This window comes from Amphibalanus amphitrite, unplaced genomic scaffold, assembly GCF_019059575.1.
Source record: "Amphibalanus amphitrite isolate SeventyFive unplaced genomic scaffold, NRLGWU_Aamphi_draft 000001F_arrow, whole genome shotgun sequence".
Taxonomy (NCBI): Eukaryota; Metazoa; Arthropoda; class Thecostraca; order Balanomorpha; family Balanidae; genus Amphibalanus; species Amphibalanus amphitrite.
Window position 1 is genome coordinate 2,644,088 of NW_024881499.1, and position 267,380 is coordinate 2,911,467.

The 267,380-nt window shown below is 48.0% G+C and overlaps 5 protein-coding genes and 1 long non-coding RNA gene across 16 annotated transcripts; 4 read left to right on the forward strand and 2 right to left on the reverse strand.

Moving 5' to 3' along the window:
* Positions 1-1,170: 1,170 nt before the first annotated feature.
* Positions 1,171-11,962, forward strand: LOC122390129. Its single transcript, XM_043382837.1, has 6 exons — positions 1,171-1,381; positions 2,442-2,525; positions 6,037-6,192; positions 7,344-7,486; positions 8,971-9,237; positions 11,483-11,962. The coding sequence occupies exons 1-6, from the start codon at positions 1,238-1,240 to the stop codon at positions 11,940-11,942; spliced, it is 1,254 nt and encodes a 417-aa protein (XP_043238772.1). The 5' UTR covers positions 1,171-1,237; the 3' UTR covers positions 11,943-11,962.
* A 4,056-nt stretch (positions 11,963-16,018) lies between these two features.
* On the forward strand, positions 16,019-43,964 carry LOC122390197 (ceramide-1-phosphate transfer protein-like). 4 transcript variants are annotated; one of them, XM_043383215.1, is made up of 5 exons: positions 16,019-16,043; positions 37,607-37,787; positions 38,136-38,350; positions 40,968-41,143; positions 42,082-43,964. In XM_043383215.1, the coding sequence occupies exons 2-5, from the start codon at positions 37,654-37,656 to the stop codon at positions 42,205-42,207; spliced, it is 651 nt and encodes a 216-aa protein (XP_043239150.1). In that variant the 5' UTR covers positions 16,019-16,043; positions 37,607-37,653; the 3' UTR covers positions 42,208-43,964. The 4 variants fall into 4 exon arrangements, with proteins under 4 accessions (XP_043239150.1, XP_043239052.1, XP_043238894.1 ...); XM_043383117.1 differs by lacking the exon at positions 16,019-16,043 and adding an exon at positions 33,151-33,496; XM_043382959.1 differs by lacking the exon at positions 16,019-16,043 and adding an exon at positions 34,778-34,819.
* Positions 43,965-46,823: 2,859 nt separating this feature from the next.
* On the forward strand, positions 46,824-56,467 carry LOC122390393. Its single transcript, XM_043383333.1, has 2 exons — positions 46,824-47,502; positions 54,832-56,467. Exons 1-2 carry the CDS (start codon positions 47,459-47,461, stop codon positions 56,165-56,167), a joined length of 1,380 nt encoding a protein of 459 aa, XP_043239268.1. The 5' UTR covers positions 46,824-47,458; the 3' UTR covers positions 56,168-56,467.
* Positions 56,468-56,895: 428 nt separating this feature from the next.
* On the forward strand, positions 56,896-243,040 carry LOC122390465 (kinesin-like protein unc-104). Of its 8 annotated transcripts, none has more exons than XM_043383463.1 (38): positions 56,896-57,042; positions 96,872-96,990; positions 116,858-116,931; positions 117,840-117,918; positions 127,045-127,211; positions 167,953-168,131; positions 172,965-173,076; positions 173,850-173,993; positions 174,273-174,284; positions 175,377-175,534; positions 175,914-176,053; positions 178,998-179,123; positions 180,838-180,971; positions 181,525-181,691; positions 182,583-182,728; positions 183,004-183,102; positions 183,766-183,869; positions 184,153-184,276; positions 184,901-185,073; positions 186,408-186,598; positions 190,467-190,604; positions 190,950-191,068; positions 191,924-192,061; positions 192,856-193,021; positions 194,752-194,839; positions 195,270-195,391; positions 195,649-195,797; positions 197,080-197,244; positions 197,702-197,800; positions 210,622-210,746; positions 231,654-231,837; positions 238,292-238,530; positions 239,117-239,293; positions 239,609-239,697; positions 240,109-240,313; positions 240,599-240,729; positions 240,930-241,040; positions 241,279-243,040. In XM_043383463.1, exons 2-38 carry the CDS (start codon positions 96,891-96,893, stop codon positions 241,337-241,339), a joined length of 4,935 nt encoding a protein of 1,644 aa, XP_043239398.1. In that variant the 5' UTR covers positions 56,896-57,042; positions 96,872-96,890; the 3' UTR covers positions 241,340-243,040. The 8 variants fall into 8 exon arrangements, with proteins under 8 accessions (XP_043239398.1, XP_043239485.1, XP_043239569.1 ...); XM_043383634.1 differs by having other exon boundaries at positions 56,916-57,042; positions 239,132-239,293; XM_043383550.1 differs by lacking the exon at positions 174,273-174,284.
* On the reverse strand, positions 66,737-72,837 carry LOC122391808. The gene is made up of 6 exons (XM_043386114.1): positions 71,345-72,837; positions 70,706-70,953; positions 69,953-70,397; positions 69,237-69,501; positions 68,057-69,189; positions 66,737-67,667 (listed from the first exon to the last, which is right to left on the reverse strand). The coding sequence occupies exons 1-6, from the start codon at positions 72,835-72,837 to the stop codon at positions 66,737-66,739; spliced, it is 4,515 nt and encodes a 1,504-aa protein (XP_043242049.1).
* A 2,266-nt stretch (positions 243,041-245,306) lies between the features above and the next one.
* LOC122390805 lies at positions 245,307-257,094 on the reverse strand. The gene is made up of 2 exons (XR_006258239.1): positions 256,503-257,094; positions 245,307-245,732 (listed from the first exon to the last, which is right to left on the reverse strand). It is a non-coding gene; the product is annotated as an uncharacterized LOC122390805 (long non-coding RNA).
* Between the last annotated feature and the right edge of the window lie 10,286 nt (positions 257,095-267,380).

Consider the following 267,380-nt stretch of genomic DNA (forward strand, 5'->3'; position numbering starts at 1 on the left):
TATATCCAATTTTGTGCATTATTTGAACATTAATACCAGTAAAACGCCTTTTGGGCGAAATACGAGCGAGCGAGATAGTGAGCCCTGCACGTGCGGAAGGGCGAGAGGGTACTTCCAACGGGGCTTGTGCAAAGCACCCTTCTAACCGGTCGCTAGCGGTGTGCCAAATTTGAACGCAATCGGCCCAGCCGTTCCTGAGATCTGGAAGCGGCATTCTGCACGTGCGCACGTGCAAACGGGGTCCAAACTGACTTTTGCACGGCACCCTACTAACCGGTCCCCAACCGTGTACCAAATTTGAGCGCAATCGGCCCAGCCGTTCTCGAGATCTGGAAGCGCCCCCTGCACGTGCGCACGTGCAGTAGCACCCTAACCGCAACACATGGGAATGCATTGCCTGGTGGGTGCCTACCTGTATGCCAAGTTTCAGCGAAATCGCCCCAGTAATTACCGAGTTATTGAAATGGGGACAAATTTGACACCTCTTCTTTTTGTATTTTGCACGTGCAGTGGGGGTCACTCACATAGATCAAGAGTATCCGACCTTTGGTAGAAGGTATGCAGCTACCCTACACAAATTACCGCAAGACAATCGCCCAAGCGGCTGCTGAGATATGAGCCTTTCAAAATCACTACTTTTGCAAAACAACTTGAACACCCTTGACTTTTCACGTGGCACGTGCCACGACGGTCACTGAGATGTGTCAAAAGTAGTCAATTACGGGATAGAAGGGATGGGGCTACCCAGCAAAAAAGACCGCAGGCCAATCGGTTCAGCGGTTGCTGAGATATAAGCCTCTCAAAAGCGTTACAGGCCGGGCCGGGCCGGGCCGGGCCGCTCATACTGAGATTTTTCCGTTATATTGAAAAGACTTCGCTTCGCTCGCTGCGCTCGCTCGCTCGTAATGAGCAAAGGCTACTACTTCTGTCTTCTCGTATTACATAGTAGGTATATATAACCACTATATAACGATGCTCATCACAGCCATCCATGAATTATTTCAGTCAAATAATGTCACCGGTATTTGGCGCATGAGTTACAAAAACAGCGCATGATCTCTGTTTTCTTTTAATTGCTGCTGCTCACAGTATGGTGGTGAAAGACAAACTTAGCTGTTCATTGGCTCTCTGCGTCTAGCAGACAGCCGATGAATGAATTTTAATCAGATTTTACGATAGGATTTTACCGGTCATTTCTAATATTTATATTTATAAGAGCTGTTATGCGAAGTTCTTTATGCTTGCTTTTTGCACCGGCGAGGCGACGTTAATCCAGGACTGTGAATTACCTACATTAGCCTTGGACAGGATTTTCAAGAGCACTTTTACGTCACTGATGTTGGGCTGGATTGGTGGTTTATGTTGCAAGATGCTTGAAAAGGTAAGATGATAAGATGAGGTGTTATGATTAGCAGCGTGCTCGTGACTGAATCCTGACAAATTTTGAGTCTTCTCCGAGCCATGCTGCAGTGCAAGCTGCAAAGTAGCCTCACAGGCCGACAAGGCGCGTTTACCGCGTTGGCTCAAGTTCAAAATTTGGAAGTCGTAAAGCAGGTGTCACACTCGTTTTTTTACCAAGGAGAGGCACTATACCCAGAGATGCTTTCTAAGCAAACCAAAGCAAACCTAACCAAACCTGAACTAACCTTATACCTTCAGCCTAAAACCTACCACCTAAAACCTAAAACCCACAACTTAACTTACAGTGCCTCTCCTAGGCTGCAAAAATAAATAAAGTGTGATCTGTGATGCCTGCTTGGTAAATAGGTACCTACTGTACCCAAAATTCTCACTGAGGAACCTCTCCAACAGAGCTGGGAAATTCACATCAAAGTCCAAAAATCTGCACTGACTATAAAATGACCAGCCTGAATTCAGTGCTGACTTCAGTCAAATGGCACTGGCATACAAGCATGGGCAACAACAGTCTGACACATGCAAACTTTTGGCTTTGGGCCCAAAAGTTGCTGCTGAGCTGAATAATGCTGCTAGAGGCTCAGAAGGTATTTGTTGTGGATGCATCAATATTTGTACCATGTTACACTAAATCTGCAACACACCAAGCCAAATCTGCATCACAACTCACCAAATCTGCACCTGATGAACAAGCCCACACCAACAGGAGCTCATCGAAATTGCCATACTTTGCAGATTTTGAGGCTTCTGAGGTCTTGTCTAAGCTGAAAGACATATTGGTATATCATGTGTATGAAGCTTGATCTGTGTTTTTGCTGTGGTTACCTTACCTGGTAATCTTACCTGGTTGGGTTCCTCTGCCTCAACACCTTGCATTGTATGTACAAAGGATGATAGGATGTTGTCAGTGGAGAACTGTAATGCTCCTATTGCTCCTACTTCCAAAGCTCTACCTTAAGTTTAAAGGCAAGTTAGCTATGCTCATTTTCAGTGGTTCTTTTTTATGTGATCTTTTGTTCCCCCAGGAAGAATATCGCAAGGTGGCGACAAGCGATGGAAAAACTTACATCTTGTGTGAGCGCCTGGACATGATCCCAGATATTGAAGAGGTATGTAAGCAAAGATTGTCTTGAAACTGAATGTTGCATCCGAGTTTGCATGAATGCTGGTTAGGATGATAATTATTTTTACTTTTCAGATTCTTGTCACTTTTATTAAATCATAAACTGACGCATGACTGGGGGGGGCTCTACAGAGCTCCCTCCCTTTTTTCCCGCAATATCTTCTAAATCGCTATACGTATCAACACGAAACTTGCAGTAGCTTCAGCAACATCAATTTGAAACATTGTGTCCAAATTACAATGTTCTAGCTACCATAGGTCGGCCGGAAATGACGTCAGAGTGATGTCATGTTGGCCGATTTTGATACAAAACTTTGAACTACGGCAATTGCTATTAACCCGCGCCCAGATGGGGTCTGCCGAGCAACGCGGTCTGATGGGGGGGGGCCATTTTGGCCCCCCCCCCCTCAGATCTCGAGAACCACGCAACATAGCGACAAGCGGTAAACGGTGTTGGATAGCCCCAACGGGGAACTACCTTGTGACCCAATTTCATTGACCTCGGTCAAACCGATGACGTCACAGGTCAGGTCAAAGGTCGAATTTTCACCGTTTACAGGCATTTCAAGAAATGCGTTGTAAAATCGAGTAAAATGCATTTCATTGAAAATCATCGATGGGGAAATGTTCTTCAAACACATATTTTGCTATTTGAGGTCACTGATACCAGGTCAGGTCACAGAGGTCAGGTCACTGGGGGGGTCACAATATGAAAGTGTCGTGTGACACATGTTTTATGGTCCATTTTACATGACAAATGCGATTATGTGGGTCAGACAGACTTTAGGGCCAGCTTAGGTCACGTTTTGTTCAAGGTCAGGTCAAGGTCAGGTCAAGGTCAGGTCAAATTAGGTCAAATTTCAAAGTTGATATTTTTGCATAAAATGGGTATCAATTCGATGCAGCTCGTCACGGGGAGTTCAATGGTGGTCTCCGTTTTGCGCTACGAGGTCTAGAATTGCTAAAAATTGGGTTCAAAAATTTGAAGTCATCAATTTTTAACAGTTTTTTTCGCTATAACTTGGCCAAAAAAAGAGGTATCGATCTAAAATTTGGTATGTATATCGAACAGCGCAGGGACTATCACATATATTCCGGTTTTTTTCGAAATTCGAAAAGTTTTTGGAAATTTTTTGAGTTTTTCTTAAAAAAATCATTTTTTTTTATTTTTGGGGGTCAAAATCCCAAAATTTTGAAAATCCGAGATAGCAGTTTTGTAGCGCCGTCTTTTCTCTACACAACCACATAAAGAACTTTAAAATTGCTTGTTAACTGTAGAATTGGTGAGCGTTTCAAGATGTCATGTTTTTTGCTCATTTTTACTCGAACATGACCTCAGTTTGACCTCAATAACTCCTGACCTGAGGTGACCTGTGACTTGAAATTTTGTGTGAAGGTGTCAAATTGATGCCCGGTAAGGTACCCAAAATTTGGCGGCGCTGCGCGCCGCCGTTTTCCTCGCTATTTAAGAAAAACCACAGGGGGGGGGGCCAAAATGGCCCCCCCCATCAGGGCGCGGGTTAAGAGTTCAGTTTTTAAGCTAGCTGCAATTTCTTTGCATGAGTGAACTGAGAATACACGTGGCTAACAAACTGTAATCTCGGATTTTCAAAATTTTGAGAATTTGGAAAAACAGACTATTTCAAAAATATTGTTATTTAGGTTTTTGAATATTCAAAAAACTGGAATAAGCATGTGTAAAATTACTACCAGCGATCACCTACTCTTGAAAGTTTTAGCCCAATATCTTAAAAAATGGCTAAGTTATACCTAGGCAGGCATCGGAAAAATCCTTTTTGAAAGGATTGCATTCCCAATCCACATTCCTAGTGCCGAAGTGGATTGCATTCCTACCCGCAATCCCCTTTTTTCACTTGGATTGTGATCAAATCCGCAATCCTTTTTTGCAATCCTGTTGTATTATATGTGCACTATTGGATCTGGGGGAGGGAGGGGGCATAGGGCCGTGCCTCATCCCCAAATCACCCATTACTAGTACCTAGTCTTGCGAGTAATTCTTATCTAAGGCACAGGTATTTTATGGGAAATATTTTTTGCCTCAAACACCCCCACATTTAAACGTCTACCCAACCAGTGTTTTATATTTTAAAACTCGCCCTCAAACACGTAATTTTGCCCTTTCTACGTAGTTCATCAGCGTATATTATTTTGAGCGTTTAAATTAAAAGCGTTTAAATTATTTCAAGCTTCGATGTAAAACCCTTGATATAGCAAAGTACATTAAGCCGATGAAGCCGATCTCATAATTTTCAATCGCAACAAACCATTTCAAAGCACTAATCAAACACAATCCGGATTGGATTGCAAAAATTGGAAGCATGATGCAATCCAATCCGCTATCAAATCCTGTTTTTGGGAATGGATTTCAAATCCAGGTGCAATCCACCAAAAAGGAATGCAATCAGGATTTTGCAATCCTGCAATCACAATCCTACCGATGCCTGTACCTAGGCACGCATTATAGTCAAAATTTTACAATTATTGATTTTTCAAATCCATTTTTCAGTACCTACGTTTTTGACATTGCACAGCAATACAAATAGCACCAACGTTTTCCTGAGCTCAAACTCCTATCGATATACTTTTTTTTTTGTTGAAAAAAAATCGTTTTCAGAATTTGACCTTTTTGACCTGAAGGCTGAAAGTGACCTGACCTCAGCTAAATTCAGCTGAAAATGACCCCAAATGACACAGACGATACTGTTTTCGAAATCTATGAGTGAAATGGACCATGAATGACCTGGCCTTGACCTGAAAAATTTGAAGTAGAAGTTAGGTAGTAGAAGTAGTAGAAGAAATTTGAAGATACCCTCAGGGTATCTTCAGCATGTATCAACGAGTGCGCAAACCAAAAATGAGTGTACTCGGACGTGTTAGCCGGCAACCAGATTCTAAATTGTGAACAAACCAAAATGTTGATAATTTGTACTTTGACCTGACCTGTGACGTCATCAGTGACCTCGAGGTGAATGAAATAAGGTTTCGCTGGACAGTTTGTCCAGAGCTATCAGACGCTGTTTGAATTTGGACAATCGGCCCAGTAGTTTTGGAGATAGGGGGAGGGGGCTTTCTCCCAGTCAGCGGTCAGCCACGATATGGAAAATAATACCCCAGTCCTGCGCTGGTTAACCATTGACGATTTAACTTTAATGCTGCCTCTACTCCTCACACACCTCCTGTAAAAATATAATGTCTTGGCGAGGGAATGCAAGTACCTTTTTGGCGACTGATCTCTGCGTCTGCTATGGGTTTGTAACTAAGTGTGGCACGTCTTAAATATATCGGTGGTGCAATATAGGTATTCACACTTGCATCAATTATCCCAAATGCATTATGGAAGATTATTGTGATATGCTTAGGCATCATAACTTAACCCTCGCCCAGCCAGGGGGTTGATGCAACCCCCTAGGTTTTTCACAAATAGCGTAAAAACGGCTCGGGTTGTGTAATGTTGTTTTGTTACTCTTCTGATGCAGGAACTGCTATCGGGGGCCACAGTGTCTGTCCGGTGCTCACCAACCGAAGAAAGCGCCCTGCAGTGGCTCAGACTGTTCGAGAGTGCCACGAAGACGTCTTTTTCGACGCTGGCCACCGCAAAAGGGAAGCAGAAGAACGCCTGGGTGCTGCTTCACGTACGTCACTGTCAAACTGTCGCCAAAGTCAAACGCACCTGCAACTGTTTATCTTGGCCAGTGTCTTCTTGTTACAGTTGGTAAAGCATCTATTCTTAACCCTCGCCGGCACAGGCCATTTTGTGTCCTTCGACGGCACAAAGGGGCTGGTACGCCCCCCCCCTCGCGTTTGGCCCCTAATTGAGCTAGAGTCTCGCAGAAAAAGCATCGTGTAGGTCGTCACGAAAGGAAGCCAACGGTACCCGGCTTTAAGGTCAGAGGTCAAATGTTGACTTCTGAGGTCAGGTCAATGACCCAAAAGTCGGGAAAATCGGGACCTGTTAGAACGTCGTAAAGTGTGGCTGCTATGATTTTTTTCGGGGTGCTGATCACGAATATCATGTTAGTTTTGATCACAGATGTTGCCTTCATGCATTTAGGCCAGGTCGGGTCAACCAGTAGGGGTCCTGCCGGGTATTCGTACTAGGTGTCACCCGCCTCTGACAGCTTCGTAAAATGTTACGAAGGCACGAAAACTACTTCGTAAATGTTCAAATGTTTGCTTATTTCGAACTCAGCTCCAAAAACTAGCCCAGAGACATGTAAAACTCGAAGAAGTGAAGTGTGACTGAGGTCATCAAAGGCCAGTGACCTGACCTGACCTTCAGGTGACCTTGACACCCACCGTAATGCACTTGACCAACATCATATCACATATTTGAATGCTTGAAACCACGAAAAGATTGCAAACGCGCGGCTAATGCGAGCCGACATACGCCGAATCGCGATTCCGCCCGAACATGGTCTCGAGAAATAGGTTACAGCCTACAGGTCAAAGGTCATTTGGTTCAGGGTCATGAAATTTGTAGGGTAGGTGTCAAATTAATTAACGCGAGGGTACTGAAAGTTTCGTCGCGATCGGCCGCTTTTTACGCGAGTTATTTGCGAAAATCCTTAGGGGTTGCATGAACACCCCCCCCCCCCCCTGTGCCGGCGAGGGTTAATAGTACATGATGAGAACTTGTTTCGAATAGCCAATGACAAACCACCTTTTCAAACGTTAAAATGCTGGACAAAGTGTTAACTTAAGTGTTTAGATGCAAGGTGTCTTCTAAACGAGCAGTGTTGACAGGAGGGCAATTTTACGATTTTGACTGCAATAACATCAACAGAAACGAGTGCAATGCCATCGCTACGGCCGAGCACCGGCCGCGGGAAAGGCAAAGAAGAGTGCGCGAGACGCCGGCTGTCAAGTCATCTTGCACTTGAGGGTCCGCAAGGTGTCTTTTGAGAACTCCCGCCACTCGGGAAGCAGGTAGGCCTGGCCCAACCCAAATGACCTTTGACCTGTTACCAAGGTATCTCTCGAGACCATGTCAGGCGGAAATCGCGATTTGGCGTATCCCAACGCACATTAGCTGTGCGTTTCCAGTCTGTTTGTGGTTGGTAAACTTTCAACATGTGAAATGCTGTTTTTCCTATGCATTATGACGGGTGTCAAGGTCATCTGAAGTTCAGGTCAAGGTCATTGACCTTAACCCTATTAGTGGCAGGCTCCTGGCTACCCCTATTAGTGGCAGGGGGGGGGGGGCTGTTTACGACCCCCCCTTGATATCTCGAGATCTAACGGGCCGATTTTCAAAATTCAAACGGCATTCGATTTCGCTCAACGTGATCTACATTTCTAAAAAATAAAAATTAAAAAATGTCAATAGGGGGGTAGAGGGGGGTAAAAACGGGCAAATTGCAGATACATTTTAGACTGTTTATCACGGCCAGGTTTCTGAACCAATCTTAACGCAACTTTTGCCGATCGATAGAGAATGAACCAGGAATTCACATGGATCCTAAAAATATGCATTTTCAAAAATCATAGGCGGATACAGATCATTCAGATTGGGGGTACACAAAAAGTATAGTAAATAAGGTTTTTGTTGGTACTGTTTCTAAAAAGGGTGGTAACGGTCTTGTTATGTTACAATTTTCTTATGAGAGAACGACTACAATTGTATTGGTCATGCATAGGCGGTGTCAGGGCACCTATGTTGGGAGGTAAAACATAACCCCCCTTTTTGGACGCCTGGATCCGCCTATTATAGCAAAAACGTGTCAAAAGAGGATGCACAATAACTGTATATGTTATCACATGATACCTTTCATTCACTGTTCGTAAAACTGGTGCAGCATCGTGATCTTCGCCCAAATGACTCGCTTCACGAATAGGACCCCCCAATTCCCAGTGCTCTGGAGTCGCCCCTGGTAAAGTTATTAACTTGAAATTTTCAGGAAATGTGCCCAATTTAGTTTTAGGAAAAGTCAGAAAATTTCAGCATCGTAGCTTCAGCGGTTTCGGAGATATTCCCGAAAAACCTGAGGGTTGGATAAAAACAACCCCCCCCCCCTGCCACTAATAGGGTTAAATGTTCTCTTTGTTCATTATTTCGAAATTTCCCCGTTTTTATTTCGAGTGGAGGAAGGGGTCAGAATCGACAAATTAATGGTGAACGTTTGCTGTTGGTTTCGCCAGAAAGCTCAACGTCAAATGCGTGTTATTCGACAGAAATGCGTATGCTGCTCAAAGCTGTTCATTGATTGAAGAAATGTGCAAATGAATGAAGCAAGAAATTCACGGCGCAAATGATTTTATTTTAGACTATGCTCTCAGTATTCGGTTGTAATATGTATTGTTGACCTGCCCGTCGTGCCTTATGTAACTATACGTCGAGTGGACGCGACAGATCAAAGGAATGACGTGTTCATTTATTCACTGTTCAAATACACTTGGCCCATTTGCCCCAGGTCCACGAAGCCGGACGCCGGGTATGCTCTGAGGGTCCAGAGCAATGGTAAAACTCACAATCACGCTGTGGATTCGGCGGCGGCACTCAAGTTCCGGCGCGTCAGCGAGGCCACCCGGGAGCGGCTGGTGGATCTTTTCCGCCATCACCACTCACCCTCCACCGCCCTTAAAACGCTCAGGGCGCAGCTCCAGGCTGAGCACGGAGAGCAGTACTGCACGGTTTCCGCGGATCGTGCCGTTCTCCCGGATCTGGGCTACGCCAACAGGTAGGTGCCTGCTTTTGCTTTGTGTCTGTTGCGTTGTGTGTGAATGTGTTTTTCCTGAATATTGTCTTATGAAAATTTTCTTAAAATTCCTTAATTTCCTTTCTTTGGCACATGTCCCTAAAAAGACATTTACTCGGTAATAATCCTTGTATGCATTCCGTTTTACCTTTTGATTCTTCTTCCTGCTCTTTCAACCTTCGAAAATTAGTTTTTTTTTCGCCTCTGGTTATTTCCATTCATTGTGAGCAATATGTCAGGGAAGTCAGCGCTAAGACAATTTATGTCTGCAAATGTTTTCAACTGCCACTGCCGATATGAAAAAAAATCCGAGAGTTTCCTTGATGCGTGTGCTTCGGAACCGTCCGGTAATCGGTATTCGATAGTGTATCCTCCTCAACTCAGCTGAGAACTGAATTGCTATCTGATCTTTCAATATTATCCGCCGTTTGTAACGATGTGATCGTGTGGCTTTATGATGAATTATAGTCCGTTTTTCAAGTTTGATTCTCACTGTACACATCTTGTTGAACACAGCACGAGATTAGCTAGGTAAACTACTTAAAAAAGCGCACATAGCGCACATAGGTTAGCGCACATAGGATTTAGGTACCTAGCAGTTTTGTATGCATTTAGTCTGGAATCAAAGGATTCACAAGGACAGCACCCCGCTATAGCTTGTTGTGTTGGTCCTGCCCTCTTCCCTCCGATCACCCAATTCCTGCTCTATGACAGAATTTACAGTTCAAGGTTTACCGTACGCACATAATCGCGCACGGCCGAACCCCTCACTGTCTTTAGCTGTAATGGCCTGCCAGCAACCGCAACCATACCCGTCAGGAGGCTCATAAACATCGGGCGCCTGTACCGCTTTGAACGCGGCCTTTCATAACCGGGATGCGTGCTCTCAGCCTCTCAGCCTCTCACTACGCGGAGTCTAACGTTCTATCGATATATTTTGTAATTAGACAAATACTTATATTAAATTTGGCTTAAAAACGATATACGACACTCGGGAAGTTGGAATTGAACCCATAAATCGATCGCAAGTTCGGTAACACTATGCATAGTCATAGGTGGGCATCGTTCCCCAAAATTGTAACTTCGTTACTCTTTCTTCCGTTCCTTCATGACGTGACTTCCGTTACTCGTTCCTCCGTTCATCTGCAAATAATGTAACGGAAGTTCTTTAGTCCGTTACTCCGTTACAACAAAAGAAAAAAAAAACGTTTAAATTTTGTATACTTCACACATTTCTGAGACCATTCAGACACAAACTAAACCCACCGAGAAAGCGGAATGCCCACCAAATCTACCAAGACAGCGGGCACTGACGGACACTAAACCTTGGGACGTCTGGTGGTACTGATACGCGTCACTTGTCCCCGGCCAAATGCCGGTTGCCCTTTACGAACACTAGACGTTCCAGGTTGGTATCTGAGAGGGTAGCATTTTTTGCACTTAGCACGTCTTTTCCCATCGAGAACATGCGCTCGGCGCTTGAAGGGACGCCCGTGCTGAAATTTGCGAAGACATGCTGCAACGCCGGCTCCTTCCGGAAGGCCAGGTCACTGAGGCCATCTTCCTTCTTCAAGACATCTTCGAGCCAAATTTTTGGTATAGCCTTGGCCACAGACTTTTCTATATAGAGAAGAAGTCTGTAGAAGTCTCTATATATAGAGAAGTCTGTGCCTTGGCACTTGACCTGCTTGAACTGTGACTGGTCTCAGGTTTACTAAACCTAACACATTAGAATACGATAAAACTTAAACTTCGCTGCCACATGTCTGTGGGTTAGTTGAAAGATCAACCCGCTCGGAAAACGAAAAGTAACGGAAGAACGGAGGAACGTAGGAACGGGCTTAACTGTAACGGAGGAACGAGCAACCAATGTAACGGAAGTTACTTGGTCCGCTACCCTTTTTAAAATGTAACGAGTCCGTTCCTCCGTTCCTAAAAATTGTAACGGCGTTCCGGAACGGAGGAACAGATCGTGTCCACCTATCTTGTCGGTGTTAAAAAGACATTTTGACAATCTTATTCATCGCTTCGATTCAATGTGAGCTAACCGGTTTTCCAGAAGAACGGACTGTACATCGTGTCTGTCTCCCTACTCATCTATCTCCATACGTCAATAGACGGCTTACAATTTACTGATCACTACTTTCTTACAAGCGTATCCAGACTTTCATCAGTCTTAGTTGCCGTAGATCCATCTCTTCAATTGCTGTTTGTCACCTTCCATCAGGCTCTACCAGAAGGTGTTGGTCGAGGAGCACGGTGGCCTTCCAGCGGCCACCGACACAGCCGCTGCTGGCCCGACCGCCGTGGCTGCAGCGGGTCCAAAAGGCGATCTGCTGCGCCGGATGGAGGACTCTCTCGCCGAGTTCTCCCGACACGTGCTCGAGCAGGCCGCGAAGCCAGGGCAGCTGGAGACCTGGCACCGCGCCGTCGACGCAATGACGACAAAATACAGCTGCATGACCACGGCGGGACGGGTGTCTGCGCTGTGTAACTTCGGCGCCGTGCCTGGCGGCGGACGGTCCGGGAGCCGCAGCGGCGTGCAGCGGAACAGTGCCGCCCGCCGCGGCAGGTCGGCCCGCCTTCGAGACAAGGCCCGCGCGAGCCCAGACCGGCCGCCCAACAGCAAGCCGGCAGACGAGCGCAGTGTCAAAATTGTCATTTTCAGTCCTTGTCCCAAAGAATAAAGTCTGGCCGGAGAGCAGCAGCCCCAAGATTTGCAGTGCTGGCAGCGACACCGTATAACGCATTGCAATATGCGGGCATGACACTGGCGGATTGTAGGGAGGGGGGGGGGGGGCAAGATACCTATAAGAAACAGGTAGGTCGGATGTTTTGAGTAAAGCCCTGGTGACGTCACAGGCGTTTTTGTATGGAGAATTTCGCTTATAAGGAAAATATTTTACAAACGAAAATTTGTATTTTATTAGGAAAAAATACAATCTTTCAATTTCATCATGAAACTTATGTAATTTAATTACAAAACTTGAAATCCTGTGAGTGTTTGTCCCAACCCCCTGCTATACCTTTGGTCACGTGACTGCCATGATAAACTTTGCGTTTTGCAATGTTATGACTAAAACAGAAGTAATAAATGCTACAAGTGTATTCTTTATGATTTTTCAGGCAGCAATCGTGTAATTATATTCTTAAATTATATACAATCTGCTGAAAAGAGGTCACGTGATGTTACCAAATCGTGCTCGTACAGCATCTTCTTGAGCTTCGATTTTGAGTACTTTTTACTTTCATTGAGGCCTAATAATGGACGTTTTTAGTTATAAAATGAAGAAATGAATCTAATGAGGTCAAAATTTAATCATTTTTGCACTTTCAGGCCGGGCTATCCTGGCATGAACTTCGGCCAGTTTGTGTGTTAAGCCTATGGTGAAGGGAAAACTTCACGCCCGGCTGACGTCACGCGTATATTCGCATCCAGTATGAGTAGAGCATGGGTCCCGAAAAATTCTTCAGAAACTAGAGAAATTCTCGTACCATGACCAATAAGGACATTCAGGGGAACATTATCGCGCTGACCAGTATAAAGGGCTAACTTTGCATGGTTCTTTTACTTTAATGCATTATTTCACGTGGCGTAATTAAGGCATGCTGTGCCTAAATGCACCTTTTGCAGGGGCTAGGAAAACCGTAATTTGTTTTTTGTTCCAATAAAATGTACTTAAATTATAAGAGTGGAAGTAGATTTAACTAGAAAAATGTTCATCGATCGTTATCAAGCAGAGACCGCATTCACCAGACACATTGCTTAAGCACTCATTTGACTACGCACAGCTATTGCTCCACTTCGCCGTTCTAACTATCAAACAGCGCCTGGCGCAACACGACCTCGCCTTCCTACATGGCGTCTTCGGGGGCCGTGTTGACTTCGTGGAAATCCTGGGCAGCTTCGGACTTGCTGTCCCAGCCAGGGCAACTCGCGCGCAGCCCTGTCTGAATGTCCCAGCCGCCAGAGTAGGCACCATCAAAGATGGATTGTTTTGCCGTCTACCACGTCGGATTACTAGCCTGTACCAGGTGACTCCTGGAGCGGACATTTTTGGAAGGCGCTCTCGGTTTATGAAGTGTGTGTCTGTGTTCGTTCGCCATACAGTGTGAAGTTTTAACAATGTGTGTCGTATTTATTGTTTTTATATGTCTGACTCCGTCTGTTATTGGGTTTTCGGACCTGTTGATGGTATGCAACAAATACAATACAATACACAGGTTAAGTTTCTGCTTAAGCGGGCGCATAATGGTAACTCTCCCCTACCTATTAATTTGAGGACTCGTTTTAGGGCCTTGGGCGGGCGGCGGGGCGGATGGGAAGACAGATAGACGGGCGGAGGAACATCCGGAGAGACGGACGGACGGACGGATGGAGAAACAGATGGACGGACGGACGGACGGAGAGTGACGGATGGACGGACGGATGGAGAAACGGACGGACGGATGGACGGATTGAGAGACGGAAGGGCGGGCGGACGGACGGAGAGACGGACAAAGAGATGGACAGACGGACGGATAGAGAGAGAGAGAGAGAGAGAGAGAGAGAGAGAGAGAGAGAGAGAGAGAGAGAGAGAGAGAGAGAGAGAGAGAGAGAGAGAGAGAGAGAGAGAGAGAGAGAGAGAGAGAGAGAGAGAGAGAGAGAGAGAGAGAGAGAGAGAGAGAGAGAGAGAGAGAGAGAGAGAGAGAGAGAGAGAGAGAGAGAGAGAGAGAGAGAGAGAGAGAGAGAGAGAGAGAGAGAGAGAGAGAGAGAGAGAGAGGAGAGAGAGAGAGAGAGAGAGAGAGAGAGAGAGAGAGAGAGAGAGAGAGAGAGAGAGAGAGAGAGAGAGAGAGAGAGAGAGAGAGAGAGGAGAGAGAGAGAGAGAGAGAGAGAGAGAGAGAGAGAGAGAGAGAGAGAGGAGAGAGAGAGAGAGAGAGAGAGAGAGAGAGAGAGAGAGAGAGAGAGAGAGAGAGAGAGAGAGAGAGAGAGAGAGAGAGAGAGAGAGAGAGAGAGAGAGAGAGAGAGAGAGAGAGAGAGAGAGAGAGAGAGAGAGAGAGAGAGAGAGAGAGAGAGAGAGAGAGAGAGAGAGAGAGAGAGAGAGAGAGAGAGAGAGAGAGAGAGAGAGAGAGAGAGAGAGAGAGAGAGAGAGAGAGAGAGAGAGAGAGAGAGAGAGAGAGAGAGAGAGAGAGAGAGAGAGAGAGAGAGAGAGAGAGAGAGAGAGAGAGAGAGGAGAGAGAGAGAGAGAGAGAGAGAGAGAGGAGAGAGAGAGAGAGAGAGAGAGAGAGAGAGAGAGAGAGAGAGAGAGAGAGAGAGAGAGAGAGAGAGAGAGAGAGAGAGAGAGAGAGAGAGAGAGAGAGAGAGAGAGAGAGAGAGAGAGAGAGAGAGAGAGAGAGAGAGAGAGAAGGAAAAGACTTCGAGATATGGATATTACAATTGTTAGAAACTCGGGGAGGACGGGAAGGAGACGACTGATACCTACAGAGAGGCCGAAGCTGAGTGAGCAAGGGGTTTGAGAGATAGGTAAGGAGACAGGGGAAAAATGAGTTTTATTGCTAAATGCTACGGTCCTAATAACACTTCCTAAAAAAATATAATTGGCCGTAATTATCGAATAAGAATCGGAAATTGTCAATTGAACGTCTGATCCGCCCTATACCCTGTTTAAAGGAAACAGTCCACTTTCCTGAAATCAGTATTTTGCTATTGATTTATGATTTTTTATGCTCAAAATAATCATGAAATAAAATAAAACCTTTTTGTAAAAACAATTATTTTCTTTATTTTAATATAGGGCGAACTATATTCTATGTAAAATAATGTTTGACGCGGAAGCTTATTACGCATTGACCAATCATATTGCGTAGCTCAAACCTACGAATACTGCATTGGCTGTAAGCAGCACGCTGATTGGCTGACGATGACGTGGCTGCATTCCTGTGCAAGGCACGCATTCCTCTACAAGGCACTCTTTTCGGAACGAGAAATGGAATTTCTTCGTCTAGGGTGATCGTTGAGCCGTAAAAGCTCCTGATTTGTGCTAGTCTCAGCTCAAGCTACGAAACTGCTATTCCAGCTCAAAACCCCATGTTAAAAGTGAACTATTTCCTTTAACATGTTTGCACCAAAGCCAACTTGCAGGCTATACATCGAGCCAGTGGTATATACTATACATCTCTCCCGGTGGTATACCTGCATAGAGCCGAGGAGACCTCCGGCCGTATTTTCCCACGATCAGCCGGATTGCAAAGCAGAGTATTTTTCGTCCGGCGCAATCTCCGTGAAAGAAGCGCCCCAGTAACAAAAGCACGAGCAGATCGCCTAAATGCCGGCGGCCGCGAGAATTTCTCTCATATTTCTCTAGCCCCGTGAGGCACCACAAGGGCCCCAATGGGGGGGGGGGGGCCAGCCCCCGTTCACGAGCTCCAGAATTCCTTTACCGTGACGTCATCACGGCGCATGAACTTTCCTTCACCCATAGCAATGCATGCTAATCATGGTGTGTTTCAGGCAGGCTAAGGAGAAATCCAAGGCCTATATGTGTTCAAAAGACGTACCACTAAGCCAATGGATTCGTCTCATTACGATAAATGGGGTTGAAATCGAAACAATCGGCCTATATTTGACCAAAATGGGCCAATCAAATGGTCCTTGCAACTCATAATGAAGGATTTCCTCTGCGTTAAAAAAATTGTTTCTTGTGATTTTTATCAGCTACAGGGGAAATCCTTCATAATTGCTACCAGATTACTACCATATTCCATCGCATTTCTGTTGCGCATTGCCTCACAAATAAAAGTTTTATGAAGTTTGTACTAATTTAATTGTCATATTTTGACTGATTTTGGCGATTGTTAATTATTTCAATGCAGCATGGATCAGATAGCTCTCATAGTTTGCTGAAGAATGTGGCTTTTGCTTGGTTATTTTCAAGTTATCTGTGATTTGGTGCGCCGTGATCGTAGCATTATACAAATTATATCAACTTTAAAAATTGAATCAACTTTTGAAGTGAATTTCACATGAAAAACCAAAAGTTCAAGCATGATAATTGTTTAAACATAATGATGCAACATGTGTCCCCCAGATGGAACTTATATTTCAATTGAAAACTGAAAATGGAAAACAGAAGATGGATCTGCGGAGTTACTGAGATCACAAGGTGCTCTTGATTGTTGGTAGTTGAAGATGTTGAGAGAACTTGTGAATCTGCATACCAGTCCTGACTTGTTTGATTGTTCAAAACTATTTTAATTCTCATAATTGTGTAATGTGTAGTGACTGTGCACACTGCGCAGCACGTGTGCGCAGAAACATGCAGGTAGCTGGTAGGTGGGTTAAACTTCGGAGATGCGAATTTGGATGTCAGTTATAAAATTAATGGTTATGCCTTGTAGAGTAAGCTCTGCTGTTATTTTTGTTTCGTTTTTGTAATTGTCTTTTTTATAATTGGAACCTACAATGCTGTTGGTTTAATTTTTATTAAAATGCTCGACCAGATTTTGCACTTGTTCATGCATGAATGGCTAACTTTGGGGTGTTTATTCAACCCTGACTGCTAAAGTTTTTCAAAGGCACATGACACAGCACGGCTAGATCAGCTGGTACCTACCTGTTGACTTTTTTTTGTTTTTGGTGGTGATGTGTTTGCTGTTTGTCTTTTGCAAGGTGGTCAATGAAATAAAATAATGCATTATTTTGAAATGTTTCCTTGACAGAAGCCAGGAGCCGGATTGATGTTTGCTGGTGAATGAGATGGTTCAAAAGCATCTGATGTTTTTCAAGGTACATAAGTCATAACATCCCTTTCATACGCTGAAGTTTTAATAGCTTCTCAGTCTCTGTCATTTTCCTGAAATATTGGTGTAGATAAGAGATATCAGTACCTTCTCAGAGGTACCTCCCTTCTGCTGGATAAATATTTAATTGGTTGGATGAAATGGACAGGTAGCATTATGATAATGTAATGTGAAATTTTATTTCTATAAAACTTTGAATATGAAGTTCTAATTATTCATATGTGCATACATTTTTGATGACTTAAGAAAGTTTTCCACAAGAGTAGATAATGTGGGAGTCTATCAAATGGCACATTCTGAAGGCTCAATGCTGACAGAGTGCTGCCTCAAAGAATAACTGACTTGCTGGGTTACGAATATTTCTTTATTTTAATTTTCAAATGTAATGTAAAATACATTGCAGTGAAATAACAAAATAGTGCAGTAAAATAGGATTGGCGACGATCAAACAACACGTGCGCCATTGATGTCTGCAAAAATTGCTACCAGATTGCTGCCAAATCCGTGACGTAACTACGGCGCCTTTTTTCCCTAGTGAACCAACCTGAGAAGTAAAGTAATCTTGGGGGGGGGGGCATGACCCATATGACCCCCCCCCCTTGGATCCGCCACCGGCATATAAAGGCCGATGTAAGAATTTGAATATATTCAAATTCTTGTTCAAGATCGAACTTGTTCAGAGTTCGGTCTTGTTTGTGAATTTGTCGGAGCATCACCTAAATCTAGTATAGATGATGGAGGGAAATTAGGTTTTTAAGGAGGGAAGGAAGTCGGTGACGGTCAGGGGCACTACAAGCAGAGCACCATAAGCCGGTGACAGGGCTGACATACCATGTTTTGATAGCATGACTAAAACAGACTTTTTGGGTAGCCAGGAAATCGCATGCGAGAGCCTATTCAAATTCTTACATCGGCCTTCATAGGCGTAGGAACAGGGGGGGCCGGGGGGGCCATGCCCCCCCCCCACTTTTTAGCCATTTTTTAAAGTAAAATCTTTATTTTTTATTTAAATACAAAACTAAGAGCAGGAAATGATTCAGCAAGGTGAGATGAGCACAAAACTGCAAAGAATTTCTTGATAGGGGTATTGGGGCTCCCACAAAGTGACATTGAAGTTTCGCTGGCCCCCCCACTTTTCGTGAGGTTCCTACGCCCATGTCGGCCTTTATATGCACCAGTCGCATACAGCCTACGGGATTTGGCATGCGATTTCCAGACAATCGAAAGCTTAGACTGTTTGGAGCCAACGAAGGAAGGAATGAGTGATTAAAAAAGTTGAAAGTATTAATTTGGTTCAAAATGATGATGTAGATAACTTAGTTAATTAAATCTAAATATCTTATGACGAGAGCGATTGACATTTTTGGTATGCAGTGTTATTCTGTAGGGGTGGAGACTCGAGCCCGGTCCTGTGGGTCTGTCGCTATCTCCCCCTTTATCAGCTATCTGCTACTTTACTCTACGTGACTAGTGTTAGGCAGGGACGTCTCCCTTTGTGCCGTTAACCCGTCTGCCACCCGGGCCACTGTCATTCTATATATGCAACTACTGTGGGGCCGTTTTACTCGGGTGGTTCAGTGGTGAATGCTCGCCATTTGGTAGCCACGCGGTTGGTAGCGTGCCGATGGGTATACTAATCTAATATGCACCAATCACTTAGCCACTTAAAGTCAAACTGGCAGGACTACAGTGCCGACTGAAAATGCTCCCGCTCTTTCATTCCTCCTTCTCGTGAAAACCTCCATGAAAAGATGCTATCGATTTAGCCCCAATGTATTTACACCAAAATAGTAATGGACTGCCATGAGAAAACAAACACATCAATAAGGCCGCCAAAATAACGCGCAAAACTACCCTATCATACCCTAACGCATTCGCAATAAAAGGTTATCCGCCTCCCCTTGCTCCAAATCTATCTATAGGAAGACCTTTGAGCCCGCATCTTCCCAGTGCCCAGGGACCGTACCTTGAGACCAAGCCAGCAGCGGTGATTCGTCGGAGGGGCCTCGGAGCAGCGCACTCAGCAGCGAACTGGCACCGAAGACCCCGCTTCACTCTCATTCACCGCTTTTGTACTCGGCCCGAGGCGGTAGTGCGTTCTAAAAACAGGCATGAGGCAAAGGCCATGTCCTTCGAACGCACCTGGCACCCAGGCACTAACGCACCGCCAGTCACCGTCCCCCGACACACGCATGAACGGCCAGTCTATTCTGACCGTCTAAATTTGGTGACCTGACGGTTGTCAGACTACGGGCGCAAAACAATGCCGCAAATTTAGACGACGAAGACCTTACATAAATACCCCCTTCTCCGCCGATCGGAGAAAAATCCCCTTACTTTGGGGAAGAGGCCATTTATGTAAGTAGTTACATGACACCATCCACATTGGTTTATTAAACACAGACAACATCTAGAGAACACATAAGCTATACATGGGGCAAATACATACGGTTATACATTTACAATCACACCGTCATACAATCCATAGTTATATATTTACAAATCCATGGTCACACATTGGGCGGGCAAATATATTGTCCAACATTATAAATGCATAGTCATATACATGGGTAAATACAGCGATTGTCCATATACGGCTTCGGTGGGTGCGCGCGCCTCCACGGCGACGACGTTCGCGGCGTATCAGCCTCCACGGCATTGGTGGGTGCGCGCGCCTCCACGGCGACGATGTGCGCGGCGCACCAGCCTCCACGGCATGTCGGGTGCGCGCGCATCCACGGCGACGATGTGCGCGGCGCACCAGCCTCCACGGCATGTCGGGTGCGGGCGCCTCCACGGCGACGTCGTGCGCGGCGCACCAGCCTCCACGGCTTTGGTGGGTACGCGCGCCTCCATGGCGACGATGTGCGCGGCGCACCAGCCTCCACGGCTTTGGTGGGTGCGCGCGCCTCCACGGCGACGATGTGCGCGGCGCACCAGCCTCCACGGCATGTCGGGTGCGCGCGCCTCTACGGCGACGATGTCCGCGGCGCACCAGCCTCCACGGCTTTGGTGGGTGCGCGCCTCCACGGCGACGATATGCGCGGCGCAGCAGCCTCCACGGCATGTCGGGTGCGCGCGCCTCCACGGCGATGATGTCCGCGGCGCACCAGCCTCCACGGCTTTGGTGGGTGCGCGCCTCCACGGCGACGATATGCGCGGCGCACCAGCCTCCACGGCTTTGGCGAGTGCGCGCGCCTCCACGGCGACGATATGCGCGGCGCACCAGCCTCCACGGCAACGATGTGCGCGACGCACCAGCCTCCACGGCATGGACGGGTGCGCGCGCCTCCACGGCGACGATGTGCGCGGCGCACCAGCCTCCACGGCAAGTCGGGTGCGCGCGCCTCCACGGCGACGATGTCCGCGGCGCACCAGCCTCCACGGCTTTGGTGGGTGCGCGCCTCCACGGCGACGATATGCGCGGCGCACCAGCCTCCACGTCTTTGGCGAGTGCGCGCGCCTCCACGGCGACGATATGCGCGGCGCACCAGCCTCCACGGCATGTCGGGTGCGTGCGCCTCCACGGCGACGACGTGCGCGGCGCACCAGCCTCCACGGCTTAGGCGAGTGCGCGCGCCTCCAGGGCGACGATATGCGCGGCGCACCAGCCTCCACGGCATGTCGGGTGCGCGCGCCTCCACGGCGACGACGTGCGCGGCGCACCAGCCCCCACGGCTTTGGCGAGTGCGCGCGCCTCCACGGCGACGATATGCGCGGCGCACCAGCCTCCACGGCAACGATGTGCGCGACGCACCAGCCTCCACGGCATGTCGGGTGCGCGCGCCTCCACAGTGACGACGTGCGCGGCGCACCAGCCTCCACGGCTTTGGCGAGTGCGCGCGCCTCCACGGCGACGATATGCGCGGCGCACCAGCCTCCACGGCATGTCGGGTGCGCGCGCCTCCACGGCGAAGACGTGCGCGGCGCACCAGCCTCCACGGCTTTGGCGAGTGCGCGCTTCCACGGCGACGATATGCGCGGCGCACCAGCCTCCACGGCATGTCGGGTGCGCGCGCCTCCACGGCGACGACGTGCGCGGCACACCAGCCTCCACGGCATGTCGGGTGCGCACGCCTCCACGGCGACGATGTGCGCGCGCCTCCACGGCGATGATGACCCCTCCTTCGTGTAGCCCCTCTTGTAGACTGTTACAGCTGCGGCGTGGTTCATCTGACTCGGTGGCCTTCTCTGCCAGCAGACTAATCACATGTCTAAGCAAAAGCACACACTACGACACATGCACAAACGTTTTCATACATACACCAATGTTCGAAATTAGACCATATGGGTATGCGCCCGCTGTTAAAGAGATAAGGATCGAGGGTGGTAGGTTCCCAGATCGTCACAGGTCGCGATGGTGTGGGGTTAAGCCTCGGGAATTTACTGCGGCAAAATTCGCCATGGAGCATAAAATGTCGCTTGCAAGAACCTTCCATCCCGACAGGTGCGATCGATCTTGTCTCCCAAAAAGCCTCCCAATTTTGTCTACTTTGGACCGTATATTAAAATTTATTACTCTATCCGAAGAAATGGCCAAAGCATATTAGGGCCTTTACCTACCGTTCTAATCGCGAACAAATTAAAATGACGACTACAATTTTTCCCCTACTCACCAGGTCTGGTTACCTACCCATGTTATTTTGATGAAGAGAATAGGACGAAAGGTATCATTGGGAAAGTTGGAATGCCGGGGCGGTGTTTCACTGGACGCTGCTACCACGCTGCTATCGCATTTCGCGAGCTGACGTCACACTTGAGGCAGTGTTGGAGCAATGGGCTTGTCGATGTATCAATGGAAACCCAATGTGACACGTATCATAGCAGCGTGCTGTTATCATCGTTGAAACACCTCCCAGGAGTAATGCAGCCGGTAGCCTGCAATGTCGTCGGTTGGTATGCGTGACACCATCAGTTACCAGCGACATTCGCGACAGCGACACGCGCTGCACGCTTCGGAGTTGGCTGCATTGTCGTCGGTTGGTATGCGTGACACCATCAGTTACTGCAGCGACATTCGCGACAGCGACATGCGCTGCACGCTTTGGAGTTAACAACGTCTTACGACGGTGAATATCTTTTTGCGTTGGTCTCCGTTGTCGCAAAGGGTAACGGCGTGGAGGTTCCGATTCGGACTCTGACGTATCCACCTCCTCATTTTGTATGGTGACATCACCATCATCAGTAGTCGAGGCGTTCTCGGGAATCTCATCGGAAAGGAACAACCCGTCCGTTGATGACAGTGACGGTGTGTCCCTGCCCGAGCCATCGGGTGGTGGAGTGCTGGCCGGCGCGGACGGTGGGGACGAATGGTTGTCCCGTTCCTCGTCCATAGGCGGCGCTGGCGGCTGTGGGTCAGAACCCGACTGGGACGCTCTCTGGCCGATGCGCTCTGGACTAGAGGGCGCTGGAACCGGCTCCCAATCCCAGTCGATAGCCGCTTTCTCCTTATTGTTAGAGACGTGTGCACCCTTGCCACCGGCCCCGTGGAACGTTTCACTCGCCGGATCCTGGCTGATGTCGGAGCGCCAGGAAAAGCGCATGTATATACTCCAATTATTTTTGTATTATGGCAAACGTCTTAAATGAGATCAAGGGAATCACCTTGGCGATGTAGCCGGTGATGGGACTCAATCCCTGTTAATTATTTTGTAAAGTTCCTGGTCATTCAGCTGCTCTTGCCGCCATTCCCCAACGGTATTAAACAAGACATCCATTTTGTGCGCCGCGCGCCCGGACTCGTTTGGGGCATCCAAATTAATGTTTGCCGCCAATCCCGCCTCCTTTTTTAAAGGCATGCCTATTAGGAGACGAGAGTAGACCGTCGCCATGGTTCCGCACTTGAGAAATGACAAAGTTAAAATACAGCCAGAAGACGTCCTAATAGTTCTCATCTCTACTGGTCGAATTACAGCAGTAGCCAGTTCCTAAGGGAAAAGTAGGCGCCGGTGTCACGATTCTTGAAATTCGTGATTGAAAACGCAGCTGCCATAAACTAAGGTGTGAATATGAACCAGCGAATTGCTGATGGTACAATCCGGCCTGCGTAAGCAATGGGATGGGATTGGTTGGGAAACACCTGCTGTAGCACCTATTGTTTGAACGCTGGCGTCGATGTGCTCTTAGACTGTAAGGCTTAAAAAGTATGAAATCGATATTTTCATTTAGACGTTGAGGTTGCCAATATCATGTTGCATTGTCAAGATGAATGAAGTGAATCACTCCTCACTCTGCCAAAAGAACAAATCTGTAGATCTTTCAGGATGCTCATCAGCAGTTGAACTGAATTTCCGATTTTGTGAAATGGATCGCGGCTGGTTATTTGGCGTCAGTACGAGTTTCGCTTCACCCGGGTAATAACCGTCCTCCGTAACGCTCCCCATTTCCCAACATCCACCGGTACCCACTTAGCGACGTGCACGGTTTCCGCTGTAGTGAATACGGTGGGCGCAGATGATATCAGAGCCCGGATGTCGGATGTCAGTCTCCGGTGGCGAGATAATTGCCTTGCGAGGAAAACTAAGTATCAAGTAGCATCCAGACTTTGTTTCTTGATGTGGGATTTTAGTTTCAATAAATGTCATTCATGCCGGAATGAGTACCTATATCTTTCGCATTTTATGCATGAAACTTATTTCCTTTAAACTGTTAAGAACTAATCTAGAAGAGCTTTACTTAAAGTTGTGAAGTTTATTATGCTAATGTCAACATAGGCGTGATTACGAAGTGTGTATAATTCAAATCTGACCGGCTCCCTCATGAATAGATTCCATCATTTAAACGGTGCTTCAGGCCGATTACTCCATTATGGTTACGACAGATTTCGGAACGCATCGCACGCACTCGACCTTGGCCCACTGTCGGCCCGCCCGTCAGCTGTGGCGAGCGAAAGTGCGTAGAGAGAGCCGGTGACCTTCATGAGTGGGGCCGCGTGAAATGGTAACGGTCCTCCTTGGACCATGAACGACACGACAAAGAAAAAACGGCTGACTCCAACAAAGGGAGAGATAAATGCGGTGCAATGTCGCAAGTAAGGATAGTTATGGCAGGAGACGTGGGGCAATGCTGCAAGTTACTTTAATTATAGCCGAACATAGGCTTCCTGCAAAATGTTCCTGAAACAACTTATAAATCATATAAAGCACACCATAAATTAATTTAAACTGACGTGCCTATCGTAATGCTCGTGATATCCCTTCAGAGAAACATGATATAAATCGCGGAACAACCCATTGAACTGCCAAACATGACCTAAACGTAAAACGTTAACCAGTCCTTGAAGATAATGTCAAACGTTACAAGCAAAAATGGCAACTTTTTTAAAATCGCAAAGATGGAATTTTTACGCACATTTTAGGGACGTTCTGGGTAGAATTTATAACTTATAACTTCAAAGCTGATATTGATATGCAAGTTATAGAGACGTAATAAATTTTACGTTAGTAATAATGTGATGAAAGAAAGTTGTACAGAACTGAGAGACAAGAAAAACTTGGAGAACTGCCAAACAAGACGTACCCATCCTGAATATTAATAATTACTCCCGGGATCATATTTATCATTATAGGCATACATAGGAAAAAGTTAATGCATCTATCATCTTTGTCAAATGAAACAATCGACAGGAAGGCTTGTTAAACGATAAATGTTGAAAACAGTTGACCATTGGGGCTTTGTTCCATAATAATCAATTATATTAACTTATAAACGGGAAATGTAGGTATGTTTGTAAGTAAAACGGTGAGCTGTTCAAAGGAGTGTGAATGTTATCGGTATTTTCATACCTTCATTCAGAAAACACATACACGTATGTGCGTAATTTCACTGTAAATTTACTTGATTTGCCGTTACTTTAATTTTCTTATCAAAAGGAAATATACTACGACTTATCATTGCATTCCAAGCGTAATTTACCTTCTGATAAAGATTATTTAGCAATTAAATAAGACTTCTCTTTCCATTCACACTCCATACTTAATCTCACCACAATCATATTCATCACGTTCATTCTTTTATGCAGTCATTGCAAACTTTTGCCTAATGAATTTAGACCACTGGCTTGGTTCATTTGTCCCTTGAAGTACGAATGACAGAGCGGAGCGTTTGGTATGGAATAATTTAGAATGGCACATCAACCGTTCTTTTAAGATCAATCAGTCGTTGCGTCTTACTAAAGCCGACTAATTTACACAGTTTAAGATTTACAAAATCAGCGTACTTACAAGCGCACAAAGAAAACGTCGCAGGGCGTTTCATTTAAGCAGTTTAAGACTTATAAAATGGCGTACCTGCCCGCAAAGGGTCCGCAAAGGGTGACGTTTCCCCGGTCGAAGACTTAAAAGAACGTTCCGCGGCCGATGCCACCATTATGTAGGGGTGGAGACTCGAGCCCGGTCCTGTGGGTCTGTCGCTATCTCCCCCTTTATCAGCTATCTGCTACTTTACTCTACGTGACTAGTGTTAGGCAGGGACGTCTCCCTTTGTGCCGTTAACCCGTCTGCCACCCGGGCCACTGTCATTCTATATATGCAACTACTGTGGGGCCGTTTTACTCGGGTGGTTCAGTGGTGAATGCTCGCCATTTGGTAGCCACGCGGTTGGTAGCGTGCCGATGGGTATACTAATCTAATATGCACCAATCACTTAGCCACTTAAAGTCAAACTGGCAGGACTACAGTGCCGACTGAAAATGCTCCCGCTCTTTCATTCCTCCTTCTCGTGAAAACCTCCATGAAAAGATGCTATCGATTTAGCCCCAATGTATTTACACCAAAATAGTAATGGACTGCCATGAGAAAACAAACACATCAATAAGGCCGCCAAAATAACGCGCAAAACTACCCTATCATACCCTAACGCATTCGCAATAAAAGGTTATCCGCCTCCCCTTGCTCCAAATCTATCTATAGGAAGACCTTTGAGCCCGCATCTTCCCAGTGCCCAGGGACCGTACCTTGAGACCAAGCCAGCAGCGGTGATTCGTCGGAGGGGCCTCGGAGCAGCGCACTCAGCAGCGAACTGGCACCGAAGACCCCGCTTCACTCTCATTCACCGCTTTTGTACTCGGCCCGAGGCGGTAGTGCGTTCTAAAAACAGGCATGAGGCAAAGGCCATGTCCTTCGAACGCACCTGGCACCCAGGCACTAACGCACCGCCAGTCACCGTCCCCCGACACACGCATGAACGGCCAGTCTATTCTGACCGTCTAAATTTGGTGACCTGACGGTTGTCAGACTACGGGCGCAAAACAATGCCGCAAATTTAGACGACGAAGACCTTACAATTCATTGAAAACAGGTCGGAGCGTTTCCGTCTTTAATTTAGTGGTCGCCGTTTACTAATCATGCGGCATACGCCGCACATAACCGCCAATGCCGCAACGCAGCTTAGATTTCGAAGTAAGCATTTAGTCTCACCCCCCCCATGCTCTACTCATACTGGATGCGAATATACGCTGACGTCACAGACCTCAGCTACCAAATCGTGTCCGGTGGGGGGTCGGGGGGGGGGGCCGAAACCAAAACTAAAGCCGTTTTTACGAAGGAATTTTTTTCCGTCAAGAAAGTCATGACATTTTTTGCCAGCATTGTCGGTGTTTCTCATCGGGACCCGTAAATGAACTAGGTACCTATAATTATTTATTTGACCTAAAAGGTCAATTTAAAAATTTGGCCTCCGGTCAAGGTTATGACCTCACAGGAATACGTCATGTTGCATGTCAGTCGATCTGTATCGTCGACCCGAACACACCTAGGGTGTTTTCATTGCTCTAGCATGTCCATCAAAAGGGACAACACTATTCGACCGCCACCCTTGCAGCCATTCTATAACTCAGGAACTACTGGACCGATCGGAACGAACTAAACACCATTCGAATCAGGAGGTACGATTTTATCAGCCGTTTCGAAGCTCGTGACCCCAGGTGACCTCGGTGACCTCAAGAGGTCAACTCGGCATTGACGCCTATTGCAGCCATTCTATAACTCAGGAACTACTGGGCCGATCGCGACGAAAACACCACCAGTCGAATCAGCGTATGCAATTTGATCAGCCGTTTCGAATATGGTGACCTCAGGTGACCTCGGTGACCTCAAAAGGTCAACTTTACGTTTTCGCGTATTGCAGCCATTCTATAACTCAGGAACTACTGGGCTGATCGTGACGAAAACACCACCAGTCGATTCAGCGTATGCGATTTCATCAGCCGTTTCGAATATGGTGACCCCAGGTGACCTCGGTGACCTTGGGAGGTCACATGACCAATGTGGCCTATGGCAGCCATTCTATAACTCAGGAACTACTGGGCCGATCGTGACGAAAACACCACCAGTCCATTCAGCGTATGCGATTTCATCAGTCGTTTTGAATATGGTGACCTCAGGTGACCTCGGTGACCTCAAAAGGTCAACTTTACGTTTTCGCCTACTGCAGCCATTCTATAACTCAGGAACTACTGGGCCGATCGTGACGAAAACACCACCAGTCGATTCAGCGTATGCGATTTCATCAGCCGTTTCGAATATGGTGACCTCAGGTGACCTCGGTGACCTTGGGAGGTCACATGACCAATGTGGCCCAGGTGAAAAAATCTTACAAGATCTTACAAGAATCTTCTCGATCTTGCAAGATCTTATATGATTCTGAGGACAGTCTTGCAAGACCTAGGGAATCTTGTACAAGACTGTCCCAATCTTGCAAGAGTCTTGTAAGAATGCGGTGGTTTCCTTGCAAGAATCTTTCTTGCAAGATTCTGGCAAGTCTGTTGGTTACTTGTAAGATTTTTTTTTAATAGCTCGCTGATCAGTCAGACCATTGATAAGCCTCATACTAAAGAATGAGGAGTACCTTGGGAGAAATGCCTCGCCCCGGTGCGTTGATAAGTTGGACTGGACATTTCTTCTCAATCTGCAACCTACCGGGATTTATTCACCTAGTCCTCAGGACGTCACATCTCATTATTAGAACTGGCGGGACATCAACATTCGAATGTTGTTGTCAACATTGTCCCGATATATAGGGAATTACGAATTGTGAATTGATCCCTATAAAAGAATCGATTCGCTTAATAACTCCCAAATCCCTTCATAACATTCTCAGCTTAATTTGACGCATTACTGTACTGTATTATGCGGGGACTTAAGCGTGCATTTGTGCGCAGTGGTGATCTTTTAGAGACTGTACCGACTGGAATTTAGCGACCACTGTCCGTTTTAGAGACCGTACGGTCGGCGGCGGGCGTCCCCTTCCGATCCTCGCCTGGGGCGGAGGCCGGAGACGCCGGAGAGGGGAGCGCGCGTCGCGCGCGCCCCCCTCCGCCGCATTCCATCCGTCCCATTCACTGCCCGCTCGCGATGTGCGGACGGCCGATGGGGGTGTCGAGTGTGTGCCGTGCGGTGTTGGTGTCGTCTGCCGTCTCCTATTCCGACCTGAAGGTAAGGTTCTGCCATGCTGTATTGCTGTGTAACAATAAGAAAATTGTTCTCAATATTTGCAGCATTACAGAAAAAAACAGCGCCAAAACGTTCACTCAAAAATAGCTGATCGCCTATCATTCTTTTGCATGCCACAAAGGGAATAGTGCTGACGGTAACGTCATACGGTGAAACTGGGCCCAGGGATGGTAGATACGTGAGGATGATAGCTATGATATGCTGAATAATCTTTCATCGAAAATGAGCCCCATCAATTCTAGTTTTTGACTGATACGGACTGGCTCACCTTTTCACTTCTGGCTTGGATATTACCTGATTATATAAATGACATTTCATTTCAGCATTCGAGAATCTCGGCTCACCAATAATATGTGATGCAAGGCTCGACGGGCGACATCCTCGCTCAAGATGTGTACGAGTATAGCTGGATGCAGACGGAACGGCGGCCTCGACAATGGTGACATGACGTGACGTCAACGGTGTGATGATGTGATGTGACTGTGACGTGGGATGACTCGAAAAGTAAAGGGCTGTTGATATGTGTTCTCAGCTATACATTTTTCATGAATACATATTGATTTTGACGTTTACACTGGCATATTATCCATTTCACTTTGTGGATTTCGTACACACGGGTCTCGACATTAATACAATCGAAACAATATCTTAGGGCAATATCTGGAAGTCTTGCACAAGGCTTGCAAGTCTTCGATAAGACTTCCAAGTCTTGCTGAGAGACTTGGAACGGTCGGTCTCAGAGTCTTAGCAAGCCTTGTAGAAGGTTTGCCAGAGTCTGGTACAAAACTTGTTGAAGTCTTGTACAATACTCTTGCAACAGTCTGGTAAGACTCAAGCAAAAGCTTTGTACAAGACATGCAAGAGTCTTGTACAAGACTCCTGCAAGATTCTTATACAGTACACGTAAGAGTCTTACAAGACTCTTGCAAGAGCCTTGTGCAAGACATGCAAGAATCTTGTACCAGACCAGCAAGATTCTTTATAAGAATCTTGTATAAGATGTGCAAGATTCTTGTAAAAGATTTGCAAGAATCTTGCACCAGACTTGCAAGATTCTTGCACAAGATTTATAAGAATCTTGTATAAGACGTGCAAGATTCTTGTAAAAGATTTGCAAGAATCTTGCACCAGACTTGCAAGATTCTTGCACAAGATTTATAAGAATCTTGTATAAGATATGCAAGATTCTTGTAAAAGATTTACAAGAATCTTGTACCAGACCTGCAAGATTCTTGTACAAGATTTATAAGATTCTTGTATAAGATGTGCAAGATTCTTGTAAAAGATTTACAAGAATCTTGTACAAGACATGCAAGATTCATACACAATATCTTACAAGAAAGTGGGCCAATTTCTTGCAAGATTGTCTTGCATAATAATGCCTGACAATCTTGTAAGATTTTTTCACCTGGGGGCCTATGGCAGCCATTCTATAACTCAGGAACTACTGGGCTGATCGTGACGAAAACACCACCAGTCAATTCAGCGTATGCGATTTCATCAGTCATTTTGAATATGGTGACCTCAGGTGACCTCGGTGACCTCAAAAGGTCAACTTTACGTTTTCGCCTATTGCAGCCATTCTATAACTCAGGAACTACTGCGCCGATCGCGACGAAAACACCACCAGTCGAATCAGCGTATGCGATTTCATCAGCCGTTTCGAATATGGTGACCTCAGGTGACCTCGGTGACCTCAAAAGGTCAACTTTACGTTTTCGTCTATTGCGGCCATTCTATAACTCAGGAACTACTGGGCCGATCGTGACGAAAACACCACCAGTCGATTCAGCGTATGCGATTTCATCAGCCGTTTCGAATATGGTGACCTCAGGTGACCTCGGTGACCTTGGGAGGTCACATGACCAATGTGGCCTATGGCAGCCATTCTATAACTCAGGAACTACTGGGCTGATCGTGACGAAAACACCACCAGTCGAATCAGCGTATGCGATTTCATCAGCCGTTTCGAATATGGTGACCTCAGGTGACCTCGGTGACCTCAAAAGGTCAACTTAACGTTTTCGCCTATTGCAGCCATTCTATAACTCAGGAACTACTGGGCCGATCGTGACGAAAACACCACCAGTCGATTCAGCGTATGCAATTTCATCAGCCGTTTCGAATATGGTAACCTCAGGTGACCTCGGTGACCTTAGGAGGTCACATGACCAATGTGGCCTATGGCAGCCATTCTATAACTCAAGAACTACTGGGCCGATCGTGACGAAAACACCACCAGTCGAATCAGCGTATGCGATTTCATCAGCTGTTTCGAATATGGTGACCTCAGGTGACCTCGGTGACCTCAAAAGGTCAACTTTACGTTTTCGCCTATTGTAGCCATTCTATAACTCAGGAACTACCTGAGGTCTACCTCAGGTCACCTGAGGTCACCATATTCGAAACGGCTGATGAAATCGCATACGCTGATTCGACTGGTGGTGTTTTCGTCACGATCGGCCCAGAAGTTCCTGAGTTATAGAATGGCTGCCATAGGCCACATTGGTCATGTGACCTCCCAAGGTCACCGAGGTCACCTGAGGTCACCATATTCGAAACGGCTGATGAAATCGCATACGCTGAATCGACTGGTGGTGTTTCCGTCACGATCGGCCCAGTAGTTCCTGAGTTATAGAATGGCTGCAATAGGCGAAAACGTAAAGTTGACCTTTTGAGGTCACCGAGGTCACCTGAGGTCACCATATTCGAACTACTGATGAAATGGCATACGCTGAATCGACTGGTGGTGTTTTCGTCACGATCGGCCCAGTAGTTCCTGAGTTATAGAATGGCTGCAATAGGTCACATTGGTATGTGACCTCCCAAGGTAACCGAGGTCACCTGGGGTCACCATATTCGAAACGGCTAATGAAATCGCATACGCTGAATCGACTGGTGGTGTTTTCGTCACGATCGGCCCAGTAGTTCCTGAGTTATAGAATGGCTGCAATAGGCGAAAACGTAAAGTTGACCTTTTGAGGTCACCGAGGTCACCTGAGGTCACCATATTAGAAACGACTGATGAAATCGCATACTCTGATTCGACTGGTGGTGTTTTCGTCGCGATCGGCCCAGTAGTTCCTGAGTTATAGAATGGCTGCCATAGGCCACATTGGTCATGTGACCTCCCAAGGTCACCGAGGTCACCTGAGGTCACCATATTCAAAACGCCTGATGAAAGCGCATACGCTGAATCGACTGGCGGTGTTCTCGTCACGATCGGCCCAGTAGTTCCTGAGTTATAGAATGGCTGTCATAGGCCACATTGGTCATGGGACCTCCCAAGGTCACCGAGGTCACCTGATGTCACCATATTCGAAACGGCTGATGAAATCGCATACGCTGAGTTGACTGGTGGTGTTTTCGTCACGATCGGCCCAGTAGTTCCTGAGTTATGGAATGGCTGCCATAGGCCACATTGGTCATGTAACCTCCCAAGGTCACCGAGGTCACCTGAGGTCACCACATTCAAAACGGCTGATGAAATCGCATACGCTGAATCGACTGGTGGTGTTTTCGTCACGATCGGCCCAGTAGTTCCTGAGTTATAGAATGGCTGCAATAGGCCACATTGGTCATGTGACCTCCCAAGGTCACCGAGGTCACCTGAGGTCACCATATTCGAAACGACTGATGAAAGCGCATACGCTGAATCGACTGGTGGTGTTCTCGTCACGATCGGCCCAGTAGTTCCTGAGTTATAGAATGGCTGCCATAGGCCACATTAGTCATGGGACCTCCCAAGGTCACGGAGGTCACCTGAGGTCACCATATTCGAAACGGCTGATGAAATCGCATACGCTGAGTCGACTGGTGGTGTTTTCGTCACGATCTGCCCAGCAGTTCCTTAGTTATGGAATGTCTGCCCTAGGCCACATTGGTCATGTGACCTCCCAAGGTCACCGAGGTCACCTGAGGTCACCATATTCGAAACGGCTGATGAAATCGCATACGCTGATTCGACTGGTGGTGTTTTCGTCGCGATCAGCCCAGTAGTTCCTGAGTTATAGAATGGCTGCAATAGGCGTCAATGCCGAGTTGACCTCTTGAGGTCACCGAGGTCACCTGGGGTCACGAGCTTCGAAACGGCTGATAAAATCGTACCTCCTGATTCGAATGGTGTTTCGCTCTTTCCGATCGGTCTAGTAGTTCCTGAGTTATAGAATGGCTGCAAGGGTGGCGGTCGAATAGTGTTGTCCATCAAAAGTCGGCGCTGCAGTGTTTTTAAACGTTACAATTCTGCCGCACTTCGCACACATGGCGCAGAAGCATTAAAGGGACCCTCCCACCTTAACATTAGTTTTGAGTTGAGATAGCCAAGTTTGCGGCCAGGCTCAGAAACCACCATTTATCCTGGTCGCAACCCCCGCAGCTTTATGGTGTTCAAGAAATTCCTTCCCTTTACTTGCAGGGTGGGACCAGCGTGGTCCCTATCTCTTAACCATTACGGGAATCTGATGACGTCATCAGGCTTTCGAACGTCCGTTAAATGTTTGACTAAAACGTTTTGTAGCACGCGGTGGTATATGCTGCTTTGCGCGCAACAAATGCCGCACTTTCAAATAAAGTCGCTAGGAACAGCGGAGATCCCAAAAAGTAAACAAAAGTAAAAGTCTAATATCTTGAAAACCGGTGAATATTTTTCGATGAAATTTGGTAGATATTCGTTTTTGCTCTTTCTGAACCGAGCGACATCACTTTCATGCCAATTCATTAACTTTTTTGAAGGTGGGAGGGTCCCTTTAACCCGGTTTACATAGCATTTTTGACGAGGCTCTAGCTCGTTAATTTGGCGATAATTTCGGTGCAGTGGTCTTCAAATATTTAGAGGGGATCATTTTGTAAATTGTTAAGCACCATTGGCATCTTTTGCAACATCACGGACGGAGATATAAGCTTGCAACAAACCCTATGTAAACCGGGTTATTGATAAAAATTGAAATGTGTCGCGCTTGGTTGGTTTGGTCAAGGGTTTGGTAGGTTGTGTTGCAAAATATCCGCACTTCGGAGTACGTTTCAGATTGAGGATTGTTATGGTATAATTGTAATAGATCAAAAATAATAAAATAATTGCCCGTTTCAACATTTTCGTGACGGTTTCCACGTCATTTAGCATAGAGGAGTATGTGTGTTTTGATAGGCAATTGGTCTTGGTCTTAGGTACACCATCATGTGAAACCCTCCTGTGGCCAGGGCCATTTACAAATTCCACGTCAACGTCACATGTTAAATTAAATGAAAGTGTGCCTACATTGCTATTAACATTGTCAACTTAACTAAAGTGTTTTTCAAAACCATGCCATAATCAAGATTCTTACAGATAGCCTTAATCTGCCTGGGATGGCTGTTCGGGAGAGGTGGCAGCAGTGCACATTTTCGTAATGGTAACAGATTGTGTTACTGAATAAGCAAAAATAATATTTTTGAAAGCCTAAAAGCTAAAGCTTACATAGTCCAATAAATTATAAGCTTCAAGAATTTGAAGTAATATTAAATAGTGCTACAATGTGTGTTGCGGTCTCAAAATAAGTGCCCTCTTTTTACCTCCCTGGAACGTCCACCTTGCTTGGTACTGTAAATTTTATCCATTGTGGCTAGTGACGGTGCATACTCTCACAGAAGGATTTTCCAGTGGAATCTAAAAACAGGGCGCCGGAGAGCATTTTAGTCAAGTGATTAATGGGATATTCTCCCCTCTTGGTGCCCTAGACTGCAAAGTATGGCAATTTCGACGAGATCTCGTCGGTGCGGGCCTGTTCGGCCGGTGCGGATTTTGGAGTGGTGCGGTGCAGATTTTGCCTGGTGCGGTGCGGATTTGGCTTGGACCTTGATGCGGTGTGGACTTCGCTTGGTCTTCTTACCGGGCCGGGTTTCCTTTTTGACTGTTCTTTGGAAAGCCCTTCAAATGCGTGCCAGCCACGGTGACGCACGGTGACGGAGAAAGGTTTTAAATTTACTCTACGAGCTAACAATTGCGGCAGAACAAATCCATTCTCGCCTCGGAAATTAACGTGATGACGACGTCATTAGAACGAAGACTGGTTGCGGTGGTGACTGGTATGTCACATTTGTGAGCAGCTGGTTTGAATTGCCAATCAGCACGCTACTTTGGAATGACGTCATTAATTTTACTCATATGAAAGTTTGTTGGGGCGATTTTATCAAGGCTCGTCAAATTCACACGTGACATTTAGCATGTAGAAGGCCCACAGAGAGGGGAGAAGTTCCGAACGTCACGTGACCCAATATGCCCTCCGGCGCCCTGTTGTCACCGGCGTCCGTCTATTTGCTCTATTTCAAACTTCCGGTACAAGCGCGGGCGCGGCCCCGTGGTGAGCGTTGCTCGTGAAACTGAAATTGGAGAGGAAATAATTATAGTGAGATGAATGAAGTCCCTTGCATTTTAATTGCCTGTGGGTTCGGTGCGGATATTTTGGGCTCTCGGCTCGCTTTGGTGCGGATTTTCCGGCTCAGTTTGAAGGGTTGGTGCGGATTTTGGACTTGGGCCGGTGCGCCTCGTCGACCTGCGTGCCATACTTCGCAGCCTGGTTGGTGCCTTTAGCAGGCCATTTGTCATGTGATGAGGTCAAGCAAATTCCAAGATCTTTGATCAAATCACCCCAGGTGCCCTGTGTTCAGATTCCACCATTTTTCCTATAGATTTCTTCAAAATATAATATAGAACCTCCATCCTCCATTCAAATATGGACCTCTCAACTGACTGGAAGTTGCTGGAGGCTTCTGGAGATTTGTGAAGATCTTTCAGGAACTTACTGGAGGTGCTGGAATACTGACTGGGTAATTCTGGGTATTAGTAAGCCTGGCGTCACACGAAGATGCCAGATGTCGACGGTTGAGAAATTCCCTAGATATCTAGAGATATTCCTCGGAACGCTGTGTACGCTAAAGTTACTGTCCGATTACCAAAGTGAAGGTCTCAAACGAATCCCCGATTCACGGACTACCTTCACTGAGGTTCATGACCTCCAAGGTCATGACCTTCCAGGTCAACATAAAGGTCAAACGACGGAAACCGCTCTGCACGCCAAAGTTAGCGACCGATTTCCAAAGTTAAGGTCTCAAACGATTCCCCAATTCACGGACTACCTTCACCGAGGTTCACGACCTCCAAGGTCATGACCTAGGTCAACTTCAAGGTCAAATGACAGAAAACGCACTACACACCAAAGTTACCGACCGATTACCAAAGTTAAGGTCTCAAACGATTCCCCAATTCACGTACTACCTTCACTGAGGTTCATGACCTCCAAGGTCATGACCTTCCAGGTCAACATAAAGGTCAAACGACGGAAACCGCTCTGCACGCCAAAGTTAGCGACCGATTTCCAAAGTTAAGGTCTCAAACGATTCCCCAATTCACGGACTACCTTCACCGAGGTTCACGACCTCCAAGGTCATGACCTAGGTCAACTTCAAGGTCAAATGACAGAAAACGCCCTACACACCAAAGTTACAGACCGATTACCAAAGTAAAGGTCTCAAACGATTCCCCAATTCACGGACTACCTTCACTGAGGTTCATGACCTCCAAGGTCATGACCTTGGAGGTCATGAACCTCGGTGGAGGTAGTCCGTGAATCGGGGAATCGTTTGAGACCGTTTGAGACCTTAACTTTGGTAATCGGTCGGTAACTTTGGCGTGTAGGGCGCTTTCTGTGATTTGACCTTGGTGTTGACCTGGAAGGTCATGACCTTTAAGGTCTCGAACCTCAGTGAAGGTAGTCCATGACTTGGGGAATCGTTTGAGTCCTTAACATTGGATATCGGTCGCTAACTTTGGCGTGCAGAGCGGTTTCCGTCGGTTTACCTTTATGTTGACCTAGAAGGTCATGGCCTTGGAGGTCATGAACCTCAGTGAAGGTAGTCCGTGAATTGGGGAATCGTTTGAGACCTTAACTTTGGTAATCGGTCTGTAACTTTGGTGTGTAGGGCGTTTTCTGTCATTTGACCTTGAAGCTGACCTAGGTCATGACCTTGGAGGTCGTGAACCTCGGTGAAGGTAGTCCGTGAATTGGGGAATCGTTTGAGACCTTAACTTTGGAAATCGGTCGCTAACTTTGGCGTGCAGAGCGGTTTCCGTCGTTTGACCTTTATGTTGACCTGGAAGGTCATGACCTTGGAGGTCATGAACCTCAGTGAAGGTAGTCCGTGAATTGGGGAATCGTTTGAGACCTTAACTTTGGTAATCGGTCGGTGACTTTGGTGTGTAGGGCGTTTTCTGTCATTTGACCTTGAAGTTGACCTAGGTCATGACCTTGGAGGTCGTGAACCTCGGTGAAGGTAGTCCGTGAATTGGGGAATCGTTTGAGACCTTAACTTTGGAAATCGGTCGCTAACTTTGGTGTGCAGAGCGGTTTCCGTCGTTTGACCTTTATGTTGACCTGGAAGGTCATGACCTTGGAGGTCATGAACCTCAGTGAAGGTAGTCCGTGAATTGGGGAATCGTTTGAGACCTTAACTTTGGTAATCGGTCGGTGACTTTGGTGTGTAGGGCGTTTTCTGTCATTTGACCTTGAAGTTGACCTAGGTCATGACCTTGGAGGTCGTGAACCTCGGTGAAGGTAGTCCGTGAATTGGGGAATCGTTTGAGACCTTAACTTTGGAAATCGGTCGCTAACTTTGGCGTGCAGAGCGGTATCCGTCGTTTGACCTTTATGTTGACCTGGAAGGTCATGACCTTGGAGGTCATGAACCTCAGTGAAGGTAGTCCGTGAATCGAGGATTCGTTTGAGACCTTAACTTTGGTAATCGGACAGTAACTTTAGCGTACACAGCGTTCCGAGGAATATCTCTAGATATCTAGGGAATTTCTCAACCGTCGACATCTGGCATCTTCGTGTGACGCCAGACTTACTAATACCTAATTCTGGAGGTTTTCTGGTGGTGCTGGAACAGGCCCTTGTTTTTACGAAAAGAAAGAGCTAATAGCTAAACATATGATAGATAATAGCTAAAAAATATTTGCACCGTGCATATTATTATGATTTTAGTTCACTAATCTAACCATCATGATTTTTTTGTTTAATAGTAAAATTACATTATTGTTATTTAGCATTAGGTCCTAAGTTGTGTTACATGTTTTGTTATTTTCCATTCAGGGTGGGACTGGTTGCTAAAATCCAAAAGCAGTGTTTGTGTTTCAATCATGAGCTTTACCAATGTCTCAGAAGATGACGATTTTGATGTAAATGCTATAACATCAAACATGAAGAAGTGCATGGCAAAGAATGGTTGCCTCTACTTGGATCCATACATCTCAGCTTACCATGACATACACAAGTAAGTTCTGTGGTGACTGGTGAGTCACCACTGGTCACCACTGGTGACCATACCAGTGTGCTTGGTGTGACATTTTTAGTCAGATACTGCTATGTGTGTAATAGTTTTCAGCTGGAAATAGTCATTCTAGTTTGAGCATGATCATATTTATCAGCATCATCATCTAAATAGCATCTTTTATGCTTTTGGTTCAATGATTATGTTGTGATTATTATTTTTAACATGTTTTCAATAGTGTCTGTCTCTCTACTACATGAGTGGACAATAGCACATTAATGTCACAGCTACCAGCCCCTGTGAATCCCCCCCGCGCGCCCCGCGCCCTGACTGCCCACCGGCGCGCCGCAGACTGCTGGTCCGTCTTGGGCCGGTGTTCGTCCCACTAGCGCACGACGTGCTCCAGAAGCTGCTGCAGCTCGACTGCCTGCGCAAGGGCGGCGCCGGCACCAGCTACGCCACCGTCGAGGGCATGATCGAGTTCGAGACGGCCGGCGGCGAGCTGGGCGGCGACGACATCGGCGGCGGCGGCTGCCGGCTGCTGGTGCGGCTCCACCGCAATCTCGGTACGACTCCATTCCAGTCTCGGAAGGCTCAATTCTAGCCCCTGCACGACTGCAGTGTAGCATCAGTACGGCTCAGTCGTACTCTCGATGATACACTGTCGTAATACTGATGCCGCTACATTTTAGTCCCCGTTTGACACCATTCCAATATCAGGACCTCATTCTAGTCTCGTCGGTACGACCCCGCGTTTATATCGGAACGACTCCACCGTTGTTAACCCTATTAGTGGCAGGCTTCTGGCTACCCCATATTAGTGGCAGGGGGGGGGGGCTGTTTACGACCCCCCTTGATATCTCGAGATCTAACCGGCCGATTTTCAAAATTCAAACGGCATTCGATTTGGCTCAACGGGATCTACATTTCTAAAAAAAATAAAATTAAAAAATGTCAATAGGGGGGTAGAGGGGGGTAAAAACGGGCAAATTGCAGATACATTTTAGACTGTTTATCACGGCCAGGTTTCTGAACCAATCTTAACGCAACTTTTGCCGATCGATAGAGAATGAACCAGGAATTCACATGGATCCTAAAAATATGCATTTTCAAAAATCATAGGCGGATACAGATCATTGAGATTGGGGGTACACAAAAAGTATAGTAAATAAGGTTTTTGTTGGTACTGTTTCTAAAAAGGGTGGCAATGGTCTTGTTATGTTACAATTTTCTTATGAGAGAACGACTAAAATTGTATTGGTCATGCATAGGCGGTGTCAGGGCACCTATGTTGGGAGGTAAAAAATAACCCCCTTTTTTGGACGCCTGGATCCGCCTATTATAGCAAAAACGTGTCAAAAGAGGATGCACAATAACTTTGTATATGTTATCACATGATACCTTTCATTCACTGTTCGTAAAACTGGTGCAGCATCGTGATCTTCGCCCAAATGACTCGCTTCACGAATAGGACCCCCAATTCCCAGTGCTCTGGAGCCGCCCCTGGTAAAGTTATGAACTTGAAATTTTCAGGGAATGTGCCCAATTTAGTTTTAGGAAAAGTCAGAAAATTTCAGCATCGTAGCTTCAGCGGTTTCGGAGATATTCCCGAAAAACCTGAGGGGTGGATAAAAACAACCCCCCCCCCTGCCACTAATAGGGTTAAATATTGGACCCATTGCATCCCCGATACGATTCGGTGTCGCCTAGTCTCGTAGCAGGGGCTCCGCCACAGGGGGGTACGCGGGGGTCCGGACCCCCCCCCCCCAATAATTTACCTGGGGGGTACAGTACCCCCCAATATTCCAAATACCTCTTGGCTTGTTTTCGCGTAAGAATGATTAAATCAGTCACAGAATGTTTTGAATAATTTAGAATGTGTTGACAGTCGCACAGCTAAGGAATTTAAGATCGAGAAATGTAGGGAATGCTTAAAATGTTGTGACACACGAAGTGCTCAATTCACTCGCTGACCTTTATGTACGGGAGTGTCATTATTCTACCATTTTGTTATTACTACGAATGCGTTTAAGATTGCTATGATTAGCTAAGCATGCTAGAATTCGGCTATAATTTCGCGAGAGGGATCCAGCTTGCAGGACACCTCCTAGACACAACACCCGCCCCAAAAATGCTTCAAATCGATCTGAGAATCATCTTTCCATGTGAGGTCACCCAATAGTGTTGGGGGGGGGGGAGGGTTAAGCTGGTTGTTTCAGGCTTCAGCACCATACTAGTCTAAGCAGCCTCACACCGTTCTGAAGTAAACACAGGACTCTGAATGCAGGTTGGTAGAGATAGGGTATACCACAGTAGTATACAAGTTACAAGTCTTACTGGATCCCATAACCTGACCTTTGATTCAAGTGCGGCATTTTGGTATCCATTTTCAGGTCAGGCTAGGTCACACTCTGATCACAGAGACTGAATGTCAGTCTCTAAGGACCGCATACTGCCATATGAGGGCAGGGCTTTCAAATCCCTACAACGACTCCCACAGCCCTGCGCTTTCCTTTAACTACGGCCTTGGAGGACCCGACACTGGCCTAAGAGCCTACATAGATATCTGAGCGCCTATGAAGGTCCCTGAATTCCCAAGCCCATGCCAGTCACTGAAAGCCTAATGCGCTGTCTGATGGCTAAAGGCACCGCCTTGGAACACGCAACAACGGTCTCCATTCCTCAAGAACGTTGATTTGAGCGGCCGCCATGTCGGTGTCCATGGACTCCGCTTCTCGGTTTTCAATTCCTTGTGCAAATTGAACCTTGGTTTTTCGGTTTAAAGCAAAATTCTCGGAATAAAATTATAAAGCTTTCCTTGAACACTAGAAAAACGGCAATTTTTCATCGATTTCGGGAGCTGCAGGGGGAAGGCGGTGGGAGGGGGAATTCGCCCAAAATGCCCATCCTGGATCCGCCAGCGAGGTTTTGTGTTATGGGTCGGACCCCCCCCCCCCCCCCAATCCCAAAACCGTGGCGGAGCCCCTGTCTCGTAGCGCTCTATCATCATTTTCGCGTCTTTTTCTGTCCACCTTGCCATTGATCAGTTGTCATCCTATGCCCCGCCGCGGTGTCAGAGTACGAGTCCTGTTCTGTTCTGAGCCGTTCTGCAAGTCACTGTCCTCCGTTCCGTCGTATCCCCTTCCCCGCACCCTCAGACTCACTGCCCGGCCCCGTCCGCAGAGTTCGTGTCTGAGTTTCTGCGCGAGCTGAGCCACACGCCGGACGAGGAGCGTCTGTCGGCCGGCTGCCAGGCGGCCTACCGGCGCACGCTGGCCGCCCACCACCCGTGGCTGGCACAGAAGGCCGCCCTCCTGGCCATGTATGCGCTGGGCACGCGCGGCGAGACGCTGCTCAAGGTACGGAGGCGAGTGGGGAGACTGCGCAAGTCACGGGGTTGCGGGGAATGGGCAAACTGTACAGGTTAATTTATTTATTTATTTATTTATTTCACATTACAGACATGTCCGTGGAAACACGGCTATTCTATGTCCAAGTCGTTGTGCATATACAAATCGAATGGGATATGACAACAGTCACCGCACTCATTCACACATTCACCCTCATCACGTGTGCTAACTAGGACAGCTAAGTGGCTCGCTCGCGGTCAAACAAATGCTCCCTCAGTGCCGGCTTGAATCGAGCCTGACTGAGAGCGCGCAGGTCCGCCGGCAGCTCGTTGTACCCTGACACCGCAGAGTACAGAAAACGGCGACGTCCGGACTCTGACCTGACAGTGGGGGTCACAAGCATGTCATTGTACCTGGTATCCCGCCCGTGTACACTCTGCCGGGTGACTAGACATAGACTAAGGCAGGTGACCTATTAATCAGCTGCGGGAGTGAGGAGACGCTGCTCAAGGTACGGAGGGGAGTGGGAAGACTGCTCAGGGTGCGAAGAGACCAGAGGGCACCGAGACACGTTATTCAAGGTATGAAGCTGCTGGGGAATGGGGAGACTGCTCAGGATTGGGAGCTTTGGGCGTGAGGTGTTGGTAGGAGTGTCATGGAGAAGGATCGGAACTTTTTTACCAGTCAGATGTGTGACAGGGGCGGGGGACAATGGTGTCGGAGGCCATTGTTGAATCAGTGCCTTGATTATGTCTTTTGGTTACTTCGACTGAGACTTGGCTCCACTCTCCTGAGGTTTTTGTCACTCTTTAAAATATCTAGCCGTGTCTCTAGCTGTGATGCACAGTTAACTTGTGTTGGTGCATACTGTTCCGCGGGGAGCTGACCCTGGCTCTTTCGCTGGCTGCCTCCGCCTTTGACCGATCACCCCGCCCTCATCCCGGCAGCTGGGCACCCCGTCGGCGCTGCACGGAGACGACATGGGTCTGTCGCAGTGTGCCGACCTGCTGCGGGAGGTGCACGGGCAAACGCAGCAGCTGCTCGAGGCGCACCGACTCACCGAGCTCGCCTAGCAGCCTGCCACCGGTATGAGGACTGACGACCGATCGGGGACGGACGGGGAGGGCCGCAGATCGGTTATATACCTCTACACGACATACAGAGGTGCAGACTGTGTCTCCCCCGTCCCTCTGCTGATATTACCACGAAGGTCACACCTCTGACCAGGTCACACTACGAAGGTCACATCGTTACCGTCACCCACTAGCGTCCCCGCCACTAACGCCACGCCTACACCTGTGCCTGGACACGTGCCTGCCTACCGTCGCCTGTGTTGGTCACCTGCCTTAGCGCAACTGATGTGTATCATGGCGTCAAACGCAGTCGATGGCATTTATACGGGAATGTATTTCTATCGATGTTGGCAGTTAACTATTCGGTCCTATAGGAACGCGTGGAACTTTGAATCGTTTTTACATGTGCTGTGTATTTTTTCTTTTTCTCTTGGTGGACTGGATTTTTTCGTTTAAACAAGCTTATATTTGCCCGAGGTTTTCGAACGTCTGATATTTGACAATGTTCTGTCCGAATAAGGCGAGCTTATGAATGCCTTTCGAGCGACCGGGCGAACCAGGCGGTTTGTTACGCTTGTTAGCCGAGTGTGCGGAATTGTGCCTGTGGGCACTGGTGATCGCGAAAGACGCCCTACTTGCCAAGTCAGTGGAGCATTGTGGTTCCTCAGGTAACTTCTGTGGGCGTAGAGTAGGGTGTATCCATGCATGGTGCGTCCTCTAGCTGTAGTCTTCCCTCAAACGCTTGCTAGGTCTGTCCTTTACCCTGTTGAGAATCCACTCCTGCTCCTGGTTTAGTAGTTTCCCCTATCCACTGTGTGGAATGTGATGAAGCGAGTTCCAGCGATGTGTGCCGGTCTTGAACCATCATACATTGAACCATGTAACTACATGGTGTATGCTGGTGGTGGTATTTAATTTTGGATTCCAACGCTGACAATGGCATTCCCTCTGCTGTGAGCCCGGGCATTGTTAAAGCATTACCAAGCTATTATCGGACCATTTACATCGATTTTCAGGTACGCTGTCGTGGTACACCCACGTCAGCGCTTTGGGGAAGGTGGGTCTGCCAGGAATAGAATGCGAACCTGTGCGATGAGCCTCAGTGCTGCCATGATGTTGGACATGTTTGGGGAAGTGAGAGCTGTTAACGTCCTCGGCTAGGACGGCGGTGGGAGCGTTCGGACATACGCGAGGAGCCACCGTGAAACTGAGATATGTTCTGGTGCTCGCTGTTATTACTAGTTATTTTGCTCATGATACATAGCTGTATTGCAATTGTTTGTTGACGGGCTACTAAATATTTTTGTATTTTATCATTGCTTTTGGTTTATCAGTGTGCTGGCTTGAATTTTCATGTTGGCTGTTTGTTACTTTGGGTTCTGGTGATGCCGAGGCTTCATATCGAATCATGCCATGCGACGATTGGAGACTGATGCCAACTGTTTCTCTGTGAAGAGTGCTGAGTATTGCTGTTTCTTTGTTTTCTGTGTGATGTGCGTGCCTTTCTGCTCGAGTTCTGTGGGTGTGTGGTATATTGGCGCTGTTGGGCTTATACTCGTATGGAAGGGAATGTGATGGATGTGGTATGCTGGGTCAGCCCTTCCGTTCCGAACCATAAGCCCTAACGATGCTGTGAGGGGCCTCTGTCCAAGCGGAGCCACGAGGAACCCCCCGTCCTCCGTGCTGTGATGGACTGTTCAGGAGCTGGGATCTGGTGGAGCGAGTCAATGTGCTGTGTAATACACTGTGTACCGAGACCCCGCTGTGTGTGTGCTGCCAGGGGCGGCCGAGGTCGACCGGCGCAGTAGCGGGGTATTGACAGTCACGGCCCGCGGGCACAGGCCGTTGCAGCCGATGGCGCGCCGAGCGGCGGTCGATACACCTGTGGCTTTGCCGCTTTCCGCAACAATACGTTGGGTGACAGTAGATGTCAATATTGATGAGTCTTCCTGACAGGCCCGCTGACAAATTACTTCGAAACGGTCAACATTTGCTTTCGAATAAGAAACGGTGAAAGGATGTCGTGTGTCAAAACGAGCAAACACCGATCGGCCGCGCTCAACGCACGGCTTGTGTGCGTCGGGCGGCCGCGGACAATTCAGTGGGCGTTATGTATTTAGGTACTGCGGTAACTTCATTCAGCCGTCCGTGCCGTCACGGCCGAGGGGTGCTGTGTCGGCGGCGGGGTCCGAGCTGTCACCGGCTCCCCTCCGGTCACTGTGCATGTGGACGCTGTCCAGGGGAGGTGCTGCGCCACACAACTGAGACTGACCCGAGTCGGGGCCTCCACGGGAACTCTCCCTCCAGAATCGACGGGAGAAAATGTAAGTCCTCGGGCAAGAGAACCTGGTCAGACCATTTTTCGTAACGCGGACGGCAAGGATATGATAACACCCTGACATAGATGCTTAGTTCGTGACCCTTGCCGGGCCTGAGGAAGGTGTTCGGACACCCCCCCCCCCTTGTGGTTTTTGGCACACCTGTTCATGCATCTTTCCCGCACATGTAAAAATTCCAGACCCGGGTCGCTAAAGGTTACGCCATCAGGTCATGTTCAAGTCACCTCGCATCAGAAAAAATTGGTATGCTCGCCATAGCTACACCGAAAGCCAAAGCCGGCAGTAGAAAATCCAGCGGCATTTCTGACAAGCCTCATCAATTGACTATACATCGCAAATGTGCTTTTGTGTCATTGATCTTTGAGTCAGCTGAGATAAAGACAAATGTCTAAAAAGAGAAACTATACGGGGAATGCCGAAAACCTATGGGGAATGCCGAAATGGATTGCGGGGAATGCCGAAAACCTTAATTTGATTTTTCACTTTCAAAACTAATTTTAAATTCAACATGAATAAATGAACCCCAATGGAAAATAGTCTCAAAGTTTCAGAGCACGCCCCTACCCTCATCCTTCTTCGCTTCCCTAGCCGTCTGAGTGAGGCAGCGCGGCCGCGCCTGGTTGAATGGCGGTGCCGCCGTGCCCGAGCCCAATAAAAACGACGGTTCAATCCCCCAACAGTGTTTTTGCACTGCAAAATCACAGGCTTAACCCGCGCCCCGTAGGGGGGGCCGAAACAATGACGTCAGAATGACGTCATGTTCTGTCATTTTCGACCGAAAAAGACCTTAGCGACAAGACCTGTCAGGCCTATAGCTTTGAAGATACAGAAAAATAATCAAAACATAAAAGGTGTAGAATTGACAGGGCTACAAAACTGCTATCTCGGATTTTTGAAATTTTTGAGTTTTGACCCCAAAAAATAAAAAAAATCTTTTTTTTGGATATATTAGCCAAAAAATCCAGAAAGTTTTTGTGTTTCGAAAAAACCGGAATATATGTGATATTTCCTACCGTCTTCTATCTACATACCAAATTTCAGATCGATACCTTGTTTTTTGACCAAGTTATAGCGAAAAAAAAACTGTTAAAAAACGATGACGTCAAATTTTTAAACTCAATTTTTGGCAATTCTAGACCTCGTAGAGCAAAACAAAGACCACCATTAGACTCCCCGTGACGAGCTGCATCGAATCGATACCCATTTTATGCAAAAATATCAACTTTGAAATTTGACCTAATTTGACCTGACCTTGACCTGACCTTCAACAAAACGTGACCTAGGCTGGCCCCAAAGGCTGCCTAACCCACATAATTGCATTTGTCATGTAAAATGGACCATAAAACATGTATAACACGACACTTTCATATTGTGACCCCCCGTGACCTGACCTCGCTGTGACCTGACCTGGTATCAGTGACCTCAGATACCAAAGTATGTGTTTGACGAACAATGTACCATCGATTGTTTTCAATAAATTACCAATTTACTCGATTTCACAACACATTTCTTGAAATGCCTGAACGGTGAAAATCTGACCTTTGACCTGACCTGTGACGTCATCGGTTTGACCTAGGTCAATGAAATTTGGTCACAAGGTAGTTCCCGGGTGGGGCTATCAAACGCCGTTTGAATTTTGAAAATCGGCCGGTAAATTTCCGAGATCTTAGGGGGGGCCGAAACGCCCCCCCCCCCCTCTACGGGTGGTAGGGTCCGCCGGTAGCCCTACGGGGCGTGGGTTAACCCGCGCCCCGCTGGGGGGGGGGGGGGGCAGAATCTGCCCCTCCCGTTTTTCGCCAATAACTTCTAAACGCGTTACGCCAGCAACGTCAAACTTTCAGTACCTTATCATACAGCAATTTGACACGTTCCCTGAAAATTTGAGCGAAATCCGTCGGAATTTTTTTGAGAAATTGACGTTTTAGTGACGTCATGTTCGCCATTTTCGCCTCAAAAACGACAAAATTTCAAACGCCGCTAACATCTTCATTTTTAAAGGAATCAAGACGTAACAAAAAAGTTTATACGTGATTCTACTTTGTCTATCAAATGGCCATCTCGATTTTTTGAAAATTTTGGATTTTGGCCCAAATTTTAAAAAAAACTGACTTTTTTTGGGAAAATAATTATAAAATTCAAAATTTTGAGTGTATCGAAAAAACCGGAATATATGTCAGAGAAGTGGTGTATGTGCACCTACACAGCCCCCGTTCACGAGCTCCAGAATTCCTTTACCGTGACGTCATCACGGCGCATGAATTTTCCTTCACCCATAGCAATGCATGCTAATCATGGTGTGTTTCAGGCAGGCTAAGGAGAAATCCAAGGCCTATATGTGTTCAAAAGACGTACCACTAAGCCAATGGATTCGTCTTATTACGATAAATGGGGTTGAAATCGAAACAATCGGCCTATATTTGACCAAAATGGGTCAATCAAATGGTCCTTGCAACTCATAATGAAGGATTTCCTCTGCGTTAAAAAAATTGTGTCTTGTGATTTTTATCATCTACAGGGGAAATCCTTCATAATTGCTACCAGATTACTACCATATTCCCTCGCATTTCTGTTGCGCATTGCCTCACAAATAAAAGTTTTATGAAGTTCATACTAATTTAATTGTCATATTTTGACTGATTTTGGCGATTGTTAATTATTTCAATGCAGCATGGAGCAGATAGCTCTCATAGTTGCTGAAGAATGAGGCTTTTGCTTGGTTATTTTCAAGTTATCTGTGATTTGGTGCGCCGTGATCGTAGCATTATACAAATTATATCAACTTTAAAAATTGAATCAACTTTTGAAGTGAAGTTCACATGAAAAACCAAAAGTTCAAGCATAATAATTGTTTAAACATAATGATGCAACATGTGTCTCCCAGATGGAACTTATATTTCAATTGAAAACTGAAAATGGAAAACAGAAGATGGATCTGCGGAGTTACTGAGATCACAAGGTGCTCTTGATTGTTGGTAGTTGAAGATGTTGAGAGAACTTGTGAATCTGCATACCAGTCCTGACTTGTTTGATTGTTCAAAACTATTTTAATTCTCATAATTGTGTAATGTGTAGTGACTGCACACTGCGCAGCACATGTGCGCAGAAATATGCAGGTGGCTGGTAGGTGGGTTAAACTTCGGAGATGCGAATTTGGATGTCAGTTATAAAATTAATGGTTATGCCTTGTAGAGTAAGCTCTGCTGTTATTTTTGTTTTGTTTTTGTAATTGTCTTTTTTATAATTGTAACCTACAATGCTGTTGGTTTCATTTTTATTAAAATGCTCGACCAGATTTTGCACTTGTTCATGCATGAATGGCTAACTTTGGGGTGTTTATTCAACCCTGACTGCTAAAGTTTTTCAAAGGCACATGACACAGCACGGCTAGATCAGCTGGTACCTACCTGTTGACTTTTTTTGTTTTTGGTGGTGATGTGTTTGCTGTTTGTCTTTTGCAAGGTGGTCAATGAAATAAAATAATGCATTATTTTGAAATGTTTCCTTGACAGAAGCCAGGAGCCGGATTGATGTTTGCTGGTGAGTGGTGAATGAGATGGTTCAAAAGCATCTGATGTTTTTCAAGGTACATAAGTCATAACATCCCTTTCATACGCTGAAGTTTTAATAGCTTCTCAGTCTCTGTCATTTTCCTGAAATATTGGTGTAGATAAGAGATATCAGTACCTTCTCAGAGGTACCTCCCTTCTGCTGGATAAATATTTAATTGGTTGGATGAAATGGACAGGTAGCCTTATGATAATGTAATGTGAAATTTTATTTCTATAAAACTTTGAATATGAAGTTCTAATTATTCATATGTGCATACATTTTTGATGACTTAAGAAAGTTTTCCACAAGAGTAGATAATGTGGTAAAGTCTATCAAATGACACATTCTGAAGGCTCAATGCTGACAGAGTGCTGCCTCAAAGAATAACTGACTTGCTGGGTTACGAATATTTCTTTATTTTAATTTTCAAATGTAATGTAAAATACATTGCAGTGAAATAACAAAATAGTGCAGTAAAATAGGATTGGCGACGATCAAACAACACGTGCGCCATTGATGTCTGCAAAAATTGCTACCAGATTGCTACCAAATCCGTGACGTAACTACGGCGCCTTTTTTTCCCTAGTGAACCAACCTGAGTAGTAAAGTAATCTTGCACCTACATACCAATTTGTAGAAGAATCGGTTCAAAAATGTGGGAGTTATTCAAAATGTTATGACGTCACGAAACGCAAAAAAAAATTCAAAAATGATTTTTTTGGAAGTTTTAGACCTCGTACGGAAACAAAAATAGCACCATTCGATTCGCCGTGAAAAACTGCATCGGATAGACACCTTTTTAGGCCTTAACAACCAACTTCAAAATTTGACCTCACTTGACCTGACCTTGACCTGACCTCGAACTGAAATTCATCCAGAGGTGGTCCATATCACTTATTGAGTGTGCCTATTGAATTCTATGAGTAGAATGACCCATAAAACATGTGTCGCACATGCCCTTTTCTATATTTTGTTTTTGGTGACCTGACCTGACCTGACCTGACCTTGACCTTGACCTTTGAATGATATTGTATGCAACGAATATTGTCTTGGTAGTCTAAGAACACGTTTTGGTCAATCAGTCTCAGTCCATTCTTCGGCAACTACGGTGCAAGGCCGATACTGTAGAAACTTGCATCTTGTACCCTTGACCTGATCTTGACCTGACCTCTGACCTACTTAAGCGAAAAAAATGGGCTCTTCAGATCCGCCTTGTTGAGAGCTTTCGATTGCCGTTTTCCCCGTCCTTCTACGACCATCGGTTCGGAAGTTAGACAGGGGGGGGCAGAATCTGCCCCCCCCCCCCCAGCAGGGCGCGTATGGCTGAATAGCCCAGCGGGGCGCGGGTTAAAGGAACACAGGCTTATATGCATCAAAATAACAGGTTAGGACAACGCCGAAAATTTTTCCCAAAATTTCGGCTTTGTACCCCAGTGACCCATTGGGACCCGGGAAGAAAAAAATACACATGTGGTAAAATAAGCAATATCACAGCATGTCCCGTTTATTTGGATAATTGGCACCGTAGACAGCAATAACTGAGTTTTAATTTTATACGACTTTGTGAGTTATCCCTCGCCGGCCGAGGGGGGGGGGCGGGTGCCGCCCCCCCCCCTAGGGTTTTTTCGCGATAGCTCCGAACACGCTGGCGATAGAGAGCTGAAACTTGGCATACCTGACCTTTGATCCAAGCCGGATCTTTTGACTCCAACCGCATTTTTGGGTCAGGTCAGGTCACTGACCTATGACGTCATAAGTGAACCTCTGCACGGTCTTCAGATGTCGCAACTTCGCAACGCCCTCACTGCCAGAGTAGATGTCACAGGGAAATGAAACTTGCAGGATCTAGTATCCATTATGAGTCCCACAACTTGTAACCGAAGGTTTGTTGTCAATAGTTAAAACACTATTCTTTAGAATTGTGTTTTTCTATTGAAAAACAAATCTGAGTTCCCTGACAATTTGGCAAAAGCTGCCTGAGATCAGTACAACTTGATGCTCTTGAAAACGGCTGCTCCAAAATTTCTGATTTTTTTAGGATTTCTAGTGGGCCAGGTGATCTACGTTCTGGTATGGGTCTCCCCTCCGCGGACCATCTGGTGCACGTGCCACGAGACTTTGAAAATTCCCGTGTTAAGCCAATGGGCAAAATGAAAAAATGCGTTCCACGGCAGATTGCTCGAAAACGATCCAAACGACCCCCCATTTTCTTCCATGCAGATCAACCACCATTCGGTGCACTACCCATGGGTATGTCGCAAAGTGGCCGGAAAAGTCCAGAACCACGTGCCACGTGCCGTTGAAAATGACCCTGCACACCGGAAATTGGGACTTTTGGTCATTTCAGCGCACCCATGATGCATACTATGGCGTGGGTGACTAAACAATGGGTGTCATCCGGTCGGCAACTGTTTAAGGTGTCGTCCAGTGGGCCAAAGTGGTAGTTTCAAACTTTTGGGATCCACCATTCTGGGGATTCTCTTTGACAATATACTTACGTTTCTTGGCGCAATGTTCATTCCACCCAGCCGGTCGTCAATGCGTTAGGTGACCCAAATGACGATTGACCTGAAGGAAGTTGGGGGCGAGGAACACGCACGTGCCATCCGTTTTTTAATCGGGCGCTTTCATCTAGGAAATTTTTGCAGATATCTTTTTGATTTGTGAAAATGACCAGCCTAGCGGTATGCCAGTCGTTGATAAATTATTATCTTGCTGCGGCCGGGCGCTTATTTGCGGTGTTTGCGTTTGGCGGCTGGCGGGCGACTTTTAGTCGTTTTCGGTTAGCAGTTAGCGTCGGTGCGTTGCGGGCGGTTTTATTTTTTTCGGCGTTTCGGCGTTTTTTTCTGTGTGGTTTGCGGCGGTCGGGCGATTCTTTTGCCGTTTGCGTTGGCTTTTCGGGCGTGCGTTTTACACGTTTTGCGGTGTTTACGTTTTGCGGCGGGCGGGTGTTTTGCGCTTCTTGCGGTGTTTGTCTTTGGCGGCGGGCGGGCGGGCGGGCGATGCGGGCGGTTTTCTTTTTTTTGCGTCGTTTGCGGTGTTAAATTTGTTTGCGGTTGGCGGCCGCTTTTTCGTTTTTTTGCGGTGTTTTTTTTTGCGGCGGGCGGACGATTTTTAGGCGTTTTCGGTTGGCGGTTAGCGGGCGTGCGATGCGGGCGGTTTTATTGTTTTGCGGCGTTTTTGCGTTTTTTTTATTTGCGTTTGCGGCAGGCGGGCGTTTGTTTATTTTTTGCGACCTTTGCGTTGGCGTTTCGGGCGTGCGTTTTGCGCGTTTTGCAGTGTTTGCGTTTTGCGGCGGGCGGGCGTTTTTCACAATTCAAAGTTCAAACCTTCGGGCCACAGCGCTCCTCGAAAAGCGCTGCCCTCGTATATCTCGGATTTTTCCTAAAGGTCATATGAGGTCAGGTCATTTTCGTGACCTCACCATTATAAGTCAATGGGGAAAAATGAAAACTGCTATCCTGGCGCCGGGAACGATCTCCAACTATCTCAAGCACACAGAATCGTGATTTGATGCACTCCTTGCAAGGTTAGATGCGTCACTTTTGCAATGTTGACCTTGCGTGACGTCATTTATGACGTCATCAAGGTCATGTCAAAAAGGTCATCATCAAAAACTAATATGAATATTAGCTTTTCGTCAATAGCTCTTGATCAAATTGAGCTAGCGAGTCGGGAAAGCCACCAATGGACTCAGGAAGGCCTGCCGAATCGAATGATATGCGACATGACCTCTTTCGACCAACTTCGTGACCTGGGGGTGCTGACCTGACCTTGACCTGAGGTCAACACCCCAAGTTGACCGGACCCGGACAAAAAGTATATCATTCGACGCGCCTGAGCGAGGCGAACACGATGCTGCCAAAATCTGCGAAGTTATTCACCAAAAAATGAACCGTACCTTGGGGCACTTGACCTGACCTCAGAGGTCACCGGTTGACCTAGGACCTTAAAATCGGGTACCAATCTCTGCGTCTCGTAACGGCGCACACGCTCGTTTTTTCTGCGACGCGCTAGCTCCACCAGGGGCGAAACGGCGAGGGGGGTCGTACCCGCCCCCCCCCCCCCCTCGGCCGGCGCGTATGTAGAAAACCAATAGGTCCGGCGAGGGTTATAGTAATTTTAACCCGCGCCCCACTGGGATCTGCGTATAACACGCCCTACTGGGGAGGGCTCTTCATAGCCCCCCCCCCCCCTCCTAACGCCGAAACTACTGGGCCGATTGTCAAAATTCAAACGGCGTCTGATAGCCCCGGAAAAAAACTGTCGAGCGAAACCTAATTTCATTGACCTCGAGGTCACCGATGACGTCACAGGTCAGGCCAAAGTAAAAGTTATTAGCATTTTGGCTTGTTCACATTTTGGGCTCTGGCCGCCGTCTTACAAGTCAGATCAGGCTCATTTTTTGTTTACACACTCGAGAACAGATGCTTTAGATACACTGAGGGTACCAAACTTGTACTTTGATTTTCAGGTCAGGGTCAGGTCATCACAGGTCACGAAAATATTATATCATACGTCGGTCACGTGACACATGTTTTATGGTCCATTTAGGCCATAGATTTCGAATTTGATGTCGTCTGAGTCATTTGAGGTCATTTTGAGTCGAATTCAGTTTATGTCAGGTCAAAAAAGGTCAAATTTTGAAGTTAAATTTTTTCAACAAAAAAGGTGTCCATTAGATGCAGCTCAGGGACACGATGGTGCTATTTATATTAATGTACGATGTCAAATACGTACTGAAAAATTGATTTGAAAAATTATTAATTGTGAATTTTTTGCAATAATGCGTATAACTTGGCCATTTTTGAAGATATTTAGCTAAAACTTGCTAGAGTAAGTCATAAGCATACGTTCTATCACATATATTCCGTTTTTTCGAAAACTTGAAAACTTTTTGAAAAAATATAAAAATATAAATTTTGAATTTAATTTTATCAAATTTCAAAATTTTCAAAATTTTGAAAATCCGAGATGGCAGTTTGATAGCGCAGCCAATTCTGCGTCGTTTCATGTAAAGAAATTGGATTTAGCTTAAAAACTGAGCTCTTGGGAGCGATTGCCGTGGTTCAATGTTTTGCGTCGAAATCGGCCGAACATGACGTCACTCTGACGTCATTTCCGGCCGACCTATGGTAGCTAAGAAGTTCATATTTTCACACAAGGTGTCAAATTGATGCAGCCGAAGGTACTGAAAGTTTGGCGTCGATACGTCAAGCGGTTTGGAAGTTATTGCAGAAAAACGGGAGGGGGCTATGAATAGCCCCCCCCCCCCCCAATGGGGCGCGGTTTAATATCGGGATAAGCATAAATCGACGTAGGTACCTCGAAAACTTTCCGTCGTCGCCGCCACCTCACTAACAACTGTTCGCGCGTGGCGTTTATACTGGTGAATCACTTGAACTGTGACTTCACAAAAATGCCACCAGAGGACTGCACCTCCCATTCGTTTGGCCACAATCGAGAATTTCGGCTTTCCCCGTAGTTCGGCATTGTCCCACTTTTCCCTATGCTCCCTGTCAATAAGGGGAAAGTGGGATAAGACGGGCACCCTAACTTTGGAGCCATTTTTCGGCCGGTGAGAAACAACATAGGTATAGGAAAACTGGGTGAAGACCTTTTTTTAGACATTTTACTTCCATTTGTCAGAAGATGAAGCTTAACCCTCGCAATTCGCATGTGTAGGGGGTCGGATGGACCCCCCCCCCCCATGGTTTTTCGCGGATAACTCGCGCAAAAAGCGGTTGATCGCGACGAAACTTTCAGTACACTCGAGTTCATCAATTTTACACCTACTCTGAAAATTTCATGACCCTGACCCAAGTGACTTTTGACCTGTGACCTATTTCTCGAGGCCATGTTTGGCCGGAATCGCGATTCGGCGTATGTCGGCTCCCATTAGCCGCGCGTTTGCAAGCTTCTCGCGGTTTCAAACGTTCAAACATGTGATTTGATGTTTCTGCCATGCATTTGGGTGGATGTCAAGGTCACCTGAAGGTCAGGTCAGGTGATTGACCTTTGGTGACCTCGGTTCACTTTTTCGAGCTGTACATGTTTCTAGGCTAGTTTTTGGCGCTGAATTCGAATTTAGAAACGAACATTTATAAAGTAGTTTTGGTGCCTTCGTAACATGTTACGAAGCTGTCAGAGGTGGTTGACACGTGCCTTCTACGAATACCCGTCACGACCCCTACTGGTTGACCTGACCTGACCTGACCCGACCTGGTCTAAATGCTTAAAGACATAATCTGAGATCAAAACTAACACGATATTCGTGATCAGCACCGGGGGTTTTCACTATGATAGCAAAATATGTGTTTGAAGAACATTTCCCCATCGATGATTTTCAATGAAATGCATTTTACTCGATTTTACAACGCATTTCTTGAAATGCCTGTAAACGGTGAAAATTCGACCTTTGACCTGACCTGTGACGTCATCGGTTTGACCTAGGTCAATAAAATTGGGTTACAAGGTAGTTCCCTGATAGGGCTATCCAACACCGTTTGCCGCTTGTCGCTAGGTTGCGTGGTTCTCGAGATCTTACGGGGGGCCAAATTGCCCCCCCCCCCAACAAGGCGCGTTGCTCGACAGAGCCCAACGGGGCGCGGGCTAATTAATGAGAAATCATGACCCCTCGTCCCCTTCTTTCTCGACCACCTGTGGCTTTCGTCGATCTGTACCTGACCCCATCTCGCGTGCTCGTCTAAATTTGCCGTGTGTCCCGGTGTTGCAGCATGCCCAGCCACTCCCAGCTGCTGCGCGGCGTGGCGCTGCTGCTGTCTGCGGTCACCCTCAGCCGACTGCAGGGCCCTGCCACCGACTGCTGGGCCGTCGCCTGGCTGCTGCCCGTGGCCGCCAGCCTCCTCCTCACCGCCGGCTGCCTGGCCGCCCTGACCGAGGCCACATCGACCGTCAGCGCCATGCACATCGCCGTGGTCAGCCTGGCCATGCTACAGGCGCTGCTCATGATGCTGTACTTCCTGCGGCGCCGGCGCGCGCTGGCCGCGCTGCTGCGCCGGACGGCTGCTCTGGAGCGGGCGTCGGCGGCCGCCGGTACCCCCGGGGAGCGGGTCACCGTGCACGTGCAGTTCGCCGTGATCATCGCCCTCAGCTTGACCGCCTGCGTCTCATCCATGCTCCAGTTTTTCGGCAGCGGAGCGCTGGAGCCGCCCAACTACCCGAACCCGCTGCTGGTGCCGGCGGCGCTGACCACGCCCGCCTGGTACCGGGCGATCGTGGCGCTGGGGGTGCTCCACGACGTCCTGATGTCTGCCGTGAACGCCGGCGTCGACCTGCTGCTGATCGGTCTCGCGGACGCGATGGCGCTGCTCCTGTCGCGGATGGCCGGCGTGCTGGAGCGGGAGTTTGAGGACCCAGAGGAGCTGGGGGACGGGATGAGCCCCGAGGAGGGCAGGGTCGAGGATAATCCCACAGAGAAGGCGTTCGTCGTTGGTACAGTGGGCCTGGTAAAGGTACACAAGGAGCCACTCACGGTGAGCGACACGGATGCAGTGACCTATGGAGGTAGAGCGGCCGTTTCGTCGGCGAGGGTCCGACCGGTGGATGTCAGCCCCTCGCCGAATCAGCCGGGTCCCGGGTGTCTCCTGCGTGACCTGGCGGCCACCCAGCGGGCGGTGCAGCGTCTCATCTCCTCCGCCGCCGACTTCTGCTCCCCGCCGCTCATCTGCCTCTACACCAGCATCACCAGCATGCTGCTCATGTCCATCTACATCTGCATCAAGGCGCTCGGCGACGGCGGCGGCGGCGCGACGACCTACCTGGCGTACGTGGCGCTCATGCTGCTCCGGCTGCTGACGGTCAGCTGCGCCGGCAGCCGGCTGGCCGAGCAGGGTGAGCGGCTGCACGAGGCGCTGGCCGACGGCCGCTGGCCCCAGCGGCGGCTGACGGCCGATCAGCTGCTCACGCTGCAGCTGCTGCTGGAGCGCACCCGCCGGCCCACCGCCTTCCACGGCTGGGGACTCTTCAACGCCGAGAAGACCACCGTGCTCTCCATCCTGGGCTTTATTCTCACCTACATCGTCATCCTGCTTCAGATGATCCACAACTAGGGATTCACTGCACTGCCGCCTCCATCAGGACAGCGGCTTGCATGTATTCGTTGAAAAAATATATCATCGTTACAATCGTCTAGTCACTGGTTACCTCAGAGTGTCTTTTTCTGCTGTATGTATTATGTGGCCCGGAGAGGCCGAAGTACAGTGAAGGTATGCATTTTTGGAAACGCAGTGGCAACTGCGCTATAAGGCATCGTTTTCAGCAGCATTGTCTGTTGGTGTTACATTCAAGGTAATAAATATTTATGTGTTTCATATGTCAGCTGGACAGTTCTGTTCTACGAATCGCCAGTAGCACGGTGGTGCGCTCAATTCATCCCAAGGCAAACAAACGTTTGAATCATTACCGGATATCAAACAAATCATGCTGAAAGGCCATATGAACCGTTGAAAAGTAAATGTGCATGCAAGAATCCATTGCCACTTAATCAAAGTCAGACGCGCTAGTTTCAACAGTCCGATTGACTTTCGCACGTCTGTGATAAATGAACTTCGCCCATTCACTGCTGGCTTCTGACACGCGTCACGCCGAGTCCCTGTTCGGAGCTGACATCTAGGATTGCGCCGCACCAGTTGGCGCCGGCTGTTGTTTCATCAATCGTCTCTGAAGTTGAGCGGTGTGACTTGGGGCGGTGGCCGGCTGGCGGGGACGCGCAGGCGCCGCCCGGGCCAGTCGATAGGACACCGGGCCGGGCCGGGCCGGCGCGGCGGCCGCCTGGTGTGGCGCCGCGGGCGGGGGCGGCGGCGGCGGCGGCGGCGGCGGTCCGAGCTCAGCCGCCCCTCAGTCGCCGAGAGCGCAGCGTCGCACAGAGCTGCCGCAGCTCTCCCCGAGCTTCCACAGCGGCGGGGAGCCGACACGGACTGCAGAGGTGAGTGACCGCGGGTCTCTCGGTGCTACAGACACTGTGCAGAGGACGGGCTGATGGTCTGGCGGAGCTGCTGGCTCTGGTCCCGAACAGCTTCATTCTTGGGAGCAGCCTCCCCTTGGTAACATTTCCTCCGCACTTCGGCTCAATTGAGAGGATCGTTCTGTGGCTCAAAACTTCATATTCATTTTGACTGGCTGATTCGGATTTGCAAACCAATAAATCCCAATTAAGTGCTAAAGCTCTCTTTCACACAAAGTATGCTTACATTCTAGAAATTTCGGCCTTGAACCTTACTTATATACGTGCAATGTAAAGTGCTAAATAACTCTGGTTTCTGCAACTAGTGATCTAAGTTAGAACGCGCAAAATCATCGGACTGCGGTGCTTGATTAAAGTGGTATCTATTATAATGATAAGCTATCTAAGGCCTTTTTTATGTAGTGAATATTCAATATTAGTTCGCTGCTTTTTTTTCTTTTTTACCTGGACGCAGCTGACTATATGGCCTTTAACCCGCGCCCCGTAGGGGGGGGGGGGCGAAACGGCCCCCCCTGTCCTTTTCGGTCGATATCTCCTAAACGGCTGGAGATATCGCCTTCAAACTGTCAGAACCCCTCCGGGCATCAATTTTACACATTGTGTCCAAAAATATTACCAGAGGCTATGATAGGTTGACCACAAATGACGTCAGAATGACGTCATGTTCTGTCATTTTTGACCGAAAAAAGACCTTCGCGAGAAGACCTGTCAGGCCTACAGCTTTGAAGATACAGAAAAATGATCGGAACATAAAAGGTGTAGAATTAACAGAGCTACAAAACTGTCATCTCGGATTTTTGAAATTTTTGAGTTTCGACCCCAAAAAATCAAAAAAGCATTTTTTGATATATTAGCCAAAAAATCCAAACGTTTTTTGAGTTTCGAAAAACCGGAATATATGTGATAGTACCTACCGTCTTCTATCTACATACCAAATTTCAGATCGATACCTCGTTTTTTGGCCAAGTTTTAGCAAAAAACTGTTCAAAAATAATGACGTCAAATTTTTAAACTCAATTTTTGGCAATTCTAGACCTCGTAGAGCAGAGAATGGATACCTATTTTATGCAAAAATATCAACTTTGAAATTTGACCTAATTTGACCTGACCTTTTTTCATGCACTAACTAATCTATGTGAAATAGTCCGCCGCCCATGAACAGACGACCAGGGCCCTGGGCCCAATCTTATAAAGGTTGTGCTACCAAATGCCGTACTATCATTCCACGCCACTCTATTTACGGCACCCTGTTCACGCAATCTTATAAAGAGAATAGTATGGTAATTCTATTCACGCCATTTTGCCCACAGTACAAATCAACGCCAGCAGGAAACACGCAACGTGATTGGTCAATGTCTTGTCGCCGTCGCTATGGGAAATTATGCGTACTGTTTGCGAACAGCAAAAGTTATGTGTTTTAATTTTTATGGGGCATTTATTTCTTTTAGAGACACACATATGTGTAATGAATAAATTATTTATGGAAAACGTGATAGCAAACTATGGAAAACACCAACATGCTTGAAGAATTCTCCTGAAAAGTGGATTGCCGACCAAATAAATTTCAGCGAGGGCATTGTCGCGCTCAGAAAATCGAGTGAATAAAGTGTTTCTTCTACTTATCATTTGCATTTATTTGCTGTTAAGGCATTGCAATAAATTTGTTAAAGAATTATTTAAATAATCATTTAATTATAGCTCGGCTACTGTTTCAGTAATTGAAGTACCTAATGCCGTTGACAATGAAGCTCCTACAATTTGAGCATCAGGATACGTACATTAACTGGATCAATTCAAGATATAGCTTATTTTCCTTCTTGTCATAAGCTCTTGAAATTTTCCTTCTTGCAGATAAAGCTACTAAAATTCGAAGATTACGTACATGAACTGAATTAGGTCAAGTTACAGCTTATTTTCCTTCTTATTCAAGCATATGTACCTACCTATACCTAACCTAAAGCTAAAAAGCAATTCCTCAAAAGATTGAAGTACCCAGTCTACATATCAAAGCTATATCAAGAAAAATACTTGGTTCATAAGTCAGATCGAGATGTAGGAAGAAAAACAACAGATTGATCACTGATCAGTAACTGTGCCAAACAGAAAGTGAGGAAATACGAATAGTGAGTAGGCATTTACAATTTTTGACAAACTAAGGTATATCATCATTAATTTAAATATCTAATCAGAAGCCATGAAGTGCCCGTTATTTGTGTCATACGTGAGACGTGAGAATAGGCTAAAGACCCGTACCGATTCTATAATACAGTGGCTGCCGAAAATCTAAGACGGTTACTGGTGCTAAAAACCTCTTAAAAATCCCCTTTTAATTTGAAAAATAAAGCCATATAACGATGAACATTCGTTTTTATGTGTTTTAGTGTGCATTTAGTTCCTGGAAATACATATTTTGAAATTGATCGTTGTCTGTATAATAAGCATCATTATAATAAATCATGAGTTAATATGTGGAGGATGTTTTAATCTTAAAATTATCATAATGTAAAATATTGCATACTTATATCATAAAAACATGGAATTTATCTTAAATCAATTAAACTGTCTGAGAAGCTCGTCAAAGTACGCCACAAATTCTGGCGTGAAATGGACGCCGCTGAAACCGCAAACAGCTGATGATTGTCGGTGTTTTGAGATGTGCACGCTGCTCACGGTTAAAATCATTCTACAGCATCCTCAACACCGGCGGCTACCAATTTCACTCGACAGCAAAAATACTACAGGTGGGGGCCGATGCCCCCCCCCCCCCCCCCCCACCAGTAATAGGGTTGATCGATAACAATGTCTAATACTATGAAAAAGCAGGAATAGCTATAAGCAATTAATGTAACCCCAGCTGATAGCAGCTAAGAAACACACTGAATCTAATCGCACGAAACCTGCACCAAATTTGTACTTACCAGATGGCCGTCGTGAACCGGCTACTATCCATTGCGTGGCCACCCCACCTTTCCTGTTTCGCGCTAGATGGCAGAGCCATCCAACGCCTGATTGCATACTGTACCGCAATGACGGTGCTGGCGAATAAAGCCGCCTGAGTGCATACTGTACCGCAATGTCGTGTCCGCCGCCCCACCTTTCCTTTTACGCGCTAGATGGCAGAACTATCGAACGCCTGATTGCATACTGTACCGCAATGTCGCTTCTGGCGGTTATAGCCGCCTGAGTGCATACTGTACGGCAATGCCGTGTTGAAAGTTGGTTCGATACTCTTAAATGAAAACACAGATTAGGGTGGATAGTGACGGAGAATAAGCGGCAGAGGATTTAGAAGCATTGAGACACATTATTAAGTAAGACTACATGCCAACTTTCAGCGCAATCGGCCCAGTAGTTACCGAGATATTGCAATTGTTGCAAAACCAACACCTCTTCGTTTTGCACGTGGCACGTGCATAAGTGGTCACCCACGTACATCGGGAATAGTCCAATACTTCGTAGAAAGAATGAAGCTACCCTACAAAAATCACCGCATGTAAATCGGTCAAGTGTTTGCTGAGATATAAGCCTCGCAAAAGCGTGACCACGGCCGGCCGGCCTAGAATACAGGTTTACGCGATAACTGTATAGATTCGAGATATACATATGTTTAAGGGGATTATTAGTTTGGTTGTTAAAACTTGTATGTTTATGCCAGTAGGGTTAAGTTTGTTTACTTACTTAATTTAGCTGTATGGTAGGCATGTAGGTATATGCGCTTTTCGAGGAGCGCTGCAGATCCGAAAGTTTGCTCGCTTCGCTCGCACTTTGCTCGCTTCACTTGCTCGGTAATAAATTTATTTTATTTACTGGTGAAACCTGAACCTAATACCTGTACCTGCGCCTATACCTGATGCTAATCGAAAACCTGTATTCTTTAAATCCACAGAGTTAACTTCCCGAGCTGGCTCTCATCGTTTTCACTTAGTTTGGCAAGCGAAGAAAATGAGCTTAGAGCGCGTGCTCTCTGCTCGGCGTCGGCCTCGGCCAGCCTGGGGCAGAGATGCACGCGCTGACGCCGCACCCGTGGTCCGATTGCGCCCAGCTTTTGATACGATGGTCCGCCCCACCCAAAGTTTGTGGTCACCAAATTTCACGTCGCTACGCGGCGCCGTGCCGGCGCAAGAAGACACATCAGGCTGACGGATGGACAGACAACTTATAATTTATTAAAAACTAGACTACAGGTTTACGCGATAACTGTATGTTTTGATATGTATGATAAACGGATGCATTAGTTTGGGTGTAGAAACTTGCATTTTTATTGGTATTATTTGTGTAGAACTGGGTAACTGCTTTTAATTGAACTGTAAAGCATGATAGTGATGCATGCGAGTTGTTCGAGCCATTTGTAAGTTAGGATGTTACTCAATTCAACCCTACCCTACCCTACCCTACCATACCATACCCTACCCTACCCTACCCTACCATACCCTACCCTACCCTACCCAACCCTACCCCTAGTCCCTACCCTACCCTACCCTACCCTATCATACCCTACCCCACCCTACCCTACCCTTACACTACCCTACCCTACCCTTCCCCTACCCTACCCTACACTACCCTAACCTACCCTACCCTACCCTACCCCTACCCCTACCCTACCCTACCCTTACACTACCCTACCCTACCCTACCCTACCCCTAACCCTACACTACCCTACCCTACCCCTAGTCCCTACCCTACCCTACCCTACTCTTACACTACCCTACCCTACCCTACCCTACCCCTTCCCTACCCTACCCCTAACCCTACACTACCCTACCCCTACCCTACCCTACCCCTACCCTATCCAACCCTACCCCTAGTCCCTACCCTACCCTACCCTACCCTACCCTATCATACCATACCCTACCCTTACCCTACCCTACCCTACCCTTACCCTACCCCACCCTACCCTACCCTACCCCTACTCCTACCCCTACACAATTATTGGTATTATTTGTGTAGAACTGGGTAACTGCTTTTAATTGAACTGTAAAGCATGATGGTGATGCATGCGAGTTGTTCGAGCCCTTTGCAAGTTAGGATGTTACTCAATTCAACCCTAACCTACCATACCCGACCATACCCTACCTTACCCTTACACTACCCTAACCTACCCTACCCTACCCTACCCTACCCTACCCTGCCCTACCCCTACCCCCACCCTACCCTACCCTGCCCCTACTCCTACACTACCCTAACCTACCCTACCCTACCCTACCCTACCCTACCCTACCCTTACACTACCCTACCCTACCCTACCCTACCCTACCCTACCCTACCCTACCCTACCCTACCCTACCCTACCCTACCCAACCCCTAGTCCCTACCCTACCCTACCCTACCCTACCCTACACTACCCTACACTACACTACCACCGACAGTCCAAGTTTCAGCTAAATCGGCCCAGAAACGGCTGAGATATTGCAAAAATAAATTAATTGTATGAACTGGCGAATCCTCTTGGTGAGCGGTGCCTTGTGTCGGCCTTTGTTGTCAAAGGTCAACGACCTCCCGGCTCTGATGCTTTTCACTCAGTTTTTTAAGCGAACAACTGAGCCTAAAGCGCGTGCTCTCTGCTCGGCGCCGGCCTCGGCCAGCCTGCGGCAGAGATGCACGCGCTGACGCCGCACCCGTGGTCCGATTGCGCCCATCTTTTGATACGATGGTCCGCCCCACCCAAAGTTTGTGGTCACCAAATTTCACGTCGCTACGCGGCGCCGTTCCGGCGCAAGAAGACACATAAGGCTGACGGATGGACAGACAACTTATAATTTATTAAGTAAAGATAGAATAGAATAGAATACAGGTTTACGCGATAACTGTATGTTTTGATATGTATGATTAACGGATGCATTAGTTTGGGTGTAGAAACTTGCATTTTTATTGGTATTATTTGTGTAGAACTGGGTAACTGCTTTTAATTGAACTGTAAAGCATGATGGTAATGCATGCGAGTTGTTCGAGCCCTTTGTAAGTTAGGATGTTACTCAATTCAACCCTACCCTACCCTACCCTACCCTTACACTACCCTACCCTACCCTACCCTACCCTACCCTACCCTAAACTACCATACCCTACCCTACCCTACCCTACCCTACCCTACCCTACCCTACCATACCTTACCCTACCCTACCCTACCCTACCCTACCCTACCCCTACCTTACCCTACCCTGCCCTATCCTACCCTACCCCTACCCTACCCTACCCTACACTACCCTACCCTACCCTACCCTACCCTACCCTACCCCTACACTACCCTTCCCTACCCTGCCCTACCCTACCCTACCCTACCCTACCCCTACACTACCCTACACTAACCTACCCTACCCCTACCCTACCCTAGTCCCTACCCTACCCCTACACTAACCTACCCTACCCCTAACCTACCCCTACCCAACCCTACCCCTAGTCCCTACCCTACCCTACCCTACCATATCCTACCCTGCCCTACCCTACCCTACCCTACCCTACCCTACCCCTACACTTCCCTAACCTACCCTACCCTACCCTACCTTACCCCTACCCTACCCTACCCTACCCTACCCTACCCTACCCTACCCTACCCTACACTACACTACACTACACTACCACCGACAGTCCAAGTTTCAGCTAAATCGGCCCAGAAACGGCTGAGATATTGCAAAAACAAATTAATTGTATTTACTGGCGAATCCTCTTGGCGAGCGGTGCCCTGTGTCGGCCTTTGTTGTCAAAGGTCAACGACCTCCCGGCTCTGATGCTTTTCACTCAGTTTTTTAAGCGAACAACTGAGCCTAAAGCGCGTGCTCTCTGCTCGGCGCCGGCCTCGGCCAGCCTGGGGCAGAGATGCACGCGCTGACGCCGCACCCGTGGTCCGATTGCGCCCAGCTTTTGATACGATGGTCCGCCCCACCCAAAGTTTGTGGTCACCAAATTTCACGTCGATACGCGGCGCCGTGCCGGCGCAAGAAGACACATGAGGCTGACGGACACACAGACAACTTATAATTTATTAAGTAAGACTAGAATACAGGTTTACGCGATAACTGTACGTTTGGATAGATACTGTTGATGGGGCCATTAGTTGGGTTGTCAAAACTTTTATGTTTATATAAGTAGGGTGGTGTTTGGTAGTTACTTCTCTTAATTGTATAGTAGGTAGGGATGGCTTTTCGAGGAGCACTACGAATCCAAAGGTTTGGACATTGAATTATTTAAAAAAAAAAAACACGCCCGCCCGCCGCCAACCGCAAACGCCGCAAAAAACCGCCCGCATCGCGCGCCCGCCCGCCGCCAACCGCAAACGCCGCAAAAAATAAAAACCGCCCGCATCGCGCGGCCGCCCGCCGCCAACCGCAACCGCCGCAAAAAATAAAAACCGCCCGCATCGCACGCCCGCCCGCCGCCAACCACAAACGCCGCAAAAAAATAAAAACCGCCCGCCCGACCGCCGCCAACCGCAAACGCCTCGAAAAAATGAAAACCGCCCGCATCGTGTGCCCGCCCGCCCGCCGCCAACCGCAAACGCCGCCAAAGGAAAAACGACCGCCTCCAACCGCAAACAACACCGCAAACGCCGCAAAAAAATAAAAACCGCCCGCATCGCGCGCTCGCCCGCCGCCAACCGCAAACGCCGCAAAAAATAAAAACCGCCCGCATCGCAGCCCGCCCGCCGCCAACCACAAACGCCGCAAAAAATAAAAACCGCCCGCATCGCACGCCCGCCCGCCGCCAACTACAAACGCCGCAAAAATGAAAACCGCCCGCCCGACCGCCGCCAACCGCAAACGCCTCGAAAAAAAAATGAAAACCGCCCGCATCGTTCGCCCGCCCGCCCGCCGCCAACCGCAAACGCCACAAAAAAAATGAAAATCGCCCGCATCGCCCGCCCGCCTGCCGCCAATCGGGAACGCCGCAAAAAAGCGCTATTCTACCCATATACATGTCCTACCCTACCTATACCCTACCTACACCCTACCCATACCCTACTCATAGGCTCTATTCCCACCTTACTCTAGTGCATTCCTATAACCACCAGTAAGTCGTAACATAACATACCTACGTTCTTAACCCTCGCATGTGTGCGGCGTTTGCCAGCTTCTAATGTGTAGGGGGGGGGTCGGTTGGACCCCCCTTGCCGTTTGGCCCCTGATCGAGCTAGAGCTTCGCGGAAAAAACGAGCGTGTTGCCCGTGACGAGAGGAAGCCGATGATACCCAATTTTAAGGTCCTAGGTCATTGGTTGACCTTCCAGGTCAGGTCAATGACCCAAAGTCGGGAAAATCGGGACCTGTTAGAAAGTCGTAAAGTGTGGCTGCTAAGGGGTTTTTCGGGGTGCTGATCACGAATATCGTGTTAGTTTTGATCACAGATGATGTCTTGAAGCATTTAGACCAGGTCGGGTCAGGTCAGGTCAGGTCAACCAGTAGGCGTCGTGACGGGTATTCGTAGTACGTGTCAACCGCCTCTGACAGCTTCGTAACATGTTACGAAGTCACCAAAACTACTTCGTAAATGTTCAAATGGTTGCTAAATTCGAATTCAGCTCCAAAAACTAGCCTAGAAACATGTAAAACTCGAAAAAGTGACCCGAGGTCACCCGAGGTCACCAAAGGTCAATGACCTGACCTGACCTTCAGGTGACCTTGACACACACGGGAGTAACATAAAATCACATGTTTGAACGTTTGAAACCACGAAAAGCTTGCAAACACGCGGCTAGTGCGAGCCGACATACGCGAAATCGCGATTCCGGCCAAACATGGTCTCGGAAAAGAGGTCACAGGTCAAAGGTCATTTGGGTCAGGGTCATGAAATTTTCAGGGTAGGTGTAAAATTGATCAATGCGAGGGTACTGAAAGTTTCGTCGCGATCGGCCGCTTTTTACGCGAGTTATTCGCGAAAAACCATGGGGGGGGTCCATCCGACCCCCCCCTACACATGCGAGGGTTAACATGAGCAATGTAAACTACTCTAATTGTATTCTATCACATTCGTTTGTTCAATATCATGGATATTATTAATGCTTTTAATGGTGAAAGGTTTGTTCTCTTGAAGATTGCCAGGTAGGTAATCGAGTGCGCATACCTACCCAATAAGTGCGGCTCGCATAGCCGCCCAAACATTCCTTTTTACTCGCTAGATGGCAGGAGCGTCAAGCGCCTGAATGGACGCTGTGCCGCAGTGCCGCGTCTGCCTTATCACCGCCTGAATGCACACTGTACCGCAATACTGTCTCTAGGGCATATGCACACATACAGATGAACACGTTTGTTTTGAAATTATTTTTGTTTTAAGTGTGATTTGTGCAAATATAACCAATGTATTATCACGTAATGCTTCCTTTTGTACAGTTTTGGGCTTTCTATAGCTTGGTGGGTTTCAAAACATTGTTTACCTTCACAGCACCACAACGATTGCAAATAAGAAAGACATTGAGGAAACCGTATGAATTCGCAGAAAATAGACACCTCTTCAATTCATCATGATTTAATACTTACCACTCACCGTTAGCTTTGTGTGGCTATTAGTATCATCCACAGCCCGCCGCGTGGAGGCTGCCACATCGGACTGCATTTCTTTTTTACAGGAGAAATCCCAACAGGTAGTGCAAAGCTCACCGATGCCTGCGGGTAAACAACCTGAGCTCGTTGTCGTTGTCGTGGTTGTCGCCATCGCCGTCGTGGGCACGGCTAGTCGCCGAGCACCTCGCCGTAAACCACGTTACGGGTGGCGCCCTGGCTGCCGGCCGGCAGGGCGAAGCGCAGGTCATCTGGCCGGCCGACGCGCGAGGCCGCCACGTACAGTTGGCCGTGGCTGAAGGGCGGCTCCTCCAAGAAAACAGCCACCCTGCCGAGTGTCTGACCCTGCGCCTTATTGATAGTTAGGGCGAAGGCCGGGCGGACAGGGAACTGACGCCGCTCCCAGTGGAACGGGAAGGCGTCCTCGGGCGGGTGCAGCGGCAGGCGCGGGATGAAGACTCGCCGTCCGGCGTGCTTTCCGCACGCGATGGTGGCCTCGAGCAGGCGCGGGCTCACCACTCGGCCGGCGATCAGCCGCGTCCCATTGCACAGGCCGTCGGTAGCGGCCAGGTTGCGCAGCAGGACGAGCGGCATCCCTTGTTTCACCACTAGACGGTGCGGCGGGAAGCCGGGAGCACTCAGAGTGTTGAGGTACTCTTGCGGGATGTCCAGCTCACCCTCATCCTGAGCCCCCAGGCTGTCGGCACTGAGCAGGTGGACGGCCTCGCCCGGAAACCGCTCGGTGACGGCGGCGTTCAGCTCATCCACGCGCGTGTTACGGGGCGCCAGAATCGCCCGGGAAGCCATCCACTGGCGGTCGGCGTGGTGCTCCTCCAGGCCACCGAACGTCCAGTCGATGACGGCGGCGACATCAGCGTCCATGACCAGCTGAGGCGGGAGCTGCACAAAGCCGTCCTCGGGCCCAGGCAGCCGACCCTCGCCCAGCTCCAGGAGCCAGTTGCAGAACGCCTGCAGCTCCTCGCCGTCCGCTCCGGCCGCCAGACGTGCGCGCATGTTGTCGCGTAGTGGCGCGACCACAAAGTACCGCCACAGTGGCGACCGCCGGAGACAGGCACCGGCCACCTGGGCGCGGGTGCCGTGCCTGAAACAGAAAACGACATTGATTTATATGAAGCAAAACTGCAGCCGCTCAACAGTAACTGGCTAGTTATACAGGCATATTATGTCCATATTTCTTCAGTTTCAGTACGATTAAGGGTTGCCTGCACTTACTAATTGTTGCAGGAACATGTTTCACACAATGATAGCGTAATGGAATGACGCAACTTTAACTGAAATGGGTTACACTTGTCAGTGGTATGAACATCTTTGGTAATGCACTCAGAGTATCAACGAAAACAGTGAACATTTCATTTCTCAAATAACAGAATAAACGAAAATAGTAAGCACTTGTATTTGCAAATTATGATTCAATTAGGATGTAACACTAACGGTGAGATCAAACGGACGATTATTGAAGAAAAAACTCACCTTATGACGGGGAGAATTTGTCGGAAGTCCCCACCGAGCACGAGGACTTTGCCGCCGAACGGCTCGTCGCTACCGGTGACGTCACGCAACGTCCTGTCGAAGGCCTCCAGGTGGTGACGATGGGCCATGGGCGCCTCGTCCCACACGATGAGCGCCGTCCGCCGGATGAGGTCCGCCAGCGGGCTCTGCGCGCTGATGGCGCACGTGGACGTCTCGTTGATCAGCAGCGGCGCCTTAAAACGGGAGTGGTAGGTGCGGCCTCCCTCCAGGAGCGTGGCAGCGATGCCGCTGTAGGCGACGGCGAGCGCCACCATGCCGCGCGACCGAACCGCCGCCAGCAGCGCGTTGAAGACGTAGGTCTTCCCGGTGCCGCCGGCGGCGTCCACAAATACGGCCAGCGGACGGTGCTCATCGACGGCCGCCAGGACCCGATCGAAGATGGCCCGCTGGGACGGCAGGAGTGTCGGCAGCTGAACTGCCAGCCGATCCTGGAGCTCGCCGACGTCGTGATCCAGCTCCTCCTGGATAATGCGCGGCAGCCGGCGCAGCTCGGCAGCCTGCTCCAGCTCGGCAGCGCGGGCGCGCTGCTCGGGCGTGACCTCCGGCAGACCGAAGTCGTGCAGCTCCTTGCCGGCCTGCTGCAGCTGACGCTCCAGGTGTACGAGCACCAGCGGGGCGCGCAGGTCGTCCGGCAGGCCAGGGTGGCGGAAAACAAAATCTTCCGCCATCGCCTCCACATGACGCCGGAATAGCTGCAGCGTGTCCGCCGGCGTACAAAAGAGAAGGAGGACGGTGAAGAGCCGGCGGAGCTGGCACGGCAGCTGGGTGTGGGCAGCGTCCTCCATGGTCACCTCCCACTCCTGGTCGTCGCGCAGGAGGCCGCGGAGGCCGCACGCCTCACGGTAAGTGGCGCAGATCACGCCATTCACCGTCCGCAGCTCTTCGAACGACACGGCCCCCGCGACGTGGTGCAGAAGCACACGGAGAAAAAAGACGTCTCCGTGGCGAGGTGACAGGCTCACAACACGGCCGATGGCCTCCGTCGCCTGTCGCTGTCTCCTCTTACGCCACACCTTCTGGCCGGCCTGCCAGGTGTATGCCGACGGGAAGTCCGGGTAGAGCAGCTGCCGGCACTGGGGGTCGGTGGCGGCCGAGTCGCGGTTGTATTCGAGCCACGGGCCCACGCTGTCAGGTGCGTGCGCCGGGCGGCCTCGGCGGCCTGCCTCTCCTGCCCAGGCTCAAAGAAGACGAGCTGGTGGTCGGGCAGATGCACCTGAAGTGCCACCACGTTGGGCTGTCGCTGGCTGAGCGGCGTGTCGAAGAGGCGCCAGCAGGCCTCACTGGCCCCGATGGACCTCAGGTCCTGGTAGGCGGCGATCTCGTCGTCGGCGCCGACCAGGTCCGCGGCCCGCACCATTTGGCGGTCGGGGCCTTTATAGATATACCTGAAAATATTCGGTAAATGTGATACAATCTGCTATGTGCACACATCCCGGGGTCGCAGAGGAGTTGAGTCCGTGTCACGGGAGCTGGTGGGGAAACATTTATTCTGTCCGTGTCACACTGTGTCAACGTGGGGCACAGCTGCTCAGCTGGGTCAGCAGTTAGTCCGGGTTAGAGCGGTCAATTGAGTCAAACGGTCGCTCAGTTCAGATCACATTTGTGCCTGAATCACACTGCAAGACACTGGACCGCTGCCATTCAAGGAAAGAGGTTTAATTCAAATTCGACATTAATATAACATATCAATGCATACTTATCAATGCATAAAATCAATGCATAAATCATGCGAGAAATGCACATGTTAAGTTCATCATCACGTGCGCAATCAAGTGCGTTCGGAAAGTAAAGACCGTGACATTGTCGTCAAGCATATTACACTCTGAATGTAATTACCTGAACAGGTATTTAACCGACTGGACGCTGCAGCAAACTTCGACGTTCACGTGTGCGTCGTACCGCAGCGAGAGATACGGGCAGAACGGCACGACCCACTGATTGGTGATGGTGCGGCCGTCCCGCACCGTCTCTTGGCCGCCGTCGGCTGCCGCCCGCCGCCGATACACCGGATAGGGGTGGTCGTCCCGCCATTCGGTAGCCGCCGCGTACGGTTTGGGAAATCCCTTCGAGCATCGGCCGCCCTCCATGCAGGCGGCCGTCGGGTTGGCGGCGCCGCACTCCCGGTGGACCATCGACCGCACGACGATGTCGTGCAGCCGGCGCGCCTGCTCCGACTGGGTCGGGTCCGGCAGTTCCGCTGATATCACGGCGTCCACGTCCTCGCCGGTCCTCGGCCGATCCTCTGGCCGGACGATGATCAGGATGTGGCTGTGTGGTAGGCCTGAAGCAGTGAAGATAGACAACAGTCAGCAAACAGAAGCATTGCGTGCTGCATCCAAATGTGTTCTTTTGGATAGTGCTTTTGATGAAAGCTGGGTTACCTGTTTAAAAACACAAAAAAAAATAAAAATTTGGCTCAGTATATATTTTGAAAGGAGGAAAGATATGGTAAAAAAAAAAAACATTTCATTTTTACATTACATCACACTAAAGCTGGTTTTAACAGCTATGACATATTTCATCAAAAACGCTACTGCCAATATGTCACAAAACAGTAAAAACATAATAAACATGTATGTAGATGCTTACCCCGCTTTTGAAACTCGATGACCATGAGCATCGCCACAGTACGGCCGAAGATGCCGTGTGTGGTGAGTTCCTGGAGCAGGGACTTCAGCTTCAGCTGAAAGACGCGCGCCACCAGGTCCGGACGGGACTGGGCATCTTGGCCGCCGATGAGGGCCTGCTGGATCTCAGGCCAGCCGGGGTTGCACGTGAACGTGATGAAGAAGGTCGGGCGGCCGTGCACACGGACGATAGCCATGGCATCCTGATAGCTGTAGACAAAGACGATGAAAACGTTAGCCAACAGTGTTTGTATGGCATGACATGTAAATAGTTCGTTTGTGATATTAAATCAGACGCAACACCCATTTCCGAATGACATACTACTGGTGGGAAACGTACGAATTGAAATTCGTCGGTGATGATGATGTGATTAGCATTCGAAAGTAGTAAAAGTTAATGTAAATGAGACCAATATTCCAAATCGCTATCGCCAAATACCGAGCTCATTTTTTACTGAACTGCCTTTTACGACGAATAAATGAGGGCAATTCCGTTCCATGCGCAAAAGAAAACAGCAATATAATACCGGTAAGTTTGATATGTTTTTACGCCTGAATGATCATGTAATTGGTCACTTATATGCAATGTGTTTTTACTCACCGGCGCTGGTAGTAGCGCGGGCCGCCAGCAAAGCTGGCCGGTAGGATAATCCGCCGTCCGAGGCGGTCTCCGTCACCGCGCTCCTCCAGGGCGCCGTCGGCCGGCACTGCGTCCTGGAGCCGCTGGTAGAGCTCGGCTCTGATGGCGGTCTGGTGGCAAGCCAGGAAGAGGAGACGCTGAGTCTCCACACGCGCAAAGGCCATGCAGGCGAACTCCTGGAAGAGTCGCCCTGCGCGGTGGAGACTGTCGTCGACGCCGGGACGCTCCTGCAGCCGGTGGGCGTAAAACTGCAGGAGCGTCAGCGCCCGCACGTCGCCGCGCCCGTTCCGCTCGGCCTGCCGCAGAGCTGGCTGCCACCCGTCGGTGCCCCACGGGAGCAGCAGGATGAAGTGAAGGGCTTCGAAGGCCCGGTGCGTCTCGTTGATGGTCTGAAGCACCGGGCCTTCAGCACCAGCGCGCCGCCGCAGCACTATATCCTGGTGGACGGGCTCCTCGTCCATAAGGATGGACACCTCGCGGAACCCCTCCGCGCGGTTGTACCGGCGGGGGTGCTGGTCGGCGGGTCGAGCGTCGGCGCTCACCACCAGGCGCTGATGCTGCACCTCCTCCTCTGGCAGCTCGGCGGCGTGTATGAAGTCCTGTACGTAGGGGTTGACCTGCCGGAGGAGGACCTGGAGCTCCTCGAGTAGCGCTAAGAGCCGTGCCCGCTCCGGCTCGCGGGTGCTGCGAGGCAACGGAACGTGGCCAAGGCGCTGGGCAGCCTCGGCCGCCGGGTCGTCGCACTCGGGATCGTTGACATAAATCTGTGCGAAGGCAGGCTCCTCGCCGTCCCTGGCACGGAGCGGTCCAATCCGGTGATACAGCCGGCCCTGTATCACCACTGACGGCGAGAAGCCTCCGCCCGGCTGCTGCACCTCGCGCGTCATTAGCGACGCCAGCGACAGAGCCGTGTTTAAACGGCGGGCGTGTTTGCGGAAGGTCTGGGCAGTCGGGTCGTCGTCCGTCCATAGCGCGCGCAGCCTCGGCGGTGGCGGTGGTACGGGCTCCAGCTGCACCTTACCGCCGGAGCAGCACAGCGTGGCGCGCTCTGCCCTCCACAGCAGTGCGCGGCAGTGAAGGCACTCCACCTCGCGGCGTCCTACGTCGAGCACGGCGACCTGCTGGCGCCCGGACAGTACGGCGTCGGCGTCACAGGCGGCGCGGCTGGCGCGGTCCTCTCGCGCTCGACGATCGCGGTGGGCCGCGGCGTCAGCGGCGCGCCGAGCATCCCTCTGCTCCTCCTCCTCTCGGTGGCGACGTTCCCGGACCCGCTCGCGATCTGCCTCTCGGGCCGCCTCGAGCTCCTCCTCAGCCAGGCCAGCACGACGCTCACGGTGACGCTCGGCATTCCTTAATGCCTCGGCCTCGCGCCGCGCCTGAGCGAGCCGTTCACGGCGACGGCGCTGGGCAGCGGCGTTCGCCTCGCGAGCCGCTTGGCCCGCACGGCGAGGCATCTCCAAACGTTCTCACGCACACAAAGTCACACAAATACACACCTAAACTACAAAGCACTGCACAACAAATAACACTATATACACAAAAGTCTCATGGCGGTAATAAAACAACGGAAGCTGTCTCGAGTATCACCGTCTACACCGATTGTCACTAAAGGACGCGAAATGTAAACAAAAATTTGCAAAGCGGCAAATGCGCCGGCAAATGCGCATAATACGTCTAAATAGGAAATAAAAAGATAGGCATATTGTTGCAATCCTTTCCTTATTTTTCCCCAAGCATCCTCGGAATCAGGTGATTTGTGTTATTTACCCACCGGTTCCTCTGAATTGGATGATTTGTTTGTGATTACTGCCATTGGCATTTATTGATCCTCCAGAAAACGAAATCGCAAAATTAACAAAATATTATCACTTGTTTAATTTTCATATGAATATTTCTTAATATTTTATTATTATAATTATTGTTATTACGTACTTTTGTTTACATATTTTATGTATTTACAATATGCTATCTTTATTGTAAATATTAATACAGTACTATGCGATTAGTAGGTAAATTGTTCATATTTTGGTTATAATGTAATTCTTAATTTCTGTTTTTTATTTCTTTATTCCTTAGGTATATAACAAAATTGCCTATATCATGTTCCTTATTTTTGCGCCTGAAGAAGCAAGCAATACGGATAAGGGACTCCATCCAGAGGAGCGCTACGAGACGGCGTCACTGTTTAATGCACAGAGTGGCTTTTCTTATTGTTCGATTTTGAACTATGATATGCACTGGACACCATGAAAGGCTTTAAAACACTTTTTAGATGACAAAGGACCAACTGGAACCACTGCTCACCAGTACAAACCTAAGTAAGTCGCTGCTTAGCGGAAAGTGTCGGAACAGTCAAACAGAGGCGGATCCAGCTCAGAGTTTTGGGGGTCAAACCATAACAATTTATCAATTCTTTCCATGCATCGTCCGTAGGCGTAATGTTAAAATCATGCCGTTTGGGGGGCAAATGCCCATTTTGCCCCCCCCCCCTGGTTTCGCCACTGCAGTCAAAGCCGGACCAGATTTACCCCCGACAAACTGATCCTGGATACGCCTCTAGCTAAGGAAAAGTCGCCAAATTTTGAACCCCTAAGGCGATTTTCCATCGACAGCAAAGATACTACAGGTGGGGGCCGATGCCCCCCCCCCCCCCCCCGACCAGTAATAGGGTTGATCGATAATAATGTCTGATACTATGAAAAAGCAGGAATAGCTATAAGCAATTAATGTAACCCTAGCTGATAGCTGCTAAGAAACACACTGAACCTAATCGCACGAAATCTGCACCAAATTTGTACTTACCAGATGGCCGTCGTGAACTGGCTACTATCCATTGCGTGGCCACCCCACCTTTCCTGTTTCGCGCTAGATGGCAGAGCCATCAAACGCCTGATTGCATACTGTACCGCAATGACGGTGCTGGCGAATAAAGCCGCCTGAGTGCATACTGTACCGCAATGTCGTGTCCGCCGCCCAGCCTTTCCTTTTACGCGCTAGATGGCAGAACTATCAAACGCCTGATTGCATACTGTACCGCAATGTCGCTTCTGGCGGTTATAGCCGCCTGAGTGCATACTGTACGGCAATGCCGTGTTGAAAGTTGGTTCGCTACTCTTAAATGAAAACACAGATTAGGGTGGATAGTGACGGAGAATGAGCGGCAGAGGATTTAGAAGCATTGAGACACATTATTAAGTAAGACTACATGCCAACTTTCAGCGCAATCGGCCCAGTAGTTACCGAGATATTGCAATTGTTGCAAAACCAACACCTCTTCGTTTTGCACGTGGCACGTGCATAAGTGGTCACCCACGTACATCGGGAATAGTCCAATACTTGGTAGAAAGAATGAAGCTACCCTACAAAAATTACCGCATGTAAATCGGTCAAGTGGTTGCTGAGATATAAGCCTCGCAAAAGCGTGACCACGGCCGGCCGGCCTAGAATACAGGTTTACACGATAACTGTATAGATTCGAGATATATGTTTATTAAGGGGATTATTAGTTTGGTTGATAAAACTTGTATGTTCATGTCAGTAGGGTTAAGTTTGTTTGTTACTTCATTTAACTGAATTATGGTATGGATGTATATGCGCTTTTCGATGAGCGCTGCAGATCCGAAAGTTTGCTCGCTTCGCTCGCTCGGTAATAAATTTATTTTATTTACTGGTGAAACCGAACCTAATACCTGTACCTGCGCCTATACCTGATGCTAATCGAAAACCTGTATTCTTTAAATCCACAGAGTTGAATTCCCGAGCTGGCTCTCATCGTTTTCACTCAGTTTGGCAAGCGAAGAAAATGAGCTTAGAGCGCGTGCTCTCTGCTCGGCGCCGGCCTCGGCCAGCCTGGGGCAGAGATTCACGCGCTGACGCCGCACCCCTGGTCCGATTGCGCCCATCTTTTGATACGATGGTCCGCCCCACCCAAAGTTTTTGCCCAATAAATTTCACGTCGCTACGCGGCGCCGTGCCGGCGCAAGAAGACACATAAGGCTGACGGACAGACAGACAACTTAAAATTTATTAAGTAAGACTAGAATACAGGTTTACGCGGTAACTGTACGTTTGTATAGATACTGTTGATGGGGCCATTAGTTGGGTTGTCAAAACTTTTATGTTTATATAAGTAGGGTGGTGTTTGGTAGTTACTTCTCTTAATTGTATAGTAGGTAGGGATGGCTTTTCGAGGAGCACTACGAATCCAAAGGTTTGGATATTGAATTATTTAAAAAAACACGCCCGCCCGCCGCCAACCGCAAACGCCGCAAAAATAAAAACGACCGCCTCCAACCGCAAACAACACCGCAAACGCCGCAAAAACCGCCCGCATCGTGCGCCCGCCCGCCGCCAACCGCAAACGCCGCAAAAAATAAAAACCGCCCGCATCGCACGCCCGCTCGCCGCCAACCACAAACGCCGCAAAAAATAAAAACCGCCCGCATCGCACGCCCGCCCGCCGCCAACCACAAACGCCGCAAAAAATAAAAAACGCCCGCCCGACCGCCGCCAACCGCAAACGCCTCGAAAAAAATGAAAACCGCCCGCATCGTGCGCCCGCCCGCCCGCCGCCAACAGCAAACGCCGCAAAAGTAAAAATGACCGCCTCCAACCGCAAACAACGCCGCAAACGCCGCAAAAAAATAAAAAAAAACCCGCATCGCGCGCCCGCCCGCCGCCAACCGCAAACGCCGCAAACAATAAAAACCGCCCGCATCGCACGCCCGCCCGCCGCCAACCACAAACGCCGCAAAAAAACCGCCCGCATCGCACGCCCGCCCGCCGCCAACTACAAACGCCGCAAACAATGAAAACCACCCGCCCGACCGCCGCCAACCGCAAACGCCTCGAAAAAATGAAAACCGCCCGCATCGCGCGCCCGCCCGCCCGCCGCCAACCGCAAACGCCACAAAAAATGAAAATCGCCCACATCGCCCGCCCGCCCGCCGCCAATCGGGAACGCCGCAAAAAAGCGCTATTCTACCCATATACATGTCCTACCCTACCTATACGCTACCTACACCTTACCCATACCCTACTCATAGGTTCTATTCCCACCTTACTCTAGTGCATTCCTATAACCACCAGTAAGTCGTAACATAACATACCTACGTTCTTAACATGAGCACTGTAAACTACTCTAATTGTATTCTATCACATCCGTTTGTTCAATATCATGGATATTATTAATGCTGTAAATGGTGAAAGGTTGTTCTCTTGAAGATTGCCAGGTAGGTAATCGAGTGCGCATACCTACCCAATAAGTGCGGCTGGCATAGCCGCCCAAACATTCCTTTTTACTCGCTAGATGGCAGGAGCGTCAAGCGCCTGAATGGACGCTGTGCCGCAGTGCCGCGTCTGCCGTATCACCGCCTGAAAGCACACTGTACCGCAATACTGTCTCTAGGGCATATGCACACATACAGATGGACACGTTTGTTTTGAAATTATTGTGTGACCAGATTTACCCCCGAGAAACTGATCCTGGATACGCCTCTAGCTAAGGAAAAGTCGCCAAATTTCGAACCCCTAAGGCGATTTTCCATCGACAGCAAAAATACTACAGGTGGGGGCCGATGCCCCCCCCCCCCCCCTCCACCAGTAATAGGGTTGATCGATAATAATGTCTGATACTATGAAAAAGCAGGAACAGCTATAAGCAATTAAAGGAAACAGTCCACTTTCCTGAAATCAGTATTTTGCTATTGATTTATGATTTTTTATGCTCAAAATAATCATGAAATAAAATAAAACCTTTTTGTAAAAACAATTATTTTCTTTATTTTAATATAGGGCGAACTATATTCTATGTAAAATAATGATTGACGCGGAAGCTTATTACGCATTGACCAATCATATTGCGTAGCTCAAACCTACGAATACTGCATTGGCTGTAAGCAGCACGCTGATTGGCTGACGATGACGTGGCTGCATTCCTGTGCAAGGCACGCATTCCTCTACAAGGCACTCTTTTCGGAACGAGAAATGGAATTTCTTTGTCTAGGGTGATCGTTGAGCCGTAAAAGCTCCTGATTTGTGCTAGTCTCAGCTCAAGCTACGAAACTGCTATTCCAGCTCAAAACCCCATGTTAAAAGTGAACTATTTCCTTTAATGTAACCCCTAGCGGATAGCTCCTAAGAAACACACTGAACCTAATCGCACCAAACCTGCATCAAATTTGTACTTACCAGATGGCCGTCGTGAACCGGCTACTATCCATTGCGTGGCCACCCCACCTTTCCTGTTTCGCGCTAGATGGCACAGCCATCAAACGCCTGATTGCATACTGTACCGCAATGACGGTGCTGGCGAATAAAGCCGCCTGAGTGCATACTGTACCGCAATGTCGTGTCCGCCGCCCCACCTTTCCTTTTACGTGCTAGATGGCAGAACTATCAAACACCTGATTGCATACTGCGTTAGGCGGCACGGGCGGACATCGATAGCAGCGCCTCTATCGGTCACTAGGGAAAGCTGGGCTGTAGGCGACGAAATGCCAGCTGAGTTGTCACACATTGAGTAGGTTTATAGACATCAGTCTTGTGAAAAAGTTGAACTTTTGCCTTCAATATTTCTACAGGCAATTTTAGAAGTGTCTTCACATAGATTACAAAACCGTTTAGATTATTGTATTCACTTCAAGCCTTCCCTATTGTCCTTGACGATGATGCGGGAACTATTTCTAATTAGTGTTTCTAGCTTAGTAAAAGAACATATTGTGCAAACGATGAAAAAAACATAAATGGAAGATTTTAAATGCAATTTTCTCTAACAATTAATGGTAAATTATCTACACATCAAGGAAAAGGTGCATGCTAACTGATAATTTAAAGTTCTTGGGGCCAGTTGTTTTCTTCTTTTCTTACGTCACCCCAATGGCCGCGAATACACTTGTGATAACGCCTATCGGTACCGCAATGTCGCTTCTGGCGGTTATAGCCGCCTGAGTGCATACTGTACGGCAATGCCGTGTTGAAAGTTGGTTCGCTACTCCTAAATAAAAACACAGATTAGGGTGGATAGTGACGGAGAATGAGCGGCAGAGGATTTAGAAGCATTGAGACACATTATTAAGTAAGACTACATGCCAACTTTCAGCGCAATCGGCCCAGTAGTTACCGAGATATTGCAATTGTTGCAAAACCAACACCTCTTCGTTTTGCACGTGGCACGTGCATAAAAGGTCACCCACGTACATTGGGAATAGTCCAATACTTTGTAGAAAGAATGAAGCTACCCTACAAAAATTACCGCATGTAAATCGGTCAAGTGGTTGCTGAGATATAAGCCTCGCAAAAGCGTCACCACGGCCGGCCGGCCTAGAATACAGGTTTACGCGATAACTGTACAGATTCGAGATATATGTTTGAGGGGATTATTAGTTTGGCCGTTAAAACTTGTATGTTCATGTCAGTAGGGTTAAGTTTGTTTACTTACTTCATTTAGCTGTATGGTAGGCATGTAGGTATATGCGCTTTTCGAGGAGCGCTGATCCGAATGTTTGCTCGCTTCGCTCGCACTTTGCTCGCTTCGCTCGCACTTTGCTCGCTTCGCTCGCTTGATAATAAATTTATTTTATTTAGCGGTAAAACCTGTACCGAATACCTGTACCTGCGCCTATACCTGATCCTTATCGCAAACCTGTATTCTTAATATCCACAGAGTTCAAAGTTTAATGATCTCCCGAGCTGGCTCTCACCGTTTTCACTCAGTTATTTAAGCGAACAACTGAGCCTAAAGCACGTGCTCTCTGCTCGGCACCGGCCTCGGCCAGCCTGGGGCAGAGATTCACGCGCTGACGCCGCACCCCTGGTCCGATTGCGCCCATCTTTTGATACAATGGTCCGCCCCACCCAAAGTTTGTGGTCACCAAATTTTACGTCGCTACGCGGCGCCGTGCCGGCGCAAGAAGACACATACGGCTGACGGACACACAGACAACTTATAATTTATTAAGTAAGACTAGAATACAGGTTTACGCGATAACTGTACGTTTGGATAGATATGGTTGATGGGGCCATTAGTTTGGTTGTCAAAACTTGTATGTTTTTATAAGTAGGGTTGAGTTTGATATTTACTTCATTTAATTGTATAGTAGGTAGGTATGGTTTTTCGAGGAGCACTACGGATCCCAAAGTTTGGACACGGAATCATAAAAAAACGCCCGCCCGCCGCCAACCGAAAACGCCGCAAAAATAAAAAACGACCGCCTCCAACCGCAAACAACACCGCATACGCCACAAAAAAACCGCCCGCATCGCCCGCCCGCCGCCAACCGCAAACGCCGCAAAAAATAAAAACCGCCCGCATCGCCCGCCCGCCCGCCGCCAACCACAAACGCCGCAACAAATAAAAACCGCCCGCATCGCACGCCCGCCCGCCGCCAACCACAAACGCCGCAAAAAAATGAAAACCGCCCGCCCGACCGCCGCCAACCGCAAACGCCTCGAAAAAAAATGCAAACCGCCCGCATCGTGCGCCCGCCCGCCCGCCGCCAACCGCAAACGCCACAAAAAATGAAAATCGCCCGCATCGCCCGCCCGCCCGCCGCCAATCGGGAACGCCGCAAAAAAGCGCCATTCTACCCATATACATGTCCTACCCTACCTATACCCTACCTACACCCTACCCATACCCTACTCATAGGCTCTATTCCCACCTTACTCTAGTGCATTCCTATAACCACCAGTAAGTCGTAACATAACATACCTACGTTCTTAACATGAGCACTGTAAACTACTCTAATTGTATTCTATCACATTCGTTTGTTCAATATCATGGATATTATTAATGCTGTAAATGGTGAAAGGTTGTTCTCTTGAAGATTGCCAGGTAGGTAATCGAGTGCGCATACCTACCCAATAAGTGCGGCTCGCATAGCCGCCCAAACATTCCTTTTTACTCGCTAGATGGCAGGAGCGTCAAGCGCCTGAATGGACGCTGTGCCGCAGTGCCGCGTCTGCCGTATCACCGCCTGAATGCACACTGTACCGCAATACTGTCTCTAGGGCATATGCACACATACAGATGGACACGTTTGTTTTGAAATTATTTTTGTTTTAAGTGTGACCAGATTTACCCCCGAGAAACTGATCCTGGATACGCCTCTAGCTAAGGAAAAGTCGCCAAATTTCGAACCCCTAAGGCGATTTTCCATCGACAGCAAAAATACTACAGGTGGGGGCCGATGCCCCCCCCCCCACCAGTAATAGGGTTGATCGATAATAATGTCTGATACTATGAAAAGGCAGGAATAGCTATAAGCAATTAATGTAACCCTAGCTGATAGCTGCTAAGAAACACACTGAACCTAATCGCACCAAACCTGCACCAAATTTGTACTTACCAGATGGCCGTCGTGAACCGGCTACTATCCATTGCGTGGCCACCCCACCTTTCCTGTTTCGCGCTAGATGGCAGAGCAATCAAACGCCTGATTGCATACTGTACGGCAATGACGGTGCTGGCGAATAAAGCCGCCTGAGTGCATACTGTACCGCAATGTCGTGTCCGCCGCCCAACCTTTCCTTTTACGCGCTAGGTGGCAGAACTATCAAACGCCTGATTGCATACTGTACCACAATGTCGCTTCTGGCGGTTATAGCCGCCTGAATGCATACTGTACGGCAATGCCGTGTTGAAAGTTGGTTCGCTACTCTTAAATGAAAACACAGATTAGGGTGGATAGTGACGGAGAATGAGCGGCAGAAGATTTAGAAGCATTGAGACACATTATTAAGTAAGACTACATGCCAACTTTCAGCGCAATCGGCCCAGTAGTTACCGAGATATTGCAATTGTTGCAAAACCAACACCTCTTCGTTTTGCACGTGGCACGTGCATAAGTGGTCACCCACGTACATCGGGAATAGTCCAATACTTGGTAGAAAGAATGAAGCTACCCTACAAAAATTACCGCATATAAATCGGTCAAGTGGTTGCTGAGATATACGCCTCGCAAAAGCGTGACCACGGCCGGCCGGCCTAGAATACAGGTTTACGCGATAACTGTACAGATTCGAGATATATGTTTGAGGGGATTATTAGTTTGGCCGTTAAAACTTGTATGTTCATGCCAGTAGGGTTAAGTTTGTTTACTTACTTCATTTAGCTGTATGGTAGGCATGTAGGTATATGCGCTTTTCGAGGAGCGCTGCAGATCCGAAAGTTTGCTCGCTTCGCTCGCACTTTGCTCGCTTCGCTCGCTTGATAATAAATTTATTTTATTTACCGGTAAAACCTGTACCGAATACCTGTACCTGCGCCTATACCTGATCCTAATCACAAACCTGTATTCTTAATATCCACAGAGTTCAAAGTTTAATGATCTCCCGAGCTGGCTCTCATCGTTTTCACTCAGTTTTTTTAAGCGAACAACTGAGCCTAAAGCACGTGCTCTCTGCTCGGCGCCGGCCTCGGCCAGCCTGGGGCAGAGATGCACGCGCTGACGCCGCACCCATGGTCCGATTGCGCCCAGCTTTTGATACGATGGTCCGCCCCACCCAAAGTTTGTGGTCACCAAATTTCACGTCGATACGCGGCGCCGTGCCGGCGCAAGAAGACACATGAGGCTGACGGACACACAGACAACTTGAAATTTATTAAGTAAGACTAGAATACAGGTTTACGCGATAACTGTATGTTTTGATATGTATGATTAACGGATGCATTAGTTTGGGTGTAGAAACTTGCATTTTTATTGGTATTATTTGTGTAGAACTGGGTAACTGCTTTTAATTGAACTATAAAGCATGATGGTGATGCATGCGAGTTGTTCGAGCCCTTTGTAAGATAGGATGTTACTCAATTCAACCCTACCCTACCCTACCCTACCATACCCTACCCTACCCTACCCTACCTCTACACTACCCTAACCTACCCTACCCTACCCTACCCTACCCTACCCTACCCTACCCTACCCCTACCCTACCCTACCCTACCCTACCCTACCCGTACCTCTACCCCTACCCTACCCTACCATACCCTACCCTACCCTACCCTTACACTACCCTACCCTACCCTACCCTACCCTACCCTACCCTACCCTACCCCTACCCTATCCTACCCTACCCTACCCCTACCCCTACACTACCCTACACTAACCTACCCTACCCTACCCTACCCTACCATACCCTACCCCTACCCTACCCTACCCTACCCCTACCCTACCCTACCCAACCCTACCCCTAGTCCCTACCCTACCATACCCTACCCTACCCCTACCCTACCCTACCCCTACCCTACCCTTACATTACCCTAACCTACGATATACCCTACCCTACCCTACCCTACCCTACCCTACCCCTACCCTACCCCTACACTACCCTACCCCTACCCTACCCCTACACTACCCTACACTAACCTACCCTACCCTACCCTACCCTACCCCTACCCTACCCTACCCTACCCCTACCCTACTCCTACACTACCCTACCCCTACACTATCCTACCCCTACCCTACCCCTACCCTACCCCACCCTACCCTACCCAACCCTACCCCTAGTCCCTACCCTACCCTACCAACCCTACCCTACCCTACCCTTCACTACACTACACTACACTACACTACCACCGACAGTCCAAGTTTCAGCTCAATCGGCCCAGAAACGGCTGAGATATTGCAAAAACAAATTAATTGTATTTACTGGCGGATCCTCTTGGCGAGCGGTGCCTTGTGTCGGCCTTTGTTGTCAAAGGTCAACGACCTCCCGACTCTGGTGCTTTTCACTCAGTTTTTTTAAGCGAACAACTGAGCCTAAAGCGCGTGCTCTCTGCTCGGCGCCGGCCTCGCCCAGCCTGGGGCAGAGATGCACGCGCTGACGCCGCACCCCTGGTCCGATTGCGCCCATCTTTTGATACGATGGTCCGCCCCACCCAAAGTTTGTGGTCACCAAATTTCACGTCGCTACGCGGCGCCGTTCCGGCGCAAGAAGACACATGAGGCTGACAGACGCAGAGACAACTTGAAATTTATTAAGTAAGATAGAATACAGGTTTACGCGATAACTGTACGTTTGGATAGATACTGTTGATGGGGCCATTAGTTGGGTTGTCAAAACTTTTATGTTTATATAAGTAGGGTGGTGTTTGGTAGTTACTTCTTTTGATTGTATAGTAGGTATGGATGGCTTTTCGAGGAGCACTACGAATCCAAAGGTTTGGACATTGAATTATTAAAAAAAAACACGCCCGCCCGCCGCCAACCGCAAACGCCGCAAAAATAAAAACGACCGCCTCCAACCGCAAACAACACCGCAAACGCCGCAAAAAAACCGCCCGCATCGCGCGCCCGCCCGCCGCCAACCGCAAACGCCGCAAAAAATAAAAACCGGCCGCATCGCACGCCCGCCCGCCGCCAACCACAAACGCCGCAAAAAAACGGCCGCATCGCACGCCAGCCCGCCGCCAACCACAAACGCCGCAAAAAATAAAAACCGCCCGCCCGACCGCCGCCAACCGCAAACGCCTCGAAAAAAAAAAAGAAAACCGCACGCATCGTGCGCCTGCCCGCCCGCCGCCAACCGCAAACGCCGCAAAAGTAAAAACGACCGCCTCCAACCGCAAACAACACCGCAAACGCCGCAAAAAAATAAAAACCGCCCGCATCGCACGCCCGCCCGCCGCCAACCGCAAACGCCGCAAAAAATAAAAACCGCCCGCATCGCACGCCCGCCCGCCGCCAACCACAAACGCCGCAAAAAATAAAAACCGCCCGCATCGCACGCCCGCCCGCCGCCAACTACAAACGCCGCAAAAAATGAAAACCGCCCGCCCGACCGCCGCCAACCGCAAACGCCTCGAAAAAAAATGAAAACCGCCCGCATCGTGCGCCCGCCCGCCCGCCGCCAACCGGAAACGCCACAAAAAAATGAAAATCGCCCGCATCGCCCGCCCGCCCGCCGCCAATCGGGAACGCCGCAAAAAAGCGCTATTCTACCCATATACATGTCCTACCCTACCTATACCCTACCTACACCCTACCCATACCCTACTCACAGGCTCTATTCCCACCTTACTCTAATGCATTCCTATAACCACCAGTAAGTCGTAACATAACATACCTACGTTCTTAACATGAGCACTGTAAACTACTCTAATTGTATTCTATCACATTCGTTTGTTCAATATCATGGATATTATTAATGCTGTAAATGGTGAAAGGTTATTCTCTTGAAGATTGCCAGGTAGGTAATCGAGTGCGCATACCTACCCAATAAGTGCGGCTCGCATAGCCGCCCAAACATTCCTTTTTACTCGCTAGATGGCAGGAGCGTCAAGCACCTGAATGGACGCTGTTCCGCAGTGCCGCGTCTGCCGTATCACCGCCTGAATGCACACTGTATTGCAATACTGTCTCTAGGGCATATGCACACATACAGATGGACACGTTTGTTTTGAAATTATTTTTGTTTTAAGTGTGACCAGATTTACCCCCGAGAAACTGATCCTGGATACGCCTCTAGCTAAGGAAAAGTCGCCAAATTTCGAACCCCTAAGGCGATTTTCCATCGACAGCAAAAATACTACAGGTGGGGGCCGATGCCCCCCCCCCCCACCAGTAATAGGGTTGATCGATAATAATGTCTGATACTATGAAAAAGCAGGAACAGCTATAAGCAATTAATGTAAGCCTAGCTGATAGCTGCTAAGAAACACACTGAACCTAATCGCACCAAACGTGCATCAAATTTGTACTTACCAGATGGCTGTCGTGAACCGGCTACTATCCATTGCGTGGCCACCCCACCTTTCCTGTTTCGCGCTAGATGGCACAGCCATCAAACGCCTGATTGCATACTGTACCGCAATGACGGTGCTGGCGAATAAAGCCGCCTGAGTGCATACTGTACCGCAATGTCGTGTCCGCCGCCCCACCTTTCCTTTTACGCGCTAGATGGCAGAACTATCAAACACCTGAATGCATACTGCACCGCAATGTCGCTTCTGGCGGTTATAGCCGCCTGAGTGCATACTGTAAGGCAATGCCGTGTTGAAAGTTGGTTCGCTACTCCTAAATAAAAACACAGATTAGGGTGGATAGTGACGGAGAATGAGCGGCAGAGGATTTAGAAGCATTGAGACACATTATTAAGTAATACTACATGCCAACTTTCAGCGCAATCGGCCCAGTAGTTACCGAGATATTGCAATTGTTGCAAAACCAACACCTCTTCGTTTTGCACGTGGCACGTGCATAAGTGGTCACCCACGTACATTGGGAATAGTCCAATACTTTGTAGAAAGAATGAAGCTACCCTACAAAAATTACCGCATGTAAATCGGTCAAGTGGTTGCTGAGATATAAGCCTCGCAAAAGCGTCACCACGGCCGGCCGGCCTAGAATACAGGTTTACGCGATAACTGTACAGATTCGAGATATATGTTTGAGGGGATTATTAGTTTGGCCGTTAAAACTTGTATGTTCATGTCAGTAGGGTTAAGTTTGTTTACTTACTTCATTTAGCTGTATGGTAGGCATGTAGGTATATGCGCTTTTCGAGGAGCGCTGCAGATCCGAAAGTTTGCTCGCTTCGCTCGCACTTTGCTCGCTTCGCTCGCTTGATAATAAATTTATTTTATTTACCGGTGAAACCTGTACCGAATACCTGTACCTGCGCCTATACCTGATCCTAATCGCAAACCTGTATTCTTAATATCCACAGAGTTCAAAGTTAAATGATCTCCCGAGCTGGCTCTCATCGTTCTCACTCAGTTTTTTAAGCGAACAACTGAGCCTAAAGCACGTGCTCTCTGCTCGGCGCCGGCCTCGGCCAGCCTGGGGCAGAGATGCACGCGCTGACGCCGCACCCGTGGTCCGATTGCGCCCATCTTTTGATACGATGGTCCGCCCCACCCAAAGTTTGTGGTCACCAAATTTCACGCCGATACGCGGCGCCTTTCAGGCGCAAGAAGACACATACGGCTGATGGACACGCAGACAACTTGAAATTTATTAAGTAAGATACCAAATACCAATTGCGTACTACATATCCAGCCTTAGAGTGCTGCCATATCCATTTCACGGCGTTTATAAGATTGGGCCCAGGAGTGTCCACCCACGGTCCCGCACGACCACAGAACCATACGTTAACACCAAAAACAAAAATATGCAAGTCGTGACACTGTAATCTTGGTGACACTCCCTGCTAAGAAAAGGAAAATAACAAAAAAGAAGCGAAAAAACCTGTGCAGCCAAATACAGATGCAAGTAGTGTTATGAGTCATGCATACAAGGGGCGGAAAGAAATCAAAGCTAAAAATAGCTTTGACTAGACACTACGTTTTTTTTGTTTTTTTTTCTTCAGTACCTATACATTCATACCTTGGTTAGTTACACATTCGCACAGGGAGTTGGAACAATCACACAAGGACATGGGTATAAGCCGGTAACATGCAGATCAAAAGGTCGGTGTCGGGTCCTGGTCATGTTTCAGCATGGTCAAGTACCCACCGAAATAGGCCACCCAGCTAAGCAAGCTTGTTGCTGGGCGAGCCTAACTCGGCAGGCGGGGTAGATGAGGGGCAACATGCAAGTTATTCTAATATTGCTTTCTCTATCGGAGATAGAGACCACTACGGTATCTAAAACTTCTAGGACTTCCTCTTGCGGCAGGCGCAAAAAAAAATCCACAAACGCACATACACAACATAAACGGCACATGACACATTGATACAATACAAAGAAAGTGATACACATATAATCAAAACGGCAAACGACACTACCATAGGTACACAAATAATCAGTGGGTATTACCAAAATATTCCATTTTGGTATGACTGTAAAAACGGAACACTGAAATGTACCACCTCTCTCTCTCCTCAACTGATTTAACAAGACACTACTGAAAAAAAAAACAGGACAGAAAAAATAGAAATAATAGAAATGGAACGCAGACCGCGCAGACTAGCCCCACGTCCCCGGCGGCAGGCGCCGAGGGCCGGCTATCCGACCCCGACGGACCTATGCGGCAAACACAGCACCTCGACGCCCGCCGCGCAAGGTCGCAGGGCCATGAGGGCCTTCCTACCAGGATATCAGTAAGGATCTAAGGTAAGGTTAGTTGCATATGAATATCAGTACGAGTCTAAAAGAGAACCTCTTATTATATTTTTTAGCTGTCTTTTGGATGCCGGAATTGTCCTTGACCTGACCTTCACCAAAACGTGACCTAGGCTGGCCCCAAAGGCTGCCTAACCCACATAATCGCATTTGTCATGTAAAATGGACCATAAAACATGTATCACACGACACTTTCATATTGTGACCCCTGGTGACCTGACCTCGCGTGACCTGACCTGGTAACAGGACCTCAGATAGCAAAGTATGTGTTTGGCGAACAATGTACCATCGATGGTTTTCAATAAATTACCAATTTACTCGATTTCACAACACATTTCTTGAAGTGCCTGTGAACGGTGAAAATCTGACCTTTGACCTGACCTGTGACGTCATCGGTTTGACCTAGGTCAATGAAATTCGGTCACAAGGTAGTTCCCGGGTGGGGCTATCGAACGCCGTTTGAATTTTGAAAATCGGCCGGTAAATTTCCGAGATCTTAGGGGGGGAAACGGCCCCCCCCCCCTTACGGGTGGTAGGGTCCGCCGGTAGCCCTACGGGGCGCGGGTTAAGACACGAACTGAATGCACTGGACAACGCTTAGGTGAACTGTCCCGTCTCATTTCTCTCTCTCTCTCTTCCCTTTATTGTGCCGGGCTCTATCGAGCATTTACGCACAGGTTCGGGGTAAGTCAAAGAGGTCAGACACACACGCACAGCATCACATCATGCGACATTGGGACTGCTTAATGCCTTACTTTGGCAAAGGGGTGAGTAACACATTGAAACAAATGTAATAATGTAACATAAGTCATAAGGGTACCTAGTCGTTCATGCGTTTTGTAGATATCGGTCAGTCAGAACTCATGGCTGGCCAAGGCAGCCTTGAATGAGTCGAGGGAGGTGGCACCCACAATTTCCTGTGGGAGATTGTTCCAGAGGCTGATGGTTGATGGGTAAAAAGAGTCTTGGTAGCTTTTAACGCGACTTGCTGGCAGTAGGAACCTGTGGTTATGTCCTCTGGTTCTTCTATGGGTGGGTTTAAGAAGAACAGTTGGAATATCCATCAGGTTGTGTGATGCGCGGTAGAGGCTCGTCAGTTTTGCACGCTGTCTTCGACTCCTCAGGGTATCCAGACTCAGCGCATTCAGCATTTTGACGACAGTGCCATAAAACAGCAAGTCAGAGTTGCGCAACATGCATCTGTTACTGAGCACCTTGAACAGTATGTTCATTGATAAATGGTCACCCATTCAGCCACTCGGACCATCAATAAAAAAACTCGTTTGAATGGAAGCTTAGGTCAAGGTCAGATCTCAAACTGCAATCAAAATGCAGCCAACTTTGTGGAATGGAAAACGTCGACAGTTATTTTAAATTGGTAGGTATGGAACACGAGGATGATTACGGAGCGAGCGAAGCGAGCGTAGTTTTTCCTTAGATTAACGGAAATTTCTGAGTATGAGCGGCCGGCCGGCCGGCCGGCCGGCCGTGGTCAAGATTCTGCGACGCTTATATCTCAGCAGCCACTTGACCGATTTACACGCGGTAATTTTTATAGGGTAGCTTCATTCCTTCTACCAAGTATTGGACCATTCCCGATGCATGTGAGTGACCCCTAATGCACGTGCCACGTGCAAAACGAAGAGGTGTCACTTTTGTAATTGTTGCAATATCTCGGTAACTACTTGACCGATTGCGCTGAAAGTTGGCATGTAGGTTGGCACCCACTAGGCAATGCATATCCATGTGCCAGAGTTGGGGTGCTGCTACACGTGCGCACGTGCAGGGGTCGATTCCAGATCTCGAGAACGGCTGGACCGATGGCGCTCAAATTTGGCACATGGTTAGGGACCGGTTAGTAGGGTGCCGTGCAAAAGTCAGTTGGGACCCATTTTGCACGTGCGCACGTGCAGGGTGCCGCTTCCAGATCTCGAGAACGGCTGGGCCGATTGTGCTCAAATTTGGCACATCGCTAGAGACCGGTTAGTAGGGTGCCGTGCACAAGTCAGCTGGAGGTACCCCCTCAAAATTTCGCACGTGCATGGCTCACCCTCTCGCTCGCTCCGCTAGTCGCCCCAAAAGGCGTTATACTGGTGTAAATTATAAATCCGGATGAAATTCAATTTAGGCTATATGTACGTTCTTTTCATAAGTTGGTGCCTGAGTTAAAGGGTTTCAGTATTTTGAAATATTGCCATTGAACATTTTTTGGTCTTTGAGGTATGCGATGTAGATGTGAATTCATGGTTGACATTCCTGTTTATAAAGTGATGATTATTCTTGATGTTTTTACTTATTAACACGCGCACCGACGGGGGGCGGACATCCGCCCCCCCCCCCCGAGGTTTTTTGCAAATAACGGGAAAACCACGGCGCGTAGCGCCGCGAAATTTGGTACGACTACTCTCTCATCAATTTTACACATGATGTGCAAGTTTGAACCTTCTAACTTTTAAGGTCAGGTCACCAGGTCACTTTGAATGACTCAACCTCAAGTCACTTTTTTGCAACTTTGTCACCGTGCCAAAGCTACAGTAGGTGTTGGAGGCCTTTGAAAGTCGCAGGATGTTATTAGGTCATTAGTAGCTACAATTTGTATATCTCGGAATTTTGATATCGGTGACCTAACGTCAGGTCAATTTCTCGACCTCCCCATTATAAGTCAATGGGGAAAATCAACTCCCTGTTTTTACCACTAAAACGGGTCGGAATGGCCCCATATACCATACATGACTTCATATACGATCAACCTTCACTACCTTGAGGTCTGTTTTGCTGTTGGGCAGCTGTAAGGTCATGTGACGTCATCAAAGGTCACCAGCGGTTTTTTGCCAATAACTCCGTACAGGAACAAGATACAGCCGCGCGGATGGTCTCATTGTGTCCAGCTCGTCAAGACGCATCGAATGATATACATGATGACCTCGAGGTCACGTGACCTGAGGTCAACCTTTGACCTTGACCTTTCGAGGTCAACATATATATCATTCGATGCGGATTGACGAGAGGATCGCGATGATGCCCTTAGTTTGTTCGTATCTTAACTAATTCGAATGTTATTCGAGGAAAACTCTCCATATCTAGCGCCGCCATTTTGACTTTTTTGACCCCTGTGACGTCATCTTTGACCTGACTCGAAAATGACCTTAGTAAAAATTGTAGACCTTGTCCGTGCGTATCTGATGCCGTTTACCGCTTGTCGCTATCTTGCTTCGTTCTCGAGATCTCAGGGGGGGCGGTCATCCGCCCCCCCCCCCCCCCCGTCGGTACTAAGTTGGCGCAGACCCCCGTCGGTGCGCGTGTTAAAGCGACAATGGAAATATAGTTTTAGTCATTGTGCGAACATCGCAGATGCCAGCTGTTGTTTTGTCCTGATGCATAAATCATCAGAAGCTGTTCCAAACATGACGTTATTGCACTAAAAATGAACATTTGTTTTATCCCTGGCGGCTCCATTACACTTTTAATAGCATATTGACCTCAAACCCTTTTTGCATTTTCTGACTAACGACAATGGCGTTCCAAGAGAGTTAAAGCTTCTAAATTTGGAACTTGTTTTAACTTTTCATTACATTGTATAACAAAGTTTCTAAATCACATTCTAGACAAGACGTGACGCTCATTTTACCTCCCAGATGGTCACGGAGGTACGGACAGATAAGAACGGGGGGATGTTTGCGCTCAGTGGTCCGTGGGATGACCGGCTCAGGGCGGTAACGGATAACATGTTTACTGGACGGGTGGGCGCTGGAAGAGGCGCTCTTACGGCCTTCAGAGCGTGTAAAATGGGACAGGGGGCTTAGGTAGAAAGGCGTGTGTGAGACGTTGAATTCTAGTTTAGATGCGCTTTATCATAACAGCTGCAGTTGAGCTCCGAGTTGCAGTTTGTGTTTTCTTCGATGAACCGGTACACTGTAAAACAGTATGCTTATATTGTTTGTCATCATTGCTTTAGTTTTGTTTAGAAAACCATTGGTTGTGAGAATGAAGTGAACGATACTCCGACCCCTAAAAAACTTCACTATTGTTATAATTATGTAGTGTTGTACCTCTCTCTCTCTCTCTCTCTCTCTCCCTCTCTCTCTCTCTTTCTCTCTCTCTCTCTCTCTTTCTCTCTGTCTCTCATTCTCTTTCTCTCTCTCTCTCTTTCTCTCTCTGTCTCTCATTCTCTCTCTCTCTCTCTCTCTCTCTCTCTCTCTCTCTCCTCTCTCCCTTTTCTGACTACAGTGCCGTGACATGATTGACTTCTATGGTCTTGGAAAACCTCCACCACCACAAAGCTGGAAAAATACCTGATGACGACAGAGAAGTTTGCTCCGGCTGACAAGGCAGACTGCCTCTCCACAATCAAGTCTAACCGGTCACTATGACCTCTGGCATAGCCTCTGCCTGTGGGTTATTTGATTTTGTTCTGGAATAGCAACAGGCAGCTTTTCGGCACCAACATTTCTCTCAGGAATTGGGCTGTCAGTTGTCACGACCTTTGCGGTCAGTAATGACAACCGCTGCGGGCCTGCAGCAGAAGCGTAGGCGGGCCAAAGCCAATGTTTTCAATCGTTATTTCTCGTAATAGGATCGGTCAGCAATATCTTTGCGAATAAGCAATGCCATGCAACTTGCTACAACAAAACCTTTTGCCAATTGTTTGCTTATCGTAAATAATAAGCGAGGCTACTTTAGAGGTAATTACCTTAAGACTTTCGGGCTATACGTGACTTATTTTATGTGTATATGATCCGTAATGCATATGCACTATGCAGTCTTATCCCGTCAAAATGGCGTGTTAGATGATGCAGCGCTTTTTAGTGATAACCATTTTGTTTACGTTCTTATGCTCAGGAATAATAGAATACCTATAGGCATTAGGCATAGGCACACGCAAGGCATCTAGATCATTTTCTTTATCTTGAATTGACTTTCACTTCGCTTTGAGTAAACGGATATTGTCCTTAGTAGATTGAAGACAAAGTCGAACATGCTTGGATCATAAAGTAATTCCAGAAGCGGCGGCTCGTATGCTAAGAGGTTTAGACGTTTCCGGCCGATCCACTCCGGGGCGATCAATACACACATTACTTTGACCTATGATGTCACCGAGTCGCGTCAACCGTCACCTTTCCCGGACAAAGCTGTCTCTGTCGGTGGCATCTCTATGTCGGCGGAGGCCGCTCTCCACCCCTCCTCCACCCACCGGGCGTGTTTTGCCACGTTAGTCGTGTTCGTATCATCACTTCCCAGCGGGCTGTGCGAGGCCGGCGCGGCCCACCGACCCTGGCCTGCTTTTCTCTCAAACTGCGACCCAGAGTGAGTTTCCATTGATCCGTGCGCCAACACTGAGCGGGCGGCGGGGGCGGCGGCGGCGGGGGCGGGGGCGGGGGCGGCGGGGAAATAAAGCCATGGTGAAGGGAGGTGGGTGGTGATGGAGGTGATCACGATGAATGATGATAAAGTGAAAGAGCACCATTTTGTACCATAAGTTCCAAACCTAACCACCGGAGCATCATTGCTAATTTTCGTACACCTAAGTACAGCATTACGGGCTTTCCTATAATCGCTTGATTTTGTTCCAATGAAAGCTAAGAAAGCTAATGAAAGCCAATGAAAGCACTATCGCTAGCCGACATATTTTATCAGTTTCCGCCGCCCGGTTCCCGTTAGTGTCTGTCGGCGCTGGGTGGCATCCATCCATTGCGGCCCGGCCTGCCGCCCACGCGACGGCCGATACCGACGCCAGCTGACAGCCCATAGACCCATTGTCCGGTCTGGCCTGAATAACGACAGACGGCGACGCAAGCGACGAATCACAATGAGCCGCTCACACGGTAGACTGTCCATAACGCTGGGCGCGGCAGAAAAATGACTATTCTGTTTGGCATGTTTATTTTTAGGTGGCTGACAAAAGTCATTTTCCTGGTGTCATAAATGAATAAAGATAATGGTACAAAAGTGCGTCAACCCCTGCTACATGTTGTCACCATCGTTTATTCTGCAGTCCCATCAAAGCGCGTGAATGCAGGACATTGAAAAACGTCATTTGTTGAAGTAACTCTAAAGCTGGCTAGTTACAAGCTGTCGTACAGTGATGACTCTAATTGATATATTCTGTTCGCTTTTTTAAGAACAGAGAATGGTGCGATTTGGGGATAGTTTAACCAAGGCGGTTGGGGCGCTATTGGCCGGACAGCGGAGCCGCCGCGAATCGAGGCGCACATTGCCCCAAAAGACGGTAAATAACTTTTGAAAATACCAATCTCTAATTTTAGTGTTTTCTGGACCAAAATTTTGCGAGGAATCCGATGGTGTGGTCCCCGAGATCTGAAAAATTACCATTTTAGAGATAGCACCTATTTTTGAAAAATAAATATTCGTCAGGCATAATAGTCAAATAAATTGAAAACATAATGAGTTATTTTTTGTAACAACACTAGAATGTGTCGAACATGAATTAAAGATATATTTTAGCTGAGATGATACTATATCTGCGCATACATGTACATTAACTAGTACATTAACCCTCGTCGGCCGAGAAGGGGTGGGGCGGGTGCCGCCTCATAGGGCTTTTCGCGATAGCTTAAAACTCGCTTAGGGTAGACAGCTGAAACTTGGTATACCTAATCTTTTATTTAAACTGGATCTTTTGACCTCAACTGCGTTTTCAGGTCAGGTCAGGTCACTGACCTATGACGTCATAAATAAACCTCTGCGAGGTCCTCAGATGTTGCAACTTTGCAACGCCCTCAGTGCCAGAGGAACTTTCACAGGAAGATGAAAGTTACAGGACGTAGTATCCTTCTGAGGCCTCACAACTTGTTTATCTCGGATTTAGCGTAAATGTCACATGGGGTCAGGTCGGTCACGTGACCTCACCATTATAAGTCAATGGGGGAAATATTGAAACTGTTATTTTGGCGCCGGAAATGATCTAAAACTATCCCAAGCACATGAAATCGTGGTTTCATGATCGGACCTTACAAAGAGTGCATGAAACCACGATTTCATGTGCTTGGGACAGTTTTTAGACAATTTCCGGCGCCAAAATAACAGTTTTCATATTTCCCTCCATTGACTTATTATGGTGAGGTCACGTGACCGAACTGACCTCATGTGACATTTGGGAAAAATATGAGATATACAATTTGTGAGACCTTTAAAGGATACTACGTCCTGTTAGTTTCAGCTTCCTGTGAAAGTTCCTCTGGCACTGAGGGCGTTGCAAAGTTGCAACTTCTGAGGACCGTGCAGAGGTTCATTTATGACGTCATAGGTCAGTGACCTGATCTGACCTGAAAACGCAGTTGGTGTCAAAAGATCCAGCTTGAATAAAATATTAGGTATGCCAAGTTTCAGCTGTTTTTCCTCAGCGTGTTTTGAGCTATCGCGAAAAAAACCTATGAGGCGGCATCCGCCCCACCCCTTCTCGGCCGGCGAGGGTTAATGTACTAGTTTATGTACATGTATGCGCAGATATAGTATCAGCTCAGCTAAAATATATCACTAATTTATGTTCGATACATTCTAGTGTTAATATAAATATTCACTCATTATATTTTCAATTTATTTGACATTTGTGCATGACGAATATTTACTTTCCAAAAATAGGTGCTATCTCCAAAATGGAAATTTTTTAGATTTCGGGGACCACACCATCGGATTCCTCGCAAAATTTTGGTTCAGAAAACACTAAAATTGGAGATGGGTATTTTCAAAAGTTATTTACCGTCTGTTGGAGCAATGTGGGCGGCCACGGTTTGCGGGATACTGCGCCGCCGTACAGCCGTGTGAGGCGGCACAGTCTACCTTCCAGGGCCTCGTTTCATAAAAGGAATTACTTACGGCGTTCCGTCAATTATGCCAGATTTGGCGTATTTGATGCCAATTCGGTTTCATAAAGCCGGAGACCGGAGTAATTCACGCCATCGAAAGTACGGAGCTTCATTTACGGCAAATGCTCGATTCCGGACCAATTGATGCCATTTGGGTTTCATAAAAGGCGACGTAATTAACGCCAAATATTTTATCAAGCTCTTGATATCAGTGGTGTAAACTACGCACAAAAATGTTGCGTGATTTTGAATTAATGTGAAGATTCGAAGCTAATTTTCAATATATTTTATAATGTTGAGCCCGGTGAGGAAGAAAGAACAGCCAAAATGAGAAAAAGAAACTGCAAATCTTTTCTGTACCAGTCGCTTTTTGTGGCCACTATCGGAATTTTGTTTATTCGCCGCGCCGCGCCACTTTCGTAGTTAGGCACTTCTGCTTAGCTGGCTTTCTGCTGTTTTTAATATATTGTTTTAATAAAGGATGGTCATCAATATCAATTTTGTTTTTTCATACATAATTTTTAAGATTTAAATTCAACATAATTGTTTTATAAATTCTCGTAAAAAAATAAGTGTTGACATGAAATTGTAATTTGTAGGACGCTTGATAAATTACGGTAACTACGCAAATGTGCTTAGTTACGGAGGTGTAAACAATTCCAGTTGTGGCTTTGTGAAACGGATTTATTTGCGCTCCGTAGTTTGAAAGGGTGTGAATTACGGAAAGGTGTAAGTTACGGCAGAGTTTTATGAAACGAGGCCCTGTTGTCGAAAGATTTCCGGCGGCGCTCCCCGCCTCCGAGCCAGGGATTCCGCACTGCCGTCGTCTTTTCTAGTACCTAACCTAAAGTAAAATTCGGTTACATTTTTTCATGTGCATATACAAGAGTGTGTATTTATATTGTTCGAGGTCTTGTGAGAAACACTGTCGGATATAAATACCGCCCAGTTAACTGGGCGAAGTCTTGAGAAATGAGGATACCCGCTGTCCCGAAGATGGATGTCCGGGATATTCTGAGGCTGGATATAACCGTGCGATCCCCCTGAGACTGTTCTGTAATTGGCTGGCTGCCGGCGACGGTCCCGACGAGCATCGATATCGGCCGACGACGATGTCACGTGTGACTAACTGCGTAACGGAGGGAAGAGGTCCGGCGCCGCGGACAATGGCTTATTGGATTTGTGTAAATGGGATCTGTGTAATGCTTCCACGGAACCAATGAACGATTGCACGGAACCAATGAACGATTGCCTCACTCAAGGTTGCCGCCACATGGGAGATGACCTTGGGTGCCACTGTATAATAGTCTCTAATTACGGGCACCATGGTGTTCGTGTCGTGATACCGCTCACCTTCAATTACAATTGCTAGACCTTTGCATCAATATGAAATTACATGAACATCCTAACATGACGCAATTTATTTTCTGAAAACTTTTGCTTTCTTACCGAACCACTATATCGCCTAAATGTAATGGATATGCAAGCTAACTCTGGATGAATGTAACAATAAAAAACAAAAAGGCTTTACAAGTGATATTTTAGGTCTTCTAGCATTATTCGTTTTCTACGATCACAGCAGAGTTTCCGTTTTGTGCCATCAGGTTCGCTGCGGTCGCCATCATGTCGTCGGTAAAGGTGGCCGTGCGGGTGCGGCCCTTCAACGCACGCGAGGTCAGCCGAGAATGCGAGGGAATCATCGAAATGGACGGCAACACCACAAGTGAGTGTAGTTGGGGCAATGAGCTGGGTCAGCGCAGGACAAGCTCCGGGGGGGGGGGGGGGGGAGCCGACACTGGACTTGGAGGTGGATAGGTGCAGCAGTGAAAGGGAATGAGCAGGCATACCGTATACTCCATGCAATAACCTAAAAAATTATATTCTTACATGAAAATGATCGTGATCATCGGTTGTGTCAGCTTCTATGTTACAGCGCCATGTGTTCGAACGATTTCCGGCGCAGCGCGAAATTCGTGTTCCGATAATTCCGATGGTTGGATGACACCCCAGGGAGGGAAAACTGATGTAAGGTGGGAGGTCGGAGAGTGGCGTCGTCGTGTGGAAATAGAATGCCAGGAAAATGATAAAATGTCTCGTCAGTTCGTGATTTTGGTGGTCCCCCGAGGAATCCGGGATTAGTTTGACATGGGTTTTCGCGTTTTTTTTTATTTAGTCTTTATTTTAGTTGAGGATAATGGGCAACCGCTGATATTGATAATATTTGAATTGCATATCCTGTTCTAGCTGTGCAGGGCTTATGCTGGTGTGGGATTCAGCGATTTTAACATAATATTTGATCAAAAAGCAACATTGATTGGAAGCTGCGAAAGTAAAAAAGGAAATGTTATGGGAGACAGAGATTGTTCTGGACTTCAAAGTAGGTAAAGTGCGATTGGTATTTCATCCATATGAAAAAAGAGAAAAAATGTCTTTTTGTGACTCGATTTTAGAGAATACCATCGGGAAGACGTTCCACCATGCTCTATGCAGTGCGACAAACACGAATCCCACGTACTGCGCCGTGCGTCGCGGCGTGGCGCAGCGGAGCTGCCCAGCACCAACACTCCATCGGCCAAACAGGGCACATTGCCGAATGAAACCCTGACAGGGCCACAAAAGGCTAAAGTCCCCACAGTTTCACGTCAAACGGCCGTCCGGGCCGCACCTTAGCAAGGCTAATCGATCGGTGGAGACCCTGTGGAGCCGCGGTGTTTTGCGTCGCATTGGGGCTGCGGTTGTGTCGCCGCTGGTCAGTGTTTGTCTGTGGTCAGCTGGCGTGTTAGCACCGGTGGTCTGCGGTCAGGGCCGGCGGTCACCCTTGGTCGGAGAAACGCTGGTCACTAACCAGCTTGCCATTCTTATAAAGAAAAGAACGGAGGGACGCTCCGTCATTTCTGAGATTAGACGGAATTTGGTTATCATAAAAGGACGAAGACGGAAGACGGAACCCGTTCAAAGAACGAAGCCAGATTGACGCTACCCCCACCCAAAAGGACGCGTTTCCGTATCATAAAGAGACAAAGACGCCTCTGGTGACGTAAGACTTTGCGTTGTTCGTGAAAAATAACGCATCGGAAATAGCGCTGCTCTTCAGCAGCGCTTTTTTACGGCATTGGTACGACGTTTAGCTGTTTGCGAGAGCAACTTGTGCGAAATGTGTTTCAGGCTGCATGATAATCGATATGTGAACTGTATGACATTGATCGGGAGTTATTTCACACAAAAATTCGTCAATTTGACATGTAGACCAAGTACCTATACGGACCGCTATCTGTTCTGCAGCTATCGTTGTTTATCAGGCATACACATGAACAGGCAGGATTGGACATCGTGAGATGCAACATCCAGTAAGTGGTAGGTGTTTGAAACTGCCTCCCGGCAGCTCCACCCTCACCTGGCCTGTGTCCTGTGTCCTCTGGCGCCTCGACTGGTATCACGGTTGGAGGTCTGAGTCACGTGGTACTACAACTTCTCGTTAGCACTTAAAGTTCTTGTTTGCACGCAGAGAAATTCGTGTACACTCCGCCACGCTCAAGCGCTCTCGCTGGACTGTCCTCTGACCCCACACAGAGTAGATCCACAGGCCATTTCTTTCCCCCGCTCCCCTCCCCCCTCTTTAGCGTCAGTCGAAACCGTCAAAACAACACGTGCCTCACCCGTCTCTCTCTCTCTACCTACTCCCACCCTCTCTCCCTCCCTTTCATCCCGAGCCGCCGCGCGCGTTCGCCGCGCGCCGCGTCGTCCCCTAGCTGATAAGATGCCTTAACCCTAGAACGCCTAGGGGGGGGGGGTGTATCACCCCCCCCCCCCCCTGAGGTTTTTTCGAAGTGCACGCTAAACGGCTTGTCGTAGCGGGCTGAAATTTTCAATACCCTCTGGGGCAACCTTTGCGCATCTTTTGCCGAAAAAAAATTGATCGGGTCATGTCAGGTCACGGAGTTATGACGTCATAAGAGGTACAGCCTCCGGCCGACAGTTACCAAACGTGTGCGCCGAATCCCTAGGTTTTCTGCCGGTGATACCCACATTGTTTGATGGATCATGATGAAACTTCCCATGCATGTTGGGGCAAGCATTGGCTATCGTGTGGTGCAAGAAAATTGACCGGGTCAGGTCAGGTCACGGAGCTATGACGTCACAAGGGGAACAGCGTCCGGTACTATTTTTGAAAAGCGCCCGAACCACTATTTTGCTAATTCTTGTCACCTCAATGGGAATATGCAGCAATATTAGCTTCTATAGGGAGCAAATGGACCTCCCAAATCCAAAAATACAATCAGATTTCAAAAATTTAAATTTTGATTTTTCGAATTTCTGCCGCCGACTGTGACCTTGCCGACTTCCGGCGCTCCCAACGCGCCATTTTTAGAGCTAGGGAAACGAAATACATACCAAACGATAGAGAATTGATCAAGGAACACGATAGTGAAGGTTTCAAGTCGATATCTCCCACCGTTTTGCCGCAATCGCCGCGGAAAGTTGAAAAAGTTTGATTTTTTCGGAAAATTTGACCTTTGACCGGTCATAAGTAGGTCAAATGTTGACCTAGGACCAAAAAATATACCACTAATCGCGAGATCTCGTTAAGAGCAATCCGTTGGTTTTTTCCGCTAAGCTCTACGACCTTCCGTTTCGAAACGCCAGGGGGGGTCGTAACAACCCCCCCCCCCTGGTCGTTCGTGTTATGAGAAATGGCCTGGTCGTGCGAGGGTTAAGGCATCTTATCAGTATCCCCTCCTCTTTTATCTCTACCGCCTGTCCCGAGCCGCCACGCTAACTCAGGGTGTCTGCGTTGTTCCCTTACCGCTTATTAGACACCCAATCACTGAGTAGGACATAGGTATTACCACATTTATACGCAAAAACAATCTTTGGTGGGTTTCAGCCTAGCAGGAAAGACTACAACATATTACACACCTCGCCTATGTATAGTATCCTTGATCGTAGCGATCGTAGCAGACAACAGCCCCCGGTCCCATAAAAATTCAAATATGATCCCAAATAATTGCAGGTTCTCATTTTATTATACCTATATAGCGATCACACAGTAGTTTCTTAGTCTTATTGCATTCTTTGTGACGAAATTTATAAGAAAATATTGCAGGAAATGATTCCTGTTTCATTTACTAAAGCTCTTGATCATTTAGACGAAAAACGCATCCTAGCAAAACAACGAAGGGGGAGGGGTAGAGGGACGGAACCTTTATGATAACCAATAAAAACGGAATCGTTTAAATCATTGAGTTCTTTTTTTCCTTCCGTCCCTCCGTCCTTTTTCTTTATAAGAATGGCTGGCCGCTAATGGTAGATGGCATGGCTGACCGAGAGCCGACCCCCGGAAGGCTCATCGTTCAAAGGGTGCTGTTTCTGTGAATTCGAGTAATGGCGTTTAGCTGTGCGAGTTTGATGCTAGCGTCAATAACTCCGACTGCTAATGCAGTTGGGGTTCAAGGTTCGGAATCCATAGTTCGAGTCCTTTTAGGCGTTAGACACTAGTTGAATGGTGGAACCATTAGAAATGATTCCTATGTTCGGCGCACAAGGAAGGTCAGAATCTTGGGAACGATACAGCTGCTGGTGGTCAGGTTCCCCGAGGTATCGGGAACAGTTTTGGACTTCAGACTAATTGGTGATAAGAGGCCAGGCTGGTCTCCGGTTGTGGCAGAGCCCGGTCCACTTCCAGCTGGTTTTCGGGGCCCAGTTCACCCTCAGCCAGAGGGCGTGGTCCAGTTGGGACTTAGGGTCTCAGTTGGTTTTGGAGTCAGTCCGCCCTTGCAGCTGATGACAGAGGTTCGGTCAGATTTCAGCCGCTGGCCGGGGCCCCGTTGGTTTTCGGGTCCCTGTCGGACCTCAGCTGGTGACCGAAGCTGGTCGCTGCCCGGCCGGAACCGGGCCCGCCGCTGATCGATGTCGGTGACGCCGTCTGACCGCAGTGGCCCGGCCTGGCCCGGTCGGTCGACCCCGGGGCCGGGTGACTCATCGGACTGCCCATCAGCCCCGCCCGGCCCCTCCCCGTCCCCCGCCATCGCCCCGCCCCCGGCTTCCCGCGGAGCCAAGTGGAAACGACTCCACTGACTCACTGGTTGTTGTACCATCAGTAAAGGGCTGAGGCTTAGGCTGAAGATTGTGTGTAATGTAGCGAGGGGATTTAGGGGAGAAAAAGAAAGAATAAAGAAAGCTGTATCTTCGCGGTTGATCCAGCACCGCGGTCCTCTGAATTCAGTTGGTTGTAGAAGAACAGATAACAATTTGCTGCTGTAATGAACTCGATAGTAGAGCTTGTGATACAGGGGAGCTTGAGAGTCGTTGAAGAGATCCTGAGATAGCTATAGAGAGGGATCCAGATGGTGATGAAGATCCACCTGAGAGAGAGAGAGAGAGAGAGAGAGAGAGAGAGAGAGAGAGAGAGATGTAGGTATCCAGATAGAGATCTAGAGAGAGATCCAGGCAGTGATCTTGAGATCCTGAGATGGAGATTAGATCCTGAGATGGAGATTAGATCCTGAGACAGATGAGATCCACCTGATAGAGATCTATGGATCCAGATGATAGAGAAAGATGGTGATGAGATATCCAGAGTAATGAGAGCTCCAGATAGATGAGAAATCCAGGTAGAGATGGGATCCTGAGATAGATGTAGATATCCTTAATGAGATCTTGAGATGACGTCCACCTGGGAGAGATGTAGATACAGATCCACCTTGCATACAAATACATCTGATGGAAGATGCTTTTTAATTTAGAGGCTTGATGATTCTGTTCATTGTATAGACCATGATGCACGAGATGCTTCTTCACTGCTCGGATTTGGGATAGAGGGATCCGATCAGCTGGGTTTGCGGCACCGTTGGGCAGGTGAAGGACAGGGCATTCGAAGTCCCGATGACCACTGCCAAACATATGGGTGGTAATTAAATTGATTAATTGAATGTGATCATTCGTCCAGTCACCCATTCCTATATCACTGGCCTCCCCATTACGAAAATTGCCCACTTAATTCGTATTAGCGTTGCTAGTTTTAACTGCCCTCGAGAATCATTTGTTCGACTGCCGTAACGGAATTCTATCAAATTCCTATCGGCCTTATTCTAAGATTCATGCGTCGTCATTCTCACACCCTTGCTCGCATTACGTTTGCATTTCATGTATTCACCCAAATTTAATTGATAGCCCCCGAAATTCCCTCCGATAGTGTTAGGCGTCTTACAAACCAGGGTCTCCCCGGCGAGATAAATGTCTCTTTCCGAAATCCATATGCATGCTCCGCTAACCGGCGACTAAGATACTTATCGCAGGGCCGTCCAGAATAATTGCACAAATATCCACCCTGCTAATTTATGGGATTCACTACACGTCCGATAGACTTATGGTACACATATACGCGATTTACATCCGACTTATCTCTCTATCCGGGAGAGATTACCTATGCCCTCTTCCGGTCCGCGTGTAACGCCTCCGTTCACGACCCAGGGACCACCGTTCATATCCTGGAACTCTCCTCAGGAACTCTCCTTAACCCTGGGATTTACATTCAAGGCCTTACGTGTCCTGGAGTACATTGTTACCTCCCCTGAGGCTGTCCAGTACCGATTAAGGTACCCTTACAAAATAAGTATGAGGACTTATTCGGGACACTACAGCTTGCCTTATCCGCCCTTTGGGTGACTCACCCCTGACCTTCGGCTTCTTACCTTTGGCATAGCTCCAACTTACTCTCCGACTGCACTGTACCAGTCTTCTCCTTTCCTCTGCCATAGAAACCTCTCACTGCCTCGTTACCCAGTATTACCTAAGCGGGAAATCTAACAGTAGCCGGTACCACTGGCGGAAAACGTGCATATGCCCTGCGTACGTGACGGTGTGTCCCTCTTATTATTCCGGTCTGGACGTGTGTTTAGAGAAGTGCATCTGTGTCTCATACGGTCATGCTGGTAAACGTTACGCCATAGGAGACGGGCAAACAAGCCGTCTGCGCCTCACAATGCCCTGTGCCAATATTGGTGGAGTAATTATTGGCGCTAACTCGTAAGAACGCGAATAACAGAAACGCATTATTTATCCAACCTAATCGTAATCTCAAGTCCTAATTGCTGCTGCACGCATGAACCTAATCACTAGTTCTCGTATACACTCCTAGCAGACCTTGAACCGCTCTTGATTTAATCAGATGATCTAGAACCAATTAGTACGCACCGATCTGTCGTCTGGTTGTGATCCACCGTATCATAGTGAATTACTGAATGCTCAACGGAAATGACTCCTTGAAACTCGTTCGATAACTTCTGATGGGCTACTAGTTACCTATACAAATTATCTTTATAGAGTGCCAGAATATTGTCATAGGGGTCCCTAGCTTTCATAGAAAATATAATTTAAATCATCCTATTAGCAGTAAACAATGCACATCAAGCGAAGTGCAGTCCTAAATATCAAATAGCATGTCATATTTAAAATTATGCATTAACTGTTTACGTTCTTATCCCGTTGCAACTTTCCACAACTAACCATGCTCTGACCATGCTCAACTAACCACCACAATGACCTTCACCTACCGCACGCGCTCCAATTACGGTTAGCCCACTGCCCTACTGTGGCCGCTGCTCCACTCCCGACGCTGCTCTCATGTGCCATCTAGCGGCGCACGGTCCCGCGTCGCAAACGACGATTACCACGGCTGCCGGCCGGCGCCGCGTCGACAGTCGACAGTTGTCAAGGCCGCGCCGCGATGGGCGCGTCATCACTCGCGGTGCAGTACTGGTGTGTGCGGTCTCTCCGGGCCGGGTAGATTCAACGAATGTGTCAGTGAGTGTGAATCTGGTAAAATATCGCTGCAATATCTCCCTGTTCGACATCTCATCAGCTCCATTCCACGTAAGTTTTTTTTTTATTAAATTCCGGTCCCCTTTAATCGTTCCCCAACAAAGATGGTCCTTTCTAGTATTTATTCTACAAAGCACAACGATCGGTACCTATATTAGTCGCATATTAGTTCTAATCACAAACAATTCTACATCTACCTATTACTCGACATTTCGCAACTACAATGACGCAAAGTACAAGCACCATCTAAAGTCGCAAAGCGTCAGACCGTCGACCTCAAACCACTACTCTCAACTCTGCACCTAAGCAACAGAAGAAATTCCGCCGTAAGCTCAAGCATTCGCATCTGTCGAAAATCATAACTCATAGCCATATTCATAAATCGATTGCATGAATCAGTCGCCACCTTAAAACATTTCATCCCTTTCCAAACGTATTTACCTGTTCTATAACTGACTTCGACTTCGCAATTAATTCCTATAGCAATATTACCAATGATTTCGCAATGCAACTTTTAGTGAGTACAGCATGAATCTACACCCTTAATTTCACAAACTTCCCAACCTCAAATCTTAATCGCACCTGACTACCGCCGATAATAAATCAACGAACCAGCTTGGCCAAACACACAGACATATTCATTATCCAATGCTGACATGCATCATGTCATCAATCTCAACGTTCGTGACAATGAGCTGCTTATTCAAATTTTAGCATCTCGCTCCCGGCCTAATCGTGAACTCCAACTGACAATAACGTACCTATTTACTGGCGGCTCTGACATGACCTCACAATTCAGATCCTAATATGCAACTAGGGTGTCTGGACCAATAAGTTCAAAGTAATTTAAGTTTTCCAATTCCAATTGAGAGTGCATTTTATGGCAACCGAAAATGTTTGGCAGTCGTCACGGCACGGCAGGCTGGGCAGAGGGGGGGGGGCAAGGATTGGGATTGAGCAGACTTTTCAGCAGCACTCACATTCTGGAGTTCCTCTGCGCTCGAACTGAAGAGACTTCTCGCGGGTGACCCCGGACTGACGGCGGCCCCCAGATGGCGGCTCCGGCTCCGGCTGCAGACTGTGACTCTCGGCTGCTCGACTGTGTCTCCTCTGGTTGGGTGGCGCACCCTTTTATAGTTGGGGGGGGGGGTGACTGCCACGCCCTTGCGCCGTCATCTTCCTCTGCCTTCCTCTTGTGGGTGGGCCCGTAAGATGGCGCCCTCTGTCCTGTTTAGTCGCCTTGCTCCTCTGTGTCTGCAATTTTTGGCCGTCGAATCGTCTTCGTGTTGAGTGCTTTATCATCTTAGTAGTCGCTGGCATAAACCAATCCCCGAAAGGTTGGTGATTTTCGAGTTTTAATTTTGATTCTTCAATTTCATTTTATTCAAACTTTTGTTTCCTTCCGTTTCGTCTGCCGGCAACGCCCCTTGTGACGTCACTCTTGCTCCGCCCACTGCCGTCATCTTGGTTGGGAGGGTCTGTAGAACAGCGCCTTCTGTCCGCGGTGGGGACGTCCTGAACTACGTTTGTTTCGGACAACAGCGCTTTCTGTCCGCAGTGGAGACGTCCTGAACTACGTCTGTTTCGGAGGCTGTTTGCTAAGTTTAGCAGATTCCGTTGCAGTGAGACGCACTGTTGTGCTACCATGGCTACGTGAGACCCAATGTGCTACGTGCCTTAAGCCTGCGCGTGGTCTCACAGTGTGCCGACGTTTGCTTGTAGCTTCAGCTGCTTTGTAATGACTACCAATGACTCATCCTGATGTGACTGTCTTCAGAGGTGCTTGTCTTAATTGGAGTTTAATGGCGGCCCATTCTGTGCGGACAGTGAGAAATGATTGGGGAGGGTGGACCTGGGGACGGGTGGGAGGAGGAAGGGAATAATGACAAGGGAGGGAAGCGTGCGGCAGCGCTCTGCTCAGCTGCGCGTCACCGGGCCGACCGTGCCGAAAAGATACTACGTTAGATGGTCAAGATGTAGCGTGCTACATCTTCAGTCCAAACAACCCTAGTTGCGTCCTCGCAACTCCTACAAAAAAGTCACCTCCCTTACTCATCTAAATCTACACAATCATGTTAAGTTCCGCAACGCCTACAAAATGACATCGTATACCTAGTACCGTACACACACGCACCTGTTGTTCCTCGTCCCCACCTCAGTTTGTCGTTCACCAGATCGAGGTCACGGGCACCAACCACTTTGGTTAGCCCGATGTCGTCGGTCGCCGTCCGGTAAGCGGCTTCTCAGGAGGGTGAAGACCTCTATAGCAGCCCAGGTGGGCGGCCTCCACAGCAGTTCGGGTGACAGCCTTCACGGCAGCCCGGGTGGCAGCCTGCCATGGCAGCCTGGGTGCGGCTGCCTCCACGGCAGCCAGGGTGGGAAGATTCCACAGCAGCCCGGACGGCGGGCTCCATGGCAGCCCGGGTAGATGACCTTCGTGGCAGACCCGGTGACAACTCCGTGGTAGATCAGGTGAGTGACTTCCGGCAGATCAGGTGAGTGACCCCCCGAGGCGGCACGCGAGACCAATGCTTCCTCCGTGGCAGCTCAGGTAGGCGACTTCCACGGCCGATCAGGTGAGTGACCCCCCGAGGCAGCCCGCGAGGGCAATGCATCCTCCGTGGCAGCACAGGTGACCTCCGTGGCAGCCCAGGTAGCGACCTTTCGGCGGACCAGGTGACAGCCGTTGCAGCAGCTCAGGTGGGTGATCTCTGCAGCAGCCCATCTCAATGGATCGTTTGGCAGTTGGTCTTGCAGCATCCTGGCACCCTCTCCTCGTTCACCAACATGATAATCGCCTCGGCTGTGTTGTGAAGACGACCGTGTTTGTTTTTGATTCAGTACAACACGAGCATTCCGCCTGTTCTTCTTCCTCTTCTGCTGTTGATATTGCTGTCCTCTTATCATCAATACTCTAGAAAGTTCGAGCTCTCCTTTGCACTACAGCAGCTGACCTTGACTTGGACTTGTTGTACAGCAGAACGTAGAAGAATTGATATGCTGATGCGGGCAATTGTCAAGTTTCATTTTCGGCCTGACTTCTGTATTAGTCTGATCCTTCGTTCATGAGACAGCTTCATTTCCTTATCTTATCTTCAACAACTTCTTCTATATCCTTTTCAGTATTCGTAAGACCGCTTCCTCTCATTAGTTCCTTCACGTCAACCCCTGCAGCACGTTCATTTCCACTGCTGTCAGTATTTCGAACACCTGCCCAATTCTTCAACTTTCCTGTCATCAGCCACCATCATAAGCTTCATCATCTTCACACAGCCTTCTTTAGCTCATCCTCTTTCTTCACGTCGACCCCTGCAGCACGCTCATTTCCACTGCTGCCAGTATTTCGAACACCTGCTCTTTTCTTCAACTTCTTCCTCTTCTACATACGGTTGACTTTCAATTCATCAACTTCGGGTTCGGCGGCTTGTGCCAGTCTACCAGCTTCACAATTTGAGAATTATCAAAGCCCCACGTTGGGCGCCATTTGTAGCGAGGGGATTTAGGGGAGAAAAAGAAAGAATAAAGAAAGCTGTATCTTCGCGGTTGATCCAGCACCGCGGTCCTCTGAATTCAGTTGGTTGTAGAAGAACAGATAACAATTTGCTGCTGTAATGAACTCGATAGTAGAGCTTGTGATACAGGGGAGCTTGAGAGTCGTTGAAGAGATCCTGAGATAGCTATAGAGAGGGATCCAGATGGTGATGAAGATCCACCTGAGAGAGAGAGAGAGAGAGAGAGAGAGAGAGAGAGAGAGAGAGAGAGAGAGAGAGAGAGAGAGAGAGAGAGATGTAGGTATCCAGATAGAGATCTAGAGAGAGATCCAGGCAGTGATCTTGAGATCCTGAGATGGAGATTAGATCCTGAGATGGAGATTAGATCCTGAGACAGATGAGATCCACCTGATAGAGATCTATGGATCCAGATGATAGAGAAAGATGGTGATGAGATATCCAGAGTAATGAGAGCTCCAGATAGATGAGAAATCCAGGTAGAGATGGGATCCTGAGATAGATGTAGATATCCTTAATGAGATCTTGAGATGACGTCCACCTGGGAGAGATGTAGATACAGATCCACCTTGCATACAAATACATCTGATGGAAGATGCTTTTTAATTTAGAGGCTTGATGATTCTGTTCATTGTATAGACCATGATGCACGAGATGCTTCTTCACTGCTCGGATTTGGGATAGAGGGATCCGATCAGCTGGGTTTGCGGCACCGTTGGGCAGGTGAAGGACAGGGCATTCGAAGTCCCGATGACCACTGCCAAACATATGGGTGGTAATTAAATTGATTAATTGAATGTGATCATTCGTCCAGTCACCCATTCCTATATCACTGGCCTCCCCATTACGAAAATTGCCCACTTAATTCGTATTAGCGTTGCTAGTTTTAACTGCCCTCGAGAATCATTTGTTCGACTGCCGTAACGGAATTCTATCAAATTCCTATCGGCCTTATTCTAAGATTCATGCGTCGTCATTCTCACACCCTTGCTCGCATTACGTTTGCATTTCATGTATTCACCCAAATTTAATTGATAGCCCCCGAAATTCCCTCCGATAGTGTTAGGCGTCTTACAAACCAGGGTCTCCCCGGCGAGATAAATGTCTCTTTCCGAAATCCATATGCATGCTCCGCTAACCGGCGACTAAGATACTTATCGCAGGGCCGTCCAGAATAATTGCACAAATATCCACCCTGCTAATTTATGGGATTCACTACACGTCCGATAGACTTATGGTACACATATACGCGATTTACATCCGACTTATCTCTCTATCCGGGAGAGATTACCTATGCCCTCTTCCGGTCCGCGTGTAACGCCTCCGTTCACGACCCAGGGACCACCGTTCATATCCTGGAACTCTCCTCAGGAACTCTCCTTAACCCTGGGATTTACATTCAAGGCCTTACGTGTCCTGGAGTACATTGTTACCTCCCCTGAGGCTGTCCAGTACCGATTAAGGTACCCTTACAAAATAAGTATGAGGACTTATTCGGGACACTACAGCTTGCCTTATCCGCCCTTTGGGTGACTCACCCCTGACCTTCGGCTTCTTACCTTTGGCATAGCTCCAACTTACTCTCCGACTGCACTGTACCAGTCTTCTCCTTTCCTCTGCCATAGAAACCTCTCACTGCCTCGTTACCCAGTATTACCTAAGCGGGAAATCTAACAGTAGCCGGTACCACTGGCGGAAAACGTGCATATGCCCTGCGTACGTGACGGTGTGTCCCTCTTATTATTCCGGTCTGGACGTGTGTTTAGAGAAGTGCATCTGTGTCTCATACGGTCATGCTGGTAAACGTTACGCCATAGGAGACGGGCAAACAAGCCGTCTGCGCCTCACAATGCCCTGTGCCAATATTGGTGGAGTAATTATTGGCGCTAACTCGTAAGAACGCGAATAACAGAAACGCATTATTTATCCAACCTAATCGTAATCTCAAGTCCTAATTGCTGCTGCACGCATGAACCTAATCACTAGTTCTCGTATACACTCCTAGCAGACCTTGAACCGCTCTTGATTTAATCAGATGATCTAGAACCAATTAGTACGCACCGATCTGTCGTCTGGTTGTGATCCACCGTATCATAGTGAATTACTGAATGCTCAACGGAAATGACTCCTTGAAACTCGTTCGATAACTTCTGATGGGCTACTAGTTACCTATACAAATTATCTTTATAGAGTGCCAGAATATTGTCATAGGGGTCCCTAGCTTTCATAGAAAATATAATTTAAATCATCCTATTAGCAGTAAACAATGCACATCAAGCGAAGTGCAGTCCTAAATATCAAATAGCATGTCATATTTAAAATTATGCATTAACTGTTTACGTTCTTATCCCGTTGCAACTTTCCACAACTAACCATGCTCTGACCATGCTCAACTAACCACCACAATGACCTTCACCTACCGCACGCGCTCCAATTACGGTTAGCCCACTGCCCTACTGTGGCCGCTGCTCCACTCCCGACGCTGCTCTCATGTGCCATCTAGCGGCGCACGGTCCCGCGTCGCAAACGACGATTACCACGGCTGCCGGCCGGCGCCGCGTCGACAGTCGACAGTTGTCAAGGCCGCGCCGCGATGGGCGCGTCATCACTCGCGGTGCAGTACTGGTGTGTGCGGTCTCTCCGGGCCGGGTAGATTCAACGAATGTGTCAGTGAGTGTGAATCTGGTAAAATATCGCTGCAATATCTCCCTGTTCGACATCTCATCAGCTCCATTCCACGTAAGTTTTTTTTTTATTAAATTCCGGTCCCCTTTAATCGTTCCCCAACAAAGATGGTCCTTTCTAGTATTTATTCTACAAAGCACAACGATCGGTACCTATATTAGTCGCATATTAGTTCTAATCACAAACAATTCTACATCTACCTATTACTCGACATTTCGCAACTACAATGACGCAAAGTACAAGCACCATCTAAAGTCGCAAAGCGTCAGACCGTCGACCTCAAACCACTACTCTCAACTCTGCACCTAAGCAACAGAAGAAATTCCGCCGTAAGCTCAAGCATTCGCATCTGTCGAAAATCATAACTCATAGCCATATTCATAAATCGATTGCATGAATCAGTCGCCACCTTAAAACATTTCATCCCTTTCCAAACGTATTTACCTGTTCTATAACTGACTTCGACTTCGCAATTAATTCCTATAGCAATATTACCAATGATTTCGCAATGCAACTTTTAGTGAGTACAGCATGAATCTACACCCTTAATTTCACAAACTTCCCAACCTCAAATCTTAATCGCACCTGACTACCGCCGATAATAAATCAACGAACCAGCTTGGCCAAACACACAGACATATTCATTATCCAATGCTGACATGCATCATGTCATCAATCTCAACGTTCGTGACAATGAGCTGCTTATTCAAATTTTAGCATCTCGCTCCCGGCCTAATCGTGAACTCCAACTGACAATAACGTACCTATTTACTGGCGGCTCTGACATGACCTCACAATTCAGATCCTAATATGCAACTAGGGTGTCTGGACCAATAAGTTCAAAGTAATTTAAGTTTTCCAATTCCAATTGAGAGTGCATTTTATGGCAACCGAAAATGTTTGGCAGTCGTCACGGCACGGCAGGCTGGGCAGAGGGGGGGGGGGCAAGGATTGGGATTGAGCAGACTTTTCAGCAGCACTCACATTCTGGAGTTCCTCTGCGCTCGAACTGAAGAGACTTCTCGCGGGTGACCCCGGACTGACGGCGGCCCCCAGATGGCGGCTCCGGCTCCGGCTGCAGACTGTGACTCTCGGCTGCTCGACTGTGTCTCCTCTGGTTGGGTGGCGCACCCTTTTATAGTTGGGGGGGGGGGGGTGACTGCCACGCCCTTGCGCCGTCATCTTCCTCTGCCTTCCTCTTGTGGGTGGGCCCGTAAGATGGCGCCCTCTGTCCTGTTTAGTCGCCTTGCTCCTCTGTGTCTGCAATTTTTGGCCGTCGAATCGTCTTCGTGTTGAGTGCTTTATCATCTTAGTAGTCGCTGGCATAAACCAATCCCCGAAAGGTTGGTGATTTTCGAGTTTTAATTTTGATTCTTCAATTTCATTTTATTCAAACTTTTGTTTCCTTCCGTTTCGTCTGCCGGCAACGCCCCTTGTGACGTCACTCTTGCTCCGCCCACTGCCGTCATCTTGGTTGGGAGGGTCTGTAGAACAGCGCCTTCTGTCCGCGGTGGGGACGTCCTGAACTACGTTTGTTTCGGACAACAGCGCTTTCTGTCCGCAGTGGAGACGTCCTGAACTACGTCTGTTTCGGAGGCTGTTTGCTAAGTTTAGCAGATTCCGTTGCAGTGAGACGCACTGTTGTGCTACCATGGCTACGTGAGACCCAATGTGCTACGTGCCTTAAGCCTGCGCGTGGTCTCACAGTGTGCCGACGTTTGCTTGTAGCTTCAGCTGCTTTGTAATGACTACCAATGACTCATCCTGATGTGACTGTCTTCAGAGGTGCTTGTCTTAATTGGAGTTTAATGGCGGCCCATTCTGTGCGGACAGTGAGAAATGATTGGGGAGGGTGGACCTGGGGACGGGTGGGAGGAGGAAGGGAATAATGACAAGGGAGGGAAGCGTGCGGCAGCGCTCTGCTCAGCTGCGCGTCACCGGGCCGACCGTGCCGAAAAGATACTACGTTAGATGGTCAAGATGTAGCGTGCTACAGTAAGACTTGATTCTCGTCAAAGGATACGAATCGAGGAATATGATTAACCCTCGCCCCGTTGGGGGGGGGCCATTTTGGCCCCCCCTCCCCTGTGGTTTTTCCTGATTAGCAAAAAAACGGCGGCGCGCAGCGCCGCCAAATTTTCAGTACCTTCCCGGGCATCAATTTGACACCTTCACACCAAATTTCAAGTCTTAGGTCATCTTAGGTCAGGAGTTATTGAGGTCAAACTGAGGTCATGTTCGAGCAAAAATGAGCAAAAAACATGCAATCTTGAAACGCTCACCAAATCTACAGTTATCAAGCAATTTCAAAGTTCTTTATATGGTCTAGTAAACAAAAAGCGGCGCTACAAAACTGCTATCTCGGATTTTCAAAATTTTGGGTTTTTGATCCCAAAAAATCAAAAATTGATTTTTTTTAGAAAAACTAAAAAAAAATCCAATTTTTTTCCGAATTTCGAAAAAACAGGAAAAACATGTGATAGTCCCTGCGCTCTTCTATATACATACCAAATTTCAGATCGATATCTCGTTTTTTGGTCAAGGTATAGCGAAAAAAACCGTTCAAAAATGATGACGTCAAATTTTGAACTCAATTTTTAGCGATTCTAGACCACGTACGGCACAACAAAGACCACCATTGAACTCCCCGTGACAAGCTGCATCGATTCGATACCCACTTTATGCAAAAATATTAACTTTGAAATTTGACCTAATTTGACCTGACCTTGACCTGACCTTGACCTGACCTTGACCTGACCTTGACCTGACCTTGACCTGACCTTGACCTGACCTTGACCTGACCTTGACCAAAACGTGACCTAAGCTGGCCCCAAAGGCTGCCTGACCCACATAATAGCATATTTCATGTAAAATGGACCATAAAACATGTATCACACGACACTTTCATATTGTGACGTGACCCCCCAGTGAACTGACCTCTGTGACCTGACCTGGTATCAGTGACCTCAAATAGCAAAATATGTGTTTGAAGAACATTTCCCCATCGATGATTTTCAATGAAATGCATTTTACTCGATTTTACAACGCATTGTAGTAGTATGTAGTGTTTTTTTTTTTGTATTTTATGGGCATGACTGCCACTGTAAATGGGCCGCTGGGTCTGTGGTTGGCTTGGCACAATACACAATACACAATACACAATGCATTTCTTGAAATGCCAGTAAACGGTGAAAATTGGACCTTTGACCTGACCTGTGACGTCATCGGTTTGACCTAGGTCAATAAAATTGGGTCACAAGGTAGTTCCCTGATAGGGCTATCCAACACCGTTTGCCGCTTGTCGCTAGGTTGCGTGGTTCTCGAGATCTTAGGGGGGGGGGGTCAAAATGGCCCCCCTTCCAACAGGGCGCTGCTCGGCAGAGCCCAACGGGGCGCGGGTTAAGAAAAGGCGTAAATATTTTAGATTGTTAGCTTTTCACAAGCATTTTGATTTCCATACATCTTTGAAGAAAGGCATTCCTATAACCATTTCGTTTAATTTCAGTTTTAATGAATATTTTTAAGAATCTGCACCTCACAATAAGCAGTTAAAACGCTTCATAATTTTAGTTTATAATAACGGGTGGTCAGTATGAAACTGGACAAAGTTTGAATTGTTACTGTGTCAAAAGTTTTCAAGCGAAAGCAACGAAAATCGCGTTACCGTGCCATTATTTTGTTGTGATCACGCTCGCTCTAATGGATGTGCGACACTGGACCTCTGTCAGCCTTCAAGCGCACGCGCGCTGGCAGCCCCGCTATTGTCTTTCGCGGCACCTCCGGGTCGATTTGACGGATGGCCTGCTGGATTTTCCGCTTCAATTGTGCGTCTCAGCTGACCTGTCACCTTCCCTTATACACTTTCTGTTTGATGAGCCCCCACAGATCCTCAGTGGGCTAAATCTGAGGGGTACATGGCGGGTTCATGTCACGTGCTATTTCGGGCGCCCCAGCCTCCTCAAGAAGTTTCGTGTTCTAGCGCGCGTACTGTGACTGTTGCAAGGTCGGAACCTAACAGAGCATCATGCTCTGTGTTCTGAGACTCAATAAGTGGTATCAGCACGCCATTCAAACACTTTTCATAGCAAAGTTCGCCCGTTACATTGCCTGTGCTCGGCAAGTAACTGGACGCGTGAGCCCCTCGGACTCATGGCAAGCCAGACGGGCATCTCGGGTGGATGCTTGCTCTCAGGTCGAAAGCGAAGGTGTGATCCACATGTGGAATAGTGTCTCCACCAGCTGAGGTGTAAAATTCGGCAATGGAATGCATCTGGCTGCCACTGCAGGTGAAATAAGATTCATCGTCCATATGCACCTCCATGTTTTTGCTACCCTGCATTGGACCCTGTGACAGTCGGCGCTGGCGGGTTTTCTGCGAACGAAATTGTGCCTCCGTCACCTTTATCCTATTTTTTTTTTACCTGATTTCTGCTTGTTGACACATTAATTGGTCATATGTTTTGCAGATTCCAAAATTTCTTCCCAGAGATCACAAGGAGAGCCCCAACTGTTCGGTGACGGCGCCGGTTTGTTTCTTCCGGTGCTGAATGAGCCTTTTCTTGGTGATCTTGCCGTTCCCACCATGCAAAACATCTGCAAGTCCTCAGAATTTATCGATGATCACATATTCTTAAGATCTGGTGACACCCTATGGCGCAATGTGACGCATAATGGTAACATTTTTCTAATTTGTGTTATTTTCACAAACTTGCGCGAACAGGTCCCGGAACGCTTGCTGACTTACCGGCGCAATGTTTTCTACTAGTTAATAGCAGAAAGTTGAAATCTGAGCTGGTAATATAGAATAACTGGAAGTATTCACCTGCCAAAAATAATTACAATCTGTCCATAATTGGAGATGCTATGCTTAATCAAATTTTGTCCAGTTTCATACTGACCACCCGTTATTTGTTACTTGTCTCACTAAAGTTTAATCTAACTGGTGCTCTTATTCTAGCCACACGAGACGGCCTGGCCTTTCGATATCCCAGTCACGTTCTGGTGTCTGGACGCCTGCCCTATTGCCAGCGAGGCCGATCTAATTATACGGACTGTGACAGACACTGCTGAATTGGGGTGTGGCTGGGCTGCCGACCGTGCAGAGGACATTGGCATAGGGTTCTGTACGCGGGTACTTACAAATCAGTGCGAGTGACCAGCCATCGCTGGTGTTTCTCAACTTCAGCCAGTACTCGGTCTGGATTGCAGGAAGCGGGCCGAGTTACGGATAAAGTCAGCCACTTCCAGCGAATTACATCGGCCAGAGAAATCGCGCAGCGCCGCCGTCTGGACCGCCTCGTCGTTCCGCCAGACCACGTTCGTCCGGCTGACATATCTGCGGGCAGACGGCCGGTAGATCCGGGGCAGTGGGCCGGGCCGGCGGCGAAGCCCCCCCCCCCCCCCACCGCGAACCCGCCGGTCCATCAGCCGGCCGTCGAAGGCCCTCCGGAAACCGAGCTGACCCGCAGCTCGTCCCACAGCGCCCAGACGCCCGGCCCGGAGTGGCGCTTTCAGACGGATGCTATTTCGGGAGGCGGCACTGAACGATTCAGTCTGCGTGATAGTGAACTGCCTCCATAACCCGCCACACCACCGATTCCGCTCGCATCTTTTCAGAAAAGTGTTTTTTGATCACTTGGGTGAAGCACCCAGCATAAATTGTACGAATGGCCACAACAAAGTTTTAAGACGTTCCAGGTAATAGCTCTGTAGAAGGGCCGTACTTCTGCGTTTTACAGATCGCCTTTGACCCGTGTTTTCCACTAAGTGGTCCACCAGACCATAGAGATCTTATACACTAGACGTCCCTCAGCGAGCCTCCTTGCCATTCGCCACCCTGGGCCTGTGGGTCTCCGCACTTCATCTGTTGCCTGTTGGTAACACCGAACACATCATTCACTCTCCAGTCCTACACATCATGTGTTGCCGGGCTGTCTCATTCACTGCCCAGCCGTGCACATCAGGTGTCGCCGGGCCGTCTCATTCAATGCCCAGCCGTGCACATCACGCGTCGTTCGGCCGTCTCATTCACTGCCCCGTCCATCTCGGGTATCATCTGCGGCGGGGAGGTCCCATTGACGGTCCTCTCGGCACCGCTGGACGCGTGCCGCCGCCGCGCCCATTCAGAGCCGCCCGGATAGGTGCCAGCCGCCCTGATGAGATTAGTCGGCGCTGAAACGACCGGCCGGTACGCGTCCGGCGGTGACGGCGCGTCGAACGTCGGCAGCGACGCGACAAGGCCGTCGCCGAGTGTCGCGGGTGTGCCGTGGGTGTCCGCCGCCCCCATACCGCTTTACGAGTGTGTAGTGTGTGACTTTCTGGGAATTAGTGGGGTGGCTAGAAACGGGTTATTTTGGAACGAAGGACGCTGACAGAGAGTAAGCAAAACGCATGTGGGTGAAAAGATGAACAGAAAAACTACAAGGGCGCTTTTCGTTGACATAAAAAGAAATATGGAAGTGGAAAACATACCATGGGATTGGGATCACAGCATACTTTGCTCATGCCTGCCATTCGTTGGCCAAATAAATCTATGTCATACTTCAAGAGATCTAACACTTATTTCCTGTGTTTCAGTAATTACAAATCCGAAGCAAATCAACGACAATGTCAAAAGCTTCAACTTCGACTATTCCTACTGGTCGATTGAGGTAAGTGCCTTTTTCAATTGTATTGTCTGTTCTAGTTTTTCCTAGGTTTAGGAACTAACTTGTACTCCTTCCCGTAACAAATGTAACTATTTACACAGTTCATTAATCCGCTGATCTGCATTTATATAGGTATTTCATTAACTGCCACATTACACGACTGGATAAATTGGAAGGAAAACCCTGCATGAACATTTCCCAGACATTATCTCAAATTTATCTGCATGTATGGGTATGAATAGCAGCTTAAGTCGGTCAATGGGTTCAAATGACCGAATAAATCAGTGTGCCGCCGGCGGCCTGGGACCAATGTTCCCGCCGCTCGCTGCACGGCCGTCTCGGCGACTGGATTCCCAGTATGTTACGGCCGGCGGAACTGTCGGCTCATTTAGCTCGTCCCCGAACCGGCGCCGCGTCAGCCAGCCCGCCATCGATCGCTGAATCGGATCTGTCCCGTCACCAGAATCGCCGCCAAAGGCCAGCCGAGGGCGGCACATTGGTTTTGTGACGTCATCCCCGGGGCGGCGGCCGGGCCCCTGCTGGGTCGCGGAGGTCGCGGATATCTCCGCTGACGGGCCGTGATGGCGCTAAATGGACCGGTGACGTCATAGGTGTCCCACAGCCGAGCTCGGTCCCAGAGTTTGCAACCGACACAACGTCCTTATCTGCGATCCATCTTGACAGGTTATTTGGGAGCGGATCCAATCTACATAGTTGAAGGCGTCACAAGTGCAAAAGTTGGCCGTGCCTGGATGTTTGGTAGATAGGTAAGGGCAGGGTCTTGATGATGGGCAATATCACTCATGGAAGTACGATATGCCACTCAATACCAGTTTGAACAGGTATTTAGACAGGCATTTGATATAAGTGACCAACACGCACGACTGTGACTGTTTTGCTCCTCTTTTCAGCCTTCGGCGCCACAGTTTGCGTCACAGGAAAGAGTGTATCAAGATATTGGCGTCGAAATGCTGGATCATGCTTTCCAAGGTATGAAAAAGTCAAAATGGCCACGCAGTTGGCTCAATAGCCACAGGCATCGCGTATGACGTAAGCACACCTAAATAATGCAAGCTGCTTCACTGATTGTTTCAAAAATACTATTGTTGGACGTTGAGCTATATCCCCAGCGTTGCCTTTTCAGAGAAGCCTCAACCCCGCTAAATCCCCCTCCATCCACTCCAACCCCACTCCCTAGCGATTCTGAGCTGTGCCGACTGTCATTTCCGGCCGTCTCGAGAAGCCCTTTCCCCATCCCCGCTCCGCCCCGCACCAGCACGTCATCTCGATGCCGCCCACGACCCGTCGGCGGCCGAGGTGACGCTCCTCAGCCCCAAATTCCCTGCTGTGCTTGTGAGGCCTGCGCGCTGTTGTCACGAATCTACCGAGAACAATGTGTAAAGATATTTGACAACAGTCGCATATGGAAGACGTGTTTTATTGACGCCCACATATAGTTAGATATCGGTCTGTCAATACTCGTAGTATCCAATATTGGTTTGATTTTGCTACGATTTCGAACTTCTAAGCTGAGACTGAAACATCATCACAAACATTTCAGCCTGCAAAACGTATTACCCATTGGCGGGAATCCCAGAATGAAGACTGCGTGGGCTGGAAGTAAACGAAATAAACCGCCGCCTTTGAAGCCATTTCACTAACTCGCGCTGGAAATGGCGTCTATATCTGCTCTGGCTTTGTGCGGCGCTGCGCCGAGGCCGCTGGATTCTGGGCATGTCTTCCATTGGGCATTCCGCGGTGGTTCCCGCGGACAGACCGGGACGCCAGAGCCGGCCGTATTAGGTCCCCGGACAAACAGCCGCGGGCCGGGGCGGCTGTCACGGGCCGGGTGATATCGCGCGCTCCTCTCACCGCCTGCCGCAGCTGCTGATCAGCATGCAGAGCCAGGTGGGCAAGGTTCTGGGCCGGTGGGCTCGCAAAGTGGCAGATGAATGCATGAAACAGCGCCAGCAACGAAATTAAGGGACTTAACCCGCGCACCGACGGGGGTCTGCGCCAACTTCGTACCGACGGGGGGGGGGGGCGGATGACCGCCCCCCCCCTGAGATCTCGAGAACGAAGCAAGATAGCGACAAGCGGTAAACGGCATCGGATACGCACGGCCAAGATCTACAATTTTTACTAAGGTCATTTTCAGGTCAGGTCAAAGATGACGTCACAGGGGTCGAAAAAGTCAAAATGGCGGCGCTAGATATGGAGAGAGTTTTTCTCGAATAACTTTCGATTTAGTCAAGATAGGAACAAACTAAGGGCATCATCGTGATCCTCTCGTCAATCCGCATCGAATGATCTATATGTTGACCTCGAAAGGTCAAGGTCAAAGGTTGACCTCAGGTCACGTGACCTCGAGGTCATCATGTATATCATTCGATGCGTCTTGACGAGCTGAACACAATGAGACCATCCACGCGTCTGTATCTTGTTCCTGTACGGAGTTATTGGCCAAAAACCTTTGGTGACCTTTGATGACGTCACATGACCTCACAGCTGCCCAACAGCAAAACAGACCTCAAGGTAGTGAAGGTTGATCGTATATGAAGTCATGTATGGTATATGGGGCCATTCCGACCCGTTTTAGTGGTAAAAACAGGGAGTTGATTTTTCCCCCATTGACTTATAATGGGGAGGTCGCGAAATTGACCTGACCTTAGGTCACCGATATCAAAATTCCGAGATATACAAATTGTAGCTACTAATAACCTTATAATATCCTGCGAGTTTCAAAGGCCTCCGACATCCACTGTAGCTCTGGCACGGTGACAAAGTTGCAAAAAAGTGACTTGAGGTTGGGTCATTCAAAGTGACCTGGTGACCTGACCTTAAAAGGTAGGAGGTTCAAACTTGCACACCATGTGTAAAATTGATGAGGTTATAGTCATACCAAATTTCGCGGCGCTACGCGCCGCGGTTTTCCCGCTATTCGCGAAAAACCTCAGGGGGGGCGGATATCCGCCCCCCCCCGTCGGTGCGCGGGTTAATTTTCACATACTTAGTTGCACGAAGACCAAAATCTTAAAGGAAATAGTTCACTTTCACGAAATTATTTTTTTTGCAATGGATTTATGATTTTTTATGTTCAAAATGATCAGCAAAGAAAATAAAACCTATTTATAACAAAATATTATTTTCTATATTTTGATAATAAGAAGAACTTTTCAGTTTCTGTAAGGCACTGCCGATCCAGTATGAAAAGAGCATGGGTCCCGAAAATTCTTCAGAAACTAGAGAAATGATCGCGGCCACCGGCATTTGGGCGATCTGCTGCTGCTGAATGTCCTTATTGATCAGTACGAGCATTTCTCTTGAGTTCTCGTAGATAATTTCTCTAGTTTCTGAAGAATTTTCGGTACCCATGCTCTTTTCATACTGGATGCGAATATATGCAAGGCACACATCCTCAACGCAAGACACCTTTTTCGGGACGAGAAATAGAATATCTTTGCCTAGGGTGATCGTTGGGCTGTAAAAGCTCCTGATTTATGCTCGTCTCAGCCCAGGCTACGGAACTGCTATTCCAGTTCAAAACCCATGTTAAAAAGTGAACTATTTCCTTTAAGTTTAATGACGAATTTGAAACAGTTGTAAAGCACGTGCTTCCTGATCGAAGAACATCGTATATTGTTTGGTTACTACACCTTTTTGCAATTGAATTCAACCATTGGCCATAACTGTTTGAGGAGCCATTTCAACAATCGGCATTGAGCACAACTATTCCGGCGTCGTGTGTTTCATTTCAGCTATTCGACAAAACAGATTGAACACTGAAATGAGCGATCTGCAAAACAGTTTGACACTTCGCCATGACTTCGGCAATGAGCAAAACTCCTCGGCATTTGGTGATATCACTTCAGCAATGTTCGAAACAGAATAAATGGATATCCAGGCTGTTTTTCAAATGGATTTAACACGCCTCGATCATTCACCACTTGAGCGTGAACATTATGGACATTTCTAAGCAATAAGTCAGCCGTTCCTTATAGCTTCTTTCTAAATGGAACAGTACGGTAATTGTCAGTCAAGCAACGCAATACGTTTATCTTACCGGTGAGCAATGCCAATCAATGCCGCTGACATTTTTTGTTTAAAATTACCTTTGACGTCATTTAGTCAACAAGAAAAAGCAATGTGCTCCCTTTGGGTTTTCTTTTTTGCTTGCAATGTTTTGCTTGCAATGCTACACATACAGCTGAATTCAATATGTGAAATGCATGCATTAAAGTCATTTCCGTCAATGCAATATACCATTCCAACCTAGCACGCCTACGTTGGTCGGTGGGCACTTTATTACATTAAAAAAAATAATAATTCGCTTATTCAAAGACAAGATCTTTATTGGCACATCGAATTAACAAACTGTCCTCACGGCAGAAGCTGACGAACACCATGCACATCTGCCATGACGGTCGCCTTGGTATCCTGGAACTCCCTCATGAGGGCAAGGTTTCGCCAATTTATGAGGCCTATCTCATTTCGAGCCCTAGGGCAATACCGTTCACCTGACTTAGAATGAGCGCAAGGTGTTGTTTATCTATTTGATGTGGGACCTATGCGCACAAAGAAACATGGTGAGCTCCCGGACTCAGCCGAACGTATATGCTGGGTGTGCCGGCTGAGGTCGGTCTCGTCCAGTGAACATTTACTGGCCGCCCGGATGTCCGTCAAGATAGCCCATATTCAGCCCAGATTCAGCCCGGATTCAGCCCAGATTCGGGACACCTCCGAACAAGCTGAAACTCGCACACAATGTAGGCCATGACATGCCCAATCCACAGTCCACGTCATTCGGTGGCACTCCTAGCCGTGTGACCTACAGAGGTCAGCAAAGGTCACGTGGCCCAAATTTGCACAGCAGATTGTGGCACACCCAGTAGAGCTAGAGCGCTAAAAATGGCACCAATCGACTCGCCAGCATCTAATCTTACTTTCCCAACACTCATTTGACCTCTCAAGGTCATGCGATGACCTAAGGTCATTTGTGGGCTATGTCGAAAATACACTTGCACAGCAGTTTTCGAGTAGAGGGATTGACCGAATTCCAAATCAAAGCACATCATCGGGTAGCCCAAAAGCCGTAGTAACTTTGCTTCAAAACTGCTTTTCGATATGTGACCCCATTTGACCTCGGTAGGTCAAAATGTGCAAATAAACGACACTCAATACGTCGCAGCCCGGATTCAGCACAGATTCGGGACACCTCTGATCAAGCTGAAACTCGCACACAATGTAGGCCATGACATTTCCAATCCACAGTCTAAGTCATTCGGTGGAACTCCTAGCCGTTTGACCTACAGAGGTCAGCAAAAGTCACGTGGCCCAAAGTTGCACAGCAGATTGTGGCCCACCCAGTAGAGCTAGAGCGCTAAAAATGGCACCAATCGACTCGCCAGCATCTAATCTTACTTTGCCAACACTCATTTGACCTCTAAAGGTCATGCGATGACCTAAGGTCATTTGTGGGCTATGACGAATATACATTTGCACAGCAGTTTTCGAGTAGAGGGATTGACCGAATTCCAAATCAAAGCACATCATCGGGTAGCCCATAGGCCGTAGTAACTCTCCTTAAAAACCACTTTTCGATATGTGACCCCGTTTGACCTCGGTAGGTCAAAATGTGCTAATAAAAGACACTCGGGCTGCGACGTATGGAGTGTCGTTTATTTGCACATTTTGACCTACCGACGTCAAACGGGGTCACATATCGAAAAGCGGTTTTTAAGGAAAGTTACTACGGCCTATGGGCTACCCGATGATGTGCTTTGATTTGGAATTCGGTCAATCCCTCTACTCGAAAACTGCTGTGCAAGTTTATTTTCGACATAGCCGACAAATGACCTTAGGTCATCGCATGACCTTGAGAGGTCAAATGAGTGATGGGAAAGTAAGATTAGATGCTGGCGAGTCGATTGGTGCCTTTTTAGCGCTCTAACTCTACTGGGTGGGCCACAATCTGCTGTGCAAATTTGGGCCACGTGACCTTTGCTGACCTCTGTAGGTCAAACGGCTGGGAGTGCCACCGAATGACTTGGACTGTGGATTGGGCATGTCATGGCCTACATTGTGTGCGAGTTTCAGCTTGATCGGAGGTGTCCCGAATCTGGGCTGAATCCGGGCTGCGACGTATGGAGTGTCGTTTATTTGCGCATTTTGACCTCCCGAGGTCAAACGGGGTCACATATCGAAAAGCAGTTTTTAAGGAAAATTACTACGGCCTATGGGCTACCCGATGATGTGCTTTGATTTGGAATTCGGTCAATCCCTCTACTCGAAAACTGCTGTGCAAGTGTATTTTCGACATAGCCCACAAATGACCTTAGGTCATCGCATGACCTTGAGAGGTCAAATGAGTGTTGGGAAAGTAAGATTAGATGCTGGCGAGTCGATTGGTGCCTTTTTTAGCGCTCTAACTCTACTGGGTGGGCCACAATCTGCTGTGCAAATTTGGGCCATGTGACCTTTGCTGACCTCTGTAGGTCAAACGGCTGGGAGTGCAACCGAATGACTCGGACTGTGGATTGGGCATGTCATGGCCTACATTGTGTGCGAGTTTCAGCTTGATTGGAGGTGTCCCGAATCTGGGCTGAATCCGGGCTGCGACGTATGGAGTGTCGTTTATTTGCGCATTTTGACCTGCCGAGGTCAAACGGGGTCACATATCGAAAAGCGGTTTTTAAGGAAAGTTACTACGGCCTATGGGCTACCCGATGATGTGCTTTGATTTGGAATTCGATCAATCCCTCTACTCGAAAACTGCTGTGCAAGTGTATTTTCGACATAGCCCACAAATGACCTTAGGTCATCGCATGACCTTGATAGGTCAAATGAGTGCTGGGAAAGTAAGATTAGATGCTGGCGAGTCGATTGGTGCCATTTTTAGCGCTCTAGCTCTACTGGGTGGGCCACAATCTGCTGTGCAAATTTGGGCCACGTGACCTTTGCTGACCTCTGTAGGTCAAACGGCTGGGAGTGCCACCGAATGACTTGGACTGTGGATTGGTCATGTCATGCCCTACATTGTGTGCGAGTTTCAGCTTGATCGGAGGTGTCCCGAATCTGGGCTGAATCCGGGCTGAATCTGGGCTGAATATGGGCTGTCTTGACGGACATGCCGCCCGGTGTGCTTGTTCCATCATCCACTCGGTTATATGAAGGAAATGTCAAGGATTGGGCCCCATGAGCTGCTCCATACCCCCCTGCGGCCGCCAGTGCACGCGATCATTTGTTTCGATCATTGCTGATCTGTTTTTCTGAATGCTGAAATTTCCATAGACGGTTTTGGCCAATCATGAATTCCCGGCTGCTCACTGACGAATAGTTTCGACCATTGACGATTTGTTTTGCACAATGTCAGGGCCTCGGCTAAGGAATTTTGACTGGTGGGCCACTTGGGCAGCGACATGGACTGACCTTCGTAGCCATAGCCTCCCCCCCCCATTTTCGATTCCTCCCCAGATTTCGGCCACTTTATTCTGCAAAAAACGTCAGGATGGCATTAAAAAATGTAAAAAAAAACGGGGCTCGACCCCCCCCCCCGACTCTTCAGAGAGAGAAGAGAGAGTAGGGACCCACAACCCTCTCAGTGGTGATACTCCGGCGGTGCACATAAAATCGCACAAGTATGCACAAAATATTGACGCAGATTATAAAACTTTGGACGATAACTTACGGCCGGTCGGATGTTAAAAATCAGCGAGCCCTGAATGGATCGCTCGCCGACTAGTCGGAGATTCGGAAGCGGTCGGACGGGATCGGGCGTTGTCGGGTGGATCGGGAGGAATTGTGAACAGCACGAGTGCAACTTTATATATAAAGTGGGTTGTAGCAGGAACCCCAAAAGGGGGTTGTAGCAGCAACCCCAACATCTCTGAAAATGATCATTTAGCCTATTGGTGTCGCATGGAAAAGAATTCACTCAAAAGCCCAAGCGCACTGCGCAACCCTAATATTTTCTTTAAAAAAACTAAGTTATGTACACTTCTGGTGAACAGTGTCCCAAACTTCAGATTTCTCTTGGGTGTCTGAGTGGAAAATTCTAGCCACCCAAAATGTGAGAGTGGAAAATTATCCATTCTTATTCTTGAGTGTCAGCTTCAGCCCAAATGAGAAATTTTTGGAACGCTGACTGTGAACGGTTCGAAATTCGTCCAACTGGTCAGATGTGCGACTGCAAGCATCATACCGTTCGTGAAGACGCATAATATCGCTTGCAGACTTCAATCGGCTGGAAGTTGCCGACACTACCTCTAGTTTGACTCTGGCTTATATCGTGTCTATCGGCGAGCCGTCTGAGATCGCTCGCAGGCTTATCCCCGACCGTCTGAACTGGTCTGTTCTTTATTCGTAGTTTTCTTGTAACCGACTGGTCTGCGGCAGATGCTTATGTGACTGTAACCACTCGATCGATCGGAAAGCTTGCAAGAACTCTCGCAGACCTCGATCGGCTGGAAGCCGCCGACACTATCTGTAATTGACAGAGGCAAACGTCTTTCACGATTATTGCATAAAATTTAAAGCCTCGGTCACACTTAAACGGATTGGACCAACGGACGAGAAACGGACGAGAATTGTCAGCGTCCGGTGATGTCCGTTTGTTTCCGTTGGACGTCCGTTTGTCATCCGTTAATATCCGTTCCATGTCCGGTGGTGTCCGGTTGAGCACACCGGACACCACCGGACATGGAACAGATATTAACGGATGAGAAACGGACGTCCAACGAACGGACATCCCCGGACATCACCGGACGCCGTCCGTTTCTCGTCCATTGGTCCAATCCGGTGAAGTGTGACCGGGGCTTAACCTACGGCTGTCTCAAGAAACCGGGAATGGTGATGGTATTAGGCGGGCAACGACGATCAAGTTCTTACTTTTAATAAATGCAACAATGTAGTAGGGCCTCTGTCTCTGTCTGTATCACAATGTTTATTGTTTACCTATGTCGTGATGTAAAATGTGAAAACTTCGATTTTTCAGAAAATTACTGGTGGGCCAAATCTTTGAGGCTGGTGGGCCATTTCGGGTCACTGGTGGGCCATTTGGCCCACCAGTTAACATGTTAGCCGAGGCCCTGCACAATGTTGAACCATTCGATCAATGTCGAGTTGTAGAGGAGGACCGCCGAACAGTTTTGCACAATGGTGATTCTTTGTGACCAACCGTCCATTTGTAGCGCCATCTATATGGCGAATGTGTACAAATGTTTTGTCCAATGGTCAAAAGCTAACGCAAAAAGGTGTACTAAGCATCAGCTTTTATATAACTTCTATCTTTCTATGGATAACTGGATATGGCAGCCAGTCACCAGACCAGCTTTACCTCAGTGACTTGGAGCACTGACCTTCCAGTGGTCCTCCCGCTCTGTGAGCAGCCTCTGAAGAGGCCATTTCTACCTTAGCAGACACCCTTTTGCCTTCCCATCCCTTGCTGACCTCGGCAAGCCTCCCATCTGCCCTCGCTCCCGGTGATCCCGGTTAACTGTCTGGCCGTATCCGTGACAATCTGATAGCCTTGTCGCCCTTCCCGTGACCGAGCTGACCTTCCTGGCGGCGGAGGACCGCTCTCCGTGACCGCGGCTATCTCCGCGCGGACTATCGACCCGGTGCGGAGGGCTCCCGGGGCCGGCCACTGCCGCCCACACACCGGCGCCTGGCCGCTGATAAACACTGAGAGCCCGCGGCACAGGGCCGAGCTGCCCGCCGAGCCGTGCCGGAGGGATGTCGGGGCGGATCGACAGAAAACAAATCTGCCCCAGAGCCACTCCAGCTGTCTGTTTGAATGCGATTGGGTTTGACTAGCGCGTTGAGTGTCTCCAAAGAATCTCCGCAGACGCATACGTGTTTTGTGAAACATCCCTATCTACAGGTAATAATAATACCTACTTCGGTATCCATTCATATACGTGATGTCTTGAGAGACATGCCAACTGTTGCATTAGCATTCCTAATTAACAGCGTTATCCATTCCCGGGCTCCCAATGCGACAATAATCACATTTCCGCTCACTTCCTTCGCCGCCATAATTGCATTTCCCACGCAGGACAGACAACAACACCCACTTCGTCTCTCTCCATCACGCTCTGTTTCCCCGTTCGCGTGCAGGCTACAACGTCTGCATCTTCGCCTACGGCCAGACGGGCGCCGGCAAGTCCTACACGATGATGGGGAAGACGGAGAGGGACCAGGAGGGCATCATTCCGCGGATCTGCCGCAACCTTTTCCAGCGCGTCTCCAACAGCTGCGAGCCGGAGGAGACCGTCTCGGTGGAGGTGAGGGAGGCCCGAGACTGTCTCTGTGGAGGTGAGGGAGGCCCGAGACTGTCTCTGTGGAGGTGAGGGAGGCCCGAGACTGTCTCTGTGGAGGTGATGCCCCTTGCACGAGGCTAGGCAGCACCGATGTCGTAATCTCTCGACGACGATTTACAGCGATAATGTATAAAAGCCGTTTTCACGACGGCCATCTGGTACACATCTGGTGCACATTTGGTGCAGATTAGGCGCAGATTTGGTCAAATTAGGTTCAGTGTGTCTCTTAGTAGCTATCAGCTAGGGTTGCACTAATTGCTTATGTTACAGCTTCCAGCTGTTACATTTTCTCGAATGTGAGGATGCCCCCCTGGGGGTCCGGAAGCGGTGGGGAGTATGTTTTCAAAAAAATTATTGTTTAATAAAATTTCTTTCATCGGGGGTGTTTTTCTTTCCGAGATGGTTGCCGACCTGCGCCGTGCTCTGGAACAACCTCAGGTGAGTGTTTTCGGCTGGTAGATCCTCAAATGGTTGATTAATGAGTTGATTTTCTTGCTGTTTGATTTCTCTCTTGTTCAAACGTAATTACACACCCATTTCCAATTGCTGATCGGTCCGTTGGTTTCAAGCTGACCGATTCCTTTCCGCCACCGTTCCTTGCGCCTGGGGCTCGTCACAAACAATATTTATAATGAGGCTGGCTTGTCGCTTGTCAACATATAGTCTTCACTGCCTAGGATGGCATCTGTCTCAGAAGGAATTTAGGACACGGATGTCTCCCCAAAGCATATGATTTTGATGCCTCCCTTGAGGACATAACCTGAAGCCACCATCTGATACCTGATAGCTACCCACCATTCTCTCCCTTTCTAATGCCTATCATCCCAAAGATAATCGAGTACATCCCCATTTAATGTCGCCCTCAATGCTGAGATTAGATCTCCCGCTGGTCCTTACACTATATGACGCATACCTCAATCTCCCTCAGACTCACTCTCTTTGGCATACCTCTCTCAACCCTCTACAATAAATTTGATCCCGCGTCGACCCCTCAGTCCCTCCCAGCAATTGTTCTAACTCCCTCCAGCGGTACATATCAGGGACAGTAAACGCAATTTGTTCAATAGACTCCGTGATTAGTGTAAATTTCATCTAAGCTTACTCTTACCTCCCAACGACTTATCGCGCCCCATTCCAACATTGGAATTGTGTGTGCTCTTCCTAGCACCTCTTGGGCTCCCTGGCCCAATATCCTCGAACACCTACATCACTTGACCCTGATTACTTGTCTTAAGGTGCAACGCAGGTAGCGATTACATTATTAGCGTTCGTCGATGGGTGTGATTGGTTCAATCAAGCTCTGCCGGCCCACTCTCTTCGAACACCTACATCATTTGACCCCGATTACTTGTCTAAAGATCGACGCGGGTAGCGTCAGTTATTAGCGTTCCTCGGTGGCTTATGATTGGTCCGTCAACCTCTGCCGCTCACGGCACATCTCTGTTTCCCTACTAAAATCCCGCGGCCGGACGTTGGTTACTGACCCTTGCAGCCCTTCTGTGAGAGACCGTCTTACGCGTTTTCACCTAACGAACCGGTGGACACAAGCCTGCTACCCCGGCGACCGCAGTCTCACTGGGCTCATAGACAGGTACCTACTCAGTACTCTCATGCAGTCATGGCACCCGCAAGTGGCGCCTTCGGATCATTGACCGGTGTGATTCGAAAGACTCCATGACTGAATCTATCCTGCAATTTTATCCGACGCCGTGGAATTCTGTCCTGCAGATGTGTGTTCAAGCGCGTTAGCGTCATGAGTGATGCATGCTGCGATCCTTCCGACGGTGGACTTAATTCACTTACCTCATCCCGGCGGTATTCTCCTCGCCTTATCCTCTATCATTTTCGTATTTGTCACTCACCTTCGGCAGTGTGCTCCCTCGTCCTGTCTCTCTCTCTCTGACTCACCTCTCAGCTTGGGCGTCTTATGGCGTTCCTTGTTCTGATATCTGCCTAACATATTTACTTACTTCCTCCGTAACGTGAGACAGTTCCAATCCTAGTAGACTTAGACGTATCAGCAGAGTCAAAAACACATGAAAGTGCTGCAACATACCTCCTCTTCGGCTAGCATCCATCCTTAGATCTCTCCTCCTTGTGTAATTCCGGTTTCAATATCTATCGACCACTTCAGAGTCACTCCTTCTGTATCTCCTTACCTGTCTGATCCGTAGAATCCCTTCAGTCCATGTGCGCACCGCTGCGCGGTACGAGTCAATTGTTTCCCTCGACATGAACAAAAAAAAAAAAAAAAACATTGGATAGAGAAATCTGCGTCGCCAAATACTCAGACCATCTACTACTCCTTTCATCTACACGATATTAACGCCTATCAGCCGAAACGTCTACCGTGGCTTGCTATATTCACTCAGTGACGTCATATTTCTAGGAGATTGCCAGTTTCATACTTGTTGATCGGTAATGACGTCATAAGATCCTGTCGCCTGCGGGTTAGTACATCCTGACTTCTCATCGTTCAACCTTGGAGACGCTAACTTTGATCGGAATTTCAACTCGACCAAGGCCCTATATAGAAGGTATGCTCATTAGGCCGAAGCAGCAATTTCCGTGACGTCACTGGTACGAAGGGTCGGACGGCTGTAATGCAATCCTATGGAAAATGACCCAACTTTAGGGCTCTCCCACATAGCTGCCAACCTCGAGACTAAGGTAAAAGTTATATCACATAAAAGCTCAAATCAAGACGAACAAGAAACCTATCTAACGTTTTTTACGTATTACTAACGGCTTAGACTCTATTCAAGTATATTCAGAGCTCTGCATTACCTCACTTTTTTTGCCGTCAATGCCACTACAAATGTCTAGTCGGCGCACGTGCGCTTGTCGAGCGGAGACCACCAGTCGGGCGATTCAGAGCTGCCGCCCAATCAGAACGCCGCAATGCCGTGACGTCATTGGTCGCACACGACACGTTACGGAGATAGGGATGAGACAGCCCTGCAACTCGACTATTCTGAGTGTTGCCTGTGATTTAATGAAGTAATTCTTGGTAGTGCCCAACCATTTGTGATCATGAATATTTTTTTTATGTGGATTGTTGTCTGGCGTCCCTCGCCACGTTGTCGCAAATTTCTCTGGGGTCGTAAGTACCTGTTTGCATCAAGGGAACTCTAAGGTAGTGTGCCGGATTAGTCTCAATTTGGCATTTCTATTTAAAAACAATCCAACTCATGTGATTTCATGTTATCTTACTGAACCGATTTATGAGAGTCAATTTTATAATGCAGATTTTTATTGACATACTCGACCAGATGATTTATTTAACTTGCAATTGACAATCGACTGGTGGTGTTCTAATTTAAGGAAGCTCGGTTTACCGATTGCTATGTTGTTGAAGGTATACAAATTTTGGCAAATGTGATATCCAATTATTCGAGTGGGAACATCAACATTGAGAAATGGTTATATCAAATCAAGGGGAGGAGCAGTAAATTACAATAAGCTAATGGGGAACTGACCATTGGAGAATGATGCTAATTTTTAAACTAAATTGATGGCTCGGCAAAGACTGGTGTAATCAATAGTACGCTCATTGCCATTTCTCCATTGTTAATGGTGATTTGATTTATTTACCTAGTGGGTACTTTTGCTGGCAAACCTGCTATTATAATTTCAGTCACGGTAGCTGTCCAGGATAGAGGACAATCCGATAGACAGCCCTTCGTTGTATCTGTTCCGCCACCTGACAAAGTTTGTCATGTTCAATGATGCCTTATAAATTTCAATTCCAGGATATCCCTTTTAAGTGAAACCACACTGATCCGAAACTGTGGTGCTAGCATCCGAGGCCAGATATGAGATCAGTTGTGACTTGTGACTGAGAGGTCAATGGTCATTAGCATTGAAATTCCATGTTCAATAGATCATGTCAATAGAAACGGATGAAACAACCTTGGATGCGACTGGGAATAGTCTGACTTGGATTGTTGCATGTTACTGATTTATCATCTGAATTCATTAGTTTCAGCGTATCCCTCCAAAACTTTGTAAGTACAGTTGTCAGTAGCTTTCACACCACGCATGACATGAGATGAATGTCCTCCTAGGCTTGGGGTGGCAATGTCAAAGTTTTAGTGATGCGCGCTCAATCATAACAATTAATTCTCCGTTCCTGCTTTTAGCCTATAATTGTCTGCTAATCTGAGTCGGTAGCATGCCTCGCGATGTACAGTTTGGTTTCGACTGACAAAGGTAACCAGCTTCTCCCAGAATTAGACCGTAGAGTTGTTCACCAAGATTTACTCAATTTTGATCATATGTGACTGCTGTCTATTTCTCCCCCTTTTGACCACCCGCAAATTTGTCCGTCTTTTCTACTGAGGTCAGCATGGGTCAATCGTTGCAAGAAGGGTGCGTTCAGCTGTCTTAACAGATAATTTCTTTCTCTCAGCAGGTCCATATTGGTGCATTGCTCGCGGTGCGGCTGAGGGCTTGCTGGGCCAGCGCTCTCCAATCCGATGGGGACCGGATGGCGGATAGCATTCGTGAGATTCAACTGTCCTTGCCGTTTGCCTTAGCTGGGTTGAATTAGCATGACGGTCACTTTTTGCCTGCTGGTTAAATGAGTTATCACGCCTTACTTGCAAGGTTTCGACAAATTGAACGTATTCCAATGCAATGAGCACTAAATGTTATTTAGATCATTTGAGAATGTGCCCTGTGATCAAAAGCTATCTTATGAAGTTTAGATGTTGAAACGAAGCTGAAACTCAGACCCTTGGCTTGTTGTTGGTCTGAGTCCTTTAAACAAAAGATATATCATCGAATCTATACGATATCTGTAATTTAAGCCAACGCAGAGAGTTAGGTGATAACCATTTTTAAAATGCTTGTAATTATGAGCTTAGCGGTGACATGACCTTGTTCCACACCTGACCGGCGACCATTCTCGACTCATCGACTCATCGAGCGTCGACTCATCGACGCTTTTGGCGCCGCCTAGTGGATGTAGTTGTAGGCTACACTGGCTAGGTGGCGGTAGAGTGCTACGCATCTAATTTGTACCAAAACCTTTCATTTATGGGGTCGATCTTTGTAAAGACTGAATTAAACGTTTGCTTCCTCTCTCTCTCTCTCTCTCTCTCTCTCTCTCTCTCTCTCTCTCTCTCTCTCTCTCTCTCTCTCTCTCTCTCTCTCCTCTCTCTCTCTCTCTCTCACTCACTCACGCCCCCATTCACTCATCCACTCCCGCGCGTGCCCACTCATTCACTCATCCTCTATCCCCGTCTGTCCGTCTCCTACGCACATTCCACGCGTGAGATGGTCATGCCGCGTCCGCTCGCGGCAGAATGAATAAGCAGAGCTTGGCATGCCTCGGTCATAGGTGGCGCCACTGTATCATCTCGGCCTTCGGAGCGATGGTAAAGTGGGTTTCGGTGGTAGCATTGAAGCCAGATATTTGCGTGACTTTGAGGAGCTGGTGATAGGCCGCCCGTTTATGAGGATGGTTTCTCGGGTCTAAAGTACCCTATACACTTGTACATCTGTAATAATCTATTGCTGTTTCTTCTACCCGGTCGGTGTTTGATGGTCTGAATTCAGCTGCGTCGATTGATCTATTGATGGTATTGGGATCATACGTCGCTCTGTCCTTCGAATTACAATTACTTAGTTTTAAGAAAAGCTCAAAGACGTACCGTCAGCTATTTAGGGTCTGCTTCTTGTTCAGTAAGGTGGCCTGGTGACAATCTGACCTGAACAAAACAAATTCTTCATCCTACATAAATGACGATGAGCTGCGGTGATTTTTCGCTTCCCTCCGTAACCAACTCTAGACGTGTACAAGCAGGGTGATATTTTGACATAGTCACATCACATTGAACGGTAACTCGTTTGATGTTTATGATCGATCAATTGCCTCAATGATGCATCAATTTAACAACCGTAACATTTCTACGTTAATCTTTGATATACCTCGACGGGGGAGCTAGCATCAATATCAGTTAGGTACTGATAATGCTAGGAGGGAAAGGGGAATTGATTGACAGGTTACGAACAGCGAAAAATTTATAACGATTGAAATGACGATTCAGATTTGTATCGGTTAAAAAAAAAAAAAAAACGCGAGTCACGAAACGGCTCATTGCTGATTTAATAACGAACCGGAAGGCAATTCAGACTTACAGCGTTCTAATCTGGCGCTGAGCTGCCGAAGGAGCAGAATAATGTTTGATGTTTACAATGTTTATTCTCCCTATCCGAATGTAACTGAACACGTTACGACTTCTTGGGCCGCCTTCTTATCAAACCTTATCCAAATGATTAATCTATCCCACGGAATGTGACAATCCTACGCTGACCGTCGATTTATCTCGAAGAGCACTTGTAAGGATTGAGAATCGATTGACAAACTTGGAATTAACACTAGATTGATAATGGATTGATACGCTGGCCTACCGGGTTCAAACTGGTTAGATTACGAAACAACTTATGCTGACCTACTAGCTTCGAAAAAAATGTATCTGTGAGGGTCGCGTCGTGAGGGATGATCATTGCGTTTCCGTTGATTGATGATCAGACGGCCGTGGCGTAGTCTCATTCAACTCCGGTGAGCCTGTGGTGCTAGGCCGGCGTGAAGTCGTGTGGTCGACGTGACAACTTAAAGATAATTACGTTAGCATTCTCCGTGATTCCGAATCAGCAACATATCTGAAGTAACCCTCCCTTCTTTCCCAGACAGATTGTTAAATTTTCACGCTATATTTACAAACGGACGATACAATACTGGTCATTCTCAACCGGTGTACCACGATCGGTTGTCAGCTCGCCAATGCCAACTTAGCCTTAAATCTAATCCTAACGCCCTAACCGCAAAAAGATTATTTACAAAACATCGCCAATTGAACTGTCATGACGTCATCTGACGTAGTTTGACGCGTCAATAGTGACCAGCGCCCCCAAAATGACACCATCTGACCTGTTCCCCTCCCCTCGAATCCCACACCTCACTGCGGCCGGACCGCGCGCGTGATGGCCGACAGATAGCGCTCCCCCCCAACACCAATGTAATGGTGAGCCATTAGCCTACACTGACCATTACTGACCCGCCCCGGCTGCCTCGCTAACCCTCTCCCTACCCCATTGGTAAGGCCGGACTAGTCGGACCCATTCACACCCCTCCCCGTCTTTCCAAACAGACGCACCACTGCCGCGTTGCTCGGTCGGAAGCGGAATGTAGCGACCATCTGCCCTCCCTTACAAACAGGTCGTACCGCGGCCTGCCCGGCCGGGACGCAATGTGGAGCGCGCGAGACCATCCTACCGCCCTCCCCTACACGGTGTTAACCCATTACCCTCCTAATGGTGGCTCAAGTTAGACCTCAGGGAGTGGCATTTGTAATCCAGATCAGAGACATCCGATGGGTAAATGGGAGGTGAATTGTCCATGACAGGGAGGCAGTCTTGATGAGGCGGACAGATGAGATGACTCACTTGACAGTTGATGATGGTTGACACGTCGAATCTCCGTCGCGGCAGCAGAGTCCCTCCGCTCCGGCAGGGGTGGGGTCGGCCAGCCTCAGACTGAGACGTGCCGGCCGACCCGCCGTCCAGATGAGCTCTCCTCCCCCGTGGTCTGTCACCCGTGGTCTGATACCGTACTCTGTTCCCCTCTGCTTCTGCCGCTGAGGTTTTGTTCTCCTGTGATTTCCGGGCCGGAGGTTCCGGGCGTCGGCCGGGCCTCCCTGACCGGGGCAGAAAATTGGCGACATCCCGTCTCGCATCCGGAGTCGAGACTGTCACCCTCCTCCCCCCATTCCGCCGGAACGTGACGTCATCCTCACTTGTACGGCCCATCCGTCTCAGCTGTCTCCTGCCGGATGACGTTTTCACACTCGATTTTCGCCGGATGTCGGTCCCTGCCTGTGCCGGTGTCGGACGTGACGTTTTCACACTCGATTTCCGCCGGGTGTCGGTTCTTGGCTGGTCCAGCACCGGGGGCAGCTGTTTCCGACTGCGTTGCGTTTGTCGGCGGCCACTGCGCCGGCCCGGATGGGTGTGTTGGAACTCCACCCTTCGGCGAGCCTTTGATCTTCGCTTAATGGTGACCGGCCGACGGGTCGGGGGATCGTATGGTCGACTCCCTCCCCACGCCGGCTCAGCGCCGCGGCAGACAGTGCGATCGTCCTTACGTATAGAGTGTGAGAGATGTCCTTTTTGATGTACGGAAAAAAATGTTACAGCTTCCAGCTGTTACATTTTCAGGCTTCTTCTTTTAATTGTGCCCCCACAATTAAGGGTGGGCTTGTTCTGCATGGTAGTCGGCTGGCCTTCTTCATCTGCCTTGGCTAGGACGTTGACGTCCTCTGCCTCCCTGCGATGCGAGGGTGCTGTTTCTGGACTCCATGGGTAACGTCTCCTCGATCCTCCGACAGCTGGTTGTGGTGCAGCCATCCCCCCGAGGTCAGTTCCCTTGCCACCATTTGCCCTAACCTAGCTTACACCCTAACCATCCCATTAGTGACACTTCCCCCTTTCGGTATTCCATCCCCCCGAGCTAATTACAGCAGGTCATGTCCTAATCGTTTCCCCCCAACATTCGTAAGGTGGTTGCCTGACAAGCCGGGTAACCAGTAAGCACAACACATCTGTTTTAGGTACTACACACCATCAGATATCTACCCCTACATAAAACCTAATGACACACCGCGCGCATATTGTCACATCGGTACATACGTCGCTCCATGTTGGTACGACGGCCCGTGGTGGCTCCCTGGTAGCCACTTGAACGAGAGGTCTTGGGCCTTCCCACCGATCGCCGCCTGGCGTGACCCCCTTGGTTGCTCGTGTCCAGGCCGGGGTCGGTCGTCGTAGTCGTGTAGTCCGCTTTGTTGGCGCTAGGGCATCGGGCGCTTTTAGAGCAACGCCTCTGCCAACGCCTTGGTCGATCTGGTTCCCTCCATGGTTGGGTGTTGTTGTCGTGAAGTCCGGTTTGTTGGCGCCAGGGCATTGGGCGTCTTTGAGCAACGCCTCTGCCAACGCCCTGGTCGATCTGGCTCTGCCAGGGTTGGGCGCTGTTGTCGTGAAGTCCGGTGGCGGTAACCCGCGAGGGTGCTCTGGAGCTGCACGCCTCAACGCCACAGTGGTAACGTTGCTTGCTCTGGTACCTGGAACAAAAGAGAAGGGGGAGGGTGCTTCTTGGGTCGAAGGGGGGAGAAGGAAAGTATTTGGCGGTTGGACATGACCCTTGGAGTGGTTGGGATGGGGTTTGGGATGGTTGTTGAGCAGGATTGGTGTTACTGGGGTTTGTTGTTCGTCCTCCATGGAGCACAACAACTCTCCGTACCTCTCCTTGGTGACCATGCCTTTGTTTCTGTATTGCAGTTATCTGGGTGGCCTGTTTTCTGTTTCACCAGCTGCTCCGTGCGTTCCCATTAGTTCGACTCACTCAGCTGCCCCGCATGCCTCGAACTTCTGGTTTCCATGAATTCCTTTCGGTGATAGTGCGACTTACACCGGTCTTCGAATTGGTTTGTTGCAGGTCAGCTCAACACGATGTTCGATGGTTCAATGACATCACGTCCTCAGGTTCATAAAGGCGCTTTTGTTCGTTTATGTGTTCTGCAGCTGTTTCCTTCTTATCCAAACCGAGCGCCTTGGTATCCAGAATCTTCGGATCCATACTTCCTTCGTCCCCTTTTCCCGCTTAGCCAGACATCCGAGTGTTTTGTTCGCTGACACCACGACTTCTTGACCTTCGTTACAGTTGGTGGTCTTGATCTTTGGTCTTCGACGTCTCCTGCTTGGGTGGTGGGGAGTTTAGGTGAGTCTTCTGCTGGTGGGTGACTTTTTTTCCACGGCTCGTCTCGACTCAGATGCTGGTGGCGTTGCTGGCTGGCTGGATTTTCTCTCGAGGCTCGGTTGGATATTCCTTCGTTACTGCTTGGTCGACTTCTCTTCTTCTCAGAGTGATGTCTTTCCGCCTGGAACAATCCACCTTGGTCCCTCCTTCTCCGACACCGGTTAGGTAGGGGCCGCCGCTTTCTTCTAGAGTGTCGCCTCCTTCCGTTCTCCAGGATGATTTTGTTGGCTACAGAGATTCAAAGCTTTCTATTGACCGCTCGACGATGATGCTGTTTTTCGGACGAAGCTAACTCCGATGATGGCGTCATGGCATAGGAGAAGGCGTCGTGTCTTCTTCTGTACTCGTAACTTGAATTTCACTGCTGTTTCTCAGGTAACCGGTTATCGCATGACCTGAGGCGGACCGAAGAGCCACGTCCGCGACTTGGGAAGACTGGCTGTTGATGTCTGACGAGCGACGCGAGAATCAGTGCCGGTTTCCTTTGGACCTCCTTTCGACGAGAACACTTTGTACGTCAGTCCGTGTCTCGTGCTGTTGATGTAGCAAGTTGGTGGGCTTCCGTGACCAGGTTAGCTGTTTTCTTCTCAGGCTGTCTTCAATCACCTCTGATTGAGCTTCCCGTAGATCCTGGTGTCGTTTCCTGTGGAGGTTGAAGGAAAGTTGCGTCCATTCGTTACCGGCTGATCCCCATGCGAATGATGATGTCAATCTCCCTGATGCTGTTGATCTCTGGAGGTATTCGAAGGCTCGGTGTCGCGGGCGGTGGTTATTGTAGCACAGATCCAGAGTAAGTCCCTTTCTCGCCTGACTTGGTTGTCGTATTTGTTTAAACTCCTGCGGTCTTGAGGTCCGGTAGGTCGCCATTCCTGTCCGATCGCTTGGCTTTGCTCTGATCGACTTGCTCTTGGCACGTAGACTTCTCCTTTTCACCGTACTCAACGCCAGGTCAGTTTTTGTTGTGGAGTTTGGAACCGCAAGATTAGCGTAGCATGGCTGGTGTGTTTCCTCCCGCTCCTCTTGATCTCCCCCTCAGATTTTCCCGTTGTTCGCTGGAGGCAGGCTTTGAGCTTCGAGTCCCAGTTGTTGCGACGGCGCAGGCTTCTTCTCAGGTTCCTCCTCCCGCGTTTGAAGAACTGCCACGATCTTTCCGACCACTTGTTGCTGCGAATTCGGGAATCCTCTTGTGTAGCAGCTCAGGACCTCCCCTTCCCGGTGGCTGGCTCCCACTGCTTCCTCTTCGTCTGCCGTTTCACTTCTTTGTCAAATGTCTTGCATTTCCTGCACCCTTGATCTTGATCTTGTTGTGATATGGGCTAAACCGGTAACATATGCTTGCGCATGTACGAGCTGGATCCTTGTGATCAGACTGCTGTTCCTCTCGAACCTCTAGATGTTATCTTGTCTTTGTTTCTTTGTAGTGCAGTGTCTCCCCTAATCTTCTTTACTGTCGATCTTGATCCTGTCTGGGCGGCTTCTCGATAGGTGCGACTCTACTGATTGCATGTTGCATTTTGTGACGACAGGTCCTCTTCAATAACTGGGTCCAAATTCGTCCCATTGATCGCAAACTTCTTGAGATGTCATGATGGTTCTTCACCTTCTTCAGTCTTCTTTCTCCCCTTCCTGGCTCAGTTAGGTGTAGCATTGCTGATTGTAGATTCCGTGCAACATAACTGAAACGCGTCTGAACAGCTGGATCCAACTCTCCATTCTTGACCACCAATTCCTGGAACGCAAGGTCAGCACTTTGCTTAATTTTTCCTGTCTTTGATTTCGCTTTCTTTTGGTTGGCTTTCGTGCAACACTGCTGATTTCATTTTGCGTTGCATGCAATAGAACTGCAACGCCACCGTACGACTGGATCCGTCTTTCCTTCTTGCCCGCAGATTTCTTGGACACAATGCCAATACTTCTTTTTTACTTCTCCGGTCTTCGGTCTCGTTCTTCTGGATTTGGATTTGTGCACATTGCTGATTTCTTCTTGCATGCAACCGCATTGCAATGCCTCTGAACAGCTGGACCTGCTTCTGTCTCCTTGACTACTAATTCCGTAATTGTTAATGTTTCTCCTTAAACTTTCCAGTTTTGACCTTGTTCTTTTGGGTTTGGGTATATGTAGCTTTGCTGATTGCATGCAACAGGACTGCAACCTTCTAGATAGCTGGATTCAATTGTGTCTTCTTAAGCTCAACCTTCTTGGATTTTCTGAAGTACCTTTGTATTTCTTCTGTCTTCGGTCCTGTTTTCTGGCTTCGGGTATGTGCCACATTGCTGACTTGTGTTGCATGCAACGGAACTTGCAACGCCTCGAAACAGCTGAAGTATTTTCGGACCGCTTGACTATCACCTCCTTGAATAGTGTTCTTGCATGTAGCATGGTATCCTCCTTGATTTCTAGCGTTTGGTTTCGTTTTTTTTCTTGGTTCCTGTATGTGCAACATGGCTGATTTTCATGTTGTGTGCAACCGGACTGCAACTTCTCTGTACTGTTGGGTTATATCCTGTGTTCATAGCCATGACCCCAGTTGATACGTGGTTCTTCTCCGTAGCTCCTCCAGTCTTCGATCCTGTTTTTCTCGGGCTCGGATATGTGCAACTCGGCTGATTGTATGTTGCATGCAACTGAGCTGCAACTCCTCTGGGCTGTTGATGACATCCTGTTTCCATAGCCAGTGGATACAACGTGTCTCTTCTCCGTAGCTCCTCCAGTCGTCAATCGTATTTTTCTTCTTGGGCTCTGGTATGCGCAACTCTGCTGATTGCATGTTGCATGCAACTGGACTGCGACTCCTCTTCCTCCTCTGGACTGTTTGATGATGTCCTGTCCTGTCAGTGAGTACAACCTGTTTCTTCTCTATTGCTCGTTCAGTCTTCGGTCTTGATTTTTTTTCTTGGGTTCGGGTATATTCAACTCTGCTGATTGCATGTTGCATGCAACTGGGCTGCAACTCCTCTGGGCTGTTGATGGCATCCTGTTTTCATAGCCAGTGGATACAACGTGTCTCTTCTCCGCAGCTCCTCCAGTCGTCGATCTTATTTTCTTCTTGGGCTCTGGTATGCGCAACTCAGCTGATTGCATGTTGCATGCAACTGGACTGCAACTCCTCTGGACTGTAACTCCTCAGGACTGCTGGATTATATCCCGTCTTCATAGCCAGTGGATACAACGCGTTTCTTCTCTGTAGCTCATCCAGTCTTCGATCTTGATTTTTTTTTCTTGGGGTTCGGGTATGTGCAACTCTGCTGATTTCATGTTGCATGCAACAAAGCCATAGCCCCACGTTGGGCGCCACGAATGTGAGGATGCCCCCCTGGGGGTCCGGAAGCGGTGGGGAGTATGTTTTCAAAAAAATTATTGTTTAATAAAATTTCTTTCATCGGGGGTGTTTTTCTTTCCGAGATGGTTGCCGACCTGCGCCGTGCTCTGGAACAACCTCAGGTGAGTGTTTTCGGCTGGTAGATCCTCAAATGGTTGATTAATGAGTTGATTTTCTTGCTGTTTGATTTCTCTCTTGTTCAAACGTAATTACACACCCATTTCCAATTGCTGATCGGTCCGTTGGTTTCAAGCTGACCGATTCCTTTCCGCCACCGTTCCTTGCGCCTGGGGCTCGTCACAAACAATATTTATAATGAGGCTGGCTTGTCGCTTGTCAACATATAGTCTTCACTGCCTAGGATGGCATCTGTCTCAGAAGGAATTTAGGACACGGATGTCTCCCCAAAGCATATGATTTTGATGCCTCCCTTGAGGACATAACCTGAAGCCACCATCTGATACCTGATAGCTACCCACCATTCTCTCCCTTTCTAATGCCTATCATCCCAAAGATAATCGAGTACATCCCCATTTAATGTCGCCCTCAATGCTGAGATTAGATCTCCCGCTGGTCCTTACACTATATGACGCATACCTCAATCTCCCTCAGACTCACTCTCTTTGGCATACCTCTCTCAACCCTCTACAATAAATTTGATCCCGCGTCGACCCCTCAGTCCCTCCCAGCAATTGTTCTAACTCCCTCCAGCGGTACATATCAGGGACAGTAAACGCAATTTGTTCAATAGACTCCGTGATTAGTGTAAATTTCATCTAAGCTTACTCTTACCTCCCAACGACTTATCGCGCCCCATTCCAACATTGGAATTGTGTGTGCTCTTCCTAGCACCTCTTGGGCTCCCTGGCCCAATATCCTCGAACACCTACATCACTTGACCCTGATTACTTGTCTTAAGGTGCAACGCAGGTAGCGATTACATTATTAGCGTTCGTCGATGGGTGTGATTGGTTCAATCAAGCTCTGCCGGCCCACTCTCTTCGAACACCTACATCATTTGACCCCGATTACTTGTCTAAAGATCGACGCGGGTAGCGTCAGTTATTAGCGTTCCTCGGTGGCTTATGATTGGTCCGTCAACCTCTGCCGCTCACGGCACATCTCTGTTTCCCTACTAAAATCCCGCGGCCGGACGTTGGTTACTGACCCTTGCAGCCCTTCTGTGAGAGACCGTCTTACGCGTTTTCACCTAACGAACCGGTGGACACAAGCCTGCTACCCCGGCGACCGCAGTCTCACTGGGCTCATAGACAGGTACCTACTCAGTACTCTCATGCAGTCATGGCACCCGCAAGTGGCGCCTTCGGATCATTGACCGGTGTGATTCGAAAGACTCCATGACTGAATCTATCCTGCAATTTTATCCGACGCCGTGGAATTCTGTCCTGCAGATGTGTGTTCAAGCGCGTTAGCGTCATGAGTGATGCATGCTGCGATCCTTCCGACGGTGGACTTAATTCACTTACCTCATCCCGGCGGTATTCTCCTCGCCTTATCCTCTATCATTTTCGTATTTGTCACTCACCTTCGGCAGTGTGCTCCCTCGTCCTGTCTCTCTCTCTCTGACTCACCTCTCAGCTTGGGCGTCTTATGGCGTTCCTTGTTCTGATATCTGCCTAACATATTTACTTACTTCCTCCGTAACGTGAGACAGTTCCAATCCTAGTAGACTTAGACGTATCAGCAGAGTCAAAAACACATGAAAGTGCTGCAACATACCTCCTCTTCGGCTAGCATCCATCCTTAGATCTCTCCTCCTTGTGTAATTCCGGTTTCAATATCTATCGACCACTTCAGAGTCACTCCTTCTGTATCTCCTTACCTGTCTGATCCGTAGAATCCCTTCAGTCCATGTGCGCACCGCTGCGCGGTACGAGTCAATTGTTTCCCTCGACATGAACAAAAAAAAAAAAAAAAACATTGGATAGAGAAATCTGCGTCGCCAAATACTCAGACCATCTACTACTCCTTTCATCTACACGATATTAACGCCTATCAGCCGAAACGTCTACCGTGGCTTGCTATATTCACTCAGTGACGTCATATTTCTAGGAGATTGCCAGTTTCATACTTGTTGATCGGTAATGACGTCATAAGATCCTGTCGCCTGCGGGTTAGTACATCCTGACTTCTCATCGTTCAACCTTGGAGACGCTAACTTTGATCGGAATTTCAACTCGACCAAGGCCCTATATAGAAGGTATGCTCATTAGGCCGAAGCAGCAATTTCCGTGACGTCACTGGTACGAAGGGTCGGACGGCTGTAATGCAATCCTATGGAAAATGACCCAACTTTAGGGCTCTCCCACATAGCTGCCAACCTCGAGACTAAGGTAAAAGTTATATCACATAAAAGCTCAAATCAAGACGAACAAGAAACCTATCTAACGTTTTTTACGTATTACTAACGGCTTAGACTCTATTCAAGTATATTCAGAGCTCTGCATTACCTCACTTTTTTTGCCGTCAATGCCACTACAAATGTCTAGTCGGCGCACGTGCGCTTGTCGAGCGGAGACCACCAGTCGGGCGATTCAGAGCTGCCGCCCAATCAGAACGCCGCAATGCCGTGACGTCATTGGTCGCACACGACACGTTACGGAGATAGGGATGAGACAGCCCTGCAACTCGGCATATTTACGTCTGGACAACGAGTTGCGGGGAAAAGTGCTGATTTTGTTGCAGTTTTAGGAGCCGGTAATTAGGCTGGATTTTTGGGTTACTTTTTTGTTCCGATTCATGTATTTCATAGTGTTTGGCTTTTGAATATTTTAGTTCTTTCAGATAAATATTATTTGCCTTACAACTTTTGTAAAAACGTTTCATTTTTTATAAGCCGACCTTCAGGGTCCTAAAAATACATCAGCACTACAATCATTGTAAACAAGCAAATGGAGCACCACTTGGCTCTGTTCCAATGCGTTTTTTAAGTTTATCTGGTGGTTTCCGTACTCTTGTACGTCGTTTTGTTGGATGTTTTGGATCCCTTAAGATTGACTTTTATCATATTTAAGAAGCATGTGACTGAAAACAATCCGAAGTATCCAGGAGACTGACAGCAACAGAGGTCCTGACTCCTGAGCAATATCAATATCAAGTTGAACTTCAAGTTATGAAATTTTGGTTGATAGACGCAAGTTGATTGGGCTCATAGATCAGCAAAAAAAGTAAAATTAAAAGAGCTTATTGGCTGAAAACAAGCTATAATATTGCAGATCTTGGAGCAATACTGAAGAGCGCGCTGAGCAGGATCATGCCAGAAAATGTCGACTGATGAGCGCATATTGATGTATTGGTATGAATATTGAATGATAACTTACAACAGCAAGATAAATTAGTGCTAACTATCAAGCTAAAAATCTAGAATGAAAGGACTTTCTGACTTTGGCAGCTTTACTATGCTTAGATGCTATGCATATTGTAATGTGCATCAGGTACTCAGTGTCTGGCAAATGAAACATGCGATCATTCCATTGCTACTGCCACTGGAGGAGAAAGCTTGGATCACTAAATCCACTTTATGTTGATTTTGATGTTAATCATTACTGTATTTCTTGAAAAAAGGATTGTTATAAAATTGACAATGTGACAATCCATGCAACGATGTGATCATATGATGTGTTCATGAATCACTATTCATGATAGTGATTCATGATTGTTGGTCCAATATACAATTGCAAAGCTCTCAGTCTCAGCGTTTCTTCCTGTGGATGGCCAGCAATGACTCAGAGCTTAGAAGTATTAGTTTTCTTCACAGGGCTGGGATAAAAAGTACTGAGGGTAATCTTCCACCAAGGAACTCTACTTTGAGTTTTGACATGGCATGAGATGTAGGCACAAGTAGGTAGGTGCTTAGTTCCTATAGTCAGCAGTTGTGTAGGTTTAGTCTGGTTAGCTTAGATTAGGTTATGTTAGTTTTTTAATTTGCCAAGTGTCCATAAAAATGTGACCTGAGCAATACCTGAATAACCTGACAGCTGACCTAACCTCAATTGTCACACATATTTGCAGCCTACCCAAGACCTGCATAGCAGTAGCAGTTAGCACCCAGTTATAGGTAGGTACTCACCCTAACTCAACCTTACCTGCTAACCTTCAACTTGCCTATCGTTAGCTCACCTTGCCAAGCTGCATCCAAGGAAATGGTCAACTGAGGAACTGGCTCATTGGATGGCTAGTGTGAGTCTGTGCATTTAAAGAGTTTCTTCTCTGAAGCTGCTCTGCACTGCTGTATGTCATGTTAGATGCTCAGAAAATGTGGGAAATGATTACTAAGCTACTTTATTGCCTTGTTAATGCTCGAGACATGAACAAGTACAGATCCTGCAGGGTACAGCTATGAGTTAGGTGCTAGCCGCTAGGTGAGAGTCGAGACAAGTATGTTATGTGAATGTGCTGTTCCCTGTTTGACCATAGTAAGTATACAAACAAGCAAAGGGTCACAGTTATATTCCATCTCCACATAAACATACAACAAAAACGGCCATATAGCCTCACTCCGAACACACCACAAATAGCTTAAGCCTTTGCAGGCACAAAAATGCTTTGATTTACAGGACAGGTATACAATATAACCTCTGTCCTTGGGGATCTTGCTGCCAAGTTGAGGTACAATGACTGAACTTCAGGATTGATCAACCTTTTCTTCTTAGCCACTGCTTATATTGATATACGAGAAAGACCAAATGCTTGTTTGCAAACTGCCTTGAAAATTTAATGATCCACCTTCAATGCTGACATGAAGGTACAAATAAAGCAGTTCCCTCTCCTTTTGGAATACACAAAGCAAAATATTTAATAACTTCTAGTGGATGGACAAGAGCAATTAGCATACCTTCCCCTCAAGTTACCTTCTGGCACTGATGAATAACACTGACGCTTATTCACTTAATATTTTGTAACAAACGCGCAATAACTGCAATATAACAGCACTATATGCTTCTTGACAAAATGCAAAAGTAGTAAAAATTTAGCCCTGATGGCATTCATTCTTGGTGGAAACGTAATTACAAAATATTTTGTAGTAATTATTAAATTCCGGCCGAAAACAGTGCACGGTTTCAAAAAGAATCATTCCCATGACGGTCCATTCTTGCGGTCCTGAAATCGTCACTATTTCCAGCCTCTCCAACGCAACTCGTTGTCCAGACGTAAATATGCTGCAACTCGACTATTCTGAGTGTTGCCTGTGATTTAATGAAGTAATTCTTGGTAGTGCCCAACCATTTGTGATCATGAATATTTTTTTTATGTGGATTGTTGTCTGGCGTCCCTCGCCACGTTGTCGCAAATTTCTCTGGGGTCGTAAGTACCTGTTTGCATCAAGGGAACTCTAAGGTAGTGTGCCGGATTAGTCTCAATTTGGCATTTCTATTTAAAAACAATCCAACTCATGTGATTTCATGTTATCTTACTGAACCGATTTATGAGAGTCAATTTTATAATGCAGATTTTTATTGACATACTCGACCAGATGATTTATTTAACTTGCAATTGACAATCGACTGGTGGTGTTCTAATTTAAGGAAGCTCGGTTTACCGATTGCTATGTTGTTGAAGGTATACAAATTTTGGCAAATGTGATATCCAATTATTCGAGTGGGAACATCAACATTGAGAAATGGTTATATCAAATCAAGGGGAGGAGCAGTAAATTACAATAAGCTAATGGGGAACTGACCATTGGAGAATGATGCTAATTTTTAAACTAAATTGATGGCTCGGCAAAGACTGGTGTAATCAATAGTACGCTCATTGCCATTTCTCCATTGTTAATGGTGATTTGATTTATTTACCTAGTGGGTACTTTTGCTGGCAAACCTGCTATTATAATTTCAGTCACGGTAGCTGTCCAGGATAGAGGACAATCCGATAGACAGCCCTTCGTTGTATCTGTTCCGCCACCTGACAAAGTTTGTCATGTTCAATGATGCCTTATAAATTTCAATTCCAGGATATCCCTTTTAAGTGAAACCACACTGATCCGAAACTGTGGTGCTAGCATCCGAGGCCAGATATGAGATCAGTTGTGACTTGTGACTGAGAGGTCAATGGTCATTAGCATTGAAATTCCATGTTCAATAGATCATGTCAATAGAAACGGATGAAACAACCTTGGATGCGACTGGGAATAGTCTGACTTGGATTGTTGCATGTTACTGATTTATCATCTGAATTCATTAGTTTCAGCGTATCCCTCCAAAACTTTGTAAGTACAGTTGTCAGTAGCTTTCACACCACGCATGACATGAGATGAATGTCCTCCTAGGCTTGGGGTGGCAATGTCAAAGTTTTAGTGATGCGCGCTCAATCATAACAATTAATTCTCCGTTCCTGCTTTTAGCCTATAATTGTCTGCTAATCTGAGTCGGTAGCATGCCTCGCGATGTACAGTTTGGTTTCGACTGACAAAGGTAACCAGCTTCTCCCAGAATTAGACCGTAGAGTTGTTCACCAAGATTTACTCAATTTTGATCATATGTGACTGCTGTCTATTTCTCCCCCTTTTGACCACCCGCAAATTTGTCCGTCTTTTCTACTGAGGTCAGCATGGGTCAATCGTTGCAAGAAGGGTGCGTTCAGCTGTCTTAACAGATAATTTCTTTCTCTCAGCAGGTCCATATTGGTGCATTGCTCGCGGTGCGGCTGAGGGCTTGCTGGGCCAGCGCTCTCCAATCCGATGGGGACCGGATGGCGGATAGCATTCGTGAGATTCAACTGTCCTTGCCGTTTGCCTTAGCTGGGTTGAATTAGCATGACGGTCACTTTTTGCCTGCTGGTTAAATGAGTTATCACGCCTTACTTGCAAGGTTTCGACAAATTGAACGTATTCCAATGCAATGAGCACTAAATGTTATTTAGATCATTTGAGAATGTGCCCTGTGATCAAAAGCTATCTTATGAAGTTTAGATGTTGAAACGAAGCTGAAACTCAGACCCTTGGCTTGTTGTTGGTCTGAGTCCTTTAAACAAAAGATATATCATCGAATCTATACGATATCTGTAATTTAAGCCAACGCAGAGAGTTAGGTGATAACCATTTTTAAAATGCTTGTAATTATGAGCTTAGCGGTGACATGACCTTGTTCCACACCTGACCGGCGACCATTCTCGACTCATCGACTCATCGAGCGTCGACTCATCGACGCTTTTGGCGCCGCCTAGTGGATGTAGTTGTAGGCTACACTGGCTAGGTGGCGGTAGAGTGCTACGCATCTAATTTGTACCAAAACCTTTCATTTATGGGGTCGATCTTTGTAAAGACTGAATTAAACGTTTGCTTCCTCTCTCTCTCTCTCTCTCTCTCTCTCTCTCTCTCTCTCTCTCTCTCTCTCTCTCTCTCTCTCTCTCTCTCTCTCTCTCTCTCTCTCTCTCTCTCTCTCTCTCTCTCCTCTCTCTCTCTCTCTCTCACTCACTCACGCCCCCATTCACTCATCCACTCCCGCGCGTGCCCACTCATTCACTCATCCTCTATCCCCGTCTGTCCGTCTCCTACGCACATTCCACGCGTGAGATGGTCATGCCGCGTCCGCTCGCGGCAGAATGAATAAGCAGAGCTTGGCATGCCTCGGTCATAGGTGGCGCCACTGTATCATCTCGGCCTTCGGAGCGATGGTAAAGTGGGTTTCGGTGGTAGCATTGAAGCCAGATATTTGCGTGACTTTGAGGAGCTGGTGATAGGCCGCCCGTTTATGAGGATGGTTTCTCGGGTCTAAAGTACCCTATACACTTGTACATCTGTAATAATCTATTGCTGTTTCTTCTACCCGGTCGGTGTTTGATGGTCTGAATTCAGCTGCGTCGATTGATCTATTCAGTGGCGTATCCAGGATCTTGGAAAGGGGGAGGCCAAACCTGCTCGAGGGGCCCCATCCTTACCTTAGGGGCCCCAGTAGTATAGCGTACTTAACTCACGCCCAGGTGCGGTTCTTTGCCACTTTTACCATGTGAGGGAGCCTTTTTAGGCACACTCGGCAATCTAAAAAAAAAAATGTTGAAACGTGAAATAGGCATCGATATCGATAGCTCTGTAGCGTACAATTTATTTCAGCAGTAGGCATATAGTTTTTTTTTGCTTTGGTCGTCGCTATGGTCACTAAAGATCATCAAAAGCAAATGTCTTTGCCAATTTTTTTTTTAAAGATTGTAACATTTTTCAAAGGGCAGATGTCAGTCTCTTAGTGTCTTGCGCTGGTTGAGGGCTGGTACCCTTAACTTTAGAAGGGCCCGACTCGGTTTGAGCTCTGATCTAGACTCTGATGGCTCTATGTCGCCCACATTGGCCTCACTCCGACCTCTGAAGGCTCATTCTGGCCTCTGAAAGCCCCACACCGGCAACAGAGTGAACCACGCTGGCCTCCGGGCTCCATAATGGCCTCAGGAGACCCATGCTATGGCTGACCTCACAGGGCCCCCCGCTGGCTCTTGGGAGCCTTTGAGTCAGGCTCTGATGTCCCTATGCCGCTCTCGAACCCACGCCGGTCTCTAGAAGCCCACGATGTCCCCTGAGGGTCCCACGCATGCCTTTAAGGGCCACCCCTACCTTAGGGCCTCAGGGGGCCCAAACAAGCATAAGGTCTGAAGAGTGGCTGCCGAGGCCCTCGAGGTGGTCTCTAATGGCCCGACGCCAGCCTATGAAGGCCCGCGCTGGCTTCTGAGGGCCAAGCACCAGCCTCTCAAGTCTGGAGTCAGATGACAGATGGCCCCACGCTGGCTTCAGAGGGTTCACGCTGGTCACAGAGGGCCCCACACTTGCCTAAAAGGGCTCCACATTGTCTTCAGAGGGCCCCAAGCTGGTCTCCGTGGCCAATGGACCTCAATCTGACCTAAGAAGGTCCCATGTCTCTGGGCTTAAAAGACCCAATGCTGGACATCGACGGCCCCACGCTGGACATAGAGGGTCCAACACTGGCTTTAGAAGGCCCCACAATGGCCTTAGAGGGTCCCACGCTGACCTTAGAGGGCTGAGCGCTGGCTCCTTAGGGCTCTACGCAAGCGTCAAAGGGTCCCACGCTCAAGTCCAAGCTTTTTTATGGCCGCCAAAGCGACCTCTGAGGGCTCCACGCTAGCCTCTGGGGGCTCAGCCTTGGCCTCTAATGGCCCTACGCTGGCCTATGAGGGCCATCAAATGGCATTTTAAGATAGTTTGACGCAGTTTGACCCTGAAAGTTACTGGTGGCCCTTCATAGGCCGGCAAGGGACCCTCAGAGGCCGGGAGGCCCTCAGAGTCGCTGGTAAGTGGTCGTCAGATGCGCTGGCCTAGGGCCCTCGGAGGCGCCAGAGGCGCCTCAGAGCCACCGAAGTAGGCCCTTAAGAGGCACTGGTGTGGGACCCTTAGAGGTGGCAGTGAAGGCCATCAGAAACTGGTGTGGACCGTGGGGCCATAACAAACGGGTATGGGGCCCTTACAGCTGATCCCTGATTGGCCGGCAACGGCCCTCAGAGGCCGGCAAGGTCCCTCAGAACCCGGCGTGGGGCCCTTCTGGAGATAAGTGTGACTACACAAGAGACCATGGGGTGTTCTCACAAGCCCTGTGGTGTCCTTTCCAGTTGAAGCGTGGCCAGCGCGAACCCTCTGCTGCCAATTGGCACCGCAGGGTCCCTCGGGCCCAAGGGGACCCTAAACCTTATAACGGACATGTGCCCCTCGCCCCTGGCTATGCCGTTGAATCCAAGTGATCAGGGGCTGTTCAGGTGATCAGGGGCCTCTCAGGTGATCAGGGGCCTCTCAGGTGACCAGGGGCCTTTCAATTGACCAGGGGCCCACCAGGTGACCAGGGGACCTTCTGATAACCGGGGGCCGGTTATACCAGGAGCTCCACGGGTACCTAAATGCCTTCATGTGACTGCAGAGGCACTTCATATAACCAGGTAATCCCCGGGTAAACATGGCCCCTTGGGCGACCAGGGTTTCTTCAGGACACTGGCCAGGGGCCAACCAAGGGATCACAGACCCCTCAGGTAGCTGGGGGTCCCTTAGATAACCAGGGGCCCCTCAGGTAACCAGGGGCCCCTCAGATAACCAGGGGGTCTCAGGTAATTACGGGCCCCTTAGGTAATCAGGGGGCCCTCAGATAACCAGGGGCCCCTTAGGTAACGCAGGGGCCCCTCAGATAGCCAGGGCCCCTCAGGTAATCAGGACTCCTTCAGATAACCACGGGCCCCTCAGGTAACCAGGGCCCCCTCAGATAACCAGGGGCCCCTCAGACAACCAGGGGCCTGTCAGATAACCAGGGACCCCTTAGGTAGCCAAGGGCCCCTCAGATAACCAGGGGCCCCTCAAGTGACCAGGGGCCCCTCGGGGCCCCCGTGGCCCCCCTTGGGTACGTCACTGCACTCAAGTGACCCAAAGGGCCCACTTGCATGTTTGATGCCAAAGGGGGAGGCCATGGCCTCTTGGCCTCCCCCCTGGATACGCCACTGGATCTATTGATGGTATTGGGATCATACGTCGCTCTGTCCTTCGAATTACAATTACTTAGTTTTAAGAAAAGCTCAAAGACGTACCGTCAGCTATTTAGGGTCTGCTTCTTGTTCAGTAAGGTGGCCTGGTGACAATCTGACCTGAACAAAACAAATTCTTCATCCTACATAAATGACGATGAGCTGCGGTGATTTTTCGCTTCCCTCCGTAACCAACTCTAGACGTGTACAAGCAGGGTGATATTTTGACATAGTCACATCACATTGAACGGTAACTCGTTTGATGTTTATGATCGATCAATTGCCTCAATGATGCATCAATTTAACAACCGTAACATTTCTACGTTAATCTTTGATATACCTCGACGGGGGAGCTAGCATCAATATCAGTTAGGTACTGATAATGCTAGGAGGGAAAGGGGAATTGATTGACAGGTTACGAACAGCGAAAAATTTATAACGATTGAAATGACGATTCAGATTTGTATCGGTTAAAAAAAAAAAAAAAACGCGAGTCACGAAACGGCTCATTGCTGATTTAATAACGAACCGGAAGGCAATTCAGACTTACAGCGTTCTAATCTGGCGCTGAGCTGCCGAAGGAGCAGAATAATGTTTGATGTTTACAATGTTTATTCTCCCTATCCGAATGTAACTGAACACGTTACGACTTCTTGGGCCGCCTTCTTATCAAACCTTATCCAAATGATTAATCTATCCCACGGAATGTGACAATCCTACGCTGACCGTCGATTTATCTCGAAGAGCACTTGTAAGGATTGAGAATCGATTGACAAACTTGGAATTAACACTAGATTGATAATGGATTGATACGCTGGCCTACCGGGTTCAAACTGGTTAGATTACGAAACAACTTATGCTGACCTACTAGCTTCGAAAAAAATGTATCTGTGAGGGTCGCGTCGTGAGGGATGATCATTGCGTTTCCGTTGATTGATGATCAGACGGCCGTGGCGTAGTCTCATTCAACTCCGGTGAGCCTGTGGTGCTAGGCCGGCGTGAAGTCGTGTGGTCGACGTGACAACTTAAAGATGATTACGTTAGCATTCTCCGTGATTCCGAATCAGCAACATATCTGAAGTAACCCTCCCTTCTTTCCCAGACAGATTGTTAAATTTTCACGCTATATTTACAAACGGACGATACAATACTGGTCATTCTCAACCGGTGTACCACGATCGGTTGTCAGCTCGCCAATGCCAACTTAGCCTTAAATCTAATCCTAACGCCCTAACCGCAAAAAGATTATTTACAAAACATCGCCAATTGAACTGTCATGACGTCATCTGACGTAGTTTGACGCGTCAATAGTGACCAGCGCCCCCAAAATGACACCATCTGACCTGTTCCCCTCCCCTCGAATCCCACACCTCACTGCGGCCGGACCGCGCGCGTGATGGCCGACAGATAGCGCTCCCCCCCAACACCAATGTAATGGTGAGCCATTAGCCTACACTGACCATTACTGACCCGCCCCGGCTGCCTCGCTAACCCTCTCCCTACCCCATTGGTAAGGCCGGACTAGTCGGACCCATTCACACCCCTCCCCGTCTTTCCAAACAGACGCACCACTGCCGCGTTGCTCGGTCGGAAGCGGAATGTAGCGACCATCTGCCCTCCCTTACAAACAGGTCGTACCGCGGCCTGCCCGGCCGGGACGCAATGTGGAGCGCGCGAGACCATCCTACCGCCCTCCCCTACACGGTGTTAACCCATTACCCTCCTAATGGTGGCTCAAGTTAGACCTCAGGGAGTGGCATTTGTAATCCAGATCAGAGACATCCGATGGGTAAATGGGAGGTGAATTGTCCATGACAGGGAGGCAGTCTTGATGAGGCGGACAGATGAGATGACTCACTTGACAGTTGATGATGGTTGACACGTCGAATCTCCGTCGCGGCAGCAGAGTCCCTCCGCTCCGGCAGGGGTGGGGTCGGCCAGCCTCAGACTGAGACGTGCCGGCCGACCCGCCGTCCAGATGAGCTCTCCTCCCCCGTGGTCTGTCACCCGTGGTCTGATACCGTACTCTGTTCCCCTCTGCTTCTGCCGCTGAGGTTTTGTTCTCCTGTGATTTCCGGGCCGGAGGTTCCGGGCGTCGGCCGGGCCTCCCTGACCGGGGCAGAAAATTGGCGACATCCCGTCTCGCATCCGGAGTCGAGACTGTCACCCTCCTCCCCCCATTCCGCCGGAACGTGACGTCATCCTCACTTGTACGGCCCATCCGTCTCAGCTGTCTCCTGCCGGATGACGTTTTCACACTCGATTTTCGCCGGATGTCGGTCCCTGCCTGTGCCGGTGTCGGACGTGACGTTTTCACACTCGATTTCCGCCGGGTGTCGGTTCTTGGCTGGTCCAGCACCGGGGGCAGCTGTTTCCGACTGCGTTGCGTTTGTCGGCGGCCACTGCGCCGGCCCGGATGGGTGTGTTGGAACTCCACCCTTCGGCGAGCCTTTGATCTTCGCTTAATGGTGACCGGCCGACGGGTCGGGGGATCGTATGGTCGACTCCCTCCCCACGCCGGCTCAGCGCCGCGGCAGACAGTGCGATCGTCCTTACGTATAGAGTGTGAGAGATGTCCTTTTTGATGTACGGAAAAAAATGTTACAGCTTCCAGCTGTTACACTTATATGCCTGCTTTGACATATTATCAGAGAGTATCATCGTTTAAAAGTTAAAACACTGAAATAAATGCATAAGATAAAGACATTTGCTATAAAAGAGGAAAGGTGCATATTTGGTCAAATTAGGTGTACTCGCCGTATAGTCCGTCGTGAAAACGGCTATTTTATCCTGTGCTCGGAGGCATGTTCTTTCGGTGAACTTTAATATCAGTTTCAAGGAAAATTGCATCTTCCATTTGGCATTAATCATGTACTGATAGCGGACTGCACTAAGTTTTATTGGGACAATGTTTGGCGCTGCTAGGCAGCACAAATGTCATCTGAGTGCTTTTATCTCTGATGGTTGACCTTAGAAAAATTACACCATTTGAAGATAGATTCGATTTCCTAAGATGAGCTTAAGCTCCTTAAGTCCTATATCATATGTCAATCATCGCAAGTACAATATCAGATCGAGAAAGCGAGTCTTCTCTTATCATGAGAATGGGTCTAAAAATAGCGGCATCATTGAGCACAATATTTCGGATTGCCTAGACGACAGGCTGCCACTATATGTAGCTCCATATAGCTCCATATATCTGAAGTCCAGAATACAGTTGCTAATCAAAAGGTCAGAGTCAAAAGTTGCTGGAGAGCGGCGTTAGGGCGGCGGCAGTTATTGGCACTATTCAATCTTTGGCAAACTTCGCCCGGTGGTAATGTAATTTTATCGGTGGTTGCCATTGATCTCGCTCTAAAAGTAGATACGGATACTCCTTCAATTAGGTCCAATCACTACAAGCCTGTTGCTGACCAAATCAGCTTTCTAATAAAATGAGTTAAACTCGTGCTTCAACTAAGGATGTATAAAGCTTTATCACAAATATACTTGCATTATAAAACATTAAATGAACCTATAAAACACACAATGCAGACAAGTATTACCAAGTATTATAGACAAGTATTACCAAGTACTATAGACAAGTACGAAGCATTATAGACAAGGTACATACAGACACAGATAATTATAAGCGAAATATGCAGCTGCAGCATCTGTAGTCTGCTGTTTTTTCCACGACTTATGTAAGTGTACCTTTTTAACCCATTTATGCCCAGGAATATTGACCATCATGAAAATCGATGAAATCAAGATATGTTACGCTTCTACCAGGACCTTGCATGGAATCGAAAATAATTTTTGCCGGCAGCAAAAGTTTTTCGAGAAAAACGTAAAAAACATGCGTTGCGAAATCGCAACGAAGGGCACACCGGGCGCCATCAGCGTTGCGAAAACGCAACGACGGGCACATCAGACGGACATAAAGTACACTAAACCGCCGTATATGCTAGTTTGTTTTAACATATATTTCACCAACTGTTGAAAAATATTGCTTGAGAATGCGGAACCCACATCCCTCATGCTTTATTACCCGCCTAAGAGCCTCAATGAGGGAGCATAACTTAAGGGTTCGCGAACGGGTAGGTGGCAACAAACGGTCATTATCAACAACAATTGTCCATTTAAAGTACCTAGTGGTCGGCACGTACCCTGGGCGGTGCTTTCTTTTTGGAAGTTAGACAGAGCCATTAGCCCATTACCCTCTCATATGAGAACCCCAAACTGAAAACAATTTAACCGAGGATTGGGAGTAAACCAGTGCCTCGCCTAAGCGCCTATCCGCAATACCATTGTTAACCACCCTCCTAGGAGTAAAGACAAATTCAAATGCAGGGTAGTCGTGCCCACTCTTAGCAAAAAATGAACCTATCCAGCTTTCACAAATTACCCGCGTAAGGCGTAGCGCGTCATAACAACTCGGCTTGACGAGTCTCCCAGGACCCATTTTATCACTTTTACACCTAATCCAAAATTTTCATCGCGACCTTCACACTTGTAACGTCTTTCTCGAGACAATGCCAGGGAAGACTGGTGATTCGACGCAGTTCACAGTTTCCAAGTGTTCCGTCAATCCGTCCTTTCCATCTTCAGGATAGTAGAATCCTTCTCCTTCATGCCTCAGCCCCTGTTTCAAGCTGGACGGGCAACTATATCGCATTCGAGCAGCTCACATAGGAGCACGGGTCTGTAGCCGGATACAGAAAGTGCTTGGGAAGGGTTCATGGGTTCATGGGTGCCTGGATGGATGGGCTCAGCCTCGACGATTCACCATGCCCGCTCAGACCAATGTTTTCCGTAATTCCAATAATCCTCTAGCTCTAAAATGGTCTAATTAGACAAAAGGCCTACCCTCAGTAAACAAACAAGCAATGCTTCACATCAACCACCTTATCAATCCGTGCAAACCATGAATTCTAAAAATAAACTATTATTTTCCAGACGCCCTCATCACCCCTGCCGAAGGGGTCTGTTGCCCCCCCCCCCCCCGAGGGGACATATCCCACATTTGCCGACTCTGGGAGTTATCTTTTCTAACGTAAGGGCCAGCGGATTGTATCCAGAGAATCACAATGCCTATCTGTCGTCTGATAACAGACTACGTCCCCATTATTTAGTACAAAGTAGATCCAATTTTCAAAGTACCTCGCTATCTCTCAGCTCCGTTAGCATCGCCGACCGTTTGATGCAGGTCCCTTTTCCTACCATGCGATTTTCAGATGCTCGAAAACCCATTGCTTAGTGAACAGCCCGATAATCTGCGAGAGAAAAAGAAATGAGTGTTTGATAGCTGTTTAACCCGCGCCCCAGTGGCGGTCTCCGCCAACTTCGCCCTAGTGGGGGGGGGGGGGGGGCATATGTTACCACCCACCTCTAACTCAAAAACTAAGAGGGCTAGAAAGACGCGGTAAAAAGCAGTCGATAGCTCTTGATGCGTACGTTTGAAAGTATTTAAGTCATTTTTCATCTTAGAGCAATATTAGGGTCACCAGAGGTCATCAAAGGTCAAAATTTGCGAATTGTCATTATATTTTTCAGAAAACATGTCATTATCTCAGGAACTATGATAGCTAGAAAAACGCTGGGAAAAGCAATCGATAGCTTTTGAACTCTTCTTTTGATAAGGTCATCATCAAAAATGACCTCAGGTCAACGGTTTAGCCTCCAGAGGGCAAAAACTCCAAAAATAGCTGTTTTTAAGAAAAGTGTTTTTCGACAATAACTTTTAACTAAAAAAACCTAGGTCATTTCTAATGCCAGAATCGTGTTCCTCTCGCCGAGACGCGTCGAATGAACTATAATTTGACCTTGAAAGGTCAACTTCAAAATTTGACCTCAGGTCAAGGTCATGACCTGACCGGAAAAGGTCATGTTGAATATCAGTCGATGCGTCTCGGCAAGACAAACACAATGAGGCCAACCCCAGCGTTCTATCTCTTTCCAATCGAGAGTTATTGGCAAAAAACTGTTTGTAGCCTCAAATGACCTCGGATGACCCTTCAAGAGGCTATCAGCAAAAAAGACACCTTGGTCGTCACGGGTGGTCCAAATCATTGTTATCCTGAAATACTTGGACTGTTCCTATGCGTACACACGGATCTAGAGGCATTTTCATTTTTCTCCATTGACTTATAATGGAAAGGTCACGCCACTGACCTGACCTTAGGTCACGCATATAAAAAATCCGAGATATACAAATTGTAGGCACCCATAACATCATGTAATCCACCAAGTTTGAAACCTCTCTGACAAACACTGCAGGCTGGACATGATTGCAAACTTTTTTTTAGGCTTGGTCAGTTAACTTGACCTAGTGACCTGACCTGACATGACCTGGGGTCAAAAATTTCACACATTGTCCAAAATCGATGTACCAAAAGCTACCCCAAGCGGCGCGGCGCTACGCACCGCGGTTTTTCATTTATACGAAAAAAACGCGACAGGGTGGTAACATATGCCCCCCCCCCACTGGGGCGAAGGTTAAGTGAGTTAATGTGAAACGTGTCGCAACATTCACGTGCAAATGCACCTTCCACTTTACATACCTACACGTCCCTCACGACTACAAAACGAGAGAGAGAGAGAGAGAGAGAGAGAGAGAGAGAGAGAGAGAGAGAGAGAGAGAGAGAGGGAGGGAAGGAGAGAGAGAGAGAGAGAGAGAGAGTTGGGGAGCGTGGAAGAGAGGGAGGAAGATTGGGGAGAGAAGGAAAGAACCCACAACGCATCACAAGTGAAGTCTATTTGATGTTCCTATACTTCCGCTGCCCTGCCAATTTGCCCCTCGTTGCGTTTTCGCAACACCCCTGTCTTTCCGATGTGCCCAACGTTGCGTTACCGCAACACGACTCTAGTCATATTTGAAAATAGTCACAACCCTATTTGCAGCAGAATTTGTTAATAAAATGCATATTCTAGCTATTATAGGGACTCTGCAGAATATGTTCACACATTATTCATTACGATATAATTAATCACTTAATCTACTTATTTTGGTTTTCGTGACGTCATCACTGACGGGACCTACGACTTCCCTCTGGGAGCTCTGGACAGTAAGTTACCGGCCACACAGACTTGTAGCTGCGTAGCATCATGCGCGCAACCATGCTAAACGCGCTGAAACTTGTCTCATCGGTGAGACGCCATTATACACTTCTCAAGATTTGATCACGTCGACGCTTGCTTGTGTTACGAAAACGCAACGAAGGGCGTAAATGGGTTGATTATATTATAGTCAAAATTGATGTGAAAATGATCAATAGCATGCCAAAAATTGTATTGGTTAATTGTTATTGATCATTTTCACATCAAAACCTTTTCAATTATAAACAGCTTTGAATCGACACTGACAGTGATCCTCAGGTTAGGAACACAAGGACAGAGAGGTGGAATGCAGCAAGAAGTACCATGCAATGTCGTGGTGCCATGCTGCATTTTAATTTTAGATTCTGTCTGTCTATAAGTGTCGTGAAGATTGTGTCCACCCCGTTCGATCCTACACATTTTCTTAACTTTCCTGCCGGGCTGGTCACTCTGTGACATTTTCACGACGAAACGTCCGATCGGGTACCTGCGCGGAAAACCCGAGCAATCAGTCCCCATCGCGTCAGAGTGGTCGCACGCTCTCCGCAAATGTAGCGCGATGGTGTACTCGTATGTGTGTGGTGCCATTACCGTGGATTGATACGCCGGTAATATGTGTGCTGGCACCAATCATAAATGAGTTTACTCCCCTCCCCCCAAAGAAAAAAACACAGAGCGTGGACGGTTGGAATTTATCCGTCTATCGTTACTTATGTAAGTACAATGCTTTTTCTGGGTTCTGCTGACCAATTTATATTGGGATTACGCCGATTGCTCTCTCCCTGCACTCTGAAAACCAGTTGTTCTGATTGCACCACACTGCGCTTAGTCCGCGCGGACGGGACTTTTGCGTGAGCCACCGAGGTCGGTTTCATCCGAGGAGAGTGAATGTCGGAAGTCTGTCGGGCCGTTTCCTCAAAGGTCAGCCCTGGGGAGACGAGGGGCTGCCCGGCTGTGGCCGCGGCTCAGTGGCTGCCGCTGGCGATTCTGCTTCTCCTCCAGAACACTCAGTGCGAGTGGTTGTTTACCGTAGTTATGTTATCTCACAACCGGATATTTGATGGGCTGTTTTGCATTGACGTAAGCGGACGTTCTTAACCCTCGCCCCTTTGGGGGGGCCATTTTGGCCCCCACTGTGGTTTTTCCTGAATAGCAAGAAAACGGCGGCGCGCAGCGCCGCCAAATTTTCAGTACCTTCCCGGGCATTAATTTGACATCTTCACACCAAATTTCAAGTCTTAGGTCACCTTAGGTCAGGAGTTATTGAGGTCAAACTGAGGTCATGTTCGAGCAAAAATGAGCAAAAAACATGCAATCTTGAAACGCTCACCAAATCTACAGTTATCAAGCAATTTCAAAGTTCTTTATATGGTCTAGTAGACAAAAAGCGGCGCTACAAAACTGCTATCTCGGATGTTCAAAATTTTGGGTTTTTGACCCCAAAAAATTAAAAAAAAAATGATTTTTTTTAGAAAAACTAAAAAAAAAATCCAAAATTTTTCCTAATTTCGAAAAAAAACCGGAATATATGTGATAGTTCCTGCGTTTTTCTATATACATACCAAATTTCAGATCGATATCTCGTTTTTTGGCCAAGTTATAGCGAAAAAACTGTTCAAAAATGATGACGTCAAATTTTTGAACTCAATTTTTAGCGATTCTAGACCACGTACGGCAAAACAAAGACCACCATTGAACTTCCCGTGACGAGCTGCATCGATTCAATACCCATTTTATGCAAAAATATTAACTTTGAAATTTGACCTAATTTGACCTGACCTTGACCTGACCTTGACCTGACCTTGACCTGACCTTGACCAAAACGTGACCTAAGCTGGCCCCAAAGGCTGCCTGACCCACTTAATCGCATTTGTCATGTAAAATGGACCATAAAACATGCATCACACGACACTTTCATATTGTGACCCCCCCCGTGACCTGACCTCTGTGACCTGACCTGGTATCAGTGACCTCAAATAGCAAAATATGTGTTTGAAGAACATTTCCCCATCGATGATTTTCAATGAAATGCATTTTACTCGATTTTACAACGCATTCCTTGAAATGCCTGTAAACGGTGAAAATTGGACCTTTAACCTGACCTGTGACGTCATCGGTTTGACCTAGGTCAATAAAATTGGGTCACAAGGTAGTTCCCTGATAGGGCTATCCAACACCATTTGCCGCTTGTCGCTAGGTTGCGTGGTTCTTGAGATCTTGGGGGGGGGGGGCAAAATGCCCCCCCCCCCAACGGGGCGCGTTGCTCGGCAGAGCCCAACGGGGCGCGGGTTAATGTTTAAAGGTAGTGTGCCACCTTTGAAAGATTTCCCATTTTATTTTTCCTAGGATAAGAAGCTTCTGTTTTTACCTAATACCGCAAAGAAAATCAAAAATGGGCCTGGAATAGTGCCTTTTTCGCCTAAAAGTTAATCGGTTTTTCGATATGTATAACAACTGTAGTGGGCTGACCTGCAAACAGGCGTCGGCAACAATCGCGAATGCGGCGCACATGTGACAATAAGCAAAGGTCATTATAGAGTTACGACGTACGGGAATGAGTTATCAGCTGTCTAATCGTAGACAACACAATGTCGAGCCTTAAATTGTAAGCCTGTATTGGTATTGTTTCTTTTATTTGGCTGTCGAACATTATTTATGGTTTGAAATATGATTTTATGTAAAATAATTGATATGAAAAAGCCGTCTCTTAAGTTATGACCCCATTCCACCACACGCAAGTGGCAGAAATGACAATGATCAGCTGACGCATTTTTCTTGGCCGAAGTCAGAGCGCGCGGCCCGACGCACCACCACCGCACCACAAAGTATGAGCAGAAGCCACGCCCAAAGCCAGGGCCCCGGTAACGTGAGGTAGCCGAGTCGGGGCAGCGTGCGCTGACCCAAGCCGGGGCCGCAGCTTTGGGCGCGGTCTACCGCATCCCCGCGGGCAGCCCCGGGCTATCACATGACACCGGGAGGACGCGCGGCCCCGGCTTGGGTCAGCGCACGCTGCCCCGACTCGGCTAACTCACGTTACCGGGGCCCTGGCTTTGGGCGCGGTCTACCGCACCACCTAACAGGCGTGTTCGAAACCGCAGGAGATGATGATGAACGGGTTTATCGAAACTTGATTGGATGAGCATATCGGTAATAGCGATTTCAGTGTGTGCATTTATTGTTCATAGTGGTGTGAAATGTGGTTGGGGTACGACCGACAACCCGTCGGGGCGAATTTCGCACTGGGGTACTCAAAATTTGAAGAATTTAAGACGTTTCCATGAGTTTTGAAGGTATGGATAAGTTCTAAAAATCCGGTTCTCCTTATCTGGGCCATTAACTCCATGCGGTCCAGGAAAGCTGGCACACTACCTTTAAAAATGCCCAAACGTGATGGCCACGAATAAAATCCCGTTCACAGTTTAACTATGGGCGTCACTCAACTAGAATGTTGACTAGCAATTTACTGCCGGCTGCCTTATAACTCCGAAAGCGGCTTTGCGCTCGCTTTTCATAGGCATTTGCTTTAGGTGCATCTAGCAGGGGTGTCGATTTGTGAAAATGGTTGGGGGTGCCCAGAGCTTTAACCCTCACCCGTATACATGGGGGGGGGGGGTCGAACGGACCCCCCTCGGTTTTTCGCGAATAACTCGCGTAGAAAGCGCCCGATCACGACGAAACTTTCAGTAGTGCCCTCGTGTTGATCAATTTTCGATAGCTTCGATAGCATTCGATAGCTCTTTCAACGCTCCTTCGCCAAAGTAGTCCTCAGATTTGACCTCAGGTCATCGGCTTAGCATAAACTCTCCAGAGGGCAAAAACTCCAGTAATAGCCACTTATGAAAAAGTTTTTTTTTCTGCCATAGCTTTTTACTCGAGAAAGTCATGACATTTATTTTGCCAGCCATCATGTTCTTCTTATCAAGACGCGTCGAATAAACTATAGTTTGACCTTGAAATTTCATTTTGAAATTTAACCCCGGGTCAAGGTCAAGACCTGACCGGAAAAGGTTATGTTGCATGTCAGTCGATCCGTTCAGTCGATCATCGCTCTAGCATGCGCCTACCAGAAGTTATTAACGAAAAACTGTTGGCTCCCTTTTGTGAACTGAGATAACCTCAGGGATATAAGGAAGGGTCACGTCATTTTCACGTCGGGTGTCATTTTCCAGTTCAGTGTGTCATGTTGAATTGTTAATAGGTGTTTGGAAGTGTTCAGAATGTCGTCCGTCCAGAAAAAACGCATTTTAATTTCCTTCCATTGACACTGATGATAGATATCGGACTTTCGTCCCCGTCTTGAGGTGAGATGTTCGTTTGTCTGGCCGCTATGTCTGCCTCGAGCGGTGGAGTATTGGTTACAACTGCCGCCTATCACCGGGGCAACCCTAGATCATTTCCCGCTGACCACAGGAGCTTTCGATAAGGTATGACGCGTACGGCGCAACGCCATTAACACCCAAGATCTTTCTATGGACCAAAGAACAACTGACGACGGCCGGAGAAGTAACTGGCCGAAATGTTGTGAAACTAACATCTCAACTCAAGACGGGAACGAAAGTCCGACAACTAACATCCGTGATACTAATGCCTCGTCTCAAGCATTCCGAAGAATTATCCCATGGACTTATAGCCTATAGGTAATGGGGATGTGGCCAGTGGCGTAGACAGGGGGGGGCCATGGGGGCCATGCCCCCCCCCTTTCCGCCCAGCCGCCCAAATGGCGCCCCAATTAGCCCGACTAGGCTGATGCCGTTTTACAGAGAGAACATGAATTAAAAGTGATGTGCAGGCAGGGATCGAACTCAATATCTCTTTGGGGGTGCCTGGACACCTAAATAATCTCCAGGGTACCCCCAAATACGACCTGAGCCCCCAAATGTTGAAGGGCGCCCCTCCGGAAACCAGAATATTCCGAACCCCCAGGGCCGATGGCGCCCCTAAAGAGCCGCTGGCACCCACCTAAACGGAACAGTCGCCCCATTAAAGCTTGATGGCGCCCCTCTAGAGCACCCGGCGCCCCTCTGAAGTTCACAGCTGCCCCAATCGACCCATCCAAGATCGATCCCTGAAACCACTGGCGCCCCTCTAAAGCACCCGCATTCTTCTCAAGATCACAGTCGCCCTATCCGAGATCAATAGCGCCCTCAAGAGCCACTATCGCCCAACCCCCTTGAGACTGAAGTCGTCCCGTTTGAGACTAAATTTGCCCCATTTAAGCCCAACGACGCCCCTTCAGAACGTCCGGCGCGCTTCTGAAGATCACGTCCATCTAAACGAAGGTTACAGCTGCCCCATCTTAAGATCGATGGCAGCCCTCTGAAACCAATGGCGCCCTTCTAGACTACCCGGCACCCCTCTGAAAATCACATTTGCCCCATCCGAGACAACGCCCCTTTTGACTACAGTCGGCCCACCCAAGCTCAAGCCCCTCCAGAGCCTCCCTGCGGCGCCCTGCTGAAGGCAACAGTGGCCCCATCCATGCCCAATGGCGCCCCTCAACGCCGTTCTAAAGATCACAGTCGCCCCATCAATCCGAGGTCGCTGGCGCCCCTCAAGAGCCACTGGCGCCCACCTGAACCGGGGCTTCAGTCGGCCCATCCTTGATCAATGGCGCCCCTCTGAAACCACTGATGCTCCTCTGAAAATCCCAGTCGGACCATGCGAGATCAATGGCGCCCCTCCAGAGCGTCCGACGCCCTACTGAAGGCAGCAGTGACCCCATCCAAGCATTGCACCCCTCTAGAGCACCCGGTGCCCTTCTGAAGATCACATTCGCCCTATCCGAGGTCGTTGACGCCCTCCAGTCGTCACTGACGCGAAACTGAATGGATACTTCGGTCGCCCCGCCCCATTCAAGATTGATAGCGCCCCCCCCCCCCGAAACCACTGACACTAGGCAATTATTTGACAATGGGGCTTCTCATCGACACCAAGGGCCCTTTTCAAGATGCAGCAGCTAGGCGGCGCCGAGCTGGGCTTGGATGTGCCAAGCGTTCCTTATTAGGCAGCCTTGTAAGTGCCACCCTCGTTGCGATACCGCCCCTCAACGCGACGCTACCCCTTCACCGTACAATGCCATCCCTCAATGCAAGTGGCGCCCCTCAGCGCTGTGCCGCCCATTATTGCAATGCCGACAGCGCCTAGCAGTGCGGTGCCGCCCCCAGCGTAAGCGTTTTTTATTGAACCTACTGGGGGTGTTTGAACATCCACTTCTAACTCAGCTTGTGGGCCACGTCGAGACACGCAGTAGGCGGCGTTCGAAAGAGCGTCAAAAACTATTACAAAACTACTTAGATCATTTTAAGGTTAGGTCGAACTGGTCGAAGGTCAGGTCACCAGCGACAACCGAAAATCAAATTTCGCCGATGTTGACATTTTTCGACAAAGCGGCGCATAAGTCAGGATTCAGAAAGAGATTGAGCTACAGCGCCGCAGCAAAGCGCATATTCGATAGCTCTTTTTATGCTCTTTCTTATTGATTATCTCAGATTTGACCTAAGGTAAACGTTTTAGCCTCAAAATATACGTTTTCGCGGAGGACGTTTATCTGTATACCTTTTAGCTCAGACCTGCACGAGATTAGTTCAACCAGCATCGTGTTCCATTTTTCGAGACAGACGAGTCAAATGAACTAGAATTTGACATTAAAAGGGCATTTGAGAATATGACCTAAGGTAAAGGTCATAACCTAACCGGTAAAAGTCATATTGCATATTAGTCGATCCGTATTTTCGAGAAGGAAAATAATTATATAGGGTGTTTCATTGCTCTACCATATCTCTATCAAAAGTTATTGTCCAAAATCTACTGGAGACCTTTCATGACCTGAGATGACCTCAGTAACATAAAAGTGGTCACATCACGAGTGACGTTTCCCGATTAAATGTGTCATATTTACCTGCATCACGATGGTTGAGGTTGTTTTTGTTCAGAAGAAGAGCATTTCAATTGTCTCCCATTAATCCGCGCCGTGCTTGAGAGGGGGGGGGGGGTTACGCCCCCCTTAGGTTTTTTCTCGCGAATATCTCAAAAACGGCGTCGCGCAGCGCCTGCGTTGTCTTTGGTACACCTGTTCATACATCTTTTCTACACAGCTTGTTAAATTTCAGATGAGACTCGTTCAAGGTCAGGTCACTAGGGCACGTCAAGTGACCTTACCTAAAAAAAATAAAAGACCCGCTATAGCTACACCGACTGAACGATCACTTTCGAAACTTTCAGAGATTGATAAGACTAACAATATGCATAAAATGTTCATCTCGGACTTTTTATTTCTGTGACCTAAGGTCAGGTCAATTTTGGGACCTCAAGTCAGTGGGAGAAAAGTGAAATGCGCCTCTTTTGGACGAATGTCGTTTAAAACCCCCTTAAACATCGGTTCATAGGTAAACATAACACACTGAATCGTAAAAATGCACCTGTGTCCTTTTATGTGCCCTTGAGGTCATCTCAGGTCATAAACGGTCACCTATTTTATCACCATAAACTTTTTTTTTTTGCTTCAACTTTTGATAGAGACGTGCTAGAGCGGTGAAAACACGTCAGATGTGGTCAGCTCGACGATACGGATCGACTGATCTGCAGAATGACCCTTTCCGGTCAGGTCATGACCTTGACCTGCGGTCAGATTTTTAAAATAACCTTTAAAGGTCAACGTATAGTTCATTCGACGCGTCTCGACGAGAGGAACACGAGGCAGGCAAAATAAATATCGTCACTGTCTTGAACCAAATGTTATTGCAGAAAAACGCTTTTCATAGAAACTGTTATTTTTGAAATTTTTGCCCTCTGGAGGCTAAACCATTGACCTGAGATCAAATCCGAGAGCAATATTCAGAAAAACCTGTAAAAGGGCTATCGAATGCGCTTTTCCGCGGCGCTGTAGCTCTATTGGTTCCCGAGTTAGCCGTTGGCAGTTTCCAAAATTGTTGAAATGGACTAAATTTTACCTTTGATGACTTCTGGTGACCTGACCTTTGACCTGACCTAAAAATTGAAACGAAGCCTTTCCGTCATTATTTTTGACGCTCTTTCGATTTCCCCTTACCGCGTGTCGCTATACGTGGCCCAGGAGCCGAGTTAGAGGAGGGACGTGAAAACACCCCCCCCCCCCCCCAGCACGACACGGAAAGCACACGCCACCAGCACGGCGCGGGTTAACTAATAGGTAATCGGTAACTTATAGGTACTTATAGAGAGGTTGCAAAATTGACCTGGCCCTCAATGAAGATATTTGGTCTGAGGATTACGCAAGGCGAATGTTCGGTGAGATCAGCAGGTTTCTATGGCACTTATTCAAAGTCGACCATGCACACTCACATCATCAAAAGTCGTCTTCTATACTACGCCGGCCGAAGACATTCTTAACCTTCGTGCCACTATATGGGACAGTTTCACGCCTCACCCATCTGGCACTCATGCAGTCATGAGTGTCTGAGATTCTAAGCACGGCCACCCCGGTCGACCAGAGGCTGCAGTCCACAGGTCACTTTGGTTCAGTGAGTGAACCTGTATGTTTTTTTTTTGCAAAGAATAAAGATTGTGCCTATCGATCAACGCATATTTTACCGTTTCGAATTCGAATGGGTGTGTATTTTGGGAATAACATGTCCGTAGCCTGAGCTCGTTTCCTATATCGTGCTAAATATGCATAAAGATAAAGGCTTTTGATAAAAAAAACACTGGGCTGCAAATTGCATTAATCGGATTTTATGAAAAATCAGCGAAACCTGGTTCTGATACTCGTGCCGGTTCCGTAGTAACACCTAGTAAATCATGCATGAATATATGACGTTAGATTTTAGACTGACCCCCTGTCACTAGCTCAATGGCGCCCCTCTCAAGGGAAAAAGTCGCCCCCTCGAGCACCATGCCCCCCCCCCTTTCGATGATTTCTGGCTACGCCACTGGATGTGGCAAAATTGACCTGACCTTAGGTCACCGGTATCGAAGTTTCGAGATACACATTTTGTACAAACTGTTGGCCTTATCAATCGGTGAAATTTTCAAAGCAATCAGCCACTGGGTGTGGGTATGACAGACATTGGTACTTCAATCGTTATTCGTGAAAAAACTGTCTACTTTAAGCGCCGCTATTTTGACTTGTTTACCCCGGTGAAGTCATTTTTTACCTGACCTGAAAATGACCTCAGTAAAAATTGTAGACTTTGTCCGTTTGTATCCCATGCCATTTACCGCTTGTTTCTATCTTGCTTCGTTCGCTTGATATCACGGGGAGCAGGTATCCGCCCCCGTCGGTGTGAAGTTGGCGCGGAACGCGGATCCCCGTTGGTGCGCAGGTTAAACCATGATATTTCGGACAAAAAGACTATCTCGCCACTCAAAGTAAAACTTCAGGTCTCAGGACGTCCGGAACCGAAAACCCATTGACGCGGCACGAATGCGTCGCTGGCTACCAAATGCTGCTGTCTGGTATAAATAAAGTGAAAAATTGTTTCCATTTTTTACAACGCATTCTGATGTACGGTTATCAGAGCAGGGGCGCGGGAACTACTTTCAGACTGGAGAAGGGGGGGGGGAACACCATAATTGAAATCAACCTAGGGTATACCCAAATCTAGTTTTCTCGCCGGTTTTAGGCCACTTATTTTTCATCCCTTGGCGTTTTCATCAAAAAAGAAAACATTGGCAAAAAAGTGCGCTATATTCCGTCTGAAATCTGTGGGGGCACCGCACCCACGGCCCTAGAGTTGGGGGAGGGGGTAAACTGTCCCCGACTTCCCACTGCCCCCCCCCCCTTTCCCGCGCCTATGAATTAGAGAAAACAATGCGTTCAAAGAATCGTAACAGTGATGCCAGTACCAACTTTGGTTGGGGGTGCCCAGAGCCCCTTGGGGGGTGCCCAACTCAGCATTGGGGGTGCCCGGGCACACCCAAAAGTATACAAATCGACACCTATGGATCTAGTTACGCTAACTTTCGCAATTAATTTGTCCGAAAGCATAGCAAATCCACTTAGGATATAAAAGTCACATGTGAGATTGACAGTGACAATATTGGACAGGTGAGCTACATGGAGATATACTGCGAGCGAGTGCGCGATCTGCTCAACCCGAAAAACAAGAGCCACCTGCGCGTGCGCGAGCACCCGCTACTGGGTCCCTACGTGGAGGACCTCTCCAAGATGGCGGTCACATCGTACGAGGACATCCGGGACCTGATGGATCAGGGAAACAAAGCCAGGTAGGTGTATGTACTTACTAGCGAGGCATCAGACAGGGTGAGTGCAGCAATGAGGCCACGAATTTGTTACAGAAGAGCACTTATACGTGCAGCAAGATGCAGTCTGGTGACTAAACGGTTTGTGTAGTATTTAGTGTGCTCATGTATGCATGTACTTACCGTCCTGATGAAGGCCACGGTGGGTAGTAAGGTTGGGACCGGATTTAGGGCCTTGGGACCGGACATGTCTAAAGTGTGATAGGTGTTGTAGGATAGGCAGATAGCGCCACTACCTGGTAAGGCCCTTTTGCTGCCATTCAGGATGAACCAGGCTTTCGGCAGGGATCGCTTTGGACGTTCTGGACATCATCGCGTTCTGAATTGTTCTGAATCGGGACGATTGAAAAGGACGTTTCCTTATGAAAATTAAAGCGATCAAGTTATGCATCTTGCTGTTTATCCACATTTATTTCAAGGTAACTCAAACTTCTTCATTTATAATTCGCCACTTCGTGAATCCAGCCGAGAAGTTTAGTGTTTCCTGGGACCGTGCTCATCCCTTGAATGTTCCATCCTTTCCACCGGGTCCCTTTCGGCGGCTGTTGAGCCGTCGGCCTCCGTGCAGTATTTATCGCCGTCATCTCCTGGGTGCGTCGTTTTGGCTGGCCGCTGCGCCACTGGTCGCCGCACAGAGGTGAGCTCGCCGCTCACATTAGCGGCGCGGAGCGACAAAACTGGACCGACGGGCTGGCGTGCCGACCGTTCCCCGGAGGCGCTCGCGGTGCCGGCGATCCCGCGAGGTGTCCGCCGGTGTTGGCGACAAATGGCAAGCCTGGGGCGGATCCCAATGGTAGTTGGGGCGGTGCCCGCCATGAGACAGTGTCCGCCATGTGACAGTGTCCGCTAGTCCCCTCTGGGACGGTGCGGTGTCCGCCGCTGTTGAGGAAGGTGTCCGTCGGTCAAGAAGTGTCCGTTCTGTGACAGCAACGCGATCCCGTGTGGTGTCCGCCGGTGTTTGGGAGTGGGACGATCGATGGATGTCAGATAGCACTGGCCCGCGCTGACGTCAGAGCTGCCAACACGCCGCGTCGGGCTGCCACGGATTTTCGGACCACGCCGCCCGGCTGATAAAGGCCTCTGCCCATCGACTCAATGACGTCATAAGTGTGCACTTGGGTGGAGATGGTCGGATGTGGGTTTTTATAGGCGGCCCTCAGCCCGAGGAGGGGATTAGTGGTGGATCGCCGATGACCACTTCGTGACGTCACGCGACCACTTAGCTGAACATGCCTGGGCGCCCTGTCTGGACGAGACGCGCAATATGGCTGCCGGCTGGATATGAGCGACCGCATTGTGGGGGATTGGACGGTCTTATCTGTATCTGTGAGTGCTTGTTGCAATATTAGATGAAAACGAGTGTGTTTCGTCAATATCCACTGATTTGGAAAGTGTTTTATCAGACACCGCCAGAGCATGCACGACATGATGCTTGCTGTAATGTGTTTAACAAGGCTTGTACGCCTCAAACGTATTCTAGCTCTTAAATCAATATGACTCAGCCTCTTTATATTTGATTTATACTTAACCCTCGCACGACCAGGCCATTTCTCATAACACGAACGACCAGGGGGGGGGGGTTGTTACGACCCCCCCCCCCCCTGGCGTTTCGAAACGGAAGGTCGTAGAGCTTAGCGGAAAAAAACCAACGGATTGCTCTCAACGAGATCTCGCGATTGGTGGTATATTTTTTGGTCCTAGGTCAACATTTGACCTACTTATGACCGGTCAAAGGTCAAATTTTCCGAAAAAATCAAACTTTTTCAACTTTCCGCGGCGATTGCGGCAAAACGGTGGGAGATATCGACTTGAAACCTTCACTATCGTGTTCCTTGATCAATTCTCTATCGTTTGGTATGTATTTCGTTTCCCTAGCTCTAAAAATGGCGCGTTGGGAGCGCCGGAAGTCGGCAAGGTCACAGTCGGCGGCAGAAATTCGAAAAATCAAAATTTAAATTTTTGAAATCTGATTGTATTTTTGGATTTGGGAGGTCCATTTGCTCCCTATAGAAGCTAATATTGCTGCATATTCCCATTGAGGTGACAAGAATTAGCAAAATAGTGGTTCGGGCGCTTTTCAAAAATAGTACCGGACGCTGTTCCTCTTGTGACGTCATAGCTCCGTGACCTGACCTGACTCGGTCAATTTTCTTGCACCACACGATAGCCAATGCTTGCCCCAACATGCATGGGAAGTTTCATCATGATCCATCAAACAATGTGGGTATCACCGGCAGAAAACCTAGGGATTCGGCGCACACGTTTGGTAACTGTCGGCCGGAGGCTGTACCTCTTATGACGTCATAACTCCGTGACCTGACATGACCCGATCAATTCTTTTTCGGCAAAAGATGCGCAAAGGTTGCCCCAGAGGGTATTGAAAATTTCAGCCCGCTACGACAAGTTGTTTAGCGTGCACTTCGAAAAAACCTCAGAGGGGGGGTTGATACAACCCCCCCCCCCCTAGGCGTTCTAGGGTTAAGCTCAAGCACTAATCGGACAGTTACCTATACGTTGCCTGAATTGCTGACTGCTTTGTCGTAGTCATGCTGCACCAGTCACCGTTAGAGGGACAATTAACATACGAATCAGAACCAATTATCACAGCAATAAGTCAGGGCAATAGGCTGGAATGGAAACGCCAGTGGATTTCGACAGCAACATAATTGCATTGTCAATCGTTGAAGCCGTGTGTCGTGATCGCAGCATAATTAGCCGGACCGCTGACAGCGGTTCAGTGTGTGACGTCTGTTTTTTATGTTATTTTTTTTTTTTAATAAGCTTGTAATAAATGTTGACTGTTGTAACAACTATCAAATGTCTTGGATCGCGCAAAAGCCCGGAGCATAGGGTAAGGGCGGGTAAGAGGACACAGGCGACAAGAGTACGCAGCAGCTGTTTCGGTTGCTTAGCAACGCCTCATCAGCGTCATCTCGAGTCCTAAGGAAGCTGTCCCTCACGCGGCTTCGATGGTGGAAGGTGGGCGCGCTACGGGTTCACTTGTCTTTTTTAGAGGCTTAGACGTGTTTTTCACATCGCTTTTAGACTTTTTGGGGTGCAGGAAAAGGTGTGACCTTCCTCAGGGAGCGGCAATAGAATTTTCATTTTTTTCCTATCAAGATACCACGGGGAATCTGGTGTGTGTGTCAAGTCCCAATTGTTAACGCGACGACTGTGGCGCCAGCTCTCAGCCCGCTTTGTGTCTACCGTATGTGTCGGCCATGAGTACGCATTGCCGTGGCGGACAAGAGTACGCAGTTTTCCGAGTGCGTGGTTGTGTTGCATTAATCAACTTAGTGCATCAGGCGCGCAACCCCTCAGCAGATTCACGGGATTGGCCAACAAGGTGGATGACACTCGGGGGGACGCCGAGCAGTTGGGGAAACCACGAAGAGCATCACTGTTTCTGGTAGACCAGGGGGCATTTGCACGACCACAGCGGGGCGCCTCGACTCTGTTAACCCTCGCCCGCACATGCCATTTTTCCATCCTAGAACGCACATGGGGGGGGGGGGGGTTGCCACCCCCCGCGCCATTTCGTTCCTGTTGGAGATAGAGCTTAGCGGTAAAGACCAAAAAGATTCTTTGGGAAGAGACGAATCCAATGATACCCAGTTTTACCTTCTCAGGTCAGTCATTGACCTTCCAGGTCAGGTCAAACTAAAAAATGTTGCTGTTTTGGGTCACCGTTGGATATCAAGTGCGCTGCTTATCAAATACCGATGACGATGCTGTTTTCTGGTGCCAAGTCAGCTAGAACCTCTTTGTTACACTACCCGACCAGAATTTTGCTGCTGAGGTCATTTCAGGTCAAGTTAGGTCAAGGTCAATTATATGTGTTTGTATGTCTGTGTGTGTCTGTGTGTATACTGATGTGTGCACCGATTGTTTTTGGGTCCATATTACATGAAATCATGATCTGAGAAGCTTTTACCAAAAATGCAGTAAAAAAAACTTCACAAAAAGTAAATTCAGCTTGCCTAAAACGCAATTATCTTAGATGACCTAGGTTGACCTTGACCCTGACCTTGACCCCTGTACATCGTCGAACAACATGTTCCATGATAGGTGGGAGGTAAGACTGGCAAAAAAGGCCGAAATCAGGGTGTCAAAAGCTCACAAGGCCCATGGCAAACGCAAGATGTTGAGAATTGGCCATTTGGGTCATGACATGACCTGAAAAACAAGGTCATATCTCCGAAACCAAAAATCACAGAAACTTGAAATTTTCAGTGGACATCAAGAAAGGATAGAGAAGCAGCTATACGAAAAATCAACTTTCTAGCTCTAAAAATGTTGAGTGCAGAGCAGAAAGACTACCTGGGGGGGGGGGGCAACCACCCCCCATGTGCGGGCGAGGGTTAAGAGTGACCGTTTTAGTGGCTGCGGCAATAAAGATAACAATAGTTTAATTACTTGCATGAATGCATTGATTCCAGCGAGTAGGAATGCATACACGTAGTGCGTATGTACTGCCTATCGGACAAGAGTACGCAAATGCAGGGTGTTAGAAAATTGCTTATGGTCACGCTTTAAATTGGACGTAGGCCGCTGTGGTCATGACAGTTTGTAGACAAATGATCAGGCTTTATTGGAATATACTGATCGTAGCCGTAAACCAAAACCGAACGGCGTGAGACGACAAAATGCAATAGGTGCGTACTCTTGTACGGTCCTCCCCTATCTTTTGGCGCATCTAGTAATATTTCACTTATAATTCGTCCTCCGTGTAAATAAACTGAGCTTAAACTCATAAACGCTGAAAATTCCAAAAAGTATCGACTTTGTTCTCCGCAGAACGGTGGCGGCGACAAACATGAACGAGACGTCGAGCCGGTCGCACGCCGTCTTCACCATCATATTCGCTCAGAAGAGGCGCGATCCCGACTCGGGCACCGAAACCGAAAAGGTAGGTGGCTTCTGGTCAAAGGTGTTCACTGAGGCTCCGTCCGTTGTGGGACTGAAACATCTGCACCACTGAGACACGCTTGGCGCTGGTTTCGCTACATTGTGTTGTGTAACTAAAATCATTCTTTTTGTGATACCATATGATATTTACGCATTGGAATTTCACCCAAATTCACGATCGGCTCGACGACGATCGGAGAGCAATGACCTGGCGCGCTCGGCTCGGGCGCTCGCCAGTCCAGTGTGGGAGCCACCACAGCTGATGAGTCGAGTCAGGTAGCTCTCTGTCAAATTATTCAATCTTTTTTTGACGCGGTCACCCTGTTTTCTATTCACTTTTTTTGCATTTTGTTGGATCGAAATCGCTGTATGTGATTTTATTGGTGGGTTTAACTTTAATAACTAGAGTCTTTATCAGTTCAAGTCTCAAAGCACTTCCAAAGTTTCATATTTTTACACCTCGAGGCATACACTTATCACACTGAATTAACTGTTGGAAGTTTGGCAACGAGCGAATATCATCGCGTCTCAGGAATTTCATCACAATATGCCGGGCCATTACTTTCAGCTTACGGTCCCATATGACACCAGCGAGCGGCGGAATATTGACGGCACCTCCTCTGGGCACATTACTCTCACTCTTTCCCCTCCCGCTCTCCCTCTTCCGGTCGGGGAGGCTCGCCGGCTCCCTCGCGTCTCCGGCGCTCACTGTCACGTGCTTGGCGCTCACCCCCACCGTCCGATGCTCACCTCTCTGCCCCTGTGTCTCACCAGGTCAGCAAGATCTCGCTGGTTGACCTGGCGGGGTCGGAGCGCGCTGACTCCACCGGAGCCAAGGGCACACGGCTGAAGGAGGGAGCCAACATCAACAAGTCGCTGACCACCCTCGGGAAGGTCATCTCGGCGCTGGCTGAAGTGGTGAGTATGGCCAACACTCTGAGACGTGGATTGGTTGGCTTTGTATTACCGTCGATAGCGAAGATCGAGGGCCTTCATAGCATATCTTTTAGTAGTGCTTATTTCTAAGGCCTGTGAATACCTGCAGATAAGCTACAACTTCTACACTAGTCGATTTTGCATATCCCTACCATTATGCACATATACCTACCTTTGTAATTTATGTGCATGGTTTCAGCACCGAAGCAGCTCACACCGCATTTAAATCTGTATTTTACGTTTTTCCTTTCCTTTTTACAGTCTGCAGCACCGGTGAGTACTGAACTGAAAGACAAAGGGGTGTCTGCGTTTTATTGACCATTTGGAAGCGTTTGTCGGTAAAAACGACTGATTTCAAACGTGTAATGATAATATGTGTTTTTTAATACAATTGCGTGCCAACAGCTCAAGCAGTTGTTGAGGTTTTCGTAACCTTTCCAACAGTCAACATAGTCTTATTGCCAGCTCTAATGTCAACCATAACACCAAGGCGAGCGTGCAAACAGCCTGTTCGTGTCGCATTACCATGTACTGGCCCACCCTACGCCCAATACTAGGCCCAACCGCCTAGCAATGTTTGGGGGATACACAATAAACCTCATACATTTATTGTAAATAAATCAGCGCCATTGGTTTTATGTCAGTGGTACAGCGGTATTCTGTGCCAATAGACTGCTGGGTGTTATGGTAGCTCGTTTATGATGTCAACATATTTCCTGATTCCGTCCAAATGGCGGCAGCTATGGCAGGCTAGTCCGCGGATTGCCTTTGTTTCGTCTTTAGTCGTAGTTTACGAGAACGGACGGATTCCATTCTCACACCGAGCCGCGCTGATCAATTGACCGCACAGCTCAGAGCCGAGGTGACCGGGGGTAAGGGTGTGGCTCGGTACAGAGAAAATTGGACGTCACTGTTGACCGATGGGCTGCACCGAGGAGCTGCTCATGGGGCAGTTGCTCAAGGTTATCATAATGAATTACCTGGTAGAAGCAATTGCTCTTGACCGACATCATGAGTTATTGAATGGTTTCATCAAACAGCGAAGCGCTTCTGTCCAGTACAAAGGTATACATCAATTCGTCATTCGTCGCAATCTATCATCACGTGAAAGTCGTTGCAATCATTTGAGATGTGGAATTCAGCAGGCACAAATTACATCTGCTGTACCCGTAATCACAAATATGGTGTCTCATAACTAGGTTTACTTTCAGATAATATCCTCAGATGTACGAGTATCGTATGGCACTGGTGAGCGATATTTTGAATCAGCAATCAATCATTTTGTTTTCTCTTTTATCCGACTCATCACACAAAAATCAATAATTCAGTTTTAAGAATCCTACATGGCAGCGACACTGCCTCCAGGCGTCCAAGAAGAAGAAGAAGGCCGAGTTCATCCCGTACCGCGACTCTGTGCTGACCTGGCTGCTGCGGGAGAACCTGGGCGGCAACAGCAAGACGGCCATGGTGGCCGCCCTCTCCCCGGCCGACATCAACTACGACGAGACGCTCTCCACGCTGCGGTGAGACGCGGGACTCAGCGAGTGGGGGGGGGGGGGGGGTTGCAGCGAGTGGGGGGGGGGGGGTTGCAGCGAGTGGGGGTTTGGAGACTATGCCTTTTCTAAAAGCTGTTAGAGTGAAAGAGTTGCCATGACTAATAGGTTATTGTAGGTATGTTTTTGTCTTCATTTATCCAAAGCACATATCCTTTGTATTTACCGGTAAAACAAGCAAAGCGGTACGACAAGACATGATGGCATTGATAGGCATTATGTTCCGTCAAAATTGATTTTAGTGTTATTACTGTTATTCATAGTGCCACTTTGCATACGAACTGAATTTCCCCCGATTTTTAGTCAGCTACCCTGTGATCGCTCTCACACCAGACACTGCGCTCTACAGGTACGCCGACCGGGCCAAGCAGATCATGTGCAAGGCAGTAGTGAATGAGGACGCCAACGCCAAGATGATCAGAGAACTACGGGAGGAGATCAGCCGACTGCGAGACCTGCTCAAAGCCGAGGGCGTTCAGGTCGAGCAAGGTCAGTCGCCAAGGTCGCTGTTCACTGCTCCCTATTCTTCCTGTTCAGTAAGGTCACGTACCACTGCAGGGAGTCAGTCGAATCACTTCTCGTGCCAGCTAACTACGACTCGTCTGGTCGGGGAATGCTACTGCGGTGTAGCGGTACTGGGATGGCCGCCAGCAGAATGTAGATTACCGACAATGGGACTAAAGGAGGGCGTAATGGGATTGGATCTCAGAAATACGCCACTGTGCTGAATGTTCATCAGTGATCAGACTCGGGTCCCTGACCCCGGCTGGACTGGTGGCAGATGTCAAAGGATTTTTGTAGCACCCCTATGCACGCAGTACATATAAAATTGCTAGCAGACAAGCAATTTCCTCCGAGCATACAAGCCAAGTGCCAAAACGATGTAAAAAATCGTATCTGCTCTCCATATGACACGCCCCAAAGCTAATGTTTTTACTGGGACACAATTTTTCAGCAGGCAATGCTGTGCTGTCGAAACTGCTGACTACTTTATATTATTTGCCGACATTGCTTTTCACTCAATGTCCTAAGTAGGTCCTAAATCCACAAGTTTAAATTTGAGAGTGCCGTCGAAACAGTGCATTTTAAAGTTTTAAACTACTTCCCTCACACAAAGCCGTCGTGACTGGTCTCTTTCAGACGGTACGGTACAATATTCCAACGATAGACAAAAGACAGGTGAGTGGTGCCGACAAATGTTCCTTGGTGCGCACTATGTATGTCAGACTCAGTGCAGTTGCGCTTCTCTGCTGTCTGCTGCATTCGCTGAGCCGTCTGCTTTTCTGTAACATCTGACGCTGCAAATGATATTCCTGCCACGCAACAGGCTAGCCAACGGGGGTGGTGACGCTGCTTTAAATAGTTCAGAATATAAAGCCTGGCAGCAGCTCGGTGGTAACGCTGCTTTAAACAGTTCAGAATATAAAGCCGGGCGGCAGCGCCGTCGCTCCCAGGGCTGATTGTCGCTGGCTCTGGCTGGCTTCTGAGGACCGCCACGAGCGCTATGTTTAGACCCGGCGTGTCGCCCAATGGCGGCGGCGTCCTGAGTAAATCATAGCCTGGTATTTCAATTCCGGCGACTGCAGGCGCGTCACATTCTGCTGAGCTTGTGACGAGCATTTTGAGATCAGTTTTAGAGCTGGCTTTGTGGACAGCTCTCCGGTCGCTGACGTTATTTGGCCGGAAGCTGGGCACTGCTTCGTAATGCGCTCAAAGCGGCTTAGCTCACCAGACTTCTTAGTATTCTTGGACTTTGAATTTGACATATCTGCGTTATGCGTACTGAAGTTCTACAAATATGCAACCTCGACATGTTTTGACACTGTTTGATTAATTCTGCAGATACTATAAGAAGCGCTTCGCAAATTGACTTTGAATGGAGCTCCGATTGTGAATCCGTTTGGAGCGCCGATTTACTTTGCAAATGCATCTAGGGTTAACCCGGCCGGGCCCGGGGGGTAATCCCAACCACCGCAGCCCGGGGGGGGGGGGCGTTTTTCGCCCCCCCCCCCCCTGTCTAACTCCGTAAATAAGGGAGCTACGGAAACAAAAGCGATACCAAACGAAAGGTCCTTACGAGACGATTCTAAAGCACCTAAAATTTTTGACCTCAGGTCAATTTTCAAGGTCAGAGGTCAAGGTCAAAGGCAAAAACCGGCACATGTGTAGTGATCTCAAAGTAAGCCTTCTAGAGGACGGCAGGCTGCATCAAACCGGCAAAATTGGGTGTCAAACGAAAGAAGAGAATCTGAGGATTCCGAAAATGTGCTTAAAATTAAAGGTCAAGGTCAAGGTCACGCTCAAAATTGACCTCAAACTTGGCACTTTTTCGCACATCTTGTGTGCTAGCTTCCAAGATGTTTTGAAATGTTTTGAGGCTTATCAGTTCCCTATTTGTGGTTCATCTTACGATACAAGGCTGCTCAAAGGTCAAGGTCACAGAAGAGTATCCCTGCTAGAGGCTATTTCACTGATTCAAGTTAGTAATAATAAATAAGACAATTTTGCCGTCCAGAAGCTCTAAATGAAGGCTTAGAGGAAAATAGATGCCAGATTCGTGATCAGCGGGTACAAATCCATCATAAATGACCTCTCATGTGTCAAGGTCAACCAGAGGTCATTCGAGGTCACATGAGGTCAACATAAAACTTGACCTTTTCCAAACAAAATATATATCATTCAACGCGGCTTGGCAAGGCGAATGCGATGGTACCATTGCCGTAGCTCTAGGACATTTTTTGTCGAAGTTATTTGCGAAAAACTATAACCACATTTCGGGGTTGTTGACCTGACCTCTGACCTCAGGTCACCAAAACTATTTTTTTTATTTTTCTCTAGGTCAAACGCTACACAACCGTGCTCGTAATTTGTCTTTATCTCTAAAACTCTATTTTTAGCAGCTATTTGAAGTTTGCGTCTGTGGCGCCGAAGTTTGCCGTGCAGGGGTCTAGAAAAATGGACCTTGTGACGTCATCAATGGGGCTAGGTCCAAATTTTTTACTACAAGATGTCAAATTGATGGGAGAAAAGGTACTGAAAGTTTCGCTTTCCTATCCCTAAGCGTTCGGGAGCTATCGCAAATATTCGCCAGGGGGGGGGGGCGAAAAACGCCCTCCCCCCGGGCCCGCGAGGGTTAATGATTATTCAGCAAAATTCGTGTTTCGCTTTTCCTTGCATGGCCGCTTCAAAGGTTTATAGTTATAGTAGGAAATATCATTAGAATATATGACCTTCTCGGAAAATGACAAAATGAATGAAAATGATTATTTATTGATGAATTGATGATATTTCGGTCGCAGACCTCCGTCTAAATCGAATTCGTTAAATCGTACAAGGCAAAAGTAGCGAGCGAAATGCGCAACAATTGTCGACTGCTAGCATTCGCACTCAGACATCCACCCATTACAAAGTTCGCCCCTGCTTTCTACCACAGAGGAGCTGCGGAACAACGCCATGAACCAGAGCACGTGTTCGGAGCTGGTGACGACCGACCCCTCGGAGCCGCCTTCAGCCACGGCCGCTGTCAAACAGTTGCAGGTCAACGAGAAAATCATGGCAGGTCAGTCCCAGAGCCCCGTAGCACATAGCAGTTCACAGGTCAGTAGCAGACCACACAGCAGGTCAGTGCCGGGGCACCCAATGTAAGTCTCCGGATCCACAGCAGGTAAGGACTGGGACACACAGGTCAGTGCCAGGAAACACAGCAGGCTAGTCCCGGAGCTCACTGCAGGCCAGTTAGACCTCAGAGCAGTCCTCGGAGACCATGGTAAGGCATTAGTTACTGTGAGACCCATGACAGGCCAGTTCTCAAGACCCGCTGCAAATTAGTCCCCAGCGCTGATGGTACCTATCTATGTCGGCTGCCGTCATAAACCGTCATAAACCAACTGAAACCAGCTGCCACCGGTTTCATGGAAATTTCATGGAGTGAATTTAGCGGCTGCTGAGGCGCATGTCTTGTTTCCGAGCGCCGTGAATCGCACAGTTGTAGGCCCAATAGGTTGTTGGATGAGATGCTGTGCCGGCATGCTGTGGTGTCTTGCGGCACAGCATAACTTGCAGTTACCGGCCGAAAGCGACTTGCTCTGCGTTCATGTTCCCTCATTTCTGCAATCGTTGTCGCGTGACAAAGTCGAATCGAATGCTTACTTAAATGAACAAAAATGTCAATGATCTTGAAATATTAATTATCAGTGTTTGCTTTCCGTTATTACGTCATTCTCCTATGTTCCCGGGTCTCCCGCTTTGGGAGCCTTTGGGGCTACTTCCCTGATGTAGCCTATGATATGGCAGAAACGCTTTACGAATACATTACACCGTTCCATTATTCCGTTTGTGAAAGCCCTCTGTCCAAGATGCACTATTCAAACGCGTCCGCCCCCGATGGTGATGTCCCGTGGGACGCTGTGAATTGTTCGGAGGGGATGGACGGTGGACGGCCGGCCGGACACAGACCCGCGGAGTGCGACCGGCCGGCGCCTCTAGGATCGATCGTGCAGAGCCCCGCCGGTCGATTGGCGTCAGAAGTGAGACCCGTCTGACTCCCCCCCCCCCCCCGCTGGGGGTCAGGGGGTCAGTGTCGGCCGGGCCGGGGGTCAGTGTCGGCCCCAGTCAGCTGACTCGCTCCGCCGGCGGGGGGGGGGGGATCAGAGACGCCGCCTCTAACGGCCCGGCGGCGCGGCCGGTCCCGGGCTGCCGGCCGGAGGACAGGCTTCAGGGGCGGAGTTATTAGACCAGGATTGCAGGCACACAAGGCTGTTTGACTTTTGGAATTGGGAGATCACTGAGCCGGCAATTTCGCTGTAGGTACTGGTTAGGTACTGGTTACATGTGGTCACCACAGCAGTACTCGTAGAGTGAAATTGTTATGTTCGAAATGTTTATGAGACGGTATAGTTTTTACACTATAGCGTTCTTGACACAACGATACACGAACATATGTTTACGTATGTTTCATTTAACATATCCCAATGCATTATTGCAAGGATATTGTGATGTTATTTCACTCTTTCCGTACTACATACATAAATGTATTTCAAAATTAAACGCAAACAAAGTGGTACGCACAATGGAATTGGTTAGACGCGGGTATGCATAGAGCTTTGATGCCATGCAATGTGAGCTACATATATGTACTGTTATATAAGGCGCCTCCATATGGCAACGATACGCTTTTACAATGATGAGGAAATTAGCATACACATAGGCTAGTAAATTCAAGTTTATAATAAACCATGCTTTCCTCACCAAACTGTGTGTGTTCTGTGTCCCAGAACTGAATGAGACCTGGGAGGAGAAGCTGAAGAAGACGGACGATATCCGGAAACACCGGGAGACGGTGTTTGCTGAGATGGGCATCGCCCTCAAGGAGGACGGCGGCACAGTGGGCATCTTCTCGCCGAAAAAGGTAACTTCAAAGTAGACAGGGCATGGAGAGATGTTAGTCCACGAATATGAAATCATATGTTGCTACAACTTGATTTCTGTTGAAGCATTTGATTTAATTTGTCCATATAGATAATTGATTTCAAAAGCCATATGGACCAATAATACATTTTTAATGACTCCAAAGCATTGGACATCGTTACATTGTTTCATTGATAAATTAGGATTCCAGTGTTTTAGCTCTCTAAGGTAATTAAAAGTTCGTGGTCGAAGACAGTCATGTCATGCTCCATATGGTTAGTTACTCATTAGCTCAATGGGCATTTCCAGTGGCTCCAAGTAACAAATGGGGCCCATGGAGACGCAATAAAGACGGCGTTCAAGAGCCCATCAGCGTCTGTAATTAAGGTCGCCGAACCGGCGAATTAGCGCATGCGCACGTAAAACATTGGTGCGCCTCCTTGCACAATATATAGGGTGACAACGAGTAACTATTCCCTTGTGTACACGATTCTATTAGATCTCTGCGCTGAGTAATCTGAATTGTTGCCTAGTTACGCTCCGCTTTCGTGCAGACGCCTCACCTGGTGAACCTGAACGAGGACCCGTCCATGTCCGAGTGTCTCATCTACTACATCAAGGAGGGCATCACGCGCGTGGGCTCGGCAGAGGCCAACATCCCGCAGGATATCCAGCTGATCGGCACGCACATCTACAACGAGCACTGCATCTTCGAGAACAGGTCGGTGGCGGGTCAGCTGTCTGGTCTGTCTGTGTGTATGCAGATGTGTAAATACTGTATCGGATCACCTAAAAAGGCTACAGAATTGATCCATTGCAAGCCGATGATAACTACTGTGAATAAAGTTTCATAAGTATGTACACAACTAAGGAATGCTCGATGCAATTTGAAATGTATACCTCTATGTCTGCGACATATATTGTGCAATGTGCATGGACTGCTCTAACCTGGTCCTCAGCTTTACTGAGTGGCGCCCTACACCCACGCTGGATGGGCTGTGGGTGTATCCCCCTCCTAGCCCCCCCCCCCCCTCGCAGGCCGCTCGACGAGCACGCGATCGTCAGATCGAGCCGCTCGACTGCCCGGGCAGCTCCTAACTTGGAGCGATCAATGTGGACGTCATGTTTTATTTGGGGGAAGATATCACGAACGGGACCATTCTGACATCGTTACATATAATTTATAGCGCACGGTTCTCTGAGGTTTTCCCGGTATTCTATGGAGTATGGATCATCTAACACGGGTTGAAGAATATAATGCACTTCTTCAATCTCTTTTTCATAGAAATTCATAGACTACAAAAAATTGGACGTTATTTGTTTGAAGCTGGATCTTGGATATTATTTCTTAAATAGATGATGACACATTCGTATAAACGCATAATTTTCATTAGACCTTCACGCCTGCCAGAAAAAAAAATACAGCGGGTGTTGAGGGTGCTGTGTTGCTGACCTATCTTCCTTTCCCCCTGTTCCAGAGAGGGTGTGGTGATGCTGAACTGCCGACGTCACTTCCTTTCCTCCTCTGTAGAGAGGGTGCTGTGGTGCTGACCTCCCTCTCCTCCTCTGCCGGAGGGTGCTGTGTTGCTGACCTCCCTCCCCTCTGTTCCAGAGAGGGCGTGGTGATGTTGTTTCCGAACGACGGCGCTCTCTGCTACATCAACGGCCGCAGCATCTGCCAGCCGGCGGTGCTGACCACCGGCAGCCGCGTCATCCTCGGCAAGAACCACGTGTTCCGCTTCACCCACCCCGAGCAGGGTCGGTTCCCGCCAGTCGATGATATTGATAACGAGGGTAGAACTGTGAAAGATGAAGAAGAGAGGTCGAGAGCTACAGTAACAGCAGGCAATGTTTAGATGTTGTTGATGCGACTTTGCAACAAAACATGCATTCATATGTATTTATGTATGCATTCATGTATGTATATTAGTGATGCCGTCAAACTTTATTTTGTCTCACTAACATTAGTAAAGATTCTGTTTTGAGATATTCTAATATGTGTGTGTCCATCATTTTTTTTTTATACATTTCAGCGTGGGAGAAGCGCGGAAGCAAGGCAATGACGGAGTCTTTCGTAGCGTCTGAGTCAGCGGACTGGCAGTTTGCGCAGGGAGAGCTCCTAGAGAAACAAGGTAACCGAACTTCGGTACACAAGCTCAATGTCGTGCTTCGCTACGGTTTGTGTGAGCAGCTAAGTGTTTGTTTTATACATATTTTCATGGTTCTCTGTTAGGAGATGATGAATTAATGTATTTTTCCACGATGAATACCAACTTCCGGTAGTTGGCTGTGAGTTTGCGCTGACGCTGAAAGATAAATCTCCCTAGAGGAAAACTTTGCTTTGTTAATGACAAAAGCTTCAGGGGTAGGCAGCAGCCAAAGCATCGCATGCATCATATGAATAAAACATCGACCTCTTTCTCTTGGAAGTGCCTGAAATGATGCAATGTAAAGGCGCCTTGCACTGTTTCTCGGAAAGGGTTACATCAGGTGTTACATATGGCGTCAGCCGTCATTTAATTAATGCCTTAGGAATAGACCCTTCAGGTTTAGTCCTAATTTTGCATAAACTATGATAAGCATTGAAAATTGAACCATGACTTGAAGTGTCACATTTTGATCAGAAGTACGAATTTTATGCCATCAAAGCTTACTTCAAGCCTATTTCCCGCTAACTTATCACACGTTTGCTAGAGTTTTGCAAAGCTACCTTGAAAATGTAGGTTTCTGTTGTCTGTGATAGGTGAAAATATGCCAGGCTTAACGTTACTGGTGTGTTTGCGTTCCATTCAAAGGTATCGACCTGAAAAAGGAAATGGAGAAGCGGCTAGAAAATATGGAGGAACAGTTCAAGAAAGAGAAAGAAGAGAGGAAGAAGGAATATGAGAAGGAAAGACAAGTAAGTATATATGCTTTCCTATTAATCGCAATAGGCAAATAAGAAGTGTTCTGTCGAATGAGTACGTGATGTGTCAATCCATTTGGACAGGAGCAGACACATGTCAATATTTCAGTGTTTTGAAGGCAAGTTGATCTCGACTATTTTTTATTTGTTGTTATGGCGTGGCAATGCCTGATTTTTGTAGGCTACACGTGTGCATTCTTAATCATTCCGTCTAATGGCTGGTTGATGTTTTTCTTTCGTGCCAACTTCTAATCGTTTTTCCTTATCGCTTTTCCAGAGTTACGAGGCGCGCATCGATGCTCTTCAGAAACAGGTGGAAGAGCAGAGCATGACGATGTCCATGTACTCGTCTTCCTACACAAACACGGAGGAAAACATGAACACAGAGGAAGATGTGTTCGGTGAGCAAATGAACACCGCTCAGAGCCTGTCCTGTAGCTCAGTTGGTAGAATGTTGGACTCCCGGTAGTGAGAGCCCGGATTCGAGTCGCTCCGGCTCTCGATATTTGAGACTCCTGACGGGGATGGTCTGCGGTTGGTGCAGGAGCAGCCGCAGCCAGTTGAAGCTAGTTGAGTGGGACAGGCCGTGTCCGGCTTCGAGGGGCACTTTAAACTTTGGCATCTAAATTCTCCCATTATCTGGAATTGCGTGATCGGACGGTGGGGGTCGGAGTCTACGCAACAAGCTCTGCTGAGCGTGGGCTCCGGCTCTGTCAATCCGTCCATTCAAACATTCGAGCTAAATTATATAAAATATGCGAATACCTTAATTATGTAATTTGGTTGTGTGATTGGCAACACTGTCAACCTACTGTAATGACTATCGGGCCTACCCATTTATTCTCTAGTTTATGGCGTTTATGGTACATGGTGACTTTAAAATGAATTTCCGATATTCTACTTTATCGATAATTTCACACTAATCTCAAGCTGCACCCGTGATGTCATCGAAACTTATACCGGGAGGGAGTAGTGATTCTTCCGACCTTCCTTTGGTGAGTGTGACCTCCTCCCGCGTTCCGCAGTAAACCCTCTGTTTGAGAACGAGGCCGTCTGGACGGACCGCGACTTCCAGCTGGCGGCAACCTGTTTCCAGAAGTGGCGCTACCACCAGTTCACCTCGCTGCGAGATGACCTCTGGGGCAACGCCGTCTTCCTCAAGGAGGCCAACGCCATCAGTGTCGAGCTCAAGAAAAAGGTGACAGCCGCTGGCGTTAATGATTACATTGAACTATTTGGTTAAAACGTAAAGCATGCAAGTTCGGAGCTGTCGATTTGTTGTTGCATTTGGCTTGGCTCTCAGGTTTGCATGAAAGTCCACTGTGTTGTCGGATAGTGAGCTTTTTCAAGCTGGACAGAAAATTGTTCCGTTACCTTTTCATCCTTAAGGTGATGAAATATTAACCCTAGAACGCCTAGGGGGGGGGGGGTTGTATCAACCCCCCCCCCCCTGAGGTTTTTTCGAAGTGCACGCTAAACGGCTTGTCGTAGCGGGCTGAAATTTCCAATACCCTCTGGGGCAACCTTTGCGCATCTTTTGCCGAAAAAAAATTGATCGGATCATGTCAGGTCACGGAGTTATGACGTCATAAGAGGTACAGCCTCCGGCCGACAGTTACCAAACGTGTGCGCCGAATCCCTAGGTTTTCTGCCGGTGATACCCACATTGTTTGATGGATCATGATGAAACTTCCCATGCATGTTGGGGCAAGCATTGGCTATCGTGTGGTGCAAGAAAATTGACCGGGTCAGGTCAGGTCACGGAGCTATGACGTCACAAGAGGAACAGCGTCCGGTACTATTTTTGAAAAGCGCCCGAACCACTATTTTGCTAATTCTTGTCACCTCAATGGGAATATGCAGCAATATTAGCTTCTATAGGGAGCAAATGGACCTCCCAAATCCAAAAATACAATCAGATTTCAAAAATTTAAATTTTGATTTTTCGAATTTCTGCCGCCGACTGTGACCTTGCCGACTTCCGGCGCTCCCAACGCGTCATTTTTAGAGCTAGGGAAACGAAATACATACCAAACGATAGAGAATTGATCAAGGAACACGATAGTGAAGGTTTCAAGTCGATATCTCCCACCGTTTTGCCGCAATCGCCGCGGAAAGTTGGAAAAGTTTGATTTTTTCGGAAAATTTGACCTTTGACCGGTCATAAGTAGGTCAAATGTTGACCTAGGACCAAAAAATATACCACTAATCGCGAGATCTCGTTGAGAGCAATCCGTTGGTTTTTTCCGCTAAGCTCTACGACCTTCCGTTTCGAAACGCCAGGGGGGGTCGTAACAACCCCCCCCCCCCCTGGTCGTTCGTGTTATGAGAAATGGCCTGGTCGTGCGAGGGTTAAGCCGTAAACCTACAAGCTGTATTTTATGAATACGATTAACGGTGCCAAAACGCTGACGGAAATGCTGTGAATGTAAATCGATAGTTACGACGTAACCATCCCTTGGCGGAGCGAGCGTTTGACCGCTCACCCCCTGTTGATCCGCTGCTGACGCGCTGTATGTGTCTGTCCGGCAGGTGCAGTTCCAGTTCACGCTGCTCACGCACACCATGTACAGCCCGCTGCCGGCCGACCTGCTGCCCGTCGACGCCGACGAGGACGACGTCGATACCGACGCGCCGCCGGCCAGCTCGCGCACCATCGTCGCCGTGGAGGTGCAGGACCTGAAGAACGGCGCCACCCACTTCTGGAGCATCGAGAAGCTGCGGTAGGTGGCGGAGCATGATAGCAGTGGAAATAGTCCAGGAAGTCTGGTTAGGGCGGCTGCTGCTAGCTAGTGCTCACTGCTAACGCCTGTTTTGCGTTATGTTATGTTATTACGGCCAAAGGGATTTTGATATGATAAGATCGCACAGTTTTTCATATGTAGATGATCGTTGACCTTTGGCTGGCATCAGATATGGCTTATCTGTGGTAAAGTTGGCGTATTGGGCACAGTAAGCGCGTTAAGTGTTGGTTGTGTTGACCTCATCACACCAGAACGCTCCGATGAAGTAAATTTATGCCAAAATAAAGTAAATATTTGTATGTAAGGCATGAGAGGAGAGCTGTCTCTACTCTCGGCATCTCGACGCGGCTGTCTGTGCGTCTGGTGACCGTGCCACTGGTGTTTGTGTGTCTGTCTGTGGCGTGCTGCCGTAGCTGTCGTCTGGAGCTGGCGCGGCAGGCGAGCGCCACTCTCCGACTCCAGGGGAGTCCGAGTCTGAGTCCCGAGTCGCCTGACTCGGTGCCGGCGACGCGCCACTGTCTGCCGGGCTACCGGCGGCCGCGGCTGGCCGTCCCCGCCCGGCTCTCGGCCGTCCTCAGTAAACTGTGCGTCCCGCCGCGCCCCGTAGACCTCCCATGGGGCCGGAGCCGGTCCGAGCAGACCTCGCAGCTGTTCAGCGGCCCACCCAGGCCGGCCCACGCCTCCCACGCCCGGCACCTACGCTTCGCTTTGGAGAGCTGGAGCGGCACTGCGAAGCTCATGCCTGTTTGAGTAGTTCAGCAATTCTAATTGCAGAGGCGCATTGAAAGCACCGCGTGATCCTCGGTAGCGGGGGTGGCTCCAAATTTAGGACAGAATAGATGTATTCCAAGAAGGTGACGCCGGTCGGCTGGCGCTCCTGATGTAATGACGCCACGTCACTGACCTTTATTTGGTAATTAGTAATCCTACTACATATTCTCAAAGTTTGATTATTGTCAAATGTCTCCATTTTTCAAACGTATTTTCCTTAGCGACTCTTGTTAAAAACTGGATAATGCATATCCCGATGAAAAAGCTGAATAAGAAAAATATCCTGCAATCGTTTCATTTTCAATTCGACTTAATTACTGTCTGTGATAACGAAGGGGCTATTTCCGTCAAAACTTAATATTACATACATCTCAGAACCCAATGTAGATATTTCGCTCTCAGGGGCTGCACGTGCACAAATAATATCAGGAGAGATATTTGATACGTAAATTGGCAAAATGAAAACCCGGAATGTCGTACTTTCCATGATTTTTCCCAATAAAAATGCATGAAATAAAGGTTTATTGAATGCAACAAATTGTCAATTGACAAGTATTTAACTTGGTGAAAATGTTAACGGATTGGTTACTACATGTGTACGAGGTGCTCCAAATGCTCATGGTCTTCGGGCGGCTTCTATTTATCCAGTCCAGTACTACACCTTTTTGCGTTAGCTTTTGACCATTGGACAAAACGTTTGTACACATTCGCCATATAGGTGGCGCTACAAATGGGCGGTTGGTCACAAAGAATCACCATTGTGCAAAACTATTCGGCGGTCTTCCTTAACAACTCGACATTGAGCGAATAGTTCAACATTGTGAAAAACAAATCGTCAATGGTCGAAACTATTCGTCATATGCCGAGCTGGCTCGCTCAGTGCCGAAGCCTGGCGAAGTGTCAAACTGTTTTGCAGATCGCTCATTTCAGTGTTCAATCTGTTTTGCTGAATGGCTGAAATGAAACACACAACGCCGGAATAGTTGTGCTCAATGCCGATTGTCGAAATGGCTCCTCAAACAGTTATGGCGAATGGCTGAATTCAATTGCAAAAAGGTGTAGTGCAGCTACGGCTATAGTTTCTATGCATGATATTTGGCAATGTGTCATCCACATTTGAGGCTTACGCCACTGTAAATACTCCTTAGCGTGATAAAATGATTTCGTCAGCGCTAGTTGACAGTGGTCAAGCGAGAATGCACACCTCACAACAATAGCTTGGCATTTAGTGTTCGGCACCTATACGTTAAAACATTATTTGACTTTCGTTGTAAGTTGTTTGGGTTGTTAACCCGCGCCCTGCTGGGGGGGTGTTTGAACACCCCCATTGTGGTTTTTCGCGAATATCTCAAAAACGGCGGCGCGGAGCGCCGCCGTTTTTTGGTACATCTTATCATGCATCAATTCTACACATGTTGTGAAAATTTCAGAGCATGGTCATTCAAGGTCAGGTCACCAGGTCACTTGAAGTGACCTCACCTCATAAAAAGTTTCAATGTCTGTCATAGCTACACCGAGTGACCGATCGCTTTGAAACTTTCAGCGATTGCTAAGAGCAATAGCATGTACAAAATGTATATCTCAGAATTTTGATATCGATGACCTAAGGTCAGGTCAATTTTGCGACCTCCTTATAATTCAATGGGAGAAAATTGAAATGCGTCTCTTTTGGACGAAAGACATTATAAACACTCCCAAACACTGAATTACAAGTGGTTTAGACACACTGAACATAAAAATGGTGTCCGTGACCCCTGTTTATGGCCTGAGGTCATCTTAGGTCACGAATGGTATCTAACAGTTTTTCGCAAATAACTTTTGATAGAGGCATGCTAGAGCGATGAAAACACCTTAGATGTGTTCAGCTCGACGATACGGATCGACTGATATGCAACATGACCCTTTCCGGTCAGGTCATGACCTTGACCTGAGGTCAAATTTTCAAGTTGACCTTTCAAGGTCAAGTTATAGTCCATTCGATGCGTCTTGACGAGAGGAACACGATGCCGGTAAAAGTAAGCTCGTACAAGGCTTGGGTCAAAAGTTATTGCAGAAAAACTGTTTCCGAAAAAATCAGCTATTTTTGCAGTTTTTGCCCCCTGCAGGCAAAACCGTTGACGTTAGGTCAAATCTGAGAGAATTACTCACAAAGGGCGTTAATAGGGCTATCGAATGCGCTTTTCCGCGGCGCTGTAGCTCTATTGGTTCCCGAGTTATGCGTTGGCTTCTTGGAAATTTTCGACATTCGACCTGGAAATCGGCGAAATTTTGCCTTCAATGACCTCTGGTTACCTGACCTTTGACCTGACCAAAAAATTGACTGAAGTGATTTCGTCATTATTTTTGACGCTCTTTCGAACGCCGCCTTCCGCGTATCGCTACGTGGCCCAGGAGCCGAGTTAGAAGGGGGGTGTTCAAACACCCCCCCCCCCCCCCAGCAGGGCGTGGAAATCCAGGACCCCCAGCCGGGCGCGGGTTAAGTTGAAACGCTTTTCGCAGCACTTTGTGCCGTCAATGAAACCTCGTACCTCGTCTGCAAAGTACGTAGAGTTACCATGAGTGGCTGAGTATTTCAGCCATCATGGTATTGTTCTCTTCTGCTTAAATGATCAATTGAATGATAAAGTTAGTTGTCTGCAGCCGATGATTCTCATCCCTGGACTCCGTCACGTAGGCCCGTGGACGGCGACGTGACCTGGAGCGGAGCAGCCGCTTATCCAATCAGAACCGGGGTCCTCAGCGACCTCCGCCTGAACCAGGAAATGACCCCTCAGACACGGCGGCAGCCACTTCCCTTTACTCCTCCCCCTCTCTCACTCTCTCTCCCCTCTCACTCTCGTTCTATCTCTCCCCCTTCCTCTCTATCTCCTCCCTATCACTCTCTCTCTCTCTCCCCTCTCGCTCTCGTTTTCTTCTCCCTCGCTGTTTTTAGTTCTTTCTCTCGTCCCTCCTTTACTGTTTTTCTCTATCTTCGTTTAGCTACACAGATTCCTTTTTTATCATTAAAATCAAGACATAGAACTTGGCCCCTCTGACCTCTGACCTCCGACCTCTGACCCCGGCGTCTGACCCGCAGGCAGCGTCTGGAGGTGATCCGAGAGCTGTACCGTCAGGAGGCCGAGCTCAGTCCCAGCGCGCCAGACGTCATCAACAGCTCGGTGCCCGGAATGGACCCGTTCTACGAGCGCTTCCCCTGGTTCCGACTCATTGGAAGGTGGGATTTGCTCGCCGTCATTCAACGGAAGGATGGAATCTATCAACGCATGATGCTGTTGGGTTTTTACACGGCTCCAACTGTCGGTGTCAAAAGCTCTTTGATGCCAAAATGAAGAAGAAATGGTCACCATAGCTGGTTTAGCTTTGCATTACATTGACGTGAACGTTCAAACGTTACCACTTATTCTTTTGCACTTCTTCGCCAGTGTTCAGCAGCAGCTATCAACTACACGATAGAAAACCTGTGAGATTTAATTAATAATTGTCCCGGCGATGATAGCCCATTTATCCTCTGTCATTTTACCTTATATCTGCCACTGACCGAGTGCCGTCTATTCTCCAGGGGCTTCGTCTATCTGAGCAGCTTGCTGTACCCGGTGCCGCTGACCCACAAGATAGCCATTGTGAACGCCAAGGGGGACGTCAAGGGCTTCCTCAGGGTGGCCGTCCAGGCTGTACTCGGTAAGCATCGCGGCCGACTGGCAACTAGCATGCTGCACGATGCAATACGATATCACCGGCAGATTAGTCATCAGATGATGTTCTTCCATAGCGGTTGGGCCTACTAAACACTTTGAAATGTTCGACATACCTATTAAAACCAGTATAACGCCTTTTGGGGCGACTAACGGAGCGAGCGAGAGGGTGAGCCTTGCACGTGCGAAATTTCGACGGGGTACCTCCAGCTGACTTGTGCACGGCACCCTACTAACCGGTCTCTAGCGATGTGCCAAATTTGAGCACAATCGACCCAGCCGTTCTCGAGATCTGGAAGCGGCACCCTGCACGTGCGCACGTGCAAAATGGGTCCCAACTGACTTTTGCACGGCACCCTACTAACCGGTCTCTAACCATGTGCCAAATTTGAGCGCCATCGGTCCAGCCGTTCTCGAGATCTGGAATCGACCCCTGCACGTGCGCACGTGCAGCAGCACCCCAACTCTGGCACATGGATATGCAGTGCCTAGTGGGTGCCTACCTACATGCCAACTTTCAGCGCAATCGGCCAAGTAGTTACCGAGATATTGCAACAATTATAAAAGTGACACCTCTTCGTTTTGCACGTGGCACGTGCATAAGGGGTCACCCACATGCATCGGGAATAGTCCAATACTTGGTAGAAGGAATGAAGCTACCCTACGAAAATTACCGCGTGTAAATCGGTCAAGTGGTTGCTGAGATATAAGCGTCGCAGAATCGTGACCACGGCCGGCCGGCCGCTCATACTCAGAAATTTCCGTTAATCTAAGGAAAGACTACGCTCGCTTCGCTCGCTCCGTAATCAGATTGCAATGCTTACTTCTAAGAAAATTTCAGATGAGGACACGATCGAGTGTCCCTCTGGAGTGCGTCAGGCGGCCCGCATCAACTTCTACGATGACGACACAAACGAGACGAGCAGGAACCGATACAACAGCGTGAGCGGCACCAATAAACGCAACATCGACAATGCGGGTCAGTTCACTCAGCGGCGGCCATCGGTTGAAGTTACGACAGTATTAAATGCTATCGGGACATATTTTCCCTTTTCACGATCCTTAACTAACTACTGCATATTTGTTTAGCTCTAAGTACAATACAAAACACAAGGAAGAGTCTATGGGCTTTAGTTTTTATATTGGTCACTGAATGAGAATTTTAGCCTACATCCACCACATCTCAGCGCGATCGGCGCGGAGACTGCCTGGCGGCTATGCTGCGCCGCAGCACACCCTTGTGGTGCGGTACAGCATACCACGCACACACTCCGAGACCGAGATGGACGTCGCATTTGCTCTCAGGATGATGATAGCTCATTTTTGACGTTATTATTAGGACTTGCGCTTCATTAATTTACCCTATGTCATCTAGATTTCAGATTATTTCAGATGATAAGAGAACTTGGTTGAGAAAGTGAGAAGGAGCGAACAATGAAATCCCTACTGTCCAATTCTTGTAATGTCAAATCAAACACATTCGATCCCTTGACTGTCGATCTATACACAGCCAGTGGCGGATCCAGGGGGGGGGGGCAAAATGGGCATTTGCCCCCCCCCCAAACGGCATAATTTTAACATTACGCCTATGGACGATGCATGGAAAGAATCGATAAATTGTTATGCTTTGCCCCCCCCCCCAAAAAAAAAAACTCTGAGCTGGATCCGCCTCTGGTAACACAGCAATAAAATATAATAATTAGGGCCGTCACCTATCTCGACACAATGGCCATCAGTCGAAGCCGACTGAGCGGCGCCATGTGATCTCCTCAGCGGAGGTGGGTATGAACGGCACTGACACGCAGAGCAGCTGGGACAGCTCGGTGGAGGAGTCACTGCCGGCGCACCTGACGCTGGGCCGTCAGTTCACGTTCCGCGTGACGGTGCTGCAGGCCAGCGGCATCCAAGGCGACTGCTCCGACGTCTTCTGCCAGTTCAAGTGAGGGACGCGGGGTGAAGGGCCCGGGCTGGCCGGAAAGTTTGGGGTGGGGGAATTTCGAATCAAGTACCGAAGTTGTTTCCTATAACGTATATTATGACTGGTTTGGTCTGGAGTTTATGAGTTGAAAGATGTGATGAGCATCTTTCAACTCATAAACTCTCTTGTACTCTTGTCCTTGTAAGAACATTCATCCTGATTTTTTATCATTATGAAGATTTAATATGATGATTAGATTAACCCGCGCCCCACTGGGGTCTGCGTATAACACGCCCTACTGGGGGGGGGGGGGTCTTCATAGCCCCCCCCTCCTAACTCCGAAACTACTGGGCCGATCGTCAAAATTCAAACGGCGTCTGATAGCCCCGGAAAAACTGTCGAACGAAACCTAATTTCATTGACCTCAAGGTCACCGATGACGTCACAGGTCAGGTCAAAGTAAAAATTATTAGCATTTTGGCTTGTTCACATTTTGGGCTCTGGCCGCCGTCTTACAAGTCAGATCAGGCTCATTTTTGATTTACACACTCGATAACAGATGCTCTAGATACCTGGAGGGTACCAAACTTGTACTTTGATTTTCAGTTCAGGGTCACCGGTCAGGTCATCACAGGTCACGGAAATATTATATCATGCGTCGGTCACGTGACACATGTTTTATGGTCCATTTAGGCCATTGATTTCGAACTTGATGTCGTCTGTGTCATTCGAGGTCATTTTGAGTCGAATTTAGCTTAGGTCAGGTCACTTTCAGGTCAAAAAAGTCAAATTTTGAAGTTGAAAATTTTCAACAAAAAAGGTGTCGATTAGATGCAGTTTGAGTCCAGGAACACGATGGTGCTATTTATATCGATGTACGATGTCAAATACGTACTGAAAATTGATTTGAAAAATTAATAATTGTGAATTTGTTACAATAATCCGTATAACTTGGCCATTTTTGAAGATATTTAGCTAAAACTTGCTTTAAGTAGTCATAAGCATGCGTTCTGTCACATATATTCCGGTTTTTTCTAAAAATCCAAAACTTTATGAAAAAATATAAAAATATAAATTTTAAATTTTATTATATAAAATTTTCGAAATTTTCAAAATTTTGAAAATCCGATATAGCAGTTTGATAGCACAGTCAATTCTGAGTCCTTTCCTGCAAAGAAATTGGATCTAGCTTAAAAACTGAGCTCTTGGGAACGATTGCCGTGGTTCAATGTTTTGCGTCAAAATCGGCCGAACATGACGTCACTCTGACGTCATTTCCGGCCGACCTATGGTAGCTACGAAGTTCAAATTTTGACACAAGGTGTCAAATTGATGCAGCTGAAGGTACTGAAAGTTTGGCGTCGATACGTCAAGCGGTTTGGAAGTTATTGCAGAAAAACGGGAGGGGGGCTATGAATAGCCCCCCCCCCCCCAGTGGGGCGCGGGTTAACGATTACAGTTATTCTACCAAGCATTACTATGGGAGCATTGCATTTCGGTCTTTGGTGTGAGACACATTGGTGGCATTTTTTCCTCTTTATTTACCCGTTTAAACGTTGCTATATCACCAAAAGAGGCTCCATTCTAGAAAATTTGTCCCAGCAACTTTGCACCTTCACCTAACCTCTGGCTTATAGGAAATGGGTGTGGTTCACCGAAGCTGATTAATATGCCTACACTGTCGGACAATGCACATTATCAGGTCACGGCAAAGATGATCTAACGAAGGTCGATCGATTTTCTTATTTCAGTTTCCGGCACCGCGACGACGAGGCGTTTTCGACAGAGCCCATCAAAAACGCCGGCCAGGCTCAGATCGGCTTCTACTACGTCCAGAATGTAAGAAAAACATGGCAAAAAGGGTCCGGGGAGCACTTCAGTATGACCATTTTGTACGAATATAGTATTTGGAGTCGTTATGCATTTTACCGAAGGATCCCATGTCGACCGTGTATTGTGTCTCCAGCCAGTGGGCCTGATCCACTGTTCTCCCGTCACAAGGTAACACGTCTGTTCATCCCAGGGTAACACGTCTGTCCATCCCGGGGTAACACATCCGTCCATCGCAGGGTAACACGTCCGTCCATCGCAGGGTAACATGTCCGTCCGTCCCCAGGGTATTATGTCCGTCCCTCTCAGGGTAACATGTCTGTCTGTCTGTCCCCGGGTAACAAGTCCGTCCGTCCCCCGGTAGTAAATGTCCGTCCGTCCACGAGTTACATGTCCGTCCATCCCCGGGAAGTAACTATGTCCGCCCGCTGTGCCTCAGATCACGGTGACGGTGACCCGCACGTTCATCGAGTACCTGAAGACGGAGCCGCTCATGTTCGAGGTGTTCGGCCACTACCAGCAGCACCCGCTGCACGACGACGCCAGGCAGGACTGCTGCGGGTAAGCGACAACCGACAGAGGCGACAGCTCTTACTGAAAGAATTTCTACAGTCATAATCATTAACTATGTCCTATTGTTGCCGAATCATTAATCCAACCAATAACCATGCAACTTTGTTGCCATCATTATCTTTTTATCACCTCCGTCGTCGTCCTAATCAAAATCAGCAGTCATAACAGCGGCAATAGGAGTGTCACTGTCTTCCTAACACCCTTCACAGCACCACCTAACCCCCCCCCCCCCTGTGTGCCCCCAGGCGGCCCCCGCCGCGGCGGCTGCAGCCCCCGGCGATCCCCATCAGTCAGCCGGTGCGCTCGCCAAAGTTCGGCCTGCCGCACCAGCCGTGCTCCACGCAGGTCCACAATCGTGACGACATCCTGGTGTGGTTCGAGATCTGTGAGCTCGGTCAGTCCCAGTGCCTCAGTGGCCACACTAGATTGCTGTGTATACGAGGGGGTACCCAAAAGAAACGGGAATTGTTTCATATCTGTTTATTCACTGATCCCTACACATCGTCACTCATGTCATTCTTAAAGTACTCTCCCTGCGAGACAATGCACCTATGCAGACGCGTTTTCCAGCTCTCAAAGCTCAGCTCTGGAACTCTTGCAAGGTGATGCCTTGTAGAGCCATCGTCGTTTTTGCTTTTACCTTATCAAAGTCGTCGAAATGGTTTCCCTTGAGGTCTTTTTCATTCTGGGGAGCAGGAAAAGGTCACAGGGTGCCAAATCCGGTGAAAAGGGAGGGTGGATCCGTGGGGTCATGCATTTTTTGTCCAAAATTGTCTGACACTCAAGGCGGTGTGCGCTGGCACACTGTCGCGATGAAATCACCACTCCCCGCTTCGCCACCTGTCGGGGAGTTTTCGTCTCACCGTGTTTCACACACGCCGCAGAACGTCCAAGTAAAACGTCTGATTGGCAGTTTGACCAGGGAGGAACAATTTCCTTTTGCACACTTCCCTTTGCATCGAAAAAAACAAATCAGCATTGTCTTGACATTTGACTTCACTTGGCAAGCTTTTTTGGGGCGCTTTTGGGATAACATTTGACCACTTTTGAAGTGCGAAAATCATTCATAAACCCACGTCTTGCTCACGGCAGCATATTTGTATGCTACTTGAAGCATTGGAACCGTTTCAGTCGCGGACTTCCCCAGCAGGAAACAAAATTTCACAGATGCGCGTTGTTGCTCAGTTCCGCTATGCATAAAAAACGACGGATCGGGCGGGAGTGCTTCAATAAATACGTGCGCCACGCGGCCGCGCCTCTTTATTTCGTCACCTCACGGTGCAGACTAAGTCCCAGGGGCCAGACTGGTTTGCCCCTAGCCGGGCAATGCCGAGCTACAACTGGCTTGGCCTACAGAGAACGATTCCCATTACTTTTGGGTACCGCCTCGTAGATCGACGGTCAAGCTGTCGGCGAGCTGTCGGCGGGAAACCAGCGAGTCCGGGTGCTCAATGATTGGCAAAGGATTGTAAAAAGTCGCGGTCAACAGGGTTAATTGTGGAGCCTCGGAGCTACAACACTTTTCAATAGTTTTTTGCACTTGTTTTCAGTGTAGCGTCATTGTGATGTGATAAACATTGCTATTTACAAATTTGCGTGAAGTTCGGCTGAAATGACGTGGACCACTGCGTGCCTCGTGCCTCTCCGTCTGACCCCCATCCCCCCCCCCCCGGCAGCCCCCAGCGGAGAGTATATGCCCGCCGTGGTGGACCACTGCGACGACCTGCCGACGCGCAGTCAGTTTCTGCTGCACCAGGGCGTACAGCGCCGACTGCGTGTCACCGTGGTGCACGAGCGCTCCTCTGAGATCAACTGGCAGGACGTCAGAGAGCTGGTCGTCGGTGAGGAGAGGGGAGAGGAGAGAAGAGAGGGAAGGAGAGGGGAGGAGAAAGAGACACACAGACAGACAGACAGAGCGCTCCTCTGAGATCAACTGGCATGACGTCAGAGAAGTGGCCGTCAGTGGGTGGCCATGAGGTTCAGAGGCGCGGGTCGAGGTCACCGCTCGGAGCTCAATGGTTGAGGTCAAGGATCGGAGTCAAAGTGATCAGCTATTCACCGGCCTCAAAGCTATGTTGTGGCACGTTGTATAGCTTTAGCGTTTTGTTTTATAGTTTGACGTTTAACTTATACAATGTATGTCTTGCTCTTTAATTGTTCCCCGTTTTGCTTATCATTTTACCATGATGAAGCAAAATAACGCCCTGTTGATTTCACTGGCTACCTGACAGAGAGTCGCTCCCTGCGCCCGCCCCGTGCCGGCTGTGGTGAGCTGACACGACCCACGCATCCCCTCAGGTCGGGTGAGGAACACGGCCGAGTACGACGAGGATGACGAGAACGACAGCACCGTCATCTCGCTGGGCCTGTTCCCCGGAGAGTACCTCGAATACGCCGGTACGTCCGTGAACTGAGTGGGCGCATTCGTACCAAACAGGGGTGCGGAGCCGGAGCCGGAGCTGGAGCCGGAGCCGCCGGAGCCGGCATATCTTTTTTTCACGTTTATTGACAAATCGTACAAATATGACACAAGTGCATCTATAATAATCGAAGGCTCTCCAGCCCAACAAGGACAATCTCTGTCATGGTTTCTGACGCCGGTTTTCCGTCTATGCTAAACGAGCGCCCCAGATTGAGGCGTTTAAACCCGCAAAACGCCTGATATGCACCGACACAATAGGGCTTTCAAAACCCCCACAACGTGCGAGTAATCTTTGGCAAGCGTACACGCTGGCATATACATACAGTGTTGGCAATATACACAAAAACGGACGCCACATTTCAGCTGCATTTTGACTGGGCGGCGGCCGAGCTATAAAAATACCTATAGCTCGCCGCCGCCACCACGCGACGTGGTGTGGCCCGCCTGGCCAAGCCGGGGCGTTGTCCCATCATGGACTAAAGAAAACGCCCCGGCCCCGGGGAGATCTGGGGGATACCTCCCCAGCCGGGGAGAGCTGTGGGTTACCTCCCCGGCGCTCCAGGCGGGCCATCAGCCACCGCCCGCGCCGCCCGGCGAAGGGGTATCGCGGGCGGCGCCCCCTATCCACCGGCCGGGCATGCGAGCCGTCGACTTGTAGGGCCGGCGCCCCGCACGCCCGGCCGGCCGACCGGCCCCAGTCAAAGAGGCCGGTCCCGGGTTGGCCCGGATGGGTCATGGGAGCGGTGGCTGATTTTTTGCAGTTTTTTCATATATTTCTTATACAATCACCGCGAACCACACACACACACTATCATATATTTGCGGTATGCTCTGTGGGCCGAGGCGAGCCAAGGAGCCAGTTGGTTTCGCCCCTTCTCTGACCTATTCTTGTCGACCACTTAGCATTAAAAGAGTTCATTTTATTGTTCACCTTTGCCCAATACATCTCACTTGTCTGATCTATCGTAAGTATGGTTATAAGTGTGTCTACCGAAAGTCTCCTCCCAGAGTAAATCATGTACACGCCTACACTAACAATATGGTTTATAATCGCATTTTCTGTGCCGCCTAGAATTACCTCCTTCACCCTGGTTATCCTTTCTGGTGTGTTTATCTGAATTCTGGTCAACCACGTTTCAACATTGTCCCAGAAAGCCTTAATCCTCGAACAATACCAGAATTTATGCTCTATATTTTCACGCTTCGTACAATAACTGCATGAATCGGTTCCCATTAATCCAATTTTGTTGAGAAAGCTGTTTGTTCCTACTGTTCTTGTAATGATTTTATACCTAACTGCTCTATACTGCTGTGGAGTGCCCCTGAGACTTCTGTATATTTGCTGCCAATCGATTTGACCCAGCCTTCTCTCCCAGGACATTTCCCATATGTTTCTGACATCTCTCACTCTTTCCTGTTTGAAGACATTTTTTAAATGTGATGTACCCGTGTTTCTAGAAATAATCAAGCTTATTAATGGATCTATACTTGGTCCAAATAACTTCACCTTTTCTCCCGATTCCTTCCATTCTCTAGGTAAGCTACTTATTAGTGTTGCATAATCCAGAAAAGTGGTTGTAATGTTGTAGGTCCGTTTTAATTCCTCAAAACCTAGTAAAGATCCATCTGTTTTTAATAAGTCATTCAACGATCTGATGCCTTTGACATACCATTCTTCAATCCATGAAGTTTTGAACTTAGTAGCATCAGAAAAAAAGATAGCTGTGGAGTTTAGCTCCTCGACACCTAGCTTCTGTGAGCATATTTCCCTGAAATTTGCTAATGCTATCATCACGTCTCTCCAGAATAGATTCTTAGTACGAGATGCCTTTCTTTTCAAAGCTGTTTGACCCATTTGCCAGAAATATATATTTTTACCCGTACTTTTCTGTGCAACTGCGTTCCATATTCCTTGCTTTACAATGCACCTCCTAATCCAAGATAGCTTCAAGGCTCTCATATAACTTGTTAAATCAACCATGTCCACTCCTCCATTGAGATGGTTTTTCATCAAAGACTCCCGTTTGATTTTTTCTCCTTTTCCATGCCACAGAAAGCTGAAAAGAGTCTTGTTAAGATCTTTGATAATTTTTTTTGATGGGTCAGGGAGCGTTGTGAGCAGGTGACTAATCTTGGAGATCAGCATCGATTTTATTATTACCACTTTTCCTTCCAGTGATACGTTTCTGAACTTCCATTTCGTTATTTCTCTTTTGATTTCCTTTACCTTCTCTGTGTACAGTTCTGTTACTTTTTGCAGTTCATTATCGAAAGTGACCCCTAGGACTTTAATCGTTTCACTCCACTTTACAGCTAAATTTCTCTGAAGAAAACGATTTTCTCTGCATGCCTTCCCTATCCACATAGCTTGAGTCTTATCGAGGTTTGGACTTAGTCCCGAATACTTCGCGAACCATCCTATCTCTTGGAAGAGTTCCATCATGCTTGTTTTCTCTGGTTCGAGTAAACAAATCGTATCGTCTGCATACATGAGCACTTTGTGTTCCTCATTGTCTATTTTAATTCCTTTGATAGCTGCATTTCCTCGAATCTTTTTCGCTAAAACGTCCATCACAAGAATAAACAAGTAACAACTTAGCGCATCCCCCTGTCTACAAGACCTTGTTAGCATTATTTTACTCGACAAATGACCATTATACAAAATTCTGGAAAAGGCTCCAGCATACAGTGTGTTGAACCAATGTGTAATACTATGCGGAAAGTTTTTCTGCTCCAGGACTTTTTTAATGAAAGTCCAACTGACTGAATCAAAAGCTGCTTCTATATCCAGACTTACTAAGACCCCGTTCTTTTGTTCTTGATTCAAGAGTTGGATAACGTCGTAAATCATCCTGATATTGTCCCCAATAAATCTCCCTTTTAAATAGGCAGACTGGCAATCCTCGATTATGTCTCCTAGCACGAGTTTTAATCGATTTGCAATGGCACCTGAAATTATTTTGTAGCTAGTATTTAGGAGTGTTATTGGTGTATATGACTTGATCAAATCTCTGGGTCTATTTGGCTTAGGTAACAACACGATTATTCCTTCTTTTAAAGTTAGAGGAACTGTACCCTTTGTGGCACTCTCAACTACCATAGCATGAAAAAAGTGTTTTATGTCTGCCCAGAAGAATTTATAAAACTCTACGGAAAAACCGTCACTACCTGGAGACGTTCCATTTTTCATTCTCTGTAGCGTTGATCCTAATTCTTGCATGTTCAACGGCTTATCTAGATTGAGCTTATCATGGTCATTTACTTTTTTAATATCCATGTTTGATAGATATTCATCGTAATTAACTCCCTCTAAAAACTCATCCTCACTTTTGAACCTTTTTTGATAAAATCTACGGAATAGATCAAGAAATTCTATTTGATTCCTTGTGCAGCCTGCTGACGATCTGATGCATGGTATCCTCTTACTTTCGTACCTCCTTTTTTCTAACGTAAGAAAATACTTTGTTGGTTTTTCCGCATTTTCCCTCCATACAGCTCTCGCCCTAACCAAACTCCCTTCCAACTTGATCCTCCTTACGTCTTCCAATTCTTTTTTCTTGTTTTGTATCTGATCGTACAATGAGTGAGTAGGGTAGCCTGGGGCAAGACGCCCCAGATAATTTATTTTGCTACATAACTTTTATTCCACATAACCTGGAAGGCCAAATTTGTGCTCAATGCGTTCTTTGGACATTTTACTTTAAATTCCACCCCTCAAATTCATTCACTTATGATCGGACTCCCAGCTAGGAAGTGGTTTGTGAAGCAACTGCAAGTAGGGCGTTTTGCCCCAACCCCAGGGCAAAACGCCCCACGGCCCGGGGCAAGAAGCCCTAGACTCTAGATTAAAGATTAAACATGCTAGTTGACTAAATCTTATATGAAAGGTCCGTTGGACCTTGGGAGGCATGGCACTGAAGTTAGCACCTTCCATCCTATCAGGTGTTCAGCTACGACACTATTGTATGAGCAGGTTTTTCACCTGCCTCATAAGGCCAAATAATAAATTATTGCAATGCAAATGTTAACAAAATACTTCCTTTGCCATCCAGTTGCTGAGAAAAGTACATATAAATGCATAGAAACATACCGTTCGCCAGCTACCGAACGTTAGGAAGTGGGTAGTCCGAACAACACATGAGGTAAAACGCCCCATGGGGCTTTTTGCCCCGCGACCTACTGGGGCGTTTTACCCCATCACGTAGTTCGGTCAGAGAACAACGCCTTGCACTCCAGGAAGACATAATTTAACACGAACCAACCCGGCATTGTAAGCGTTAGACAATAGTTGTTCAAAATACATAAAAGTCGTTAACCTGATGTGGACGATAAAAGATCGCCATGATGCATAATCTGACAAGAAAACATAAAAATCACTCCAAAAACACATTTTTGGCTATATCTCCCTAAAGAGTCATCACAATTTATTTCCAGTCTGCTCATATAATGATCGTATAGTGCACGTTTTATAGAAGAGAGGATGTTTCCCCAGAACCTTGCCAGTTCCGAGAAACATCGGTGAGGCGTTTTACCTCGGCGGGGCGACTTGCCCCGGTCTACCCTACCTAAAGCGTCAAGCTCTTTCTCTAAAAGAAGTATATCTCTTTCCAATTGGTTTTCTCGCCTTCGTTCCTCCCTTCTCTTCCTAATGCCGAAAGAGACTGTTTCTCTTCTTAACGTCAGCATCAGAGTTTCAAAAAACAAAGATGAATCAATTGTCATTTCTATCTTTGTTGAGGTCTCCAAAATGTAGTCATGTGCGTATACGGGAAGAGCGTATTCTACTACCGTACTCTTAATCGTATCTTTTATCATTTTGACGTAATTTTTGTCTCTTAACAATGATGCATTGAATTTAAAGAGTCCTCTTCCCCTCGGCTGCTTTGAGAAGTCCACCGTCAATGTAATAATGGAGTGATCCGATCTATAACCTGGTTGAATGTCCGCCTCATCAACATAACTTTCCAGAGCAGCACTAGTAAGAAACATATCCAGTCTCGCCTGCTTTACTATTGGGTTTCCAACCCGCCAAGTATATCTTCGGTTTTCAGGATTTTTTTCTCTGTATATGTCTATCAATTCATTTTGTACCATCATTGCTTTTACTGCTTCTCTAGCTCGAGTGTTGTTTTCTCTTCTATAGTTAAAGTTATCTAACTGTTGATTTAGAGTTACATTAAAGTCACCCCCGATAACGACCGGTGTATCTGCGTCCTCTATGGTTGCATTAATGCTCTCGCTCAAAAGTTCGAAGAAATTGGGCTCGTCTGTATTCGGGCCGTAAATTGCTACCAGACATAATTCGAATTCTTTCTGGATTTTTGCCTTTGTAATGATGAAGTTTCCTCCTTCATCAATCATTGTCTCTCCGAATTATACGTCTAAGTTTTTCGTAAGTATTGCGACTCCTCTTGCATTGTGCGTGTATGGTGCTACTATGACTGATGATCCCCAAGCGTTCCTAAAATAAGGCACCCCTATCTTTTTGCAGTGGATATCCTGTAGGAAGCAAATATGAAAGTTCTGGTTTCTTAGATATTGGAAAACATCCTTTCTTTTCCTGAAATCACCTAACCCTCTGCAATTAAAAGATGCGAATCTAATTGCACTCATGGTGAAGTTTTTGCGTTCCTTTCTTTTTTCCAGACCTTTGCACAACTCGCTTTGACCCACAGAGACTCCGCTTAAGCGCGATGGTACATTGAAACATGGTAGCAAACAAACATGGTACAAACCTTGTAGCCTGTCGTTTAACCCTCGCCCGCACATGCCATTTTCCCATCCTAGAACGCACATGGGGGGGGGGGTGGTTGCCACCCCCCCCCCCGCGCCGTTTCGTTCCTGTTGGAGATAGAGCTTAGCGGTAAAGACCAAAAAGATTCTTTGGGAAGAGACGAATCCAATGATACCCAGTTTTACCTTCTCAGGTCAGTCATTGACCTTCCAGGTCAGGTCAAACTAAAAAATGTTGCTGTTTTAGGTCACCGTTGGATATCAAGCGCGCTGCTTGTCATATACCGATGACGATGCCGTTTTCTGGTGCCAAGCCAGCTAGAACCTCTTTGTCACACTACCCGACCAGGTTTTTGCTGCTGAGGTCATCTCAGGTCAAGTTAGGTCAAGGTCAATAATATGTGTTTGTATGTCTGTGTGTGTCTGTGTGTATACTGATGTGTGCACCGATTGTTTATGTGTCCATATTACATGAAATCATGATCTGAGAAGCTTTTACCAAAAATGTAGTCAAAAAAATTCAAAAAAAAGTAAATTCAGCTTGCCTAAAACGCAATTATCTTAGATGACCTAGGTTGACCTTGACCCTGACCTTGACCTCTGTACATCGTCGAACAACATGTTTCATGATAGGTGGGAGGTAGGATTGGCATAAAAGGCCGAAATCAAGGTGTTAAAAGCTCACAAGGCCCATAGCCAACGCAAGATGTTGAGAATTGGCCATTTGGGTCATGACATGACCTGAAAAACAAGGTCATATCTCCGAAACCAAAAACCACAGAACCTTGAAATTTTCAGTGGACATCAAGAAAGGATAGAGGAGCAGCTATACGAAAAATCAGCCTTCTAGCTCTAAAAATGTTGAGTGCAGAGCAGAAAGACTACCTGGGGGGGGTGGCAACCACCCCCCCCCCCCCATGTGCGGGCGAGGGTTAAGACAAATACAATATACATGCGAAAGTGTATGCCATGGCAAAGGTTGTATGAAGAGCAATTGACATGTGTTCCTCGTTCCCTCGTTCCCATTAGCCCAAAACTCTATACAGGTAATCCCTATCCTATCCATATATAGCCTAACCGCCTTGATTGACTTGGAATGGCACCTCATTTCAGGTAGGAGCGTATATCAGATGCTCCTCTCCTCAAACCCGATTCCCCTCGCACCAAACCTTCCCGTTGTTCTTTATCTCTATCATTCTGATAAACCTGTTTTGCTAGAAGGGCCCGTTGATAGGCGCCCTCTTGACCCTCACTTCTTCCTTCTCTCGAAAGATGTCGTTCTGCCTGCGCCTTCCCATCGTCCCTCTGTCCCGGAGGAACGCTTGTAGTCCGCCTCACCACTCTATCGCGCACACCACCGATCCCCCTCCCCTGCCCTGCCCCAGCCACCCCACCTCTGCCCCTCGCTTGACCCGAGCTCCCATCCCCACACGGAGGTGAGTTCAGGTGCACTGGGAGGGCGCGCGCGCCGCCCCGGCCGGACGGCTCACCGTTGACCACCGGCTGCTCTCTCCTGTCGATGTCGGCGTCTCGCTGGTTAACCTCCCCCTGACCGCCGGGACGCCGTGCCAGAGGCGACTCCAGGCCAGGGGTTCCGTGCGACCCTGAGCCGTTCCCCCTATGCCCGACCAAAGACGCCGCCCCAGCGGTCCCGTCAGACGGGTCAGGCATGTCGACATCCCGCTGGTCCGCCCGGGGGCCCGCCGCGGCGTTCGTCTGCTCCGGCAGAGGCGGCTCTCGGGCCTCGCTACCCAGCTCGCACGTAGGCAGAGTCGTGGTCCGCTCGGCTCCCACGCTCTCTCCCAGCACGGAGGGACCGGACACCGCGGGCAGCTCACCCGCTCGCCCAGGGTCACGTGACCCCGGCCGGTCGGTCTCAGGGGCGACCCCAGGACCCGCCGCCGCGCTGGGGGAGGCACCGGCTCTGTAGAGACATTTCTCACCAGCTGTGCCAGGAAGTGTTCTGCTTCCTCTCTGTTTTTTGGCCCGCATGAGTCGCTCCAGAGGTGCACAAACCTTCCTACTTGCCTACAATGTAGGAGACAGGAAAGAGCCGAAGAGGGTAGCCGCGAGACAGATTTCAGTTTGTGTTTTCTGTACAGAAATGACTATAAAAACAGCTAACTGGTAGCAATTGGTCGGTACAATCAGCTGTCAACGGCATTTGGTCATTACATTTCTTTACGTGTCTTCAAAAACAGTTCCTACAAATCTCCCCCATGAGACACCCACGAGACAGTTCCCATTGGATTAACATTGTGTCTCATGAGACACCGTGTAGGTAAAATGTAGGATGAAAAACTACGAAAGTGGTGGGCATGTTTCGAAAAACGGCGCACAAATTCTTGGGGCGCCTTAACAAAACTCCTGTTCGAAAATGGGTTCTGGTAAAGTTTCGTCAGCTGGTTTCCATAGCAACCGCCATTCGTGGGACAAGCTGACGCCATTTGCTATCGCGTTGCGTGGTAACCAGCTATCGGTGTCAGTTGAATTTGAAAGATAATTGTAACAGTGAACAGCTCGCTTCAGTTGCTGTACTGTGCTGTGGATGTGTGTCTTGTGCAGTGTAAGCAAAGTGTATACGGACTTTCACATTATATTTTGTGATGTGATGGTGTGGTAATAGAAGGTTGTGAGCTCTAAGTGGAGTTAAGGAATTGCCAAAGAAATGAAAACTCTGCATGGGCCGGAAATCTGCAGCCTGCACTTCTATAAACTCTTCATAAGAGGTTCGTGGCAGGGGGCATTTTTGGGAGCGATTATGGAGGTGCTGGTAAGTAGGTAGGTACCCAACCTAATTGGCTTGATGAGAACTGAAACTGAAAGTCAAATGAATTGTGAAATTGCTTTACCTATCCTATCTGATCACTTCTACTTATTTTTTAAATTTTCCATTCATTTTGATTGATAAAGAACAACATTGAAAGATGCTAACATGCAGGTAACTACCTACCTAGCTCTAATGTAAATAGGTACCTAATAATTTCCTTCAAAAGAATATATGGCTCTTCAATGTACTGGAGATTTAGTAATTGAAGGCATCTCACTTCATTTTGAACACTACCTAGGTATAACTTCCCTAAACTGCATGACAAATTTTCAATTTCCTTGTTGTAACACCAATACCACAAACATTCATCTGGGCACAAGGCTCACAACATCAAATTATTCATGTTTTATAGACAGGTACCTATACAGCAAAAATGCAACAGATATGTGATTATTTTAAACATAGTCTTTGTGTTCAGTTGTGTATATAATAATTTTGTGGGTGGAAAATGTGTCATGAATTGTCTACAGGTCTGTGTAGAATTGTAATTAATATGATTATAGAAAAAGGAATGGCCAGTTAAGTAGTCAACATGTTTACTCAACAACAAGATATGCTGGCATGGAGTTTGCTCATGAGTTTGCTCAAAAACCTTTCAGTTAGTGTGGGAAGCATAGCAATTTGAAGCATATGCTTATAAAACTGATTTGTAATGGGGTTTGTGAAGTTCTCCATAAACTTCACACCTAGCAATGTACCTACCTAATGCATTGCATTACTTTAAAAAGAAGGAGACCATACAACTTGTCAGGTAGGTAGGCTTTGACATTGATTTCAAGATTTCAAGGGAGATCTGTGCTTTTGCTTATAACTTGTCCTCATTCTCTGACTAAAGGAGTGGCAATACAATCTGACTTGTTCTATTTTCCTCTTGCCTTGCCATTTTTGACATAATCCTTGCCCAGGCTATATGTTGGTATGATGAAGGTCAATCAGATGACATATTTCAAATATTACAGTCATGATTTCAGTTGAATTTGCCTATCTTTATTTAAACAATATAAGATTACACATTGCATAGCTATAACAGCAATATTTGAGCCACCATTGGCATAGAAATTAATAGGTTGCAAAACATTACTCAGCAAGAAGAAATCAGTCATTGACAGTGGAGAAAACACATCTAGACTTGACAACAAATTACAATTGATTATTCTTCTACCATTCATGTTGGCATAAGTAATAATTCAAATGGATACTTAGTGCATTTTCTAAAGATTTTAAGCACATGAGATCCATCCAAAGGCACAGACTCGGAACAAAGGCTGTGTTATAAACAAGGATATTGCACCTTTTTGGTATCTTAACATATTGTTATATTCCGACATCCTAAGAAAAATAATATGGTAATCTGCCCTGCTTCATTTGATACGTATCGATGAGTAATTGGATGTAGCGGGAATGCAATTAGTTATCCGGCAGTTGTCTCCAGCAGCGACAAAATGGCCGCTTACTTTCTGTCAAACATTTGCTTTCATATGGCTAAGTACATTAATTTACTTAGTCTAACTTTGTCTAGCAAATCTCCAGTTTTACTTCGGAAAAACCGGCAGCGTGTTCCACGTTGGTGACCCCGCCAGGCGAGGCAGTTCCGTCGGCCGTCGATGTCCTTCGGTCATATAACCCCTAATAAAACTAGCGCGTCGAACGATCGGCAGCATGGATGGTCTCACACCATCCATGGCAGGGACCGACCTCACAGAGCCACGCAGAAAACAGGAATATCGGATTTATCTGCCTCTAAACTGTAATGTATGAATGCGTCGTGAAAATTTTACAAGACAGCTGAGGTTTGCTAAGCAAGAAAAAATAGACCAGGATCTGTATTAGCGAAGAGATTAGCGATGCACGTGAAATGTGTATAGATTGCAGTATAGATGTATAGTCAGCGATGGATTATAAAAGGATTTAAAGCCGCTTCTTAAAGCCTACAGTCAAAACGTTTTCTGAACGTCTGTGGTCCTCAATATGATAGGTATTCTATGATAGGTATTCCATAGCAATTTAATGGGCTTCGTCCCATTAGCAAATATTGCAAAATCGTCCTCAAATAATGTTTTCTTACCTAAATGAAGTAATGTTGATCCAGAAAAAAACTTGTTACACACTCCTTAAAGTTTCATATTCCTAAACAGAAACACTGATGTGCACCGTACACTGCAGCGTTACGTCCCTTCACCTTCAGCCCGCCAAGTAGTAACTGCCCCACTAAACGGGAGAGGGACGCTATGGGACGGCAGATGGACGCCCGTCTGGTCCATGTGGAACTGAACCCTCATTGGATGAGAGGAATTAATTGAGCGTCCCGGTGGTTTTATGAGGGTAGTTCTTGACTTTCCAGTGTTTCCAGACACAGTCAACAACCAGACCGCCTCACTCTAGTCTATTTATACACCAACAGTATGCATTTCAGGTGGAGGTGTACCAAGTCCTGCCTCGCACTTTGCCCAAATCAGCGCATACCGTATGTCTGTCGGCTTCTTAGAAAAATGACGATATATCTGCGGATAGCTTCAGAAATAAAAACACTTCAGGAATAGCGTTTACGTCCTGTAAATATTAATAACTGTAATGTAAATAACCAGCTTTACTTGAAAGTATAGATATGTTGGGATATACCTAAGGATGATCGGTGAGACAAACCGGAGCCATCGGAGACCGTGTAGGAGACAGGCTGGGCTATTTGTGCACCTCTGAGTCGCTCATTTTTTGATCTTGCAAACAGCACTTCTCCTCCTCTGGTTATAACCGTTGAGATTTTTCCTTCCCTTCGCGCTTGGAGGAGTAACTGAAACGCCTCCTGCCTCATCGGGGTCAGGTTTTCATTAATGAAAACTTTGTGACCTCTCAGCTTGTACTTGTTGCGAAATATCTCATCTCTGATCGATCCCCTTTCGTCACTGGCAAAAGTGATCAGCACTCGGTTTCGTGGCAGGACTTTTGCGGAAATGATATGAGCTGGGTGTACTTCGAGCTCCAGCATTCTATTTATCATCGCTGACATTGCCGCTATCATTCCGCGTTCATTTTGTGGGATATGCAAGTCCCTCCCTGAGAAAATGAGCTGTGTTCTTCTTCTCAGTTTCTCACTATCCTCTTTTTCCTGTTCTAGCTTGGCCACTCTGTACGCGAGATTTTGCCAATCGTTGTGCAGTTCAGCTAGCGCCTTTTCCAGCGAGTTCGCCTTTTGTGTCGTTACCGTAATCGTTTCCAATGCAAAGCTCAAAGATTGTTCTATTGCCTTTATCCTTTCATCAAGAGCTCTTTTGATCTCCGTTACAGCCTCACCGGTTTTCTCCTCTATGAATGCTTTGAGCTCTTCTATCGTTCCTTCCTCTTTCTCCGGAGTTCCCGATTCGTGTCTTCTTTTCCTCTGTTTTGTCATCACGGCCAGTCACCGTAGGCACTTTAACATGTAACCAAAACCACAGCACTTTGTTTACTCTCTTTCACTCTGCCTCGCGCTCACTGCTCTCACTTGACGGCCCGCGCGGAGCGCACGCGCGCACGTCCGCTCGCCTCGGCTGACCTGCCGCAACTCGGAGCCGGCATATCTTCCCCGGAGCCGGAGCCGGAGGCGGAGCCGTGAAACAATATAGCCCGGAGCTGGAGCCGGAGCCGGAGCCGTCAAAAAAGGGGGCGACTCCGGCTCCTTTTTTTGAAGAGGAAATAATTATTGACCTAGTTCGGTTTGACAGTTCAAACCAGTAAAACATGCGGTATTCAAAATATGAAAATAGCCTTGTTATGCAAATACAGAAGCGACGTGCACCAATCTCATCGTCTTTTTTCTTCCACCCGTATTGAATTGCATAGGGGATGTACTGAGTAATGGAGCCGGAGCCGGAGCCGGAGCCGCCGGAGCCGGACCATTTTACTCGGAGCCGGAGCCGGAGCCGCCATGGCATTTCACCCGGAGCCCGAGCCGGAGCCGGAGCCGATTTTTTTCAGGAGCCGGAGCCGGAGCCGGAGCCGTCTGAAATTTCCACGGCTCCGCATCCCTGGCACTACCAAACATGACCTTTGGTAGCTCTGCAATGTGTCGATTTAGCTAACTAGATTATAGCCAGAGAAATTTGATACTTGAGATCCCATCATTTGGTTCGAAATTTGCATTGTACACAATAAGCCGTGCAGCATAACGAAGCTTGAAGGTATCATGAACATTATAAAGTTCCGTACATTTTCGTTCATGATGCTTTCCTTCTAATGGCATGGTCACTTTTCCTGCAGGCGATAACCGGACCATCTTACGGTTTGAGGCCGCCTGGGACTCGTCTCTGCACAACTCGCCTCTGTTGAACCGGGTGACGCCGTACGGAGAGCTGGTCTATATGACCATTTCCGCCTACCTGGAGGTGAGTGAGCGCCCCTATAGATAGCGTCTGACGCCGTACGGAGAGCTGGTCTACATGACTCCTACCTGGAGGTACGTTAAGTCCACCTCCGCCTATCTAGAGGTATGTCCAAGTCAGCAGTCAGCACTATTTATTTGTGAACAATAAAGGAATGTGCTATTTAGATTAATCATGGCGCATTTGAGACAAAACATGAAGGTTGAATAAATAAACCTTTACGATACCTATATTTTGAATAATTCAACACTAAAATAATTATTGCAATTTTTACCTAGTTCCTTTTCATGCATCATCATCATTTCAATTTAGGCTCACCTGGCACGGTCTCGCTGAACAGCGAAGAAGCGGCGCACGAGTCGGTTGGTCGATGTTTCTCTACATCCAGCAACTGTACACTCACGATGTTGTTCGCTGCGGATTAGCGCCACGCTGTTTACCCATTTAACCCGCGCACCGACCGGGGTCCGCGCCAACTTCGCACCGACGCGCGACGCGCGACGGGGGGAAAGATGAACGCCCCCGCCCCTGCGATCTCGAGAACGGAGCAAGATAGCGACAACGGACAAGCGGTAAACGGCATGGGGTACGCACGGATAAGGTCTACAATTTTACTGAGGTCATTTTCAGGTCAGGTCAAAGATGACGTCACAGGGCTAAAAAAAGTCAGAAATGAGCGCTAGATATGAGGTTTTTTTTCTCGAATGACGTTCGAACTAGTCAAGCTAGGGACAAACTAATAGCACCATCGTGATCCTGTCGTCGATCCGCATCGAATCATATATGTATAGGTTGACCTCGAAAGGTCAAGGTCATAAGTTGACCTCAGGTTACGTGACCTTAAGATCATCATGTATATTATTCGATGCGCTTCGGCGAGCTGAACACAACGAGACCATCCGCGCGGCTGTATCTTGTTCCTGTAAGGAGTTAGAGGAAGTTGGGGAACGCCGAATACTTTTTTTTCTGACGTCCGTAGCACGCAAGGTAGACAACATAAGCTATTCTTGTTGGCGTCATTCGAGAGGCCAGTCTTTTGCCTTTCAAACAAACCAGGCGCATTTGATGAATTCGCATACCGTTAAAGGGACCCTCCCACCTTAACATTAGATTTGAGTTGAGATAGCCAAAATGGGGTCCCTGGCTCACAATTACCGGTTTCGGCACTCACAACATCGAGAAATGCCTTAAATCGGAAATATTGAATTTCAAAATTGCAGCATTTTGATTCAGAGGGGCTAATGCATAGGAATACCCCTCTGAATGTGTGATGTCAGCGCAGATATCTAGCGATTTTTAAATGTTTGACTAAAACGTTTTGTAGCACGCGGTGGTATATGCTGCTTTGCGCGCAATAAGTGCCGCACTTTCAGCTGCCAAACTATTGCTTCCAATTAAGTCGCTAGGAACAGCGGAGATCCCAAAAAGTAAACAAAAGTAAAAGTCTAATATCTTGAAAACCGGTGAGTATTTTCACGGGCGTAGGAACGTCATGAAAAGTGGGTGGGCCACCCTGTCAAGGGGCCTCCTTTTCCAGCGGGCCTCCTATTTTCAGGGGCCTCCAACTTTTGCCTCGTCCTGCTGGCTGCTTTCAAGCATGACCTCTAAATCTAGCTTCTGAGAGCGGGCAGATGTACCCAGGGGCGTAACCGCTTAAGCGAACAGTGCGGAAAGTCCGCACCATTTTTAAAACTTGTTCTCCCTCCGATTTTTTAGAATCTATTTGCCGCAAGCGGCGCATGACCCCTGAAAACCCTTACACAAATGTTTTCCTCGTTTCCCAGGTGCCCCCATTAGCTTCATAGGCGCCCTCTTTGGCATATAAGCGCCCTATGTATAGTCATCAGAGACATCCCTATATGTCCCACAGTCCCCCCGTTGTCGCATACAATGCGCGCTTATCATAGGCGTCTCTCTTTTATGGACACTTGAAGGCGCCTCTCTTTGCCATGCCGGCGCCCCCGTTTCTTATGAATGCACCCCCATGGCATTGATCAATTGCATTTGCAGACCTCTATTGCTTGTGGACGCCCATATATGTAGGCCTCAGAGGCCTCTTTCGCATTGAGGCGCCCCTATGGGCTTCATAGGCGCCTCTCTATTGCACGTAGGTGCCCTACTGTCTCAGAACCGCTCCCCTTTGGCATGCAGACGCCCATCTTTCGTACGGAGGAGCTGCTGTGGTTCTTAGAGGAGACGGCATGGTGCTCCCAGACGCAGATGGGGCTCTCGGAGTCGACAGTGTGGGACCTTCAGTCGCTGATGGGTGCCCGCCAGATGTGGACCCTCGGAGACGCCGGTATGGGGCCCTCAGAGATGCCGGTATGTGGACCCTCAGAGACGCCGGTATGGGGCCCTCAGAGATGCCGGTATGTGGCCCTTAGAGACACCGGTGTAGAACCCTCAGATACTTCAGTGTGAAGCCCTTACAATTGCTGGTGTGGAGCTATGAATGCGCTGGCTTAAATCCCTCAGAGGCCGGTACATGGACATTAGAGCTCAGTGAGAGCTTGTGTGGTGCCTTCAGTGGCCTTGTGGAGCCGTTAGACATCAACATGGTGCTCTCAGGAGCCGGTGAGTCCTCAGAGTCACCAGTGTGGGGCCTTCAGAGCTCCGAGATACTGGTGTGGGGCCCTCAGAGGTGTCGGTGTGGGCCCTTCAGATTTACCTATAGAGCCTTGAGATGCACAGGTGTGATGGCCCACAGAGGCGCCGGTGTGGGGCCCCCAGAGCCACCGATATATGGCCCTAAGAGACACTAGTATGACCCTCAAAGGCGCCGCTGTGTGGCGCTCATAAACACTGGTGTGGAGCCATCACAGGCGGGTGGAGCCGTTAGAGGCCGGAAAGGGCCCTTAGATGCCTACAAGGAGCCTTCAGAAGCCGGCGTGGCACCCTTATGGGGATAAGCGTGTCTACTTAGGAGCCCTTGAGGTGCTCTCATGAGCTCTGTGGGGCCCTATCGAGCCGAAATATGGCCACGGCCAGTTGCCGCCGCATGGCTCTTCGGACTATCATTCTCAGGGGCCTCATCTGCCTAGTTTGAATAGAAGGGCCTCTCAGACCATCAGTCTCATGGGCCTCCTCTGGCTAGCATAAATAGAAGGGCCTGTTAGACCATCAGTCCTAGGGACCTCCTCTGGTTAGTATAAATAGAAGAGCCTCTCAGACCATTAATCTCAGGGGGCTCCTGTGGACAGTATAAATAAAAGGGCCTCTCAGACCACCAGGGGCCTCCCTAGAAAAGTGTAAATGTGGATAGAGGGCCCCCTCAGATTCATTAGGAGTGGACCTCTCTGACTATCAGTCTCAGGGGCCTCTTGTGGCCGGTATGAATATAAGAGCCCTCAGACCATCGGTCTCAGGGGCCTCTTCTGACTAGTGTGGATAGAGGGCCCTCCCAGACTACCGGTTTCAGGGGCCTCCAGTGGCCAGTTATATGAGCAGAAGGGCATCACAGCCATCAGCCTCGGGGGCCTCTTCTGACTGGTGTGAATATGAGGGCCTCTCATACCATCAGTCTCAGGGGCCTCCTCTGCCTAGTGTGAATATAAGGGCTTCCCTGGCCATCAGTCTCAGGGGACTCTTCTGACTGGTGCCGGATTGAGGGACCTCCCAGACAGAAAGTTTTGGGGGTCTCCTGTAGCCAGTATGAATAGAAGGGCCTCTCAGTCCATCAGTCTCATGGGCCTCTTCTGCCTGGTGTGATTATAAGGGCCTCTCAGGTCATCAGTTTCAGGGGCCTCCTCTGACTACAGTGGATGGATAGACCTCCCAGACCATCAGTCTCAGGGGCCTCTTCTGACTATTGAGGATAGAGGGGCCTCCTCTGACTAGTGAGGGTAGGGGGCCTCGGCTAGACCGCCAGTGTCAGGGGCCTATTCTGACTAGTGTGGATGGAGGGGCCTCCCAGACCACCAGTCTCAGACCTCTGACTAGTGTGGATAGAGGGGCCTCCCAGACCGCCAGTGTCAGGGGCCTCCCCAGACCAGTGTGGATATTGGGGCCTCCTCAGATCCACGAGGGTCTCTCAGGCCATCAGTCTCAGGGGCTTCGACTGACAAGTATGAACAGAGGGCCTCCTTGGATCCATCGCGGCCCCTTGGAGTCCGTGCGTGGGGATTCGTGGAACTTATTTTTACCGAGTTTGTTTATTCTGGAAGGTGACGACGTCCTCTCAAATCGAGACGAGGGGCCTCGAGTAAAAAGTGGGTGGGCCAAAACACATGGTTGGCCCCCCCCCACCTCGAAAAGTGGGTGGGCACTTGCCCACCTGGCCCCCCCCCCCCCCTGTTCCTACGCCTATGAGTATTTTTCGGTGGTATTTGGTAGATATTCGTTTTCGCTCTTTCTGAACCGAGCGACATCACTTTCATGCGAATTCATAAACTTTTTTGAAGGTGGGAGGGTCCCTTTAAGCGCACAAACTAAAAATATCAAAGAAGTGACTTTTTCGGCGTTGCCCCGGACTGCGGGGAAAGCCAAAAATGGGAGAAATGACCTACGGGAATGCCGAAATTGATGTTTTGCTATTTTATCTCAAATTTTATCCAGAATTCGTCAAAGCTGACACGCGTTTTAAGAGCTTGAGGACGCTTGGTGCACACTGGAAGTTATAATTGTGTGATATAATAAGAAAAGGCCAGGTAAATCATTCCTTATGGTAACAGGCCGTTGTGTCGGTTAAAAGTGTAATTTGTGTGACTAAAAATACGCGTTGCTATTCTACAGCGGTAAAGTTCACGTAGCGTGCTTTAACGCGCGTAATTGCACGTTTTCGACATTACCCCAGCTAGCCATACTTTCATTTGCAGGCCCATAACTTTTCAACGTGCTGCATAAATTTCAAATAGGCAGCACACTTATGCAAAGACGTGCTGAAGATTACTTGACCGAATTGGCCAGACAAACGGTAGCATAATGAGTAGGAAATGCAGCTTCGAAGACGCATGTAGTACAAAGGAAACGTACCTTGAAAACGCTCTTGGCGCCCTCACAGCCGAAGTATTCCGAATGACGACTGGTAACAAACATGCGATAATTGGTAGTCACTTAACCCGCGCCCCGTAGGGCTACCGGCGGACCCTACCACCCGTAGGGGGGGGGGCCGTTTCGCCCCCCCCCCCCCTAAGATCTCGGAAAGTTACCGGCCGATTTTCAAAATTCAAACGGCGTTCGATAGCCCCACCCGGGAACTACCTTGTGACCAAATTTAATTGACCTAGGTCAAACCAATGACGTCACAGGTCAGGTCAAAGGTCAGATTTTCACCGTTCACAGGCAATTCAAGAAATGTGCTGTGAAAGCGAGTAAATTGGTAATTTATTGAAAACCATCGATGGTACATTGTTCGTCAAACACATACTTTGCTATCTGAGGTCACTGATACCAGGTCAGGTCACAGCGAGGTCAGGTCACCGGGGGTCACAATATGAATGTGTCGTGTGATACATGTTTTATGGTCCATTTTACATGACAAATGCGATTATGTGGGTTAGGCAGCCTTTGGGGCCAGCCTAGGTCACGTTTTGGCGAAGGTCAGGTCAAGGTCAGGTCAAATTAGGTCAAATTTCAAAGTTGATATTTTTGCATAAAATGGGTATCGATTCGATGCAGCTCGTCACGGGGAGTCTAATGGTGGTCTTCGTTTTGCTCTACGAGTTCTAGAATTGCCAAAAATTGAGTTTGAAAATTTGACGTCATCATTTTTGAACAGTTTTTTCGCTATAACTTGGCCAAAAAACGAGGTATTGATCTGAAATTTGGTATGTAGATAGAAGACGGTAGGCACTATCACATATATTCCAGTTTTTTCGAAACTCAAAAAACTTTTTGGATTTTTTGGCGAATATATCCAAAAAAATGCTTTTTTTATTTTTGGGGGTCAAAACTCAAAAATTTCAAAAATTCGAGATAGCAGTTTTGTAGCCCTGTCAATTCTACACCTTTTATGTCTTGATCATTTTTCTGTATCTTCAAAGCTGTAGTCCTGACAGGTCTTCTCGCAAAGGTCTTTTTTTCGGTCGAAAATGACAGAACATGACGTCACTCTGACGTCATTTGTGGCCAACCTATCATAGCCTCTGGAAAAAATTTTGGTCACAATGTGTAAAATTGATGCCCGGAGGGGTCCTGAAAGTTTGGTGGCGATATCTCCAGCCGTTTAGGAGATATCGACCGAAAAGGACAGGGGGGGCCGTTTCGGCCCCCCCCCCCTACGGGGCGCGGGTTAAGCTTCAGAGCATCACTGACAGGTGGCATCCATGTCGTACGGTTTTCGAAATATCTCGAATTTCGGCTTTGCCCCAACTCCGGCATTGCCCCAACTTCCCCTATTAGCACAAAAAAACCTTTGGTGACCCTTAATGACGTCACATGACCTTACAGTTGCCCAAGAGCAAAAAGGCCTCAAGGTAGTCAAGTTGATCGTATATGAAGTAGGTATATTGGGCCATTTTGACGCTTTTTAGTGAAAAAAAATCAGGGAATTGATTTTTCCCCCATTGACTTATTATGGGGAGGTAAAAAAAAAATTGACCTGACCTTAGGTCATCGATATCAAAATTCTGAGATAAACAACTTGTAGCTACCAATGACCTCATTACATCCTGCGACTTTCAAAGGCCTCCGTTATCTACTGTAGCTCTGACATGGTGACAAAGTTGCAAAAGAGTGATTTGAGGTAGGGTCATTCGAAGTGAGCTGGTGACCTAAGGAGGTTCAAACTTGCACACCATGTGTAAAATTGATGAAGAAATAGTCGTGCCAAATTTTGCGCGCGCCGCAGTTTTCCCGAGATTCAAGAAAAAAAACTCTGCGGGGCAGATATCCGCCCCCTCACCGTCGGTGCGTAGGTTGTCCTCGAAACAAGCCATAATACACAAAACCGTCTAAACCAAGGACTTATTCGAGGATTCAAAGCGCGATTAACGGCCACGCGACAACTGCTCCGGGCGTAAGCCATTACTTGCCGCCAACTTTAAAAAAAGACTGGGGCCGGGGGAAACCTTCATATTTCTAAGTTCCTTACGTAATGTTGAAAGAACCATAGGGGCTCTAGATTGGCATGCGGGGTTCGATATTGGCATCATAAATGCCTCTAGAATCCTCCAGCTAGTGTTAAGCAACTAGGGACTGCCAGTCGGATCGAACTTTGAAGAACCATTCTTTGAAGTGAGGAAATTTTGAGATGAATGACCTTGGATTGGAGCATCAGCGCCTTCTACACGTGTCACTGAATATTTCCGAGAAAAAAAAACTGACAATAACTTTGAACCTTGCATTTATTGTTTAAGAGCACAAGCAACATATTTTTCATTTTTTCTGACAAACTCATTGACATTAATTACCTGATAACCACTCGGACGGTTAATTGCTCTGTCAAACGCGCTGACGTTTTTTTTTTCTCTCTGAAAAAAGCTAAGCACAGCAGGTTCTTGTCTGACAAAGAACCAGTAAAATAAAGTCGCACCGGTAGACAGTCCACTGTCCATCATTGGGATTCACGTACACACAGTTATCACAGTCGTACGACTCGCAGCCGCTCAGGGCCGTCTGAGTTGGGTGCCAGTTGGTGTAGGTCGGGGTCGACCCGTCTGAGGTCACAAACGACTCCAGAGTGGTGCTCCCGCGGAGGCCCAGCCAGATGCCGATGGAGCCGCCGAGACAGACGGGACAGTCGTTCTCCGCGGAGGAGGTGGTGAGCGCCACCTCGGCACCCAGGCCGGCACAGAGCGACACCGCCGCGTCATAGGAGATCAGAGAGGAGTTCTCGTAGCGCCAGCAGCTGCCGCCGCAGAGGGTGAACCCCTCCGGACAAACGCACGTGTCCCAGGCGTTCTCTGGAAACAGAGCGATACCTATAGTTGTGAGAATTGACTTTGAACGATACAGGAGGCATAATCTTAGCAAGTACCTAGGTGCTCCAATAAAGAAAAAATCTAGGATGTTAACTCCTAAGGTGGTGCTGTGTAATCAACCAATTTTTTTTTTGCCATTTAAAGGGACTATCCCACCTTTACGTTAGGTTTGAGTTGAGATAGCCAAGTTTGCGGCGAGGTTCAGAAACCACTATCTATCTTGGTCGCAACCCCCGCAGCCTCGTGGTGTTGAAGAAATTTGTTCCCTTCATTTAAAAATGTTCCCTGTACAAGTCCCAATCTCTTAACCATTAACGGCAATCTGATGACGTCATTTGCCTTTTGAACGCCTGTCACGCAATCAAGTGAAGTATCACTTGATTTACGAATAAGCCAATCAGAGATACTTTTGCTATTGTATGAGCCGCGTCATATTTGAGAGCAAATATATTTGCTGCCAAATTTCCCTCCACATTGACATGAAGTAAATCCTTCATTACGTCACAGACCCGATCTAAATGACGTCACAATGAAATATAAAAGTCGCAATATCTCAAAAAGTATAAGATGAAAACGTGTAAAAACTTGCAGAATTCGTCACTATATCATTACGGAGAGAGCGAAGCGAGCGGAGTCTTTCCTTAGATTAACGGAAATTTCTGAGTATGAGCGGCCGGCCGGCCGGCCGTGCGGACGCTTTTGCGAGGCTTATATCTCAGCAACCACTTGACCGATTTACACGCGGTAATTTTTGTAGGGTAGCTTCATTCCTTCTACCAAGTATTGGACTATTCCCGATGTATGAGGGTGAACCCTTATGCACGTGCCACGTGCAAAACGAAGAGGTGTCAGTTTTGTAATTGTTGCAATATCTCGGTAACTACTTGGCCGATTGCGCTGAAAGTTGGCATGTAGGTAGGCACCCACTAGGCACTGCATATCCATGTGCCAGAGTTGGGGTGCTGCTGCACGTGCGCACGTGCAGGGGTCGTTTCCAGATCTCGAGAACGGCTGGACCGATGGCGCTCAAATTTGGTACACGGTTAGGGACCAGTTAGTAGGGTGCCGTGCACAAGTCAGTTGGGACCCATTTTGCACGTGCGCACGTGCAGGGTGCCGCTCCCAGATCTCGAGAACGGCTGGGCCGATTGTGCTCAAATTTGGCACATCGCTAGAAACCGGTCAGTAGGGTGCCGTGCACAAGTCAGTTGGAGGTACCCCCTCGAAATTTCGCACGTGCAAGACTCACCCCCTCGCTCGCTCCGTTAGTCGCCCCAAAAGGCGCTATACTGGTGAGTAGCATTTCCGAATCCTAAACGGTACTTTTTAGAAGGTGGGATAGTCCCTTTAAGTTGTTACGGAGCGAGCGAAGCGAGCGGAGTCTTTCCTTAGATTAACGGAAATTTCTGAGTATGAGCGGCCGGCCCCGGCCGTGCGGACGCTTTTGCGAGGCTTATATCTCAGCAACCACTTGACCGATTTACACGCGGTAATTTTTGTAGGGTAGCTTCATTCCTTCTACCAAGTATTGGACTATTCCCGATGCATGTGGGTGACCCCTTATGCACGTGCCACGTGCAAAACGAAGAGGTGTCAGTTTTGTAATTGTTGCAATATCTCGGTAACTACTTGGCCGATTGCGCCGAAAGTTGGCATGTAGGTAGGCACCCACTATGCACTGCATGTCCATGTGCCAGAGTTGGGGTGCTGCTGCACGTGCGCACGTGCAGGGGTCGTTTCCAGATCTCAAGAACGGCTCGACCGATGGCGCTCAAATTTGGTACACGGTTAGGGACCAGTTAGTAGGGTGCCGTGCACAAGTCAGTGGGGACCCATTTTGCACGTGCGCACGTGCAGGGTGCCGCTTCCAGATCTCGAGAACGGCTGGGCCGATTGTGCTCAAATTTGGCACATCGCTGGAGACCGGTTAGTAAGGTGCCGTGCACAAGTCAGTTGGAGGTACCCCCTCGAAATTTCGCACGTGCAAGGCCCACCCTCTCGCTCGCTCCGTTAGTCGCCCCAAAAGGCGTTATACTGGTTTATTTTTCATTCTTAGCGAAGAAAACGACAAGATGCAGTCCATTTCGGACGCTGCGAGAGCGTCGAACGAACGAAACGCCCTTTTCCCCTGGAATCCACCCATTTTGATACCATGATATTTCAGCGCTAATTCAATTAACCCGCACCCCGTAGGGTGGAGGGGCGAAACGGCCCCCCTGTCCTCTTCCGTAAATATCTCCTAAGCGGTTGCAGATGTCGCCAACAAACTTTCAGAGACCCCTCCGGGCATTAATTTTACACATTGTGACCAATTTTTTCCAGAGGCTATGATAGGTTGGCCACCAATGCCGTCAGAATGACGTCATGTTCTGCCATTTACATATATAAAAATCAAAATGTCTGTACGTATGTATGTATGTAACGCGTCAGTCACGCTTGGCCGGCTATTGCTCCGGATCGGTGCGGGCTACGGGGGTGGAATTTTAGGCGCAAGTCGGACGCGTGCATCTGTTTGTCATATTAAATTTTGGTGGGGGTGCGCTCGCCGGTTTGCACGTGGCGGGCGCATCTTTGCGGGATTTTGGGCCGCGGCCGACGCCGATCAGAGAGCACGCGCATTATCCTCAGTTTCTTCGCTTGCAAAACTGAGCGAAATCAGAGCCGGAAGGTCACTGACCTTTGGCAATGAATACCGGAACAGAGCACCACCGGCCAGGAGGAGACGCCAAATTTATTCTGGCCATAACTCGGCCGCTACTGGGCCGATTTTAATGAAAATTGATTTATTACGCTGCGCGTAATGCTGTCCCTCTTTACGCTGCGCGTAATGCTGTCCCTCTAGTTACTTATATAAAAATCAAAACGTCCGTATGTATGTATGTGACGCGTCCGTCACGCTTGGCGGGCTATTGCTCCGGAACGGTGCGGGCTACGGGGGTGAAATTTTCGCGCCGAGTCGGACGCGTGCAACCATTTGTCGTATTAAATTTTGGTGGGGGTGCGCTCGCCGGTTTGCACGTGGCGGGCGCATCTTTGCCGCATTTTGGGCCGCGGCCGGCGCCGAGCAGAGAGCACGTGCCCTAGGCTCAGTTTCTTCGCTTGCAAAACTGAGCAAAATCAGAGCCGGCAGGTCACTGACCTTTGGCAATGAATACCGGAACAGGGCACCGCCGGCCAAGAGGAGACGCCAAATTTATTCTTGCAATAACTTGGCCGCTACTGGGCCGATTTTAAAGAAACTTGATTTATTACGCTGCGCGTAATGCTGTCCCTCTAGTTACATATATAAAAATCAAAACGTCCGTATGTATGTATGTATGTATGTATGTATTAATGTGACGCGTCCGTCACGCTTGGCGGACTATTGCTCCGAAACGGTGTGAGCTGCGGGGGTGAAATTTTGAACGTAAGTCGGACGCGTGCATCTGTTTGTTGTATTAAATTTTGAAAGAGGTGGGTGCGGTGGTTTGCACGTGGCGGGCGCATCTTTGCGGGATTTTGGGCCGCGGCCGGCGCCGAGCATAGAGCACGCGCCTTAGGCTCAGTTTCTTCGCTTGCAAAACTGAGCGAAATCAGAGCCGGCGAGTCATTGACCTTTGGCAATGAATGCCGGAACAGAGCACCGCCGGCCAAGAGGAGACGCCAAATTTATTCTGGCAATAACTCGCCCGCTACTGGGCCGATTTTATTTAAACTTGATTTATTACGCTGCGCGTAATGCTGTCCCTCTAGTTACTCTTATAAAAATCAAAATGTCCGTATGTAACGCGTCAGTCACGCTTGGCGGGCTATTGCTCCGGAACGGTGCGGGCTATGGGGGTGAAATTTTGAGCGCAAGTCAGACGCGTGCATCTGTTTGTCGTATCAACTTTTCGAGGGGGTGGGTTCGGCGGTTTGCACGTGGCGGGCGCATCTTTGCGGGATTTTGGGCCGCGGCCGGCGCCGAGCAGTTAGCACGTGCCGTAGGCTCAGTTTCTTCGCTTGCAAAACTGAGCGAAATCAGAGCCGGCGGGTCACTGAACTTTGGCAATGAATACCGGAACAGAGCACCGCCGGCCAAGAGGAGTCGCCAAATTTATTCTGGCAATAACTCGGCCGCTGCTTGGCCGATTTGAATGAAAATTGATTTATTACGCTGCGCGTAATGCTGTCCCTCTTTACGCTGCGCGTAATTTACATATATAAAAATCAAAATGTCCGTATGTATGTAACGCGTCAGTCACGCTTGGCGGGCTATTGCTGTGGAACTGTGAGGGCTACGGGGGTGGAATTTTGGGCGCAAGTCGGACGCGTGCATCTGTTTGTCGTATTAAATTTTGGTGGGGGTGCGCTCGGCGGTTTGCACGTGGCGAGCGCATCTTTGCGGAATTTTGGCCGCGGCCGGCGCCGAGCAGAGAGCACGCGCCGTAGGCTCAGTTTCTTCGCTTGCAAAACTGAGCGGAAACAGAGCCGGAAGGTCACTGACCTTTGGCAATGAATACCGGAACAGGGCCAGGCACGTAGCTAGGATTTGGCCAAGGGAGGGGCGGAGGAATCCCGGGGGCCTCCTTTCTACAAAGGGCCTCCTCCCTAAAGGGGCCTCCTTTCTACAGAGGGTCTCATGCCTACATAATTACATACAACATAATGCATTCACTTTTGTTCAGCTTTCATATGGCCAGCGCACTGGTATGTTTCTTACCGCACTGGTACTGGTATGTTTCTTGTGATATGCGTAAGAAACATACGCATATCACAAGTCACCGAGTGGCATAGTAACTGGCAAAAAAAAAAACTCGGGCGCCGGCGGCGGCGGCGGTGGCGGCCGGACCGCAGCAGGAGGGGGAGGATCTGCGAGGAATGGGTGGATGACGGTCAGAGTAACACTATTCCGGGCGGGCTCTGAAAGACTCTTGAATCAGGCGGGGGCCTTTTTGGCCCCCGTCAGAACTCGAAAAGCACGAATCGTAGCGACAAACGGCAACGGCGTTTGATAGTTCGTTGAACGACTTACAACTTTTGCAAGCAACTTTTTTGGGTCAGGTCAATATTGAGGTCGCCAGAGGTCATAACAAATAGCATGGTTTATAATGACATACATAGATAGGTCAACTTCAAAATCTGACCTAGGAAGGTCACGCTGGGTATCAATCGACGCGTTATGACCAGGCGAACAGTTTGGTACACTAACAACTATTTAGCCCCATCATATCGTGATTTATTGGCTAAAAACTGTTGATGACCTCACCTCACCTCAGATGATCCTTCCCGGTGCCCCTGTCAGTAAATGCCACCTGGGTGCTTACAGATCAGATAATCTGACGTAATTCAGAAAGAATTGGGTGGTTTTGACTCGTTTTCTCGAAGCAGGACACAGTTCATTATATTTTCCAATAGGCTTGTCACGATTCTGACCTGACTGACGTCTGCAAGATTGAAACTATACGGTTATCAATTATTTCTGTGTGAATGATGCCCCGTTTACTTGCTGTAAGTAAAACATGGTTTCGTAAGTAAGTTTTCCTAGGTCCAGGTGGTTTGCTTCATTTACGCCGTAGATGAAACAAACAATCGATGGATATATATTGATTTCCCGGTCAAATAAATTATTATGAGTTGTGCGAAGCATATCTATGGGAATATCACCACGGCACGATCTGATAAATGGTTTGGGTAATTGCATCCATCGTAAAAATACCAACACAGCCACATGCATATATTACAGAAATGGGCTGCTGTGTTCATGCACTGCGCCCTGCCGGGGGGTGTTTAAACACCCCCGTGCAGTTTTCCGTGAATATCTCAAAAAAGGCGGCGCGGCACACTTTATCCTACATCATTTTTACATATGTTGTGAAAATTTCAGACCCTGGTCACTTAAGGGCACAGGTCAGGTCAAATGACCTCACTACATAAAAAGTTTCAATGTCTGCCAAAGCTACACGTAGTGACCAAACGCTTTGAAACTTTTAGAGATGCAAATGCACAAGAGCGACAAAATGCACAAAATGTATGTCTTGGAATTTTGATATCGATGACATAAGGTCAGGTCAATTTTGCGACCTGAAATTGAAAGTCGCCCTTTTTAGACGGAACTCATTATAAACACTCTAAAACACTGAATTACTACACCTTTTGCGTTAGCTTTTGACCATTGGGCAAAACGTTTGTACACATTCGCCATATAGGTGGCGCTACAAACGGGCGGTTGGTCACAAAGAATCACCATTGTGCAAAACTATTCGGCGATCTTCCTCTACAACTCGACATTGAACGAATGGTTCGACATTGTGCAAAACAAATCGTCAATGGTCGAACGTAGTCGTCATATGCCGAGCTGGCTCCCTCTATGCCGAAGTCTGGCGAACTGTTAAACTGTTTTGCAGATCGCTCATTTCAGTGTTCAATCTGTTTTGCTGAATGGCTGAAATGAAACACACCACGCCGGAATAGTTGTGCTCAATGCCGATTGTTGAAATGGCTCCTCAAACAGTTATGGCGAATGGTTGAATTCAAATGCAAAAAGGTGTAGTATCTTTGACACATTCAACATGAAAATGGCACCCGTGACTCCTTTTTATAACCCTGAGGTCATCTCAGGTCACCAATGGTATCTGTTTTTCGCGAATAACTTTTGATAGAGGCATGCTAGAGCGATGAAAACACCTTAAGTTTAGTGTTTAGCTCGACGATACGGATGGACTAATATGGAACTTAGCCCTTATCGGTCAGGGCATGACCTTGACCTGAGGCCAAATTTTCAAATTGACCTTTCAAGGTCAATTGATAGGTAGTTCATTCCACACGTCTTGACGAGAGGAACACGATGCTGGTAAAGGGAAGTTCGTGCAAATTTTGAGACAAAGTTATTGCCGAAAACTGGTTTCCGAAAATATCGGCTATTTTGGCAGTTTTTGCCCACTGCAGGTAAATTTTGGCAGTTTTTGCCCACTGCAGGTAAAACCGCTGACGGCAAAACCGTTGACGGCACCCGGCATGATTTCTCTGAGCGCATTTATACAACTAGTTTGTCTACATAGGATAGGGCCTTCTGTTTACAGAGGACCTCCTCCTTACAGAGCCCCTGTCCCTTCCTACAGTGGGCGGCGACACGGTTGGGAGTCTATTCTGTACAGTTTCCTGAGTTCTCAGTTCTCACTATAGTGAGAACTGAGAACTCTCTATGCATAGAGAGTAGCAGGGACCAGAAGCCAGAAGGTAATTTGCTTACAGTGGGCCTCCACTCTATGTACTTAATATACGACGCTGTCTGACTACCGGGGGCCTCCTGCCCACAGAGGGCCTCTTATCTACAGAGGGCCTTCTCTCTAGTCTCTACAGGGACCTCCTCTCTACAGAGGGCATCCTATCTATATAGGGCCTCCTCTCTTCAAAGAGTCTCATCTCTACACAGGACATCCTCTATACAGAGGACCTCATCTCTGCAAAGGGCCTCCTCTCTTCAGAGGGCCTTCACTCTACAGAGGGCCTCCTACCTACAGAGGACCTCCTTTCTACTGAGGGAGTCTTCCTCTACAGAGGACCTCCTCTCTTCAGACGACCTCCTCTCTACAGAGGGCCTCCTCTCTTCAAAGGGCCTTCTGATTTCAGACGGTTTCCTCTTTACAGAGGGCCTGTCTCTACAGAGGGCCTCCTTTTTACAGAGGGCATCTTTTTTACAGAGGGCCTCCTTTTTGCAGAGGGCCTCCTGTCTACAGGGGGTTTCCTCTCTAAGGGGGCCTCCTCTCTACAGAGGGCCTCCTACCCACAGAGGGCCTCCTCTCTACTGAGGAGTCAGAGGGGCCCTAGCGGTCAGACACAGACATTAGTGGTTATTCACAGGAGATGAGAAGGACCCTAGCTGTCACTTGTCAGGCTGGTCAGGGGGCCTTGATTGTTCTGACGTCATTTTTTTAGATTCCCGCGTGAATTTCGTTCGCCTCCGACGTGATTTTGGCCAACGTGGGCCTTCGGCCCACGTTTGATTCAGGCCAAAAGGACTCAGGCCAACGTGGGCCTTCGGCCCACGTTGGCCTGAATCCTTTCGGGGGGCCTCCTGAAAACCCCAAGGGAGGGGCGGGCGCCCCCTCCGCCCCCCCCCCCTTGGCTACGTCCCTGAACAGGGCACCGCCGGCCAGGAGGAGACGCCAAATTTATTCTGGCCATAACTCGGCCGCTACTGGGCCGATTTTAATGAAAATTGATTTATTACGCTGCGCGTAATGCTGTCCCTCTAGTTTACATATATAAAAATCAAAACGTCCGTATGTATGTATGTATGTATGTATGTATGTGACGCGTCAGTCACGCTTGGCGGGCTATTGCTGTGGAACTGTGCGAGCTACGGGGGTGAAATTTTCGACACAAGTCGGACGCGTGTATCTGTTTGTCGTATCAACTTTTCGAGGGGGTGCGTGCAGCAGTGTGCACGTGGCGGGCGCATCTTTGCAGCATTTTGGGCCGCGGCCGGCGCCGGGCAGAGAGCACGTGCCGTAGGCTCAGTTTCTTCGCTTTCAAAACTGAGCGAAATCAGAGCCGGAAGGTCACTGACCTTTGGCAATGGATACCGGAACAGAGCACCGCCGGCCAGGAGGAGACGCCAAATTTATTCTGGCAATAACTCTGCCGCTACTGGGCCGATTTTATTGAAACTTGATTTATTACGCTGCGCGTAATGCTGTCCCTCTTTACGCTGCGCGTAATGCTGTCCCTCTAGTTACATATATAAAAATCAAAATGTCCGTATGTAACGCGTCAGTCACGCTTGGCGGGCTATTGCTCCGGAACTGTGCGAGCTACGAGGGTGAAATTTTCGACACAAGTCGGACGCGTGCATTTGTTTGTCGTATTAAATTTTGGAGGGGGTGCGTGCAGCGGTGTGCACATGGCGGGCGCATCTCTGCGGGAATTTGGGCCGCGGCCGTCGCCGATCAGAGAGCACGCGCATTAGCCTCAGTTTCTTCGCTGCAAAACTGAGCGAAATCAGAGCCGGAAGGTCACTGACCTTTGGCAATGAATACCGGAGCAGGGCACCGCCGGCCAAGAGGAGACGCCAAATTTATTCTGGCAATAACTCGGCCGCTACTGGACCGATTTCAATGAAAATTGATTTATTACGCTGCGCGTAATGCTGTCCCTCTTTACGCTGCGCGTAATGCTGTCCCTCTAGTTACATATATAAAAATCAAAACGTCCGTATGTATGTATGTATGTAACGCGTCAGTCACGCTTGGCGGGCTATTGCTGTGGAACGGTGCGGGCTACGGGGGTGAAATTTTGGGCGCAAGTCGGACGCGTGCATCTGTTTGTCGTATCAACTTTTCGAGGGGGTGCGTGCAGCGGTGTGCACGTGGCGGGCGCATCTTTGCAGCATTTTGGGCCGCGGCCGGCGCCGAGCAGAGAGCACGCGCCCTAGGCTCAGTTTCTTCGCTTGCAAAACTGAGCGAAATCAGAGCCGGTAGGTCACTGACCTTTGGCAATGAATACCTGAACAGAGCACCGCGGGCCAGGAGGAGACGCCAAATTTATTCTGGCCATAACTCGGCCGCTACTGGGCCAATTTTATTGAAAATTGACTTATTACACTGCGCGTAATGCTGGACACCTAGTTACTTATATGAAAATCAAAACGTCTGTACGTAACGCGTCAGTCACGCTTGGCGGGCTGTTGCGCGGAGACCGTGGGGGTTGTGGGGTTGAAATTTTGGCGCCGAGTCGGTCGCGTGCAACCATTTGTCGTATAAAATTTTGGTGGGGGTGCGCTCGCCGGTTTGCACGTGGCGGGCGCATCTTTGCGGAATTTTGGCCGCTGCCGGCTTCGAACAGACGGCACGCGCCTTAGGCTCAGTTTCTTCGCTTGCAAAACTGAGTGGAAACATCGCTGGGGGTCATTGACCTTTGGCAATGAATACCGGAACAGAGCACCGCCGGCCAAGAGGAGTCACCAAATTTATTCTTGCAATAACTCGCCCGCTACTGGGCCGATTTGAATGAAAATTGATTTATTACGCTGCGCGTAATGCTCGGCACCTAGTTACTTATATAAAAATCAAAATGTCTGTATGAAACGCGTCAGTCACGCTTGGCGGGCTATTGCTCCGGAACGGTGCGGGCTACGGGGTTCAAATTTTCGCGCCGAGTCGGGCGCGTGCATCTGTTTGTCGTATCAACTTTTCGAGGGGTGCGTACAGCGGTGTGCACGTGGCGGGCGCATCTTTGCGGGATTTTGGGCCGCGGCCGTCGCCGATCAGAGAGCACGCGCATTATCCTCAGTTTCTTCGCTTGCAAAACTGAGCGAAATCAGAGCCGGAAGGTCACTGACCTTTGGCAATGAACACCGGAACAGAGCACCGCCGGCCAGGAGGAGACGCCAAATTTATTCTGGCAATAACTCGGCCGCTACTGGGCCGATTTTATTAAAACTTGATTTATTACGCTGCGCGTAATGCTGTCCCTCTAGTTACATATATAAAAATCAAAATGTCCGTATGTAACGCGTCCGTCACGCTTGGCGGGCTATTGCTGTGGAACGGTGCGGGCTACGGGGGTGAAATTTTCGACGTAAGTCGGACGCGTGCATCTGTTTGTCGTATTAAATTTTGGTGGGGGTGCGCTCGCCGGTTTGCACGTGGCGGGCGCATCTTTGCGGGATTTTGGGCCGCGGCCGGCTCCGAACAGAGAGCACGCGCCGTAGGCTCAGTTTCTTCGCTTGCAAAACTGAGCGAAATCAGAGCCGGAAGGTCACTGACCTTTGGCAATGAATACCGGAACAGAGCACCGCCGGCCAGGAGGAGACGCCAAATTTATTCTGGCCATAACTCGCCCGCTACTGGGCCGATTTTATTGAAAATTGATTTATTACGCTGCGCGTAATGCTGTCCCTCTAGTTTTCGACTAAAAAAAGATTTCGCGAGAAGACTGTCACGCCCACAGCTTTGAAGACACAGAAAAATGTTTTGACAAAAAAGATTGAAATTGACAGGGCTATGAAGCTGCTATCTCGGATTTATTTTTTCTGGATTTTGACCCTTAAAAATAAGAAAAGATGTTTTGGGTGCCTATAATAGCAAAAAAAAAACCAGTTTTTTTCGAATTTCGAAAAAACGGAATATATATGAATAGTACCTAACGTCTTCTATCCACATACCAAATTCAAGATCAATATCTCTTTTTTGGCCAAGTTATAGCGAAAAAAAGTTCAAAAATAATGACATCAAATTTTCAAACTCATTTTTGGCAATTCTAGACCTCACAGCGCAAAACAAAACCACCATTAGACTCCCCTTGACGAGCTGTATTGCATCAATACCCATTTTATGTAAAAAAATATCACCTTTGAAAGTAAACCTAATTTGACCTGACCTTCACCAGAACATAACTTAAACTGACCCCAAAGGATGCCTGACCCACATAATCGTATTTGTCATGTAAAATGGACCATAAACATGCATCACACGACACTTTCATATTGTGACCCCAGTGGCCTGACCTGTGACCTGACCTGGTGACCTGTGAGTGTGGCCTGACCTTTACGGGTGGTAGGGTCCGCCGATAGCCATACGGGGCGCAGTTTAAGGCCTGCTTTGAGATATTAGCGCCAATTCAATAATCAAGGCCCAATTTGAGATATTAGATAGTAAGTACCTAGTACCATGTACAAGATCAACTCTCATCTGACCCGTCAGAACAAATACATATTACTTTCAAGACACCCTTGACAGACGCCTTTGGCCATGTGCTAACTAGTTGCTGTTTTTAATGAACGCTCAACGTTGGCGATGACATTATAAATAAACGGCACATGGCATCATCTGTGTCCCATCTGGTCCGACTTTTTCTTACCATTACATTCCTTAGCATCATCCCAGTTGCACGCGGACACCTGAAACCAATTAATGTTGTCTGTCAACTCAGGACAATTCCAAGTGTATTATGAGGCAATCAACTCAAAGCATGCAATTCAAAACTTTCGTCATCCATAGGACCTATAAGTCAAAAGAAGTCTAGTAGTTCTGAGCCGCACACGCTGATAAACGACATACCTACCTAGTAAATGACAAAGGCGCCGTATGCATCTTTCATGAACTCGTGCAAACGCGATGACTGATGGGTTCATGTTTAGTTTCTCTACATAATTATTTAATCAATTATTTTCCTTTAATGGTAAAAGACCATTTTAACACTTGGTCAATTCTAGCGAGAACCCCTTTACCACGCATGTCATTTGGTCTAACATTTTAAGTACCTAATACGTAAAAATAAAACAGCTGATTCAACATCAACACGTTCTTAGCAAGCACACCGACCACGCTTCCACCCATCTCTTTAACATGTCGTTACCGTTGCTGGTGTAGTTGTCCCCTCGCTGGTGTGTCCTCCGCTGCAGCCGCAGCCACGTCCTCGACCTCTCCCGCCGTGTCCCTGACATCTCCCAACCCCTCGACCTCTCCCGTAGCCTCTGCCTCTCTGACCGTCTCTTCTGCCTCCCTCCACGCATGACATTAAAACTGAACTTAAAATGGCAATAAGGAGAACAACTTTAAGCCTCATAATGGTGAAACAAAACGGGATTGTTTCTGAACGAAATCTACACACTCTCCAAACGCTCGGACTGAGCGCAGACCCCAAACTGGAGCGGTCCTAGCACGGAACCCCAGTATACGACTCGTAGCGGAAGTCCGTTTCGATCGGAATGCTTTATGCCGCGAGTAATTGTAATTGCAGGTTCGGTGCTGTTTTAAGTGCAGTATCAGTCCCTCCACTTTGAGCACTGTGACTGGTGCTGACTGCAAACATGCGCAATCAACGTCAATACGCGGGACAAACAGGATGCGCGCGGGAATGCGGCGCGGTTTTCAATGTTTACGCAAATGTGACACGTCACTTTTTGTGCCCACCGACGGATGTTGCAAAGGATTGTCATCTGTTTGGTATGGAGTTCTATAGCTTTTTTTCTGTTTTGGAGTGCGCAAACGCTTGCTGAAAGGCATAAAATCTCCAGTGAATACTTGCAACATCTGCAAACTTACAAAGTGCCCTACACCTGAGCTGATGACCGTCCGCCGTTCGGCAGCTGTCGTCCTGTGTCCAGCCGGCCATCATCACCAAGGACTTGTGTATGACCGTGTACGGGCGGCACGCGCGCACTGCGCCGCGCACCTTCCGGCACCTGCTGCTGGGCGGCGGTCAGGGCAGCGACGCCAACCGCGTGACGGCCGTCTACGAGCTGAGCAGCCGGCGGTCGTCAGAGGGCACAGGTGAGGTGGGGAAGGAGGGAACAGAGGACACAGGTGAGGTGGGCAAGGTGGGAACAGAGGGAGCAGGGGAGAGGGAGGGAACAGAGGGCACAGGGGCGGCGGACAGGGAAGGAAGTAGGAACAGAGGGCACAGGAGGCGGCAGACAGGGACAGAAACAGAGGGCATATGGGGCAGGGGATGGAACGGAGGGTACCGTAAACGGGGGTGACTTTGCCATGTTTTCAACTTTAGACGCTTGTAGGGGAGAGCGGGGAGAGTTGTATCATGTCCAAGTTGTATCAGGGCGAATTGTGCCAAACTTATCCAATAGATAGCGCTCGTGACACGACCAGCCGACGAGGTTTTCCGGGCGCCATCTTTCCCTGTTCTGTCGTGTGGCTGGGTGGACGCGTCTCGAGTTGAGAGCCGATTTTATGTTTTGTTAATGTCATTCTAAAAAAAATGAGTTGCAAGAAAATGTGTGTTTTGGGCATTTAGATGTGCACGAATTTGAAAGATCTCCGTAGCCATGGTGAGGGTAGGTTCTAAGGCTGCGTGAGTGAAAATGGATTTCTCCAGCTGTCCGCTGTTTTTGAGCACGAGCATGTTTTTTTCCAAGATGGCGGCGAGGTACATGTTGTATCAGAGCCGGGTGGGGTATGTTGTAACGTGTATGAATGTATGGGTATGTTGCTTTTGATCGCGAAAGCTAAGCCCTGTCTCGCGTTTGTAGGTAGCTAGTCAATACTCGTTCCATTTCGGCACAATGTGTTGGCTTTTTTGCTCTTAACGGGCCACTTTTGCATCTAGTCTGTTAATGTTTCGTCCGTTTCGATGTTTCGTTCGGATTGCATTGACCTAAGCTTGGTCTAATAAAAGTGAAGCCTTTGAGCATATACATTGTATTAATACCATTTAATGTTGCTGTTATGTTCAAAACCAGTAGCAAGCACACTCCCTGAAACGTGAAATACCTAGTGATACAAATTACCCCACCATGTGATACAACTCACCCAAGCCATGGGGCAAGTTGTATCAAAAACATTGTTCTATTCGGCAGACCGTAGCAGAAAAACTGGTAGAGGTAGCGGAAAAGTTACTTTGCACAAAAAAGCAGAAGAATCAAGGAAGGAGATAGTATGGAAATAATGAGTTTATCACGGATAGTTACGAGGTTATGGGTCTCGGAGTAAAAACTGATACAACCCACCCCACTCTCCCCTATTATTTAAACTTGTTAACTTATTTGGATGACTCTATGTTCAAAACACGGATGAAGATTAGCTCTATGGGTTTGGCTATTATCGTATTTATATCTTGCCTAAAAATATAAATTTTTAAAGAAAATGAGTCGTGGCAAAGTTAAAATGAAAAAGGGGTGACTTTGCCACCATGCCAAGTAATGTTTTTTTAACACTAACGAATATTTTTCAAACATTTTTGTTCATTGTATGGGGAAGGGCCACCATCCCTAATTGTTTAATAGGAAGAAATAAAGCAATTCGAAGTTTATTGCTCTTAAATGATGTACAAAAAGGGAGAGATACATTACTTTTTATAATACATTATATTTGTTGAAAATAATTGACACTTGATAGTGAATAGAAATTGAGAAATGGTTCAGAACAGATAAATAAGGAAAAATATTATTGTATCGGTACACTGTAAAAAATATTGACTAGCCCCTCGTCAAATGATTCTCAACGCTAAATGTCGGGGGTACAGACTAGTTTTGCATCCTACTTTTGACACACGCTGCGAGCCCCTGGCTTGTTTTGTGTTCGTCAGATGACAGTTACCAGGTGTCGGTTAGTTTTTACCACGTCCCAAAAATAGCTGGAGCGTTTCTGCCTTGTTTTGGAAGCAGGTCCTCGTTAATGCTGTGTGTGATAACAAAGTACCTAGTAACAATAATAGCGAAAAACAATGTCAAAACGAGGGCGGCTTGTTTAGTGACGATGTTCAAAAGAAGCACCGTCTTGTTCCTACTTAACGAATGAAGCCCAAACTAGGTCAAAACTAACGTATTGCTATACATTTGAACCCCACGACGAACCCCCCAACTAGGCCCTAATCAACCCATAGTCAGATGACCAGCATATCCTACGCCGCCCAATCCAGTCATCGAATTTGCCAGCGAATTCGTTTGAAGACCATCATATTCTTAAATATCGGTGGTCTTCAAACGAAATCCCTTACCGGTTTGATGACGAATTCATCCGGCCCATTCCAAAAACGCTCAAGATAAAATAAAAGTGTATTTCTGAAATAATGTGCTTTCTTGCAATGCACCTTTCGTATATCAAGCGAACATTTCACTTCCAGCGCCCGTTTACAGTTATCAATCGAATCAGAAGCATGCACATATCGATAGATCTGAACCTAAGAACACAGAAGACATTTTGTAGAGTACCTGTCTGAGCCTATGCAGTGGAGCCCGTGAGCCGCCCAACCGCAGCTGCCTCATGAACTTGATGATAGGTCTGAACCTCAGATTGGCCAGAGCTTGGCCGTCAATAACCAGCTTATTTATATCCACAGTTGTAGTGACTTAGGGTTTGGAATTTGCCAAACCTAAGTTTTGATTACCAAGAGAAGTTTTGTACTTCTTGCACTTGCCTTTTCTTCATAACTTTGGCGGAAATCGTCGTAGTGAATCTTCAGTGTTCCGTTAGCTGTCGGTTCTTGAGAGAGTTGGCCAGGCCGGACACCGGGGGCGGCTCCACAACTTTTGAAAAAATCAAACCTAAGTCCTATTGCACTGCATGGAGAGCAATTCATTTAAAATCGCTCTTGTTCCCACCCCCCCCCCCCCACGACAACTTTGCAAACGTCTCTGCGCGATTTAGTTGAGAATAAATGGCTTATGGCAAGTTATTGAATCAGAACGTCGATCACTGCAGGTCATATATCGGACAGCAATTCTTCATAACTAGCCACTGCACAAATGGAAACGATACAGGTTTGCCCAGTGATAAACACTCGCACTTCACAGACGCACGCACCCCCGACCGGACGCGGCACGGCACACGGCGCAACCGGCGCCGGGTAAGCCGGGAACGCATTAAAGGGACCCTCCCACCTTAACATTAGTTTTGAGTTGAGATAGCCAAGTTTGCGGCCAGGCTCAGAAACCACCATTTATCCTGGTCGCAACCCCCGCAGCTTTATGGTGTTCAAGAAATTTCTTCCCTTTACTTGCAGGGTGGGACCAGCGTGGTCCCTATCTCTTAACCATTACGGGATTCTGATGACGTCATCAGGCTTTCGAACGTCCGTTAAATGTTTGACTAAAACGTTTTGTAGCACGCGGTGGTATATGCTGCGTTGCGCGCAACAAATGCCGCACTTTTAAATAAAGTCGCTAGGAACAGCGGAGATCCCAAAAAGTAAACAAAAGTAAAAGTCTAATATCTTGAAAACCGGTGAATATTTTTCGGTGAAATTTGGTAGATATTCGTTTTCGCTCTTTCTGAACCGAGCGACATCACTTTCATGCCAATTCATAAACTTTTTTGAAGGTGGGAGGGTCCCTTTAAAGCCCGGTTCTGACTGCCGAAATCGATCGGAGCGGATGGTAAGCGTATGGTGATCGTATGGTGAGCGTGGCTGGCGGAAAAAGATGAAAATCTCTAGGCCCGATACGATCTGGTAACTGGTAGATCGTATCGTGCGGATCGTGCGTATCGTGTGGGAGTCTGCGTCCGCCATTACTGCCGGCGGTGATAGATAAGAACGAAATAAATACTTTTTACGCTTGAAGAGACGTTAAATGTAGTTTAAAACATCTCTCTAATTCAATAATTTAGTTTGAGTAGTCGGCTCTGACTATTCCGTGAAGTTAATCAACATTTCGGCTTGATTGGAGCAGCATGGCGGCGGAAACCATTCTCGGCCGTGGAGGGTACGCAATTTTGAAAATGCGTGGAAAAATAGAAAATCATGTCAAATTGTCCTGGAAAGTAACCTACAACCTAAAAGTGAGTATTGTGAATGCTGTGCATCGGTTTTCTTGAAAATCGGTTCGTTGAAATTGACAGGAATTCATTGGTAAGATATCTATGTACACCTCCAGTGTCGCCGGTAAATCGCCGGTCACCACGAGGCTTGCCGGCTCGGCAGAGCGCAGGCGCACAGATGACGTCATCTGAGGGAAGCGCGTTGATTGGCCGCCATGAACGGGACGAGATCTATAAAGAGGGAAATTAATACTTTTCAGACTTAAAAAGAGGTTAAATGTAGTTAAAACATTTCTTAATTTAAGTATCAAATTAACATTATCGGGTAAGGCTTTTTCGTGCAATAAAATTAATACTTTGATGTATAATTGACGCACCTGAACGAATCAATGATTTTTCGTATGGTATCTTCTAAGTGGAAGTACCTAATTTGATTATAAGTATGTCAATCAAGCTTATTTATTTATAGTCACCGTGATTTATTTAAAGTATGCTACTAATAAGATAAGTTATATCAAATATGTTAGCACAAACCTTCCACAAGACAGCAGCAAGGAAAGCTGCAGCACAGCGAGTTCCCCACACGATGTCAACTGTACGATACGATCAAGGCAAAAGATAAACTCAATCCATCTTTCGACGGAACGCACTACGACGTACGATCTGCCGCTACCGAACCACGCGCACAGTCACGTTTTTTCCCGGTTCTCACTGCACACATACGATTACCATCGCGGCGATCGGGAAAGGGGCGTGCCGATCCCCATCCCATCACCATACGATCACGATACGATCACCATACGATCCACCAAACGATCGAAAAACGGCAGTCAGAACCGGGCTTAAGTGAAGGATTCACAGGTGCGCAACTTTATTGCGAACAATAAAAACCTACCGCAAACGATTAAAAAAAAAGTTTTAGGGCAATCGGAAATACAAATGTATTGACTTATAGAAATAAAATTGTCATTCACCTTCCAAATAACCCAACAATTTATTTGCCGTAAAAAGTGTCTGGAAATGGAAAGTTGCAAACATGATTCAGCAAGTAGGGAAACGCAGCAGCTACCTGGCGAATAATCTCAGGCTGGTTTAGTGACGAGTGCATTGCTACGGCTTGTTCCGCACCCTTCACAGATTACTATGACAAAACTACCCCTAGTATTTTGATCATCCTGAGGCTGGCTTTCACCTAATAATTTGATGAGGGTCTTCCTCGTTTCGGATTGAGGCGAAAACAAACGTCGAACAACCTTGATAGTTAATTCAGCACTTCAAAACAAAGGTACACCTAGGGTATCATTACAATACCGGATCATAACGATCTGGATAGTTCTCAGCCTGTAAGCTAACTAAGCGGTAACTAATCAAGTGGTAGGTACCGGAAGCATTGACAACCTGGTGACTGTTTCGAGACCCTTGTTTTAACACATAGGTCGTCAATATTTTTTACAGTGTACTCTTGGACCTTGCCGCTTTCTTCCAGTGGCATTGAGAGGAACAGAAAGTGGACGTTCTTGCGGCAACTTACCGGCACTTTTATTATTAGCGTTTTGATCTATAAAATGGTACATATTTCTTCAGCCAGTCTTACTGGCAAACTCAGTACCTAGTTGTAGATTATCTTGGCTGTGCTGAAAAGTTGGGCCCAGCTTCATCCATTTTTTGATTTTGGTATTTTTTGCCGTTCTATACTCCCACTGTGCATTCCTGTGTTAATTTTCAACATATAAACTTTTACTTTTTAAAAACCAGTTTGGAGATCAAAATGATGCTACATTAAGAAATTATTTTGAATTGCATCGCATAAGTATTTCATTTTTGCATTGATAACATGGTGGCAAAGTCACCCCATGTGGCCTGCAATTTACTTGGAAAAATCGCCACCAAAAATTTTAGATAATTGAAGTGACAAATGGCAATTTTGTTGGATATGCCAATTTAACAATCTTGTTATGATCAACCATACCAAGGTTCAGCATCGGAGTTGGTCTAAAACATGGCTAGATAATGAAAAGTTTGAACCTCTTCAAATTTGACCATTTCAATGGCTCCAATAAAATGAAGCCCAGTTAGGTATTTAGTGGTAACTTATCTCTCAGTGTGGGTTATATTGGAAGGCCCATCAATTATCTTTCATTTGTGCATAAAAAATTATTACATTCTTTGTAAAATATCACTGTAGATCTCCCTAAAGCATTTTTCGAGAAGCATGGCAGTCACCCCGCAAGGCAAAGTCACCCCCGTTTACGGTACACAGATGCAGCCCGGGCAGGGTGGGAACAAAGGGCATAGGTGAGGCGGCCAGGGGAGCGAGTAGTGGGCTAAGGAGCAGGCACAACTACTATACGAATGTGCAAAGCATGTCTGGAGAGTAAATGGTAAGGGTCGGCAGGGGTCTCTTGTAATTCCAGTTGAATACTCGTAAGCTTCCCATCACCACGAGCCAGCGCTAATCAGATAGATCACGACCTATATGAGCGCCTGCAGCTGAGGTACCGCCGCGTTACCGCAGGTGCCAGCCGGCGTCAGCGGCGCGTGCTCGACACCAGCGCCACCTACGTGCGCGGCGAGGAGAACCTGGAGGGCTGGCGGCCGCGCGGCGACAGTCTGCTGTTCGAGCACCAGTGGGAGCTGGAGAAGCTGACGCGGCTGCAGGAGGTCGGCAGGGTCAGACACCTGCTCATGCTGCGCGAGAAGCTGGGCCTGGACGGCGCCGGGCTGCCGCACCAGGAGATCAGCAAATTGGAGAAGGTGAGGGCAGGGCCGGGTCCGAGGACTGACTACCAGAAATGTGCCCTAGTGCGGCCTCCGGACTCCGGAGGATGAGTAAATGTTAGTCCCTTTCCTTTATGTATGTAGTCATGAGGCTGTCTAGCCGTATCAGCTGGAACTCATGGAAGCACGGTGGGCCCTTTTGTTGCTTCCTGTAGAAAATACACGTGTCTTCTGCATGCAGATGTGCTTGTGTTCCAGATGAGCACCCTGGTTTCATTCAATACGATCTATACCTCATATCATTCACTCTGAAGCCTCACTAATCAGAACGTGTGGTAGCCAACGAGACGGCCGGCTGACTCTGTTCACCGTTCAACCAACTCTGACACCGTAGTCAGCTATGCTCGTCGCACTGGCACCTCTGTAGCTGTAGCGAGTGACACATTTTTCTCTCTTTTATGTATATCTGTACGGGCTGGTCTGTGTGAGATTGTGCGCGGGACAGCGCACCCTGTATGTCTGTGTGCGTTTGTGTGCGCGCCTGTAGGACGGTATCTCGCTCGCGGCTCCACGTCCCGTGCCGTCCACCTCACCGCCGCCTCGTTGCCACGCGCCCTGGCAGTGTGTCTCCCCGCAGGACGAGTGTAACCAGGCGGCCAAGGCGGCCGGCGAGGGCCGCTCGCCGGGCCCGCTGAGGTCACCGCCGGCGGCCGCCGACACCCAGAGCCGGCCCATGACCGAGCGAGAGCGCTACCTGGCCAAAAAGTACATCAGCCTCATCCTGGGACGCACTGAAAAGGTGAGCGGGGTGGTGGAGTGAGGGGTATGGGATGTGGGCGTGCAAGGGAGATGGAAGATACTGCCTCCTCTCTATGTTCATGAACGTATAGGTACATACAAATTCGAGAGTTCGGCGTAAACGGAAAGTGTGCGTGCATTACAAAACCGATCATCACAGTTGTACCAAATTTCAATAGCATAACTAGTTCTGATACGGACTCAGCTGTTTTACGAGGTCTAATGGATCTAAAAAAGAACAGTCGCAAAAAGCTGAAACGGTAAGACCGTAGGTATATGGGCTTAGATTCTCACACTTGCCATGCGATCCTTGCAGGACATTTCTGAGACGTCGACCGTGTTTAACGGCAACCACGAGTCGGAGATGGAGTCCTCTGACATCACAGACGTCTCCTCAATGACATCGTAAGCTGAACTCGGGACACAGACTGATTTTTTCCATTTTGTTTCGAGCTGGAGGAGCGAGGGAGTCTAATACGTATGTCCTCACGACTCAACATACTACGGTAGTATATCCTACCTTACCGATACAACATGGTAAGATTACGCCAGTTCCTCGCAGGCTTAATCACTCCCATCAGTTCTGAGCTCGTCGGCTACACTGCCACAGATTTAGAAGCCCGCGTGTCGGCATATGAAAGATGTCTTAACCTGTCTCACTCTTCCCACTGGTCTTCTTAGCCCGCTCTCCGTTTCTAGAACATAGTTTTGTTCTTAGTTTCGTCCAACCAGAGTCTCTTGAGCCTGTTGCACTGCTGTCAAACAGCTCGTCATCCTGTCCCATCACAGGTCTCTGACCCGCCCCTTCCTCCACAGGTCCCTGAGCCCCTCCTCGGCACTGCTGCCGGACACCCACCCGGGCGTGGTGCGCGGTCCGAACGAGCCGCGCGCCGCCCAGCCACCGTCACCGCCGCTCTTCTGCGCCGAGCTGGAGGAGATCCGCGTCTCTCCGGCCGTCAGTCGCCGCGGGCCCCTGCAGGTCTACGAGGAGCACACGCAGACCTGGCTCAAACGCTGGCTGGTGCGTACACGGAACTCGGCGAGCAAGGACCAGGCTGCTCGAAATGGACTGAGCCCTTACATCCGTGATACACTTGATTGGTGTGAACCTTCTTTACTATTGCGTATGCCCAAGTCTTCCCAAAAGTACAACATTAAATCACCAGCCTCATTCTAGCCCATCGCGGTGCTATTGTTACGACAGCCCTTACGACAGGTGCTGGATTGTGCCGATCTTCGTGCTGGATTTGTTCTGTACCGTCCTATAATCCTCCCGTTACCGGTGACCTCCCTTGCGGCCGGACAGGTGGTGCGTAGGCCGTACGTCTTCGTCTACCGCGACGCCAAGGACTCGGTGGAGAGGAGCCTCATCAACCTGGCCAGGTCGCAGATCGAATACAGCGACGAAGACCCGCACGACACCCCGCACTCCTTCAGGTCCGTGGCGGAACCGTCGGCCATTCCACGGAGGGTTCCTGCTTTGAATATGGATGTTTTTTCATGCATCACATACAACTGACACTAGACGACGATTGTTCAGCCATTTTCATCGACCTTAAATGTCTCCAATGACCACTAGCCCATGCTGTAGAGAGCCTTGGGTGTATCCAACTGACAGAGTACCGTGTGGTTTCCAGAGTGGTGACGCAGCACCGGACGTACCTGCTCCGGTCGGTGGCCAAGGAGCCCGCCAGTGACCTCTACGAGTGGCTCTATGCCATGAACCCCCTGCTGGCTGGACAGATCAGGTATGTATGGATTAAATCGCTGAAACTAAATACCTAGCAACACAGTGAATTTCGAGACCTTGCGCTACAATATCACTTCACTTCAGAAAGGGAAGGTGAAGTGAGGGCTCGTGAGAGTAACTGTGAAGTCATATGTGCCTGCCTAGTAGTGAAAGGCGAGCCTACCCCACGTTCCTTCGATGGAATGGAATTGACACAATGATATGTGCGCTAATCGTCGAACGCTTCTTTGTCGCAGATCGACGCAGAGTCGGCGCCGGCACATCTCTGGAGGCCGCAGTTTGTCCGTTTGCCACTGAGTCGTCTGGCTGACCAGGGACGGACCAGACGGACCGGGACGGACCACCGGTCTGGGGGGTGCCGCCTCAGCCGCGCGACATGACGTCCTCGCGGCTGACAGTGACACACCGCCGGCAGTGAACAGCCTAGCCCCGAACCAGGACGCCTTCCCGTGACCCCGGCAGGTCGAAATGCCAGCGTTCACAGTGGAGGGAGCGCAGCCAAAGCGTGTCCAACCGAGATCCGACCTGCCCACCGCGCGCCTCCTAGTGTTTTGTGCTTTTCTCCGCGCTCGCCGCTCGATAGTAGCTGTTGGATGCCATTAACCCGAGTGAGTGCGTCATGGACGTCCCCAAAGACAGAGTTAAGAGAGGATTAGTATTAGAGTCATTGTCCCTGTCCAATCAGCACAGCTCTGCGGCAACTGTAGATGTGAGATGCCAAGGTTCACCCTTCAGCCCCGGCGAAACCCGGCAGGATGGCGGTCTGCTGGGTGGTCGGTCGCGTGTGTGAGGCTTATCCGCTTTTGACGGTGTTCTCCGATTTTGCCTTACGCTTTGTGTCACGCAGGCTGATTGATGCTGGTCTCGGGCGCGTTGGGGCGGTGTGGCAGACTGGCGTAGTGGGTGAACAATCCTCGCGGTGGATGTTGATACTTGTGCAGCTACTGAGTCGCCACGGCTCGACAGAGGCGACTTCTCAGTGATTCTGGCAATCAGTATACCGCCTTCGCTGTCTCTGTATGTTCGGCGCAGTGAGCCCCTCGGGGCTGTTCCTGGATAGGGTGCATGTACCGCGTGGCGACCACTGCATGTGCACCTCACTGGTGATGCGGTATGCGTGTGCTGATCTCAAGGCGCGACGGGGGGAGAATGTTGGCACGATGCAAGTACCATGGTTGTGATCGCGGGGCGTGATACGACGGCCGTTTTCGGCGCGTCGAGCGGTGATAACGAGACATATGCTTGGGCACAGCACAAATGTAGGTAGCGACACTAACGTCGGGTGCAAGTGGAGGTGAGATTATCCACATCTGTCCCAAAGGGGTGTAACGAATTCTAGTCATTAAGCAGGCGTTCTAGTCATTGAAAATGAACGGTTGTTCATTATTATATTCAAACGAATTATCTTCGAGTCACTTGCTGTGAATAGGCGATCCGAGTCAATTCTTACCTAAATGCGTGAAGCCTGACCCTATGCGGAAGTAATTCACAAAATGACAACATTCCTCAGCAGTCTGATATCTCCCTGGTTCGGAAACGGAAACAGAAGGATCTGCGACCTCTATTGAATCGGTCTACCCACACGACCTCTATCTACCCATACGGCCAACAGTTTGGCTTGGACCTGTGCCACTACTGATGGCGCCAGCCTCGACAGCTCCAGTCCAGGTCAATTGCATGTGCTTCATCTGTTCTGAAAAGCCGAGCATCAAACGAGGTGCCAAATTGGAGCTCCGAGGCGCCGTGGGCGGTTGGCCGCTGGCATACAGTGATCTGAATACAGAGCGGAGTGAGAGAACTTTGTTCGGATGTGTGTAGTGACCAGTGGTGTTGGGGGGACTACACACAGTAGTTACATCTTTCACTGTCCTAGCCGTCATTCCAAGTAACCATTATAACAGCACTGAAAATGATCATTCCAAGGGCATCGATCCAGTGGCGTACTTAAGCATGTCAAAGTTCATGGCCTCGATGAAAAATATATTAATTCGCTTTGAATTTTTGCCTGAAGTCCCGTTTATGTCGCTTAGTGTACGTGAATTGTGTACGTATAACATGACTTTTGACTATGTTCCGAGGTGCTTTGTAAATGATTGTCTTTACTACCTACTCATCGAACGATCTGCCGGCAATAGATACACAAACACAAATGTATTAGTTAAATGTGCCCTATTTTAAAATCATTCGTCATACCTACTAACTATCTGCAATCCGCATTCAAATCTAATCATTTTCATGAACGTTTCAGCGGATCAAGATGTTAGGTTGAGCTGTTCTTACATGCGAATTCCCCCACGCCATGATGCTGTCTCATTCTGCCAGTATTTCTCGATGGCGACTTGAAAAGCGACCTCTGACGACCAGGGCCCTGTTTCAAGGCTTGACGCTACCTAACGTTAGCGGCATCGTGGTATTGGGTTTCCATGGAAACCCATACCACGATACCGGTAGCAACAGTTAGTGTCAAGTCGTGAAGCAGGGCCCAGAACGTTCTCTCTGTCAGTGTTCACATATGCCGTTTGTCGTCGGTGTTCTGTCTTCGGCGGCAAAGAGACCTGAATATTGTCCATGTATCCCGGCCCGTGTGGAATATAAACGGCTTGGCTATGCCGCAAATATATTCGTGGAATTAGCTGAGACGCGTATGTTACGTGATGGTGAAACATGTGACGACTGTCTATGGTCTGCGCCCCACGACTCGATCTAGTATTCATATCAAGTAGTTCTTGGTCAGTGGTATGCAGATCTTACGTCCAGGCCTTTATCACTCGGCGTCATCTGCGGATCACGGTACGACCACTGAACTGGAGCTCCGACCCCACCGCCCCGACCACCCGCCGCTGGGCCCAGCCGAGATGACTGGCGGGAGAGAGCGCGGCCGCCAGAGTGGACGTCCCCTGGGGCCTGCGGGCGCTGCAGACGCTGGCACGAGGCGACCGCCGCCCACAAACTCACCAACCGGGAGGATACGAGATCAGTGGAGGAATGGAAATATGGTGCGTTGTCCATGGTGAACGTGAACTGGCGTAGATACGATATGGGTACCCGTCAAAATTCGTGGAGATTTGGGTCGATATTTGTCCCACAACTGATTTCCTAGAAATCATTACCTTTTCATAAACCATGCACCATAGGCTGTTCACAGTTGAAATTATTCAAAAATGCCATTGCGCATGCGCGTAAAATGGTCCGTGACCCAGAAAAAAAAAATTTCTTCTGGGTAACGCATTATCAAACCAGATACGTTCACTCACCTCATGCGCGATATAACCCCCTTATCGGCAATGACCTTCTCCACACGTAGGTGGAAATACTTGCATGTCTTGATGATGTAGGTGGGCAGAATTTCTCTTCTGGGTCACAATTTTTTTCCTGGGTCACGCTAAAATTCGTGACCCAGAAGAAAAAAATGCGTGACCCAGGGGAATGGGCTTTACAGTTTTCCGAATATGGCAAGTTTGTTATCGAATACTAATCTCCAAGTACATCTTATCTGGAGTACCTGAGCACGCAGCAACACGACACTGTGATTCTTTTCGACACTTACCAGCCACAAACCACAAGGGCGTGTGACCAAGAATAAAGAAATCTTATGGCACGCAGGAGATGATTTCCCCTGGGTTCGCCCAGCCCAACTGACAGTTTTCAGTTTCCGCCCCCGCTCTCTGCGCCTTCGCGGGATAAGACCATATGCAAGTCTGCAGACCCTGCTTACCCGGTCCGTAATGCTTTGAATGAGGAGCTAAGTACCGTGACCCAGAAACAAACGTGACCCAGAAAAAAAGTTTGCCAAAAACCGTGGGACAGACGTTTTTGCGTTGTGCAGTTTTGCTACATTGTATACCCAAAAAATAAGAACCATGAAGAGAAATTTCAATGTTTTTGCTATTCACAACGCTCCCTCGCGCTCAATTATCTCTAAAAATAACTACACAGCAGCTCTGTAGATTTTTTTCGCAGGTTGTGGGACAAGCTAAAATACATAGGCACACGAAAGCACGGTTTTGGAAAGATGTCCAATTTTTTTTGCCACTTTGCTGTTGCCTTTTCAATGATTTTTTTCTTCAATCAAATGTCCAAATCTTGTTACGCTGAAATAAGCTCATTTATTGACGTGAGACATTATTGAAATCGTGGGACAGCATATCTCCACGAATTTTGACGGACACCCATATATGATGAGAAACCAATAAATCAGTTCTCTCTCCAAAGTCCAAAGCGCTTAGTGCTTGAACGTCACTTTGACCAATCGGAAAATGATCACTTGATTCAGTTTGTCATTTTATTTAAGAAAAAGAGGACACTTTGCGAGACATTTAACGGTGGAACGTTATACGAAAGACATTGACCACTAGGCATAGCCACTTGCCAGCGGCAGCCACGCTACTCACTGCCACCATTCAAATCTTCTGCGCGCCTTTTCTTGGGTTGCCTTGCACGTCCCTTCGTTTTCGGTGACGAAAACCTCCCCCCTGCGCGAAGTTGCATGGCTAGGACCGAATCCGGGCACGCTTCCATCATACTTTTCAAAAAGTCGTCCTTTTCTGCCTGGGTCAGGGGTTGCGGCTCCGGAACCTTTGGCACGCAGCAGAGGTCGGATATCGGACATCCCTTGTACCAGTCTTTCACGTTCCCCCAGTCTGGAGAGTCAAATGCCGAGTCGAGCTCCATCAGTGTCGACGGAGGATGCCTGAAACAAATCCAAACAATGCATGTGAAATGGGAGAAATGAAGACACGAAAGAAAGTCACATTTTTGACAGCTACTTAAGGTGAAATATTTAAAATGACGTAATAGAACGGCAGCAATTGACATCAACTTTAGGTATAGCAATTGAAATAAAACATCAATTATTCAAATATGCAACAAACATCCAAAAGTGAAAGAGAACGTCTTCGAAATAGAACGTCAAAGTCTTATGAACGCTAGCTAATGAAGCGAGCGAGTGGATATAATGAGGCATTCATCAGTGTTCACTTTCGCGCTTTAAGTAAGAAGTTTTTCGGTTTTCATTCATTTTCAAGAACAGCTCGCGTAAAAAAGCAAGCATAGCGATGACGCTTTAGGTACCCTTGTTCTTTCAACTTCACACCACTCGATCACCCTAAAAAAATATAATGAAACGAAAGCATGTCAAGCACATTATGGTGCGTTTCTACTTTCCAGACATTTGTGATAAAAAAACGAGTCAACACGTAAAAAAAAAAAACGTTTCTCCCATTGATGGGCGCAAAGATCACGCGAAGATCACGTGATATATTTTTAGCCAGTTTCAAACTTGGCATTAATTTGGGCATATGAGAACTAATTTGCATTTACTTATAGCATGTTGCAAAGATGTCCGTGGTAACCAGCGAGCGGAGGAAGCGAGCGAGGTGAGCTCTTCGTAGAATGACAGAAATCTATTAGTGTGGGCGTCCGGACGCCGACCGGCCGATGCAATGGGTAAGTTTTGCAAGGCTTGTATCTCCGCAACCAATGGACCAATTCACTTGCGGTCTTTTTTGTACGAGAGCCTCATCCCTTCTTCCAAGTATTGGACTATTCCCGATGCATGTGGGTGACCCCTAACGCACGTCCCACGTGGAAAACGAAGACGTGTCAGTTTTGTAGCAATTACAATATGTAACTCGGCAATTACTGGGTCCATTGCGCTGAAACTTTTTTGTTTGTTTATTGGGGCTTTAGGGCGCATCAACAGCAAAGGTCATTTTGCGTCCATAACGTTACCCTCACAAAAACAAGTGTGCCAGAAGAGAGAACCGACTAAGCAAAAAGACGAAAAGCCTAAAGGCAGGACAATTTAAGTTACAATAACGAAAGTGTGTAGTGATAGTCAACTGATTAGACGTAACGACTAGAGGACTAGATAGATTGGGGTCCGGTCCGGTCGAGTAAATCACTTGGGATTTAACTGAACGGATAAAGGGAAAAAATGAAGGATAAAACCCATGGTGACTCGTCACCCAGTACTCAGTAGGTACCTATCGGATAGCGGGGTGTGCGTGTCAAACAACGACTCGGACAACAGCGATTCTAGAACAGCGACAGAAAAACAGCGACTCACTCAAAACAGCGACCGCATTTCGAGCCACCGCTAGAACAGCGACCCACACGCTTGAGCGATTATCCAAAACGGCGATCCGTAACAAAACGACTTCAGAGGAACAGCTACTATTCTAGGCTAATGGGGAATGGAAAAGCAAAAAATGGCAAATTCTTGCGAAGAATACTTTTATGAAAAATGCACTCGTTTCGCGGAACAGGATGCATCATATGAAACTCTCGGATATCACGGCGCAATCGGGGAAACTTGGCAAATAATTTGTACTTAAAAATCAACGATGTCAACGAAAAATCACTTACCAATTACCATCATCGAAACGAATGCCGTAAACGGGGGTGACTTTGCCATGTTTTCAACTTGAGACGCTTGCATTCTTTACACTTCTTAACTTCTTGAGATGACTCTATGTTCAAAACACGGATGAAGATTAGCTCTTTTGGTTTTGCTATTATCGTATTTATATCTTGCCTAAAAATATAATTTTTTAAGAAAATGAGTCGTGGCAAAGTTAAACTGAAAAAGGGGTGACTTTGCCACTAATTCAAAAAATGGTTTTTAACGCTTGCAAATAATTTTTAAGCATTTTTGTTCCATTGTATGGGGGAGGGCAACCATCTTTAATTGTTTAATAGGAAAAAATGAAGCAATTCAAAGTTTTTTGCTCTTAAATGATGTACAAAAAAGGAGAGATACATTACTTTAATAATACATTATAGTTGTTGAAAATTATTGACATTGATAGTAAATAGAAACTGAAAAATGATTCAGAATAGATAAATAAGCAGAACTATGATTATACCGGTACTCTAGGACCTTGCCGCTTTCTTTCAGCGGTATTCAGAGGAACAGAAAGGAGACGTTCTTGCGGCAACTTACCGGCACCCTTATTATCAGCGTTTCGATCTATAAAATGATACCGATTTCTTCAGCTAGTCTTACTGGCAAACTCAGGAGTTGTAGATGATCATAACTGTGCTGAAAAGTTGGGCCCAGCTTCATCCATTTTTTGAGTTTGGTAATTTTTGCCTTTCTATACTCCCACTGTGCATTCCTGTGCTAATTATAAACGTATAAACTCTCACTTTTTTAAAAACCAGTTTGGAGGTCAAAATGATGCTACATTAAAAATTATTTTGAATTGCATCGGATAAGTATTCAATTTTTGCATAAATAACATGGTGGCAAAGTCACCCCATGTGGCCTGCAATTCACTTGGAAAAATCGCCACCAAAAATTTTAGCTAAATGAAGTGACAAATGCCAGTTTTGTTGGATATGCTAACTTAACAGCCTTGTCATAATTAACCATACCAAGCTTCAGCATCGCAGGTGGTCTAAGACATGTTTAGATAATAAAAAGTTTGGAACTCTTCAAATTTGACCATTTCAATGACTCCAATAAAATGGAGCCCAGTTAGGTATTTAGTGGTAACTTACCTATCAGTGTTAGTTATATTGGGAGGCCCATCAATTACCTTTCATTTGTGCATAAAACATTACTACATTCCTCGTTAAATATCATGGGAGATCTCCCTAAAGCATTTTTCGAGAAGCATGGCAAAGTCACCCGGCGAGGCAAAGTCACCTCCGTTTACGGTGTACAACTGAGTTGTTTGTTTATTGGAGCTCTAGGGCGCGCCGACTGCTGGGTTCATTTTGGCGCCCATACAACTGAGTTGAAACGAACCTGTAATTATGTTACGAAATATGCTTCGGCGATCCGTAACAAAGCGACTTCAGAGGAACAGCGACTATTCTAGGCTAATGGGGATTGGACAAGCAAAAAAAAAAGACAATTTCTTGGGAAGTATACTTTGAAAAATGCACTCGTTTCGCAAAACAGGACATCATATGAAACTCTCAGATATCCCGGCGCAACCGGGGAAAGCTGGCAAATAATTTGTACTTAAAAATCAACGACGTCAACGAAAAATCACTTACCATCATCGAAACGAATGTACAACTGAGTTGTTTGTTTATTGGAGCTTTAGGGCGACTGCTGGGGATTTTGCGCCCATACAACTGAGTTGAAACGAACCTGTAAGTATGTTACGAAATATACTTCGATAGCGACTCCAAACTAAGATTTTGTAGTAAATAATAATGCGAAACAAGTGCATTTTGCATAAAAAATGTAGGTACCTACTTCGCAAGACATTGTGTTTTACTTCTCCAATCACGAATAGCCTAGAATAGTCGTTGTTCCTCTGAAGTCGCTCTAATACGAATCGCCGTTTCAAACAATCGCTTAAACATGTGTCGCTATTCTAAAGATCGCTCTAAACGCGGTCGCTGTCGCCGCGCGTCTCACGGCCGTGTCGGCAAGCCCATCGCCAGTTACGCCCACATGGCTCGGAATCCAGCAAAACTGAATAACTTTGCCTGACTGCTCCACCGAAGTAAGTCGAAATAAAATGTCTTGGACTATCGGGTTGTCTAGAATAAGAATATAGATTAAAACCCCGTTAAGTTAGCAGGCTGCTGAGAGAGTCCGATAAAATGAGATAAGAAAAGCTGTCAGATACCTAGATATAACAGCAAAGCCTTCTCGATTGCGACGAGCTCGGATGAGAAAACAGAGGCGGAAGAAAGCAACCAAAATGTGTGCGTGTCATCACCGGCCACGAACGCACAATCTACACTGTTCTCCGTTTTCGAGCCGTAAACACCGAGATGAAACCGTCACATGAGGCAATGTGTTCCAACACCCGTGCTCGTTGGTCAACGAGGTCAGCTTGCGCTTGGGCGTATTTCCATGGCGGGGATGACGTACGGCCCTCCAGATATTTAGTGGTTGGTTGCCAACATCACAATAAGCGATCTGCACTGATGAATACGTCTAATGGCTGTTGAAAATCATTGCCGAAGTGTGTGCACGAACCCTCTTCTCATTTCTATTGAGTCATTTTACAGGAGTGTCTCTGTCATTCAAAGTTATTACACCAAAAGCACATAGGCTAACCAACCACTCTTTTGCTGGAGGGCCGTACCCACGTACATTCTGTCTTAAAAGTACCGCGCAAAGTGACGGTGGATCCATCAAGCCTGACCGATGAAGGACTGCTAGATTTGAGTCACCGAAGCAATGAAATGAACATCCTCGTCCCTTACCAGACATGTGCTTGGATCCGAGAGCTGGATCTATGATCTCAGTGGATCTCTCGACAAAATAGAGGGGTTGGATCTATGATCCGAGTGGATCTCTCGACAAAATTCAGGGGTTGGATCTATGATCTGAATGGATCTCTCGACAAAATTTAGGGGTCGGATCTATGATCTCTGTGGATCCAGCGGGCTAAAATTTGTGGAGGACCTATGATCTGTATGGATCTCACGACAACATGTAGCCAATGAAACCCTTATCCTACATAATTGTACACCTTACAGTGCAATACAATTGAGAATTATCACTTGTGGACATGGTTATTGGTTAAGACCACTTGTGATCATTAGGTATCATCATTAAATTTGAATTTAAATAAACAACATTTGTACTACATTTAAAATAAACCAAGAACATGCATATTGCTACTTTTTGTGACCAATTGTAACTTTTTCATGACAGCACTGATGACAATCTTATCAACAAGCTACAGCCACTTTAATTCAAAGAACAAACAGTACAGACAGATGCAGTGGCAGCAGGGCACTGCAGATTTTCATTTTGGTCCCATTCTTTCTGCAACGCCAGTAGGGCTAATGCTAAAATGCCAAACTCTATGGGGGGCACTGTACCCTGGTGCCACCCCCCCCCCCCCCCCTGTTCTGCCGCCTATGGACAGATGTTAGGAAATCAAACCTGGAAGCCAAATAGGTCAGTTTTGTTAAAAATAATCCAGCAATCCACTTCTGCCAGGTATGAAATCCCAATCCAGAATGTTCATATGAGCTATTAGTATGTGCAACACAATTTCGATTTAGTAAGAATAGCAACCAACCTCTAATACTTTCCTAATAAAATTACAAGTTCAAAAATGGCATCAACTTCTTCAGATTACCTACTTTTGGCCACTTTTGGCATCCTGCCAGCTGCCACGTGTGGTGCCATGCTGTGCTTTTGTTATGAGAGAGCCTCCCAAAAAAAGACAAACGAAATTCACAGCTCACGTTTTGGTAATATGGTTTTATTACGTCATTATCGTTTGACCAATGAAAAATCTTAATTTGACCAAGACCGTAATGATTCCAAAAGATTCCCCGTAATAGGCCCTCTAAACTAATGACGTAAGATATTGTTATTCTTTTGAAAAGTGAATAAAATTAAGATGCAAGGCGCACACCGCTCAGGGCCACATAATACCGTTTCAGCTTACGTTTACGTCATTAAATTCAACGCTACAAAGATGATATTCACAAACAATCGTATTGTAAAATCATGTGAGGCAGAAAAAATGAACATTCTTTAAAAAAAAGCTCCAGACTTTTGAATTTCCAGTTTGATTTTTTATTTATTTTCATTATACTCGAAGGTAGAACGCCTAGCTCATTTGTTATTTGAAATGACGTCACGAGTTCAATTTAGATACTGAATAATCATTTTACGGTAAATATCCGAGGCCATTACAATTGATATTTCGCTTCCCATCGCTTCCGCAGGCTGTTGAATATTTTTATACTTTTGTTTATATCTCAGTTTATTTTATCAAGTATTTCTTTCAATAGATTGAAATACCTTTGCCTAACCAAGCCACATGTGTCAGTATCATCTTTTATTGTTTATCAATCAATTGTGGTAGCTGGAAACTGGAAAGCCTCATGGTTGTCTAATGCAAGATCAATGAGATTGTCTTATCAATATCATTATGTAGATTCTAACATGAATTGTGATGTGGTAGGTACCTAGTTATGTATTGTTCATTAGTCATTACTTTGACTTACCTCTATGTTAATTGTTAATGCAAACTTTTCTGTTGGTATGTGAACTGTGAACAATCTTCATGTCACTCAATTCTCTCAAGTTGTGACCGTCATGAGCCTCCTTTATTTTGTATTCTGTATAATGTAACTGGATGCCTTTACTAATATGGTCTTTGTATAAGATTGTTTGTTTCTAACCATACTTTGGTATTCATAACTTCTTATGAAAGAAAGTTGTTAACATTTTGAGCACCTATGTATGAGCTATGATCCCAACGGATCTCACGACAAAATTGGGGAGCCAGATCTATGATCCGAGTGGATCTAGCGACAAAATTGAAGGGTCAGATCTATGATCCCAGTAGATCTCTCGACAAAATTGAGGGGTTGGATCTATGATCTGAATGGATCTCGGATCGGGATCCATGGGATCGGATCTCAGATCCATTTTTCCGGATCCAAGCACATGTCTGTCCCTTACCCAAGGTCAATTGGTTCGGTGACTTTCAAATTATAGCAGGCCCTTCCTCGGTCAGGCTTGATGGATCCACCGTCACTTTGCGCGGTTCTTTTAAGACAGACTGTACATACGTCGCACGCCACGGAAGCCTATATCGGCAGTGGAAAAGAGCTCTTTCATGCGAACTCCGAAGGAGACCGATCGTCCTACTCTGTCAAGTCGATTAAAACCAGGGGAAAAGACGTACGGATACGTCGGATGTCCTGGGAACTGGCGGAGTTTCAGTGCGTACCTCATCCCCAGCATCTGAAGGCGAAGAGATGGTGACGGTTCGTGTGCCTCGGCTAGGATGCTGCTCTTGGGCGACGTACGGAATGCACCGGTGGCGACACGGAGCGCCGCATGGTGCACGGAGTCAAGAACCTTCCTACTGCAGATTCGCTAGCGGAGTCGTCAACAAAGCACGCATAATCCAGTTTCGATCGGACGATTAACCGATATCAAAGTAGCGTCCTGCGGTCCGCCCGATACAATGTACGAGCGGCAGTGGTTAAGAAGCAGCTCGACGACCTGCAGCAGAAGGGCATCATCAAGCCTGTCCACCACTCGACTGAGTAGTGTCACCCACTCGTTTCGGTTCTCAAGAGGTTGACAGATGTCTCAGTCTCGAGGTGCAACTGCAGACTGACTGTATATAGACTTTACGAAGCTGAACAAGCTCGTGAAGAGGCAGACACATCCTATTCGAGGCACACACGACGCCGTAGCATCTATCGAGTGCGGCGCTCGATTCTTCACGAAGTTCGATGGCGATGTTTCTGGTAGTTCTGTTCAAGTTAGGGGGCCCAACTCGAGGGATTTGAGGCCCAGATGAGATGGGCCCATAATCCTTGACTGCCCAAGACCGTGTAAAAAATGAGCTGAAATAATGATTGAAAATACTCGTATCCCGTATCTCGTACCCCAGCAGGCCCATACGAAGCCCAGAGACTCCATAAAATGCCCAGCAGCGCAGCCAGGGTGATTGCGGTGAAATTTCAATGGGCCTCAAAAGGCCTCAAAGGGCCCTCAGATGGCGTCACAGGGTCCTCAGATGGTCTCGAAGGGCCCTCAGCGTCAAATGGCCTTCATCTGGTGTCAAAAGGGCCCTCAGATGGCCCCAAAGGTCCCTCAGCTAACGTCAAATGGACCTCAGAAGGCCTTAAAGGGCGTCAAAGAGCCCTGAGCTGGCGTCAGAGGGCCTCCAGCTGATAACAGAGGGCCCTGAGCTCGCGTCAAACGGCAATCCGAAGGCCTTAAAGGGTCCTTAGCTGGTGTCACAGGGCCCCCAACTGGTGTCAGAGGGCCCTCAGCTGGTGTCAGAGGGCCCTCAGCTGGCGTCAAATGGCCATCAGAAGGCCTCAAACGGTACTCAGCTGGAGTTCAACGGTCCTCAGCTGGCGTCAAGCTACCCTCAAAAAGTCTCAAACTTTAGAGAAGGCCTCAAAGGCTGGCGTCAAACGGACTTCAGAAGGCCTTAAAGGGCATCAAAGGGCCCTGAGCTAGCGTAAGAGGGCCCCCGCTGATGTCAGAGGGCCCTGAGACCATCTAGTGCAAATCTAGACGTTTGCACTAGATGAACATTTTCTGGCATCGCCAAGGGCCTAGGTAGTTAAGTAGGTACCTAGGTAGGCCTTTACCTACCCGGAGAGGACCGAGGGGACGCCGTTTCGGTGCACCAGATGAGGGCGGGCCACTGGGGCGCTCCAGTACGTGCACCGAATCGAACGTCTTCCCTCTGCGGCATGCCAGCGGTGCCCAGACAAGCCGTGTGCGGACGCGAAGAAGAGGTTGATGAGCCGGAGCACGTGCTGCTACGCTGCCTGGTCCTCGCTGGCTCCCGCCAGCCTCGAACACACCTCTCCGCCGATTTTCGTGGCCCCGGAACTTCCGGCTCCGGTCTTGTTTTACGGCAACGCTACAGTGTGCTGCGCTTATTGAAATACCTATTGGGTTTCCGAGGAAAAAAAAAACTTTCGGACACTCAAACGTTGGAAAGCGTCCAATGCCCTGGAACACTATCTGATTGATGCAGCCTTGATCAGTAGATGTGCACATGTGCTTCACACAAATTGGCTAAATTTTGGCAGAAATAGGCATGTCCAAATTTTCAAACCAAATCATGCAGAAATTTCAGTGCAAAATCATTTGGGCTGAATTTCGGAGCAAGAGTCTCAAGGGCGGCCGGCACAATGTAAGGATGTTTTCCAGTCTGGTATCAGGGCTGTTGCGAAAATAAGTGGCCTAAACCTGATGAGAAAAGAGGATTTGGGGGTAACCTAGGTTTGGCTCCGTGACCTGGCATGCCCCTGCGCTCGGACCCTGGATCCACCAAAGGTCAAAGCTAAGCTAGACTTATAGAATATTATAAGAAATCTTTATTCCACAGGCAAGTAAAGTGGGTAGGTTCAAGGTTGAAGTTTTACGGTGACCTCAGGCTAATACGCATTTCAGGAAATACCGTCATTCGGGGTGACTTTGTAAAACTTTTGCTATTTTCTTCAATGCAGGGGAGATCTGAAAAGATATTTTGAACCAGGGTTTGTTCTAAGATACCAAATGGGGAATTCTGTGCATGATGGTGTATATCTGAATATTTAAAATCACTCCCTTATATTTCATTTTTTTGGTTAAAAAATTATCATTGTCACACCAAGGTCGGGGTGACTATGATACCCCTCATTATTTGCATTGTAAATGAGTTGACTGGTCAAACAAGCACAGCAATGGGGGTGTCTATGATAGGTCTGTTTGTTTTAAAAAAAGTATTTTGCACCAATGCAAACTTGATGTCTTTTTTCTTCAAAACATAAAGTGATCACAATTCACCCACTTTCGGATGCATGTGGTCACAAAACACTTAAAAATAACACTTTAAAAATGTCAAACTGTAACTTTTGTGGGCAAGCACAACTGGCAAGGAGCCAAACATGTCACAAATGGTCACATCTTCACGTCTTGTGTGGTTTTCCTTCTCACCAGGTACAATCACAGTACTCTTCCACGACTGCGGTAGCATCGTTCATTTCACTTTGAATGCATGACACATGGTACCATTTCTGGCAGTTTTCACACCCTTCCCACTTGATGTTCTTGTCCCCTGTGGCTCCAGGGGGGTTCCACCTCTCACAGATACTACACTTTTCCTCCTCCCCTGAGTCTGGCTCCTCTGCTGACTCATTTTCTTTGTCTTGCTCAGCGAAGCTTCGCTTCTTTGGTTTTGTCCCTTGCTTTGTCCTTTTCTTGTGTCCCAGACCCTGATGGCTTGAGGTGCTGTGCCTGTACTGCCATCCCTGCAAGAGCAGAGATCCTTTGCCCCCTTTTCCTGTGTTTCTGTGGTTTTCCTGTGGGCTATCATAGTCACCCGGGGCATTATCATAGTCACCCCGACGATCTAAGTCACCCCGAATGACGGTAATGTCCAGCATTCTGGACCTCCCCTTGGAGAAAATATCTGACCTGTTGTAATAATTATACAGTGTAGGTACTGTGTAGGGAATCAGTCGGGGAAACTATGGTAAAATCTGCTATTTTTAGCAGTCTGCTATTTTTAACAGAAATCTGCCAAAAATGGGTACGCATGTGACGTCATCGTACCCAATTATAGCAGATTTGGGTGCAGCCCCATACAAAAGCAGATCTGCACCCTAATTGAAGCAAATGCGCATCAAATGCCTGGCAGGTTCATGATGAGAATAGTGCTGAGAATGTCCTCTGATATTTTTGTTCAGATCCGACTATTTTCAAATTCATTATTTAAAAATAGTCGGATCTGAACAAAAATATCAGAGGACATTCTCAGCACTATTCTCATCATGAACCTGCCAGGCATTTGATGCACATTTGCTTCAATTAGGGTGCAGATCTGCTTTTGTATGGGGCTGTACCCAAATCTGCTATAATTGGGTACGGTGACGTCACATGCGTACCCATTTTTGGCAGATTTCTGTTAAAAATAGCAGACTGCTAAAAATAGCAGATTTTACCATAGTTTCCCCGACTGGAATACTGGACAAGGGCTTTAGCACTTTGACTTACTTGTAAACATGGATGATGACAGCAGCACAGTGCTTGCACTTCCCATGCAAATCACTTTCTTCATTGCAAGAGCATTTAACAGAAAAACCTTCCTTGTCCTTGGTCATGTCGAGCAGAATCTCACAGGGTTTCTCCTCAATTTGCTCTTCGGACAGAATACAAAAAGCTTTTACAGTCAGTTTCTGAGAAGTTCTCTCCCATATCCCAACTGCTAGTAAATGTTGGGCATTCATCACCGCCTCTCCTTCTCTCAAGAGATCAACATTTTTTCCAGCATATTCATAGATATCACACAGCGAGAAAGGAAACTCCTCCATGTAAGTAGAATGAACACAATATCGAAATGGAAACACCACCACGGACCACACGGCGACCACGGGACGCCGGTGAAAACAGGGCGCCGGGGGGCATATTAGTCACGTGACATTTGGAACTTCTCCCCCTCAATGGGCCTTCTGTATGCCAAACGTCACGTGTAAATTTCACGAACCTTGATCAAATCGCCCCAGGCGCCCTGTTTTCACCGTCGTCCCGACCACGGTACACAAAACCAAGGCATATACCGTGACCAAGGCCGTCTCCCAAATCTTGGCGCGCTTGGCGCGCGATGGAACGTGATCGCCTGAGGCGGTGCGCACGTTTACTAATAGCACGTAGAAATGACAACCAATAACGAGGTTTACATGTTTCATCATGGTTACATGCATAGGAAGTCTACAACATATGTCACGGCTCTGTATGTATGGCACAAGGGCCTATTCTGTAAATATTCCCCTGTACGGTACTGCGCTGTACCTCTCCTTGTATTTATTAGGGCCTTACCATTACGCCGTACTGCGTGCTCGTCTCATCGTCGACTGCGCCGTCTCCCGGACGGCCGGCGAACCTCAGTTTCGGACTGGAGCTGTCTCGTCGCTGCGGTACGAGGCGATCAGGCGATCATGAAGTGACCAAATTGCCAGAAATACCCGAAAATAAGAAGTACTCGATTGCCATAGTGCCGACTGACGGTTGGCGGGGGCTGGGCGGAAGCAGACCGTGGACGGGCGCGGGGCGCGGCAGTGGGGGGGGGGGGGTCACCACACCAGGCCTTCCGAGCTCGGAGGGCTGTTGGAGGGAGCCGCGTTGGCGGCGGCAGCTCGGCGTCCCCCCGCCGCGCCGCCAGCTGACCGAACAGCCACCTGAGGCCCTTGAGCTGTCACGAGAGTCATGTTGTCAGTTACGACCTTCGACAGTTCCTTCATTGGCAGTCAGCTATCAGTACCTGCCGACAGCGATACATATGCGCTAGCCGCTAAGATTGATACACATCTGACATCTTCATTCAGTGGCGGATCCAGGGGGGGGGGGCAAAATGGGCATTCCCCCCCCCCAAACGGCATAATTTTAACATTACGCCTATGGACGATGCATGGAAAGAATCGATAAATTGTTATGGTTTGCCCCCCCCAAAAAAAAAACTCTGAGCTGGATCCGCCTACCCCTCATACCTAATGTTTTCCAGAGTATCGTGTCTTGTTAATTGTTTGTAGAAGTTGAAACCGCCGGCACATCACCAGGGGACATTTTGGAAAATGTCTCCCCGTGGCGGCACGAAATCGACGAAAATTTACAGCAGGTACATCGTGAATAAGAAAGTAGACTAAATAGCTTTTATTGGGATAAATTTGGAATGCGGTTTAAATTGCACAGCAGTGGGTGAGGAATCGAAATCCGAAGAGTCTTTGGAATCTGGAGGAAGTTTTTTTTAGGGTGTTTGCCTCCACAGCGTCCAAGAGCGATGCCTGGGGCGCTATAGCTGAGGGGAAGCAGTTGCACGCTGTGTACACCGATTATAGCCTGCGTTTACTAGCGTCAGTCATAAACCATGCTGCTGCTGCTACACAAAATAAAAACAGTCGTTTAACACGCGCAGTGGAAGGGTTGCGAGTACTACGCCCAGTGGAAGGGGGGGGCGGATGTCGCCCCCCCCTAAGATCTCAGCTCCCACTGGAGCTAGAAAGACGAAATTTGGAGGGTAGGTGGAGGCCCAGGGGAACTCTGTTTTGTGTGAATTTCATGACCCTAGGTCAATATCTTCAAGGTCAAATGAGGTCAAAAGTGGTCAAATCTGCCATATTAGCGACTTTTTTGCGTTTACACGCCGATAACTCAAAAAGTTACCAGCCGATTTTCTTTTTTCTTTCACTATACGAAAGAAAATACATTTGTGAGTATGTATGGTGAATTTTTAGTTAATCCAACAATAAATATGGCAGTTAGAAGCATGCTAAGCGTAAGATGTTGCCGGCTGAAGCGGGATCGCCAGACGCGGGAAACGCGGCAATCACAATTTTGTGTTTACACACTCATAACTCAAGTTGTTACCGGCTGATTTTCAAAATTCTTTGACCATAAGATTGCCTGTACATTTCTTAGTCTTCTCACAAAATTTGACGCGAATCGAATATAATCAGCGGTATGGAGCGCGATGTAAAGACGGAACCGTCCCGCCCCGGCACAGTCTACAATTCAGGCGGCGCGTAACGGCTAGCGCCGGCCGCCGCGCCGCCGCGCCGCCGCGGCTGCAGGATGTTTGACTTTACACCGCTATTACTAGAAAAGTTGTGACCCGATTTTTTTATTTCTTGCACGAGAAGATCCGCAGTTCAATTCTGGACAGGTAGCCCAAATTTCACATTAGTATCGTGCTTGCGGCGCGAGTTATTGGCGAAAAACAGGAGGGGTGGGCGAAATCCGCCCTCCCCCCTTCCACTGCGCGTGTTAACACGCGCAGTGGAAGGGGGGGGGGCGGATTTCGCCCATCCCTCCTGTTTTTCGCCAATAACTCGCGCCGCGAGCATAATATCAATGTGAAATTTCGGCTACCTGTCCAGAATTGAATTGCAGATCTTCTCGTGCAAGAAGTAAGGAAATCGGTTCACAACTTTTCTAGTAGGTAATAGCCAGGGGCGCGGGAACTACGTTCAGACTGGGGGGCACACCATGATAGAGTTCAACCTAGGGTACCCCCAAATTTAGTTTTATCGCCGGTTTTAGGTCATTTATTTTTCATCCCTTGGCTTTTTCAACAAAAAAGAAAACATTTGCAAAAAAAGTGCGGCATTCCGTCTTAAAGTTGTGGGGGCACCGCCCCCACGGCCCTAAAGTTAGGGGGGCAAGCTGCCCCCACTGCCCCCCCCCCCCCGGTTCCCGCGCCCGTGGTAATAGCGGTGTAAAGTCCCTAAAGTCCAACATCCTGCCGCCGCGGCGGCGCGGCGGCGCGGCGGCCGGCGCAAGCCGTTACGCGCCGCCTGAATTGTAGACTGTGCCGGGGCGGGACGGTTCCGTCTTTACATCGCGCTCCTTACCGCTGATTATATTAGATTCGCGTCAAATTCGGTAAGAAGACTGAGAAATATACAGGCAATCATATGGTCAAAGAATTTTGAAAATCGGCCGGTAACAACTTGAGTTATGAGTGTGTAAACACAAAATTGTGATTGCCGCGTTTCCCGCGTCGGCCGATGCCGCTTCAGCAGGCGACATCTTACCCTTAGCAGGCTTCTAACTGCCATATTTATTGTTGGATTATCTAGAAATTCACCATACATACTCAAAAATGTTTGTTCTTTCGTATAGTGAAAGATTAAAAAAAAAAATCGGCCGGTAACTTTTTGAGTTATCGGCGTGTAAACGCAAAAAAGTCGCTAATATGGCAGATTTGACCACATTTGACCTCATTTGACCTTGAAGCTATTGACCTAGGGTCATGAAACTCACACACAACAGAGTTCCCTATGGCCCCCACCTACCCTCTAAATTTCGTCTTTCTAGCTCCAGTGGGAGCTGAGATCTTAGGGGGGGGGGCGACATCCGCCCCCCCCCCCTTCCACTGGGGGTAGTGCTCGCAACCCTTCCACTGCGCGTGCTAAACACCGTGCGATTTATTTATTAGTTCAGCTATATTCCCTGACAAGTCCTCGATCCTTGTGGGGTTGCAAATACCGAACTGCGAGTCGGGGAAAAAGAAGCCAGGTAGAAATAATTTTGATACAATTGATCGTCTGCGAAATCATTGTATGCCAACGAGTTTTCTCAGTAATTCAGCTACCAATTCTCGTGCTGTGTTCAACGAGACGTTTACAGTTAGGGTCGAACTTAGAAAAAAACGAACTATAGTGCCGGAATTGTAAAAAAGTGTTAGAAAATTGTTTCGGCAAAACCCGTCTATTTTGGTATTATGGTAGGGTAGTGTGGGGTAATTTGAACACATTTTTACGTCTTCTCCGTTGTACCAAATTCCAGTTCAACCCTGGATGAAGAAAAACTGTTTCAGTAGCGCAAGTGTCACTTGCTTTCACCATGCAAGCCTCATTTTTGGACGAGCCGAGCATACCTTGAATAGCATAGCCTCACTTCTCCACCAAGTCACGGTGTGTTCAAATTGCCCCACCGTGGGGTAATTTGAACATACTGCCTTTACCTGTCATAAAAACGATTGTCTCGCCAGCACCGATGTTGTTTGACCCATAAACAAATAGGCAGAACAATTCTAAACATACCTTCACTTGAAAAATCAACACAACAACAAAAATAACAGTTGCAGAGTATCAATATCTGCACGCTGCACACCGGTCAGTTGACAGAATTCGCCCCTCTTCAATTAACAGAACGTCTATCATTTTTGTTCGATAAAAACTCTCCCAACCTTACTACATCTGTTAAAGTGGTGCCAATCGAAACCTGGACATTTGGAGTTCTGATTTTCGCCAATGTCCAATTCGGAATTGGTTGGACAAAGGTAGCAGACTGGACAACATTGAACGATGGCTTGCTACACTTCAGCGCTTTTTATAAAGTAATCGTGCATAGCATTGATTGGCGAATGGAAAGCTTGTTAAGCTCTCAATATAATGAACACTTTTCGGCTGGTAAAATTACATGATAAGCAATATAAATGACGGTTTTGAGTGTTGATAGCTGCATAATATTCGGGCATATTTGGACAAATAGTTGACTTTAACATTTTTGGACGGAAAATCAACGAAAATGCTGGACATTAGACGGATATTAGACGTAAATTTTCTAAAACTGGCATCACTTATCTGCTACTGCTTTGGTTCGAAAATATTGGCAAAAAAAAACTGGGAGCGTTGTTTTTTTCGGAGGTATCCCTGTCTTCATTGAAATTCTCACACTATGTTCAAATTACCCCACGCTAAAAGTTATTTTGCCATTTTTAAAAAACAGGGTTCAAAAGCAAATTTCTTGGATTGAAGGCACTGATTAGGTCATTATACAACAAAAGCCGTTGCGTATTAGGCGCTAGCAATGCAAGATTTTGCGCTGCAATGAAGTTGCAATGACGTGTTGTAAGGCGTTTTTCCTTGCGAAATTGATTTTTTACACTGTGCGTCAACATCTTCATTCCCTGAAACTTTAAACCCCGTTCATATGATAGCCCTTTTAGTTACGATACTTTCTCTCATTGGTCTTATTGTCATGCCACTTATGGATTTTCCGTAATTTTGTGTTATTCACACTATGTTCAAATTGCCCCACATGTTCAAATTACCCCACCCTACCCTATTTGCCCTGTAGGCCCAGCATGTTAGCGGAAGAGCTTTGAAAAGAGCTATCAAATGCAAATTGATGCGATCCTCTAGCTCTTTTCGTTCACGAATCACGCATCGACTTGCAAAAATTATAAAAATCAGGAAATTTTCGTTTTAATTTTATTTTTGATGACTTTCAGTGACCTTATTCATTATCATCCTATCCTATCTAACCGTTGAGAGTCAGCTGCTACCAGCTACCAGCGCCAGCCGTCAGAGCTGCAGGGTGCCGACGGTATTAACTATTAACCCTCGCCCGGCGAGGGGAGTTGATGCAACCCCCCTAAGATTTCTCGCAAATAACGTAAAAACAGCGGGGCGTAGCGCCGCCAAATTTGGCATACCCTCTGGGGCAACATTTTCGCACCTTTCCTGAAAATTTGATGTCCCAGTCTTTTCAGGTCAGGTCACCAGGTCACAAACACCGGTACAAGGTCAGGGGAAAAGTATATCATTCGATGCGCACGGACGTCCTGAGTTCACTGCATTTATTTTTGCTCTATCTTTACTAGGTAAAAAGTTATAAGCAAAAAACTTTTGACATGTTTTAGCAAAATTTTTGCACTCATACCCCCGAAAATTCCCCTAAATATTGACTTAGAGTCACCAAACTTCCACAGGGGCGAGATCTCCTATGGACCCACCTACCCTGTAAATTTGGCGTTTCTAAGTGCCATAGGAGCCAATCGCGAGGGGGGGTCGTACCCCCTCGCCGTCCGTGTTATGGAAAAGGCCCTCGCTTGGCGAGGGTGAACATCAGTGACCTGACTAATCGCCAAAGCACCCGTGCTTAACTTCCTATCGTCATCCCAGCTGCAGCTGGGACGAGAAACCCTGTTGGCTGTTCATGAACAGGGTTTCTCGGCCAGATACTTACCGGACCTCACCGGATCGCCAGTTATCGCACGAACAAACCCGAGTCACCGGAAGGCACTACGAGAGGCAGTCACTACCAGTACAACTGGTACCTACTACTGGTACTACTGGTACTACTGCAGACACTTTCTCGAGCTGTCCCTGGTCCAAATGGCGACAATAGAACGGTGGCAGCGCTATGCGCTCACGAGGCACGTTTCTACCGTAGGAGGGGTACACCACCTGTCCTGGCTGACGAAATGTCGTTTTGATGGCCAACGGGACAGTCCCCTGCACGGCAGGTGGACGGACGGACAGATATACGGACGGAGTTCAATGCTACTGCTCCCACCCTGACCGCAGTCACGGTCACGGAGGAAGGGGGACGGGGGAGGGGTGACCACTCCACTTCCGCCTCCAATCCTCTCATCCTCTTCCCCGGAGTGTGTTGCAAGACCTACTGCCTGGATGCAACATCCTGCGTGATTATGGGTCTGGTATAAAGAAATCCAAGACGCAGCTTCCAGTGCAATTATGGTTCTGGATGGTTCTGGTATACAGACATCCAAAATTCAACTTCTAGGGTAGTTATGAGTATGAATAACTGCCTATCTCGAATAGTCGGGCATTTTACTAATCATCGAGCTAAGTATGTTCGGGTTTCCATTTTCCAAGGTCCTCTCCCTTACAAATGTAGGCACAGCGATATCGCTGTGCTGTCCCGAGACTCGAGTGGTTTCAGAATGGTAGCAGCATGTTGCGAAACAGGAAGCTGCATCTCTATGTATACGCTCGGGTCTGTGGTCGTTCTGACTCGCGATAGCAGTTCGCACTGTAGGCCCCGTCGCGCCTCGGTGGGACTTTTGAGAAGGCTGGCTTTGTCCCGAGTTCCACCGCTGGAGCCGTGCTAACAGCCACATATAGACGCAGCACGCAGCCGTTCAATGGAAGGTCCAGGATGCAAACACCAGGGGAGGCTCTAAACGGTACGATACTTAGTTCCGTTCTTTTGCTGTCAGAGACGCGATAAAGCTGGGTGCTTTGTTGTTGACTTTTAGCTTAATGGAGCGCCAACGCTCCTTCCCGTATTCCTGGAACAGATAATTCCTTACAAATATTCACCGTTTTGTTGGATGTGGGTGAGAAGCCGTGCCTTTCGCAATGTTTTCCGCACGCTGCTATCTAACTGTTGTGAAACGCTGACGTATGGGGTTCACCAGAGTCACGGCAGTGTAGCGTCGCCGCCGGCGGGCCCCGGGGGGCGGCGCCGGCCCCTCTCGGCCGGTGGTCTTCGCACGGCGCCGTGTTTCAGCCCACTCTCACCCGCCGCGCCGACCGCACGGCTCCCAGCCGGACTTTCTGACTGAACTTTCTGACCGTTTGTCTGTCTGTATACCTACTCTGTCTGTCTGTATTACATACGGTCTGTCAGTCCGTCCACTTCTTTTCCTGTATCTCTTCTCTGTCTCTGTCTCTGTCTCTGTCTCTGTCTCTGTCTCTGTCTCTGTCTCTGTCTCTGTCTCTGTCTCTGTCTCTGTCTCTGTCTCTGTCTCTCTCTCTCTCTCTCTCTCTCTCTCTCTCTCTCTCTCTCTCTCTCTCTCTCTCTCTCTCTCTCTCTCTCTCTCTCTCTCTCTCTCCCTTCACAGATCTCGCACCTTTCCTTTAAATTGTTGGAGAAGTACTTCCTAGTTCATTTGTGTAAGAAATTTTTCAGCGCTTTCGTCATCAGCGAGCGTTTGTGACTACTGCCAGTGGGAAAACTGGACCGGAAAACCAAATGTCTCGAGCTGACTCACCATTGGCGGACAGTGACTGAGGCTCATGTGACAGTCATCCACTGTGTGTGTATAGGTATGTGTGTGTGTGTGTGGGGGGGGGGGGTAGTGTGTGTGTGTCCACTGTCCCATCCTCTAGCTGGCACCAGCCGCACGCGCTCTCGGGTACAGTCCCAGGCCATTGCGCGAGGCCCAGGATCGGTCATATCACGTGCCGCGGCATACAACACCGTCGGGTTTTTCGCTCTGACTCAGCACACACCGATTGAGCGCAGTACACTGGCCGGCGCTGGTCGGCGGCGTATGCAAGTACTGAGCTGATTTCCCCACCTGCCGCTGGTGGGTGGGTGGGGGTGGGGGTGGGGAGGAACATTCGCCGTCAGCGCGGGACACCGTGGCGGTTAGTAGTGCTGTCACCGCGGTCCGAGGCGGTGTGAGATGGTGCTGTTTTCATTGTGAGAGCCAGTGCTGCTGTCATAGGGCGACTGTGAGCCAGTGCTGCTGTCATAGGGCCACTGTGAGCCAGTGCTGCTGTCAATAGGGCCGCTGTGAGCCAGTGCTGCTGCCGCGGGGTCACTGTGAGGTGACCCTGGCGTCGTCTCGCTGAGAGCTGTGAACTGTGAGCTGCTTTTGTCACCGTGGACGTCACGCAGTGTGACGTGTGAGCTCAGTGCATCTTGCTTAGGACGATTGTGTCGAATCCCGGTTGTGTGTTCTACGTAGCAACAAAAACAATAGGCTCCCTCTAGACGTGGCCTGGAAAACCCGTGACCGTCCCTAGACGCCGAGCGAGGCGACATTTGAAGCTCTTGGCAGTCACGAGCTTCCATAACAACACTGCCCCATGACAGCCAATGACAGTGACAGTGACATCCTGTGACGGACCGTCACTCAGTGACAGTGCTGAGTGACGTCCGACCTTGCTCCGGACCGGCTGGGTCGGTCGGTCGGTCCGGGCCGCTCGGGGCCGGTCGGACGGCCGTGCCGGCGGCGGGCCGGCTGTGACGTAGTGGCCGCGCGCTACGGCCCGGCCGGGGGCCGGAAAGCGTCCCGATAGCACGGACCGCGGCGGCGGCGGCGGCGGCAGTGGCGGCAGTGGCAGTGTCGGCGAGTGGCGGCGGCGCGGCGGGCCGCTGTCAGCTGGACGCTCAGTGGAGTGACTGACGCGCAGGACCTGTGAGCGCTGGAGCTGTCAGCATGATACCGTGACAGCTCACTGAGGTGCCCCTCCAGCCGATCAGCAGCAGGAGAAACGGACGGCGATGACTGACAGGTGAGAGCGGCTGTGTTTTCGACGTGTCGCTCTGATTTCACTCGCATTAATATGCATTTCATCGCATTCGGCGCTAAAGACGCCATCGAGGATGGTGCCTAACAAATGCCTAGCGAAGAGGTGCCTAACAAATACTGGTCCATTTATTCGATGGAACATCGTGACCCCTTGAACGGTAAATGGAGATGATTACATTTTGTGAAATCGCCGTACCCATGGTCAAGTGCATCTAGGCTCCCACATGTTACCAACTAAATGCATGTTCTATGGCCGGGTTTTGCGCACTAGTAGCTCTGCCCTCTAACTAAAACAGGATCAGTGATCCTCACAGCTGCACCAGCTGCACCGGAGACACATTCCGTCAGCTAATGTATGCAGTACCTACGACTGGTTTCATCGCCACCTTTATCGCATCCGGTCCCGGCTGCCAGACTCGCCCTGACCTGTCAGTGAGGCCTCGAACAACCAATGGCAGCCCTCGTGTCATTGCACCAGTTCCTTTACCCCCCCTCCTCCAGTCACATCAATCTCTCTCTCTCTCTCTCTCTCTCTCTCTCTCTCTCTCTCTCTCTCCTCTCTCTCTCTCTCTCTCTCTTCTCTCTCATTCTTTCCCTTGCCCTATATCTCTCATACCCCTATCTCTTTTCTCGTACCCGCCACCCTGCCCTCACTCTCTCCCTCATCCCTCCTCCTCTCCCCGCCCCCTTCCGGGCGCCCCGGAGGCGCGGCAGACGGCTCCGTTTATGCGGTTTGCGCGCCGCACACCTCATTAGGCCCATTGGGCGCATTATTTCGCCTCTGGCTCCGCCACTCTGCAGCCTGTTGGAGACGGCGGCTCCTCACCAGCGTGCACGACTTGCACTGCACTGAGCCAGCTCTGCTCCAGCTCTGCACAAGGCTCAGCCCTAGCTGAAACTCTACTATAGCTCTCACTCTGTTTCAGCTCCCATTCATACTCCAGTCCTGGTCCTAGTTCTGGCTCAGTCCTAGCTCCAGTCCTAGTCCCACCCCAGCCCCAACCCAAGTCCCAGTCCCAGTTATAGCTCCAGTCCAAGCTCCAGCGCACGCCGCGCTGGCTGGTGGAAAGCCGTTCAGTCGGGCGGTGAGCTGACAGTGGTCCGGGGGCGCGCTGGCGTCACTCGGCTGGCGTTTCCGGGGCCGGTCCGACCGAGTCATCGTCGCCGTCTGCGTCAGTGACGTCAGTGACGTCGGTGACGTCGGCTCGGTGGCGGCGACGGCGGCGCTATCGGGGAGTCACAGGGCGCCGTGAGCTCGATAAGCGGCTCGACTCGGTCCGTCCGCCGGCTGAGCTTGGCGGTACGATAACCGACACCGCCGCGCGCGGCTGGCCGGTCCCGGGCCCGCTGAGGTAACCGAC

Excerpts from the sequence above, each read along its gene's own strand:
- LOC122391808 (XM_043386114.1), bottom strand. The coding sequence starts at position 72,837 with ATGCCTCGCCGTGCGGGCCAAGCGGCTCGCGAGGCGAACGCCGCTGCC. Across the intron at positions 69,190-69,236 it reads GCACGCACCTGACAGCGTGG|TGCCGGCAGCTGCTCTACCC; the intron begins GCCCGTGGCTCG and ends ACCGACCCCCAG. Across the intron at positions 67,668-68,056 it reads CAAATTCTCCCCGTCATAAG|GCACGGCACCCGCGCCCAGG; the intron begins GTGAGTTTTTTC and ends TTTCTGTTTCAG.
- LOC122390393 (XM_043383333.1), top strand. The coding sequence starts at position 47,459 with ATGGAAAACAGAAGATGGATCTGCGGAGTTACTGAGATCACAAG. Across the intron at positions 47,503-54,831 it reads GGAGTTACTGAGATCACAAG|CATGCCCAGCCACTCCCAGC; the intron begins GTGCTCTTGATT and ends CCGGTGTTGCAG.
- LOC122390197 (XM_043383215.1), top strand. The coding sequence starts at position 37,654 with ATGAGCTTTACCAATGTCTCAGAAGATGACGATTTTGATGTAAATGCT. Across the intron at positions 37,788-38,135 it reads GCTTACCATGACATACACAA|ACTGCTGGTCCGTCTTGGGC; the intron begins GTAAGTTCTGTG and ends GGCGCGCCGCAG. Across the intron at positions 41,144-42,081 it reads GCGGCGAGACGCTGCTCAAG|CTGGGCACCCCGTCGGCGCT; the intron begins GTACGGAGGCGA and ends TCATCCCGGCAG.
- LOC122390465 (XM_043383463.1), top strand. The coding sequence starts at position 96,891 with ATGTCGTCGGTAAAGGTGGCCGTGCGGGTGCGGCCCTTCAACGCACGC. Across the intron at positions 175,535-175,913 it reads GAGACGCTCTCCACGCTGCG|GTACGCCGACCGGGCCAAGC; the intron begins GTGAGACGCGGG and ends TGCGCTCTACAG. Across the intron at positions 239,294-239,608 it reads TCCTGGGACGCACTGAAAAG|GACATTTCTGAGACGTCGAC; the intron begins GTGAGCGGGGTG and ends CGATCCTTGCAG.
- LOC122390129 (XM_043382837.1), top strand. The coding sequence starts at position 1,238 with ATGCTTGCTTTTTGCACCGGCGAGGCGACGTTAATCCAGGACTGTGAA. Across the intron at positions 1,382-2,441 it reads GTTGCAAGATGCTTGAAAAG|GAAGAATATCGCAAGGTGGC; the intron begins GTAAGATGATAA and ends TTGTTCCCCCAG. Across the intron at positions 6,193-7,343 it reads ACGCCTGGGTGCTGCTTCAC|AAACGAGTGCAATGCCATCG; the intron begins GTACGTCACTGT and ends TAACATCAACAG.